This window comes from Cyanistes caeruleus, chromosome 23 (genome assembly GCF_971803275.1).
Source record: "Cyanistes caeruleus chromosome 23, bCyaCae1.hap1.1, whole genome shotgun sequence".
Lineage (NCBI taxonomy): Eukaryota > Metazoa > Chordata > Aves > Passeriformes > Paridae > Cyanistes > Cyanistes caeruleus.
The window spans coordinates 141891-394598 of record NC_141723.1 but is presented as its reverse complement, the minus strand read 5'-3'; the positions used below and the strand labels follow the sequence as shown (position 1 = coordinate 394598).

Genomic DNA, 252708 nt, shown 5'->3' with positions numbered 1-252708 from the left:
GGTGGGTGAGAAGGGTGCTATAAAAACACTAGATAGTATTGTGACTGAACCCCTGCTAGGCTGAAAATATGCAATAACCCCAGAATATCAGCCCAGAATGTTTTAGCTGATTTCCAGGGTTTTCTCTGAGCCAGGGCAGCATAGCTTCAAGGGAATGGGAGATGAACATGCTCAGTGGCCTTGGTGTTTTCAAGTCCCTCCAGGTGAAACCCCTCTCTGGCAGCAGCTACTAAAATGTGAGTCAGCTACAGCCTGCCTTTCCTGCAAAAGCTGAAAAAAACCTGGTAGGCAGGCTAGGTTTCATCCTTTCCAGAGTGAAAACACCCCAGACAGGTGATGGAGGAGACCTTTGGGGCTGGAAGTGGGACCCGAGTATGCTCCTTTCCCTGCTTGTGCTTGGCCAGAATTTGTGTTTTCCAGAACTCAGCAAGCTGAAAGTACCCATAAAGGTAATTCAGTGGCTTTGTGGAATATCTTGAGGTAAAAGTTTCTTGATCTCCTTTTCTCCTTTTACTGAAGTTAATTAACTTTATTAATCAGAAAGGTTCTCGTCCCCACACTGGGTTTGTGTACTTCCCTGGAGGAAAATTGTGGGGTTGTGGCAATTTTTCCTCTCTGGAAATTTTGGTAGCATAAAGTTCTAGATAAACACCTGCTGAATTTTTTTCATACTTTTTTTTGTTGTTTTTTTTTAAACATAACTGGTGTTTGAATGAAGCTGATGCTCAAAAGATTTAAACAGTTCTACTTTCCAATGGTGAAAAGTCATTATTTGCTCACTTGGTGCAAAAGAAGGAAAAAGCAAAGCTATTACAGTCACAGAAAGGAATAACTGGGGTGGAAATATGGAAAAGTCCTGATTTGAAAGCACTGTCAGGAAGAAAAATGCATGAATTTCCAGGGCCAAAGAAAAACTAGTAGTGAGTAATGTCCTGGCTGTCTTTTGGCAGAAGATGAAGGGAGAAGGTAAGAGAAGACATGCTGGGGATTGCATACCAGAATGGGGAAAGAGGAAAAATCCACAGTGAGAAACAAAGAAATTAAGATTTGGGCTTATGAAGTAATGAGGATGTTTCATTTCTACTGAGGCTCAAGCAAAGCTAAGGGTGCTTTAAAATGAAACCTTCAAATTGCTTCAGTCTGCATGGTCTTTTAACAAGGTCCTTCCTTGAAGGACAGGACAAAGGGCAATGATTTTAAACCAAAGAACATAAATTTAGGTGGAATATGAGAAAGAAATCCTTCCCTATGAGGGTGCTGAGGTCCTGGGTCAGGGTGCCTAGAGAAGCTGTGGCTGCCCCATCCCTGGAAATGTTCTAGGCCAGGCTGGATGGGGCTTGGAACAACCTGGGCTAATGGAAGGTAACCCCGCACATGGTCCCTTCCAACCCAAACCATTCCATGAACCTTTCCCATTTGTATCAGCCATAGAAACATGCAGGGAACCGCTGCTTCCTTCAGTCCCCTCAGCTCTAGCAGCACATCCTACCGTCATAAAGGAATTCAATAAAAACTTGGGAAAAGGGGGAAAAGTGAGGAACCAATACAAAGAATTTTGCTCCACAACTAGGGCAAGACCCACACTGGCGTGTTGCTGCAGACAGCTTAAGCCACGAGAAAATTCTTTGGCAATGACATCAAATCAACAGTAAGTAATGCATTTTCTAGGGCTGAGTTTCAATTTAAGGTCTCTCCAGTGAATGGAATGATTGAATGGTACTTGAAAAAAAAAAAAAAAAGCCAACAAATGAGAATTTTTGTTAAGCTAGTATCAGCCCATAATTTAAAAGTGGAGGGTTTTACCCTCTTTTTCCACTTGAACTGTGGTTTATGTACTAAAGTCTGCTAGAACTGCCTTTAACTTGGCTTTCTCTAGAAATTACCCGCAATCCACCAAACACAGAAGTTGACAAGAATGGGTTTAGTGCTGAGTGATTCATCCAAAGTTCTGAGGACCTTTAGCCCCTTCACACTCACCCCTTCTACTTACAAGCTGAGACCCAGCATAAACTGCAGATTCACTGAACATCAAGAAAAGGGACAATTTTGGGCTGTGCATCTTTGAGAAATATGGCACAGAACAATCTCTTTTTTTCTTTTTTCTTTTTTTTTTTTCTGGTAAACTCTGCAGCAGTCAATGTTTTACAACCTCCCTAAACTGAAATCTGCCTGCAGAGCTCTGGGTTTAATAACCCCCAGCAAATCTCTCCTCCAGATTTTATCACAGTTTTCCCTCTACAATAAAAAAAAAATATCAGAAATTGCTGAAGTTTTACAGGGAGCTCTCACTGCTTATGAATTAAAAACTAGCTTGAATAGTGCTCTGGTGAAAAGGCTGTAAAAAATAATTTTGTACCAGCAAAGCAAGGACTTGAAAATTTATTTTCTTGCTGAGTGACTGGAGTTAGGCAAAGTAAATCCCCAAAGGTTTCCTTGCTGGTGATGCAGCTCTGAGGATTGCCAAGTACATACCAAACAGAGGACTACTTTTCTAAAAATAGTGATTAGGTCATTAACTCTATCCCCCTGTCCAAATGAATCTGGAGTGGTGGGAAAGGATGAGGGGATGGCACTCAGCACTTCTCACAGTTCTGTGCTCTTGTCTCCTGCAGATGAGGGCTTGGAGGGAACCTGCTGTGACCTGTTGACACCATCATATCCTCATCATTAAATACAGCGTGGTCTAGGCAAAGGAGAGAAATGGGGAGAACCTCAGATTTGGGTTGTTTTGGGGTGAATACATGTATATGATTTGGGTTGGGAGTGTATGCTATGTCATGCAGGTGACCAGAGTCTGCCTCTGGCTGGGAAATGCGGTTTCATCTTAATGTTGTTTGAAAATTAGTTCTTTAATCAAAACTTCTTGACTTTAATCAAAACTTCAAGTCTTGGCTGCAGCAAAGGGGGAGAGAGAGAGAGAGAGAGAGAGTGGTTAAGCCAGCAGCACATCCTGCATCTTTCTGGCCATGGTGTGCTCATCCCTGGTGATGCTCAGTGGGTTTCACTCTTCTGGGTGTCTGCTGGTGGATTGAGTTGGGTTTGTGGTGGATTCAGATGTTTTGAGGTGGTCTGAAGGTGGATTGAGTGGGCACAAGGTGTGCTGTAGGTTTTCCCTGGGCAATCCCCAATTCTACAGTGACATCTCTGTGTCACTTGACCTCTGAGCAGTGTAAGACCTGGCTACTGAAGGCTTCTGACCTTGTAAACTCTGCCTGAAAAATCCATAATCTTGGTCCAAGTCAGAACCAGAACTCTTTCAGACAGGTTTAGGAAGGCCTGGTTCAGAGCCAATGCAGCCTCTGCCTTTGGAGATGATAATGTGAGGTACAATTGGAATGATCTCTCCCAGACATGATCCTTCAGGTTGAGCTTGGAGCACTCCGTGGGACAGATCGTAGAAGCAGTTTCCATAGCTGAGCTGCAACCCACTCCCAACGTGCCTTATCTTCATCTCTCACTGTATCTATTCACATGCAATCAAAAGCAGAGGGGGTTAGGGATTAAACCTGCTCTGACTTACCCTGGGGGAAGCAACAGCTGGGTGTAGAGTGTTTGTTTTGGGTGTTTGTGCCATGGCAGAGAAAGAGGAGGCTTTACAGTGAAGTGGCTTCAAGGTAAAGCACAACCCAGCTTCATGTTGGGGCTCAGCTTGGCTTGACAAGTCATCTTTAATCCCTCCTCGCTTTGCTGGTGGCTGCTGTGAATACTAGACATGGAAGTTCTGGGCAAAAATTGCAATGCTACTGCCAGGATTAGATCAAAATAAAATAGGAAAACCCCATTTAGGAATAAACTACCACTTGTTAATTCATCTCATTGCCATGGACCCCATTTTCCTTCCTGTTGTGCTTCAACAACTTAAATGTCCTGGTTTGTGGAATAGTTTGAATTAAAAGGGTGTGGAATGAGGGAAGAAATTTGCTTTAAAAGTAAATCAAAAGCTCCAACATGTGTTCTTGGCTGGTTAAATTCAAGATGAGGGTTTTAGGCTTCCCGTGGGACCTCCCTTTCACAGCTCCCCCCTAATCCTCTGGAAATCGCCTGTTACCTACAGCTGTTGAGTCACCACACGAACTATTCTTTCAATTACTCTTGGTCGCACTGGCCCAGGCTGCCTCAAATCTGCCGGCTCCAGCCCTCGGCCCATTTCAATCACGTCCGGAGGAGCCGCAGGCCGTTTGAAGGCCCCGGTGCTCTCGCAGGAGCGTGTCCGCCCCCGCATCCCTTTTTATCTCGGCCCGACATCCCCGAGAGCGGCCGGCGATGCTCCCGCGGCTGGGAGGGCGGCTCCGGTGTCGGAGCGCCGGACTGAGAAAATAATTACAAATGAAAGAGATAAGATTAGTACAGGCTGTTGCGACAAATGCTGCCGAAATGGTTTCTGGAGCGCCAGCGGTCCCTTCTAACAGGAGCAATCGGCTGCAGCTGCCGTCCCAGTGGCGATGCGGAGAAACGCGCGTCCCGCTGGGATTACGGAATGAAAACCTAAAACCTGGCAACCCACAGCTCAAGGGGATGAGATGACGGACCGGGGCAGCTTCACGTCATACAAATGGACTGGTAATTAACAAAAAAATTTTTCCACCTTTGTCTGCCCCCTCTGCCTCCATCCCCCTGCCAGAAGTGTTCAAACCCGCCTAATAAATGGATCACAGCTGCTGAAAGATGGCTCTTGCCTGGCTCTGGGAATCCTCAGAGTTCACATTGCAGGGGATCTGAGTCTTTGGCCTGTTTGAGATGTCATGAAGTTCCTAAGTGGTTTGTCCTGGCTTCAGGAAAAGCCCCATTTCAGTTCACCAAACTTCCATCTATCTAACCAAATGGTTAGGACAGCACATCACAGTTATCCAGAAATTCTGGGTGTACAGGACATGCAGGAAAAAACATGATGGTCTTTAGATAAGACCTGAAATAGCTGATTATTTATGAAAGGACATGAGATGCCTTTGGGAAGCTGTTCCTGATGGGTGCAAGGCTGAAGGCATCCCACACATGTGCATGTGCATGGAGTATTTGGAGGCAGAAGAAATATACGGACAAGATGAGCTGTTCTACATTAGGCAGTTCAACTCCTGCGGTGGTTGACTTGGAGAATAAATTCACTGTGATGGCCAAGGCTGTGGTGCCACAACGCAAATAGGAAGGTTACTGTGATGGATATGCTGCTGACCATCTCTGGAAAGCTAAATGTGGGAAGCATGCATGCAATGGGCTTTAGCAGATTGCAGAAAAGTGTTGGAAAATAGGGAGCTGGGTAATAGATCTGGAAGAGTTGCCCCAGCTGAGTATCCCCTTTTCAGCAGGCTGATGCCCCATCCCTGGAAGCATCCCTGGATGTGGCCTTCAGCAACCTGGTCCAGTGGAAGGTGTCTTTGTCCAGCGCAGGGAAGGGGAATTAGATGATCTTTAAGGCCCCTTCCGAACCAAGCCATTCTGTGGTTCTGTGAGTGAGCTCTCAGTGACCATGCTGACACTGGGAGGACAGTCCTGCACACATAAAGGCAGAACAGAAGAAGCAGAGCAGCAGAACAAGAAGAGGACAAGATAACAATAGAATCCTTGTCTTCTCAGCCATCCAACCCTTAGCTAACCTGAGGGAATGGCAAGTTGGGCCCTGATTATATGCTAATCATTAGCTCTTACATTAGAGGCAGCATCAAAGTTTTCTCTCTTCTCCTGGAGCTATGGGGAAGCCCTGCCTGGATGGCCAAGGCATGGCCAAAGCTTGGTTGTCCCATTGGATTGTGAGTTGCTAGTGTTTCTTCTTCCAGACTCTGAGCTTTGCCCTGGTGAGCAGAGGTGTCACCTATGTCACTGTCAGAAGTATCACAGGGCAAGGAGAAATGTTTTGATGAGATGTGCTTCCTTTGGGTTCACAGAATCCTAGAATGAATGGTTTGGTTTGGAAGGGACCTTAGAGATCATCCTTTTCCAACCGCCTCCCCTGGGCAGAGACACCTTGCACTATCCCAGGTTGCTCCAATCCCTGTCCAACCTGGCCTTGGACACTTGCAGGAATGGAGTAGCTACAGCTTCTCTGGACAACCTGTGCCAGGGTCTCACCACCCTCACAGGGAAGAATTTCTTCCTAATAGCCTAAAAGCCTTCTCTCTTTGAGAGAAGAGAGAAGTTTGAAGCCCTATGTCTCTGTTTCCCCCATCTGGGACTTGCAGCAGCAGAGCGGGGGCACTGCAGCACTCCCTGCTTTGGTCCCACCCCCCGCCCTCCACCAGTTTCTGAAGTCGAAAGAAATGTGCAACATCACCGTGTCTGCATCCCCTCCCAACCCTCCTCTCCTGTCTCCCCACCTCCCACCCCTTCTCCCTCCATCACCCCCAGGTCTCTTCCAGTTGCTTCCCACATCTCCCGAGTCCCAGCAATTGCTCTTGAAACATGTCAAAACACCATTAGCCCGTGGCAGGCCAGCCTGGCTGCTTTTCCCCGGCCGAGTGGGCCAGGACAGGCTGGCGCTAACACATCCCTCCTGGCACTTTGAAGTCCCCGGCCGCGCTCGGCGGGGACAGCTGGGGCGTGCCACAATCCCCTCGGCCCTTTGGGCTAAGCCGGGCGTTTTAAAATAGTCCCCCCTCCCCTGCCCGGCGGTGACAACTGCACAATTATTTCAGACGCTCTTTATGGACCCGCGGCGTAACCGGAACCCGCGGAGGAGGACTGGAGGTGAAGGGGGTTTCATCCTAATTAGCAGCCCCCTTGTTTTTCACCGGGTGCTGGGAAACTCATCCATGCATGTGAAATCTGCAGCAGCAAAGAGATCCGTGGTGAAAACAGGCATTTTGTCACTATACTGATTTTTTAAAGGATGGTTTGAACCCTTTGCATTTGTTTCAGGGTTCCCCAAAGGCAATTCTACCTCCGTATGGAAAAGAGATGCTGCCAGGTCGGTTGGGAATTGCCTTGGGTAATGCCTCTCCTTGTGCCTCAGTTTTCCCATTGGCAAAACAGGGATGTGATGTCTGGTATGAGCCCAGGAGAGTGGGGGAAGGAACTGGGACAGAGCTGGTCTTGAAACCAGTGCGGCAGTCCAGCTGCTGGCCAAGTTCCTTTGCAGGGGGAGTAATGTGACAAAGTGATACAAAGAGCTTCTCACACCTGGAGTTGGTCTCCCAACCAACCCCAAAATGAGGTGCAGCCCCTGCCCCCCTCCCTCTCTCCAGGCCTTCACCCTCGCACTCCGGAGCATCCCTTTGTGAAAGAATGGAACCCTTTCCGTGAACCCTCAGCACCACCTAGTGTTCCCAAATATTCCCGAGCTTCCGTTCTGCACATCCGGGACGCGATAGCTGCTCCCCAAGTCTGGGGCAGCGTCCCACATCCCTACATCCACAAGGAACCCCTCCAGCCCCCAATTCCCACCTCTCTTCAGCCGTTCAACACCACAAATTCCCACTGCAAGCTCTCAGGTGTGGAGGCTGCTCCCAAAAACTTCAGCACCTGCTTCCCAAAGCATCTTCCTATGTGGGGATGAATTTACAGGGAAGGCTGGATTGCTTTGACATCCAAAGTTCTTTCTGTAGAGAGTGTGGGATATGCTGGTTTGCCATCAGAGCTGTGCTTCCCTTGCTTAAAGGTCAATAAATGCCAGGTTTAGAACTTGCTCTTCTTCTCTAACCCTAGGTATGGTTTTTGTGGTATTTTTTTTATGGTAATTCAACTTTTAGGACTGAAAATTAAATGAAAGGTAGCAGAAATTATAAATGTTTTCTTGGGAAAGATAGTTGGAGCAGAAGTGCTGGAGAGGAGGATAAGTGGGGGGTGGAGATTGTAAAGATAATGATGACAGAAGAAAAACAAATATCAGTATGGATGACACTTCCCAATTTTAATTTCAAAAGCAAAGGGCTCAGTGTTAACGTGTCAAGGTGATGAACTGATTTTCTCTCTTTTCAGATGAAACTACCCACCACATCTGAACCTTCTGGTCCCTCACAGCTTCATGTCCCCAGTAATCTCACCATCACTCAGAGATACTGTCATGGGGTGACTTCACCTTTAAGGTAGTTTTGAGAGCTAAGGAAGTTGAAGCTGCTGGTGGCTGATGGGAGTCTTTTCTCCTGACCAATTATCGGTCATTTCTAAGAATTGACAGCAGTTTTAACCATTGAAAAGTGAGATCAACCTGTGAACAGCATCTTAAGCCCTAAGGCTGGGAATTTCTTTGTCTCTTGGTTTGCTGGCTGTGAAAGGTAACTGAGCTCCAGCTGGCTTCCCGTCCCCGGCCCAGCCCATGCGGCCCGGGCAGGGGCTGGGCTGGGCCTGCCGCGGCTCCCGGCCGGGAGATGGGGCCTGCGGGGCTTGCCCCGGGCTCTGGCCGGGCCAGGCCGCTCCCTGGCTCGGCTGCACTTTTTGCTGCGACTGAATTCACCACAGACTGCCGAGGAAAGAAAGGAAAAAAAAAGCTCTTGAGCTGCAGCGGGCTGGGACAGTGACCACACTCTCCAGAGCAGCCATGAGGAATCTTCCATTGCAGACAGCTCCAGCCGCTGCTCCGGCAGAGATCACAGAACCATCTACAAAGCCCGGGCAAGATTTTAACTCTTTCAGTATCCAGATGAGACTTGCAGATCAATCCTTTTTTTCCAGAGAAAAAGAGAGTGATCAACATGTAAAGAGACTTTATAAACTATCAGAGACAGTAAAGAAAAGAATTAAGCTTCAGAAAAGGTAGAGAATAGGAGATGCTTTATAAGCTGAAATATTTTTCTGTTAAAGCTATGGAGGTAGACAATAATGTTCTGAAAAAACTCCTTTAATTCATGACAGAGTATATGGGGAGGAATAGAGTGTTCAGAGTTTAGATTTTGAGCAAAAGGTAGAGTAATTATGATACAGTGAGGTGTTGGAACAGAAGAGGAGAAGTAATAGTTGAAGATTTGGGGCCGCTTGAGGCAAAGAGAAAACTTCTGTTTTCCAGGGAAGCTCACAGAGACAGATGAAAAACTTTTGCCTTTGAATAACTCATCCTTAAAAATGACATCCCTAGACTCATTGACCCATAACACACCTCAGAGTGATGTGAAATGGGAGGAGAAAATCTGATGACAGATTACTGGGCAGCTGGCATCAGGAAAATAGAAAGCTGTAAGAGAAATAGTTTTCTAGTGAGAAACTCCATAGATTAGCAGAAGAAGACTTCTGTTTCTCTACAAAGACTGATGAAAAGACTCTAGCAGGAATTGGAACTGTTTAAACACCAAAGTTCCAAAGTTTTTTGTCTCTATGTTGTCATGTGAACAAGGGAATGGTGGGTAGTAGGGGATAAAAGGGTTTTCTGGAAGTTTATTCTGGTGTTCTTATTCTTGTAATTTTGTTAATAAACTTTCTTTATTCCTTTTAAGTTTTAAGCCTGTTTTGCTCTTGTTCTAATCCTTTTCTCACAGCAAAAAATAACTAAGTCTTCTAGGAATTTTTTAGTTACTGCTTTAAAACCACGACATTTATTTGGGGCATTGGCCGGGAAATACGAAATTAGCAAATCTAAACCACTACAGATATTTCTTCCAGCTTCAGGTGTTGAAGATGAACGAATTCCTCCCCCCAGATTCCTCTTGCTTTATTAGGTGATCTGGGTATGGGTAGCAAGGCCTAGCCTGGCTGGGGAGGTGATATTCCTCCCTCTGCCACCGAGATGTGCCCTTGCTCCATCTTCGCTGAATGGCAGCTGGATGGAGGGGGGAAATTCCCAAATTAAACCTCCCAGGATGTGTTTGCCTGGCTCCCAGGGACAATGTTGATGTCACGGTCCTGAGGACTGCCCAGCTTCCCTGCACCTCTCCCATATGGGTTGCTCTCCATGTGAGGTGTTTTAGGGGAGTATTTCCTTCCCTTCCCACTTATTTTTTTTTTTAACTGCTCCTCAGCTGTGAGTTATTTTTTATCCTGTTAAAATTTCCCACAGAGTTTGGCCACTTTGTGCTTCCTTTTAGGTGCTGTTATTTTCATCTTTAACCTTCACCACCTCTCCCTGAACCTCCCTCTCTGTTGCCTGTCACTGTTTTCTCATGTTCTGCCTCCTCTTTCTCTTCCTCTTCTTTTGTCTGGCTATACAAATTTCCTTTTCTGTCCCTTATTGATTGTCTTGCTATGTCCAAGCATGCTACAGTTCTGACATCCAGCTGGGACTGATGCAGCTGGAATCACATCAGGGTTGAGCCCTCCCTGCTTTTATTTAATTTTTATTTAATTCTATTTGTTTTTACCCAGTTGGAGTCTTGGATCTTTTCACAGGGGGTTAACAGAAACACTTCTGGGGGTTGTCTTTGCTTATGTTACCTTTCCTTGCCCAATTCTGCCCCAAAGCAGCTCCCTTTTCCTCCTGCTGTGCACCAATGCTGTTTACTCTCCACAGCTGCAGATATGCCATACTGGATTTATTCGTCTCCTTTTGCCATTTGGCAAACTCCTTCCTCAACCTCTTTGGTGGGAACAGGGCATTTGCAAGAAATAGATCACATTTTGGGCAGAGTCTGGTGGGTCCCTTGTCATCTCCCCAGGGCACTTTGGACTCCCCATCTTTCTCTATGTGGGGACTGAAGTGGCCCATGGAGAGGAATAAATTTGGGTGATGGTACCATGGAGCAGCTTCAGGTCTCTGCCCCTTCCCCTGTCCCAAGCTACTTCAGCATCACTGCAAATCTGGGTTGCACACAGTGGATGAGCACTCAGGCAACAAGCAGCACTGAGATGGGAGGATGCTGTGAGGGATCATTCTCTGGGTACCAGGAAGACTTAGGGAGGTGCCACCAGAAGGTGGCTCACTTAGAAATGGGAACATCTAAGTACAAAACCTTTTGCCTGCATTACACAGACAGTTTTGTGGGTGCAGGAGGTGGGGAAGGAAAACGAGACATCATCATTTTGGTTGGAAAATGCATCGATATTGCAGCAAGGGACCAGAAAAATATGTGTGTCTGGCCAGAGTGGCAGCTTGCTTTCTCATTTTCCTGCCTCTTAAAATTGCAGGCAGCCCATCCAGCTCCTCTCTCCAGATATGCAGCCACGTGGCAAATGACTCTTTCATCTGTCCCCTCTGCCAGCACAGGAAAATAAGGGAACTAATTTCCTGGCTCTGACACTGCATCATTTCCCCCATTTCTCTGAGCTGCTTGTTCTGAGCTCTCTCTGAGCATCGCCCCCACGGCACGCTCCAGCCTGCATCCCAAGCTGCATCCATGGAGACTGCAGGTATTGTCTAACCACACAGCATACTGAGATGATTTGCAATCATCTGTTTTCTTTGTCATTCCCAGCTTTGCATGTCGATGTGAAGAGACTGCCAGGGTGTTATTTGCTGCCAGATCTCCTGTGGATATGTTTAGGAGCTGCAGCTCTGCGTGAGATAAGCAGGGAGAAAATAGGCATCAGGAGGTGGAAAATTAGAGATGGACAGGACACAAAAGAGCTTTTTTGAGGCCTTAAAAATTCCTAGAATAGGAATTCTGATTTTTTTTATTTTTTTTTTTCAGGATTGATTTAATGGAAAGGCAGTAAGATTTAGAAAAGTTGCTGATCAGGACTGGTTTTTTTAAGCTGGATGTGCTGTGCTGACCAGAATTCCCACCTCCAGTGGTAGCCCAGTGTGAGGTGCCCCTGCCGAGGGAGGCAAAGATTTAGTTTTAGATAAGCATTGTTAAAGTGAGAGGCGTGGCTTTAAAGCCCAAGAAAAGTAAATTCCACCCTCTGCCTCAGGGGATGAAGAGTTACCCCACCCCGGAGCCTCGTGGGGTGGCAGCCCAGGGTGTTCTGATTGGGTTTGAGCCCTGGGGTTTCTCCCTTGCTGTGTTCCTATTAGACCCTGACCTTAAACTCCACCCTTCTTCTGTCCCATAAAACCCACCATCCTGCCTCTGTTCTGGGCTTGCTCTCTGTCTCTGGATTTAAGCTGAGTTTGTTCCTGTGTTGAATAAATGGTTTCCTGAGATTAACCAAGCAGAGGCCTGTCTCGTTGAAGTCCCTTGGCAGTCAGCAGAATCCATAACCTCCCTGGACTTGATCCTGCAGCGGCAGGACACAGCAGCCCAGTGCATTTGGATGGTGAGAGACTGAACTGGACACAGGTTTGAAGAATTTGCAGCCTTTACATGTTGTTTCAAGGCTGTCTAAGGAACAGTGCAGGTTTTAAGAGTGGCTGTGCTCTAGGAAGTTATAGATATAAGTTGGAGATTATGTCAGTTTTTGATGTGTCTTATCAAGAAATGATTGTTCAGGCCCACTTGGAAATGAGACATTCTGCTAGGGTTCTCCATACCTCCAGATCAGGGATGGCCTTTACTACAAAAAATACACCCAGACAGGTTGTTTCCTTAAAGTAAGATCCGCCCCCCTACACACCCCGTGATTTTGTTCTGCAAATATTTGAAGGTGCAAATTTCCTGGTAGCCAAGAAACACCGACATTACTCGGCAGAGCTTTGGGTGGAAACAAACTCCAGTTCGGAGTCAGGTTTAACTAAAGTTTTGTCTTTAGCTAAACTCAGCCTTTCTTATGTAACAGCAACTTCATCACTCATTTCTCTGCGGCGTTTTTTGGGGTCTCATTTGCATTTTTGGACATCCCTTGGGGTTTTTTCATGAACTTGTAGCAACTCCCAAGCCTAGTAATTCTTCATTTTTCCCGGGCCCTACATCTCAACAGTTGTTTTCCTTCCATTTATTCCTCAGCCTCAGTTTTGGGGTTAGTTTTCTGGTGGTAAATCCTTCTGTGTCACTGGAGCTGGGTGACTGTAAGCCCCTTGATTAATTCTGATTTATTCCAGGGTTTGTGGGACACAAAATGTCATCATACTCCTGGGATATTTGTGAAACAATTTAATAAAGAGACAAGAAATACTTGCAGCTTGGCTTTTGTCTCTGGAAAATTTGAATTATCCCACCTGAAAAACATAGAGGGTTTGGGCATCCAACCCCACCACTGATAAAAAAGAGGATGACTGTGGGATGCTCTCTCCTTTCCAGCATCACTTACCTCCCTGGGAGGTGAAAAAGGATGGATCAATTGAAAATTATTTATTATTTAAGAACTCATCTGTTTAAACAACATTGTGGGACCAGGAGAGGGAATAGGTTTGATGTCAATAAATAGTAATACAATAATAAAAGAAAAAGACAGGGTTGGCAGACAGCTCTTGTAAACCTCAAGTAATTTATAAATCAGGGTGGATATACTTAAAACATTAAAATCTACCTCTCTTACTCCAAATTCCTGGTGGCAGGTATAGCTGGTCTCAGTGCTGTAAGTAGCTGCAGTGGTCCCTAAAAGTGAGTAAAACCCAGGGCTGGAGTACATAAGGCCCTGTCAGAGCTTCCTTTACAAATAGCCATAATAACACTTCCCTCCCTCCCAAGAGTGTCATGAGGGTTAATTATTTAACATTCGTAAAGCACTTGCAGGACTGGAGATGAAAGTGGAAAGTATTATTAAGGATAGATTTGGTTTTATAGGAGGCCTGGTCAGAAAATTGCATTTGGAGTTGAAATATGGTTTGTGAGTGGGGATCCTAGGAGGCCCATCCATCAGACCTGGAAAGCATGGAAAATGGAAAATGAAGTGCTTTGAAGGAGTTAATCCAGTTAATAATTAATGCAGTGTTTTGGGGATGAGGGGTGCAGGCAGCTGGGAGTGGGAGGGTAATGCCCCACACAGCTCCCCTATATCCCATCCTGCATGAGGTGGGTAATGGAGAACTCTGATGGAAGGAAATGTAATTGTTGTACAAAATATGAGAAAATTAGGATATGGAGGGGGAAAGCCTTGAGATTTGCTGAGAATTCAGCAAATCATGGATTACTTTTGTGGGAGAAAACTGCAAATTAAAGCACCTGGTGGGCTCAGGAATGAGGGATTTCTGTGTCACCTTTCCCTTCCAGCTGGGGTTTGGGAGGCAGGGAGGAGGCAGGTGAGGCGGGTGCCATGGGCAGGGGAGGAGCACAGATCACCTGGGAGCAGGTGCAGCACCAGGATCACCAGGACAGGTAAGGCTCTGCTGGCAAGGGCTGGCACAGGATGGGGGCTGTGTTAGGAAGGAGCTGGCATAGGGAGGGGGGCGGTCACCCCACACCATGGGATCGGAAGGGACCCCCTGCCTGCCCCTTATGGACCCCTCATTTTGGCATTCAAACTCCATAGAGAGAAGGTAGGGGTCAGGGTGGGTGAACCACTGCTTCCCTTAGGAAAGCAAATTTGGGAGAGATTTAAGGATTTAAGTGTCCTCAGCCCACCGGGATGTCCCCCTGCTCTGAGGTCCCCGTGAAGGGCCTCATAGGGGATTGGCTGCTGTCCCTGCTGGGCTGGGAAGCAATGTGGCAGCCCAGCAAACTCGCAGTTACTTTTTTCAAGGAGGAAGTTGGAAAATAAACATGATATGTGGGGCCCAAAATAGGCAGCGAGGAGAGCGGGGCAGCCTGGGGGCAGCAGGGCCCCAAAAAAACCCTTACCACTGTGCAAGGAGCCCTTGCTGGCTCCCTGCTCCATTCCCAGTCAAATTAAATGCAAAACTTCTGCTTCACAGCCAAACCAAAATTGCTGCTGTGTGCACTGAACCAAGAATTCCCTCCCCACCTTCCTCTACCCACAGAAATGCCTAGAAAAGTCACTTCTAGTGCCTAAACCTCAGAGATTGGATTTGTAGAGTCCCAGAATGATTTGGATTGGAAAGTTCCTTAAAGTTCATTTTGTGCCACGTCCCTTGCTGTGAGCAGGGCCACCTTTGCTGCAGAGGAAGTTTTTTTTCCTTCTTTCTTCTGCTCTTCCTACCAGCTTATCATCAAAAAGCTACCAACCCCTAACCTTAGCAGTGCAGGGTGTGATGGCTGAGGCTCCAGGCTCTAGTGGAAGGGATGTTGGGGACCATAGCTCTGGGGTACCCAGGCACAAGCTGTGGTACTCAGCAGGCTTAGGGTTATGTGTTTTATGGATGTTTTGGGTATATATTGCAATGGAAATGGTTTTAATCCTTTGTCTTGGATAGTTTTCCTTGAGGGATGTTGAAGACACTCAGTGCTTAACCTGTGTCACATTCTGAAGCAGTTGGGACAGTTTGAGGACAAGCATTCATCTACTCTTTGGAAAATGCCCAGAGAAGTTGTGGAATCCAGCAAAGTTGTGGCTTTCCCACCCCTGGAAGAGTTCCAGGTCCAGGTTGGCTGGTACTTGGAGCAACCTGGTCTACTGGAAGGTGTCGCTGCCCATGGCAGGGGGTGGAACTGTATTATCTTGAAATTCCCTCCAACCCAAACTGTTCTGTGATTCTAGGATTCTATAAATACTGATTTTTGTGGCATTTTTGATGGTGATAGTGCTGGGTTTGAGTTTATTTTGGTTTGGTACCTGTGAGGGGTTACTGGAGTCAGGGCTGCCCCATCACCCATCATGGAGCAAGGGAGGCAATTCAGGGCACAGATGGCACCCATCCCTTTAGGAAGCACCTTAATCTCTTTACCATCATGTAGAGGTAAAGAAAAATGGCTTTCAAGATGGTGAAGTGCATTTCCTCCAACAGATAATTTTTAAAGTCAGACCTCACTGTCTTATTTGTCAACAAATAAACAAATGCAGGTTGCAAGAAAAGGAATGACAAAATGCCTGTTCTAAGACCCTGTAATTAGGCTTAGGTTAATTTATTTTATTTCTCAGCTTTCTTCACTGGGATGTAGCTTCTTGCTGCTTCCCTGTTGGCAGGGCTCAGAGCAAAGATAGGGATGGAGAATCCAAACCAGAGGCTTGGATTCTTAGCCTTCAAACGGAAGCAGAATAAGGAAGAGGAAGCAGAGCTATATAAGTTCTCCATCACTAGCTTTTATATTTCTCTTCCTCAGTGTCCCTTTCTGGGTGGCTCCATTGTGTCTATTAAATAGACTTCTAGTCCAGCATCCTGAATTTAAAGGTTTCATTCCTATTTGAACTTCCATGCTGAACTTTACTGTTTCAGAAGGATTCAGCTTGTGTTCTCTGCCTGCAGCCACTCCTACAATACCTGATGGTGCTTCAGATACTTCCTGGCAATTGAGCCTAATATTTTCCAATGATGAAGATAATTTTTTAACCTAAGTCCAAAGCCCTTAAGGATCCTTTAGAGGCAGAAATGTTGCTTTCTTGCTTTTGCAGCTGCAGCTGAGCTCACCAGTATGAGGAAGATGATTGCTCAGTGTCACTGTTAACACTCCCTGGTGCAGACACAAACAGAAGGAAAAGAGAACCTGATGATAATGGGATGGAATGGTTCAGAGTAGGGTTTTAGCCTGGCGTTAATGCATTAGGGATCCAGCTCCTGCAGGAGCTAATGGAAGTGCTGCTATGATTATTAGTGTCTCTGCAGACAAATAAGACAACGCTGGTAATGAGTGAGGCAGCACAGGATACAGGAGTTTATCACTGTCTGATGCCTCTCCTGATACCTTTTAGGTGTCTCCTGCCATCTCTCTGTCCTCAGAGACACCTCACCCCTGTGTCTGGACCACTGCCATCCACATCAGGTGCCAGATTTGGACTGTGGGGTTATGTTGTATTCAGGGAGACACACCGAGGATATGCAGAATAGGGAAGGGGCTTACTGAGGATGTTTTTTTGAGTGCAGCACCTCAATTGCTGTCAGTCTGTAGGTCTGGGTTTGATGTGCTCCTGCAGCTGCAGATTCAACCAAAGAGCCCTTCTGGAAGGCCAGAAATGGCTTCATTATTTCAGATAAACATTTCAGTGGCATTCCTCACCTAAGCCTGAGCTCAGCCTGGGTGGTTTTTTTGCAAGTCAATTTCTCCTCTTTGAGTCAACCTTTCCCTGGGAACCATCCCTGTCACCCACAGATGCTTTGAGAGCCAAGCACAGGTCCTATGGTGAGCAAGCCAGCTCTAGTGTGTCCAAACTGCCTGATTCACATGGGCTGAAGGGCAAAGTTAATTGTAGGGGTGGTGGCTGTCAGCTCTTCCCACTGGTGAACTTTATACTCTAATTTTCTAACTGGGGAAAATGGAAGTGATGCCCTGACTGAGACACTATCAATGGACTTAAACCACAAAAACCCCTCAGTAAAACCAAATGAGACATTTGGAATAGTAAAATGGCCCTGGTTTTGGCTAAAAAGAGAGTTTACGTCTGCTAGGGTAGAGTGAGAAGGAGGTGAAAGCCTAATTGGCTTCTCAGGCTCCTTACCATCCTCCAGATGCCTCCCCAGGTTGTTGGTGCAATAGCTATAAACCAAGAAAAAACCAGCTCCTCTGGGAGGTGATAAGAGCAGATGAAACAGTAAATCATTAAGCAGACACAGCGTAGGGCACTATAATAAACGGGGCAAAGAGCAGGAATGACAAGCCAGCAAGGACATTCCTGCCAAACGTGGCTGGGTGATGAGGGAAGGGACAAAGTCATGTTCGGCAGGGATGCCCTGGGATGGTGGCTGTGGCCACTAACACCAGCACCCACTGAACCTTCAGCTTGTTTTACTTCCTGCTGATTGCAAGCGTGTCTCAGTTCCTTTGGAGCTACAGGGATAAACAAGAACTGTTTGCCTCAGGGCACAAACATAACTGTAGTTGGTTTTTTCCTCTGTGCTTACCCACTGCATGTTTTTAGAGGAGGAAGAGAAGCAGGAGAAATAGTTTTGCTGGTCACATGTACCAGCTGAGCCATGTGCTCCCTGCTATCAGGCATGAATGGAGACCAGCAACCCCAAGAGTCCCCATCGCCCCCTGAGCTCAGCCCAGATCACATAAGCACTGTAAGGTGGCTGTGCATACCCCATTTAGCTGATCTTTTAATTGTGATTGATCAGTGTATCCTTCAGGTCATCCCAGTTTGACTGCATCAATCTCAGGTGGAAAACCATCAGGCCCCACTTTATATCAGCCTTTAATATGTAACTGCAAGAGCTACATCAGTCATATATTTGACTGTATGTTGCTGTGGTCATGTTATAATTATAGCATTAATACAGCATAATATGGCTGTAATCCTTCTTGTTGTGGTACTCTGGGATGGGTTTGGGTCTGCTTCCAGTTATTACCTTGATATTTTATCTTTTTTCCTTGTACCTAATCTAAATTTCCCCTCTTTCAGTTTAAAGCCATTAGCTTCATTTCATGTATATGATGAGATTCTCTACTCACCCAGAAAATATAGATTTTTTAGCCCTCTCCATGGCTTGGGAATGTTGCTCCCTTAATCACAGGGAAACAAGTGGATGCTCCCATTCCCCAATTGCCCCTTTCAAAGGACTGCAGAGATGATTGTATTAACCCACTGGAGTGTGCCAGCCCTGCTGGTAAGCAGCATCTTGCTTTGATTTTCTGTTTAATTACCCAATGCACTCTTTGTCAAAAAATCTTTCCTTTTAAGTCATGAGACAAGGCAGAATCCTGCAGTGCTAATAGTGACCTGCAAAGCTGCCAGCTCATACCCCATGCACAGCTTTTCTATTCTTGGATTAAATCCCCCCAAAATTCATCTTCATGAACCCACCGGGATATCTCAGAGGTGGAAACCAGCCTGGTGGCACTGCAGGTGGCAACAGCACATGGCCCCATGTGCTGCCATGTGTGGCTGCATGTATCAGGGTGATGTTTTCATGTGGAGCCAGTGTTTGCTTAGCTCGAGCTGTTGGATTAGCCGTTTGGTTAAACCAGCTCAGATGAGGCAGGTTGGTTGCAGGGATTTAGTTTTAACCCAGTGGATTTTCCTGCTCGGGGGCAGACTCCTCTGGGAGATGGTATCTGCATCAGCCATGGACTTCAAGGGATGAAACAAGGTGTCCCTGACACAAACCAACCTGAAATCAGATATTAATAAAGCCAAAGAAACAGCTCCCTTAGTCCAAGGCTGACAGCAGCAAGTCATGTTTAACCCCACACACAAATTATCACTTGTGCAACAGCAGAATAAGAACTTTTTTTTGGTTTATATTTTCAGCAAGTGGGGACTGAAGCCTGAAATGCTGCTGGGGAAGGCAGTTTCAGGATAATTGGGATGTCTGGGATAGGGATGTCAGATCCAGCTCCAAACCATGCAACTCCTGCAATGTGGAGGGACAGCATCCACTCCACAAGGGAGACAGTTTCCACCCAGTGTTAAGTGTGGATTGGCACAGAGAAGTTACTAAACAGAGAAGGAAATCCTGGGCACCAGCAGCACAGCCTTTGTTATCAATTAAAACATTCCTAATTGCCCAGCCTGACATCACCTCACACCAAGGCAGCCCTCAAACATACAGTTGAAGCCACATGAAAGATCTGGTAAGCTCTCAACCTAATTAAGAAAACAGCAAACAGGAGCTGGCTGGGTTTAATTGCTGTTATTCTCCCAGGGAATGGGTCCCCCAGCATCCTGCAATCCATGCGTGTGCACTCTGGCACAGAGGCTCCAGCAGCTTGATGCAAATCCTGGTTTAGGGATGCTCAGGAGAGGGAAAAAGGAGTGTGAGCAGGTCAGAATGCAGGAAATTACTTGATTTGCCCAAACCCACAATGTTTTGTTTCCAGCAGCTTTTGGGGTATTTTTGAAGGTAGATCTTTAACAAAATGCTTTGGTTTATAGAATACATGCAGGGTATTTTTCACCTCTTCCATGGCCTGAAATAATTCCAGAGATTTTAAAAAATTTTGGACTTTGCACACCACTTCTGTGGCTGTTCATGGAGCTAAAGAAACACTCTGCTTTTTACTCCTAGACATTCCTGTTTTCCTTGTGTATTCTCTCTCCTATCTGGTCCTGAAAAGCCTGCTGTGTCCTGGTCAGCAGCAGATCCTTATGCTCATACTTGCAGAAGAGCAATTAAAGCAGGACCTCCTGCTGAGAGGGATCCTTGGAATTAAAGGTTCAGGCTGGGCTGTGTCAGACATTGAAGCAGATTTAGGGTCTTTTTTAAACAACTGTGTCTTTGGCATTTCCAAGTCTTGGGGCAAGGACCTCAGAGAGGTCCCAGGGGTTCCCAGTGCTCCTTCCTATTCCCATGTGCTTGGGCAAGCCTACTCCAGTCCTCCCTGAAAGGCAAATCCTATTTTTTCCTAGTGTTATGTCAAATAACTTGTGTAAACTGAATAATGACATTATTTTTCTTTGTCTTGTATTCAGAGGTTGACAGGATGGCGAATTTTAAGGGTCACGCACTTCCAGGCAGCTTCTTCCTGCTCTTTGGGCTCTGGTGGTCTGTGAAATACCCACTACAGTATCTCAGCCAGAAAGTAAATAAGAAATCCCACAGGACTTATTGTTTCCAGCGTGTGGATGCCATTGAAGGGGGAATCAAAATCCTCTTTTCTCTAATAGGTAAGGGTTATATTTCACTTGCTATGCCAGTATTCATCTAGCCTGTGGTGATGACTGTATGGAAGCCCTGACTCCGGAGAAACTGGTCTAGATGTGGAAGAATCAGAGAATCTTTGGATTCTCTGCTGGAAAAGACCTCTTAGATCATTAAGTCCAACCACTGACCACTGCCAGGTCCACCATTAAACCGTAAACTTGAACACCACATCTACATTTTTTGAACACTTCCAAGTACTGTGAGTCCAGCACTCGCCTGGGCAGCCTGGATGCATCCTTGATATCCATCTTGACTTGGTCAGTCTGAAATTTGGTCAAACTGAAATAGTTTGATGTGGAAAGGCAAGTCTCACACCCCTTCCCAAAGCTGAGCTGCCATTAAACACAGGCCTGATTTTTCCATCTAGTCTTTTCTCCCTGATGCAAACTCACCAGCTCCTGCTTCAGAACCCCCAGCAGCTAGGAGTAGTCTCAAGCAGTGCAAATAAACCCCCAGAAACTCCATGCTCTTGGGTGGCCTACAGGGATGCTGGCGGAGCAGTTCGTCCCCGATGGGCCCCACTTATACCTGTACAGCGGGGAGAAGCGCGACTGGGTGAAGCTGATGAACTGGCAGCACACCACCATGTACCTCTTCTACGGCCTCTCCGGGGTGGTAGATGTCCTCACCTACATCTCCGAGGTGGTGCCGCGGGGTCTGGATCGCCTTATGTTGGCCGTGGCCGTGTTTGTTGAAGGTTGGTAGAAGGTGGTGCTTAATTCAGGGAGGGATATTGGGGACCGAGTCAGAGAAGGACTAAAATTTACCTGGCTGAGATATGGCTCCATACGCCTCTGGAGAAAGGACACATTGTAGGGGATATTTTGTTGCAGGCTGGAATAGAATGAGATGGGAAATGCACTCACGGATAGGTTCTTGCAGTGGAATTTCTGGGATTTGGGTTTGGGATTTCTGGGGCTACTGTGGTGCAAAGCAGCAGAATGAGATTCTTTGTTATGATAAATGGCTGGTGGACTCTGCATTCCTCTGCCATCCACAGGCTGTTCTTCCACCCCATGTTCCCCCTGAGAGCCATTAATTGCACTGCAGGCATCATTAGCCTGATCTACTTGTGTGAGCACGTGGCAATTTGAAGTGATTTATTTCAGCTTCAGCATATCCTGAATATCATTCTGTCCTCAGGCTGCCTTGCAAGTCACCAGCCAGGATTCCAGACCCCTCTTGGATCATAGAATCATATAAAGACTTGGCTTGGAAAGAAGCTTAAAGATCATCTAGTTCCAACACTCTCCCATGAGAAAATAAGGTCTTGTTTATATAGAACCCTCAATGAAGGCACAGCTTCTGTTACTTTTCCTTTCCCAATCACAGCAGTTTCTGAGGCAGCAGCAGCAGGAGCAGCTCCAGATGCATAGTTTGGCATGTAAGACCAAAAAAACATTTACAGCTCCCCCCAAAAAATGGTGAAGTTTAGCAATAAAAAAGGACACAGCAGAAGCCTGGCTAGAAAGAAAGGGTCATTTGAGGAGGTGATGGCACACATGTGGGAAGGCAACTACCCTGTCCTTGGTCACTGTATTGCTCAGATCCTCCTGCCCCAAGGTTGGGCATCTCATCCTTCCAGGATGCTGGGATGCCAGGAGGCCTAGGGGATGGTGCTATGTGGAGTTCCTTTTTTTCCATGATGGCCTGTCTCAGTTTGCCATCCAGGCAGGTGATTTACTCAACTCGGTGGCCATGGCTGCTGTTGTTAATGCTGCTCTAAGCAGGACTCGTGTTTTGGCAGGTTGTCTCTTCTATTACCATGTTCTTAACCGCCCCATGTTGGATCAGCACATCCACTCCCTACTGCTCATCACCATCTTCATCGGGGCTGGCAGCATCCTGCTGGAGGTTTTCCTGCGTGACAACATTGTCCTGGAGATGTTCCGAGCCAGCATCACCATTGTCCAGGGAACCTGGTTCTGGCAGGTCCGTTCTGCCTTCTCAGAACAATGAAGCAAAAGGAAAAGAGGGGAACAAGTTGTACATCATGTATCAATCACACATCTCCCAAGGATTATTTTTCCAGGCTCACTTCATAAATAGCTCATAACCCAGAATGAAAATTTACTTATCACATGTCATCTCTGATGGGTGCTCCTGCTGCAAGAGCTGCTTGTTTTGGCTTATTGCTTCTCCAAGGGGAAGAGCAAAAGCAAGTGAGCAACATTTTGCAGTACCTAAGGAACAAGTACTAATTGCTTATTGTGCCTAATGCTCCCTGCAGCCCTCCCTCTGGTTTAGTGGAAAGATACAAACCCCACCAGCTACAAAACAGCTGAGTTAACATACAGCCAGCTGCTTGCTTTGGTAGGAGTTGGAAAAGCAAAGAAATCAGTTGGAGATAATTCCTCTCAAAACTAAGCTGTCAAAAAACTTGCCAAACAAGCAAAGAAACAAAACCAAACCAACCAACCAAAAACAAGCAAAAACCTAACCAAAATAACCACTCCAAAACCAAACCATGTTCTCTTTTTCAAGGCTGCGCTAGCTCAAACCAGCCTTTCTTCAGAGGTAGAAAACTGAGCTGAGCTAGTAAAATACTAAATCTGGAATATTAAAAGGATGGCTTGGAATTTGGAATGCTGAAGGACAATTGTGTCTGAATATTGAGCAGAAAAAATCTGGGCACAGATTGGCTTTGTGTGGCCTGTCATTGCAAGGACGGAGTTCACTCTTTCAGCAAAAACCTCTATCCTGGTCAGGGCTCAATTCTGAAGAAATTTCTCAATTTCTTCAGTCACCACATGAATAAAGGTAACTCTCTGTGAGAGTGATGAGGCTCTGGCACAGGTTGTTTCCAACTCTAACTGTTCTGGGATTTTAGCATTTTTTTCCCAACATAATTGTTCTATCAACTTCTTGTTCCACCCAGATCGGTGTTGTGCTGTTCCAGCCATGGGGAGGTCCAGTGTGGGATGAGAATGACCACAGCAACATCATGTTCCTCACGATGTGCTTCTTCTGGCACTGGGCAGCTGCTGTGACCATCCTGGCTGTGAATTACACCCTCACTTACTGGTATGGCTGGGACAGGACCTGGGGCAGGCCTGCTGGGATGTCTGTAGTGAGACAGATGTAACTCAGCCCTTCCTGCAGTACAGAATCACAGCCAAATAAGCAGTCCCATACTACTGCAGGTTTTAGGGCATGGTATTTGTTGAGTGCACAGAATGTAGAACAGTGTCAGTGAGACACACAGGCATTAAACAGGGAGAAGTCAAACAACTGAGTCCCTAGTGGTACTCCTGGAAGTCACACTGCTTATGTTCCTGTACACTGAGTACTGAAGTCAAACTTTATTTTGATAGAGACATCAAAGCATTACCAGGACCCCCTGACACTTCATCCCCTGCCTTGGAAGGACTTCAAAGTGGTTGAAGGTCACTGTATTCTTGGAGGTACAAAAACTAAAATATTACCAGCCCCCAGTTTGGCTTTTTCAAGGGGATGGGAAAATTATCCCACTTTAAGGGATGTTCTGAGGGATGCTGTATGAGCTACAGAACAGATAGTTCAGTCCATACCATCAAATAGACTTTATACAGAACAAAAACCACTGAATCCCCCATCAATAGCATTTTAGGATGTCTAGAATGAGGGTTCTGGTGAGTGGCATTAGGTTGAGGATTTTTCTAATAATGATTTATTGTTCCTGTGCTACAGCTGTCTCCAGAGGTTCCGGAGGGGCACTGGAGAGCCCTACATCAGCCTGGGGGTCCGGCAGCAGAAGTGTGACAGCAGCTCCCAAGCTGCCTTCTTGAATGGCTCTGATGAAGACTGAAGAGGGTGAAAACTCCTGCTACAAATACATGAACAGTTGTTTTTCTGGAAGAAACCAATATAATGAAATATTTTTGTTTTGGAAGAGTGAGAGGTGCCCCCATGGTGCTGCTGGGAAGAACGCTGAGCACACAGGGGTGTCTGCCCTCCATCCATACCTGAATATCTCTGGCTCAGACTTGGGCACAGCTTGAAGTGATTTCTAGCAACAAAACAAAGCATAGAAATTCAACATGACAAGATTTCTTCATTCTATGGGCTCCTCCATGTGTTCTCATAGGGAGGGAGGGCATCCTTTGGCCGGCTGACTTTTCCAAGAGCCTGGAGGCTTTGACCTGCCATGATTGAAGTCAGAGAAATTTCCAGGCTGAGGTCATGCACCTCTGGTGCAAGGCAAGGAGGACAAATAAGAGAGTTTTGAATGTGAGATTATGGCAATTTTTGCAACACCAGGGCTAGATTACAAACAATACAAATCTTATTACTGAAGCTTTGAACTAAAAAGGGGTTTTGTTAATCATTTTCATGTTCACTTAAAGGCTAAGAGAGTAAATAAATGTGAAATTAAAATCCTCACTGAACTGATCGCCTTAAATTTAAGACTGATAAATTATAGAGTGTATAATAATAGCTTAGAAAAATCCATCCCTCAGACCTGCAAAGCCTGAAGAACTGCAAGATATACAACTATGCAGCAGGGATTCATGAAATGTCCCAGTTTTCCATTGAAAATAAACCCCCTCAGCTTGGAAAGCAAGAGGAAATAGGCACATGGTTTGTTTTTAGGCTGCCTTTACTAGCTAATTTCTTGCAAAAAGTGACTGGAAATATCACCTCCTATACAGGAGTAAAATATGCCAGTAGTATGGGGATTTAAAAAAAAAAAAGTATATACACATCTGTATATATAAATAAATAAAATAACCACCAGCACAAGGTAAATTGCAGTTGTTCATGTTGCAGACCCCGGGGCTGGAAGGATGCTCTGCACTGAGATCTTCTCCCTAGTGGGGGATGGACGGCAGAAGATTTTTATGCTCATGTTCATGACTGCACAGAAAAGCAGCTCCTGGCAGGTCCAAGGGAAGGCAAAGCTCATCCTTTAACCCTTTTCCCCTTGTGCAAAGAGCCTGTCACAGACTATAGAGACTGCAGCCTAGATTTTATTGCTTATTAACAGTGCTATAAAGAGTAGCTTTCCTTGAATGCCAGTTTTCCTGTGTATCTACTGCTATGCTGGTTTATTTTGCAGGGCTGGATACTGGGAGGTGCAAACAGACTGAGCATGATGAGAATGAATCAGCAGAGATGCATCTCTGTAAATCCATCTCGTAAACTCATGACTGGGTCTCATGAGTTGTAACCACTGAACACGAGGAGTATTTTGTAGATATCATCTTTTCTGCCAAGGCAGAATAATTTTTCCAAACATCACAAATTCCTCTGGCTGCTGTGGGAAGACACAACCTATTCAGATTAGCAGATGCCACCTGCTAATGGCAGATACCCCCCGCCCCACCAAGAAGAAGGGGACAAACCGAGTTAAGGGGAGTGCTGCAGGACAATGATGGGTTCACTGAATAGCAAAAAAGGCCTTGTGTGATGCTCTGAATGATTTCTGGTCTTTTGTGAATTATTTTCTTTTAGGAAACAGCCCAAGCATCACTATTCCCATTAAACAGCCAGGGGAGGGCAGCAGCTGCAGTTGGACTAGGAACAGATCCAAGCTGGATGCAGTCATCTTCCTCCTTCCCACCCTCGAAAGCCAGAGGTTTTTTCCATTCCAGGGCATACAAACGAAAGCTGACTTTGGTTTTTAAAAGCACTCCCTGCTTTTGGAAGTGGGATAGGGTTTATTTAATTCTTCACAGCTCTTAATCAAGTTGCTCTCTCCTTTCCCCTCTCCTTTCTTTGGCTCCTGTCACTGTATGGCGACAAAATACCTTCTCCCTCCACAGCATCCAGTGTCTGGAATAGTTTCTGTTTGCCTCATTAAGTCCCTGCTCCCACAAACATCCCAGGACTGTCAGCAAAGCACTCACTAATTTGTTTTCCAGCTCTGAAGCACATTCTTTTCCAAGGTATGAAGGTCAACGAAAGAGGAGAGATCCAGACTGTGATTAAGGGAGGAAATACAGTTTGGGTTCATTTCTGCATGAGTATTAATGATTTTCATTTCAACTAAAAATGGTTTGTAAATAGTTTAGGTACCAAACATGGTATGAAGCTGTCTGGATCAGTGGTACAGAGATGGTTTATTATATAGAAGTGCAACCATAAGTCATTCTCACATTTATTTCTTAAGTGATGGATATTTTAGGACAGTCCTAGATGGAGACTTGCTTTTAACATTAATATCAAACAGTTTCTCTGGATCATGCTTTTCAGCATATAATCTTGGAGGTTTTCTTCAATCTAAACCATTCTATGATTCTATGAAGTGAGTTAAAGTGTCTCTTTACTGGACCCATCAGCCACGCAGCTGAAGTGGACTGGGGGTGTGTTTGTATCTATATCAACACTGATTTTAAAAAGAGCAGGATGCCCTATGTGGTGTCTCAGATATATATTTTTCTTGTGTAACTATAGCCTGATGTTTGATTTTGTCACTCATGTGTCCATGGCCAGAAGGAGCTGCTGATCCTACCCTTGTCTTATAAAGGAGCCCAGATAGCATCCCCAAAGCAGCCAAAGGTCTTGGCAGCTGCTCTGAGATGGGGAACATACATGATTTCGAAAATTCAGAATATTAGAAGCCTATAATACGCTTAAGCAGGTGGAGGAGAAATAGAACACATAGCAGAAATAGTTTATAACAGACCACATAGGAACTTGGTTGCCAGGGAAAAGCCATTAAGATAAGACATATTGCAAAGACTCAGCAAAGCAAGACCCAGGTATTGTGAAAATCCTACAATGCATAACCTGTGGCTCCAGAAACGAGCCAGGACTAGACAGGTGATTTTGAGCAGGACAAGCTGACCCGAGGGAGAGCCAAACTTCCACTGTGCCTGCCCTAAAGCAGAAGTCAAACAGTAACCACCAAGGAAAACATTCAGCCTTCATCCCAGAGACCCCAGCCCACGACCACCAGGAGCTGTGGCAGCCAATTATAATTCGAAGCGAGAGAAGGCGGAGAATGGGCGGGGAGGGAGGTGTGGGCTTGTGGAATGAATGTGTATTTACACCTGGAACCTGTCTTGACCAGGTATGCATGGTTTGGAGGAGATATCCTCCCATGTGGCCCTGATCTGTCACCTGATGGAATAAAACATACCTCTCTACAATTTCAAGTTATTAAGTCCTGATTCCCAAAATCAGCTGTTACTGCAGCTGGAAAGACAAACCCTTCACCAGGAGCCAGCACAGCCCATCCAGGAGCCACTCATTCCTGGGGCAGAGATAGGATCTCTCGCTGCCTCCCCACACAACCACTTTTACATGAGGCTGAAATGGAGGTGTAGCAGCAGAACAAGCCCTGCCTCTGCTTTTACCACCTGCTTATGAAAGCTGGTGTTAGCATTTGTCATAATAATAACAATAATAATAATAATAATAATAATAATAATAATAATAATAATACTTTGCACTTCCAAACAACCCTCCATCTGCAGCACTCAAGCTACTGGCAAACCTTTAATTAGACTGTACCTCCCACCACCCCAGGAAGGAGACAAACATCACATTTTTTCATTAGCACCGAGGCTGATGATCAGCCTTCAGGGAGAAGATGTTGCAGTTACAGCTGAGAGAAAAAGAAAAAAAAAAATTTAAAAAAAATAATAATAAAAAAATGAAATCAAGTTCAATTCAGTGTTTAGCTTTAGGAGCTGGAGGGGGTCAGATACAGCTCTGCCACCTTCAGTCTTTTCCTAGGAGTAAGAAGGAGGTAGATTCCCTAAGCAACTGAAATGGAATCACATCCATTTGTGCCCACAGTGATTTTAGCATGCCCAGAGTGGCAATGACCTGCTAGGGGATTTGGAGGGATTTGCTATCTTTTCTCACAACCACCTGTCAGAGTTAAATCCTCATTTTTCTTTTCAGGATGGTTTAAAAGAAACCTCTTTTTCTCAGCTATTTAAGGCACTGAACACTTCTTTCACTGTCTGTAATTTAAGTTGCCCTTTTTATAGGGGCTTTCTCTCTGGCCTTTACTCTTTACTAGCCCTTTATGGAAAAAGGCACATTGATCCTCTGTGTAGATACTTTTCAGCTGGGCCTTGTTTCCTCCTGTCACTCTCCAGCTGTTGCATTCCCACCTCACTTTTCCCCACTTTCTCCAAGGGCTTGACTCCTACTTCTTGGGAAGCAGCTTCTTGCCCTTTGGGGTAGTTGTTTGTAGAGGCAGGTGGTTGTAGAAAGGAAAATTGAGCTGAAAGAAGTCCCCTTCAGCAGATGGCAATGCTGCTTTTTTTCCCAGCAAAAAAGGTATGGTTTTTGTCCTGCATTATTTTCAGGGGTAGGTCTGTAAGGAAGAATTCCTATGAGGGTTGTATTTCTCCCTATGCTTGGATTTAATGTTGTAACAAGTTTCCTAAGCTTAAGCTTAGGTGAAACTGCATTTGTGGAATTTGCCACTGTGGGCTTCTCAGGACTCTTTTGCAGGTGTACTCATCCCTGTTCCAGTCATCCTCCTTCTCAGGCACTGTTGGAAGTGAATAGTGATGGTTGTAGGGCACAGCCTCTTGTTTTCCTCCCTTTCTCCCACTTGATGTGAAGATATGGGAATAAAAGGCTTATGGCTGTGGCTTGGTGGCTTTTCTGGCTGTGCTGGATCACAGCCCATCATCCTGGGGAGGCTGCTTTGCTTCTGTGCTGCTCCAGCCTTGGGTTTCTGTGGAGCACTGGCTCACATGTCTGGCTCTGGGCAGGCCTGGTCCTGAGGCTTGCTTGGGGTAGATTTGGCAACAGAGTGAGAGAAATACACTTCCCAGGAGAACTGCTGGTTTGAGAATGTGGCTGCCCCAGGGTCAGGGGCTTGGGCAGTGCTCTGGGGTGATGCTGAATGTTTCTTCACCATCACCTCGATGCTGTGGAAGGACATGGGGTCACTCAGGTGGCCTGAGGTATTTATTTGCATGAAGCACTTGCACTGTTCATCTCTGCAGCCATCAGTGGGATGGGCAGCAGCTTTAAGGTGGCTTGTGTCTATGGTTGCTTGGTGAAGGGCAGTTCTGTGTATTGGAGAGGAAAAAAGGAGTGGAAACAGGCTACTGTGTCCTGCCTGCCCATCTTTTGGGCAGCTGCTGTGGGCTGGGAGGTGAAGCTCTCAAAGGCTCTGCTCTGGTTTGTGAGTTCCTGGCCCAAAATCTCCTGTCCTCAGGCAACTTTTATGCCACTGGACCCCCTAAAAGAGTTATTGTGTCCCTGGCAACCCAGTTCACAGACTTCCAGCAGAGCCCTGTCAGACCTTGCTGCTGCCTTATCTCTTCTTGGCTCTTTCCCCAGTCATTCCCAACCCTATCCTAACAACTGAATGTACATGGTTGGCATGGGAACAGGAACTGGCTGCTTATGCGGATTTTTGTGGCAATCTACAGGGGAGTTGTTGGCTGTGTTTTTAACAGCAGACAGGAGGTGGCCCAGGTTGTGAAAGGTGGTTGACTCAGAGTGCTTTGAACTGGCCCATGGGATGTTTGGCTCCAAACATCCTGTCTAAGGGGCACCTCCCCGTGGTGGCTTCTCCCTTTATCTGCCTCTTCTGAGTAATAACCTCCTTGTTGGCACACCTGGTGAGGGAGAAGGACAGGCAGGATTACAGGTAAACTCTTCCATCCATACATTGGTGAGCAGCTGTGCCATGGGATGGACATGGCTGCTGGAACTTGGAAAGAAGGGACTTGGGGAGAATATCCATGAGAGATGAAGTTTCAGTGTAATGACAGTTGTGGGTGAGGCTGGTGGAAGTGGTGCTGATGATGCCAGTAATCTCTGGCTTTAGACCCTTTTTAGGGGGGTTATTGTGTTTTGGAGCTGCATCATAGCAGAGGATGGGAGTTGTTCAGGCTGAAGAAGAGAAGGCTCTGGAGAGCCCTTAGAGCCCCTTCCAGTGCCTAGAGGGGCTCCAAGAGAGCTGGAGAGGGACACCAGGAGTGTCAGGACAAGGGAGAATGGCTTCCCACTGCCAGAGGGCAGGGTTAGATGGGATATTAGGAGGAAATCCTCCCCTATGAGGGTGGGGAGGCCCTGGCACAGGTTGCCCAGACAAGCTGTGACTGCCCCATACCTGGAAGCATCCAAGGATGATGGAAGATTCACAAAGAGAAGACCCTCTCATATGTCTGCAGCCAGGCACTGAGCTTGCCCCCTGCACACAAGCTGTCTGTCCTGGAATGCAGATGGTGCAGGGCAGTTCTGTGTACTGGAGAGGAAAAAAGGAGTGGAAACAGGCTACTGTGTCCTGCCTACTGTTGGGAATACTGGTGTATCCAGAGAGACAGTAGCAATCCTCTCCACTAGTGCAGGTGGGGTCAAAATCATGGATGGTGATGGATCTGGAGCTGCAGTGGCTTCAGGAGAGAGCCTGGAGTTTGGGCAGGAATGCAGTCCAAGCCAAGCCTGAGGAGGCTGCAAGCAGTCAGGCACAGCTCTGGAAGGACAGCAGGCAGCTCCTGTATGGTGATTAGTCAGGAGCATCACATCCTGGAAGCTGTGGAGGGAGGAAGGGCAGCTCAGGTTATAACTTCTGTCTGCAGCCATATTTCATGTGCTCTGACAGACAGACCATCTCCCAGGAGGAATAAATAACCTAGTGTCTCTGCTCTTTCCTGGCTCCACTTACTTGGAGCTAAATGAGCTTTTATGTGAGTGTGGGCTCCAAAGCTGGAGTGGGGAAAGCCAGCAGGTCAGGGGTGTCAGGGTTGGGCTCATTGGGCTGGTCAAGGGGCTCTGTGAATGTGGGGGTTCTTTTCCTGTGCTTCAAATATGTGAGCTGTGCAAGTGGGCTGGACTGTTGCTTGGAAATGTCTGATTTTGCTGCAGAGTAGTGGCTGTTTAATAAAAGGAGGTGGGAATTTTTTTTTTTTTCTTTTTTTTTTTGGTGAGTTACATGAGAATTTCTGCTTGTCTGATGGTGGTTTGGGACATCTCCGGTACAAGAGAGATGTCACAGGACATGACTGGATTCTTGGAATTGTTCAAGGTGAGAGGAATGATGAGCTTGTCTTTACAAACAAGCTGTGGGTCAGTTGATAAGATGTAGCTATCAGTGAGAGACGACAGAAACAATGAGATGGATTCCAGTAGAAGATCAAACAGGCACTGAAAGAACACTATGAATTCCATAAAAGTTAAGAAGGGATTATGCATTGGGGGTGGGGGGGGAAGGTACCCCAGGTATCAGGCGTTCCGGGAAGCCTGTACCTCTCAAGTACCTCAGCCTATGGGGAAAGGGAGAAGGGACAAGCAGCCGGGAATTAGGATAAAAAGGAAGCTGCGCCCTCCAAAAATTTGAGAGACCCCAAGGGAATGCCCCATGGCCTCTCCCTTTATTCGAATAAAGAAAAAGGACTCCTCTGTCTCCTTTTTGGACATAAACCTCTGGTGTTCGTGGATTAATTTTCCTGACAAAGGCCAGGTTGGATGGGGTTTGGAACAACCTGGTCCAGTGGAACATGTCCCTTCCCTCCCTGCAGGGAGTTGGAATGAGATGAACTCTAAGGTCCCTTCCAGCCCAAACCATTCTGGGATCTGTGGTGGCTGTTCAAGGGCTGTTTCCAGTTGCTGGGAAGCAAAGGAGACTCATGACAGCTCCCCAAAGCCTAGCTGGATTGGGCTGCAGAGGGGTTGCAAAACAAGAGGATTCCTGGCACTGGAAGAGCAAGGCTGGGGAGAGGGATGGTCATGGTAGGAGATTCCAGGGACAGGTCTCAAACAGCAGGTTGGGTCTGCTGGTAACTCAGGTGAAGGGAGAGATGGAGGGTGGATGTGGGGTGACAGATCCCCAGGTTAATTCTGGATGCTGGCATGGATTGGAGCAGCCTCTGGAGCTGTAGGTGGAACACGTTTGTCATTTCTGGGCTCTGGAATGTCTCTGCTCTCCTCTCTTCTACTTCATCACATCAAATTAACATTCCTGGCATGTCTCTTCATCAGGGTGCACTCCAACTACAGGCTGCTGCCCTTGCAGTCACAAGTAGGACAATGGTAAAATTTGGTTATATATCACACAGTTGTGCTATGCTTAAATGTGTCTTGTTGTTGGTTACCTCAGATGTAGATGTCTCTGCTGGGAAGATGAGTGTCCTGGCTGGTGTGCCCAGACTATAATCAAGAAAGATGTGGGCTCTCCTGAGGCATCAGCCACCTCACCCTAATGCAGGCACCCAAAATAGAGCAGAGAGCTATCCCTGGTCCCCAGCTCCTGGATAGGGCATTTCTCACCTACTTGAAAGACTGTTTAGTAATTTCCATCCTGAAAGGAAACCTTAGCACAGATTTGAGTCTCAGATTGCATGTGTCCCAGAGATGCAAAGGATGCCAATGGCTTCTACATTCCAGTCCTGTGTTTGCCACACAGAGCTGAGCCAGTCTGACCCATGTCAGTTCTACAGCTATAACCTGATCTGGAATGTCTTGCAGAGCTCTCCCTCACCTCAGGCACTTGCCACGCCACATCCTATCCTTGTTTTGCAGAGCCTAATTACTTTCTAGCGTGGGAGGACTTGGAGAACATGCTGGAGTTGTTCATCCAGCCTTTTTGATTTGCTTTGGTATTTATAAACACAGTGAGGATATGATTTGTGATGCAAGGCCAGGTCAGTGTGGAAGCTTTGGGGTGAGTAATGCCTTCCTCTGCACATCTGAGCTGCAGAAAAGGACCAGAAAACCCATGAGGAGGAGAAAAGTGAATCCTCCGCAGGTGGTAGAAGCTTACAGAGAGCAAGGAGAGAGGTCTTTCTGGAGGGAGCAAGACAATCCCCAGGTAAAACAATGCTGGAAACACATAGATCATTGTTTGTTCCTTTCTGTGCTTGCTGCAATTCTAAGGAATTTTGGTATGGGCTGAAATACTTTGTATGTATAAAGATATAAATTTTCTGTACCTTTGCTCCTCGTCATCCTTCTTGGTTGGTACTCTGTCATTCATCTGACTTAGTCAAGGCTTTTTTTATGCCTTCAGTCTTTGAGCTCTTCCTATGGCGAGGGAATCTCTTGTGTCAAATCACCACTTGTGTGCCACACAAAAGTTGTGTGGAATATGCATGAAACTCTTTTTCCAAATGTTAATGGTTCCTAGGTTGCCTTGTCCTGCACAGCCCAGAAAAGCCTTCACTGGCTGGAGCTCCTTATCTAGCACTGAATTTGCACCCTGGAAATTGCCTAATTTGAAGCAAGTTTATGGTCTAAGGAAATAACTGTCATGTTGCTTTTTATTGGTAAAAACTTTGTTGTGTTTCCTCTTCTAAGAGCTGTTAGGCTTTCTTGGGCACTACTGTATTGTTTTCTGGCATGAAGTCCTGATGGTTTTATGTGCAGACACATAAATACATATATACACACATATATATATACAGTGTATATATACACAGCTTCCCTGTGCTGATATCCCATTTCTGCTATTCCCTGTTTGCAGCTGAGCCATGTGCACCTGCTCTGTCGGGATCTGGGATGCTGAGCAGCCCAAGAGTCCCTTGGCGATGCTTAGATCGGTCCTCAGGCATTGTTTTTTCTTGCAGGTGCAGAGAATGAGTCCAGTGCCAACAAACTTCCTGGGCAGTGCCCTCCGGGGCACTTTCTTCTTCACCTTTGGCCTGTGGTGGTCGGTGCGGTACCCCCTGAAGTACCTGAGGAGGAAAGGTGACGCCGAGGGCCAGCTGGGCCATGGGCGCACAGAGGTCTTTGAAGGCGCAGTCAAAGCTTTCTTTGCGTTAGTAGGTAAGGGAAGGGTGATGATGAGTCTCTGCCTAAATATCTACTAGCGCAGCAACTCTCTCCCACAACACTGGGCCTATTTGTAGTGGGAAACATCTGGCACAGGAGGGCCTGAGGACATGTTTGTAGCATGCCCTGGGATGAGAAGCTTGCTGTCGTTTTCCTGGGCAAACACCACTACTGCTTCACACCTGCAAAGGAACATTCCCTCAGGCTTGTCATTTCCCTATGTATAAGGAAAAGTGACCTTTTCTCTCTTTGCCCAGGGATACTGGTGGAGCAGTTTGTCCCCACCGGTCCACACCTGCAACTGTACAGCCCCCAGATGCACAGCTGGACTGACCTCACCCACTGGCACTACTCCACCATCTACCTCTTCTTCCTCCTCTCTGGCATCACAGATGTGATCTCACACTCCCCGCTCAAGCTGCCCCCTGGCTTGGACCGGCTCTCACTGTCCCTGGCTCTGCTTGTGGAAGGTGAATTGGACCTGATGCTAAGGGAGGAGGGGACACAGGATAAGGAATTGCTGCAGTGCTCATGGATGTGACAGCTCCTGGGCAGTGTGGGAGCCACAAAGCCAGACCTGAAGAGGGTGTGGATGCACAATGGCACTGGCTATGTGACAAATGGCCCTCCCTGCTCCTCTTAAATATGGATCTAGCCATAGCTGAATGCCACAGGGGATGCTTGTGGGATCTGTGCTTCTCCTGGTTGCCAGCAGCTCTCTCACTTTGGAGTAACAAAAATGTGTCATCCCCCCACCTTGGTTGGATACAGAGGGACAGACCCTGATACAAAACTCCCCACCATCTTTTGAGCTCAAGGTTCCCATCCCCATGCTCCTCCTGCAGCGCTGGCTGGGACACAGGGCTCCCCGCAGGTACACGGGCACAGGGACTTCCACAGATACAGGGGTTCCTCAGGAGCAGAGCAGAGCCAGTGCTGGGGCTGCCTGGTCATTGCAGAGGGAATGTGGTGACTGCAGCTGGTGGCTCTCTGGTTCTTCCCCCCAAGGCAGATCATGGCAAGGCCTGGAGCATAAGAGTGAGTTTTCAGATGATTTTTTCAAAAGAACAAATGCCCGAGTGTCTTTGCTAAGACAGGCTGGATCTTGGCAGGTTTGCTCTTCTGTTTCCGTGACTACAGTAATGCTCGGCTGGACCAGCACCTCCACTCCCTGCTGGCCATGGCTATCTTTGCCGGAGCCCTCTGTGCGCTCCTAGAGGTGTTCCTCCGAGACCATATCATCCTGGAGATCTTCAGGACCAGCTCCTTCCTCCTCCAGGGCTCTTGGCTTTGGCAGGTCAGTGTGTATCCAGCGTTCTCCTCAGATCTTTGCACTCAGGAAGGTGAGTGGAGTAGGGCTCTCTGCCCCTTTAGGCACATCTGTTGGAGTTAAATTTGTAGGCTGTTCAAATATCTTTGTAAATAAGAAGAGGAAATGAGGCTTAATGACAGCTGCCATTGTGAAGAAGTGCATTTGTAACATAGCAGCATGGACAGATCTGGAATGGAAAATAGAAATTGGAGCCCACAGGGAAGGAAACCATAATTGTGAATTTCTATTAATTTTATTAGGTCCATTTTCTTCCTCTGTTTGTTCCAAGTAACTGGAAATATGTGGAAATCTCTCATGTAATCGCCCAGCTTTTGGTCTAGGGGGAAATGCACAGACTGGTAATGTCACCTTTTGGTGTGTCACCTTTTTCTAGGATGATGGGCTCATACTGCAAGCCCTAAGGATTATCTGCAGAGAATCCATCTCCTCCTGACACCCTTGTGTCAGTAGTTGGGGAAGCCAAGGGCAGCACCCCAGGTGTTATTTGGGGTTATTGTCCACAGTCAACTGCAGCAGATGAGCTAAAAGCAGGAGGAAAACAGGAGGGATTTACTAAAGCCTGACTTCTCTTTCATCTGGACCAGATTGGGTTTGTGCTGTCCCCTCCATGGGGAGGACCAGGCTGGGATCAGAGTGATTCCAGCAACCTCTTGTTCCTCACCATGTGCTTCTGCTGGCATTCCATGGGTGCTCTCGCCGTTGTGACCACCAACGCTGCCGCATCCCGCTGGTATGAGGGGGTTCTGGCACTGTGCATGGGCTGGGGTGGCCAAGAGCCCAATAGTGGGCTGGGAAATCCATGCACCAATGTGCCATAGGATAAGAAGTGTGGGTGTCCACACATATCTGAGCGTGGCTTGTCTGGAAAGGGTGGGCTCCATGCCACCATAGAGCAGTCTTCCCAAGCAGGGTGGGGGGAGCCAGCGGCTCTCACTACCCACAAGTCCCTGACCATTGTCACTGTCTCTCCTGCAGCTGCAATGAGTCCTGCCAGCTGAAATTTGGGGACATCGACGTGGAGTTGGACTGTGGCTTGTGCCTTCATAGAGGGAAGAAGATCTCCAGTGGCGCCTTGCTGCCAGAGAGCAGCTCAGATGACAAATGAGGTTGTGGGCATGGAAGTCTCTTCCCTCATGATTTAGAGCTCTTGAGATGAGGTTTTTAATTAGTCTTCATAAACTACAGCGGCACTTGACAGTGGAGCATCAGAAGTAGGCGGCAGGACCCTGAGGTGGAGCATGGCAAGGAATGCAAAGACTTTCCTTCTGCATCCCTTTGGTAGCCACAGGTTCTTAATTCTCTGAGCTGCAGCTCAAGCTGCAGGCTGCAGGACTGTTTTGCTGTTGGAGTCCGACTGGTGTGGAAAATCTGACTATTTTTTTTAACATTTCCCTTCTGCTTCCTCAGAAGGGAGCCAAGCCAGCATTCAAAGCTCCTGGTGGCTGTCACTCTCTCTGGTGTTAATGGAAAGGGCTTTGTGCAAAGCTGAATGTACAGAGTATCTGTGATCACCAATAAAGTGCTTTAACACATCTCCTCCATGGATCTCTTGAACACCATGCTGCAGGCTAAGGCAATGTTGGCTTCAAAATGCTTGGGACAGTGGATGAAATATCTGAGGGGTAGGACTATGTGTTAATGTGGACAAATCTGCACAGGGAAGGGTGTGTGCCCAGTGGATGGAAAGGTGGCTACTCTCCTGCTTGCTTATCATCAGAAGCTGAGTTAGGCACATGGGCCAGGGGTTTGATGTTCCTGGGAGATAGGATGTTTGCTGGGCAGGGCGCTCAGCTGAAAGAGAAACCCTTGAAGCAAAATGATGGTTTCAGCTGGCTGGGGGTGGGTGTATGGATGGTCTTGGTAAGTCTCTGAGAGCCCTGCAGTGATCTCAGCTTTTCTCCAAGACCTTTATTCCACCCTGGTCAGTTCCAAACGAAACCTTCCAGTTAGGGGCATCACCTTGCTTTTGGGATCTCCTTTTGTTTGCAGAAGAACAGTGTGGAGAGAGATTCTTCCTGTGGGGAGAGTGGGAGCAAAACCAAATTAAAAAGATAGGAGTAGGAAGATTATTGAAAGAATATCACTAATCATTGTCCAAAAGTTAATCATCAGCATCTAAAATATTTTTGCCATGCCCTTGGCTGAGGGCTGGGCTGGGTGAACAGGGGAGCATAAACAGCATTGATTTTATTGTCTTGCAACACCTTTACTGTATTCCCCTAAGAAATGCAAGAGGCATTTTACTCTGAACACATCCCTGCTGTGCTGCACAGGCTGGGATGAAAGAAAAATTCCCCCTGGCTCAAACCTCTTGCAATTCCCAGTCCCATGGGAGCTCTCTGGAAGAGTGAGTATTGTCTATTTAGTTTTCCATTTTGCATTTTATTTTTATTTTTGTATTTTATTCTTATATTTTCTCCTTTTGGAGCAGGGCTGGAAGAGGACCAATGCTTCATGTCCAGAAAAAAAGCTTTGAGGAGCAGAGAAAACCAAGTAAATGCAGTATTTTGGGCTCCCATATTTGGCGCCTACATACAGAGGATGGCTAATTTGGATTCTGAAGCAGACAGCCCTCCTGAGCAATGGTTTCTCCAGGATCTGGTTGTCTTCAAGTCAGGTTGATGTGGATCCCCAGTACTGGAGTGATAGCTTGTATTGTGCTCCATAAAGGTGATGTGCTCCCATTGTTAATAATCCTCCTGGGACTAGAAGTGGGGTCATTGTGTCAAGTTGTTATAGACTGACTGCCACTAACAGGAAGCCCAGTGCAGAGGTTACAACCTTGTGTACTGAGCTTGGCTTGAAAAGAAGGGGAAAAACAATCTCTTTCCCCTTTGATCGACTGATGTTACTTTTTTCCTGTTTTTTTTTTCTGCCCAAATGTTATCTTTGCAGTGCTGAATCTCTTACTGAGGATTTTGTGACATAAAATGTCCATTTTGTTTGCGATGTTTCTTCTTTCTCTGAATAAATGTAAGAGTAAATAGTAATCATCCTGCTACATGTTTTGACAAGTTCTGTGGGATCACGCTCCAAGACTGAGAGGGTTTCCTTGAACAGGGCACCAAAATTACCTGTTACCATTTTAGGTGCTAGAGCTCCCCATATTTGAGATATGATTAATGTTTGTCATGTCAATAGAATAGAAAGAAGATATGAGGTTGTTGAGGCTGTGGCTGTTTGTTGAACAGTTCCCAGCTAGCCTGGCTGTGGGATTGAGATCTTCTCTAACATCTCTCTCAGTGAAGCCTGAGTGGAATAAAACTCATTGAGTAGAGAGTCAGCCCATGGCAGGGGGTTGGAATGAGATGATCTTTAACATTCTTTTCAACCCAACCCAATTCTGGGATTCCATGACTAGACAAGATGCAAGTGATCAGTAATGTCCCCATTGCTGGTCATGTGCTGTGGACACAGACAACCCTGAAATAGGTTAGAGCTGGACATGTGTTCTGTTGCAGTCCCTGCCTCTCCAAGGTGGATTAGGATGTGTGAGTTTCTCACTGGGGACCTCGTTATTTATCATACATAGACCTGACAGATGCTGTTCCTGTTATTTTCTGACAGAACATTCAATTCCTTGTGTAGCTCCTGTGGTCTGTCTGCACTGCTGGTCCCCAGGGAGATGCAGAGATGTGAATGATTTTCCTTTTCCATGGGCTGTGGGCTGTGATTCCCTGAAAATACCTTGGCCAAAAAGCAATGCTCTATCTCTTTGTCATTGCACACATTGTTAAGCTTTGAATGATGCTACACAAGCCAGGATCTAAGGTAATTCTTACCTGCATTTTACCCTTTTTTCTTGCCTATTGGCACATAGAAACACTAAGACTGGTGGTTTTGATGAAAAATATTTTCTGCTGCACAATTGAATTCGGAGAATTGATTGAGATATCCAGAACACACGTGCTGAAGTGTTCAGAAGGAACAGGGACCTTTGCTCTACCAGATTGAATTCACAAGCTGTTTCACAGCAAGGGCTGGGAGAATGTCATGGTAAGTTTTCCCATTTCCACAAATCCTCTGCTGCTGGTAAATGTCAGAAATAGGCTTTTACCTTGGAGGAACTGGCCATAGAAACCTTTGGAGGATGGCTGGGTGTAATTTTGGGTATCCTCTTGCCTCAGTAAGAGAGACTTCTTGAGACCTGCTTTACAAACCCTCAATACTCAGATTTGTCTGCAAAACCTTTTATTCTTATTGATGAGAGATTTGCTGGAGATTCACAATTTGAAGAGGAGCTGAAATTAGCACTTTTTAAGCACCACTAAAATTCATTGTTTCAGCTTAATTATTAAACTTAGCTTCCAAATGTAATGCAATTGCTGTTCAGAGGAGAATTGGATTTTCTAGGTCACTCATCTCTTCCAGAACTTATAAATTTTCATTACTTTTTTTTTGGGTTTTTTGTAAATCTTAATGCATTTCTTGCCTATTAACTCAAGTGAAAGAAACAACAGTCAGCAGTACATGGTTATTTTTCCCTGAGGATGCACAACCTGGATTTCACCCAAGGTTGTGGTGAGGCTGCACCTTGAATTGTGTGTTCAGGTTTGGGTCCCTCACTACAAGGAAGACATGGTGGTGCTGGAGATTGTCCAGGACCAGAAGGGAGCAGAACTGGACAAGTACTGCCAAGGAGGGGGAAGTTTTCCAGCTCTGGCTGGAGTAGTTTTCTTGGGAGGCTGGAGGTTCTGGGATTGCCTGGGTGGTGATCATGAAGTGTTTGGTGGAGAGGAGGCTGCTCCTGCTTCAAGGATTCTCTGGGTTCCAGCAAGAGTTACACAGTGTAACAGGGGTGATAAACTCACTGTCAATTGCTAATGTATTTCCACTGGACTTGGTGAAACTTCAGACCAGCAAATCATTTGCTGAATGCATGTATATAATGAGATGCTCAAATATAATGAATCTTAAGAGTTAGAGTGGCATTATTGAAAAATATACAGTTTTCCCCTGGATGTATCATCTGTGGAGTCTCATAGTGCTCACCTCTTTCCTGACATGTCTGTGAATTCCTGGTAGGTGTTTCTTTTCCCAGCACTGCTTTGAAAATAGATACCAGTGACTGTGTTTCGTGGGGGGAAAGAAAATTTAAAAATCCAGGTGTGACAATGTGTTTCACAAAAAAAATTGCCCTGTTTATTAACCTTAATAATATTTATTTTCTCTGCAGGCCATGGGGAGTTTTATGCACTGTGTGAGTACTGAGGCTGGTGTTAGGATGCCTCCTGTACCCAGTCTCTGCTGCTTCTGTGAGGTGTTTTGTATTCACTAGGAGCATCCTTTTCAGCACAGTGGAGTCTGGTGAGATGGTTATTACACATCCTACTGATTTCCAGAAAGCAAATTGGAAACACCTTCCATGCAGCTGTTTAAATCTTTTGAACCTTTTGTCCTTAGGACACCTCAGCAAACCTAGCTCATCTTTGGAGTCTCCAGCTGCAACAGCAGCCAGGTTTCTCTCTGCCTTCTTGCCTTAGTTTAAAGTTGGATATAAAGAAAGTTTTTTCTAATGCTTAGTATCATTATCCAGTACTTTCCTCTGGTTTGACTGTGTGTGCTGGGTAGAGATACCCACATATGGTGATATTGTGGTGGGAGCATGAGTTACCTGGATTTGAACCATGAGCTGCCAGCACTACTTGTCTACCTAGCTTTAAGCCATCAGTAGTGTAGCAAAACCAGGAAAAGCTGCTCTCCAGAACCGGTGCTGGGATGCTGAAAGAACAGAAAATTGCCTCTTGTTCACCCTCCTATATTGGTGAGTTCAATTGCCCCTCATTTCTCAGGGTCATACCTCTGGAAAATAAAGTATGTAGTTCTTGCACTAATGCGTGAGCGTAGTAAACAGGTGTAATTTGAATCTAATAACATTTTTATTTGATTTGCAGAATATTTGTGATTCATCTTTCTGCTTACCTGATGTGTTGCCCTACAATGTGCTACCAGTGCTCCATCAGCTGCTGAGTGCTGTCACTGCCATGAAAGGGGGGAAAAAAATGTCCTTTCTTGCTGGGTTTAGGTGGTTCTTTTTTCCCCCTGTGGGCTGCTGGCATCTGATTGACACAGTACAGCTCTTCTTTCTTCCTTTGTTTCTTTCTCTGTTTTTTCCTCACTGGGAGACTTTATTTGCAACACAATGGACAAAACCCACTTAATTCTGCAATTTATCAGAAAAAAATATTCTACCTGGCCAAGCTGTGGCACAGCTCAGGTGATGACTGGGTCTTAACTACACCTTGGGCCCCAGCAATGTCACAGAGACAGAAATTTTTATTCTTAAATGTGAAACTGATTTAGTTTATCTTAAAATTGTGTCCTGGGTTGATTATGATGTTAAATTGTATCCCCATTCATCCACCTAACCCAGACACAGATTTTGTATTCTTAAAATTCCATCTGAGAGTAAAAGTGAGTGGAAAAGAAGCACCAAGTCTGTTATCAGACTGTACTTGCTCCCCCCGCATCAGGAGTTTTGACTACAGCACAGACAGACAACAAGACACAAATCGCCTTGGCTTTCCAACTAGCCGGAGCAGAGAGGTCTTCCTGGACTGTTTTCTTTCCCTTTTCTGAAACGAATCGAACCTGCTCTGGACTGGGGACTCGAGGGAGCACCGGGAGCTTGCACCCGTGAACTACCGGGAGCCGAGCCTGGGCAGTGGCATTTTCCAGCGCCAGAGGGACTGATAACAGAGCCAACACCCCCAGGAAAGAGACCCTCTGAAGTTCCTCATCTCTGCTGAAGGGCGAGAGGTTTTGTAATTTGATATCGTTCATTCTTGTGCTGGGTAGTGCTGTGCCTGTGAAATAAACAGGTTTTTTCCTCTTTTCTCAGAGAAATCTCTTCCCGAATCGGTTGGGGGGTGGGAGAAAGGGGCCACATGGGTTTGCTTCTCAGGGGGGGCCCTTTGGAGGTTTTCTCCCAAATTTGCCCTAAACCAGGACAAATTGAAAGGATTTGTTTTAGATTGTGTACTGTTCTACACAGGGCCAGGAGTTTATTTGGTTTTAAAAAGAGCTTTAGTTGGGTTTAAAAAAGGGGTTTAGGGGTTTAAAAGAGAGAGTTTTTTAGGTTTAAGAAGTTTTTGTATTATGCTGTAGTTCTGCTTTAACCTGATGTCATATCAAATATTTTTGTTACAGAAGCCTTTGGAAGGTGGGAGCAGAAAAGAGTTGGCCTTTCCTAGAGATCCAGTGAAGAATGGAATATGCTCAGCTACTGGTTTTAATTACTGACTGAAGGAAAACTAAGTTACTCTGTACATGTCTATGTTTAAGTTTCCTAATGTTCTGTAGCAAATTCCAGGTAAAATTTGGATTTAAAAGGGAAAATAAGAACTGGAGATATGCTTCCCAGCTTAACTCTTGGAGGCACAGCTGTAGAGTTTAATTAACCAATTGAATAGTTATCCTGAGTACATGGATCACTTGATTGAGCTTCTGTAGAAACCAGTTTTATATTTAAGACCAGCTTTAACAGCAGAGCTGGAGCCTCTCCAACAGCACTGGATGTGTAAACATGACTGTAAAGCTGTTTTGTGGGCAAAGAAATTCCTGTTCTTCTGTGGGTAGAGAACATTTATTCTGTGTTTTGTGTTTAATTGGAAGAGGAGAAGCTTCACAATTAAAGATGATTTAGATGAAGCACATGGGATCTTTGTTCAAGCAAAACGCAACATCCTTAAAATAAAAATAAATATTTTTAATTTATAATAAAATAATTTTTAAAATAAAAGTAGAAATAAAGTAAGTTTTACTTTAATTTTAATTTTTGCTTTAAGCTTTGCTTGCTTTTATTTTCATTGTTATTTACTTTAATTTTCACTGTTTTCTTTTTGCTTTTATTTTCAGTTACTTTTATTTTTACTTTATTTTTTAAAAAATATATATTTAAAGAGAAAAAAATTAAAATCCAGACACCACCCGCTCCCCCCAGACTTGTGCCACCCCAGCCAAAATCCAAACAGCTGCAATAGGTTCTGCCCTGATGTTTACTACTGTAAAAATGAAAACTGCAGCTGTTCCCCCCCTCACCTAGAGTTTATACATTAAAAAAGAGAAAAAAAGCCCCCCCAGTAAAAGAAGTGAAACACCAACTACCTTAAAGTGTAGTCCTCTGGTGTATTAGGCATCCAAAATCATGGAATATCAAAAAATTCTTCCATGTGAGCCAAATTCTGTCCTTCATCAGAAAAAATTGACTATGATTTCCATTCTGAAGCTCCCTTTTTAAGCAAGATATTCCAAATGTACCAGTAAAGCGTTGTGGTGGATGGATGCATCCCAGGTTCTATATAGCTTATATATATATATATATATATATATATGTGTGTGTGTAAACAAATATATATACTCATATATGTATAGTCTGTAAAAGTAAAGAACACTTGAATATCCTCAAATACTCAGTGTCTTGGAAAAATGTGAACTGACAGCACAGAAATAAATGCACCATCTACACTCAGAGTGTGATCAGAGCACAAACTGGGCCATTGGAAATTCAGGTGTTCTCTGTTTTTTAAAAAACACCCCTGAGCAAATAGGCCTGAAATTATATTCCAATAACTTTTCTCATCTGTGGCTTTTAGTTCTTGATACAGCATCCTGAAAAACAAAAAGGGTGCTTCAAGGTCAATCCGAAAAGCTGGTTTTGGTGCTCACTCTTCAAAACAAGGAGAAGGCAATTAGCAAAAGATAGAACAAACAACATGTCCAGAACCATGAGCAGAGAAAAGCACTAAGCACATAATCTGTACAAAAAGGATTATTAATTAAGCAACTGGAATAGCTGAAGGCTGGATCTGTGACCAAGCCTTGGGATTGTCCCAGTCTAGTTCTTGATTCTGAGTACTGGAGTGAGCTCCAGTGATTTACTTGTGTCATGAGCAAGGGGTAAACCCAAAATTCAGTTCTCAAAAAAACTCAGACCACTGGGAGTCCATCCCAGCAGAGAACAGCTGGATCATTACTTTACCTGCAGTTTATTTCTTTTCCAGTGTCAAAGTACTCACAGGTACTTAACATAAGGAGTGTTTCCTTCCTTGTGCCTGCTGAAAACTCATGCCCATAATTACATATTCACAGGATAACACAAAATCTAGAACAGGTGATTCTGTTATATCCAAAAAAGTGACACCAAAAGGTGGCACAGCAAGGGCTGAGCTTGAGAAAAAGAGCTGCACAAAAATAAGCTTGCCTAGAGGAGGAAAAAAGGACAATATTTCCCTGTGGCCTGCCCTCAAGGTGGAGTAGGGATTTCCCCTTTAGACTTTCCTGGCCTCATATTATCACATAGTTTTTCCTGCCCCAAAATCCATGGATATGGGCAAGAGAGCTGCTGCTGAAAAAGGCAGCGTAATACTCGACCCTGCAGAGACCTGCTCTGACCCAAGCTGGGAGTTCAGTGTGATGCCCTCCAGAAGTTCTTTCCAGTCTTCATTTCTCCATGAGCCTACACCAGCTGCAGGATTATTCCCTGCTGGACCACCACACTGAGAAAACAATTATTCCTCACCTTGCATTTGGTGAGGTAGTGCCAGCCCCAGGAGAACCAGCCCCACTCTGTTCTCCACAGCGGGAAGCAGAGTCAGCGCACAGGAGAACAGCTTGTCCTCTCCCCTTTCAAGCCTTTACACCACTTTTTCCCTGCAGGTGCCTTCTCTGAAGTACCTGTGTGTGGGAAGTGGATGGACAGAAAGCTCCCAAGGCCTGTGTGCGCAGGCTCAGAGATAGAAAAGGACACAAAGTTTGACTGAAGACCTTGGAAAAGGCTTGAAGATTTGGAACAATGAAATTATACAGACATGAAGCAAGAATGTGGGTTTATACTTTAAGCCGAAATATGTTTTAAGTAGAACTGTGCTTTACGTAAGTGAAAAAAAAGTTGAGCAAAATAGTGAAAAATTTTCAAGTTTAGCAATAGAGCTTGCTCTAGAGTTAGTAGGAACCTTAAGATGTACCTGTGTAAGTTTGTGTAGCACTATATGATTCCATAAGAAAAGATGTATTGCAGGCGAGTCACGTAATACAAAACAGTTACTGATTGTTGTAAGAAGTTATTAGTGAGCTTTGTGGAAGTAGTTGTGTTAGGGGTTAAGTGTCCTTCCTTTTGTTCCTTCTCAGCTATGGAATTTTTACCCATCAGTATCAGGAAAATCTGACTGCTGCTACTTGAGAAACTGTGCTTGAGAAACACAGTTCAGCTGGGGGGAGGTGACGGGAAGGGAAGGGAAGCAGGAAAAAGAGAGGGCAGGGGCAGCTGGAGGCTGGCTGCTTTCTTGGGCTGGAGAGCAAGACACTCTCTCAGAGCTGCTGTGGTCTTGAGAGAAGGGAATTCATCATCACCCAGACGGAGCTGCTGCTTCTTCCTCTTTCTTCGTGGGCCTCGCACCCCCTGTCCTGCCGGGACATGCGGCAGTGCCAGCCACCGCCGCAGAGCTGCTGATCCACCTCAGCCACCGGGCTGGGATCTCAGCTCATCCCTGCTGTTCCAGCTGAGTGTTCATCACAGAGCCCTGCAGGAGCACCGGCACTGCCCGCCCGAGGGGGTTTGTGAAGCAAAGCCTCTCCTCCATCCCTTCCCGACTGGGCCAAGAAGGCTGTCACGGGCTCCCTGGTTCTGTTTTTAATGCTGTAGTTATTGTTGTTCATTTGCCTTGTTATACATCCTAGTAAAGAACTGTTATTTCTATCCCTAGATCTCTGTCTGAGAGCCCCTTGATTTCAAAATTCTAATAATTCAGAGGGAGGGGGTTTATATTTTTCATTCCAAGGGAGGCTCCTGCCCTCCCTAGCAGACACCTGTCTTCTAAACCAAGACAAGCTGATTAGCTAAGAAATTTATAAAAGATATTGTAACTAGAATTAAGATGGCTTCTGATGTGATGGCGTTGGATGTAATATCTTAAAGATCTCACCCTCCCATGAAACTGATTATACAATAAACTATTTTTTACAAAGTCTCTCAGTCATCCCTGTCTTGATAATCACAACACCAATGCTTTCAGCTAAAAAAATAAATCCAGCCTGGCACCATCCAAGAGACCAGAGTTTCCCTTTTTTTTGAGCTTGCCATAGACAGAACCCTTTCTCTCAGAGACCTTGCAGGAGAATACTCCCAACAGCTGCTATGATGTAATCCAGAAGGGATATTAAATCCAAATTAATCATCTGCATCACCTTTACTCCTTGCTGACACTCTCCGAAGCACCAGAACTGGAAGTACCTTCAGTGTCTTCAACATCAGAGTGATATGTTTTACAGGAAGAGATCCTTCACAGCCACACACACACATGGGATGGGCAGAAAGTTCAAAGCCAAGAGTAAACACATTCAAAGCCTATTTCGCTCCCTGCCACAGTCAGGCAGAGGAAAGCCCCTGGTGCGCAGGCAAGGACTCAGAGTAGGGAATAGATGTGGTCCCTGCCACGGAATGTTCCCAGGGAGCAGGTGAAGAGGAGGAAGGATCCCAGCTGACACATGAAACAGGTGAGATGCTCCTGAGAAGTTCCTGCCTCCAGAGTGGCCTCCAGCCCAAGTCCAGAGGATGGATTTGGAGTAGCTCATGTTGCTCCCAAGACTTCAACGATGTTGAGGATGCCAAAAGGATGGATCACTCACAGGTAAACTGACCCTTTATTCCTTCAGCTCTCACAATCAGGGATCATATGGGGAAATCTAAGGCATAGAAACAGAACTTTGGCTAATGCTCCTACCTTCCCACAGCACAGCCAGGCTGTGGGACTCAGAGCTCCATGAAACTGTAACATGGGAGGATGAGTAAGCATTCAGAAAACTGGGATATCCCCAAGCTGTTCCAGTCAAACATAGCAATTCAGGTATTAAATTCCACAGACTCTGTCCCATCACCTCGTCCCCTTAAGGGTCATTACCCCTTCCCACTGACACATGACAAAACATCATGGCAAGGTTTTGGTGAGATGGGACCACTTTGCTCAGGTCCAGCCCCACCCACCACCTCCAGCCCCACACTCCAAGCACCAGAGTCTGTTCAGAGATAGGCCCAGGGAACCTCCCTGATGCCATCCAGAGACTGATGGTATTGAACAACCAGCTCGTTCAGCCCACAGCCTGTTATCAAATTGCTCTCAGGAATGCAGTGCTGTTGGAAATAAAATTTTTCATTAACCCATCCTGGCAGCACACACAGAGAGCCTCTGGGTCAGGGGCTGAGTGCTCCTGCTACAAAGCACGGTCTCCACACAGGTCACTGGTAAATACAGAAAAACGCTTAAGCTTTTAACCCTCTCACTCCTGCAGAACCACATATACATGAATTAAAACACCCTCATTTCTGTCAGGTGCTGCACTCAGCAGAATCTTCTCCCCGCCTCTGCAGTAAAGCTTCCAGTGCCTGGAATCAAAATGTGAATTTATGGAGAGGCGGCCAGAAGATTAAGGATGCTCTGACTCTTGCACCGGAGAAAGAGCTTTTGAGCCTGCTGCTGTACAGTTCCCTGAGACTTCCATCCCGTGATCAGAATCAGGGCTGAATGATCAAAACCACACTTACAAGTGTTGCTCTGCATAAGGCTGGTAAAATCAATCCACCCACGTTCCATCCACTTGTTCCTGTGCACAGAAGGGGTCTGACGTTCATCACTGTGCCCTTGCAGGAGAGCTAAAAACAGCTTCAGGAGAAGGGAGACAAACTGACCCAGTGCTTCCTCTGCTTAGCATTCCCAAAGACCCTTCTCAAGCATCCTGTTTCCTCACCAGACAGCTATACTGCTCCTCTTGAAGCACTTCTTTAAAATCAGTTTTTTTAAAATCCGTTTTTCGGTTGAAATGCAGCTTTCTACAACACGCTCCAAGTCTTCCCCCAACCAACTGCTCTACTGTGCTCTGAGTAATTTTAAGCATCTTACTATCACAAAACTGCTAATATTTCCCCAAATCACTCCATTGCCTCTTTGCTGGGATCAGCCCCTCCACTTGCACACCTGATTCCAGAAACACTTGGGACATGCCTTAGCATCCACGTTCAAGCAGCTAAGTTTCAACATGACTTTTCAGAAGCTGTGGTCAAAATCCATCCTAAAGAATCGATTCCAAGTGCTTGGCACTTGTGCCAAAGCATTGAAGTAATAGACTTTGATTCCAGCCTGCTGCATTTATTTTGCAAGACTAATAAAATTTATCAAAGGAAAAATCTAATACCCAGATTCAATTCTGGAATTCAATCTGCAGCCTCTGTGATTTGTTTTGCTTGCAGGTCACCCTACCTGAGGGTGCACTCCAAGAATGGCCTTGGGCTGCAGATATGCTTTGGCATAATTTAAATTTAATTTGAAATCAAAACTCTTTTCCAAGTAGTTGTGACAAGCCAACAGATGACATTTTCTAGGACAGCATCTGCTCTTTCCTTGGTGTCTGAATAACTTAACCAGAATACAGAGGTTCCAGTTAAACCAAGGAACTCATGTTAAAGGAGAAAACGGGACATGCAAGTGCTTCCTGTTCGAAATTGCTAAACCTTGTTTCCTCCTTTCCCTCTCTTCCTCCACACCTATTGGGAACTGCACAAATCCAGGCCAGAGACAGGAACAGCTTGTCGCCACAGAGAACCTTGGCTCTCCTTGCTCCCACAGGCTGTGCCAGCTGTCACCTGCATCCTGGGAATGGGGAGAACCATCCACAGAACCTCCCATGAGCAGCCAGAGGCAGCAGCAGCCCCAAGTCTCCCCAACTTGCACTCCAACAGCTGCTTTAATGTTACTCAGGATCTGGCCACTGGTTTAGCATCCTACCTCCTCCTCTCCACTAAGGTCATCAGGATCTGGAAATACCACAAAAGACTCCAGGCATGGTTATACATCAATACCTGTACAGTCTTTCTCACCATCAGGGAAAGGTTTTGTGAGTTCCGCAGGACACGGTGGGAGGAGGGGGAATTAGAGTAAGCCCATGAATAAAGAGAAGAAACAATCTGGAAGTTAAAGTGTTTATTGATGTGTTTAAACTTTGTACATTCCCCACAGACCACACTAAGGAGTTTGCAGGTAAATCTGTGCATAGTGGGAAGAAACACGGAAAGGGGAAGAAAAAATAAAGTCACAGGAAAATAGAAAAAATACACCACAGGTTACCAGAACCCCCAGATTTAAAAAAGCCGTGAGCATTAACACCAACTATACAAGCATTACAAAGACATGATGATGGTGAGTGGAACAATGCCCCTTTCAGGTCTTCTTGGGGCCTATGCATCCCATTTCCCTTAAAGCAGGCAGCATTCCTTTCCCAACATGTCTCTCCCTTCCCTCTCCTAAGAGCTAAGAGTGTTTGTCAGCTCCCAAGGTCCCAGATATTGCAGTTATTTGTCATTTTTGGCCCAACATCACCCAGGGAGATGCAAAGGCTCAGAAACCTGCAGCTCTTAACTACTTACCATGTTGGTGAGGCAGGAGAGCTGGGGAAATTAGAAAGTAGTAGCAAGAGAGGGCTGTTAATGCCAGGTGAGTACTGAAGGAAACTGGATGAGAACAGAGAATTTCAATTCAATACCAGAACTTCCAACTCTAGAGCAGAACTGAATCTGGAAGGGCAATGTGCAGACCTCAGTATGCACAAACCATGTTCTAACAGTCCACTAGAATTATTATAAACAGAGATACTAGAAGCCTTTTAACTCCTTGCCTCCAGGGAGTCTTGATTCCTAGAGCCCGAGCTGCTAAGCAGCAGGGTACACACCACCAGCATATGAAGATGGGTTTTTTTTCCTTTTTTTTTTTTTTTTCTTGTTATAAGGAATTTTGTTAAGTTACCATTCCCAATTCCTTCCTTGCTTACGCTGTAATAGCTCCTATACTTAAATTAATCTCTTTGCAACTCCCAGTGAAAGTCACTAAAAAAAAAAAGGAAAAAAAGAATAATGCTTTATATATAAAAGACAAAATGACTGAAGAGCCACAACTGTCTCCTTTTTCAAGGTGGGCTGGTACAAATGACCCTCAATATACAGGTGGTCTATCAGAAATAAAAATCAGCATTTCCCATTTTTATATATATAGAACTTGTATCAGACAACAGTACAACAGAACTGGTATTTTCCAGATTATTTAAAAAAAAAAAAGAAAACTACATCTCAGTCAAATATCTGCAATAGATCCATTTTTCCCATTTAAGGAGATTTATATATCATATTGTTATATTATCATTTCTTCACCCATTTAAAAGAATGGAAATTGTAACTCTACAGTAGTAATTATAGTCTTAATGATCCAGGAGTTCTGAATGTAAGATGAAGTCCTCTTGAAGCAACTGTTGGTCAGTAGTTGATCCAAAACACTGGACCACTTTGGCCCTTCACCCCGCATCTTTTCCCACTGGGGCTATTCTATCTTCACCTCTTTTATATCTGCATCTGCTCCAGGTATTTGTAAGTGGGATTCTCGTAGCCATGGTTTTGCATCTTGCTCAGATGCCGCTCCTCGGGGGTGAGCATCGGGTCAACCTTTGGAAAAAACACATGATTCTGGTCAAGGATTGATTCCACAGAACAAAAGGCAACTGACAAACACTGAGTGAATACCACGGTGAGCAGCAGACAGGGGAAAAAGGTAAACTGCAAAAGGTAATTTGTTCAATAGAGTTCCTTGTCCAGGACCTGATGCCTCCTGCTCACCCAATCCCCTGTGGGGATGTTCTCACAAATTTGTCATTGCTCAGCCAACACAGCAAATCAGGGACACACTTCTCTCATTAAAGAGGTTGCTATGATCTCTTGCATGGGTGGGGCAAAGGGAAAAGCAGTTTTCTCTGGGCTCCATTAAGTTGTCATAGAAATGTGCAAGGAAGAAGGAGCTGCTCTTCGGCATTTGGCCAATCACAACATCTCAATCGTCAATTAGCCAGGAGGACAAATTGCTATGGATTGACTGACTGACTGCCCTGCTAAAGACATTGCCTGAAAAGCTCATTTACTGCTAAATCCTACCCTTAAACAGTCAGGGAAGGATAATTGAATCCTAGTGATAAGCAAATGCAACTCTGGAGTGGCAGGTGCCAGCACAGCACACTGGGGACTGGTACCTGCACACCAAGGAACAAGTGATGATGGTGTCAGCAGGGACAGAGTTAATTCCTACCCAGCCAGAAGCAGAACTCTCCATGGCCTGGAAGCTGCTGCCATCCCCTACCCACACACACATGTGATTCAGCACTGACTATTTTCATCCTCAGTTATGGAGCTGTTTCTCACCTCCACAATTCCATGGCTGATGGTCCCATACTGCCTCTTCCTCAGCATCACCAAGCTGATGACTATAACAGTAGCTATGGCAACAGCAATCACCAACAGACCAATAAGGGCACTGCTGCTGAAGCCGAAGTCATCACGGAGAGAGCTGTCATTATCCTGAAGCGAAGAAAACAGAACAGGCTGAGGAAGAGCAATGAGGGAAATGCACTGTTGAACATAAACCTAAAGCATGTCCACTAGTAAGGTCTTTGACCATCTGTGGTATCGAGGTAGGACTGATTATACACTAGACAGTGTATATATATCGTCCCTAAGTATTCCACCCCTAAATACTTCACCTCGAAATATCCCATCAGAAGGATAATGAATGCAAAATTCCCCACTTAGTAGTTCTGGACAGACACTGGCCCACATCACTTCCCTATCCCACAAAAATATCCCTATTCCCCTACTTTTGCAGTAGGAATCAGATTAATATCTAACATGTGTTCACTGTTTACACCTTCAATGGAGAAGGGCTGCACTGTGTTTCACTCTGCATGAGCCCCCAGAGGAGCATCCAGGCAGAAAACCCTGAATTCAGTAAAAATGGGAATCCAAAATTTGTCAGTCCCTGGATTCAGCAGCCAAAAACGTACCGGCTCATCCACTAGCCCTCCAACACGCTCGGCGTTGAAAATCATCTCCTTCACATCAAGGGTTTCATCAATCACCTAAAAACAGCCACAGAAGAGTTTTATGGAAGGATCCACACAAAACAGGGAGGAGAAGGAAGAGGAAGACAGACAGGAGACTTTTAATGAACACTAGCAAAAGCTCAGGACAACCTACCATCTCCCCTCTGCTCTCAACAACATGGAATGCTCCCCAACTCTTATACAGCCACCAGAGATAGTATTACAGCTAGTTACCTCCAGACTACCTCAAACAAAACCCCCAAAGGAAAAAACAAAACAAAACAACAACAACAACAAAACAACAAAAAAATAGGTGCTAACTTTGGACCAAGCATTTCTGTTATGCAAGATCTAACCTTGGCTTTAAAACAGCATTGAAAGGAAAATCAAGAGCTGACTTTTTAATTTTTTTTAAACCCAAGTAACTGATGTGAAGTGGCTGTCAACAGAACCTAGAGAATTCTTAATCCTGTGGATAGAGACAACTCTTGCTCACCTTCAGAGGAAGGTGAGGCCTTCCCTGCCATGAAAAATAAGTGGGAACACAGAAGGAACACACCAGCATTCGGTGTGCTCAGACAGTGAGTTACCTAGTGAAAATAAAGGGACATCAAAATGTCTCTGCTTGGGAAAAGCATTCCTAAATCAGAGTTCTCAGATTCAGACTGCTAAAGATTTGAAGCTCTCTCCTTCCCTTCCCCTCCCACCCTTCTATTACTAATCAGTATTAAGAGCTTCTAACAGTCACCAAACTGACTCCCCTACACCATATGGATAATGAACACACTGACATTCTGTGAGCTGGAATGAGACGTAGAAACAAGCCACTGCTATTAATTAGTGTCCACCGCAGGTTTAGCTTCACAAAATAAAGGTGGAGAGCTCACCACATTTTCATCCACCTTGTTCTTGCTGTTAATCACTTTTTCTTCAGCACCAATCAGCCCATCCAGCTCAGTCATGCCAGAACCTGCACCAAAAGAGCAAGGAGAGCCCATCAGCCCTTAGGAATATTTTGGAAGAGTCACCTACTCTGTGTAGAGCTGCCATGCATCGTGCATTTAACTGCACAGACCACTGAGTTAATACTGGTCCTCATGCTGTTGTGTTGTGCCAGATGACAGCTCACAAGCTACAGTGACAAGTGATTAGAAGGTCTATTAATGAGGGGAAATGAGGTGGCAATGAGAGAAGCAGACAGGACTCATCACCAAAATCAGGCTGAGGTGTCAATCCAGACAAACTGCACGGTTAAGTGCTTCTGTTAGGTGGCCCCAGACAAGGCACAACACACAATGAGTGCAGTAACAGCTGCAGGTGTCACCCTGGGTCACCAACACCCTTACATGACCCTGGACAGGAGTGGACACACATCCATCTGCCAAAAGCCAGCACACAGGGAATGCTTGTGGCATCGCCTACTCTGCTGGAGTCAGGCACAGCAGCAAGCACCTCGGGAATGACAATTCCAAGGTCACCAGGTATGGCTCTGTAATGAGCTGCTGCCCCATACCTGGACCAAGCCCAGAAACAATAAATCCAGGGGCAAGGGAGGAGCAGAGAACTATACCAGCCTTTGTACCAGAATACTACTACCCCATTTCCAGGCTGGAACTAGCACTGGCTCAAGAGAAGAATATCAATTAACAGAAGGTCCTGGCATAAACTGCTTGAATCCAAAACATTTATAAATAGATCAGATCCGTAAGAGAGTCTGATGCAAACTGCCCTGACCTGACATAACACAGCATGTTAAAAGAACACCTGTGTTCCACAGGCGGTAGGGACAATGTAATGACCTGTGACGCACTAGTGCAAAAGCAGGACAGTGAAGCCTCAAACCTTCAGTGGGATCTTTCCAATGTTGTGGGGGAAAATCCACTGCAGCACTCCAGGCTTCGCTGGTGACTGCAAACCCCCTGCTCTGCAAAAACTGCTAAACATGCAAGGTGCCCAAGACATTATGTCAACAGCTGCTGGAATTGGCAGCATGTTCTTTGATGAGATGCAAGGAAAGGCTACTTGGCTTCAAGGCAAGTTTTTACAGTGACAAGTTTGTATTGCCTGAAAATGCCACAGAAATAACGTTTCACTATGAAGCATCTCAAGTTTTAGTGCATCACATTTTTCTTCAGAGGCAGTAATCAGATTCCAAGTGCAGCCAAGACTGCCAGTCTGACTTCTCACAACTCTTGAAGCACGTCATGTTATTACGGAAGTCAATCATTGGGATTTTCAGGAGAAACCAACCACAAATAGTTTGTACAGAACTACTCTATCAGCTTTTGGCCTATGGTTGCTTTATTCCAGTCTCAGGAGCCAATCCAGTTCAGTCTCCAGGGCTAAGAGTTCAGCTGCTGCACAGAGCTCTGCTATTTGTCTCAGTGTGCTGTACCAAGTAACAGACCCAGTTCTAGGTAGCTCAAAGGCACAGTTTAAATTACATACCTCACAGGGAAAACCACACACCTGCACAAAATTCCCCCCCCCCAAACTCCCTCAAAGCCCTTGAGCAATCCAATGAAACGGGAAGGGAGAGGAGGAACAAGTGGAAGACAATCATTGTGCTCAAGAGACTCTTATATTTACCCAGACAGGGAGAACTAGCACAAATTTATCATCCTCAAGTCAACAAAGCAGTCATCCAAAGATTTAATAAATAAAAAATCAAACTAACGTCTGTCCCAATTCTTGCCAAAGCAGTCAGCACACTGTACACTGTTCCACAAGAAGGGATGAAGGTGACTTACATTTGCAAAGAAACACAGATAATAAAAATAGTTTCAAGCTATTTGACCTTCACTGTGTTACAAAACTACGTGTGCTCACATGAAATGGTGATTAGCAAAATCGTCTGCTCTCCTTTGAGACCCACATAATATATTTGGAACCAAAGGCAGATTAAAACACTGGGTTTACTCCACACACAGCTCATGCAGCACTACTCTGCAAGAGCCTCCATTTTCTACTTATCTTTCCCTTATTCCATATCACTAATAGAGACATTATTTAATGCTAATATTTCTATGCTGCTCTTAAAGCCGCTTTTTAGCCAGGCACTGAGCTACTGCAGAATTAATTCTGAGTTAAGGGAGAAGTAGAAAACCACACACTTTGCTGGTATGGAGAGATGCTGCATGTGGGAAGGTGATGCTGAGGAAAGCACAAACATGGAGGAGGAATATCCTGATTTATCTGTCCCATACTAGCTGCACTAAAGACATAAAGACATTTAGATAGGAAACAGCCTGTGTCCTGAAGAACACTCATTCCTTGTTCAGTGGTATTGCAGGGCATCAAGGACAGGTTCTACAGGAGGCAGAAGAACCTCTGGACTATTCCCCATCAGCACAGCAGGGTCTAATTTGAGAATTGTCACACATGGAGAGATGCAAAGCACCACTGGAGACACTGGCCAAGGCCATCTTTCCCAAGGGCTAAGAGCCACTCCAGGCACTCTGCGACCCTTGTGAGCTCAGCAGGGAGGAACACACAATCAGACGCTCAGATTAGCTGGCTTCTTTAACACTAGGCCTAAACAAGCAAAACTGAACATGACTGATCTAAGTGAAAAAAGGGAAATGAAAATCAAGGTGAGTATGGAACTAAAATGAAGCTATCAAACACACTGAGGAGGTAGGAGAAGGACTGTAAGCACTGTGAGGGAGCAGCTTAGAACCAACCTTTTTTCATTGGATGGTACAAATCCGGCTGAGGATCTAGCAGGAGGGAAAACAAAAAACAAAAATAGCAGAGAAAGGAGATTAAGAGAGAAAGGAAAAAAGGCTTGTGCATGATTTGTGACTCAGACCCTGGGAAAAGCTTTTAGTCTACAGCTTTAAGCTCAGGACTGTTCAAACATTTTTAAAATAAATACACACACACACCAGCTGTCAACACCCAATGACAAAAAAAATATATACTTTTTTTTAAAAAAAGGGAATTCCTTCACCCCTTCAGCAGATCACAGCACAACGATTTGACATTACACAAGAATGCTTTTGTTAAAGACTGAAAATTAATTCCAGAGTCAAGACACACTGTAAAAACTGTAAATACTCTGTAAACACTTGCTGCAAAATGAAAAGAGAGGACAATTTTGCAAAGAGAAGAATCAGAAAATCATTAGAGCAGCTCAGCAGACATTACTCGCAGCACTGCTTCTCCAGTGAGTGAGGGGTCCTGTCAGGGTGACTGCTGTACATCACCCAAAGGGATGGAGCTTTCTCTGTTCCACCTGAGCCTACTGTCTAAGGAAAACCACCAATGAAACCCAATGTTCAATTCCACATACCTTCAGTTTCAGGCAAGGCTGGGAAGGTTTTCACCTGGAACGGATGGAAAGGTTTGCCATCCAGGGGAATTTCTTCACTCTCCTCAGAGCTCACTCTGACATCCACCTGGGACTCAGAAATAGAGGACGTGAACTGATCCATGTCGGCACGCTGTTCCTGAAGCAGCTCATCTGAAAGGAGTAAGAGGAATTATTACAAAAACTGCATGAAACCTGGCAGCGACAGAGAGGGACAGATGGTTTGAACCAGGCTGAGGCAGGACTGCAGAGGAACACTGATCTCAGGGATGCCAGGCTATTTTATCTTGCATATCTCATCTGGAATTCTCAGTAAAGGCGTTGGTTAGAAATACATTTAAAAAACGGCCACGAGTTTTGATGTGGCAAGTGGTTTTGGCAAGATGAGGTTAACCTATAAAGGGAGAAAGCATCTGGGGCTTTCTTACAGATCTCTTTCATCTCCCTTAGCAAGACAGCTTTGCCATTCTGAATACTGTTGATTTTTTTTTTTTTTTTAATGGACAGTGAAAATTCTTGAGAACAAGCTATTCTGACTGGCTCTTTTCCAAAGTCCAGTATCTTCCCTGAGCCTGAGCCTAAGCCCAAGTGCTTGTTGTCAAGGGGACCCCCTCAAAGAAGACAGCAATCTTTTGGGAGCTCATTGGATACAAAAACTTGGGAGTTTTTTCACAGCAGCATAGGGGCAGACACACTAACCAATCTCATCCTGGATTTCTTCAGCCACATATGGCACCTTGTAGAGCAGAGACAAGCTTTGATTCATCCGTTCCTCAATCACATGAAGATGTGTCATTACCTGCAGATGTAAAAGAGTGTGTTGGAGTAAGCAAAAACTATCAGCCACTTCATGGTACCATTTTTTCCCTGCTCACTAAAATAGCTATTACTAGTGGATTTGCCATGGCAGGCAATAGAGGACACACATCCACCCAGCCCAATTCTCTGACTGATGCTCTCATGCTTCACTGAACTGGCTGTCTGGAGACAGTGCTCTCAAGAGTTTAGGAAATGTTGGGAGTAAGGGAGGATTCAGCTGGCTCTCACTGTAACGAGCTCTCCACTGGAAACACTAAATTGCCACCAAAGCTGGTATTTCCCATATGCCAAACATAGTCATAATTCATATCCTGTAACAGCTTTATTAAATGGATTCTCATTCCTGACTGCTAGGAAAGATACAGGCAAAAGGAGCAGGCAGGATATTTTATCAGCTCTGGTTTCAGAACAAAGGTGCCTTTCAAACCAACTGCGGCATTACATTTGTCCTACACACCCACTCATTGGCACCAGTGTTCTCCCTTCCTTTGAGAAATACATTCAAGCTCTGGGGAAGCTCAGATCACTCCTTCCAAGCACATTAAATTCAGCAGTGAAGTCAGGCCTGACCTGAAGAGGGTGCTGCATAAACAGGGATCAATGACAGCAAGGAAAACATTTATACAGATGGCAAACATTGCAAAAAGCTAAAGAGTCAGATAGACCTGTTTCACAGTATGATGTGTGCCTGACCTGTAAAAGCAAGGATGAAAACCATTTAATTTTGCATGTGACACTTGTCAATCAAAGAAATCGACTGAGGAGCTTAAAGAGCATGTGAAAAGTAAAGGGAATGGAAATTGAACTGTACCACCCACATTCCTTGCATGTCAATTTGTTGACACTGAAGCCTTCAGAGTGAATTAAGGATTGTTGAGGATTTAGCTTAAGAACACAGTCCACACACTCCCTTCTGAACTGTGGCAGCAGCAGAAAAAAGCACTGGTCTGGGCTGTGCTTGACACATCTCTGAAAACGTGACCATGAATTCTGCATGGAGAGCCAAGCATCATCATAACCACCACAGCTGCCACCACTCTGGGGATGTGCAGCTTAACAAGAACTCCACAGGTAGTGGGAGATGAGGAGACACAAGGTGAACATTCACTGCCAACACCCAGAAACAACGTGGAACCCATGGAATCTGCCACCTCCCAGTGTGAGGCTTGCTTCTGGAAAATCACTGTGACACCACTCTGTCCTTCACCAAAGGTGACAGCAACAAGCTCCAGACCATGTCCTACCCTTAACCCAGGATATTTCCACCTTGTGGTTATACAGTTTTTTTATGCATTTTTTTCCTCAGTGCCTCTTTCTTCCTCTTGGCAGCACTGGATGTGCTCCACTGCACTGTCTCCCTACACCTCTCTCCATTCTTTCTTCTTGCTTATCTTTTGTGCACTGACAAAAATACTCCAAAGCAGCATACCAGCCACAAACTGAGACTAGGAAAACATTCCTAAAGCTGCAACTAGACAGTGAGTTCTCTCTGAACCTGAGAAAGGGCACAGCCTTCCAAACAGGTTTTTCAGTGTTAACAGGCCATTCTTGATTTGAATTTTTATTCAGTTGGGCCTTTCAGCACATCTTTCACCATTTTAAAACAAGCAAAAACAAGTATCAACATAATTTCAAAGACTTGTGGAGTATCTGCAAGTACTCTTATGAGCACAATAGCAAGGTTGGGAGCAACATATTCACACACACTACCCAGCAGAAGGAAAAGAATTTTCTGGATGTTCAGAAGTAAAATACAGTGTAATGGTGCAGTAGGTCTAATGCTGGCCAAACGCCAGTACACCCATTATAATTATTTACTCTTTTTCTGCTGTGAGATAAGGATTGCGAGGAGAGCAAAGCAGGCTCAAAACTTTAAAGGGTATAAAGAAAACTTTATTAACAGAATTAAAAGAAAAATAGTAAGAAATCAGAATAAACCTTCAGAACACTTCTTCTCCCCTCAACTTTTCTTTCTTTTTCCAACTGATAATATATATATGTACAGAGACAAATTTGGTATTTTCAGTCAGTTTACCACTCTTAAAATAATCTTTCTTCAGTCCACTTAGGGAGAAGAGTCTCTCCTGCCATACCATGAAGATGTTTCCGCAAGAAACTCTTCTCTTGTGGTTATAATTTTCACTAATAAAAAGTTCCAGTGCAGCCGCCTGGAAATCTGCCATTGTGAAATCCCTCCCATGGTTTGGTAGTTTTCCCACAACTACCACCATGGGTCATTTCAGATTACTGGGGTGCAATTTTAAGCATGAGTGGTTCTAGTATAGAAACAGAAGTTCTCATCTTTTATCTCTGGGAACAGTAGTTTTCTTCTTCCATTCCTGGGCCATGGTTTTTCATCTCTCTCATTTCTCTCTGTTCAAGCTTCTTATTGGATCACAGCTACTTCCACATCTGCTTGGTTCAATATAGGTGCCTCAGCTCATAGCTGTGATTAGAACGTTACTTTCCCCCACAGTGCATTCTGTGAGTTACAGGGGAAAAAAACAGTCTGATGCATCAATTATATCTTCCCCTTAGCCTTACAAGAGAATTTCAGCCCAAGACTAAGGCATCTTCTCGTTCTCCTCCCACCTGGGATTTGACTCCTTCTTCACTGACCTTAGTGTCTCCGTGTTGTTTTCTTTACATGTCTCCAGCCTTTCCTTTTCTCTCACTCAAGAGAGGATTGATGTCTGCAAGGTTCATCAGTACACTGAGTTAATATATTGCCCAGGCCTGTGGATGGGCATGTGATCTCTGCCAGGTGGCAGCCGCTCTGGCTGCATGGCCGTTTCCTGGCCCTGCTGCAGTCAATTCCAGCTGTGGAGCTGCTTTCTACATGGGGCTGCAGGGTCACCTCTGTTCTCAGCGGCTTGATTTTCTGCAATGCCAGCAGAATGGCTCGGTGGCTTGTGGCTGGAGCAGGGCCCAGCTGGCCTCCACCTGAAGCCCAGCAGAGCCTGCCTGGTCTGCTGGACGCGGTTGGAACTCAGCAGCAGTAAAATCTCAGCCGAGCCGTGCCACGGATTGAGTCGGCTGGGCTGTGGGGTGGAGCAGGGCCCAGTCTGGCCAGCACTGCAGCACAGCAGGGCCCGACCCTGCCAGTGTCCAGTTACCTGGTCAAAGGCCAGAAGCAAGAGGGCTTTTTCCCAGGACTTATTTGTCTTTAAATGTGATTTCAGAGGCGTGTTGTTTTCTTCAGTGGTTTAACAGGGTGCCAATATTCAAAACTAGCCAGCTGATTGGTTCCATTGGGTCCAGAGGAAGCTGTTAGCAGTCCTCACAGAAAATCCCAGAGAATCACTTCCGTAACTGATTCATTTTCTCTTTCAAAAGCAATGTTAAACCATGAGAAATGGTACAGCATAAACTCATCAAAACCAGATTTTCTGATAAAGCTAACAACACTGATCAAGTGCCTGGAAAGGGTTATGAATTATGCTTTGGAGACCAGGCAATAACTCTGCAGAGGCACAAGAGAATTCCCACAAACCCCAAACACAGGCACTATGAAGAACAAGCCTAAGGAAAGAAACAGGTAGACACTTGGAAGAAGTGAGGAAGTCTGTTCAAGATAACTAAGTTCCCAGCAAATAAATTCCAGGAGTGCTTGATAAAAGGAAACATAGAACTGATACTGACCTAGTTCTAAACCCCTCAAATTGTCACTGTGACCAACAATGTATAAAACAGAGCTTCAATTTTTAACAGAGTCAGGCACCAAGGAAAACCACACAGCAAGTGTGTCTGGTGACAGGAAGTAAGCACAGGAGAGAGGGAGAGCTCCACAAGGATAAAGTTCCTGTAGTACCCAGCAACATACAGTTTCCAGAGCCTCCAACAGCCAAGGCCGGGCAACAATGGCTCCCTTGACAGAAACACCCCCCCATACCTGGGATTTCATCTGTGCAGCCTTCTCTGGATCCACTGCCAAGACGTGCTGGTAGTGGCGGATGGTGTGCAGCCTGTCCTTGTTCTCAGCACGGACGTAGCGCTTCAGGGCCTGCAGGATGCGGTGGGGCTGCAGGATGGGAGCAGGGAGCAGGTCAAACTGCTGGAGTCACCCAAACCCGCAGCTGAAAACAGCACTTCAGGTGTGAGCCTACTTTGGTGCTGGACAGATCTGTCACCTGCACTCACCCACTACATACATATATATTTTTTTTAAATTAAGCCCATTTGACTTAATTTTAAGCCTGTATGACTCAAAAAACCACACCTTATGAATAGTGCCTTATGGACACCAAATAAAGCAGGGTTTTTTTCCCCAGGCAGGAAGGAGAGGGAGTCAATTACAGACCCACAGCCAAGTCTGCAGCACCAATTCCCACAATGCAGAAGCTTTCCTAGGAACCAATTCCCAGTTTCTGCAATCTTCTCACCAAGACATTCCCACCTGCCATCCTACCCAGAGCTATCCTATTGGAAAAATATGAGAAGAAACTCACACGTGGTGGGTCAGCCTGCAGGGCAGCCAGGTAGTTCTCCAGGGCGATGCGACGGCGATCATTCAGCATGGCTTCCACCCGAGCCAGGTGAGTCTCCACCAGCTGCTGCTTCTCACTTGCTGCTTCTTTCTCCAGAGATTTCACCATAGCCTGGAAGTGCTAGAACAAAGACAGTAATCAGTGTGAAGTGCACTGTGTGACCAACAATTCCTGAAATCCCTTCAAACTAACAAAGACTGTCAAACTCCATATCCAACCCATTTACAGTTAGGAGAGAAAGGCATGGAGAAATGCTGATGCAGATTTCATCTCTGAAAGTTCAGTAGTGATAATGTGCCTTCCAAACTTCCTTCAAAGCCATTTCAAAGGTCTGAAGAGTGAAAAGGACCTGGCACATAAAGACCATGTTGGGGTTGGGAGATCCAGACTGTGCTAAAGAACTGACACAATATTAACTCTTTCCCTCAACCCTGCAATATGAAAACAGGATTCATCTCTGAAGCCTGGAGCCATTAATCTGAATTTGCGAAAGTTCGTAAAGTATTGCATAGGGAATTTTCCATCAGCACGCCTTCAGATCAAATCTCTCTGTATTCTTTTAGAAAGATCATAGCCCTCATTTCCAAACCAACTAGAATAGTCCACTAAGTGTTATGTTTCAACAGAGATAATGACAAACTTCTGGATTTGCACGTAGTTCTAAACAGAGACTTATATTAAAAAATGCAAAGAGAAAACTGTGTTCCAGGATAAAATCCAAAGTGGTCTTAAATGCTGGAGTCAGTCACTTAGCTGTATATTGGTTTGATAGTAATTCACAGTGTTGTCACTGCCAGAAGAGTCTTCCCCTAATGATCCCACACTGTAATCCCACATTAACTTCACAGTACAAGTGAACTCTCCTTGTAAGGCAAAAGATTAGCATTTTGGCAGCAAACCAGCGTTATCTGCTGTCTAAGGTGTATTTACCAAGTCTGCCCAAGTAGGAAATCTGTGCCCAGATAGCCAGGGCTGACTCTGAACCAGGCTCTGAGGCTAGTGGTTAGTGCAAAACAGGCTGAAAGTCTGAAATTACAATTTGGCTCCACTGTTGCTGCGCTTGAGGAGCAAGATCACTTTCTACTAGTGTGTGTAGGAAAGAACCTGGCATAGTATCAGATCATCTCTAGTTTTAAGAACAAAGCAAGCAATTGAAACAAACCTCCTCTAAAAGGCAGCTGTTGACAGAGCAGGAAGGCTGTTCTTGCATCTCACTTCTCTTTTGTCTCTGATTATTGCAATCTCTCCCACTAACTTTCTCCTTTAGGTCATTCCACTCTTACCTGGATCAGAGTCTGCCTTTCTGCCTTAGGGAGATTTACAGCCTGGTGCTCTGCTTCCTCCCACTCCTTCTTCACCTGGACATGAAAAGGACAGAACACATGAACAAGACACAGATTTAAATTTTATCTTTATGAGCTGATTTGCCTTCACAGGTAGATCCTAGCACAGCTGGCTGGGTTTTGAAGACACAAAAGAGCTGTTGTGAGGGTTAAGCCTAGCACTTAATCCCTCTGAGTAACAAGCCATGCTTCACAGAATCCCAGAAGGATTTGGGCTGAAGGGACCTTAAGGCTCATCCTGTTCCACCCCTGGCTATGGGCAGGGACACCTTCTACTAGACCAGATGGCTCCTAACTCTGTTCAACCTGGCCTTAAACACTTCCAGGTATGTGGAATCCACAATCTCTCTGGGCAACCTGTGCCAGGGCTTCAGCACCCTCTGAGTAAAGAATTTCTTCCCAGCATCTAATCTAACCCCTCTTTCCCAACAATGGAGAAATAAAAATCTGACTCCTATGGTGTGGTCATACTGAAAGAAACACACAGAAGGCTGGAAACTGGAAAGCAAGTCACTTCACCACCAATTTTTCCAGTTTTCCTAGGGTGGCTCCTTAAACCAGGACACCAGTAAAACAGAGGCAGCAACCCAACAAACAAACAATTGCACAGCACAAAGCCTGAAGGCTGACACTCACCCGGTCCATGCGGTTGTGGTGCCTGACCTCCAGCTGCTCCTTGGCCTTCTGGAAGCGGGCATGTTCATTGTCATCAGCAGGGGTTTCAAAGTAGACATCCACATCATCAGTTGGCACTGCATGAAGAGGGAAGGGCAAGCAGAGCATCAGAAACCTGCAATCCAGGACTGCAGAGGACAAGGAGAGGAATCTCCATGCCTGCCTAATCAGTAGTCTGGCAAGCTGAGCCTACTGAACCACCACCTTCCAGAGTCCATTTTGGAATCTTTATGGTGCCAATTTTCTGTCCAACATCAGCACCATCAGTCCAAATGGCAGCGATGACCACAGGTCCCAGAACTGTTTGGCCTGCATAGTGCTGAGGTGAGCAGCATTCAGCTCCAGAAACACAGTGCCTGGCATGGCAAGATAAAGAACTCCTTTTCCCTTCCCCTCCACATAGCTTTTGGATGGTTTAAGTAACATTCTGTGCATTTGCTGTTTGCTGATAAGCTGGCTCCAGACATCAGTAATATGATTAGGGAGTTTGACAATAAATCTGCACAAAACCAGTATGTTACACTTCAAACCTACCTTCCCTACCAGATGCACCAAGAAGGACTTGCAGGCAATGATATTAGACAACACAACAACAGAAGGAGGCTCAGTGTGACAAAGTGACTTGTCCAATACACTGGAAGGTTTGTAACTTCAAGATATCCAAATTTGACAAGGGGAAAGACAAAATTTCAGAACTGATAAACTTCAAACATCTACAGAATCCACATTAGGGGCTCTGTATTCAATATGCTGCAGTCCAGGAAGCGCTGAAAATACTGTGCTACAGTATTAGGAACTACACATCCCAGAGCCTTTCTGAAAGATCTGTGGCAAACATGATGCACTCTCTTGTTGCCCTTTGCCTGAGGGAAGGTACAAAGGGGCAGTTAAGGCAACCTGTCATCCATGTTAGTTATTCCAATGGAAAAACCTCCAACATGTCATTAAAGACAGCATGCTTCAGGAAAAAAAATTACTTGGCACTTCAGCATGAACACTGGGTAAGAGTTTAGCATGCACTGCACCCACCAACCTTCCCTCTAACTAGGGGGAAATAATGACAACATACAACACAGGCACTATTGTTGTGTGCAAGGGACAATATCATATCAGTCCCATATTCTGGCCCTGCTGCTGGCATTTCTAAACCAGGCTTGGACACAGAGAACTCTCTTTCCAGTGCCAAATCTTTCTGTAACAGGACAATCTTTTGCACAAAAAGCTCCTGACATCTGCATCTTTTCTTTCACCACCTCAGTTAGATCAGCCCAATCTAAAGCACTTGCATGAAGCACATTTTGTAAACAGGATTATGGCTGTATAGTCAGGCTGCCAAGCCCCAGATAACACAAAAAGCCTTTGAAAAGCTTTAATGGTAGCTGAAGTGGAAGTGCTGGAGTTCAACAATAAGATTAATAAGGAGGTTAAAATGCTTTTGGTAGTTTTATCATCTGACATAAAAGCCAGTTGAAATTGGTGCCAAAAACCTTAAGCACTCAAAAACACAGGGATTGAGTTGTGATTTGTATTTCATACCAAGCTGAAAATGGAAAACTGAATTGTATACTACTGGTCTGATATTTTCCAAAATTAAAGTAGCAAGAAAATGCCTACTACCAGGAGAAGACCTGCTTGTTTTTCAGGACCTACTGTTGAACAAACGCATGGTAACATGATCAGGAAAAGCAAGGGCTTCCTTATGTATATTTTGATTAAAAAGCCAGTTAGGCAAGAGGTCAGAGACAGCCCCTGGTCGCTTCTGTAGATCTGGAAGAGGACAGCTGAGCCCTCAGCAAGAGCTGCAAGTCACCAGGGAGCACAGACAGCATATGGTATGGGGCACCTTCCCCAGGAACAATCACCCTATGGACCTAGGGAAGTGAAGACAGGAGGAGACTGCTGCAAAGGGACAGACACCAGAACCAAAGGGACAAGCTACAATCAGGTCCTCTATTGCCCAAGGGAAGGAGGAGGAGACACCACACGCCAGACAGACAGTGGCCAGCTGCAAAAGGCCAGTGGGAGGCAGGACTTACTCATCTTTTTACACACAGCCATACAATACTCCTCTGACTCAAAATTGTTCCTGTTGCCTCCGCAGCCTCCATATATAAAGCGAATGCATTTTCTCTTGTTAGGATCGAAGTACCAACGAGGCATCACAGCCCGGCAGGGCCCTGTCATGGCCTCCTGGGAGCAGACAGCTGTGTGGAGACGGGTAAGAACATGAGCTGGTGAGGAGCACAGGCCTTGCTGAGCGATTTACATGATGCAGAGGTGGCTCTATTTCACTCCTTCCTCTGAGGCACAGGCCTCAGCATCACTGCTGCAACAACCCAAGGGCCTCTGTCAGTTTTGGGGGGTTTAACATTCCAAAGCATCCATCGCAAGCTGGTCAGGGAGATGCTTGCACGTTGTGCTTTGGAGATAGCCAAGCAGCTCGCTCTGTCTCTACACGGAGCTCTCATCTGTGAGAGACTTCTCCAGAGCCAGGGGCTGGGACAGCAGGAACCTGTTCTGCTGATGCCACAGCATTATGCCCTGGGTGCCCCAGTGGGAGAACCTCCACTCTATAAAACCAACAGCGTGGAAAGCCAGTCAAGTAGGGCTGCTTAAAGCATCAAAGGATGTCCAGTTCACTGCACTCTGCCTGGACAGATACTCCACATCTTACAGGGCAGGTGTAGAAGTAAGTGAAAAAGCAGGCTAAACAAAGGGAGTGATCTCCATGCCAGCCTCAGTCACTGAGGTTCTAAGGTTTTAAACATCTATGCACCAAATATTAAAATTTCATGTAGCCATGGCACGGGGAATGCTTCATGGTGAACCAGCAATAGCAGCTGGGATGCTCTGAGGCGAGAACAGATATAGTGTATAAATTAGCAACTGTTCATGGTACTTCTGGGAAAAAAGACTGTATACCCCCAAAACAGACACCCCAATCATATTCCTCCAAGACTCTTACAACACCTGCAGATCTGCAACAACCCTGTATACTCATGAGCTAAGCCTTGTTTCAGCAAGGAGAATCATCTGCAGCATGCTGGCATTTTTCCAGAAAGATGTGAGAACTGCTGGCAATGATTCAGTGATCTGTAGGTAATTGAATTTCATTCCCTCTCTGCTCCTCCCTCCTCTGCAGACACTTCCACATGCAAAGTGTAAGGACATCACATAATGCTGAGGCACCACACCATGAGCCCTCTGCAAGGGCATCTACCACCCAACAAAAGCTGCCACCAGCACAGTAGATTCTACTACAGTGGAAAATATACCTTATAATAAAGTTGGGGCAGTTGTGCTGGCTTTCTTTTGTGGAAGGAAAGTGTTTATGCAAAGGCAGCACCAAGAATGTTCCTCACCCTTAAATGACCAGATGGCACTTCTACAAAGCATGGCCCACCACTTTCTGCTTCCTCATTTTAAGCTGGTATAAACCACCAGATTTTAAATTTACAGTGTACTGTGTTCCCTTTAAGATTTCCCAAAATTTGCAGATACGGCTTTTCTGACTCATCACTGCACCTTCATGAGGTGTTTGTTTAACATGCCAAACACTGGGCTTCCTGCCAGCAGAACTGCTGTTTATCTGGAAAACATATGGTCCATGCTCTAGAGAGAAAATTTCAATACCTGAAACAAGCATCATCAGCTTTCCTCTGTTTGCTAATGTATCTAGCAAATAAAACTTCCAAGTGGCACTTATTGACTTGATCAAAACCCCATCACTAACTGACATCCAACAGGAATGATCTCAAGGGAGCAGGAGGCCTGTGGACTGGAATGTGTCTTACATTTCATGTCACTGCTCACTTCTTTTTCAGCCATAGCCTTGTCACTGCTGGGCTCTGTGGGGGTCTCTTCATTGTAGTCATCAACCTTGTAGCTGTCATAGTAGTAATCACGGTCTTCCACCACATCCTCCTCCTCTTCCCTTTCATCATCCTCATCCTCATCTTCCTCCACAGCTGTTCCTGTGAAGTCTTCTATACCTGCCTCTGTAGGGAACTCACTGGAAGGACAGAGATAAATTAGGGAGTAAAGTTAAGGCTAATCACTTGGATGTACCAGAATAATGATTCTTTACATCTATTCTAGAAATGGGAGAAGTAAGTGTACCAACTATTGATTAACCTATCACTCACAGCAAGGGACATCCCTCATTACAGACACTCCTACTGCTGCAGGCAGTTTCTCCACGGCTCTGGCTTCATGTGGCCTCTTTCAGTAAGTAAATTTTTCAGCAAGTGAAAGTCTAACCTTGGGGCAGGTTCCTACTGCAGAATCTCAGAATGGTTTGTGTGGGGAAGGACCTTAACACCCATCTTGTTCCACCCCATTCTCTGGGCAGGGACACCTTCCATTATAACAGGCTGCTCCAACCTCCATCCAGCACGGTCTTGGACACTTCCAGGAATGGGGCAGCCACAGCTTCTCTGGGTACCCTGTGCCAGGGCTTCAGTACCCCCTCACAGGGAATAATTTCTTCCCAATATCCCATCTAATCCTGCCCTCTGGCAGGGTGAAGCCATTCCTCGTTTTCCTGACACTCCACGCCCTTGTCCAAAGCTCCTCTCTTGGAGCCTGTTTAGACATTGGAAGGGGCTCTAAGGTCTCCCTGGAGCCTTCTCTTCTCAAGGCTGAATGATCCCAACTCTCTGCAGGGATGAAGGGAGAGGGGGTGTTTAGCTCTTCCGGTAAAAGGGGCACTACAAAGCCATTTGTCCTCTTCAGGCTCAGGACACTCCTTTAGGAAACTCAGAAGCACAGAAATTTGCTCAATCCTCACCACAAGGGAGTTGCTGTGTGAAATATTCTCGAACAGCAGCTTCACGTACAAAGCTGTCAATATCTACACCAGTAAGAACTCTACCTCTTGTAAAGGTCATAGTCTTCATCCTCATCCTCCTCCTCTTTGGACAGAGCCTCATCCACAACCTTAGTCTGAGGACAGCACACATATTCTGTTCCATGGAACTGGTCCACTCCACAGGGCAGGAGCATCCCGTAGCTGTGCAGGATCATCCCTTCTGTCAGACAGGCCTGAAAGAGGAGCCCATTCATGTCAGCTCAGCATCATGCTCTTCCTTTGGATAAAGCTCAAGTTTACCTATCATAGATCCCAAGAATGGTTTAAGTTTTACAGCAAAAACAACGGCAACATATGACCTAAATCTGAACATCAAAGGAAAGTGGATTTGAAACCTGTAGTGTAAAAAAAAAACAAACCATGAAAGTCCCAGATTCAGAAACACCCAGTACTTCCTGGTGTTAGCATTTCACACCCCAGCCCCAACAACTACTGGTTTGTCAACATGGAAAAGTCCAGGGAAAAAACAACTAAACAATTTGTGCCAACTCAAAGGAGAACACTTGAAAGAACCAGAAAGGGTATTTGCTTTCCTGTGCTGGCCATTTCATTAAACTTTATCTATTAAACTTTACATCGGAGCAAGTGAGTAATTGCTCAAATGGACTTTGTATCAATATTATTTTACCATGCTGTAGATGAAAATCAATTAGATAATTAGAGAAAAAGTCAAATGTAAACTCTGCTTACACATTACATCTTTACAATTCTCTTAAGCTAAGGAAATACTTGGCTTTGAAGTGCCCAGAAAAGAATGTAGAAAAGCTTTATTATACCCATCAGAACCCTTTTGTGCTTTGCTTTGTTAGAGATTTTAAATGAGCCAAATATTGCTGGAAAAATTCTCCAACTACATTTAAAGTAAATGATTTTTCAGTTTTATAGACATTAACAAGTTTACCGTCAATTAAAATATAATTACCCTAGTACAGCTTTATTTAGATGGATTTTTGCTCACAGGATTTTAAAGAAATAGGAATTTTAAGTAGAGCATCCTTAACCTCATCTGGTTAACAACTGGTCTTTGTGTTGCTGTTTCTACAGTTGTTGCTTCTACAAAATAGAAAACATGCACATTCTGTCATGATCTTATTTTGATTACTCCAGCTTCAAATGGGAGTGCAGAGCTTTTTCAACAATTTACCTAGTCTGATTAAAAAAACCACAAACTCACCCCACCAAAACCATGGGCTAAATTTATTCTGAGAATATAATCCACCTCTTATGTAAAACCTCGACTAATCAGTCCCAACAAAAATCAGATTGCTCCCAGGCAAGCCGTCCCAACCAAATCCCCAGCAGCAGAAGGCACACTAAAGCAAGATGTGCAAGAAAAATATGAACTATCCTATGCCCACTGTATCTCCCTGGAAAGAGAAAAGAAAGAGGTATGAACCATTGGTTAAAGCAGTATCCCAGAGAGCTGACTACAATTCCTGGCTCTGGGGTATGGATAAGCTATTTAGGACAGCTTTCCATGAAGAATAACTCAATTGCTACACAGGTTTTTTAAGTCACTTGAGTACTTTTCAATTTTTATTTCCTTGCTGTTTGCCTCAGTTCATTGACTGGAACACAGGAACAGTAATACAGAGAGAAATACTGCTATGGTCCAACGCTACAAGCATCCAAATGGACAGATCTGGAATAAACACTTCTGTCCCAGTGGCGTCATTACCTCCTTTGCCACAGTGTGCCAGTGCTGGTGGCTTTCACACACATCCATGCGCTCCTTGTGGAAGAACCGGCATTTCTCAGGAACCAGGAGGACGTCACTTACAAACTCACCCACTGAAAAACACAACGGCCACAGTTCACACTCATTCAGCTTCCAACAGCAAATGAAGTCTCCATGAGAACTTCCCCAAAGTGCACTCTATGCATGTGCCTTGAGGGCTTGATATATTCTTGAAGGAGACAAGTCACACCAGCTCTGAAAATCATTTCTGAGAATCTAAAGAAAAACAGAACCTCAGAGATTCCAAGGTAAAACCATGGACACAGGTCCATGATTCTGCTGACCCCTAAAGCTGAACTGAAGGCAGAGTTTAGAGTGCAAGTTAATAAATAGATGTTCTTCCATAAAAGGATTGACTGAAGATTTCAAGCAAATCTTTGAGAAGACTGTGTCTGCACTAGGAAGTTTCAAACTACTAATCACCTATTTTCAAATGAGCTGTATCATACTAAATTTCCTTCACGCTGCCTGCTGCTGTAACAGCCTGGAAATCTTTATATGCTGAGAGTGTTATCTATGTTTTCAGTATTTGAGCAAGTCTGGTTTGGTTTGGTTTTGGTTTTTTTTCCAGATGGTTTAATTAAAAGATCAACTGCAGCACATTCACTGTCCTAACCAAAACACATAGGGCTGGAAAATAAAAACTATTCCGCCTAAATATTAGAGTACAACCAGAGTCAGCAAATATACTGCATTCCAATATCAAGATAACTACAACCTTACCAGCATGAGAAAGCTTTGGCACAATCTTTGTGCCAAACCCAGACTTTTGCTTTTGAGGAAGATGGGAAAGATAATCTCTCCATTGTACAGACTCTACTTTAGCTGGACTTAAAAGCTATTTAGCCTGAATTTCTGTCATCATTCAGTTTGGTACCAACACATATGAACTAAGGATCAGAACTAAATGAGCATCACTTCCTGTTCTTATCCCAGCAAACACTGCCACTGGAATCCAAACGATTTTCTCCAAGCTGAGGTTTTTCTTTCTTTCTTGCAGATTCAAATGCTGAATTCGGTAATTTTAAAATAAGGAGAAAGCTAGATACTCTGAGACCAGGAAAAGATCTTCAGCCCAAGTGTTTCAAAGCAGTATTCCCTGCAGACATGGCCAGCAGCTTTAGGAGCCATTTGTTAAAACTGGAGAATAGCTTTTAAGTCAAAGACTTTTTCTCACAAAGTCTCCACAAAGCAGAATTCTTCATCCAACCCGTCTTTCACACCATCTTTTCAAAATATATTTTAAATATTGTTTGCATGACCAATTTTTTTGCAGCTCCTTTCTGTTGATAGTAAAAGATCATAGACACATCTCCAAGTACAGAGAAGTTAAATAGTTTAGAGTTAGATTACCTGACAACTGAAGACAATGAAATCAAATTACCTTCCTCATCCCTTTCCAATTACTTACTTTTAAAGTAACAGAGAGATTGTATTTTCTCCATTTTCTTATCTCAAAACAGGCCAGTTAGAATCTTGAATTAATACTCTTCCACCTTACTCTAGGTTCCCTAAACCTAGGAAAGGTTTAAATGCTTCTGGTAATAAAAGTAAAACTGAGCAAACCAAGAGACTGTGGTTCTGAGGGCTGAAGGCAGAAGATTCATGAGTTTTTCACCTACAAAGGGGTTTGCCTTGGTGGGGGAAGAGCAGAAAAGATTAAACAAGGTATGGTGACAGGATACTCAAGGTACTCTGTGCATTAATGTATCAAGGAAAACACAACCAAGAAAGGGAACAAAATCCCACCGTTTGACTATAATCCCAGAGAAACAAAACACCTATTTATAACAGGCAATTTGTGGTGTGTTAGAGACAAAGAGGTTTTATAGATATATGGACTCCAGACTTGCAATTCAGATCTGAAAACCAAACTGCCTCACAGGCTGGGGCCTGCAAGTCATGAACACTGTGAACATGAAATACACTAGTGAAAAAACTCAATAAATAGTTTCATGCTTATCAAATTTGAGGGCAGTGTCAGTAAAATCAGCTTATTTTTCAGCGGAGAATAGGCTTGGGGAAGGATTTTTTCTAATAGAGATGACTCCTTATAAATCCAGGGATCTTGCTTTCATCCTTATTTCCATCAGAAGTTCTCCTTATGATCAGTCGGGTTTGGTTGTTTCCCAAACCTGAATTTCCACATCTCCCAAGAAAAGCACCTTTCTCCCAGGACGTGTCCACAACAAATTTTATGTTTAATGAAGTGCTTTATGATTGTCTAGTGGAAGGCATTACATAAAGGACAAAGCACTTGCATGGTTCTGCTGCTTTGCTGGTGTTCTCCCCTGTCAAATCACATGGTAACCTGAGATACAGATACAAATTATGAAAACTGGTTCCTACTGAATGATCCCAGCAATCAGACTCTTATCAAGACTTCTTACAAGTGTTTTCCAGTGGATAACTGAAAAGAAAGTCAGCCAGCTGAAACTAAGCTCACTCCTAAGAACACACATGGGGCAGCACAGAGTCACCCACAACCCACAGGTCAGAAGTCACAAGTTAACCATTTAAAACATGCTGCCTGATTCCAGTGGGTGGGGAGATTCTGGAAAGTACCATGAAATCCATCACAGTTTATCTCATATTCTTTCACAGTTCAAAATGGGGACAGGGGATACAGCTGCAAGAAAAAGGGCCTCTTTGAAACAGCAAAGTTTAAATATAGTCATTGAAATAGAATGGAGTTCTCCTGCCAAGACCAAGCAGGAAGCCTGAGCACACTGAGCATTTAAGTCTCCAAGGCAACAAAAATATTAAAGCATCACAAAAATAGGATCAAAGTATTAAATCCGAGTGTCTTTGTGGTACTCAGATACAATAGCCTTCAGGTTTTTATAGCAGTTGAAGAGAGAATGGGGATTTGTTTTTCATGCCAGGCACAATTATTCTACCACAGCTGTTACCAAGCTGCTCCAGAAAAGCAGAGTTCCATCTTGTGGAAAGAAAAACATTTCAATGGAAGCCGTGGAAATGACAACCTCATACAAGAAAAGTCTTACAAACTGAGTTGTTCTCTCTGTAAGAATCCAGAAGACAACTCCGTGCTTCTCCCATAGGAATGCACAGCTCACCCACAACACACACTCACCCAGGCACTTGTAGGGCACGACGATGTGAGTGTGGTCCTTGCACTGCTTCTTCCCACGCCTGCACCAGCTGTCGATGCTGACGGGCTGGTTGGCTTCTACCACGTTGGTGATCTGAAGATCTGGGTACATCTGGGGAACAGCACAAACAGAGAAGTTTCTCTCCAGAAAGAACAGACAATGTGCAGAGCAGCTCCTACCAGAGTAGTGAGGCTGACTCTACACAGGAAGTTGGAGTTTGCAGATGGACACACACTCTCCTCTGTACCAAGCTTAGTATAGCTGGAGACATAAAAAAGCTCCAGCTGTCTGTCACACAGGGCTTCAGAAACAGGTATGCCACTGCTTTGAGGCAGGAGAAAGCCAGGTCAGGGCAAGTCTTCACTGGCACTAAGCTGAGAGGTCTGGATTTGCACAGCAGTGGAGGAGGAGCATTTAGGTATTTGGGTCTGGAGGAGATGTAGCTGTTTAATTTTTTCTGGAGCAGCACAATACCTCCTGGAACAGCAATCACCAACAAATAGGGTTTAGTAATATCTTCAGACTCTCTCATCACTTGTCAAGTAATGCACCCACCTCCTCAGGTTTCCTCATGCCTAGTCCATTTATGAGGTATTAATTTGACCCTTATGCCCTGCTCAAGTTCTCAAGTCCAGACACCAACTTATATTTAGGGTTTTATCAAATGAAAAAAATGTAGCCCCAGTTATATCAGCCTTGTAAAACAGTTTAAAAAGTTTCCCAGTCCAGACACAGTACATTCTGTTGCTTTCCCATTAAAACAAAATACATTTCTTGTGGTATTTTACAAGACTGTAACCTCAGAGAAGCAATTAAAGACACTGGACAAGACCAATGTAACAGTGTATCTGAAACACACTAGATAATTATACCTTTTTCAGTAAAGTCTAAAGAGCTTAAAAATACTGACAAATTTGATTAAAATATTTTTTTAATATTATGGCTGAGCTGAACATGTCATCGAGAACAGCACAGCCGCATTCTAACTAGAATAGGTGTCAGGTTCCATTTTACACAACAGGGAGCAGATACTGGTTAACCAGCTCAGGGGCAGAACATTAGAGTAAAGCCCTGCAAACAGATGAAGCTACCTCTGACTTACAGACCAAGTAACCTTCTGTGAGCTGATCTGAGGTAGCTTCTAAATCCCACTGCAGTGGGATTAGATGTCTTCCTTGCTTTTCCTGGACAATAACGCAGCAGGACAGTGCAGGGAACTGGACTAGGCAAAAGCAAGCTCATCTCCTGCATGGTTAATTTGCTACTGAGCAGCTAAATTGGAATCCAATTCCTTCACAGCAGTGAAGATTCAGGATTACACAGAAATCTCACCTCCTGGCAGTATTGCAGAATCTCCTCCTTTCTTCCAAAGCAGCTCTTGGTCCCAGAAGTGTCAGGTTCCCATTTCCCAGTCTGGATGTTCACATGCATATTTAGCTTCCCACAGAACATGGCAATTTGAGGTTCTGCCACCGCAAACCCTGTCCCAGCATTGGCTGCAAGGGCCTGTGAAGACAAACCAAAACAAAATACCTTGACTGCATTTTCTGATCAAAGGCTCAACAACTCAAAGAACCAGAAATCCTTTAGCATCTTCTCAGATAGCCTTATCTAGAATCAGTGGAGTCTTGCAAACTACTTTGTAACAACATTCCTTGAGATGCTGAGCCCACATAGAGCTTTCACCAGCGAGGTGTTTGTTTTCCCAAATCCTTTTTTTATATTTGAAACAACAGCTTACCAAAACCAAGAGTAATTCCCACTAAAAGGCTGCACCTACATGGACTGAAACAGATGTCTGAAAAACTTACTAAATAACTAATACTAATAACTTTTGGCAGAAGGACCTCTGTGAGGTTACACACAAGCAGGTGTAACTACTACTAATAAAATAGAAGAACTGTGTCCCACTGCAAGAATCCTGCTCAGAGTTAAAAGGTACGTGTTTATCCTACTATCATTGAATATTTGGGATAGAAATACCTATGATTTTTGCTCAAACATACAAACAAAGATAATTTCTGCTGAATCAGAAAAAACAGCTGTGACAACAAGCCTGTTGTGTCCCACTCAGTGCACTTTTATAGAGCTGTTTCAGATGTGTATTCTGTGCACTTCCCAGACTGTACCAGCAGACAAGAACCTGACAGCTCAGGCCCACGTTTGGGTCAAACTGCAGACTGATCAATGAAAACAAGGTCAGGCCCTTTCTGAAATCTTGCTGACTGACTGAAAGAGGAAAAGAGGAGCAAATTAAATTGCAGACTTTTTTCCTGAGAAGACCAAGTGGATGCTGGGAGCTGAACACACTCCTTAAATAACTATTCGCTGTTGTAAAAAAGAAAGAGGCATATGGCAAACAAACAGATGAACTCCAAAAGCTTTTTAAGGTGTTTAGGGGAATAGAAGCCACTTTAACTGCTCCAGATAGAAACAGCAATGCATGGTCTGCTGGCCCTAAGCTCCTTTTCCACTGTCAGGCAACACAACCTCAGGCTACCAGTCCTGCCTTCATATTTAACTTTTTGTGCACTGAAAAATGCATAAATTACAGTGGGCAGTGATCATTCCCTAATGCCTGCAGATCCCCATCAACTCCTATCAATATCTGTATGTTTAAAGGAAATAAAAGAATAAAGAGTAGAATTCAACTAGACAACTTCTTTGTGCAGGTCTTAGTTACTGGATATTAGAAAAAATAGTAACTCCATTACAATTAGTTCATTTCTCCCCCTCCCCTTATCTCTCTGCCTGGAGAGAAGTCATTTCAACACTTAGAAAGTCAAGGATTGTTTAGTGCTGAACACAAGATTAGTGCTTGGGGGAAAAGACCAACTTGAGGCACAAAGTATTAAGTGAAGTATTAACTGCAGAAAAATGACCCCTTGAGTTTTAAGTACTATTCACCCCTGCATCATTTAAGAGAAACAGTCTTATACAAGTGGTTTCTACTTTGACCCTTCCAATCAACAGATGCTCATGACACCATGTTTTAGCAAAGACCACAAAGTAAAGAAATACCAAACTATATGTACGAGATAGCAGCACTGATATCCCAGTATCAAAATGCTGCCAAGTTCACATACATTTTCAAGTTTACTGTGGGTATGTTTGTTGTACTCTCTGTCCTAAGGAAAAAACGAGTCAAGCAGTTCAGGTACAGGAGCAACTCTGAGGAATAACTGAGGCTGGAAAAACACTGCAGTAACTTGGTTCTTTCAGAAATCAAGCCTTTAATAAACATAAGTGCGCACAGCAGAATCTGTGACGGGTCTTGCACCACCCTACTCCCTGCTGTGTCTATTCAAAAAAAAAAAAAAGCAAACGTAGAATGATCCTTCAGAACTCCCTAAACACACACAAACATTTTAAGAGGCCCTTTTAATCTTTCTCCAAACAAACGCCACTTTGGTACCAAGAACCATTTTCCAGAGAGCACAGCACCTGACATGCTAAAGGAAACAATCCCCAAAACAGTTTTTTGTTGTTGTTTGATAACAACATTGCAACCACATCCAAGTTTCACCCCTGGAAAGAAAAAAAAAAAAACCAAACAACGAAAAGACATGCAAGATCAAGAACCCAGGAAGCATTAACCCTTGTAAGAATACAAGGCATCAAAAGAGAATAAATGTATGTGCTATAGTGGTACTGCTGATGCCTGAAATCTGGCTCTTTCAGAGCGAACTTAACAAGTCTGCATCACAATAAATGAACTTCAGAGCAGGAGGTGCAAGCTCCAATCGAGATGCAGAAACACCCATAAGTAATCCATTCATTACACCTGCATGAGCAAAACTCCGGTTCAAACACATACCAATCTCCTGAAATCATGACCACCCCCTATTTACATACTGATGCAGCCAGTGTTTGTTTTTGCTGTCTCTCCAGTTTACACCCTGTAAGGGTATAATTCCTCCTTCTTGGATTGCTTGCATAGTTTTCGTATCAGTTCATATCAGAGTGCTGTTGCTGTAGCTACCAGAACATGCTAAACCCCAATTCACAACTGAACAAAGGAGACTTATTACTTTCTTGATTTCATCAGGCAGAAATCTTCTGTTGAATTGTGCTGTTGGGTGAGTTGATGAACTTCAATTTTTCCTCCACTGGCAGTCCACTCCAGCCCTCAATCATATCAGTTTCTTAATTTAGTACTTTAATCTCATTTTAGCTGTAGAGAGAGAATACAGCACCTCCAAACTTCATGAAGCCCACACCTCTAACACTGATACTTAAACAGGGAAAAAGGTCACATACAAGAGCCTTTTGGGACCAAGCAACTTTCCAATGCTTCCCGCAATTGCCTTAGGTGTATGAAAACTGGAAGTGGATCTCTCAGGCTACACTCATGTATCACTTTGCAAAAGGAAGGCTGTGGAACATGTAAACCAACATGAAACTTGGGATAAAGCCATGTGTTTAGTTAAGCTCTTTAGTAGTTCAGAGAATTCACCCATTCCACATTGCAAAGGGATGAACAAACTGACAGCACATTTTTCTCTGGGAATTTCCCAGCCATAAATGGAAGCAGCTGCTTCTTTCAGTGCTGGAGAGCAGCCATTCAATCCCTTAAATAAGCAGCCGGACAGATCAGGAGGGGCAACACACATGATGGAATAGAGTTCATCCAGTTGTCTATGCCTTTGTTGAACATTATTTTAGTAGCTATTATACATACTCATAACATGAGAGCAAGACAAATGTTATTAGGGAAAAGACTGTTACATAAATACATTACTTTCCTTACTAGAATTTGCATTTACAAGATGTTTCAGGAGAAACTGGCCTCAGCCTTTAGGTGTAATCCTGTAATTCAGTTTGCCTTCCAAGACCAAAGAAGTTTTTGATTCCATAAACACATAAATCTCTGGCCAATTAATGTCAATTAAATTCCTCACCCTGCCATCCAGTGCCTGATTTAGGGTCCTGAAAGAATGAAATTCAATCCTCTTAATCTTTCTTTTCTCTCATGGAAGTGTCTGCCCAAGTATCCTGGCTTTTATTTACTACTGGCCTCTTCAGCTTCTGACACAGGGCTTGATGTGTGAGCATTACCCATCTGGATGCCTGGGCTCCAGGTACTAAAAAGGGTCTTACATGCTCTTCCCACAAGTATCCCCCATCCCAAAGGAGTGACACAGGCTAGAGACTTTAGTAAAATAAAGAATATTTTACATCTACCCCTGAAACACAAGCAGTAGATTGCAGTTCTGGTTTATAAAGACCTGAACATGAAAACCACATGCATGTGCTTTGCCTTTTATTGCCAGGATCTGTTAAAACTCATCACAACACAACTTATTTCACATGCTGTCCATACAGCTCCCTATGGAATGCCATTCTAGAAAACCTTCTGACATGCTGCTAGGGACTTGGGGATTGAAGGGTGATTGGAGCTTTTCTCTTGTGAAGAGAAGCTGATAATTATAATTCACAGAAATCAGTTTCTGAGAGCTTTCATTAATAGCACAAAGGCATTTGCAAAATGTCATATTTAACTGAATTCTGCATTTTCTGTGAGGTCAAACATGACCGTAGCCTCATCCACCTGATCAGATTAGCCAGAATGAACCCTTATTCCAGCAAAACCAGAGTGGATGGGAGTTTGAGAAGCATGGAGAGCCTGTGAGGAGAGTGCACACTGCCCCTGCTTTCCATCAGGCCTCCACTGCAGAAACACATGAGTAGCTCTCTGCATAAAACCCTGGAAAATTAAGCTGTTTTAAGACTGGAAGTCCAGCCCCTAGAATTTATAAGCTGCTGAAGAAAACTTCAGTGGGCAATTGCATTGACTTGATGGCCAACGAACTGATTACTGGCTGCTGAGGGCATACCTGCCTTAAGTAACCGGGACCCTTCTTAGGATTCTCTACAGGTCAGATCAGATTTCCTGCTCCTGAAAGTTACATGTATTCCACAAACAGTTGCTGCTACACTGACAAAAAAAACAAGTTGGGAAAAGATTACTTGCACTGTTTGTTTTTAATTAATCAGAGGCCCTTTGAAAGTAATCCTAGTTATTAAATCAGGATCCACATAAAATACAACCTGAGGGACTTCAGAACAGGATGTTCAGCATTGTCCTTATTCAGATAAATTATGCTGCCCACCTTAAAGGTAGAACTTTTTCTCCTTTTAAAAAAAAATTACATTTCCTACTCTATCTGAGCCACTCTGCAAATCTCCCTATGTCTGTGGAATACCCACAGATATGGAGGATATAAATTAAATACTTTCAAGACCACTGAGGAATTCCAGCAGTTCATTTTGACACAAAAAAAGAGGCCTGTTACCTTACCAGCCTTCCTGTGAACACAACCCTTCACAGCTGCTGCTTTTGAATGTGTGAGGATTCTAATGTTTTGCTCTTTCTGGGCTGAAAAACTGGTGTGAGTGTTTGTGCAGGGACTCCTGCACACCACACCACCGCCCCCCCCCAAAAAAAATACTACTGTTACCTCCAGCTGATCTCCACAGGCCTTTCTCCTTCCACAAGGAGAGGCCAGCCCTTGGCAAAATGAAAATTAAGAAGAGCTGCAGTCACAAAGTGAAGCTACTGGGAGGAGAACAGCTAGGCTGGCATCATAAAGCTCAGCCCTCCTGGATCATGACATGCCACAGGGCCCTTAAATCTAACATTCATTACCATGAATCTCACCTAGGAATTAATGGTAAGCGAGTATTCAGGAAACCAACACTTCAACTAAAAAGCGAGGGAAGTTGGCAGAAGGACTTTACACACAAGAACATCTGGACAGAATAATTAGAATTCCCCTGGTTTTGGATTTATAACTTGTAAATGCAAGCAGAGATCTCAATTCATACTTCAAGTGGTGTTTCATGCTTTGTTTTCCTTAGCTGCTCTTCCTGTTTTTATTCAGCAGATAGGTGGCTTGAACCCAGGAAGGCTAATGAATGCCTGACACAGCAGGCAATAAATCTACAGACTAGATCTCAAGCTCGTCCTAGCTTTATTGCTTTATTTTTTTTTTAATTGCTGATAATTACAATAATGCACATGGGCAGGGGTCCAAGACAGGAAGAATTACTGTCTGCAGGCAGATCTGGTGTGAGCCGATAATACCAGGCTGTGTTTGCTTTATAATTTAAACGGCAGAAATCTCACTAAAGCAGTCTATGGCTTGCTTTAACTTGCTGGAAGGGGTGGAGCTCTCATCTGCTTGTCCTTTATTGTCTTTTGTGGTGGGGGAGACTGCACCGGCAAAGAATTGCAAGCAAAGGCAGGAGCTGTAGTGGTAGCTGGGGTGCAGTTTATATTTAGATGCTTGTGTTTATAGCCAACATGAAGCCTTGAACAGTCCGAAGTTCAGTGACAATAATCCATTTACTTTCATATGTGCTGACAGCAGCCATAGGATTACAAAGACCTGCTGCAGCCTAAAGCATTCCTTACTGCTTTGCACATTCCACTGCCTTTCCACAAGGAAAAGGGGAGATTTCCAAGTACCTGTGAGTCATAAGCAGCCGTTTTGCCCTTGGAATTTTTACTTAGGAGGTATCAGATTATTTCCACCTCCCCCTATAGTGTATCATGCTCCATAATGGCATACATGAGTCAATGGGCACTTAATCTGTATGTGAGATATTTGCACTGGGAACTGCTGCATTTCAATACGGATTGCTACACTGCAGGTAGTGCTGGTGCACAGCTAGGCTGGGAGAGAAGTGATCAAATCCAGGAAAGCCACAACTCAGCACTGCCTCAGCTTCCTGAAGTTGCTTGTGTAACATGGTTGCCTTTGGCATCATCTTTTCTATCCCTGGAGAGCCAAAGTTCATAACAACTCCACTGGAACATTCCCTGAACAAATGTTACTGTACCCAGAACTATCCTTTAAAAAAGAGATTAATTTCAGGGCCTCAGGCTTTCAAAAGTACAGCTTGGTTGTAATGGCTGGGACTGGAATAGTTTAACAAAAAGCCACCTTAAAAATTGGAGTGTTCCGCTGCTGCAGGATCAAGTCCAGGGAGGTGATGGATTCTGCTGACTGCCAAGGGACTTCAACGAGACAGGCCTCTGCTTGGTTAATCTCAGGAAACCATTTATTCAACACAGGAACAAACTCAGCTGAAATCCAGAGACAGAGAGCAAGCCCAGAACAGAGGCAGGATGGTGGGTTTTATGGGACAGAAGAAGGGTGGAGTTTAAGGTCAGGGTCTAATAGGAACACAGCAAGGGAGAAACCCCAGGGCTCAAACCCAATCAGAACACCCTGGGCTGCCACCCCACGAGGCTCCGGGGTGGGGTAACTCTTCATCCCCTGAGGCAGAGGGTGGAATTTACTTTTCTTGGGCTTTAAAGCCACGCCTCTCACTTTAACAATGCTTATCTAAAACTAAATCTTTGCCTCCCTCGGCAGGGGCACATCACAAAAAATAAGGGCAAGAGAAGAGGAAAGCACAAATACCGATAATCCTCACACAGCACACAGGTAGGTCCAAATAGGTTTAATCAGCCAGGTCGTCTTCTATGTGTCACAAGGACGTAAGGGACCATTTCGAACCTGTGTCAGACACACGGCCACTTCCTTCCCCTTGCAGCAGAGCACTACCACGACGCTATTTAAAGTTCCGGTTCTAAGGCGCCACCCTAAGCTCTATCCCAGCAGAGGGAGCCAGGCCTATTTATCACTGGGCTAAACTGAGGCACAAAGTCAGGGGACTTGCCTAAGGTCACCCAGCAGCAGGCTCAGCTTGGTTCAATGTCTCGTCGCTCCAATCTGTGCCATCACTCTGTCTTGCACAGCCTGACTAATTACCACTTTTCCACATTAATTATTTGGGCATCTGACGCACAGAAACCCAAGATGTCCTGATAGCCAGTCAGCAAGTGAAAATTTGAATGCAAGTTAATATTTTCACATTCACTAATATTCTACTGAAAAAATGGCCATGGGGCAATTTTGCCTTCCTGAACTACCATAAGGGAGATCCAAACCAAAGCCTAAGGACAGCAGCTATGGCATAATAGTGTTTGAAAAGTTGAACTCTCAGATCTTTCATTTCTGAGCTGACTGTTAATATGAACCATCACTGCTGATACCACAAAGGCATCACTGAGAGCAGCACATGCAGAGGACTACTAACAGATGCTATTTTGTAAGTAACTTCTCCATGGTTTGATAGGAGAGGTTGTGCCATCTTTAGGCACTTTAGCTACACAAGTGTTAGGGAATAAGTATACAGGACACTGTAGTTATCAGGATACAGATTCCATAATACACAGCAAAGTACATTCAGAAAATCTTTCATCACTTCAAAGCAATTTGCTCAAGGCAAAAGTAACTCCTGGATTAAAACTCGTCACAAGTCACACACCCACATGAGTTCACCACTAACCTCCCGCGTGGCCAAAACTGGAAGAAAGAAGACAGAATAATTTAACATCAGGCAGACAGAAAAATAAACCCATTACTACTGATTAGAAGTGATTTAGCATTACATGAGGGAACAAACCAAAATTCCCTCCTCAAAACAGCCTGCTTTCTTGTGAAGCTTACTAGGAGTTGTGCAAAGAAGCCACTGCAGGAACCTCTGGCTCCTTGCTCTATCCACTTGTCTGACCACTTGGCTGACTCCAGATAAAAAGGCTGCACAGGGTTAGGGTTAGATTGTGTTTTTATCTAAAACACAATGATCCAAAAGGCAAGCAGGAAACTGAAGTGCACATTTTAACCGAGAATTTGAAGTGGCAAGGAAAAATTCATGGGGGGAAAGAAAGATCAAAGAAGGATAATAAGCAGGAATGTGGGTTTGCAATGCAGCCTGAGTTTGGTTCAAGTATCCATCCCCTTAAGATGTTTTTCAGCATCACAGATTGATTATTTATGTGCACAGATTGCATGTGTTTTCAAACATGATAAAATACTTAATCAGGATTTTCAAGCACTGCTATTAGGCTACACAGCTATTTCCCGACAGCACACAGGAATGATTTAACAGGTCCTGCTCTGACCACAGTGGAGCTCTGTGAGCCATGACTATTGCTTTCCAACCCTAAATTCTCAATCTTCTGTAAAAAAACTTCAAAACTCAACCCAATTAATTGGTAATTCTTTCTTTCAAACGATTCAGATGAAACTTCAAATCTGCAGAGGAAACCATGAGGTTTTTAAGTCTTGGGTTTCCAAACCATGCTAATGACTACCTTTTGAATAGTGGAAACCACAGCTAAAATACAGGGCTACTTTTGTTCTTGCTGCTGCTCCCTGAGCTCTGCCAAGCTTCTGCTAATCCAGACCAAAATTAACAAGTTACCAGAAAAATTATGGAATAGCCTTGTTGTTTCCAGCACAAAACCAGGATACTTTCATAATTTAAACTATTTAAGTCCACCCAAATGCACAGGTTACTTCTACAAATTTCAAGTCTGTGGAACAATCAGCAGTTAGTACCTGTTACTGAGAACAGGTAGCAGCTCTGGGTCTTAGTAAATCTGTTTAAAAATAATGGAAACTGGGATTTTAAACCAAAACCATCTTCCCATACATCTCTTCCTGTTATTTATTCAGAATTATGGAGCATCTTTCAGGCAGCAGCTTACATGACTGCTCACTGTGTACAAAACAAAATCTTTTAAGAGCCTTTAATGTCTAGGTGTGCATAAATCAGTGCTTTAAATATATTCCTATACTGACACCAAGTTTGTTCAGCTCCAGTAAACATCTTTTTCCGTAAAGAAAATTTCAGTGTAAACACTGTGCCAAGAAAGTTCAGTTTACAGTTAGCTGCTCATTAGGAAAAGTTCCTATCACTCACAGAAAAAAAAAAAAAAAGTGCAAGAGAATTAACATAGCAAAACCATCTCAAATTGTCACCAAAATAGTCTTCCATTTTCCTGACTGCAGCTATTTCTGATCCCAGCAATAAAAGTGGTGAAAGGGTGCCAGCAACCTTCCACTACTGCCAGCCAACTGAAGGTGAGGAAGAAAGCCCACAAGCAAGGGCAGAGTGAAAAATGGCAAGCACTACCCTGGTTGAGCATGGAAGAGGTCAGAGTCCAGGAAGAAGGCTTGGAGCAACACTTCTTGCTTACAAGAGCCTGAGGGCAAAAGCTTTATTTATTTTTAAGCTTATCACACACAGCCAAGCAGCCCTCAAAAGATCCTGTGATTATCAGCAGAATTCAGGCTCAAATTTCCTAGTTTACCTTCTTTCAAAGCAGATGAAAAGTGGACTTCCATCTATTCCCTGGAACTCAAACACCTGGACTGAGCAGTCTGACACGAGAAGTCAAATGATAAGAAGCGTTTTGAAGTACCCCCAAAATTTGTCAGCAGCAGGGTCACAGAAAGTAAAGGACCTCAACAATAGTTTCATGTATTTCTGTTTTTTCCAGTCTTTAAAAGCAATCCTTAGTAATTTAGCAAACAGCATTTTATTTCTGAAGCATTAATTCATCAGCTGGGGTTTAACAGTCACAGCACCACCCCACAGCTAGGTTTGCACACAAGATCTAATGGATGTATTAGCCAGTTCCTTCACAGGAAGCAGCAGAGCTCTATTTAGAATAGCTGCCTAATGCTATTAGAAAATTAAGTAGTAATTTATAGAACAGACTCAAGGTGGCTGGGCTGAGATGTCCATCACTGATTTTGATGATCCAGGAAGTAAAACTAGCTCCACAAAAGCAAGCCTAGAACCTCCAGTATTTCAGGGCTATCACTGCAGAATATTTACCTGGCTTTGGCATGTTGAACACCTGAATTTCTTATGCTGAATTTTATAGCACTTCATTCTATTGAGCTGTATCAGACTGTGTAGCATTGCATGGAAATAAAACAATATGGAAGCAGTGATTTTTATCTTTGATAAAATGAGATTTTAATTTGTTAATAGTCTCTTCCAGGTTTCAGTGGGAAGAATGAACCCTGTGTACACCAGTAATTATTTCCTTGATGCTTCTTTATGCATTTTCTGAAAAATTTCAGGGTAAAAGAGAGAACACACTACTTTTCTGTCTGCTTAGCTGAAACACAATTGACCATAAGATTAGTGGAAGAATTTCCATGCTGCAGCTGCACCCACCTGATGGTCAGGTCCTTGAGTTTTATGTAATTTGACACTTCACTGAGGGCTTCGAAGCACAAAGCTATCAGGTGCTGAAAGCTTTATTCCAAAGGTGGAAGCAAAAACTGCCTGTTCTGCAACAGCAAGGGACACTGCTCTCTGAAAACGAGCAGGCGGGACACTTGTAAACAATCTTGATATGCCTTAAAGAGGCACTATCCACGGAGAACTTCAATCACTTCAACTGATATTCCTCTTCAAGGTCTCTGAATGTACTAATATTTTTTAATTTTTTTTTTTAAACCCTTTGCCTGGACTGTCCATCATAGCAGCTTTTTCCTTTTTTTTTTTTTTTTTTTTTTTTTTTTTTGTATAAAGGCCAGCTGAAGGAACTGTAAAGAAAACTGTCAAGACATGTTATTTTGAACATAAACATTCCAAACAATTCTTTATTTTTCTGCTTGGAAAAGGCTATCAAGCAGGGAAAGAAGTGACTATTAACTTTTACTTAGAGAAGCCTTTCCTTCGCCTGCTCAGATGCTCTTGGGAGACACACTTGAATGAAAAAGAAAGAAATGGTCAGCCTTCCAAACAAGTTTTGCTTTCCTTGACCCCACAAGCAGACAAGGACAGCGATGGAAATGCTGACTGAACATGCAAATCTAACCACTTGGGACAGTGGTTGGAGGGTAGATTGATCTGCCTATTGATGCAATTAGCCACTCACCATTTTCCTAGCCATGGGCCGAGTCACTTCAATAGTGCTTTCTCAAAGTCAAATAACAAAAATAAAACCCTGGGGGAGTGGTGGTTTTATGTTTAACTGGTTGACTTCAGACATGGCCCACTAAGGTTTTGAAATTTTTTAATTCAGAAACTCAGCTATGCACACATCTCAGCTGCAAATATTAACTCTGACAGAATCTGGCAAACCCTTGATGTAGATTAGCCCCACAGAATCTATTCAGATGCCTCCAAACATAAGAGAGCAGCACACCAGAAAGCTATGCTAAAATTATAGCTTGATGCTACAGCACGAGACAGCCAGAAGCATACCTCATTCTAATATTCTTACTTTGGACATCTTACAAAAAAAAAACAAACACTGAGAGCCCAAATGCGTTCCTTACCAGACCATGCTTTAATTATCCCAGGGGCTGCCTCTCCCTGCACAATGCCCAGCCAGCCTGGACAGCAGTGGGCCCAGTACTACATAGATTTGTGCTGAGGCTGGGAACATTCTGAGAATATTGCATTGAGAACTTTTGTATCTCACTGTAGTACCAGTTGAAGGAGGAAACGTTTGGTAACCAGCACAAAAAGGATTTGCAGGTGTCAAGGCCGTGTGGCAACTCTACAGCCTGGACAACCAAGACAAATGGAGCAACTATTCAGTCACAGTCACGCAATTGCATTAGAGGCTGCCCGTATTTTCACAGTTATACCTGTCAATTAAAGGATGTGAATGTTAACCCAGAGGGGTGGGAATAAATAAGAACAGTCCTCTGCTATGGGCTGCTCCCAAAATTAACTCACTGCAGGAAGCATCCTCATAAATAGTGCCAAGCATACCATTTTAAGTGGAACTCAGAAGTTAAGGTGGGGCAGATGGGACCAACTATCCACTCTAACACAGAAGAATAAAATGAAAGCAAGAAAGTGTCTCTAAAGACACACTAGATCAAGTGTTTTGATATGCAAACTAAGCCCTAGTTTTATCTGTGATATGAGCATTTCAAATCTGGCTCAAGTTAAAAGATGTTCCTACCCTGATTCATTCCAACAGACTGGATCACTCCAGCATGTTCAGTTTGTCTATATCTTTATTTTGTACTTTACAGGACATTTGGTGTTTTCAGCAGCTTAATTACTATTTTAATCCTCTTCATCAGACAAGAGCATCATCCCGGACATGCTGTAGATAAAGACTATGAGATGGATGCTGCTCAGAGATCTAGCTGAAAAGCCACTCCAAAGCACAGCAGTCATTCCAAGGCAAATACCACAAAACAAAAAGAAATCTCTGCTTTGCTTGATCTGGTGTATCTAAAGGTTGCTGTTATAAACAGCAAAAATCAGCTCTCTTTTATGGCCTGAGAAACAGCTTAGAGCAAGTCAGCAACATCCTCTTAAAAAATGACAAAGGATTCTTAGTGGCAATGCATCTCCAAATCAACACGAGGGGAAGAGCTGCTGAGAGTTTGGCACATTAAACCCATTTAGCTAAAGCTGCTGCCAGCTGTACCTAAATGTTTGTCATGCCCCCAGTTATAAGATCAAAATAAATGTAAGAATCACAGCCTAATAAATAAAATAATAGAAAATTATGAGTAAAGTTATCAGCCACTTAGAGAATGAGAAATAATGATTCAAATTTTCGCAAAAATCTTTAAAGACAGTGACACAAAGCTTGAAAAGCCAAATTGAAGCCAAGGACAGCAAAGCAAATGAAGTAAAGTCATCTTTGCTTTTGCCTGGAGCAAAAGGCCATTTAGGGTCTTGGAAAGCAGTGCTCCTCATGTCTCTGCTACAGCACACATGAAGCTTGCAGCCCAAAATTTTCCTGGATGTGTCCAGTTCTTCCTTGGAGAACCCAGTTTTGCAGTTTGCACACAGACCAGTAAAAGTCTGACAGTGGCCATTTCAGAACAGCACCACTCCTGAAACCCATCAGCATCTATTACAAAAGGACTACAATGCTGCATTCTACTCAGGGCCCTGCACTGAAAGAGGGAATTAACATGCCGTGGATGCTCTGCTGAAAGCCTCCCATATAGTTATACTTTGAAAAGTATTCTCCTCATCACGCTAATTCCCACGTGAAGCAAGTTGCAAAAGCTTGCTCAGTAGAACTGAGCAAAACAAATCCATCAGAACAAGGAATTTCAGCCTCAACTTCAAAATGCCTTTTGTCTGTACTGTGGATTTTACATTTAAGCAAATTCAGAAGAAGATTTCCTGCCATTTAAAAGCTGTTATGTAGGGAGAGATCAGCTGGTTAAGGTTTATTTCTTTGTCTCTTAACCTGAGAAACAAAGATATACTCTGCAGCAAGACACACGGATTTAAAATTAAGCATTAATTAAAAACACTATGCATAAAACACAGCACTATGGATTCAAACATAGGTAATAGATTTCAGCCCTTGTGATTAGTGTAACTTCTTTTTCACAAATTCAAACGTGCATACCATGAAAAAGAAGACAAAAAATGCATAAGCACATAGGCAGAAGGGATGGAACAGGTGACAAGCTGTGATCCAGTCCACAAAGCCAAGACAAGGTAGACAAGGTAAGGATATAGCAGTGCAAGCCCCTCCAGCACATCCAGCCTTTGCTCTGACAGGTCATTCATTTCTGCCTCAGCTATTGGGAAATTATTTCCAAGAAAGCGCTTGCGCCCTAAACAGGACATCCACATACTGAGTTCCTTTGTTGCAAGGCAAGTATTGATGCAATTTGAACAAGATAGCATTGATCAGGAGTGACATGGGCAAGAACATGATTCTTTTTCCTCTTGTTTCACCAGTGAGTGTCTCAATGCTCTCTCCCAAGCCCAACCTTCACACACCCACAGAAGCACTACAACTTCATTCTGTGACGCCCTCAAAAATTCCATCAGCCTCTCCTGGGATCTGGCTCTTGCACAGCACTATGTCCATCCATGCTCAAAGACTGTAATACATGAATACACTGCAAATGCAAAATCTCAATTTTTCTGGCTGGTTACCAAGGGAAAACCTTCTCCAACGCCTGACATTTCCAGCACTGAAGCCTCTGGAAATTAAGTGGTTATTGAAACCCTGCAACTCTAACTACTGAGAGGCACTTAAATCTTATCCCAAGTCCAAAAGGGAAATGCAAGTATCCTGCTCCATTCAAGAGTAATAACCAGTTTCCACGATAACATGCACCCTCAACAATTTCTCAGTCTCCTTTTTTCCTGGCAGGCAGCACATTTCAGTCTATGCACAAGGAACTGCTGTACTCTGCAGTTCAGGATTCGTCTTTGACCAAGGCTGCTAAGGCAGGCTTCTGTGCTCTGCTTGAATCCTGACACAATTTAATTCTTCTTTAGGGTTTCTAAACATGTTTCTGATCTTGCAGTGTAAAACGGAACACCTATCAAATTCAATTTCTTCAGTTAGGGCTTTGATAAATTATGCAGGGAAAGACTCATGTTCAAATGCCAATACACCTTCTGGGAGAGCCAACCACAGATTTGAACCAACATTTTGCATTTAATCTTTTGAGAATATTTATGAGATTAAAGCAAATCTGCCCCTCTCTATTTCAGGCCACAATTACTGTAAGATGACCAGTGTAAGAAGTCAACCAATGCTTGGTATTAGTGAATTATCCTAATTCATGCAGATTCCTCTAGGACCATTTTTGGCAAGTTACTAGGCCTGATATAAATGACAGCAGATTAAACACTGATTAAAAAAAAAGAAACAACTAAACTTAGACTTGGCAATGGGTCATGTCAAATCCAAAACCATATAGAGAATTTGGTGATTAAAAGCTTTATGCTAGAGGGTACTATACGTCTAAGTGACGACCAGCTTCTGTTGTGAATGTGCTATCCAAATCCGCTTTGAATCTAACGGGACTGCATAATATTTATTGTAACAGATGGCATGGGTAAGATTTTTCTTTTTGTTACTGTCATTTCACACTATGCAATGACATCATAACTAGTGGGATTCATCAACACAAAATCCAAAAGAAACGGAACAAAAGCTTTTGGCAGGGAGTTGAATCTAAAAATAATATAAGAGCCTTTAAAGAAAAGACCAAAGATTAAAAATGCAAATGTTTGGCTTTTGATTTAAGCATCTCTGTACTGAAGTTAGCATAAAACAACTCCTGGAAAATACCAAGTAGTTTGCTAAACCTCTGTTTCATCTCTGCATCATCACCAGATGAAGATTTTTGAGTTTACCTCAGTGGCTCCATTTAGAGCTTTGTGGTGACAGGTTAAAGAACCCAAGCACAATATTTTCATGAGAAAATGCAAGCCCTGCTATAGTAGAGTGTTAACAGAATAATAAAACTCTCACTAATGCAAGAATTGAAAGAAACCAACCCCCTGACCCACACCTCAGAAGATCTCAGACATTTGAAAATATAACATAACCAGAAAACATTTGTTGGAGGAAAAGAGACCTAAATGAGATCAGGAACTTTCAAGGTTGAACACTGCTTATATTTAAACATGAAGTCATCTGTGAGGAGATGATAATTAGCTACTCATAAATGGAAGCTTCACTGAGTATCAAATGCTGTTAGAGTCAAGTGAAGCATGGCCCCAGCCAGCTTGGTGTGCCCGTGTCTGCCTGTCCCTGTCCTTGACCTGGGTCAAAATGCACTTTGCACTGCTATAATTTTGTTAGAGAGAAGCTTACTGTATGAAATTACCTAAATGCATCCCTGTCACAAAGCCAGAGTCTGGGATCTGAGTATTGAGGCATGTTTATCATCAGCTGCACCTCGGCACAATACCACAGGTCGGTGACACTGCTAACACACCAATGATTAAATGCCTCACAAAGCTTCTCCAGCACAACGGGGAACCAAGCCACAGCTCCCACCTTCTATGGGTTTCATTGGGTTTTTTCAGCCTGCATCTAAGTTAAGCTGGGAATTTTAATGCCCTTCATACCTGGTAGCTTGAAAAACTTGAGCTCATACTCATTTGATAATGGTTTTCCGTTAGTCTCAAAGCACAGTGAAGCCATCCAAGCCAAAAAATCATTGACTTGCCTTCTCCATAAGCTTCCTTGAAGCTCACACTGCATGGAATAACAGCTTCAGACCCTGCTTCATCAACTCAAGTCCTTGTCTAGCCACAGCATTCTACCCCACAGCTCACCTGTGCAGGAAATCCTGGCACTAGAAAAAACTGGGGAGACTTTTTTGAAGGTCCAGAGAAGGAATCCCCCAAGAAAGCACTGGCAAAGAAGATTAGGCTAAACTCTGTATGCAGCCACTGATCTGCAGGTTGAGAAATAAGAATTCCCTCAAACCACTGCTAACAGATGTTACTGCACAGCCCAACAGAGTCATCTTGAGAAACAAATCATCAGGAAAAAAACAGCTCAAGTGAAGCCACTATCCTTGCAGTAAACACACCAAAATCAGGACAGCCCAACTGCACCAGTCCTCACAGACTACTGGGCCAGTCCTGCCAGGAAAGATCTTTAAATCAGATGAATACATATGTATGTACATGATCCGGGTCTGCCTGTAGTAGAGAACAAAAGGCTTTCTTGACCATGCCTCACCCAGCAGTGAGTTTCCCTCAGGAAACAGAGTGCCAATATATGATTTGACTTCCCGTTGTCACCAGCAAAAATGGAAAGTTAAATAAATCACCAAAAGCCACACAGAACAGCAGCATTTGACTGTGCACACTAGTTAAGAGTGACTAGGAGGCTACTGAAGATATAAACCAAAATTAAGGTCTGCAATACATTAATTTATTTGTACAAGAGCATTATCATGGCAGGCAAACATGACAACAAGGAATTAGAACTCAATTTAGTACATCTGCAGGTTGGTCTTTCAAGAATAAGGAGTACATCCTTTTCCCCAATGGCTGTATACAAAACATGCCTGTAATACCTCCAAATGAAGAGCTGGTAAGCAGCTTAGCCACATGTGCTCTTGATCAGGTGGACACCTGATTACATAAAGCCAAGCAGGCTGGGTTTGGCTGCTAGAGAGATTAGTTTAACATCACTTGCAGAACACTGGTGTTTCAATCATTTATCTCAGTTTGGAACTTAAAACTCCTACAAGTGCACATAAAGACAAAATTTTGCATTTTAAACATCAATCCTTCAGAGCAAGCATTAGAACTTATGGACATTTAAAAGCCAGGCTAAAAGGTGGATTTCACTTCTGTATTCTTTGGTACATGGGTTTTCCATGTTCTCAAATAAGGTAGTGTAGCATAGAGAAAACTCAATGACAGATAGATATTTAACTCCAATGGAGAAGGCGGATGGAGGTGAAAGTAGTAAATCCAGTGCCGAACAACTTAAAAAAAAATAAAAAAGTGTCATTCACAAGTTAGATTTCTATGTGAAATGTGTGTGTATCTATCTATCTATCTATCTATCTATCTATCTATCTATCTATCTATCCATCCATCCATCTCCCTGCTTACAGTTGCAGGAATTCATAAATTAAAAGTCAAATCTAATGTTAAGAAACTACTCTCAAAGAAAACCCCAGCCAAATTATGTCCCCCAAGACGCACTTTTTCCCTATGCACTGCCCCTCAGGAGTGAGAGTGCTGCTCCTACAGCACCAACCCTGAAATACCACTTGCCCTATATAAGTAATAGTATTAACAAGCTAAAGTTACTTTTATCTTACTGTATCTGAGGAGAAGCCATCAGCCCTTCCAAACCAGAAAAAAACCGTCATTTTGGTTAATTCACAATATAGAGAGCCTGACAATTTACTCCACTCACATCTTCCTTTCTTACCGCTTTACAACTCACACTAGTAAGCATACAGTAAGTATATATCTACATATGGAAAAACTGTGTTTGTACAATGTTGTCAACCCATTTTTCCCCACAAACCTCAGACTTATTGGCACCTATAGGAAAAAGGTGAAAAGGAAAATATCGAAAAGCAAATTATAAAGTAATATAGTTAATGCATAGTCACAGAGCCCTAGATATTCCATTTAAGATACCCAGCAAGTAAAACCTGTGGTAAGAGATGCCATTTCACTGTGACAAACTCACTGCAGGTAGGGAAAGCAGAACACATGGATAATGGGTGAAGATAACAGTTTTGGTAAGAAAAAAAAAGGGGCAATCTTGCATGTTCAAGTATAGTTCTGAATTAAGAGCCTCTCCAGAAGGGTTTCTAGGCCATTGTGAGTACTCAAAGCCGTCCAATTAAGAGCAAGCATCGTCTTAAATTAACACCATGTTGCAGAGGTGCTGACTGCCTGAACTTAAAAACAATGACACCAAGTTTTACCGCATGGAAGAAGCACAAGAGCAAGAGTCTGAGGGATTGCATCGATTTCCAAAACCTTGAGGAGTTAAGGAGCAGAGTGTGTAACATCCAAGTGTAGAGAGGAGAAAGGCTCTGCCTTCTAACAAGAAATAGTTGGGGATGGTGTATTCTTCTATTTTCAGCTGAGGAACAAGGCTTTGGTTTAAATACATGTGTAGAAGCAGATGCTGCAGTCAAAGTGACTTACACTTTCAAGATTGAGCCCATACGCCTCCAAACGACACACACACAGGGAAAAGCAATGGCAGAAGCTTTACAAGGCACATCCAGAGAGAAGCACAACTGGTGCAGAGCACGGGGAACTGCACTGATCCCTCCCTGCACTCCCAGGTGCTGGAGGAGCAGCAATGTGTAATTATAATACAGCTAAAGCCACCTACAGAACGGCTTTTAAATAACTTGCAAATGATGCTATGACCACATTAACAAAAAAGTCAATCTCTGGTAGAGCTATTAATGCCTAAATAACATTTAATAGATGTGATAATTATTTTGCAGGTGAAACAAGGAGAGCTGAAGGCATCCTCCAAAAAGGAGCTCTTACCTTCATGTGCCATCCTACAATGCAGCAGAAAACCCAGAGCCTCTCTGCAGTATGAGATTTGCTTTATTTCCATATCTTTGCTTCCAAGAAGCTTTTATTGAAGCTTAGAGGAGGCACTGCATATAATTACTTTCACAGGATGCTGTATTTCCTAACACCAGGAAGCAAAGTTTTAGGAACTGAGGGCAAACTAAAGGCCACAGGCTCAAGACTGGAATTTTCCTGAGCTGTTTCTACTCAGGACTCGAACACTGAAGTGGAAATTTCCCTAGGTGGAGTTCTTTGTTCGATGCAGCAGGCAATTAGAAGTCCCCAAGGTCTGCAGAAATGGCACAAGGCTGATATTTTTGTCAAGGAGAATTTAAGCAATACAAGACAAAAATAATAACATGAAATTCTGCTGCAAAACACACCTTTTTCTTTTTCCCTCCTCCAAATTCTGGTGATTTCAGGCAGGCAGGTAACAGATGTAAGAGCTTTTGAAAAATACTAAACCTTATTTTAAAAAAAAAAGCAATATCAAGTCTGCACTGCCTTAGATTTGATTGCACAAAAAGGTCAAGTAATAAAAACAAACTTTTCACCTTCAAAGGCCTTGAGGGCATAGCAGAAGTATTTTATCATTGGAATACTGATCAAATTAGCATAGATTTATTTTCTTTTCCAAGCTGGCATGTGTCCTGTTTGACTTCTTGGGGACTTCACAAGCAAAACAAGCAAAATTCAGACACATACTGTTATGGAAAGAAACACATTAATTGCTGGGATCCATGATTTCTCTAAACTCTTCTATTCATATTCATTTAGAAGAGAGACTGTCAGAGGTTATCAGCCATCCCCACACCATGATCTGAAAGGGAGACCGACTGCCACCAGCACTAACCCCTGGGAACGCCCTAGTCAAGAGTTCAGATACAAAAATTTCAGAGAAAAAAACAAACTGCCACTCTTCTTGGTCTGCAGGACAGAAAGAAAAACAGATTGTAGTTGATAAGAAGATTATCAGGTGTTCCAGGGACAGGGAATGGAAGCTAAGACAATCAAGAGACAGAAAATTTACCTAATGGGACCCTGCCAATCCAGTTGAATTGATAATTGCAGACATTGTTAGATGTTTTTCTTAACTTTCAAATTACATCCTGATTTTTGAAAAAAAAACAAACCAAAAACCTGTTTGCATATTTTTCATCACATTATCTGAAAAAATCCAGTAATGATCACAGTATAAGACCCAGAATAGAATCATTTACTTCCTGAACTCCGCATCGAGAGCTGTTCTTGAGCAAATCTGGCAGCAATAAAAACCTGAGAGCTGCAGTACCCCCACCGACAAGACAATGGGAGAGGACGCAGCAAAAATAAGGATTAAAATGCCACAGCTGACATTTTATACCAGCAGACAAACAGACTATCATGCCTTCAGAGGATGCAAATTGAATTGCAGGATAAAATTTTCATTTTAATTCTTCTCAAAAAGGTCAGTGACCCGCCCCTCCTGGAGCATCAAGGTGTGACATGGCTGCTCTCCCTGTATGCCAATCCCGGGACAGGCAAAACCCAGGATCTGTTTCATCACACAGACACCAGGCTTTGCAATAAAATGACAGCTAAATTTGTTTTCCAAGCTGATTTTTCATGGCACATGTCCCTAAGTAGTAGATTCCAGAAGGGATGAGCATAGCAACCAAATCTGTCCCGGATGTAAGAGAGGAAGTGACCTGCAGCTGTAGGAGCTGCCAAACAGGTGCAAAAGACTGGAACACCAGCAGCCAGGAGAGACCCCTGCCAGCAAGGCAATGCCAAGGAACCTGATCTGGGTATTAGCTCCATGTCCTCAGAGCAGCTCCACCATCCCTCCTGCAAAGTAACCTCCACACGAGCTGTTCCACGAATAGCTATCAACCATGTTCCATTGATTAACAGAAATTTAACAGAAGTATGTGGAATACTATTCCTCAATAGCAACCAAACAAGTAGAAATCATGGACTAGACCAACTCCATACAAAACATTATTAAAAATAGCCAAGAACCACATTTACTGCCAGTCAGAGTTTTGGATTTTTGCATCATACTGAGGTAGATGTTCTGCCTAACCAAGCTTGCTAAAATTTACTGTAAACTCTCAAATCAAGCCAACATTCACAAGCAGCCACAAGCGTGCTCTTTATCCAGCCCTAAATAACCCAGAACACTTCCACAAGACGGATGCAGCTGTTTTGCATTTCCAAACAACATTCAGGCATAATTATTAAACTCTGTTTACATGCCATTTCTGAAGCTCAGCACATACTTTGCTCCTTCCCTCTAAATAAGACAGGTTATTGTGTAAAGTTTTTGAACCCACAAGATTTTCTCCTACCCGTCTTGTTGTCTGGAGAGTTAGATTACATCGAGCTTTTGGATTTAGAATAAAGCTGGAATTTCCTCTATCCAGTTATTTTCATACATGCAAATAGAATACATATTTCGTACATACAGAAGTAATACCTACTCGTATATGTGTGTGCATATATACAAAAATTAAAAATAAATAAATAAATAAATAAATATATACGCATGGCCTCTACAATTGCTTGAAGCATCATCCTCGAAAGCCGAGCCAACCCAAAGATCTATTTTGGATCCATCAGCAACCAAATGGATTCGTTTAACCGAGGTTTTTCTCTAAGGAACGGCCCTCTAACAGTCTTCTATGATTCTAGACCCTGAAGGTGGCCACTCCGGCTCCCGTGCCAAGAATGGCGAGGTCACGTCCCCAAAAAAACCAGCCCCAAGCATGACGGTGAGAGAAGCGTCTGTCCGGATGAGCGGCCTGAGGGTTACGGCTCTCCCGAAAACAAGGGTAAAAACACGAACTCATCACCCCGGGAAGGTCTCGGAAAGTCTGGACAATCTCCAGGTGGCTCCACAGTAGCCGAGATACCCCAAATCCCGCTTACCTCCCGCCTGTGCATCGGATACCCCCGAGAAAGCCCCGCCCGCCCCCGCACCACCCACACACCTCGATGTATCCAGCGAGCGCGGCCGCAGGCCCGAGGAGCGCCAGAAGCAGCAGAAACGCACAACCCATCACCGCCGCCATCACCCGCCGCCGCCCGAGTGTAACTGCGGCCGCAGCGCCCCCGCGGGGACCCGCCTCGCCAGGCCACGCCCCCGATCACAGTGACAGCCGCGCGCGCCAATCGAGAGGCGACGCGTGGCCCCACCCCCGCGACTCTATCAGCCAATGGGTCGAGGTGCATGGCAGGTAGGGCCGTCCCTCGGCGAGAAATGGCTGCCGGGAGCTGTGAGGGGGCCGGCCTGGACTACGGCTGGGATGTGGCGGCCGGGCCGGGCCGGGGTGTGGCGGCTGGGCTGGGCTGGGCTGGGCTGGGCTGGGCTGGGCTGGGCTGGGCTGGGCTGGGCTGGGCTGGGCTGGGCTGGGCTGGGCTGGGCTGGGCTGGGCTGGGCTGGGGTATGGCGGCTCGGCTCGGCTCGGCTCGGCTCGGCTCGGCTCGGGTGTAGCGGCTCGGCGCGGCTCGGCACCGCGTCACTTGTGTCACCCCAGGCTGCTACAGAAATCGGTCCCCAGGTAAAACTCCGCATAGGGGGGAGCCGAAAAAGCCGTGGCCTGTATCGCCGTCTAAAGGCTAAAAGCTTTACCCCACCACTGCGGTGAGCAAGAATGCTCTGGGGTAAAAAAAGCCTAATGAGATGTTTTCCTCATCTAAAAATAAAAAAAAACCCTGTTTTCCACTCAAAAAAACATCTCTACATCTATCCCCAGTTTCTCAAAGCCCTTGACCCATGTGCAAGCAGCAAGTTCCCAGCTGTTCGGGTTTCATAATAAAACTTAACACGTGCCCTTCTTTATTTTTTTTTTCTCCTTACAATACAGCTATTGAATGGTAAGAATGATAATCATCAATGGCTTCATCCTGTTCCAAACACCGGCTGCTCACCAGGTACTACCTGGAAGACATCACATGTACTGCCACACATGCTGCTCTGTAAACACAGCACAGCTCTCTTTAAACAATATGCCTGTATTTTACTAAAAACCAGACACATCACCATCGCCACCTCCAGTTTGTGTTTCTATTCAGCCAGAGCATGGCAGCAGTTCCTTCCAGTGCAGATGTTCTGCCACTGCTGGTGCTACTATTTCAGGACACATTTCTGGCTTTAAAACCAGGCTTTTGTGCCAAATTTGCATTGAGGATATTTTAATTTCACCACGTTACTTATAAATATGTTAAGAATAATATGTTACAGTTGCTGTTTGTAAACTCCTTACTTACCTTGTACCCCTGTCCCAGGTTTACTTACCTTGTACCCCTGTTGCAAATTGCTGTACCCCATGTGTTTGTTCCTTGTTCAGAGAGGCCCTGCCCCCTCTCCCAAGTTGGTGTACCCTGTGTTTCTTGTTCTGTGTTCAGCCAGGCACTGCCCCCACTGCTCCTAGACTCCCACATGGCAACATTGTATCCTTTTCCCAAGTTGCTGTACCGTCCTGAGGAGGAAGATGACATACTGACTTTTATGCAAACGAGAGAGACCAGAGACTTATGGGATGCACCCAGACTGGAAAAACCCCGAAACAACGAGCCACGCAAAAGGGAAGGAATAAAACCAGCACCATCTAACAAGGAAGACCCAGAGGAGTCCCCTGACTTCTTTCCAGAGGCCGACATAACCTTGAGGGGACTCGATTGGGATGACAACCTAGACTACGAGCCCGAAAGAACGAGTCTTCCCGGGGACTCTCGTGAGGAAGGAAGGCCCAGCTCTGCTCTAGTGACAGAGCTGCACGGATCCTTCTCTTCTGCGGTGTCCAGTGGGAGCAGTGGCGGTGTGCGCGACCCCTCGGGCCCCCACCCGAGAGCTGTGCTGCTTAATAACAGGCCTTTTTAAAAGGAGCTGGTCTCCTGGCCCGTTTATCACAAAATAGAAGTTTTAAGTAATTGGAATTTTACAACAAGTAAACCCTTCAAGAAGAAAGTAGATCTACTAAGTGCAGTTGCTGATACAACAGACTTTACACATCTCTGCAGAGCATTCATTAGCCCCTTTTTAGTACTTTCTTGGTTTTCCCAATGGAAATGTACATCAGTAAGTTAAGGGATCAGGCCCACCTTGAAGATGCAATCACTAAAGATCCCACTGGTTTCAAGAACATAAGATCTTTAAAAATACCAATATATTTTAGACTACTTGGACATTTTTCACACTGACATGCAGTGAACCCACTGGCATTAAGTCAGAAAAGTAGTATCATAGAATCACAGAACGGCTTGGGGTTGGAAAAACTCACCTTGTCCCACGCCCCTGCCATGGGCAGGGATACCTTTCACTAGACAAGGATAGAATAACCTATAGATTCCATATATTTGCTTTAATTTTAATATGAAGATACGTGAGGTGTTTAAATGGGGTGGAAAAAGATCTTAGCACAAAATGTCACAGTTATGAAACATTTCCATTCTAAACTTTTATATTCTTTACTGGCTCTTACAAAGTGCTGTTTTCTGAAATCAGAACATTGCTGAAATTTTGCAGATGGGGTGAATCTGTATCACAGATCAATAAGCAGCCCAGTTTTAATTAAAATTGCTCACTGGCCCACTGGTCACTTATTATAGTCTCTTTCTTAACTATTTGAAAACCCTTAAATCTCTTTTACTGCACTCCTCTGGCATATATAATTTTCTTTTTAGCCTGGCCAAGTTCAGTTGAAAAATGGGATAACAAGTTGCTTTTGAAAACTGGTACATTTTAATGTAAATATTTTAACGTGCAATATGAATACAGGAGTAAATAAGACATTCTGAGTTAGGCTTTTCCCTTTAAGAGGAGGGATACTTTTTTTTCCTCCCCAGTCCAAAATGTACAAGTTCTTTATAAATCTTTGAGTAGGGGTGTCTAGGTTTAGAAGACAGGTGTCTGCTAGGGAGGGCAGGAGCCTCCCTTGGAATGAAAAATATAAACCCCCTCCCTCTGAATTATTAGAATTTTGAAATCAAGGGGCTCTCAGACAGAGATCTAGGGATAGAAATAACAGTTCTTTACTAGGATGTATAATAAGGCAAATGAACAACAATAACTACAGCATTAAAAACAGAACCAGGGAGCCCGTGACAGCCTTCTCGGCCCAGTCGGGAAGGGATGGAGGAGAGGCTTTGCTTCACAAACCCCCTCGGGCGGGCAGTGCCGGTGCTCCTGCAGGGCTCTGTGATGAACACTCAGCTGGAACAGCAGGGATGAGCTGAGATCCCAGCCCGGTGGCTGAGGTGGATCAGCAGCTCTGCGGTGGTGGCTGGCACTGCCACATGTCCCGGCAGGACAGGGCGAATGGGGCCCGCAGAAGCAGAAGGAGAAGCAGAAGAAGCAGAAGCAGCAGCAGACGCTGCAGCAGCAGCTCTGTCTGGGTAATGGTGAATTCCTTTCACCAAGCAACAGGCCCGAATGTGTCCTGCTCTGAAGCTCAAGAAACGAGCCAGCCCGCAGCTACCCCCGCCCTCCCTTTTACCTGACCCCCTTCTCCCTGAGCTCAGCCAAACTGTTCTCAAGCACCCAGCAGTCAGAGTTCCCTGCAACTAATGGGGAAAAATTCTATAGGTGAGAAGGAGCAAAAGGAAGGACACCTAACCCCCGACACGGGGCTTTCATTCGAGGTTGAATTTATACAGTAGTTAAAGCGCTACATAAATGAATTTACTTTTAATATGTATGTAGTGCTTGGTGAGAATTTATGTTCACAGCACTGACTCCATTAGTGTTATCCTTGTCTTTCTGAAAAACCTTAAATCTGGTGACCCTTGGGTAAGTCTCTCAACTAAGTCTGAGGTACAACCTCCACTGCATTCTCACCTGCTCCTAGTCCTGCACTGTATATACACCAGGGTGTAAGAGCTGAAGTCCTGCAGCAAGGCTGCAACACAGGATATTCCTTTTAAAGAGCAATGCCATCAGTGCTCAATTCACTACCTAAAAAGCAAGTGAGAAATCAAAGTTTGAGGAATAACACATTTCCCTTCATAGAGACCAGTCCTCCCAGGACAAAAAACCCCCAGAAAAAAAGGCTTAATCTCCCAGATCTTGGTCCTTCCTTGGTGATGATCATGAGCTCTACACGCACCTAAATTCATATGACTGCAGGGTGGCAGGGAGAGAGATTGAGAAAAGAACGTCCAGCGAGATGTAAAGGGAATTCAATCAGTTGGAAAAAACCCAAAGGCTTTCAGCATGGAAAGGCTTTGGGGATGGCTGTTTTCATGTCTGCTATTCATAGAGGAGCAGCAGGTCACTACAGGCATGGTGACACTCACAATGGCCATGTTTAATTCAGTGCACAGGTCCATTCCTGGTGAGCACTGGTACTCATCTGTTGCCTGTGACAACACCACCAGTTTGCATCAATGCTTCAAGGCTGCAGCACTCCCTAGGATGCCTCTCCTGCTGTTAAACCCATCAGGTAGATGACATCTTACATTTACTTCCAAGAATACTATTTTTCACAAGTTCTGGAGCTCTTAGTGCCCTTTTCCAGGACATCTTACTAATGAAGCACAGAGAAGCTCATCTTCACCTTTGGCTGCCAATGTTTATTCTATAAGAAATGTTTCAAGCGAACATCTCTGTCCCTTATCACTTCCAAGACCATGATTGTACAAACAGTAAAGTGCATATTTATGATTGCAAAAGTGTGCTCTTAAAGAGTAATGTTAAATTCATTATAAAAGGAGCAAACAGAAGTTAACAAGGAATACATCTGGTACCATTAGAGTCTCTGGGAGCAGCAACTTCAGCAAACTGGTACATTGAGATCCTGAAGAATGAGTTCAGAGAAGTGACAAAATCTTTGAAGATTCCCACCATTCTCTTGAACTCCTGAAATTAAAGTGTAAAATTAGTTTAGCCAGTGAATTGTAATCCTTTACAGCTAAACTTGATTGAAGATTTAAATGGGGGATTACGTCATTCATACTAGTTCTGTGTGACAGTTATGTGCAAGGTAGAGCTTGCAGAGGTAAAGTTGAGTCAGTCTGAGTTTTAGGAGTAGAATGCAAACTGAAGTTAGATAACTTAAGAATGTGGTGGGATTAAGTAAAGAACTCCCTATTGCTTACTATTATTGGAGTATCATAATCATACTCCAATATTATTACTGCTGAACACAATTCAGCAATATAAGAAATACTAAGCAGTGCTTCTAGGAAAAATATAGAGCACACTTGCACAAATGATACCCAACTAACTGCCCCAACTCATCTGGAGCCATCCTGCCCTTCAGACAAGACCTCTACCTGTCACCAAGGCTGTGTAAGGGGCAGAAAGCAATACAAAACCATTATTAGCCAACTCAAACTTCATACAACATCCAGCTATTTAAGTGCCTCTGGGACATAGTATTTCTCCAGACCCCTAAATATATCAGAAGGTTGCCAGCCTGGTCTGGAATTGGACGTATGTATTTTGCTGCAGCACTTCTGTGTGGAAGCCCACAGTTCCTGCAGCCTTGTGGCTCAGCCTTCTATCTATGACTTAAAATGACAACACACTGGAGACAAGATGTAGGAAGTCCAGCAGCAGTGAGATGAAGGAAACTGCTGAAGAAACTGGGCTTAAGATACACAGTGAGAACAAAGATGCTCCATAGAAAGAGGGTAACAAAAAATACAGAAGCCTTGAGAGGCAGACAGGAGCTTAAAAACAAAAAGGCAATTTCTAGGAGAATACAGTGAAGTTTAGAAGAGTGAAAAATGGAGAATAACTAAGAACAGATGCATTACAAATGGGGTCATACCATAAAAACAGGGATAAATGGAATAACTGCAGACATGAGGAAAAGCAGCACAGAAATCTCTGAAAAGAAATGACACAGTAAATGGTGGTGGACAGCAAGCTTTTCTGTTTCTGCTCAGAGACTTCTTTGAAAGGGATTGGAAGGGAAGGGAGAAAATCTACCCTTCATTATACCAATAAACCCTTAACTCTTGATGGCCATTTTCCCACTGCTCTGGTTCATGCCTGAAACAGTGCCATTCATCTGGCTTCTACTGAGGTGGGCAGATCTGCACAGCAGTTTGTGCTGTGTTCATCTCAAACATCACAATCCTTGTCTACAGCATGTGACAGACTGTTAAGGAAACAAGCCTAGTATTAATATTCCTGTAACTGAAAACTTAAAAATAACCCTTGTGTTAGATTTGGAGATATAATGGATTTGCTGAAGCACCAGCACAGAAAGGTGCAATTGCATTGGAAAATGAAAAATGCATCAAGCCAGGATGCTTAAGGACAGCACAAGAGAGTGGCTGCTCAAGAAAGCTGCTGAACCTTCAACATTCTGCATATGAATCTCAGCATTCAGAAAATGTGCTAAATCTATGATCTCCTCTCATTTCTAGATGGGGGGCAAAACCAATGGTGAATTTAATTATACAATTTGTTTTTCTGAAGACTATCTACGGCAACAGCAATGTCTGAGACATGAGGAATCCATTTTGGAATAGAGTTGCACATATGTAGGATTCACTTCCCAGGAAAAGAAATTACTTCTGATATATAATTCAACAGACTAATGAGCCCACACTCAGTCTGAGGATCCCAAATGCAGAAATAGTAGAGATTAACAACTTTTTTAGCTAATACACAAGCTGGGAATTTATGCTGCTCATTTTCTCTCTCCAGATGGACCTAAGGCTTTGAGCACTGGCAGGATCTCAAGGCAGAGCAATGCCTGATGCTTCTCCAAGGAATTGAACACAAACATTGAACCTGACAGAGAATTCAAAAGACTGAGGGTCTAGAGGTCTACATGTAAAGGCACAGTGAAGACACAGTGGGGAGAGAGGAAGGAGAGGCTGCTTTGCAGAAAATATTTAGTGAACTCTCATCCTCTTGCTTGGTGAGACATACCTTCCTGCAATGGCATCTTGACTCCTTTATCTCTTCCAGTCTACCTGTGAAGACTAAAGTGACATTTAACCTCTAAAGATGGCAGAATCAGTCATTCATGTATAAAGGCAACCAAACCTTTCCAACTTAAATAAGCTGAGCCCCACACCTTTGGTAGAAAAGCCACCTGAAAGAGAAAAAGCCCACGATTAAAAAGAATCCATTAACACCTGATATTGGCTCATTTTAGCACTGAGATTTCTCTTGTTGTCCTTGGATGTTTCTTCCCTCAACTCTCCTCTGCTTGCCTCAGCCATTTCAGCAGTCTGAAAGGTTGTTCATTTTATAGAGGTCTTTTTTGAAAGATGAAAATTCAAATATGTTATAATTAGCTGCAGTTCCACATAAGTCAGTATTATTGCAGTTTTTATATTAGATCCTAATTTGTCCCACAAACGTATGTGTCAAATATTACAGTAGAATGACTAATGATATCAGACATAATGGAAGAATTAAGCATTGATGCAGGATACTTGCTTAAGAATAATAATTTTAACTTCTTTTCACTCATAATTTATTTTTGTCCTCTACTGTAAAAGAAACCTGAAACTGAAAATAAAAATTGCTTGTGTTAGTGGCAAGCAACAGAAGAAATCTGATTCATGGTTTAATTCTTCATTCAGTATTCATTGATAGATTAAAAGCCAAATCATCATAACAAATAGCACAGCAATTAACAACATGGAATATAAAAACCTCAAGACTTGTCCCATGTAGTGGTTTTGGTTTGCTGATTTGAGTTTCCTGGCCAGTGCACCAAATAATGTGGTGGGTTTAGCACTGACTAAAATCACCAGTGCACTTACCCATTTCTTGCTGTGAGATAGGGATTAGGAGAAGGGCAAAACAGGCTTAAAACTTAAAAGGTATGAAGAAAACTTTATTAACAGGATTAAAATAATAAGAAGCAACAGAATAAAACCTTCAGAACCTTTTTCCTCCCCCCGCCTGACTTCTTTTCTTTCCCAACTGACAACATAGAGACAAAACCTGGGATTTTAAAACATTTACCAATTTTACAATAGTCTTTCATCAGTTCTTGTAGGGAGAGGAGCTTTCTCTTGCCATGCCATGGAGACCTCTCCACAAGAAACAGTTCTCCTGTGGTTTTTCATTTCCACGAATAGCAGCTGTCTGGGAAAAGATCTGCAATCGTGAAACTCCTCCCATTTTCACAACCCACCTACAGCTGTGTTTATGGGCCATGTCAAATTCTGGGGTATTATTTCAAGGATGAGCTGTTCAAAAGCAAAGGTTCTATTCATCTATCTCTGCAATCATCTTTATCTCTGGGAACAGAGGTCTTCTTCTCTCCCTGGGGGCAAAGGGTCTTCATCACTCTCTCCCCTCTGTTCAAGCTTCTCATGGGATCAGTCCCTTCAGTATCTATTTTGCTTCATCATCGATACGTCTGCTCACATCTACAGTTTGAACACTCCATTCCCCCATAGTTTCTCATGAATTAAAAGGGGTATTCCAGTGTGTCATAGTCCATCTCAATGGCCTACCAAAAGAGCATTCAGCCTCAATTCTAGGCATCTCCTCATTCTCCTTCCAAGACTTGACTCCTTCTTCGCTGACCTTGGTGTCTTCATGTTGTCTGTCTATGTGTTGTTACTGTTATTAATGAAATTAGAATTTTGACAACTAGGTCCCTTGGGTTAATGGCAGCTTAATTAAAAATGAATACAATTTAGTAAATTGAATAGTAATTTGGTATAAAAGAGTATAGTTCAGTAAATGAATATAATTTAATAAAAATATATATTTATAATTTATATATATAATCTGCCAGTAATTAAGTATGATTAAAGCATAAGCAAATCCAACCGGGGTACAGGGAGGGCTTCCCACCCTGCCTCACGTACAAAACAAAGCACTTCAAGCTAAACTTCTATACTGTATGCTTCTACATATTCATTAATGCTTCCCATACGTTTCCTCCTATTTCCGATTTTTCTGACTTTACATCACTTTTCTTCATGGCACATGCGTCACTTGTTGCTAAGGGGTCTTCAGTCTTCTTCTGGTGGTCTTTTGGCAAAGGCTTCTCCTCTTCCTCGTTGTCCTTTGGATAACCTTACAGGTTTGCACGTGTGTTCTAAGCGCTGTGTCATGTAAGTCTACTAATTATTCTTGTATTTACTGATTTTTAGGCCCAATGCCCAAAGTCGTTCTAATTTTGTCCATCTCAAGGCTGTTTTTGTCTTGGGACATCACTTATCTTCCAGACTACATCCTGTACCTCAATTTTAACATGTAACATCTGTAAAGGGGTGCATCAGCCTTGTAACACTGATTCTTTTGATTGCTTCTAATAATAACTTTAATAACTGCTACAATTTAGTTAGCACGAAACAATTCCATTTATTACATCACTATATATGTTTCTCTCCCTCGAGAGAGTATCCAGGTCTGCAGGTCTCATCTGTGCACTGAAAGGGTTAAAACTTTCCCAGACCTGCGGATGCCTATGTGATCTCTGCCGGGGGAGCGGCCGGTGGCTGTACTGCGGGAGGATGGCTCTCAGCAGCCAGGCTAGCACTCAGAGGCAGCACGCCTCGGGCCGATGGCTTCCCCTCCCCCTGCCTGGCAATTTGTGGAGAAAGCCAGCAGCGGCAGAATCTCGGCTGAGCCGGGAGCTGACGCAGCGCCGCTGGAAGGGGCCGCAGGCACCCCGGCGGAACGGGACCCGGAGGGATTGCTGAGCAGGGGCCAGCCCCCAGTTACGTATTCCGGGCCAGAAGCTAAGAGAGAGCTTTCCCGGCCTTGTCGGTTTTTAAAATGTGGATCGCACAGAGGCTGATCCAACTTCTAAATGGTTTCATCAGTTGTCAGTTCTCAGAACTAGCCAGCTATTGTTTTTTTCCAGGCACAGGGGAAGCTCTCAGCAGCTTCTCTCAGCAAAATCATTTCCGTGGGTGGTTACTTTCTTCGTACTAAATATCAATTAATGCAAAACCAGCACATCCTGCTAAGTAAATGTGCAACCATTTGCATATTTTTAGTGCAATTCAACAGCAAAAAATTGATCCATTCCTCTGCAATCAGGTCCGATTCAGCACCTGTTCCATCAGGCATCATGGAATTGCCTGTGCTAACAAGTTGTTTCATGGCACACCTCTTATTTCACCCCCAATCACTTGTTTGAGCAGTTACTCAGTTTGCAAGAACAGGGTGTATGAGAAGGAACTTATGACACAGGAGCAGGCAATAAAGAATTTAAAATGTCTCGGAGACACATCATGACTGATATACAGATTACTAGGAACTGTAGTTTTCCATCAGCTGCCTGGTACCTTTAAGCACTTTTTTTTCCTGTTGCACTTAAAAGCAGAATAACTCCAAAAATCCCTTCCTTACTTTAATTTGGTATCAGCACAGAAGGCTGCATTTTGCATCATTCTATTTAATAATAAATATTAAGACGTTTCCTGTTGCAATCATCATTGGGGCCTCACAGTTCTCAAACAGTGAGTCATCCTTCTTATTTCAACTCAGGAATATTGACTTTAGGTGCTGGAAATGCACACCTGGAGACATAGGACCTGCAGCTTTTCCCTTAGGCACTATCACCAAACCCAACATTGGGAAGGAGCTGCAGGGTCTTTTCTGAGTAGCAGCCTAGTCTTCAACTGATGAAAATCAGTGGTATACAGGAATTCTCAGGCACAAGAATTCATATTTACAGACTTTGCACTGCAAGGTTTTTATTTCAATGCCCCAAATACACCCAGGGCTCTACAGCACTATTCACTTACAAACTCATTCAAGAGAGAGGCTTTGTATTGTGCTCTAGGGTTTTTATAACCTTTGAAGCAGAGTTCTTTGGAGGGCCACAAAAAGTGAGATGCAGCAGTGCTTTGGCAGCTTTTAAACTCCTAAGGCAGCAGGAAGTTTGAACATAGGTTCTCTTGACAATAAGAAATAAAGAAATACATGTATTTGAAGTCAGCATCAGTTGAATAAAGGCAAAGAGCAGGACACAGCTGAAAGGAACTAGGACATGCAAGTAGAAGCTGAATCCCAGTGTCTCCAAAGGAAGGAGGGGACCGCCTACAATTTCCACCCCAAACCTGTGGCCTGAGGGGGAGAACAACCTCTTTCTGAATCACATTTTCTCAAAAGATGAGTCAGCTCCTGAGAGATCTTTAACAAAATCCCTGTCCTACAACCTTCCAACAGTCTTTCCCCATATCTTGCAAAAGTTGCAAGAATTTGAAGTTGCTCCTTTTATTTTACCATGATTTTCCCTCATGGGAAGAGAGAAGAGCCATCACAACCATCTTTTGCCATTGCAGCTTGCCAAGGCTTGAAGATCCCTTTTCTCCCAACATTAAAGACATTTTGCCCCACAATAATGAAAAACACCATTTTGCAGGAGAGCTTCACACTCGTATCAGTGTATTCAGCGTTTTTGGAAGCAAATTACAAGGCTTCCTCCAACTCTAGGCTCTCCTGCCTCATCCCAGTCACTTGGTTGACTCTCCAAGGTCTCCACCAAGATGTAGCTATTTGGCTAATTAACTGCCAGCAAATTCCCTTTTGGGATTTAAGAGCTGAATTTCAAATGGGAAATGATGATACAAAAATATATATCAGAAAGCAATGCGGTGTGAGTAATGAATCCTTTGCCACACGAATGCAGATTCTTGGGGTCAGAAGACATCTTTGTTATAAATGAAATTAGAATTTTGACAACTAGGTCCCTTGGGTTAATGGCAGCTTAATTAAAAATGAATACAATTTAGTAAATTGAATAGTAATTTGGTATAAAAGAATACAGGTTAGTAAAAGAATATAATTTAATAAAAAATTACAATTTATATATAATCTGCTAGTAATTACGTATGATTAAAACATAAGCAAAACTGACTGGGGTACGGGGAGGGCTTGTTACCCCACCTGACGTACAAAACCGACCGGGGTACGGAGGGGGTTCCCCACCCTGCCTCACGTACAAAACAAAGCACTTCAGGCTAAACTTCTGTACTGTATGCTTCTACATATTCATTAATGCTTCCCATACGTTTCCTCCTATTTCCAATTTTTCTGACTTTACATCACTTTTCTTCATGGCACATGCGTCACTTGTTGCTAAGGGGTCTTCAGTCTTCTTCTGGTGGTCTTTTGGCAAAGGCTTCTCCTCTTCCTCGTTGTCCTTTGGATAACCTTACAGGTTTGCACGTGTGTTCTAAGCGCTGTGTCATGTAAGTCTACTAATTATTCTTGTATTTACTGATTTTTAGGCCCAATGCCCAAAGTCGTTCTAATTTTGTCCATCTCAAGGCTGTTTTTGTCTTGGGACATCACTTATCTTCCAGACTACACCCTGTACCTCAATTTTAACATGTAACATCTGTAAGGATGTGCATCTGTCTTGTAACACTGATTCTTTTGATTGCTTCTAATAATAACTTTAATAACTGTTACAATTTAGTTAGCACAAAACAATTCCATTTATTACACCTTCGTTCATCTATATTTTAATAGTTTCCCCTCAAAATTGCTTTTGGCTAAGTTCTTCCTCAACATACCACCTGGTACACTCTCAGTGGACAACAGCAAGGCCAAAATTTGACCAAGTTTTCTATTTTTTAAAATCTCATAGATCAGTATATTTAAACACATCAATATTTTACTGTGTATGATAAATAAGACACTCATTTCTGTTAAGAAGTCTAACGAGATCTTTTCCATACTTACTGAAAATACAGCTGGACGACAGACCCATTTGCCAGCTCCTTGTCAACTGGGAAGGCTAAAAAGCAATCCAAAAAAATGTAGCTGCTTAGCAAAGATGTTAACTCAATATTTGCTAACCAATTGCAAAAGTCTTCCATCTCCCTTTCTCCCTTTCTTTTTCATAACTACCTTTTTAACTTCTTACAGGGGGAAAAATAAGCATGTATCATTATGTCCTTAGATCAATTTATGCTTAAACACATACACACACAAATACACCCCTGCAACCTTACAGGGAGCTGGGGGTGCAAGTATTGTAATCTGCATTTAAAATTCAGTGTGTTCCACTCCTTGCATGATCAGGCCTTAAGTACCTCAACCAGATTCCTTCTATTTGTCTTGTCTTCTGGAAAATATATCTTTACATAACCCTTCAAAAGAATCACTTCTATGCACACAGACACTGGCTCAAACACATCCACCAGTTTTCATAAACCTTATCCCAGCAAAGGATGGAACTGTGTCATCAGATGAAAACTACAGATCACAGCAAGCAACTGTGGAGCTCCTGGTCTATGTTTAGAAGGGCTTACCTGGGATCAGGTTGATAAACTATTTGTTATTTGTATTTGTTATTTTTTTGTATAATTATTTTGTATTTGGATGCATTTCCTTTGGTACATAGGTGCAGAGCTGTGGCCAGAGAGCACATGTCAGGGGTGAAAGGGGAGTAGCCAGGGGTTTGCCTGCCCTACACCATGTGCTAGAAAAAATCTAGAAAAATCATGTGGGTAGATCTCTTGGAAGGGTCAGTAATAAATAATAATAATAAATTATTATTATTTTATTTTTATATTATATAATACAAATTATTATTATTATTAATATTATTATTATTATTATTATTATTATTATTTTAATAATAAAAATAACAAATCTGTGCCACCTCAAAACCTAAAAAACAATGACTTATTTCAAGTCATTTCAAGCTTTCCCTCTCTACAAGAATATATCAAATATATAATTTTTTTTAATTTTTGCCCTTCTTTTGTTTCCATGTTTTTCCGCACATCACAAACTGTCCAAGTTCTCCAGGCTCTGTTCTCTCTTTTTTTTTTGTTAGACTGACTTCAGTGAAACCCTAGATCTGAAAGTCCCCAAACAATAAACAAAGAACGTATTTCAGTGTGTTAAATTTGAGAAGTGACAATAAGGGCTGTGGTATGGTACTATGATATCACTCACAGAGGACTGTTACTTCATTGTGAATGGAAACAGCATCTGGCACAGGGCCAGAAATCATTTGCCAAAGGAGCATCCAAGAAGTAAAGCAATGAAAAATAAGATTCAAATGAATTTATGACTATGTAAGTTGTTGTCTTCATTGGGAAGATGTTTCTTTAAAATCAGGTAAGGAAAACCATTGCATATTATGTCTTTTTTCCACCTTCAAATCCAGGGTTTGCCAATAGCTTTTCAACAATTGCATGATTCACTATTGAGGATTCCATGCTGAGAGAAGATAGCATTCTGTACAGCACAGGGCTTTTTCATTTTTTTTTTTTCTATTTCTATTATCAACCAACATGCCAGCTGTGAAATAAAACCTGGAGAAAAACTTTGAAAGGAGATAAATTCCCAGCAGGTGTCACAGAGATACTGAATTGACTTTTAGTCTTAATTACACCTTCCATGTGGTTTTTCTGTGTTGCAGTTGCTCTATAGTAAATGAAATAGTGCTGTTATAAAATACTTTCTTCTACACTAAAAGAAAAAGTAAACAGATTAAAATAAAACTAGGGAAGTGATAGGGGGAAAAAAGAGAAACAGGCATCACCAGCACAGTTCCTAAAAGTTCTGCAAGGTATTAATGAGGAAAGAGGAGAGAAGAGACAGGATGTGGAATTCAGTACAGAGATGAATACAGGAAATCACAGAATCTCAGAGTGGTTTGGATTGGAAGTGACCCCAAACCCATCCCATTCCACCCCTGCCATAGGCAGGGACAACTTCCACCATCCCATGTTGCTCCGAGCCCCATCCAACATGGCCGTGAACACTTCCAGGGATGAGGCAGCCACAGCTGCTCCTCTCTGTGCATTTACAGTGTTTGAAGGTTGAAGAGAACCACTAGGATGCGAAGCAGCTCATTCAACCTTTCGGGTATTCTCGGGTGAAACAGAACTCACCAGGGAGATGAATTCAGCCTGTATCAAATTGATCCAAGTAGTGAAAAATGACGTTGTCATCTTAGGCCTATTCCTGTCCTTTGCCTTCCTGAATACCTCAGCAACTATAAGACTAGCTTTCAAGATGATCTTACCTCAGTGGCAAAGACATTTCAGTGTAAAAATCAGCTTCTGAGGGGCCAGGCTGGCAGCTGGCAAGTCTCTCAATTAAAACTACTCAAAGTTTGCTTTGAGAAATGCCATTGCTATTACCATGCTCTATTATTAAGGCAAATTCACTAAGCAGCAGATTTTGGAAGTCTGGGATTAAAGTCTGGGGTCTTTTGATAAACCTGAAGAGTCCAGATCCTATCTGAGTTCTCAGTGGGGTGTACTGGCTTTAGAGACAGTCTTCCCAAGAAAACAGATTTTAGAGCCCTGGGAAATACCAATTGTACTCTAACAGTAAAACTCTGGAAACAAGTCTCCCTGCAAAATAAAGGCAAAGCAAACCTGATACAATGCAGGACACACAAGCACGCTCAGCTGGAACTGCTGCAAACCTTTTATTGTGAACTGCAGCCTCATGCTCAGGCAAGCAAATCTGGAATTTTTCCACTATGTGCAGGCTGGGGTTACAGGCGTTCAAAGCAACAGTTTAACAATTCCATAGTAACAGAGAAATGCAAAGTCCTGTCATAACTTTACCATGTAAATCTGCTGCTTTGAAGAAAACGCCTTTGTTTTGGGTCAGGCTTGCCAGGTGCCTGGGCACACCTGGAATACATAATATTTGGGTGCACCTGGACAACATCACCTGAGCTTTGATAATGAGGATTATTTCCTGGTAAAAGACTGGCTCAAAATAATTAGGTTATTTTCTGTTCACTAAAAGATATTGGGGAAGAAAATTTGTTATTTCTTCCCAGGCTACAGTATTGGCATCCTTCGTCCAGTGTTGTTTCACTGAAGAACAGCAGAAGCCCTTCCAGCATTCCCTGCTCTGGGCAGCTCTGTGCTTTTCCCCTGAACAGCACATTCTTATGTTTTTCCTGTCTGTGTGACTACTGAAATTTCTTATTTGTAGCCATCTGCACCCTGGCAGAGGCTGCAGTTTCAATCCTAATGGCTGTCTTAGAGGATATCCTTTCATTTTTATCACCTTCAGAGGTAAGGCAGCATTAACTATTGAGAGACCGCCAGCTATTCACCAGTCTTCACAGAAGTAATCGTGAACACCGTTTATTTCTATCTTTAGCACACCTTTTATAGGGTTCTACAGGGTCCACAGGCAGACCAAGCTACTATTGGCTAGCACACACAAGTTTACATTTTTTCTCCTACACACAAGGATATTGTCTTGCTTTACCCTCTCTTCTGCATGAAGGTTTCAAGGACTTTAGCCTTTAATATCACGACTTATTTCAAAGGCTGGTTTGTGCATACAGGCCTTTACTAATATATAAAATATATCAACAATTAACTCCCTGAAAAATCCTGGCACTTGCTCCATTTGATTCCTCCTGTTTTCCTAAACCAGTTGTTTTCAAAGGTATTCAGACATCTGTCTGAATAGATGTGAATAGTGAATTCCACCTACAGTGTGGGTGGAATATACTTACCTTCCAAATCAGTTAAGTTAGAAAACATTCCTTCCTTTTAAACTAATCACTCACTAAACAAACATTTCTACCTAGACAACTACCCTCTTGAAGGACACATCCAACTCCAGAGAACCATGCTGCAAAAATACTTTCAATGCAGTCCAAAATGACACCAGTTTCAGGGTCTGCTCAGACAGCACCTGCTGCAGGGTCAGGACTCACACAAGAAATCCCAGTCTCCAGGGTGGTGACAAGCAACACAACCCCATCCACATACCATAATGGGTGTGGTTCTTCCACTTAAAGTTCCAGAATGTGGAAAAAAAATTCCACCACTGTTTTTCTTTCCAAGGACCTAATTTTTAACATGTTATAATAAAAAATTAAAGAAGGACTTAAGGCCACCATAAATAAAGGTTGAAATCAATAAAAAAAAAACCAACCACAATTGTCTTTTTTTTTCTGCACCACTCCTATGAGCTGTTAACAAATAGGATAATGATACAAATATTAGATTTAAGACATACTCAAATTACACCTTTATGAAAAAAAAGCCAAACCAACTTCTCCAATAATCCATGGCTAAGTCAGGACTAAGATCTACCTTCAGCACCTGAACAGCAGTACAGCACTAAGTTAGACTTCAGAGGCCACTAATCCTCCTGATCCTGAGCAGCTTCACCTGTGACCACTACTTCCACACTTCCCCTTCTCCCCCCTCCCCCCCCCCCCCCCAATAAACCCAGAAGTCCTATTTAAGCCAAGCTCAGGGCTGTTACTTCTTGTCTGAGTAATTCTAGAGGAGTATTGGGTTTTAGCTTAGTATAAATTGAAACTAGCTATGGCTCTTGAGTCTGTGCTTATTGTTCTAGACTTGGTAAGTTATTAATGGATAAAATATTAAAGTATTTTGTCATACTTTTATTACCAGCCTATATCATAACATACAAATTTAATTCTAATTTTAGACTTAGATCTGCCTTGTCCTCTTGAACTTGCCTGCTCATCTGTATTTCTGAATACTCTCTGGATGCCATCTCTAGATGAACCTTAGTCATCTTCCATAGGTGCTGAAGGATGGAATGGGAACTGCTGAGTATTTCCACAAGCTTGGCAATCCAGACTTTTAGATAAGAGCTGGAGATATCCCAGGGGATGTTTTTTGCCCTTAAAAATCAACCAATTTCTAAAACTGTATAATTTATAATGAAATCTTCTTTGTAAAAGCCTTGTTGCCCCACTAGAGCCTCTACCCCAGAGGCTGGGTAGAGAGCTGGGCATGAGGAATGTGTTAGGAGGAAACAAAAGAAACATGGTTTGTGTAGTCTGACGAAACAAAGGGAAGGATGTGACTGCTGTTGATAAATACATCAGAAGAATGAACACTGGGGTAAGGATACAGACCCTACTTAAAATGGATTAAATAAGTAGAAACAGACTTCAGAAAAAAGAACCAACTTGTCTTCAATGATGTGTTTAGTCTCCTGTTCAAAACTGCAAGAAAGAAAGAAAGAAAGTATCAGTTTCTTATCAGGGAAAGTCTGCTCAGGTTATACACTGAGGTATCTGTGATGGAGATGACTTGGTAGCTTAGAAACTCTCTGCCAGCTCCTATATCCATGAGAAAGTCAGACTTCTAATTTTTAACTTATGCAGAAGGAGGAAGACTGCCCATCTGACAGATAAGTATTTTTAGCCTTATACATGCTGAAAAAGGATACAGAGTTTTCCCAGCTATGAGACTTACTTTTAGCTGTTCTCTAAAAAGCCAAGATAAACAGAGTATAGCGTTAGTACATGTACAAAATAAAATCTTAAAATACAATTTTTTTAAAGAAAATGTGGCTGTTGTCTAAACATCTACCATAAGTTATCACTGAACATATTTTTATGTTGCCTCTTTTATTAATCTATCAAATGTATGCAGAACCAGGAAAAAGATCTCTGAAGATCCTTTCTTTCCTGACAAAGGTGGGGGAAAGCTGACTGTCATCTCATCACATCTTGAAAAAGGCTCTCAAAGGCTGCTGTGTCAAATCCTTTCCCAGTACTGGAGACAAATCTTCTGGAAAAATTAGAAAGCTTGTATAATGCACTATAGGAATAATTTTAATAGAGAATATTAAATTTTATTTAACTTTCTAATGAACTCAGAAATATCCCAAAGCATGGAGAGTTTTTGGAGTCATTCTGGCCTGCTTAATGGAAAGGAAACCCAAACAGCCTCTGTGTTTATTTTGCAGTTGATGCACAAATTATTTCCTAATAAATGGCAATGCTTCTACAGAGCCAGGGCTGGGCCATGGAGAAACCTGAACTCCAGTGGGAAATCAGCTGGTAGAATTGGGTGCTGGCAATTTAGTGCTGTTTGGATCATGGTATCTGAGATCCTTTCCAGAGAAGAAATGTGTGCACTAAATCAACAGTAATCCCAGCTAAAAAAGTAGCTGACCTGAATTTGAACTACATCTGTCCAGCACAGATTTCTGGGAAATGCTCCAGGAATGAACAAATCTGGCAATGCAGAGAACTAGAGTTCCTGAGTTGCACTGGAGTTCCTGTACTTGCCTAAACTGGGCTGACAGGAGCCACAATATGCTGCCTGTGGAAAGGCTGAGCCTCCACAGGAGCGGCTGAGCACAAGAAGGAAAAATCACTTTCTAACCCTGCAGAATCTTGCAAAGAGACAGTTTGCAGCAAAAGCTGTGAAATGTCAAACTCCCAGCTGATTTGTCTCCTTAAAACCATGGACTTTCAAGGTATCATTAGGAGCAGCAGCTGCCTTTATAAATATTGTTCTAATGGAGTCCGGGAGATATTGGTGTGTGAGTGACAAAATATTTTCCCTGCAGGCACTTTGGCATCAGTACTCACTTTTCCTATCCCAACACCCCAACAGGGCTTTGCTAAATAGATTTTCAGTGAACTGAAAAGCTCCCTTTTCCTAAAACTTGTTGTATCTTTTACCAAAGGACCAGTGAAAATTAGGGGGGTTTGGGAGGAGGGGTGTGATGCAAGTTGTTTCCTGGGTTATTTCTCTGCCTCTTTATTATTAAATATTGGACAAAAAAATGCCACTTGGCTGGGGACAAACCAGGCAAAAAGAGAGCCAATAGTGAATGCATGAGGTGAATGCTTCAGCTAATGGTATGTTTTTAATTTTTTAAAAAAAATTAAAATTTTGAGTTGATCCAGATGCTATTACAACACCCTCAAACTTGTTTTAGTCAATTTTTTTTTCTTTCAGTTAAAGGGTTTAATTCAGGATAATAAAAGAAAAAAAAAAAAAAGACTAACTTATTGTGGAGGAATTATTCTGAGAACCAAAATAAAATAACTTTATTGTACTTGTATGTGTTTTAGATGAGGCCACTTTAATTAAATTTATTGTGGTTTACTGTAAACTAGTGAATTCATGTTTTGTGTTCTCTGTGCAGGATGAAAAGTAATTACATTTCAGTTGCATTATAATTTAGCAGGTTGTAACAGACACAGGGACAGGGCTGAAATTTTTCCATCTTTTAGATTGGAGTTTTAAATCACAGCCAGCTGATGACTTGCATGGGGGTGCCACAAAGCGTAGGGTGCCACAGAGCGTAGCCCAATTCCATGCACAGTTTAATTTGGGAATCTAGACCCAAGTACCTACTTGTCATGCACAGAATGAGACTGGGAGGTCATCAGGGCCAGGGAGGCAGTAGCTGCTTCTATAATTCAAATGAGTTTAGAGAACTTGAGCATTTTTCTTTGTCATGTTTAATCTATATATTCCTCATAATGGGATTATGTCATGGAGAAAAATCCAATAATGCAAGCAAAACCTGAACTGTTCATGTAAATGGGGAAAAAACCTCAGAAAATCTTTCTAAGGGGTCTGAGAGAGGGTTGGGGAACAGCTTTAGGCAGTGGGGTCCAGGTGTGCAAGACTTGTTTTTAAGGCAGAGACTTACGAGTGGTTTTCCTAGGGAAAAGGAAGGGGTGAGGACGTCCAAGTCAAATAGGGCAAAAAGATACTCATGAGTAAATTAAATTGGGTGGAGTTCCAGTGTGCTTTTCCACCTGGAATCTGAAAAGGGGAGAGAAGGCAGTCAGTAGTACACTTGCTTCTGTGTGGGAACTAGTGTAAAAATAAACATTGGCGTGACCAGAGGGAACAGACAGAACAGGTAAGATGAGAGAAACTGCTGCAGCAGCAGCATCCAAATGCGATGATGCAGGTATGGAGACATGGATCTGATCGCCTGGGAGCTGAGCAGGGAAAGGAGGATTTTCAGGAGAGTTACAGCACCTTCCAGACGGGAGGTGAAGGGGGATATTTCATGTAGTTCACTTGAACTATGTAGATTAGAAATAAATAAATGAACCTCATGTGAAGACCTCTCTGCCAGCACAAGGCTGTGGGGCTGTGCTGGGCCATCAGAAACAACACATGAAATGTGGGAATTACAATAGGCATTATATCAGATGCTGGATATTGCAGGGGATGAATCAGACCAGCATCTGGCAGCTTGGTGCATCCACAGTGAACTTGCACTGATTTGACTACAAAGGGAAAGAAATAACCTGTGGAACAATTTTCAATGTGAACTCTGTTTCAGGAAAGGGCACACTTTTGCATTCCACTCTGAGACTACATCTCTTGGGGTGGAGCCACCAAGTCTTCAAAAATGTTAGGGAGACTCCTGGAAATCCCCCCAAAAAATGCATTTTGACTTTTTTTAGAAAGTAACACACACAGCTTTTAAAATTTATAAGAAATAAAGCAGTTTTGTTTGCTTTTGTGTATTCCCTTGTAGTACTTGTTCTCCTAAAGCTTCTGCACGGTATAATGAAATTGAAACTGATTCTATGGGACAGGGAAATATATTGGCTCCATGACTCCCATAATTTAGAGAACTGCCCAGAGCTGTAAAGAAGTATAGTTAAGGGGAAAAAAACCCCAACAAACAAATATTAAATATATTAATATATATTAAACAAATTCTGCTGACTTGAGGTGAATCCATATGTAACATTTTAAGATCAAATTTGTTAACACAATTTAGAAAATTTGTATCTCTATGGGCTGTTTTTGAAATTTTGATTGCTCATGGATGGGGATCAGTACAGCAGGAGATGATTTTAATTTACAACACCAGCTCTTACTTTAAAAGACCACTCCAGGCTTTAAAAGGATAGACATAATGTAGAGTTATACTTCATGGCACCAAGATCTGACCCTCTCGCTGTTCTCCCAGCACAGAGACTGAGCAGAACCAGTTCTGTAATAGTGATTAATATTTAACTCAAATTTCCCCTTCCTGTCCTCCTGGGCTTCGGTCAGTTGGCCACAATGGCCCATTGAGGGACCTGTAGCTGCCCACACTGCAGTGAACAGCGGTTTACACACAGTCCATGAAGCCATTTAGAATAAAACTAAAAAGTCCTAAACACAGGGATTGTCTGGCTTAAATATCCACTAACCTACTTGATTAAAGCTATCTCAGTGTGTGCTAATGATAAATGAGCAATAATAAAGGGATGTTTTTTCTTGCTACCCTAATACAAATAGAAAAACAAACACAAGTATGGCAGTAACTGCACTGGAATGACCAATTAGTTACATTTTTGAACAACTGTATTTATTATCCTTTGAGCAGACATTTAGGACTCAGACACATGTACCATGAAAAAAATTAATCTACAGCACCATTTAGGGTCATTTTAGGGTTAGAAGGAGTCCTTTAGCGGACATTTTCTCATGGGTTGGCCTTCAACAGATATCAATAGCTCACATTTCAGCTTCTACTTTATCAGATTTAAGTAAAATTCCAGTGGAATCCTCTGGTTTTGACAAACTTTTAGGTAATTATGCTCCAAGGGGCTGCCAGATTGCAGCCCCTTCAGCGCTGAGCATCGCGGATGGGAGCACACAAGTTTGTCAGTCACCTCCTCAGCCAGGATGGAGCGGGGGATGACCCCGGCCCCACCTGTCCTGGAAAATTGGGAGTGAGGGCTGTGGGAGGTGTCGCCGCCCCGCACCGCCCCTTCCCTCCACCAGGGGGCGCAGGGCGCCCCCCCGCCCCCCCAGTAGGGGGCACTGCCCACGGTGCCCACATCACCTCCCCCACGGGGGGCGGAGCCCCGCTATGAAAAGCGCGCCCTGGTTGGCGGAGATACCCCTGGCGGCGATGAGAGCGGGGCTCTGATTGGTCGCCACCACCCGAAGGTGGGAGTAAAAACCCGGGCAGAGGATGCCCCCCTCCCCCCACTCCCCTCCTAGCGGATTGCGGTGGTCCCCCCCTTCCCCCCCCTTCCCCCCGACCCCCTGACCTGGGCGCTCCGAGCCTTTCCTTGAAGAGTTCTGTGCCCCATCGTGGCTGGCGGAGGAGTTTCAGCCAATCAGCGCGCGACGCCGCGGCTTGTTGCCAGGCAGATTATGGTAATGAGGCCCGGGCGGCCACCCACCCCCCCCCCCCCTCCCGCTCTGCAGCTACCATTGTGAGGTGAGGACAGGTGGGGGGGTTCGGGGCCGCTGCGGGGCCGGCGGCAGCAGCCGGGGCGCGGCGCCCGCACGGGACCCCCTCAGGTAACGCGATGGGACGGTCCGGGAGGGCAGCGCGGCCCGGGGACGCCGCAGGGACCCGCCGGGGATTTTAGACTTGTTGTTTTAGTAGCACCCAAGATGGCGCCCGGAGCTGGCGGTGCGGGGCCGGGATAAACCGTTCGCTCCCGTCAGTGGGGGGGGGGGGAGGGGAAGTAGGGCGTACTCATTCCCCTTCCCCCCCACACCCCGCGGGAGAGGTAGAGTCCACTTCCCCCCCTCCCCACCCCAGCTGGGATCCCCCATCTGCCCCGGACACGGGGTGAAGGAGGTGCCCCCACCCTTGCTCCCCCCTCCATGCGTGGTACGGTCCGGACTCCGGCATCTGAGCGGCGGGGGGGACCGGAACCATCTTTTTGTCATCCCCCCCCCCCGCCAGCACTGTGAGGGTCTTATCTCTCCACCATAATTCTGGGCCGCTCAGCCCAGCTCCCCCTCAGCGACCGGCCCGGCCCGTTCGCTCAGCTTCTGCCCTGGCCGCCTGCCCATGTCCCTCCTCGGCCCTCAATGGTTGGGGCCAGCTGGCCTCTGGGCGCTCTCACGAGGGGCTGATAGCGCCGCTGCCCTCAGGCGGGGGCGAATGGGGGGGGCGCAGCGTCGCCTCGCACTGGGGCGCGGCGGCGGGAGCGGGCGGTGAGAGTGGGGGGGGGGGGCACTCACGCCTGCTGATTGGCCGTGTGCCTCGCGCCCCTGCCTCCTATTGGCCTAATTAGAGGAGGGGGCGTCTCACCCCGTCTTCGGATTGGCTGTTGATGGCCGTGGAGACTTTATCAGGGATTGTGGCTGGAAATCCTCTAGTCTGCCCTGTGAGGGGCAGTGGCCGGGTGTGTTTTTGGGTTCCCGTTCTCATGAGGTTCTTTTGCCCCAGGGGTCTTTTTGGGTGTCAGTGTGGCCTTAGCAAGGCAAGGCTCCTGGCTTGGTATGGTGGGAAGTTAGGCCCTTCCCCACTCTCCTGAGGTGGTTGCATTCATGAGGGTCCTAGTGTGAGTTAGCAGCAGTTGCTGCACGTGGAAGCTGTGGGGTTCACTGTTCTCCTGACAGTGGTCTTGGTGCCAAAAACCCTGTTCCTGTGGTCTTGGGTGTGGTTGTAGCAAGTGGATGCTGGATCTTGTGGCTCTCTTGCTCTGTGGGTGTTGGTGTTCAGTTATCCCGTTTCCTCTCCTGTGCCCCGGTTCCATTAAAAGTGAGTTGATGTGAGTTTGTTAAATGGTTGAGTTAGAATGGAAGAACGAGGTCCTGAATCTATGCCTTTCAAAATTACTCATCCTAAAGGGATAATTCACTTTTTTATTTCCCTGTACAAGAGCTATGTGTGGTCACCTTTTACCTCTCAGCTGTACATTGCAGAGCCTCAGGAGGGGTGTTACAGGGTCCCTAAATTAAAATTTAAACTTGGTTTAGGCTACTCACGGTAGTCACAGTCCTGACAGAGAAATGAAGGGTTGTATTTGCCATGCACTTTTTAGTACTTTGGTATCAACCTTGTCTAGTGTATCACTCTATATACTTACGGTTCTTACAGGTCTTTAAAGAATGATCAAGTTCAAAGCTGAGTGTGTAAAATGCCTACCAGTGTTGCCCTGTGTGTTTCAATGGGAGTAGAGACTATACGGAACTTTCACTTTCTTCTGTCAGATTTTTAGTAATTCAGTTATTTTCTTTCTTGTAGTTCAGTTAGAAGATGAGATGCTAATGAATCACCAACTGATTTTAGAAGAGAATTCTTTGCATCTTTTGTGGATGCAATAAAATAATTGGCAGTTTTAATTAATAATTAATTTCAATAATTGAGCCTGCTAAAACCTTTATTTCTAGGAAAAGTAATACAGGAGCTTCTTTCTGAAATGGAAAACTTCTTTCTGAAATTGTGACCATTTTTGGCATTTTGCTACATGGATGCTTCTCTTGTGTGAAAAGAGACAGCTTTATTACTTTGTTTATAGGATGAAATATCTGTGTAATTATTAATATCATCTGATAGAATAATTTACAGTTTGATTTTAGAGTAAAATGGGTCTGTAGTATTGTCTGCTCTCCTCTGGCACCCTTCGTTCTACCCTTTGCAGAAAATTCTTGGATGAGCTCTCTTGAGGTAAGTTTCTCTGCAGTGAGCAGCCACTTCGAGTGTGTTCCTGAGCACCTGCAGCTGCTGGCAGCTGTGTACACTGAATTCTAATGGACTTCTAAGTGTATCTAATTAAGGAGGCTGGTTTTGTGTGGTGAATTTTGTTTGGACTTGAACATGCGATTGGCTCTATTTGTCATTTTTATCTCGTGCTAGTAAAACATGCAGCTGTTCTATCGTAGCCCTGAAATGGATCTATATGTCAGTCCCCACCTATTTGAAGGTGCAGGTAGTCCGTTTGTTCTCTGGGGTAGCGCAGAGCAGCAGCTATTCTGAAGGAGACACTTTAGGTATGTATTTTTATGTGCAGAAAAAGGTAATTTTATTTTTTGAATTTTACAACAGATAAAAATTCAGAGGAGAGATGCGGGGTGGGTGGGAGAAGGAGAGAAGAAGCAGCACTGCCCACTTGTAGGAAGGGAAGGAATCCCCTCCAGCTGACAGTTCTTTTGGGAAGAGTTTGCTGGAGGAGGAGAAGAGATGGGAGACAAAAAATTAGCAGGAAGAAGCTGGAGGGAAATGGTTTGTTTTCTTTCAGTAACCCCTAACAGAGCCATCTCAAAGGTTGTGTGGACAGAACTGTAGAAGACACTGATACAGACATTTATTTTCCTTTTGTGTCATCTTGTAGTTTAAATGCATGTTTTTCTTGGTTCCTTGCTTTATCAGACTTCTCTCTGTGATTTATAAACCAAGTCCTTTAGGAAGACAGGATCACTGCCTTGAGCAGCTGGAGTCCAAAAACAGCAGTATGTAATTCAACAGCCCATGATATCACAGGGGCTTCAGAGGATAAAACATTGGGAAGACGACAACGTGAGGAACATGGCCATAGATTCCCAAAGCTGAGGGTGGGAGGAAGAACTCCATTTGCTGGAGTGGATATTTAGATATTGAGCAAATGGGAAGAGCAGTGACTAAAGAAGAGATTTGCATATGTAGAAAGTAATGAAGTTGACTCTTTGCCCACAGAGGGAGAGGACAGTGTAAGAAACACTTTATTATACAAGAATTAGGACACAAGAGAGATGTCCTTGGAGCATCTCTGAGTAGGTGTCTAAACCCAGCCTAGGTAGTCCCCAGGAGGATGTTAACCTGTGCTCAGACTGGATTTTCTCCTGTATTCTGTGGTAGAAATGGATTTTCAGTTACTTATCTGATAACTTGTGAGAGAATAGTTATATTAGACTGTTGTGTTGTCACTTTTGGTGCCTGGGCAATGTCCCTTTAGGAAAAGGACTGTAACGTGATAGGCACAGCAGCAGAGGACTGGCCTTTGTCTAAGAGATCTCTTCCAGTTCACTGTTGCTTTAATGATGGATGTCCCATGAGGATGTGGATATAGATTCATTATGCACAATGGCAGTAAAGAGTGAGTTGGTGTTTGGCTGAGATCTTCTATTTATACTAGGACAAAATAAATTGAAGCCATTTTTCCCTTTGTGGAAATAATTCTTGCTGTCCCAGCCCTATTATGATTTCCATTTTTAACTCGCCAGTAAAACATAAATTATTGTGGTTGTGCATGACCTGATTGATAACATTCATGCAAAATGCACCAGGGCCAGAGTTCCTTGAAACAGTATGTGCCTGTGATGGATGGAAATGCAGAGGAGATTGACCGGTCCTCAATGAGGTTAGAAACCTTTTTGCTGTAATGAAAGCATGTTCCTGCTAAAGGATCTCAGGAAATGCACTGGCTCTGCCTTCTAGGCAAACTGGAATAATTAAGTGTGAGAGAAAGTTTTTTGCAGGCACATGTGATGTTCCTTTTGAGCATAATAAATAATTTTCATATTAAGAACTGGAGGAAGACTCAGAGTTGTAAAACCCCTTTTGTACCAATCTTGCTGCCCTTGCACATGGCTGGGGTGACACACAGTTGTCAGTGAGCTCAGCCGTGGGAGGATTAAGCCAATAGTCCCTGCTGTTATTGCTGCAGAGAGCCTCAGACTATGGCAAGGCTCTTTTACACTGGGGATTAAATCACATTAGCCAGTTTATGCACTATTATTGTGAAGTGGGGGTTCTCATTTGAGATACTGAGTGGCTTTATTGTTCCCTGAGCAGGGAGGTGGTCTTTTCACCTTTGCTCAGCTTAAATATTCCTCCTTTCTCATCCCAGAGAAGAGACAAAAATGATAGTTTGGCAGCCACTGGCTTGGATTTTTTAGCAGAATGCCCTTAGTGAGGCTCACAGAGGTTGCTGCAGATGAAGTCCCCAGAGATTCTGTCTCTGTATCTTCTTGTATAGCAGCATTGAAAGAAATTGTCATTCTTTAATAGCAGGTTTGCCAAGAAAATACGGTTATTGTTGATTACAATTTTTTTGTGGTGCTTTTTTCTGACTTTCAGAGCCTACCTTTGAACCCTAGAAGAGTTCACTGGGTTTAACTTGTGTTTAGAACACTTAGACATCAAACACAAACCAACAGTGACTTTGCTGTTTGTGGTTTTCTCTTACAGCACCATTCACTCCTGAGTGTTTGTGGGGGGATCATGGACGAACCTGTGAGGGGCCACATGTGGAGTTGTGCTGGCTCAGGGTGTCTAATGCTGAGGCAGCAAAGCTAACAAGGATATTGCTGTTGGATAGGCAATGAGGTGCTTTGCCCCTCTGAGTAGTGCTTTCTCATACTCTGGAGCTGAATGCAGTGCACAGGGAAGCTGCTGGTTTAATAACACAGCTCCAGAGAAAACGCCATCCCGCAGGAAGAGCAGGAAGGACTTGGAGAATGTTGCAGAGGTCAAAAGGAGGTTTTAACCGAGATTTCCAAAGTAAATGAAGAACTGTCAGACAATGACACCGAGGTGCTTTCCAGGCATCAGGAGCAGCAGAGAAGTTTTGTCATCAATGGTATTTTCTGCATTGGATGTCAAATGTGAAAATGAAAGAGAGATGGCTGTAGGCCTATGACAGCAGCAGGTCCCAGGTGGTGTTGAGAAAAGGAAGGTAAATGTGATAGTTGTCCTGAAGGCATGGTTAATTTACTTGGGCAGCTCAGAATGAGCTAACGTTCCACTAGAGAAGATATTCCAAAGTCACAGGTGCTGTGCTTGTTCTTGTATCGCGTTGTGTCGTGATTCGTGCAATATATAGCAACACACAGGTCTGTCACTGCCTCACCACTGTCATGCTGGAGTGGTAATGGATTATATTCGTACTCTTTAGTTATGCCTGTTACTGTTTCAGCTTGTGTCATCACTCAGCATGGACAGGGTGAGGCATGCCTGTTGTTTGGAGAGGAAAATACTGTGTCTGCAGTTACTGTAAATGCCTTAACATCTCCCACTGGCATTGCTTCTTGCTCATGTTTGTGATGCTCACTGGGTTGTATGAAAGCATTGGGCTGCTGGCAGAATTTTGGGTGACTATTGGGCGATGTATCATAATTGACTAATCTTTCAATTTACAGAAAAGTAAAATCTCATCATCTTCAAGTTACTGAAGTATTTGCTATGAGCATACAAAGAAACCAACAAAAAACAACAACAAAAAAAACCCAAAAAGAAACCCAAAAAAGATGGTATATTGAATAATATTTGAGCCAGGCCTCTTATATTTTATAATGGACAGAATATAATAGAGACATATCTAACATGTACATTAGCATGAGTTTAAGCAAGCTGTTTGGATTTCTGTTTTACTAAACTTTTACATGGATTTTTATTACAGAATGTAGCTTACTTCATACCGAGAAAAAGCTGTTTATCCTATCACAATGCCTTTTATCTTTAATTATCATTTTTTCTTTTAGAATTTCTGCAATTGAGTTTCAATTTCTGTTACACAGTTTTATGGTAATTCCTTGGATATAGAAGAGCTTCCTGTTGAGGTGCATGTCTTGGTGTTTGTTTAGCTTGTCTGAAAATGTCTGATGTGTTCAATACGGTGAGAAAAATCAACAGTTGCAAAGGATAATCCATGGGCAAACAGTGTAGAGAGCAAGCAGGGAGCGCTCCCTGCATGCCAGTGATTTGTCAATGCTTACGTCCAAAGTTTCACATTTATTTCTGCTAAAAAACTACCAGAGCTAAGAGAAGACCACAGGGAAACAGTTAAAATTTTGAGACATTGTGGCAGTCAGTCTCAGGGCTGTAATGGGTATTGAGAGCAGGATTAATGAGGAGGAGCATCCTATGGAGGACCAGTGAGCAAAGTCGGTTTGCTCTTCTCGTCATCAGTGTCAGAAAACTTCCTCAGGTGTTGGTGTTTTGTGGTAGTTCTATTGTCAGTGACTTTGGATAAGATTTTTCCAGCTCCTGGCCTTGACTGCAGGGCTTGTTTCACAGCTGAATTTCAACACCTGCTCCTGTCTCCCGCCCTCTTTATTGCCTGTCCCTGGGACCTCTCTGGGACACAGCCTGTCTGCTTCTGCATTGTCTTTGCTCTCAGCACATCCATGTTTCCAGGGAAATGTGCTTTTTAGTGTGTTTTCATGATTACAGATGAACTGAGGGAATGCATGCCAGAGGCAGATCCTAGGATGAATTTGGAAGTACAGAAGTTGAAAGCATCAGCAAATCCTGCAGTTTCTACTATTGTTCCTTGCTACTGCACAATTGGCTGGGCTGAGCTGTTTGTTATTTTCATTTCTGTTAAGAGCAGCAATAACTGGACTGGTTATAGAATCTGCAGCAGTGGGCCACTGAATCTGGCTCAGCCTTGCTTTTTTTTTCCCCCAAGATTTTAAGTTAGTGCTAACTTTCAGAGCCATAAAATGACTGTCATCTGCTTTTCTTTCCAACTTCTTGGTACTTCATTTTTCAGAGATGAATCTTAATACCCAGTTTTGTCTTTTAAAGACCCTGCCTGAACCCTTCGGTCTCCTTTGTACTCAAGTTGTAAGTTATCTGTGCCAAAATGACTCTGCAGGAGTGCGTCAGCATCTTCCTTCAGACCTCCAGTGTCTGCTGGTGGGGAAGGTCAGCCAAAAATTCTGCTACTTGTTGCACCATGTGGAGTTAGCCAGAACTGTGCCTTTCCCTTAATTCAATTAGTAGTTAATGTAATTGCATTCTTTTTAACAGGGTAATTATATTTTTTAAAAAAAAATCAAACCACCCCAAATGGAAACCTCCAATGTTTGTTTTTTTTTTTAGTTTTCTAATCAGTTAGGTAATTGATTAAACTACTAGCTACTGTTAGTGCAATTACCTGAATTTGCTCTTGATTAATACTGGCAGTCTAGGAAAAGAGCTGTTGTGGATAAACCAGCTGAAGAATTTCAACAGGATAGGTGTTAAATTTTGCAAAGAAGTTGTTCACAGTATGTTACTGACCTAAACGCTGTCATGTTTTGCATGAGTAGAGGTAATCATGTACCTGATATATGTATATATTTATATATTCTGAATAGAGAATATATACTTGATAAAATGAGTGAAGGAGATCAGTGAATGAGGTAGGATTAGATACAAGAAAATCCCTAATTTAATCCATAGCAACATAACAAGTAGCTAGGAAAAAGGTTCTGTGTAGGGATGGATGATATTTATTTATAGATCAGAGCATGTGTACACTTGGATATATAAATAAATGATATTTATCTGTAAATTGCCCTGGCTTTCCACACTTGGAGAACAAGTGTGCTGCAGTTAATTTGGTGGTACTAAACTCACGCATTGAATTCTGGTACATGGATTTCTTTTTAATTTTTCTCCTAAGTGCTTTTTGGGGATGGTTTGTATCAAGCAATATTAATGGAGATGAGATTTCTGTCCCTGCATTCCCATAACTAGAGATGTTTGGATATAAGAGAAAGTCAGAACACTTCCCCAGTGTCTGCCTTTGTGGGGCCCACGGCTGCTGCATTGCTCAACATGAGACAGCAAGTGTTAACTCCAGTCACCAGTAACAGCATGACTTGGTGTCTAGCAATGCCCAGAAATATCTTTCCCACTCTTTTTCTTTGTATATATGAAAGTAATATGATTTTTTGCTCCACCACACAGTTCAGTGTTGTTAGCCTGAGACTTTCCTGCCCTGGTGATGTATCCAATTGGCCAGGCCCAGTGGAACAGTCAGTGCTCAGGTCAGCACAGCTGAGTCTTTGCAGGCAAAATTAGGAGGAGACAGAAAGTGCTTGCTGCTTTTTTTACCTCTCCTAATCTATTTGTCAGTTTGTCAATGACAAGGCCAAATGCTAGCATTTATAGGGATAAATTATGACTAAAATAATTTGCATTTAAAATGCAAATGAATGAAAGCGTCAGCAAGGAGCCTTCTGCTTCCTTCCTGGTGCACAGATGGGTGCTGGCATTGGAGCAGTGCAGCAAGGCACTGGATATAAAATAAAGTTAATTGGAGCAGCTGAGAAATGAAATGGGCTCAGCCTCATGCTAATTCATGGTCTGTGATTTAATATGACTAATTAGAGATGAAGGATTGGGGAGGTGCTGAACCACGGACTTAACCAATCACCAGAGCTGTAAGTTACCCTTCTGGGATCACAAAGACAGATTGAAAGACCCCAATAAAATTGCAAGAGGTGAATAAAATCAAACTTGGAAGCGGTTTGTTAGGATCTTTTGAGAGTTCAAGTTACATTGTTCATTTTTAGTAGTTGACTATTTGTCTCAGTTTGGAAGACAGGTGTCTGCTAGGGAGAGCAGGAGCCTCCCTTGGAATGAAAAATATAAACCCCCTCCCTCTGAATTTTGAAATCAAGGGGCTCTCAGACAGAGATCTAGGGATAGAAATAACAGTTCTTTACTAGGATGTATAACAAGGCAAATGAACAACAATAACTACAGCATTAAAAACAGAACCAGGGAGCCCGTGACAGCCTTCTTGGCCCAGTCGGGAAGGGATGGAGGAGAGGCTTTGCTTCACAAACCCCCTCGGGCGGGCAGTGCCGGTGCTCCTGCAGGGCTCTGTGATGAACACTCAGCTGGAACAGCAGGGATGAGCTGAGATCCCAGCCCGGTGGCTGAGGTGGATCAGCAGCTCTGCGGCGGTGGCTGGCACTGCCGCATGTCCCGGCAGGACAGGGGGTGCGAGGCCCACGAAGAAAGAGGAAGAAGCAGCAGCTCCGTCTGGGTGATGATGAATTCCCTTCTCTCAAGACCACAGCAGCTCTGAGAGAGTGTCTTGCTCTCCAGCCCAAGAAAGCAGCCAGCCTCCAGCTGCCCCTGCCCTCTCTTTTTCCTGCTTCCCTTCCCCTCACCTCCCCCCAGCTGAACTGTGTTTCTCAAGCACAGTTTCTCAAGTAGCAGCATCAGATTTTCCTGATACTGATGGGTAAAAATTCCATAGCTGAGAAGGAACAAAAGGAAGGACACCTAACCCCCAACACTGTACTAACCTGGTCTGGGGTTTTGTCCAAGGTCAAATCTGTCTGTACATGGAAAACCAGTTGGTGCTCAAACAAAACCTCATTCAGGCAAACTGAGGAACTGGTGATGCAAGTCTGAACATAGTGTTTTCTTGTCGGAAGCCTCAGGTCCATTTTTTGCATTATTTATTGATTTCCAGGCCTGTAGGTACCAGAAGGACAATAAGGAGAATGTGGTATGGATAGCCTGTGGCCAAGGAAAGACATGCAGGAAGAATTCACTCTTTCATTGCAATTGGTGAAATGGTTGATTTGTTTCCTCCTTAATGGGACGTGGATAGTGGCAAGCAGAGGACTTGTCCATACTCAGTGAGATAAGTTTTCTGTTCCCTTATTCCCATGATGTAAGGTGTTTGGGTCTTGTAGGAAGTGTTTGTAAAGCCAAACCTACTTTACTCTATATTACTGAAGTGTAGTAGCTGATAATAATAAATCCCTCATAGCTCTGTGCCATGTGTCATGCTGGTTTTAATGTCTCTGTTCTGTTTTTTTTAGAGCCATGTTGCTGAAGATCACCTTGTCTTCTGGAAGCAGAAACACATTGAACAGATGAATCCCTTCAGCCAGACATTCCTCCAGTAGATCTCTTTCTCCTCATGGAGCACTCAGGCAGGGAGGAGATGGACTTGAAAGAGGAAAGTCCTCAGGTGTGGACTGAGTCTGCAGCACAGGAACAGAACAGTGCTCAGGTGATTAACCAGAGCTCTGCCTCTGCTTGGGCTCTATTGGGATTGGTGGGAGAGTTAGTTTCCATTTGGCCCTGATTTAGAGTCTAGAAGCTCAGCTTTCATTTGAGCAGAAATGCAAACATTTCTGTGGTGATTGGGGGTTAAAGCTTCAGAAACCGAGCAATGCAAATTGCAGCAGTGGAGACACAGAGCTCTGAAATGAGCTGAACAAAACCAGGCAGTGGCTGTAGGAGTTTCAGTGTACAAATATATTTATGTGGGAGAGTAATGAACATGAACAAAATCTGTGTTCTATGGCAGCCGCTTTTGATGGCATCATTCGAATCAGCTGGAACTGTGGGTAGACCTTGGGGAAGGCAATATGAATATTTTTTTCCAGCCAGACATCTGGGTAGTAAGGAAGGGAGAAATGTTAATTGTGACTAATACAGTCAGGTTCTGCTGCATGCAGCTTGTCTCTCTGCCTCTGAGACAACGCAGCTGGGAATTTTCAGAATTCTGCAAATTGATTTACTCTTTTAAGTATGGTCAGAAAAGGGTGCTGCATGGTATTTGACCCACAAGCTGAGAAATTCTGCCTCTCTTAGTAATTTCCAGCTTTGAAATTTTCAAAGAAAGGTGGTTTTCAATGGTCTGTGTCCCCTTCTCTCTACAATGGGATAACCATGCTGCTGTTTGCAGTTTTAAGACTTAGTGAAAAATATGGCAGTTTAAAGGTTTAAGGAGTATTTGCAGAGTGCTCTCCAAATGTAGTGTTTGTGAGAGGATTTATTGTACAGAATCAGCACTGAGCATCCACAGGAGAGTACCAGGTGTCTTCTGAAGCATAAGCTAAAAAGTGAAACAAGATAAAATATGTAACTGTAGCATCATTTTATGTGAAAGAATTGTATGTGACTATGAATACTTGTACTCAAACTAGGTTTCCTGCTCACTGTCCTGTTTTTCCCATTCACTGAAAATGCTTTGCAGGATATTAAGGATGGCAAAAGCTAAACATGTTCCTGTTTTCACTGGAATCCAGTATTCTGGCTCATTTAATACAGGCCACTGATCATCAGTTATGATCATAATATACTGGTAAAATTGACTTGTTTAAATTTAAAGTGGTGCCCTAGACATAACTAGTTCCAGTAGTCCGTGGAATCTGTGCTTAATATTTTCAGGTATAGGTTTGACCATTTGAATAGTTGAATTTTCTACTGATGCTGCACCTACATACTACAGAGAAGCAGTCTAATATGCCCTACTGCCGCCTCTGAGAACTGCAATACCATAACTTGAGGAATATCAGAGTTAGTAAGTTAGTTCTGTTAGCCTCTCATCAGACAGCAAAAATTACCTCCAGCTACAGAACTGGCTGAATGAAGTCATTATCATAAATTCTGAAAGGGATATGAGCATAAAGGAAAACAATATCCCAATAAATTTAATAGATACATCTGTTCATATTTGAACTTTTTCCCTTAAAAATTTTTAAAGTATCATGCAAGAACCAAGTGTGGATGGGTGCTCTTTGTAGCAGTTACGTCTTGAGTTGCAATGCAGAGTAAAACCAGAGACTGATGGGAGTTGTGTCCAGATTTCTATTGGTAGAATAATTGAGTGAGATTTGAAATGTATGTTTTTCTGCATTCCGATTAGTTGGGACACAAGTTCTCTCTGCTTTCCAAGGCACCCCGTGACTCTGGTTCTGTGTCCCACTGGCCTGTGTTGGTGCGAGTCCAGGATCTGTTTGTTCCCCAGGTGCACTTTGTCCCCGAGGGTGGGGCAGTGGCCCAGATCATGTACAGTGACGAACAGGAGCGCGGCCCCGCACAGCAGGTGGTTTACACAGCTGACGGCACCTCCTACACCTCTGTGGACACCTCGGAGCACACCCTCGTTTACATCCACCCCATGGAAGCTACACAGGCACGTGTGGTTCTGAACCCACCCTGGTTTTGGCACCTAGAAAAAAATCTTGTTTGGGATAAAAGCCAGTTACCAGCCAAGTGGTATGACTGGAAAATAGCATGCAGTCGCTCCCAGCAGTTTTCTCTGCCCACTGCTGAGCATGGACTTCATGCTGTTCATTTGTCTGATGTGCAAATCTGCTTATCAGAGGATGATGAGGCTATGAATTATGAAAGGTTGGTTACTTCACTGAAGGTGGATGAGATTATAATTTACTCAAAAGTGTTTTCCAGAATGAGGATAATCTCAGCAGAAATTCTGCCTCTTGTATCCAGTAAAAAGCTAAGAGCCATCTATGTTTTTTCTGGAAGAGTCTTTGTTTTGTGTAGTACAGTTGTCACAATTGATAGTTATAATAGTCATGTCTTTTTGCAGAGCATGTTTATTCAACATAATTTTTTAGTCTCTGCAGAATTACTGATTTTATAGACCTTTTATATTCTTTTTCTTCTGCATAATCATATTAAATAGCCTTTATTCCCTTACAGCACATGTTTATATGGGGTAAATATGCTATGTATCTCTGCCTCTGTGTGAACAGGTTAAAAAGGAATAAGCACGCTTTGTCAAGAGTGTTCTATAATATCTTTACTGACAGGGCAGATTAGCTGTGCTGCAAAGTGCACATACCTGACACCCCCATCATGCTGGCAGAGCCTCATGTGGCACAGTGTGTCTTGTGCAGCTCTCAGCTGCCCCAGAAAATCAGCTTCAATGTGGAGGGATGTCCTGAGAGAATATCTCCTGGGAAGTTACTGGCCAGCTAACTCCAAAACTCTGAATGCTGTCATCGTGTCAGAAGATGTGTAGTATTCAAACACTCTTGTGCATCTATGGTGAAATTATTACAGCGCTAAAGGAATTTGTATTATACCGTGATTTATTTTGTTGTAGCCAGGCTGCTACAAGCTCAGATATTTCAAGTTTTGCTAAGTAAGGCTGGCCTCAGTCAATCCATAGCCTTGCTTTTCCTGGGATTCTGTCAGGGCTGTTCTTGCAGAATATTGAAGTTGACATGGCTTCTATGAAATTAAACAGCATTCTGGCCATATCAAAGTCCCATATAGGATGTGCATGATAGTTCCTCAAAAGAAAGCATGCAGCAGTCTTGTGAATTTTCAGGAAGAAAAAGCTCATAGTTGCCTTCTATCCTGCCCTGAAGTGTTACACATTAAGGGTATAGATAGAACTATTGAATTTCATCTTGTAGATTTTATCAAATCGACAATTGACAAAGTGATTTTGGTAAATAAAAAAAATAAACTCTGTGAAACACTTCAGCTGTAGAAATACAAAGTGCCACATAAATATATTAAATCTTTATGGAGTATTACCTAATTTTTAATTTCTATGTGTGTAGGTCTAGTTGGGTAAGTTGAAGTAATTTGCTGTGATAACAGGCAGGTTAGGAGCTGACAAAGGCTCTAATGTGGGTTGTTCTGTGGTGGCAGGGTAACTTTTATGTGAGTTGGGAGTAAAAACCCCCAGGGCTTGTTTGATAAGCCTTTTTCACTTTGTCTAGACTCTGTTTACAGATCCGTCCCAAGTGGCTTATGTCCAACAAGATGCTACCACCCAGCAGGTAAGGAAGAGATATTATTCATTTTGGGCCCAAAACTCTGAGGGAACAGTTAGGGAAGGTAAAGAGATGTTTGTGTGGTGTGAGAGGGTAATGAGCTGTCTCTGAAGTTGTCCAGTGACAATCTTAGACTTGTACTAAGACCAATGACCAGCTTGAGCATGAATGACAATAAAAGTTAAGAATGATTTTGGGTTTATTCTCTTTAATTCATATTGAACAAGAATTCTAATTTACTGCCCCAGATAGCATGAAAAGTCTTTCAACAGTGTCCCTGCACCAGATGGGGCTGATGTAATTTGAATGTGCCATTTTGGAAAGGCTGGGTGTTCAGTTGTCTTCATACAGATTCTGAGCCAAATGACTTTAGGCCACAAAAGGTTCTCAAGGGATTGAAAAATTGGATTAAATTCTAGGTTTACTAGAAACATCACAGGAAGTTAAGTGTAAAACCTGAAGAAGTTCGGTGACCGGCTCTCTTACCAGGTATGCTGGGCTTGTCAGTGTGAGGTGGCCTGGGAAGAGAATAAAACTGCAGCCTGTGTTTATAAGGTTATGATGATTTTTTCCTTATACTTTTTACACCCATCACGGATGGGAAGTTTTGTTATTAACTCTAACTGGTATCTTTGGGGACTGCACCGTGGTAATCAACTGTAGACAGGTGCTTTCACATCTCTCTGGTTGGAATACTCTGCTTGTCATAGACTTTAAATCGTTACTGCTTGGTGGGTCTTTAATGACATGTGTGAATGGATGTATTAGATCCGAATCATCACCAAATCCATCATTAGAATATGTATTTATTGAAAATCTTGGCGCAGAGTGAGGAATTGAATGTGTGCTGAAAACAAATTTTGTTACTAAAAGACCTTCTAAATGGTCGAGGCACAGATGGGAAGCAATGACTGACACAATAAAGGTGTTACTTGTCTTCTCATTCTCTGGAGTTTTGCTCTGGAATTTTTTTGTCTGTTCATTTCCCTGCATTAAGAAGCCAAAATTTCCTATTTAATTGTCATAAAGCTCATTTAACTAACATGTATATGATTAATTAAAGATAGCGATTACTTGTGCAAAGTGCAGATGGCAGTAACAGCAGAGGTGATCTGCTGTTATTATCCTAGAAGCACTTGTCTGTGTGTCTGCAGCCTGTCCTCCATTCCAACACTGTCTGACAGCAGTCCTGACATATATTAATTTTTGGTGAATGGTTAATCCCTCATTATATCAACTCCTGCCTTTGCAGCTGTTTTTACATCAGTGTTTCATGTGGGACATCCCTGAACTGACAAGTAATGATAAAATAATAATTAAAGCTCCTCTTGTCTTTCAGAAGAAATTTTATTGTAGAAAGAAAGTGGGAGATTTATAAAAATAATGCCCATAATCCATGCAGTGCCTGACAGGGAAGTGCAAGTAAGGGTATGTTTGGTGTGATTAGCAGTAGGCAATGCTAACAGGGGTTACAAATAGATCCAAGTGCGTTTAACCCTCTCTCCTTGTTGGCACACTGGAGGAATAATGATGCCTCTTCTGTTGCCACTTGGCATCAGAAGTGTCATTATCAGACTATCGTGGATGGTTTCCTCCTCACCATCACACCATTCCCCAAAGTCTTTTTGATATTGTTTTTCAGGAGTTTCATAAATTACTCTTAATACCCCTTTAAATAAAGCAACTAGTTTGGAGTTCTGAGTGCGCACATTATGGATTTTGTTGTCTGCTCCCTCACTACGGGAGCTGCTTAACAGTTAGAGGCACAAACTAGAAGCCACATGATGTCAGCTGTAGAGAGTGATGAGAAGTCACGCAAAATAATGGTTCAAATTCCTGTATAGATAAGCAGGAAATGAAAGGCAGGAAAGGTGATTCCTAGGGTCTTAATTGTGCTTTGTTTTATTGCTGAATGGATGAGAACAGTTTGGTAATATGCATTAGTTTGGTTGTTACAGCACAAAAAAGTGAGTATGTAAACAAAAATGTATAGTGTGAGCAAATGTAAAGAAACATAATTGTTGGGATCCTCTTGTTTGAGAGCTTGATCCTCTCATGAGGTCAATACATCATCCTGGTTTTTTAATGGATTCTGGATCATAGAATCACAGAATGATTTGGATTGGAAGGGACCTTAAAGCTTATCTAAAGCTATCTTAAAACCCAGCCATTGGCAGGGTTTGCTCAAGGAAAAAAGAAGTCAAAAAAGAGGAAATGTTTCTTAGTCCTTCTTTTACCTTTTCCCTTGAAAATGAAAGTAAATTTGGTCATAGAGGAAAAGAGACCCCAAATCAGTCGTTTTACTGAGAGCTAAAGAGCTCCTAACATCTGTTTTTAGTGCCATTTGAACCCAGGCTGGGTAGGATCTTAATTTAAAAATGTGTAATAGGTAATTCATAATTTGCAATCTATAGATTTGAAGCCTTTCCCTTTGTCCCAGGAGCTGCAGGTTCTGTCCAAGCCCATCATCCTTATTTGAACCCCAAAAATCATGAGACTGCTACAGTTTTTGAGCAAGTGCAGAGCTCAAGGGAGCTATGTATGCCGGGCCCTGCCCGTGTGTTAAGTGACTGATGGAAATGCTGCAGTGCTAAAATGAGTGCCTGTGATTTTAGGTAACGGTGCTCTTGCCTGCTGCTGCTCAGAGCATGAATCCCACCAACCTGTCTGTGCTCGGCAGTGTTGCTGACCCCCCCCAGCCAGTGACTCTGGAGCAGGGGCCACAAACAGATAGAGTAAGTTGCCAGGCACCCTTTCCTTTTCCATGTACTAGTACACTGATTCCATTGCTCCGTCATCTCTGGGGATGAAATGTGGCTGAGTGATATGGGAGATGCGAGAAAGCAGTGTACTGTCTTCCATAGCCTCACCATGGATTGTATGGGGGGTTTAGGAGATCGTGTATTTAATATACAGAGAAACCTATTTGACAGATGGTTCTATGAGCAGCCACCTAAAAATTCTATCAGTGCTGAAAAGTCAAGTTAACAGAAGTGTTAACAGCAACATCCACTGGGTTTCCTCGTCAGTGTTTTCAGGCAGCTCTGCTGGATGTAATATTTCTTGTTCTCTACCTGAGAAACCTGTGTGGGTGATGGAATATGTGCCAAACTTCAAATGTTGTGGTTCTTTTAAGGAAGGAAAGGGCTAAATTTGAAAATTAGTGGAAGAATGCAATGCCCTCAATTGTCTTTTGTGTCCTGTAGTTTATATCTTGTCAACATGTTACTTCACCCCTTACTGACCTCTACCTTTGTTCTCTGGGGTTTGGTTTTGTTGGATTGTAAAGAGAAGATCATGTGCCAAAGTGCAGAATTCTCTCACTTGTATAAAAGAAGTTAAAATACAGCCTTAGGCTCTAGGTAATATCCACAGAGCCTGGACTTTGTTTCAAACTTTGTGCAAGGGTCCAGAGCTTCCTCTGAGTTCAGTTTCTCTGAGAACAGAGTCCTTGGCAAGGTTGAGCCAGGGAGTAATACAGGTGTTTTGAGTGAGGCCATCAGCAGCAGCAAGCCATGCAAAACATCCCTTGGTAGTCGTTTAGCACCTTCCCTAGTCCTCCTCTCCATTACCAGAGGCAGCCAGAAGTGTAGATTAGCAAGGACCTTCATTGCTTGTCCTTGTGGTTTTCTTCATGAATCAGCTTGAATTGTTTGTGAATTCTCTCCTCAGGCATCATTACCGGTGCATAACCAGGTGTTACCTCCTATGGAGGCTGTGGAGGGTTCTGATCCTTTAGCACCTTTGCAGAATCAAATGGAAAGGATAGAAACAAAAGAGGAAGATGATGAGGATGAAGATGAGGATGAAGATGGGGAAGACACTGACATGGATGAATGGGATCCAGATCCACCTCGACCCTTTGATCCAAATGATTTGTGTAAGCATGTGCAGTAATATGTAGTGTACTACCTGTCCTGCCCCCTTTTTCTTCCCTCTCCATCAGCCTTTTAGTAAAGAAAGGCAAAAACCATTCAAATTTTAGCAGTAATGAATAAATGTGAGCCTTTATTCCCAGAAATGTGAACTCTAATTGGGCTGCATTACTGAAAAGACAAAATTCTGTCTTTAGTGAAGTCTCTGAGCTGCTTTGTTTTTATTTTGCTGGACACTGGCCTGTCTAATAATTTAAAATGTAGACAGATTATTGACGTAAGTGTTCCCACAGCTGAGCCAAAGATGTTTAGAGAGAGATAAGGCTGTCTCTGAACTGGTGTGTGGGTATCTGCCTGAAAGTCATGTCCTCTCTGCCTTTGTGTTGCAGGGTGTGAAGAGTGTAATAACGCACATCCCTCAGTGTGTCCAAAACATGGACCGTTGCATCCCATCCCAAATCGGCCTGTGCTGACCAGGGCAAGGGCCAGCCTTCCCCTGGTGCTCTATATAGACAGGTTTTTGGGAGGTGTGTTTTCCAAAAGGCGTATACCGAAGCGTACACAGTTTGGGCCTGTGGAAGGACCCCTGGTCAGACAGACTGAGCTCAAAGACTGCTATATCCATTTGAAGGTAAGGGTGAGAAAAGGGGGAATCAATTTGTGTCTAAGCTTTGATTTTCATTAATTTGTCACTCTACCGTGATCAATTCACTAGAGGTGTTTTGTTACTTCCATCTCTGGGTGTAAATAAGAAATACCCAGATGGCTTTGATTCCAAATCTGCCCTGTTATTCAGGGTGACACACTAATCCTGGTGAATGTTCTGGCATTATGGTGATAGGATATATATATGTATATATAGGGTGCATAATATGGAAGGCTGTGAATCACTCTCACATGAGCTGAAGCAGCATCTGGACATAAAAATAGCAGCCCCTTCTGAGGACGTTCTGCAGCCATTCTTTTGTGTCATGTTGTAGCTTCAGTTCAAAATATTTTTCTTACCTTTCTGTTCATAAGATGTAGGGGACAGGAGATACTTTTATTCCCTTCCTCTTGCCAAGTAATTGACATGGGGTAAAATGGATTTGAGTGACTTTTACCCATTTATTTAGTGGTTTCATTATAAAAAATTAGTTGTTTATTTGTTAGAGTTTAGATCCACATTCTTAGGAGGGCTTTGATGATCAGTGTCTGACAAGCAAGTTGTGACCATGGGCAGATTTAGCAGCCAAGCGAGTTCAGCTAAAGAAGTGCTGCTTCCTGCTTGAGGCAATGTCATGAGTCAAGAAATGAGAGGAAAAGTGGGTCTGCCAATTAGGAACTTCTGACTGATGTTTCTGTAGCCTACTAAAGCTACAGCTATTTATGTGTCATTTGTTATAGTCATATGTTCATACTGTCCCTGACCCCTTTAATGAATGATTCTTGTCCTTGAAAGCCTTGGAAGGATCCACTGTGCCCCCCTAGTTAACCTTTACCTGTTGCTAAAAATTTTTCAACCTATTTCTGGATCCCTGTAAGTAAAGAGAGAAAATTAACTATGCTTTCATTGCTCCCCTAATGTAACAGTTGCATGGGCACAGTAATTTTCTTAGTAACTCAAATTCTTCTGAATGTGCTGCCAGGCAGTTACAGTCACATATAATTGGATTTTGCTACAGGTTTCTCTTGATAAGGGTGACAGAAAAGACAGAGACTTGCAAGAAGACCTGTGGTTTGAACTTTCCAGTGAGGCTCTGTGTAACTGGATGATGTTTGTGCGTCCAGCTCAAAACCACCTGGAGCAGAACCTGGTGGCCTATCAGTACGGCCACCACATTTATTACACCACCATTAAAAATGTGGAGCCCAAGCAGGAACTCAAGGTAATCCATCATTGCTTGCTTGTCAGGATTCTCTTTTTCTACTGATTAAATTGTATCTTAAAAATTTCTGCCTAGTAAGTGCCGGAAACTACTGCTGTGAATAGTTTCAGAGCTTTTTTCCTCTGATGGCCTGAATTGAATGTCACTGAAGTCAGTAAGTAGTTAGTCGACAACATAGGTATTTTAATGAGCTTTGTCTTGTGACGAAGTTTAAAATAAAAATATGTAAATTATTTGTCTCTCCCTGTCATGTTTTACACGGCATGTATTTTGTTGATACAATCTAATTTTTTTTTGCAGCAGTTGTATTTTTTTAATTCTGGATGCCCTTTCCCGTTAGCCCTGTGTGTTCCTGACTTGTTTTCTGGTGCCTTAAGTTAATATGGTCTCTCCATTTACCTCGCTTTCCTTGAGATTCTGAAACTCTACATGTGAAAAATGATAAAGGATATTGTGACTTCCCTGTGGTTTGCTTTTTGTTCCCTCTAAAAATTTATTGATTATGTTGAGCTCAAAGCAGGATGGCTGGCTGAGATGGCCTTAATTTTCAACATTTTTTACTGGAAGAGGGAACCTAAAATATTGACATCAGGAAATTTTGTTTTTCTTCAAGTCTCTTCTTGCATGTGGATTTCAACAATTTGTCTGGAAAAACAACTGTTTAGTAAGCACATTTACTAAATCAGGGCAAAAGCATACTTATACCCTTTAAGAGCAGGACTGTCTGAAATCAGTCCTTAATTTTTTTATGCTGCGTTACTAGAAATCTTACAAATCCATTTTAAGTGCATTCAAACATAATTTTCTCAACAGTTTGTAAAACAATTTGAAATCGAACTTTAAATTTGTACAGACCTTCCTGTGGGAGCATATTTTTTGTTAGTTTATGTGTTAGCATCTTCTGGGGTAAAATGGTTTGCTAATTGTAAGGCTTGGTAACATGATTTCCTCCCCAAGTGGATGCAGAGCATTCATGCACATTTTGTCCAGAGATTGAAATAGTTGAAGCTGGGAAGGTCTGATTTGCCTGCCAGGTGTGTGGTCCAGGAGCTCCAGGCTTTTATCTTTGTCCAGCTGGTGAGATTCCTGCAGAGTGACACACCTGCTGAAGAGTCCTTGAAATCCTACTCACCTCTGCCTGTGGCCCCCTACAAGTTCAAACTTGTCTGAGTTTTTCATGCTGAAAATCTGTTGATGCCTTTTTTGAGAAATCTCTTCCAAAATCCACTGGTTTTCATCAAATAGATGAAATGATGGAAGAATTCTCAGCTAAATGTGAGCATCTGCTTGCTCTTAGGCTTTAAGAAACTTTGTCTTCCTGCCTCTTGTGGTTCACTTTGTTGAAGGCTCAAATTCCTTGTATGACAAAAGTAGGTCCATCATGCTAGTGTCTGGCAGATCTTTGTTTTGGGAGGCAGGACCAAATCCTTCAGAAGCATATTAAAAGCATCTGTCTAGATGGTGGTGCCTATTGTCTATGTAAGGAGAGCAGGAAAGAAATGGAAAATCCCCCAAGTTAGTAACATTTTTATTCCTCTTGGTACAAGTATCAGAACTCTGCTGACATCCTTCCTTTACAGTCATGTAGCTGGGTTAGAAGAGATTAATCTTATTTCCTTTAGAGCTACTGGTAGCCATGTGTGAGATTAACATTCATGTTGGGAAGCTAGACCTTAAAATTAAATGGATGTACTTCCTGGGCAAAGCTCTTTGATTCCTCAGTGGGGGCACATTTATCTTACCATACTTAATTCTTGAGGATGAAAGGAATAATGAGAGTTAGTGGTTGAAGCAAGTGAAGTAAATGTATTGCTTAAAACCCATTTTCAAATAAATTTCCAATAGTTTTGGTTCCACCTAAGTGTCCTGCTACCTTGTGCTCTTGCTGCAGGTGTGGTATGCTGCCTCCTATGCTGAATTTGTGAACCAGAAGATCCATGACATAACTGAGGAGGAAAGGAAGGGTAACATGGGATCTTCTGCTTTCAGTGTGGTGGTGGTTGCGAGTTGCACTCCTTACTTTCAAATATATGGCCTGTATAGTGCTCCCAAATTCCTGCTAGGTTGGGAAAAGTTAAACCAGATGTTGATTGTGTTATTTGGGCTTATTTCCAATAACTCTTCTCATGAGAATATTACCTAAATTTAAGCCTTTGTTTCAGTTTCTGTGAAGCATTAGGTTGCTTCCTCCCAGAAAGAGGTCTGTTTCTGTACTCAGTGTCTACTGTGTGCCATAAACTGACATGTGACTGCTTTAGATTTAGAAATTTCCCTTGATATCCCTTAACTTATGCCAAAGGCACAATCCTGTAGGTGCTCTTCCATACAAGGGTGAATTTCAGAATCCCCCTGAATTTCTAACAGTGTTGATAGTCCATGAGAATTGTCCCCAGTGATCTTTCTGTGTCTTTGTGATGATCTATGGTCATAGTATAGTGCAGAGGGCATAAAAGCAAAGACCAGTGGAGCAGGGCTGGGTATTCTGCAGCCTGTCTAACCTTCAGGGGAGAAATACGGCCTACAGGGGATAGAGAGGCTGGGGACCAAAAAATTAGGTGTTTAATTTGTGATGAGTGAAATGGTGTTATTGACATTTCCAATAGTGCTCAGGGAGCAGGAAAAGAACTGGCCGTGTTATGAGTGCAATCGGCGTTTCATGAGCTCGGAGCAGCTCCAGCAGCACCTCAATTCCCATGATGAGAAGTTGGACTTCTTCAGCAGGTATTGATAGCCTTAGCTTCGCTTGTGGATCACTATGATGCTTCCCCAAACATGCAGAAAGGAGGGGCTTTATCCTGCAAATCTTAGTGACCAACTCAGGAGAGATCAACTCAGCACCAGAAGGAAAAATCATGGCAGTAGGAGGCTGACTGGTATAAGAGACTCTGAAAGAAGTAGCTTGAAAGAAATACTCTGTTGAAACTGGTGAGGTTTTTTTGTTTTGCTTTTTTTTTTGGCAAAGTCTTTAAATACTTGTAATGTTTCAGTATCACAGTATTAAAATACTGTGTTTCTCAGAGATAGGAAAGTACAGAGCTTGGAAAACAAGGCTTTTAGTGCCTCATTGGCCTGGCAAAATAGTTTATCCTGACCTATTAAAAACTGAATCTACAAACACCTCTCACAGAGCAGAAGACATTGGTGCCTTCTTTCCCCTGAAATGTAGCAAGTGACTCTGTTTTGTTTTGCTTTTTTGACACAAAATTGTTCCCTTCTGTTTAGTGTCTGACATCAACAGCTGAGCACTTTTTGGGGAGGGATGTTGTAGCCTCAGATTTTAAATGGGTTTCCTTGTGCACTTGTTCCATCATGCTGAAAATACTTCCAGCACGCCATAAACCGGGGTGTTAGAAGTGGGAGGCTTGTCATGGCAGAGGGCTGGATGGAAGCAAGTAGTCCTCTTGGTCCCATGATTACTGATAGACATTTTAATGTGTTCTGAACTTTGGTTTCTCATAAAACACAAAATAAATAGATACCAGCCAGAAACCTATTGTTTTTACTGCCAGAATTTCTTCAGTTTTTATTATTTACTGCTTTTTATTATTTACTGCATCATTGTTGCTGAGTTGAATGAATGAGTAGGGATGCTGAGAAAGAAAGCACAAAATCAGTGGAGAATCTAAATCCATCTTTTTTTGTACCTAACATGAAGCACTCTTGTATTCTGCAGAGCCAGAGGCCGAGGTCGTGGGCGAGGAAAGAGGAGATTTGGACCAGGCAGACGCCCTGGGCGACCTCCCAAATTCATGCGCATGGAAGTAACCAGTGAAAATGGTGAAAAGTGTGAAGAAGGGACACAGGTATATTTTTGGAGATAGAGGGGAAAAAAATAGCACATGGATCGTAAACTCTTAACTAAAATAATTTTGGGCATCAGTGCAAACTAAGGGTGTGCTTTGGACTTACACATGAGTTGGTTTCTAGCTGGAACTCTCTGCCAGGAGAGCACACTATTTCCATTCTATAAAACCTGTAAAATCACTTGGGTTTCTGCAGCAAGTTTGACTCCAAAGAACTTAGCAGTGAGGCGGGTTATTGCGGCAGTTTGGCAGCCCCACAGAAGTAATTTGGACAGTAAAACTGTAATAGGAATTTAGGTTCCTATTTGTCCTTTCTGGAATGTGAGATCAGCCTGTTCTTACAACTGTTGCTGGTGGAATTAAATCAGTTTGAGATGTGATTCTCTAAAATGTTTTAGTATTAACAGAAGGGCCTCCTATAGGCAGGCTTATTGCAAAATGTTCTTTTGCTTGTAGCTGTTGGTTATATTCTGCAGGGATGTAATATGATGCATTTAAGTAAAAAGCTAAATTCTCTAATGCTGACCATACTTCGGTTACCACTAAGTCCTTTTATGAGCGGTGACAGGAGGGATCAGTGCTCTAGTTTATGACTTAGCTGAAAGTTGATATCTAGAGTGGTAATTTTCCTCTGGCACCTTACTGGGTCATGGCTCCAAGCTGATTCAGAGGTATGCTCAGATGTATACTCTGCCTGTGAATTCCTGCTGCAATGCCCTAAATGCTGCATTAAGTGCAGGCAGTTGTGAGCTCACCCTCTCCACAGGCTGACATGACACATGCCTGCCTCATTTAGACAAATAAACCTAATGTTTGTCCCAAACCCTTCACTCTGGGGAGGTGGTGCTTGCTGGGCGCAGTCTAGTGTGTGAGTGGCCTCTGAACTATACGTAGCTTGTGTCCTGCCAGCTTGGAGCGTGACCCAGGGCTGGCTCATGTATGTCTGTGCAGTAGGACAGGGTGATGCCCCAAGCCATTGGAGAGCTGCTCACCTTGCTGAAGCTGGGCACGAGTTCTGCCTGGGAACTGTAGTCAGGATGCTGAGAGCACAGCTGTGAGTATCAGCAAGGTGGAAACTTGCCACGCGGACCTGGGCTGGACACTGAGGTTGTGTGTTGCTTACTAAGGGTTTCTTTCTGGTAAGCACTCACAGTCTGTAAGGGCCTCTTTCCTTGGTTTTCTTCTCCCACACCCGCTTTTGTGTTTTGACAGCACCAGCCTTCAGCTGACATAGTTCAAGATTAATTGTGGTGCTGTTTCCTAGCTTGTGCTTTTAAGTTTCTTCAGTTGCATTACATGGTGTCAAATAAAGATCTATGTGTGTTTTTTCATGTAATAAAAGATGATTCCATTCCAGAAGAGTTATTGGAACTTACAGGAAGAGAATGTAGATTTTTGGCATGTGCTTCCTGCTCACAACACCTCCCTTTTATGCTAATGCGAAAGGGGAGGAAGAACAGCTTTGTGTGATATATGAAAGTGATGTGTGCAGAGCTGGAAACTGGATTAAAACACCACATAGTTCCCAGTGTGACCATCTCATTTGTCACTCCAGTTCAGCAATCTAGATAGTTTGTTAGGAAGGAGAAGACACTGCAAAATGACACATAATGTTTCAAAGGGACAACCGTTTCCATGAGACAGAAATTCTCTCCTTTCCTGGGTCATCACTAGTCACTTTGGTTAAAGCAGAAATACTCTTGAGTGCAGAAGAGCCTCCTTGGCTATTAATAGCCAGATAATGGTGATTGTCTGTGACTGGTCAGTCAAAGGGATGGCCCATTGAGAGTCGCCCACCTGCAGCATTGCTTCCCTGGTGCTCTGGGTGATGCTGCTGTAGGTGAAGGTGATGTGCAGTGGACACAGCAGGAGAACTGTAGGAGTTAGTGTAGACACTACACTGTTTTGTTTATAGCTTGTGATTAAATATGTACAAATCTTGTTGTCTACTGAGTATTATCAAAGTGTTTTTCAGTGGGTGGGGGGAATAATCACTGGTTGTATGATTTGCGATTTCAGGACTTGCTGCATTTTTCCAGCAAGGGGCAGTTTGATGAGGCTGGACAAGCCCCACTGAATGGGCTGGAGCAGCAGGAACAGACTCCAGTGCCACCAGAGCCACAAGCAGCACTGGAGCAGCAGGAAAACCACATACTCCACATCCAGCCACAGCACGAGGGGAGCACAGTGCCCACACAGAGCACCATGACAGCAGATGACATGAGGCGAGCAAAGCGCATCAGGGTAAGCACAGAGGATGGGGGATTGCATCCACTGTAACCCAGGGAATACCAGGCCTGACTGCCAGGGCCAGCTGGTTCTCCTTTCAGTGTTGTATCCATTTCCAAATCCCAAATAAAGCATCTCATTCCTAGCAGTTTTCTTTGCACTGAGAGGAAGACAAATCTCAAGTAAAGGACCAGTATCTCATAGGTGCTAGTGGGAACTGGTCAGGACCTGGACCATTGAATTCCATCACAGTAATTCTGGCTTGGGAAAACAGTCCATTCAAGCTGGTAAGCAGGGGTGCTTCAAACAGCTGGCAGAATTGCAGTGCTGTGGCACAGACTAGAGACTTGCTCACAGCACCATCTGTGTCTCTCAGAACTCAAATAATTGCCAAAGAGGAACCACAACCTCAGTTTGGATCCACTTTGGTGATGATTATGATGATACTTAGTGACAAAGTCCTTTTTTGGGGTAGAAAACCCTGCCTTTGAGAGCAAAACCTGTGTTACGAACAAACAGTATGAGCCTGAGCTCTGTGTCAACTGGCTGAGCTGTTTTTCTCTACTATGTGTGGGAGAGAAATGATTCAAGCAAATAATCCTTGAAGCTTTGTAACTGGGAGAGCAGTTTATTTAGCTTAAAATCTTTTTCTTCCGTGTGTTAACTTTGGATTAAGGAAAGGAGCAGCTGTGGTGGGGGTAAGGGTTCATTTTTAGCGGATGAGGAGGGATTAGGAAGGAGTTGTGTAACTATTCTGTATAGGAACATGTTGAGCCAAATTTTGCTTGCAGTTTACAGCAATATATATGCAAGACCAATGGTGCTGCTACCCAGAAATACTGTGGCATGTCTTGAAGGAAGAGTTTGGTTTGGGTACAATAAGACTGCACACATTTTAACTATACAAAATGCTTGCAGTCTCTGAATTGCAAGTTTCTACCAGTGATTTCATATGTTAAAAGCTTGGAGGATTTTTTACTGAATGGTATTGAAGGGTGTTTAGTAGAGTACAGAGATGCTGAAATTTTGACAGGGCACAGGGATGTATTGCTTACAGTGTGCTACAGTGTCCTCAGTAAGAAAAGAAAATGTTGGCCATTTCCCTGAACTTTTGAATCCAAGATGTGAACTTGAATCCTTTGAAATAATGAATGTAGGAAGAAAAATACAGAAATTCTGAAGTTACTTCTTTGTCTTGTGACTTAGCATCTTTTCTCTGTAAAGTCATCACAAATTGATGACAGCTCAGAGGAGTGCAGTGGTGGTTCAGTGACATGTTTGTGTCTCAAGTCTTTCGAACTTTCCCTGTACCTGGCAACTCATGTTCAGCAGAGTCCTGGAAATGTTTCAAGTCAGGGGCACTGGCAGAATGGCAGATGGATAGTTGCACAGACCTTTCCATATTGCATCAGACTGTGAGCAATGAGCACTTGAGATAAGACTAAACCAGCAAACATAATTTTTTAAGCACTGAAAAGCCACCTTCTGAACACTCACTCAACTCAGCTATCCACAGCACCTGCCTCCAGTAACATGTACTTCGTAATAAAAGCAAGCAAACATTTGGTTTTCAGATACGTAGTACGTTATTCGCTTCCAAATAACAGGTAGAAAGTCCGGACTCCTGGTTATGATTCTGAAACCTGTGTAGCTCTAATTCTTCCTTGTTACTTAGATAGGACTTAGTTTTCAAAACCAATCATTCTTTGTGAATTGCTTCAGCTTTTCTAAGGCTTAAGACAGTGGTGCTCTGAGACTGTTTTCATGCAAGCTGGAAGCACTGATCTGTCCTGACTCAGGGTTCAAGTCCTGATAGAATCAGTTCATTTTTCAGCCTCTGTTTTAGAGCCTGTGGGGTTTTCTTGGAGCTAGATCTTAACTATGGCAGTTGTATCCCTAGTATTGGAAAGAGATACACCCTTCAAGAACTCTTGTAGAAAATTAGAGGAACATTGTGGTCCACAGCCACAATGAATATTTGTTTTTAGTTCAGTTCTGGGCAGTATGTAGGGTGTCTGTGTGCTAATACCAGAAACAGGAGGGATAGGAATATGATTTGGAAAGCACAATCACTTCCTTCATGGTGAAAGAAATGCAACTGATTGTATAACAAGGAGCATAGCCAGTAAAATGAGGTTAGAAAAAGTCCCTTCTCCTTAACTTTTTTACTCTTCCTTATCCCTGCCCTGTTGTTATCCTGCCCTAATTATTCCCTTCTGCTGAAAGCCTTCACTTCTCATGATGGTACTGCAGTGCACATTGCATCCCTGTTAATCAGCCCTAGAAAACAGGAAAGGTCACAAAACACCTTCAAGATTATCCCATAAGAATGTGTCTCATGGAGAAGTGGGTTATATGGAACACATGTGGTTTGGGTTGGGAAAGACCTTAGAACTCATCCAGTTCCACCCCACTGCTATGGGCAGGGACACCTTCTGCTGTCTCAGGTTGCTCCAAGCCCCATCCAATCTGGCCTTGAATGCCTCCAGCAAAGGAGCAGCCACAGCTTCTTTGGGCAACCTGTGACAAGGCCTTACCACCCTCACAGCTGAGAAAGTCTTTCTAATATGCAACCTAAACTTATGCTCTTCCACATTACTTCTCTAACTATCATGATGTAGATTCTGTGTGCAATGTGAAAAGTTAAAACATAAATAAATAATGGTTTATAGAAGTATTCTTGAAGGGGAGTAGAGCACTGAAGTGTATTTTGAGTGCAGTATGGGTGACAGTGTACTGTGGGATTTCACGGGACTCAATTCCAGCTTTGCAAGTATCCAACATGGAAGTTCTCATCCAATATTGAAATGCAGGTGCGGGATCCCCTTCCCTTTTTCTAAAGACAGTACATCCAGCAGCATCTGTTCCTCCAGCAGAGAGTGCTGGGTCAGGACTGGAATGGCTCTGTAACATTTATGTGAAGGGTAAGGGGAGAAAACTAAGTGAGAACAATCACAAAATGTTACAGAAACGGCAGAGTGAAGACAAACACACACCAAAACAAAATAGGGGCTGCAAAGAGACATTTGTGCACAGTAGGAGTGGGGAACTGCACACAAGTTCTTACCTGTTGCTCATAAAGCTGCCATTCTGCCTTTGGCATCAAGTTTTGAAACTCTGTTCTTCTTTTTGGCAATAGTAAAAAAGTTCAGACCAGCATTTCTTTAATTTATGTTCCACTAGAAGTTCTCCAGGCAATACTAAACCACTGCTGCACATCTCTGTGGTGATTTTTGAAGGTTATCTAGTAAAGGGCTGTGGAATTTCATAAACCCTGCTCCTGAGGGAAATACAGGCTGCTGGCTCACCATTCCTTTGTGTGGTGGCTGAACTTATGATGTGATGCCCAATAATCAGCTGGAATTGCAGTTTTTCTTAGGCCCAGGTCTGTGCTTCAGACAGGGCTTAGTTTTATTTTACAGAAAAATGACATACTTAAAGACAAGTCAGCTAAATCAAGAAATCAGGGATAGAGAGAAAACTCCTGCACTGTGTTCTGCTAACTCCGGGTGTAGCTGTAGGTATGTCCCCTGCTTCTGCCTGTCACAGCCTCCCCTGCTGTAAATTGGAGGCAGCATATGATGGAAAATAATTTCTTGAGGTTTCGGTTCACTGATCATCCAGTATATTTAATCCTGAATATATATGGGTGTGGAATCTATACATGGTAATGAAAGCTAATGGTCTCTTGGATTCTTCTTTCAGAATGCAGCTCTGCAGCACCTGTTCATCCGGAAATCCTTCCGCCCGTTCAAATGTCTGCAGTGTGGGAAGGCCTTCCGGGAGAAGGACAAGCTGGACCAGCACCTGCGGTTCCATGGGCGGGAAGGGAACTGCCCGTTGACCTGTGACATCTGCAACAAGGGCTTCATCAACAGTGGTGCCCTTGAGAGCCACATGAAGTTCCATATGGACCAGAAAACATACTCCTGCATTTTCTGCCCTGAGTCCTTTGACCGCTTGGATCTGCTTAAGGATCACGTGGCCATCCATGTCAATGATGGCTATTTCACCTGCCCCACCTGCAAGAAACGCTTCCCAGATTTTATCCAGGTGAGATGCTGTACTGATTTGAAACACTGCTTTGGGGGTCTCTCACAAGGCTGTGGGTTTCTCAGTGCACTCCCCATGTAACTGCACAGCAGTTCATTCTCACAATGTGCAGGGGTCCACCTCAGTCAGAAATTGAAAAGTGACCAAGCACTGCTAGACATTGTCTTATGACACTGAAGTGCTCTGTCCACTAAATCATGAGATATGATGCTTCAATCTGGCATTGGAAGGCACTGTGCTGCAGAAGGGTGGGTGCCTTATTGCCAAAAAATGCCTGAAGCAGAGGTCCTGTCTATTATGTCTCTGTGGAAAAAAGACGAAAAGGAATTGTCTTCTGCTTATTCAGATTGTACTTGAGCACACCTTGCCCTTTGTCATTAAAACTGAACAAAAAACCGAGTGTGTTTACATCTTTAATCCCTTGCCTGTTTTCTGTCAAGATAATTCATTTGAACAGTTTGAAGAAATGCCAGAACAAATCAGGACACTCTGCTTCCTGACTTCCCCTCTGGGCTTCAGCTGGGCACTTTATTCTCCTTCCCTGCACTGGAGCAGTGAGTAATGCAGCTACTCTGCACTATGCTGAGCACTTGGACAAGGTCATTAGTAGAATTTAAAGATTCTATTTCCATGCCCAGTAAGAAACAACTGAGATGGACCGTGCACATATTCATTATACTTCCTAGGAACAAAGCAATTGATGTGTCTTACTGAGCTGCCTGACTGAAATTGAAACGTAGAAACACAGTTTAGATCAGTAATAGAAACAGATTGACTATTCACTAGGCTAAAGAGGAAAGGATGGGAGAAAGTGATTTACTAATATAATTCCATCCTGGCAAGTCCTTTATCTTCTGTAAATGTTCAACAAAGAAGAATGCTGATGATTCAGAAATGCTGGACTGCAACTTAATTCCCTGTAAACTTTCCCATGCAAACAATTGAAAGTCCCATGGCTGTCTTCCAACTATTCAGTTGTATTTGTGACATTTAACATTTAAACATTTAACATTTAAATGATTTTTTTCCTCTTCTCACTATGTGAATAATTTAGACTAGTCACTGCTACCTACTGAAATACTTCTATGTGGAACAGGTAGAGATGCCAAGTTGTTCCATGTATGATCAGTATTAGAAGATGGTAAGGATTTAATTAGAGACCCATTTCTTGAGTAGTGCTTGCATTTCAAATGTCAAACCTCATTAGTCCCTTTATTGGGGGGAGGAAAAAAAAACCCTCTAAATGTTTGAAGAGGTGAAGGATAGTCCCATATTATGGAGAAGTAATTGGCGTTCAGGAATAGTGTGCAAATGCTAAAATGTGAAAAGCAAATGCTTTTCTAAGCTTTTTTTTTCTTTGCCAGTTGTAATTGCAAGCTCATTGTGTGTGATTGAAAGGAATTAGTCCCCATGTTTTGGTTTCTTAAAAATGAAAGGAAGATAATGAACCTCAGGTGAATGTGTTAACTCAAGGGCAATTCTGTGCAAATGGTACATTGTGGACTTTCTCTGCCCATTAAGTGAAACTATGCAATAGCTGATGCCTTCAAGAATCATTCTTGAGGAAATCAAATCACCCATCCAGATGAGTAATAAAGATGTTACGGCTTTATAGAAACTATTGCTGAGGTATCAACTGTTCTGATAAAATACTTTTTAAACTAAAGCATGTGCAACACTTTCAAAACCTTTTCCTTTAATTTCATACTGCATAGAGTTTCCTAGACTGTGTTACCACTCGCTTCCCTCTTGAATAAACTGCATTTTTCTGTGATCTGCCATTTTAGGTCAAGAAACATGTGCGCAGTTTCCATTCTGAGAAGATTTACCAGTGCACAGAGTGTGATAAGGCTTTCTGCCGCCCCGACAAGCTGCGACTCCACATGCTGCGGCACTCAGACCGTAAAGACTTCCTGTGCTCCACTTGTGGCAAGCAGTTCAAGGTGAGGTGGCTCTTGGCTGGATCATTACTAGTACAAAAACCACTATTCCTTACCCTCTTTCAAGGAGATAAGCTCATGTTCTCAAAGGTGAAAGAAAATAACAATTGTAAACACATTAGACTTGCCTGTGAGTTGCATGCATTGCTTGGTGTCCTGTGTGAGCTATGACATCCATTTCTGAAGGACAAGGAGCAAGGTCACTTCAGCACCTTATTTCAAATAGATCTTATTCCTAATAATTTAATAGCAAAGTAACCTTCTATGTGCTTATTAAGAACTGGGACATCATACATCTCCGTTGCCAGGTGCTCAGGTTACATTGCTTGTATCAGTTCAGTTAAAAAACTTCTTGCTGATGCCAGTGGATTAATAATGTTCCTGGACAAGATTCCTGTGTCCATGGCATCTATCTTGTCAGCACATGTCTTCCAGGTGCCTTTCCAAATCCTGCTGGAATAGATGGAGCAGATTGTGAGCCAGGTAAACTGCAGTGGCAGCAGCCTGATCCCTCTCACTAAGTTTGTCATGGGACACTGAGGGAGTGGATATTTCTGGGTGAATGAACACCTTTTTCTGAGAGGAAAATTTCTCTCTCTGGATAGAGATCCCTGAACAACTCAAACTGTGTCTCTTGTACATAACAGACAATATGGCAGTTTCTGTGATGTTGCTAACATTTTTCACCCCAATTTCTCCTTCCCAGAGGAAGGACAAGCTGCGAGAGCACATGCAGAGGATGCACAACCCAGAGAGAGAGGCCAAGAAGGCTGATCGGATCAGCCGCTCTAAAACCTTCAAGCCCCGGATTGCTTCCACTGACTATGAGAGCTTCATGTTCAAGTGCCGCCTCTGCATGATGGGTTTCCGCCGCAGGGGCATGTTGGTGAGTGCCTGGGTGCTGTTACAGCCTCTGTAATCAATTCTGATGAATAGATAAGGAATAAAGATGGAATTCCCGTGTTGGAACACAAGGGAACAGGTAAGGGCTTGGGCTGGAAGGGACCTTAAAGTTCATCTCATTCCACCTACCTGCCATGGGCAGGGACACTTTCCTTTAGACCAGGTTGCTCCAAGCCCTGTCCAATCTGGTCTTATCCAGCCAGGATGCTGTGAAACAAATCTTGGCAAATTTTGTAGCTGAGTTGACGTGATACATCTTTTTTTAAACCTGTGTGTTTTACCTCTTCAGCAAAGTTGCACATTTTTACTGCCTGTGCTGTACATATGGTTGTCAGTACCATATTTCAACACTAATAATGCGGACTGATGTGTACTGTATTTAACAGGACATGAGATGAAAATACTGTCTCATTCAGCCTTACTGTCTCAGTTTTCCTGTCTTTCATTTTTTTTCTTACTCCCCCTTCTTGAGGGCCTCTTCTGGCCATGTCTTGTCACTGCCTCTGGGTAAAGGCTGTTCTGCAGCAAGAGATTGTTTGCAAAGGTTTCATAGGGGTTCTGATCTGGGCAGAGGCCCTTTACACTACCTCACTCAGATATCAGCTACAAGACAGTTCTGGCAAACTATTTCACCCCTTCCTATCTAATTTTGGTTAGAGAAACTGTAAATGGGACCTAGCAAGACCACATTTACCTTCAGCACTTAAATATGAGTGCACAATAACCCCTGCAGCATCAAATGCTTCCAGTGCTGCTGGCTTGTATTGTTCAGTTTTGGTTTGGCTGTTACCTATGTCTGGAAGAAGCACCAATCATTTGGCTTCCAGCTGTAATATGTTCTTGTTCTGTTTCTCTTAAGGTGAATCATTTATCAAAGAGACATCCAGACATGAAAATAGAAGAGGTGCCAGAGCTCACGTTGCCCATCATAAAACCCAACAGAGATTACTTCTGTCAATACTGCGACAAGGTGTGTGGGAAGTCACCCCTCAGAGGATAGCTCAGTCCTAGTCCTGGATGCAACAAATTTGTCTCTGCATAGAAATCTCTGGCAGGGTTTGTAGCTTTCCTAAGGTGCTTGCCAGCAACATTCCTCCAGTACTGTCCAAAAAAAAAAGAAGACAAAATGCACTTGGGCCATTGCAGTGAAATGCTAATTGAAAGCTGCAGTTTTCCCCTTTCTGCTGTGTTTGGCATTGGAAAACTTGAATACTGTTATCCAGCAGACAGTCACTGACCTTTAGTCTTGTGTTAGCCTAGGACTAAGTATCCTGTCTGTGTATAATTCCTGGGCAGTAAGTACTTTTGGCTTCTGTATCACTTCCAAAAGTTTCTGTTTAACACCTTTTATTGTAAACTACTTACTAGGTCATGTGCCAGTAATTGCCAGTGGTCAGTGGAGCCTGAAGGTGTTTCTGGAGTACCTTTGGTTCTTGCTCTTATTCTCCTTTGCCTTTTATGCCTGGGGGCCTTTTTACAGGGGATATATACACCAGGGAGTGTATTTTAACTGTCCTTATCCTCAGTATGTCTTTCTGTGATGCCTCATTCCTTTTGATTGAGAGGAGAAAAAATCGTTTTAATTATTAGATAGTAGATGTTTGTTATGTGCCTAAAAAGAACTGAAAGGTATGTTGATCACTGAACTAAAACAGTTTGATGCTTTGTGTCAGGTAGAGACAGCAACCCTCATAACAAATTAACATAGGGCATTTGATCTTCAAATATGGCAAAAAGGGTTCTCCTCTTACCTCCTTGTCCTGCTTTGGTGTTTGGCTGTGGCATACAGTATGTTCTCAAAAGGCTTCTCTGTGCTACACACAAAGGAGTCAGTTGCTTTTACAGGTTGATGAGGTTGATGAAGGTGTATGTTCATGCCTTTTGTTATAATTGTTTGGGGATTTAACTAAATGTATTCTCTAAAGCAACACGCAGACCTTCTAGATCAAGATAACTGGTAGCTGTTTTCTGCGCAGACACCAGGATTGCACCATTTCAATTCCAAATCGTTGCCCTGCAGGTGTACAAGAGTGCCAGCAAACGCAAAGCACACATCCTGAAAAACCATCCTGGTGCTGAGCTACCTCCAAGCATCCGGAAACTGCGTCCTGCAGGCCCAGGAGAGCCAGATCCCATGCTGAGCACCCACACCCAGCTGACAGGCACCATTGCCACCCCTCCAGTGTGCTGCCCTCACTGCTCCAAGCAATACAGCAGTAAGGTATGGGGGGTTCTGGCCTCAGACACCCTCTCCCTGGGGATGGTCTTTCACCATGGTCTCAGTCACCTGTATGTCCACAAGAAGAGCTCTCTTCTTCTAAGTCAGAGTGCTGGTTTCATGCTGTGTTCTGACAGTGCAAGCACAGTCTGGTTGTTTTAGGGCCAAAAGATTCCATGAATAGTTTCTGTTCCATGAATAGAACAGATTTCTGCTGAAAAGTTAACAGAGCACAATCATGAATGGAAGGACTTGGAAACTGCTCTCTGATAGTTACAGGGGAGATGAGCAGGGAAGCAAAGATAATTTTTGGAAGAAGTCCTAAAACACTTGGCTGTGTTGGGGTAAAAAACTGTTGAAGACAATACTTCAGTGTCACCTCTAATCAGCGGCAGGTTTGTGAACCTTGTTTTCAACTTTGTTGACCAGAGGAGCTCATAATGTGGATCTTGATGCTTTACTGAGGGAAACCTAAAAGCCGTGTTTTGTCAGGCTCTTGGATTTCACATGGCCCTGAGCAGAGTTACTGACTATTCTTTCAACACTCCTTTGCTTCTCTCTGCAGACAAAGATGGTGCAGCACATCCGCAAGAAGCACCCGGAGTTTGCTCAGCTGCCGAACACAATCCATACACCACTGGCAACAGCCGTCATCAGTTCCGCACCAGCTGTTCTCACCACTGACAGCACAACTGGAGAAACTGTTGTGGTAAGGGCTGAAGGCACACAAGGGCAGTGCAAGGAAACACACAGAACAAGAGCCTTCTGGTATTAGTAACCCTGGTTTTTTTTTGGCAGACATCACTTTTAAACTTGTATTAAGACATTATTTGAGATCACTTCTGGTTTTGAGTACAGTTTTGCACTGTCAGGAGCTGTTCATTTCTTTCTGGAGCTTTAAGGATTTGTTTTTTATCCTCAAATCCATTTCTTTCTTTCATTCAGACCTACTGACTCCAGATAATGGACTAAGGGGTACACATCTCATGGATTTTCACTGGGAATTTTCTCCTGAAGTGAGATGCAGTTCCTGACATCAAGAGGACAAGTTTAGCAGTGACTGGGGACTGGATCAAACTGTGTTCAGGGAGTCAGATCTTTTTGTAATCCTTTGAACAGCACAGCACTGAGCAAGATGAATCTCCAGTGGCTGACCTCTCTACTGTTAAGTTAATATATCAGCTGCCACAGTAGTGAAAGCTAAGACTAGAAAATGTGTCCTTCAGTGTTGAGGGATACCATGTAGTTTTAAAAGTACTATTGTTCACAGTTTAAAACTTCCTGTCTAAAGACTAACTGGATGAAAGAATGTTGTGCTTGAAAATGGAGAGGTTCAATCAGGATGCTGTTGGCTTCATTAAACGCAATTAAGTTATGTACTAAATGTCTTTACACATTAAAATTACAGTTGTCACTCTGACAGGGGATGAAGAAAGGTGGAGTATGTTCATGAACCACTTCTTGACTTGGAAACCAAGTCAGCTCTTCACAAATACAGGACTCTTGTTGTTTAACGGAATACTGGTATGCCATGAGATGAAAATAATTATTTTTACTATGATATGTTGTTAGCTGCTAATAGTCCTGACTAGGATTTAGACAGAAGAGAGCAATTCTAGTTGATGATCCCTGGTGACTATTTATGACCCCAACATCTGTACACATTAAGCTCTTGTAAATAAATGACCAGATCCACCATAAGTGTAGATAAAAGAACTACAGCCCTGAAGAAGTACATGAATATGATGATGATCTCTATCTCTCTCTCCCTGCTCAGACAACAGATTTACTGACCCAAGCAATGACGGAGATATCCCAGACCCTCACTACAGATTACCGGACTCCCCAAGGAGATTACCAGCGCATCCAGTACATCCCTGTGTCTCAATCCACAACTGGCTTGCAGCAGCCACAGCACATACAGCTGCAGGTTGTTCAAGTGGCCCAGGTGAGTAACCTTGCTGTGTTTTGACCCCTTCTCTACCAAGCCTGTGTGTTCTTGTGGCTCTAGTGCACAGAAGAGTGGTAAGGAATAGTTACAAAAAGTGCTGCCGCTACTTTTTACAGATAAATCAACTGATAAGACATAGGGTTCCCTTCATAAGCACTTGTACCAGGCATAAATAGTCCTGCCAGCCTTGGTCAGCTTGCTGGAGACACATCAGTACAGTACTGACTTAGTTTTACCCATTTGGGCAGCCTTGCTCAAGTCTGTTCTAGGAATGTTTTCCAGTAACTGGAAAGGTGGGTCAGTGGGTGACCCATTTTCTGCAGTTCAGGACTGATTTATACTGCCTTGTCCTCAGTGACTCAGAGCTAAAATTTGGGAGTACAGAGAGTGGGGTTGCTTGTTCCTTTCTTAGCATCTATTAGAATATTCATTTTCTTGATGCTCAACAGCCTCCTAAAAATCAAAACAGAGTGTAACTAGAGTAACTGGTCAGAGGAAAATATCTCAGGCGGCTGTAGGAAATCTGTTACTCACTGGAGGAAGCTGAAACTACCACATGTTTATATTTTAATCTGAAATTCCATGTTCTCTCTGGCCCCTCATTACAAATCAGGTTATGAATTTGGTTAATAAAGGCCTAAACAATGGCCCCAGTTGATAGTGACTGTAGTGTTGTAATGATAGAAGAACATGAACACTGATTGCTGGAGGTAATATTAGCAAGATCTTAATTTTATAAATATCCAAGACTTGTAATTCAATTACTACAATTGATATCATTAGCAAGTGTTGCTCAAAAAAATCTTTAAAAACCTCTGAGCACTTGTCTTGATGCAGAGCTGTATCAAACTACAGAACTGGATACGCAGATCTCGAGTATCATTGTACAGAAAAATGCTTACAGAGAAGTGATTAACATTAATCCTGTCTTTCAAACCCTTTGGTTTAGTCCAGCCACTGCCAGAATGTGCAGTGTGACACACAGCTTTGTATGATGTTAGGCAAGTCCTTTCCATTGGCATCACTGAGATGTAATGGCACAGAGATGGTTCTATCTATTAAGTGTACTTTATCTCCCAGGGTGCAAAGAAACTCAGCAAGATTCAACAAGTGTGCTCCACTAAGGCTCCTACTTCATTATTCCAGGCCTTGTGTCTCAGACAACGTTGACATGGCTGCTTTTGTAAATAATTTGACATATAGACCTCTGCTTAATTTTTTCCCCAGGCTACCTCACCTCATCAGTCCCAGCACTCCACAGTGGATGTTGGGCAGCTCCATGACCCCCAGACATACACCCAACATGCCATCCAGGTACAGCACATCCAGGTCACAGAGCCATCACCAGCAACTCAGTCATCATCACAGGTATTTCCCTCTTCTCTTCAGAAAATGCTTTCCCTACCAGGCTGCTCAGCTGGCATATTGCATGTGCTAATGCAGGGAATAGTGTTTTCTTTACCATTTAAAGGACCATACATGAAATGATTCTCACATTGAGATCATCAAGCGGTGCCCAGGTGTCTCAGGGTATATGGGGGTGTTTTGTTGTGGGTTTATTTGGGTATTTGTTTTGTGGGGATTTTGGTGTGGGTTTTTTTTAACTCCAACAGTATGTACAAAGGAGAGAAAAATGATTGGAAACAGACACATTTGCAGCTAAATGGAGTTTGTCAGTTGGAAGATATAAATGGAAACTGGTATTCCTCAAATATTTGAAGTGCAACTCTTCATGCTCTTGGGTAGAATTTAGCCTCTAACCTCTAGTCTCTGCCACAGACTCACTTTGGCAAGCAGCAATATCACTATTTCAGTTTCCTGGTCTGAGCTTATTGACCATAGACTGAAGCAAGCTGGAGGAAAGAGAGGAGAGTTCTTGTGCTTAATATGCTCTGGAACCCATCCTGTGTTTTTGCTTAATGAGAAGGTTGTAGTTGTGACGGAACAGAGCTGTACAATTCTTACTACACCAAGAACACTTGCACCTTTTTTTTTCTCTAGGTTGGGGGTCAGCCTTTGAGTCCTTCCTCGCAACAACCTCAGCAGGAACTCAGTCCCTCACAGATGCAGACAACTACATCTACACCAAACCAAGCCCTCCAGCAGCAGCAAGGCTCCTCAGTCCAGCACACATATCTCCCCAGCAACTGGAATTCATTTCGGAGCTACTGTAAGTGTCAGCAGTAGCTCTAACTACTTGTCTGGCAAGTGTGTCTGACTAACACATACCCTATGTCTTCAGCTATCAAATGGGTCAGTGTTTTCAGAATTCATTCAGCTTTGTGGTTAATATTCATAGATATCAAGAAGATAAAGCTTCAGACAAATGTAAATGGGTCTACCAGCTCTTCCACTACCACCCTTACTGATCCAGTGCATGGTTTGGACAAGCACACTGGGCTCCTTTATTCCAAGGAACTTGCACACAGAAAGAATCCATGTGTTAGACAGCTACTTGTTCAAATTTGGATACATGCTTGAAAGAATTGTGTGGAAGAGGAGTGTGACATGAAGATGATTTCTCATGTCCATGCAGTTCTGGATCGTAATTCTGTGATGCTTAGAGTGAGAACAGGATGTGTTTTCTCTGCATGAATTGCCAAATCTCCAGCTGGTGTTATCAGGCATAATTCTGCTAAGGCTGTAGGGTTCTACAAAGCCTTATATCACCTGAATTTCTATTCAATACCCACTGTTTCAGAATTTAAAGTGATTTTTGGAGGTTGTCTTTGAGTTTGACTGGAGGTCTTGATTATCCAATGTGCAATTTTTTAGCATCAGAGATTCAGATGATGACCATCCCACAAGGGCAGTACGTGATCACAGAGACTGCTGTGGGTACCCCTGTCACCAGTGTTAATGCAGGACAAGTGAAAGCAGTTACTCAGGTAAGGAAGACCATCGTGGCCTTTTTTTCATACAGAATATTATCAGGCATAAAGCTCTTCAGCTTGAAGGTTTAAAGAATGCCAAAATCACGACTGGGGCACAGAGTGGAGGTAACTAAAGAGGTGCAGGCTGCACAGTATAGTCTGTGTGTAACCATTTACAAGGCTCATGCTGTCTGGCTCTTTTATGTATGATTCCTTTTAGTTTAAAATCTTCACTTAATCACATTGGTAGAACAAAATTATTTAGTGCTTAGTCTTAAAAATATTTATGATTAAGCAGTATCTATTAAACCAAATTTCAGAACAGCTCCTGGAAACATTTCAGTAGCTGTTATCTGTAAGATTAGAAAATAAGAAGAGTTCCTGCTATTCCTTGTAAGCAATCAAGCATGAGGAGACAGGTCATTGGTCTGTGTTGATCTTGGTCACTGGGAGTGCAGCTTCTGCTAGAACATGTGCAATACAGGAAAAATCTTTCTGAATAGTTGAATTGAAAATTGCTATTTTAATATGTAGTGATGGTCTAATTGTGTAATGTTTAACCATTTGTAAATTAACCAAAAGCCAAGTCCAGTGTCCTTTGAATCAAAAGACAGGCATTATGTTACTCTCAAATACATTTAAATGAAACAGAGCTTAGTTTACTAAGTTCCTTGCTCAAACCAAAATGAGTTAGAACAGAGAAATTACAGAAGATAGAATGATTATTAATTATTTTCTATATTCCCCATGCAGACTCACTATGTGATATCTGAAGGTCAGCCTGATTTGGATGGTAAACAAAACTCTTCACTCTCCAGCGAGGTTCAGGTGGGCATTTCCCAGCCCACAGCCCACACGGATCCCTTGGAATCCCAGACAAGCAACCAGCAGCAAACCACCCAGTACATCATCACGACCACCACCAATGGGAGTGGCGGGAGCGAAGTGCACATCTCGAAACCCAGGACTTTCTCAGCAGAGCATGAGTGAAAGAGTACCATTGGTACCAAGAGTACCATGGTACCATTGTCCTTGTCCTTGTCCCCTCCCTGAAAGCCCAGATGTGAGGGTACCCTGGGGCTCTATATGTTAATATATATGCTCACCTTCCACTAAAATCTTGGAGCTCTTGTTAATGCTTTAAGAGGGTTCACTGTGACCATGAAATACCCTCAAAATCCTTCTGGGATGCTTTTAATGCAGCTTTTAAGAAAAAGGACAAGAGAAATGAAACCTCTGCTGGCCCTGGACTTTATTTTTGGCATGTCTGCTGACCCTTATTTTTCCTTTATGTAAGCGCGTCCAGAAGACAATTTTATTTCAACTGTATGGGAAAAAGCTTGCCTAACTGAAGGCTTCCTGGCAGATTGTCATATGTATATTTTTAACAGGAACCATTAAACAGGAGAACATAATATAAATTACTAGAATATGGCAGAACTGCTTCCTGTGGCTTCTAGCAGCCAAGGTGAAAGGGAGTATCCCTGTGCCATATGAGCAGAATGCCTGCAGAAAGGAGCAGCAGCAGCCAACCAGTGGCTCCTGGTGTCCCCATATGGGGATTGGATTGAACAATGAAGCTGTGAAGATGTGCCGAAGCAGTCTATTAAATTATTATTTTTCCAGCCCTCCAGAACTGTTTACATGCTGTCTGCCCTGCCGTGTTTTACCCAGCAGTTCCAGAAAGCAGGAAAAGCACAGTCTTAAATCCATGTTGTTTGGAACAAACTGATTGAAATGCCAGGAGCACCTAAGGGGTAGTACAGAGCCACCGTTACTTCTTTTCCCTCCAGTGTTTGCCGGGAAAATTGTTTTTTTGCCTGTAAACAAAGAAAAAAAAAAGGCTCAGCTAAACCTGCACAGCAGCTTCTGCTGTGATCTAAAATAGTTGTGCCAGGAAAAAACGAGGATACACGGCACTCCGCTGAAGGAAAGAGGTCGTTATCTCTGTGGCCACCTCAAAGTAAACATATTTCTCCTCTTCAAAACTGGATGGAGAGTTGGTTACTTTGATTTTTTTTTTTCCAAATAACCTTGTTAACAATGCACTGTAATTCCTTTGGACAGTTCCAGAAAACAAATAGCCCTGGACTCAGGATACACACAAGAAACATACTAGTGGACCACTATTTATGGGACATGGAAAGCTATCTATGAGGGTTGCCTGGTGTGATGGACCTGGTCTGCATACAGAATTCATGTTGCATTTAGGGACCAGGAGAAAGGGAAAGAGAAGGTTTATCTTTTAAGGCCATGTAATATGTTTTTCCTTACATGGTTCTCCTTCACAGGTTGTCTTGGTTGGTTGTTCAAGGCATTCTGGTGGTTTCAAGAACATGACTAGAACTCCATTGACTCCTGATGGGATATACCATGTATGTCTGAATTTCCATTCATTGCTGTAAAACTCATCCCAGAACATCTGTGCATAACAGGATACATTTATTTATAAAACAAATGCAAAGAAGTGTGCTGTGTCTTAAAGGCCCTTGAGACATAAGAACTTGAGAGTCTCGTTTTTTTGATTTGTTCTCTTCTTGTACTGCACTGAGTGTGAATGTGGGACTCTTCCATAGGTATTCCCATGGATTCAGGTGTGGATTACCCATGTTATTAGGCACTACATATTGCAATATCAGGTTTTATGGAGTTAAAGCTCTTTGACATGAGAGAGAACTCCACACTCAGGCTGCACAAGAGCAAATGTTGTTCCTTGTGGGCAAAGCCTTGTAGCAGGTATTGCTTTGGTAATTAATGTATCTAAGTGGGCTGTGGATAATGTGGCATGGAAATAGTATTGAGATAAATCAGTTGGCAAATACTGGCCAGCTCAGAACTGTTCTGAGGTCACTTTGAAGTGACTTGCTAAAATATGGATTACTTTGTTCCTGGGCTTTCTCTTCTCTTGCTGTACCACCATTTTGCAGCACTAATGAACCAGGTAGAATTAACATGGACCAGAGCTTCCATTTGGTCAAGTGCAATGAGTGACCTTAAATTCTGTGGATTTGGCAGCCCAGCCACTGTGGCAGTGTGGGCAAGCAACCACAGTGCCCAGTAAGTAATCTGAATTCATGTTGCTGAGGACTTTAGAATTACAGTGTTTCGCCTTGCAATGTTGTTCATGTGGGAAGAGAGTAGGGAGAATTTTGTCTTGGCTTTCTTCAGGCTGCTGCTGATTTAATAACAAGCCAGAAATGCTACAAGTAGTAGGAAAATAGCAGACTTGGAAATGGGAGACAGGGAATACTTGGGATCCTGCCCTGAAGGAGTAATTAAGACTCTTAAAAGTTTGACAGTAGCTGAACATCAAATATGTTCCCATTAATGATGCTGCAGACGTGGGATTTAAAAACTATTTTTCTCTATTCACCTTTGTTGTCCTCATGAATGAGGACAGTTGTACCAGTTATTTAAAACTGAAAACTATTTAAAACAGAAAACCATTTTAAAACACCCTTTTTGAACTCAAATATTCCTCATCAAAGTTTCTCTGCACTCCAGCGGCAGCACACTCGGGCTATTGGCCTGATTCCAGGTGAAGTAATTCCTGGTGTCCCAAGTTGAATGAATTGCCTGCGAAAGAAGCATGCCTGGAAATGGAAGTACCACAGATTTTCCTTCCAAAATAAGGAGCTACAGTGATTGCACAGATGGCAAAGGTTGCACGGATTTTTTTTCTCCACTTCTGCAGTGCAGAAGGTACAGGATGTATTATTGTATTTAAACCAGAGCAATCCAAAGATCTAAGTTATGTCCCACAGAAGTGTAAATCCAGAGTCCTCTCAGTTGCCTGCACGGTCTGTGTTTTGTTTGGAGATGCTGTCCCTTGGAGGCATTTTGGGTCAGATTCTGTATTTTCCTGGAGGAAAAAAAAAACCAACCCCAGCCTGCGCAACCTGATCTTGCATCTCTTGGACTGCTTGGGCCACACCTATTACTTAACTGTATGTTTATTGTACATTTGGTGACTGTTGTTGTGTTCAGAGTCTCGTGCAACCTGGCAGGTGTAAAAAAAACCAAACAAACCAAACCAACCTGAAAAGAATAAATATGTTTCTCTTTTTTTTTTCTTTTCTTTTTTTTTTTTTTTTAATCACTCATGATGATCAATCTGTTCATTGAGGTAAGGTGGTCAGTGCATTGGAGGGTGAGTGAAGCGGGCTGTGGATAAATGGGATGATAACAGTAGAGAAGTTACAGGGAAAAATACATTTGCTACTCTCTGGATGGAACAAAGAATTTCTGACCTCCCACAACACTGTCCAAGGGAGAGTAAGTGGAGAGTGGAGTGGAGCCCCTGTGTTTCTGTTGAAACAAACAGGCCTTGCAAAGTAAGAAATTTTCAAAACTATTTTTCAATTTAAAAGGTAGCACTTTCTAGCTGATTAGCTGCACATCATCTGAAAACTGAGGGAGATAAGGATGATGGCCATTGGATCAACAAACCATGACAGAATCCCTCTAGGTTTTGACTCATGTCCCCATCCCAGGGTTACCTCAGGTACTATTCTGACATATCCACTCCCAAGGTATGACCATCGCTCACTAAGATGTGTGACTCAAGCCACTCAAGCTCCACCTCAATGTAAAGAAGTATTTGAACAAGTTAAAAACAGGGAGAAGTTAGAGAAGAGTCCACCGTAACTTCTGCGCTGAATCTGTCTCTTGCTCATTGAGTAAGATCTACACTCTGTGATTTACCGTGGGCCAGGTTTTGTCACGGATTAGAGATTGTACATTGCTTTAAACACGTTTTTGCTGTCAGGTACTGTCACCTGCAATCCTGAACCTTAACCTGTCAAGATTTTATTGAATTACTGTTATTCTGGAAGCCGTTAATGTGAGTCCTTGGAGGGGGTTGGCAGTGGGTAAAGGCGTGGAGACCCAGGAAGAACCTCTATTTGCTGTATTAAAATTTGCTGCATTAAAATTTAAAATCTTCAGCCTTTTCAACACTTCACTGTTATATTAACATATCATCTCAATGACTAATCCACTGAACCGGGCTGCAGTCAAGCCCTATAAATCTGCGACTGATAGGCGGCTTCAGCATTTCATAATTACCGCATTTTTAGGGGCACTTAAACGCCCTGCAACTGCGCTATCGCGGCCTGTCGCGACTCGGGGCCGTGCGCAGGCGCAGTGCGGTGGGGCGTTCGCGCAGGCGCGGCAGCGCCGCCGCCTTCCGCCTTCGGCCGGGCCGCGTGAGGGGTATGAAATAAATCTGTTTTCTTCGCTGTTCCACCCGTTTTTTAGAGGTTTTTTTATCGCCCTTTCCTTTATTTTGCGTGTTTCATGGGTTTCTTTGCAGCTCAGAAGGCCTGGCTGTGTCGTGCCGGAGGGGACGGGGCTCCTGGCCCTGTCACACCTTCAGCCTTAGACAAACCCCACCTTAGACCTGACCTTCGGTTCTGCGCATTTAAACCGCTTTCAGGATTTATATGTAGTCTGTCCTGGTGTTTAGCAGTGTTGAGAACAGTTCCTGCAGGTGGGAAGGAAAGTGAGATGGGTCAGCTGTACTTCCCAGTCTACCTGCCTGGAAAAGCACTTCTCCATTGTGTTGTAATTGAAGAGTAAATGTTTCTATAGATCTATATATGTACTTTCTACATAGATGTATATAAATATATATATACGTGTGTGTGTGTGTACTTATGTGTGTATATATATATACGTACATACATGTATATATGCACAACCTTGCTATGCATGTATAGAGATATTGCAGGCCAACTCTATAGCTTCTGTTTAAACAACCACCCATCAAAGGTGGCTCATCCATCACTCCTTACATCAGGATGGATGTATCTGGGATTGGGATTTCTGTTTGTTGAGGGTTTTGCTGTCGTTGTCCAGGAGCAGGAGAGGCGGAGGATGGATTCCCTGGATCACATGCTCACAGACCCCCTGGAGCTGGAGGGCAGTTGTGCACGGATCATGGAGGACTGCATGCTGGGCACCACACGGGTCAGTCTGCCCGAGGACCTCCTGGAGGATGTGAGTAGTGCTGAGACACCTCACCTTATCATAACCTCTATATAAATGATGTGTTTAACTTCCTTTTGGGGCTTACAGAGCAAACTGAAAAGAGGAGGCGTTTCTGACTGCCTTGGAAAAAGTGTCAAAAATGTCTTTGATTACAGGACAATGTCTTTTAAATCAGTTTTGTTACATTCTTATTGTTTTTAAATTGCCTTTAAGAAGATTGTTACAAGCTTTGAATTTATTTTCTTGTTAGTAGTATCGATTTCTTGACCTTTCCTTTTTATGCTCTGTTGTTTCCTGTGTTTCATAAAATACTGTCTCATGGCTGGAGTTACTTAAAAAGCATCAAGGGCTAGAAAATGGTCAAAGACGTGGCTGCATTTTCTTTACTGTTGTTTCTTGCTTTCTTTAGCCTGAGATCTTCTTTGAGGTTGTCAGCTTGTCAACGTGGCAGGAGGTCCTGACAGATGAGCAGCAAGACCACCTAAAAAAATTCCTGCCTCACTTCCCTGAGAACAACCGAGAGCATCAGAACAAGCTCATCTCAGCACTGTTCAGTGGGGAGAACTTTCGATTTGGGAACCCACTGCACATTGCCCAGAAACTCTTCCGGGGTCAGTCAGCCTCATGAGCTTCCCTGCAGGTTTGGGGTGAGTTCACAGCTAGCAGCTGAAAACCCAGGTGTGTGTTTTGTCTTTGTTACAGATGGGCACTTCAATCCTGAGGTGGTGAAGTACCGGCAGCTCTGTTACAAGTCGCAGTACAAGCGCTACCTGAGTGCCCAGCAGCAGTACTTCTACAGGCTGCTCAAGCAGATCCTCGCTTCCCGCAATGTGAGTGTGCTCTGGGATGAATAACTTGTTTTTATAAAAAGTGTCTTGGTGCCGTTCTCTGAGGCCTTTCCTTTGATTAAGTGAATGAGTAATGCTTCTGGATTTTCCAGTGGCCCAGAGAGAACTCCAGACCCATTGCTATATTTACAGATTTCAGATTGTAACTCTCATAGCTCTCACTTGTGTGTAACTGTCCTCTTTTCATGTCCATCTCCTCCCCGCTTCCTGCATTTTCCCCTTTACAACTTAATCTTTTGTTAACAAGTCATTCTGCCATTGTTTGTTTACCATTTCTGAAACAAGTAAGTTGCTAAATGCAGTTGGAAAAAATGTAGATCCAAAACTCTGATTCTCATGCCTGCAAATCCCTGGTAAAGTCTTCCTCTATGGATATTTTATCATATGGATATTTCTCAAATTGTTGCCAGTTGAAATGTGTTTGTTGCTCATTTATCTTTCATTACACTTAATCATGTAGGGATGTAGAAGAAAGTCTGTCTTTATAAAATGCCCTACAATGTTGTGGGAAATAGAGAATCCCAGAATGGTGTGGGTTGGAAGAAACCTTAAAGCTCATCTCATTCCAATCCCCTGCCATGGGCAAGGACACCTTTCACTAGACCAGGTTGCTCCTGGCCTTGAACACTTCCAGGGAGGGGACATCCACAACTTCATTGGGCAGCAATATGGAATACATAGGAAGTTATTTCCTCTGTAGCTGTGAGAGGTAATTTTTTTTTTCTTTTCGAATAGAGACAGTGTACTATGTTGTTGTCATATATTTGTGTGGAAACCACCCCTTACACCAATGATTTAAGTTCTTCTCAACAGTCCGCATAAAATGTGTGCAGAAGAGGGTGTAGGAATTTCACCTGGTTTTTTTTCCCTCCCCTTTAAGTGATGGTCTAAAATGCTTGGTTTAAAATCCTGTGTGTGGCAAATAATGATCCTTGTACAGAATCTGAGGTGCTGATGGCACTGCATGGTAACCTTGCTGGAAGTATCTGAGCTGGGCTTATCTGTCCTGGCTTACAGCACTGTAGCTGACATGTCACATGAATCCCTCCCTTCAGCACTTGCTGGAATTAGCCAGGAAAGGAGGCCCTGACATGACCCTAAGGAGAAAGCACTTCCCACCGACATACGACTCAGAAGAACGAGACAGACGGACACACAGGCGATACTTGAAGATCCTGAGAGAAGTGAAAGAGGAGTGTGGAGACACTGCCTTGTCTTCTGATGAAGAAGGTAATGCCCTGGGCTGAACTAAAGACTCCAGGTATGAATGGAAAAAGACACATTTTTGACGTGGGGACAGAGCCTTTGCTAAAAAATTGGATTCTGAGCTCTACTTCCACTGGCTGGGATCTAATAAACGCATGGTAATAGTTATACAGATTGGTGATGGGTCTTGCAGAAGTAAATTTATATCTCTCTTTTAGATTTAATCTCTTGGCCTCCAAGTTCTCCAGCACGTTGTTCAAGTCCACCAGTTCCCCTCAGAGTGATCCCCACATTGTCAACCTTGGACATGAAAACTGCAGGTGAGAACCAAACAAGGGGTCGGTATGGGTAAAGGGGGGAGAATTACCTTGAGACCCTGAAAGAAATCACTTTTAAAATCTGTTGTTTGATGGGAAATCTTGTAGTGCTTCATTTTTGCAGTATCCACAACAGTTGGCTCTTTTCCCAGTTTAATCTTTTTCTTCTTTCAAGGCCAGTATTTGAACACAAGTGTCATAATTTCTGTAATACTACTGATTCCTCTGTTGTATTTTGTCTTTAGTGGTTGAAGCATTAGCATAGTCCAGTTCAAAATACTTGAGAATCCCCCCTAAAGTGACTGTAATCAATTCTGCAAACTCTTCAAACTGGTTTCTGGCTTCTTTTCTCTTTCATTCTTGCATCAGCAGTGAAATCTGTTGACTGAATGAAACATTGGAATGAATGAATCAATCAATCAATCAATCAACCAATGAAATTCTTATATGGAGAAATCAGTTACTGAAATTTGGAGATTGATGGAAGTGTAAATGGATAGAAAATGGCATTCTAAGAAGCATGGAAAGTAACAATAGTGGAAAACTCTGAAAATAATTTTTTTCATTGCAGACAAGATAGAACTTGGGGAAAGTGATTTAAAGATGATGTTGAAGAAGCACCATGAGAAACGAAAACGTCAGCCTGTAAGATGTCAAAAAGTCTTGGGGATGGGACCAGATTTTATCTTTGAAGGTTTTATTTCTTGCCATGAAGATCAGGGTACTTCTGGGTGACAAAATGATTGCTATTTTTTCTGTGCACCCACCCATCAGCCCTTTATTCTAACCTGGGTTCAATTGTCAGCATATAGATGCAGCTCCTGGCCATGTTTATCTGGATAGAAGGATTTTATAATTTTAGTTACATGTTTTGGGGAGACAAAATTTTGGATGTCAGGGTTAGAAGACTTTTATTGCAGTAAATGGTTTAATAAGCTGATCCTGGTTAAGTTTGGTGCATTTTAGTACTTGGGTACATTTTCACCTTGTTGCTGTCTTAACACTTTGTCCTTTCTCAGTTTAATTTCTCTCCCATTGTCCTGTGTAGGATCACCCTGACCTAGTCACGACAGACCTGACCCTTGAGGACATCATGACTCGAGTGAATGCCGGAAGGAAAGGTTCCTTAGCAAGTCCGTGGATCCTTTGCCTCTTCCATTTCATATATGTTGGTTTATAAACTAAAGGTTTTCTGTTGAGGGGAAAAATAACGATTTATGACAACAGCTGGGAAGGTGGAATGATTGAGGTGTAAACGAATGCACACAATTTCTAGATACATACTTAAATAGTTTATGACTCTCATTTAGATATAATGAGAAGCTGTCTAATTATTCTTTTTAACTTCTATCATATCTAAAGCCTTATTTGACCTTGTGACCCTCAAGAAAAAGGTGAAGGACAAGGAAGATAAGAAAAAAAAGAAGCCGAAAATTATTAAATCTGAGGTGGAAGATTTGGCTGACTCTCTTGGGAATGCAGATGGACTTACATCAGTGTCTCAGAATTTTTCCCCTCTCCCTCTGTCGTCTATCAAAGAGGAGTAAGTGCTTTAGAGGGCCCTGAATACCTTGCATGGATGGAAAATAGAGCATGTTTCAGCTCACATTTTTGTGGGACTTTTGCAGGTTGTGTTTTTGTGCAGTTTGGGATGTGTGAAATTCGTGGTGTTCAACTTTGTATATGGAGGTGAATATTTCTCAGAGAATTTACTCTGCTTGTGTTCTCTTTCATTTGAAGACCTCTTGAAGATATGAAACCATGCCTTGAAATAAATGAAATATCATCCAGCTTCTTTTTCCTTCTTTTGGAGATACTGTTTGTGGAAGGACCTGCTACTCTCTCTGTGGTAAGCAGCCACCCACTTATCTGGAAATCTTTGCAGGAAGCAAAATCAAAGAATAGAGGAGCTTATACCTTTGTAATAGTGATTTTTCCCCAGACTTAGTTTGCTGTAAATTTTAATAAGATTTAGATTACATATTAAAGAAATTAAACCTTGTGGGAGTGCTACCACATTCTGGTTTTAACATGTTTCATGAGTTTAGTCAGTTGAATCTGTGAGTCTTTCCATATCCGTTCTATAGATCATGGTTAGGTATGTTTTATATATTAAGGGCAGAGATGGTTAAGTGTTTTCCCCTTCTTTGGTGCAGTGTTTGCTTGAAAAAGTCAGGTGATTATTTCACATACATAGTAATATACTTTCTTGTTGTATATATTTATATAATTTTATGTAGTATATGTATACATTTTTGTAAAAGTACTTTTACATAATAATTCATTTTTTGTTCCCTGCATGCATTCAGCTGGTTTAGTTTCTGTGAAGACAGTCATAGTTTGAAGTATGAGATCATTAATAAAATACTTATTTTTCCTCTTCAGCTTGAAGATAAAGTTCTTGATTGGCAATCTTCTCATGCCAGTGCACTAAATAACTGGTTTTCCTTTGCCCCTAATTGGTCTGAATTAGTTTTACCTGCCTTGCAGTATTTGGCAGGCGACAGCAGAGGTAAGAAGAGATGTAAAAATACTAATGATGCTTGTTCCTCTGTTGTAGTCAGTGCTGGTTTGCATAATAGCTCATCTTTTCATTCATCACCACGATAAATCCCTGTATTGCTGGCAGCATTTCTGTTACAGGCTGTTTGGCTGACATGTCTTGATTGTGGTCGACTTGTTTTGCATGTGGATAGTAGATATGACCCAGCATGATTCCCAAGTTTAGATCTTACCTTCAGGCGAGGTATTTGAAGCAGGAAGGAATTAGTCTCTTCCCCCACAGTGTGAAGTTGTAGTTGTCTTTGGGGATAATAAAGAATGAACTAGATAATGCCCTGAGAAATCCAATGAAACATGAGGTTGGCCCACCTTGGGCTTGGACCAGCTGAGTTTAGTCATTCCTTGCAAACTGAATTATTCTGTGGTTCTGATTTGCTTAGTGGGAAGTTTTAAAGATAGAGACAGAATAGATTGTGGTGGCCTTGCAGCATACTGTCCATAATGCTGATGAGTACTGTAAATCCCAAGTTCTGTTCCCATGAGCCCCATGTTTTTTCACTGTTCAATAACAGTCCCTGGGGCCTATATTTCTTTTTCTTCTTCAGATTGAAGATAAAGTTCTCAACAGGCAATTTTTTCATCCCAGTGCACTAAATAGCAGGTCTGAACATGGTGAACAGCAGGAACAGGCTCTCAGCTGACAGCCTGTTGTTGGAAGGCTCATTATCCTGTTCTGTTCTTTCCTTGTGGTTGCCCTTATACTCTGAGATGCTCAGTTTCCCTTTGGACAAGGATAAATTTAGAGATGCACTTACATAATAATTTAAAATGCTCCATCTGTCAATCTGAGTCTTTAACATGACAGTTTGCATTACCAGTGTAGGATTTTGAGGTTGGACAATTTTATAATGTCCCTGACATGCACATTTGTCATTGTAGATGCTCCTTCCAGCTTCTCACCTTTTGTTGAATTCAAAGAAAAAACTCAGCAGTGGAAATTGCTTGGTGAGTACCTTGTGTTCTTCTATGACGTGTACTATAGTAAAGGTTTGTTGTTTTCTTCAGGACTTCACTTTTCGTCTTGCTGCAGCCTGGAGAGAAACACAAACAGAGCTGTTAATTCCATGGTTAGACACTTTCTTTTCTTCTAGCTGAGTTAATGCGTGTTTTGAATTTGAGGTGTTCACATGACATCAGTATCAGCAGCAGAGCATAAACAAGGACACTGGGCTGTATTTCTTTCTGTTGCTGACTTAACCATGTTTGTCAGCCTTCAAATTTGTCTGAACACCTTCATATTTTCCCTTCTCTTGAGCATACTTTGGATGTTTCAGAGTAATTAGTAATTATTAAAATTGCAAAGGAATTAAGCTTCTCTGCAGAGCAAACTGATACTATTCTCATTTTCAAAAGTGGGAATCAAAGACCAAATTGATGATCAATGAACTCATACTGATTGAATTACAGATGTTTTGTGCTTATGTTCATTCCTTTAATTACTACACAGAATTTTTCATTCTTAACTATGGTGATTCTAGTGATCATAATGGTGATTCTAGTGATCATATTTGCAGATATTTGGAGCCAGGAAGCTTTTCCTCTGATCCCTTTCAGAGTTCTTGGTAGAGGTTATGTAGGCAAGTGTTTCTGCTCATGGATTCAGTAATTGGGATTACTTTGGACAATGTGAACAGGTGACTGTGTCCCGAACAGCATCTTGCCTTCTGTGCTCAGAGTTGAAGCACCATCGTTTGTACCAGCACAGGAGAATCACTAGGATTTAGCATTTCCTAAGCCTGGAGTTGTTTAAATATTGCAGTTTGAACATCTGTGACTGGTGATGCATCAAGGAGGGAAGGGAACAGGAGAGGACTGGGAATTAAAAGAAGCTGGCTTCCTAAGAATTAAAAGACTTCTGTTTTTACATTTTCATGATTTCTTACTAGGTAGTTACCAAGATCATGAGAAGGAACTGGCAGCACTGTTTCATCTCTGGTTGGAGACTAAAGACCAGACTTTTTTCAAAGTGAGTCAGACAAAAATCACCTTCTAGGGGCACAAAACCTGACTGTGTTCTACCCAACACTGACATTTCTCTCTTTCTCAATAGGAAAATGAAGACAGCTTGGATGCCATGCCACTGCCCAGAGTGTAAGTGTGTAACACTGCTTGAAAGCCTTTGTAGTGCTGCTGAAGCTGGGAGGTTTAGGCCTTGTGCCTCTGGATCTTAAAATAAAACAATTTTACATCATGGGGCCGGAGAAAATGTGATAGTTTGGTTTTATAAATGCAGTAACTGGACTTCAAGAAGTCGACTGATTTTATCCAAGTTCACATATATTATTAGAGCAAAGCTGCAATCTAGCTTAGGTTCTGCTAATGAGATTTATAGTCCTTGCTTGCCTTTGGGTAGTGCACATAGCATATTTTAAGATCTCTGCAGGGCTTACTTTTGTTACTATAAATACATTCAGAATTTGTTCAGAACAATTTGCAGAAGGATGAGGGGATTCATCTTTTGGGACAGTTGTAGGCTTGTTGTGCTCTGAACTGAAGGTTCCTTTGTTTCAGAAGGACTGACTATGTAGTCCGGCCTAGCACTGGAGAGGAGAAACGAGTGTTTCAAGAGCAGGTAAGAAGACAATTTTCATTTTAAAAGCACTTGCTAAAACAGTTGGCCACTAAACTACCAGGATTTGTGTGGGATGGCAGCTTTATACTTTACACAAATATAGTTAATGTGAAGAATTGGTATGTTGCTTCTGCCATGAAGTTGGTATCTTGGCCTTGCATAAAACTTGCTAATGACGTAGCCTAGCTGCTTGTTTCAAAACCATCAGTATTTCCAGTGGGTAAAATTAATTTGGTAAAAAGTAATTGGATAAAACTAACGAAATTGTTAGTGTCAGTTGGTTGTGCCAACCCCACTGTCTCCTTTTCCATCCCCTGCCATCAGAGGACGACTTGTCTCTTTATTTTTTGGGCATGTATGTGTGCAAGTGAAAATTAGTGTCAGTAAGTGCACCCATCCACTTAGTTATCTTGTCTGTAGTAGATGCAAGTGGGAATTAGAGGGAAAACACATGATGGGCATTCTTCTCCCTTCTCTCCATGTGCTGTCTGCCCAACAGAATTTATAAGTTAAATTTTGGAAATGTCTCTTTAGCCAGATACAAGGACGAAGGGGAAGGAAACAGAAGGTGTATTGCTTGTATTTCTGGCACCTCTCTAGTCTGTACAGTTGCTTGATTGTGAATGTGTTGTACCTGCACACTTTTCTTAGGAGCATCGTATTTTGCATGAAGTAGTTTGTGATTTTCTTGATCCAAAATAAGTTTATATAGCAGTATTTGAGCCTTTAGTTTAAAAAGGTTTTCTCTAGAGAATGATAACAACTTACCTTGTAATATAGCATAAGGCTTTGCTGTATGTTTCCTGGTAAAGTCAATACTCTTGTGTCCACCTCCAGGAGCGTTACCGTTACAGCCAGCCCCACAAAGCTTTCACCTTCCGGATGCATGGCTTCGAGTCAGTTGTTGGTCCTGTGAAGGGGGTATTTGACAAGGAAACCTCCTTAAACAAAGCCCGGGAACATTCTCTCCTGCGCTCAGACAGACCAGCATATGTCACCATTTTGTCCCTTGGTAAGGTCATAGCCAAAAAAAAACTTTTTAAAGAAGAAGGCCATTCCTCTGGCCCCTCAAACAACTACTTTAGGAATCTACATTGGGGTTGAATGCTGTTCCCCAAGTTCACTGCTATTAGCACAGACGGCACAGTTGATGTACTTTAAAATGATCCTTTATAGTCTCTCCTCATATTTTTGAGGGATTTTAGGAGCTAGATTTTAGTGAGTAAGTAGGCACTGTGAGAGCAGTCCCAAAACGTATCTGGAGCACGATATGGAGTACTTGAGTACTGATGCCCAGTTACAGCTGAAGTTTAAGCTCTAGTTTCGTGTTTCAGTTCGTGATGCTGCTGCTCGCCTTCCTAATGGAGAGGGAACTCGAGCTGAAATCTGTGAGCTGCTCAAAGATTCCCAGTTCCTAGCTCCAGATGTCACAAGTGCTCAGGTAAGTTGGATGTCATGTCTGCCCTCAGATTCTCATAAAAATACACTGCATGGACCCAGGCAGTAGGGCTAATAGTTTTTATGCTGCTGTGATGAGCAGAAGGGAGCTGTGTACTACTGTGGCAAGCTGCTGCAAATCTGCACCAACTTTGGATGATGAAAAAGTATCTAGGAAAGCCACAGAGTAAACACTGTCATAGAGCTGCTCACATTTTAGATTGAGGAACAGTCAGTTTTCAGAGCCTTGGTGGAAGCTCCATTTAACTCAAGGTGGCAAATGCTATCCTGTGCTGCAACATCAGCCCTCAGTCAGTTCTCACTCAGATGGAGATTGCTCACAGCTTACTCAGGTTTTATACTAAATAGGATCACTTTTCTATTCATCAGCTTTGGCTAGTCCAATGAGGCATATCTTGTAATCTGTGAATTCTGAACTTCAGGTTAACACTGTCGTTAGTGGTGCTCTGGACCGATTGCATTATGAGAAAGATCCCTGTGTGAAATACGATATTGGACGGAAGTTGTGGATCTACCTGCACCGGGACAGGAGTGAGGAAGAGTTTGGTAAGCCCAGTTTGGTCATATCTTAAGAATTAAAAATGTTTATAAAGATGGATAATGAACACGAATTTGTCAGTCTAGTTTGTTGTTTTTTTTCTAGTCAGTTTGCTCATGTCAGCCCTTCAGCACTTAAACCCAGTCTTGGAGAGCAGTGTGTCACTTTGAAGCATTTGTTTAAAAAATACCATCCCATGTGCAAAAAACTGCAGATGTGTGTTCTTATGTGTCTTATTTTCAGCCTGTTTGGCTAATTTACTAGATGTTTTTCTTCACACTGTTACATGACCGTGTGTGTTTAATTCCTTGTCTGAAGAAGACTGCAGCTCTTACTTAGTGTCTTCCGTAAATCAGTTTGCTGGTGTTCAGGAGCTATAACCATTAATTTGTCCTTGCAGAACGGATCCATCACGCTCAAGCTGCTGCAGCAAAGGCCAAGAAAGCTCTTCAGAAGCCAAAACCTCCAGCTAAAATGGTAGATTTCTTTGCTCAGGGTTGCACAGCTGTTTTTGGGATTGAGAAGAACATTAGTCTTAATGTAATCCATAAATCTTCATCCATAGCAGGTGATGAAAATTACCATGTTTGAGTTAGCAGTTCATAATGTATATGAATGTCAGTGCACAAAATTAAGAGGGAGAGAGGGAACTTTTCCTCCACCCAGCTTCTGCTGCTATCCTCTTATTTGTGCTCCCTATCAAAGGGATGGTCTTTCAGAGCTAGTTTTGAGGTCAATTTGTAACAGAGTGCATGGAACACATCTGTTCTCTCCCTTGCAGTGCTGAAGCTGTCAGGGTTTCCATGTCTGATATTAAATATGTGTGAAGTACTTGTCTATTGGCACATTAACCAAGGTGGAAACCTGCATGTTCTGAATGTTTGTCACAACTGAGGTGCACTTTTCCCTGAGAGCAGGAGCAGCAAAGCACACCAATTCATCCATGGCTGCAGCTGGGGAAAGGCAGACAGTCATGTTTGATTTCAGGATTTGGCAGCAAGGTGTCAGTCACCACCGTACAGAGCTCAGGTTGAAGTGCTCAGCCTACGGTAGGGTGCAGCAATCAACCCCAGATTTTGTGATGCTGGATGTGGTTTCTTTGTAGAAGTCAAGTAGTAAGGAGGGCGCTGTGAAAGCCCTCCCCACCAGCACAGCAGAGCCTAGTCATCTGAGCCTCAGTGACTCCAGCATGCCACCAACTCCTGTGACTCCTGTGACACCAACTGCACCTGCATTGCCTGCAACACCCATCTCACCTCCACCAGTGTCTGCAGTCAGCAAGAGTGTATCTGGTGCTGGGTCAGAGACGGCAAAACCCAGCCAGAGGTACTGCTTCTGTCCCCTATGTCACTTAGGAATGCTGCTGGCTATTTTTCAGTAATTTGTATAATTCAGTAATGAAGGAGTTGGGGTTATTTAGCCTGGAGCAGAGGATGCTCAGGGGTGACCTTATCACTCTCTACAACTCCGTGAAAGGAGGTTGGAGGCTGATGAGAGTTGGACTGTTTGCCCAGGAAACAGCAACAGGACAAGAGGCCATAGTCTCAAGCCGTGCCGGGGGAGGTTCAGGTTTGGCATCAGGAGGAATTTCTTCACAGAAAGTGTGATTAGACATTGAAAGAGGTTTCCCAGGGAGCTGGTGGAGTCCCCATCCCTGGAGTTGTCCAAGGAGCAAACGGACATGGCACTCAGTGTTCTGGGCTGGGTGACAAGGTGGGGATCAGTCACAGGTTGGACTCAATGATTTCAGAGGTCTTTTCTGACCTCAGTGATTCTGTGATTGTGTGAATTTCCTACATCTTCTCTGACCTACTGGCTCTGTCTTTTCTGTAGTGTTCTCCTCGTGTCTTCCCCCACCATGCCCCAGCTGGGGACGTTGCTGTCCCCAGCTCAGAGCTCACAGGTGCAGCCAGGGCCAGTGCCCACCCCGCGTGTGGTGAGTCACAGCAGCTCCTCAGGCCTGCCACAGGTCCGCGTGGTCACTGCCCAAGCCAGTCTCCCAGCCGTGTCCCAGCAAGCCCCAGTGGTCACCCAGCAGCAGCAGCAGCCCACATCAGTGCCTCAAGTCCGTGTTCCAGCTACATCTGCACAAACCAAAGTGCTCCCTCAGGTGAGTTGGAAGGGGTAGAGTAGCTCTGACATCTGATCTGACTTGCAGTGTTTTGATGTGATGCACAGGCATTTGGTGCTCATTCGGAGCATGTACTAACTGCAGGCAAGAGCACAGAAACAGTTTTACTTATGCAATACTGTTCAGTGCTGTTTTTCACCTAGTTACCTGGCATCATTAAATTGTGCATAACAAAAAATCCATAGAACTTAGAATCACAGAATCGTTAAGCTTGGAAAAGACTGTCAAGATCATTAAGTCTAGCCATGAACACAGCAATACCACCATGTTCACTACTAAACCATATCCTCAAGTGCATCATTCATGCATTTTTTTGAGCACTTCCAGGGATGGTCACTCCACCACTACCCTGGACAGTCTGTTCCAATGCTTTACAACCCTTTCTGGGAAAAAAATAAATTCCTAATATCAAAGTTAACCTCCCTGGTGCAACTTGAGGCCAGTTCCTCTTGTCCTGCCATTTGCTACCTGGAAAAAGATACTGACACCCGCCTCAGTACAATTCCAAGCAGTTGGAATCCTTGCAAGGGAATTCTCATGAACTCCTCTGAACTCGCAAGCTAAGGCACAATACAAGAAGAATTCTAGTAGATACTAGATATTTAATAATAATTATTAATTATTAATAATAATAGTTAATTAATAATTAATAGTGATTATTAATAGTGATTATTAATAATAATTATTATTAATAATATTTTAAATAATAATGATTTAATAATTAATAATACTAGACCAGTCCTACTGTGGTAGTCTGCTCATAGTCTTCCTCCTCTCTTCTGTAGGCTGTGATGACTCTGCCTGTAAAAGCTCAAAGTAGCCCCGTGCAGGTGCCGAGAGCAGGAAGCTCCATGGCCAGCCAGGCAGGTATCAGTGTGACAGGGCTGCCTGCAGTGCCCAGCCCTGCTGTGAAGCCGGTTACCAGCTCTCCAGGCAGTTCTGCTGCCAGCACCTCCTCCACCACTGTCATTCAGAACGTGGCTGGCCAGAACATCATCAAGCAGGTGAGAGGGAGGGAGAGACAAAGAACTGGGCTCCACGACCTGACGCAGTGCTGGTTTTGTGTGTTTGAGCCCTGTTTCCACATACAGGTGAAATGTGTTTGTGCAGGTTCTTTAGTGATCTCTCCTTCATTTTTTTTGGAAAAGAAACCAGCCCCACAAAAATTTCTTATTTCAGATGGGATTGGGAATGCCATCTGATACACAACCAGAACCATTTTTAGTAATGTAGTGAGTGCTAATCTTAGTCCACTTTCATTCTAGTGGAAGCAAACATCATCCTGTTGGGAAGTTCTGCTTTGAGTGTGCCTTGGACCTTGTCCTAGTTTGACAGAACCATTTCTCTGATCTCTCCCAGGTGGCTATTACAGGACAACTTGGCATGAAGACCCAGGCTGGAAGTGGCATCCCACTCACAGCAACCAATTTTCGGATCCAAGGGAAGGACGTGTTGCGCCTGCCCCCGTCCTCCATCACCACAGATGCAAAGGGACAGACAGTGCTGCGCATCACTCCAGACATGATGGCCACCCTGGCCAAGTCACAAGTCACTACTGTCAAACTGACTCAGGACCTCTTCACAGCAGCTGCGGGAAGCAGTGCTGGTGGGAAAGGCATCTCTGCAACTTTGCATGTGACATCCAACCCTGTCCAGACTGCTGAGTCTCCAGCCAAGACAAGCACGGTATCTTCTGTCTCTTCCAGCCCAGCTGGAGGCACCGTGGTTAAAGTGACTCCTGACTTAAAGACTGCAGAGCCAACAAGCTCTGCTTTCCGTCTGATGCCTGCCCTGGGCATGACTGTGGCAGATCAGAAGAGCAAAGCCATAACTACAGTGGCATCCACGGAGGCCAAGCCAGCCGCCACAATCAGAATTGTGCAGGGGCTGGGGGTGATACCCCCCAAAGCTGGGCAGACCATCACTGTAGCTACTCATGCTAAGCAGGTGCCATCATCCTCGGCGGTGAACGTTGCTGGCACAGGCCACACCTCCTTACCCACCGTGAGTGCCACAGTGTCCAAAGCAGTTGCTGTGGCCTCAGGAGCTGCAGGGACCCCCATAACCATCGGCACAGGAGCCACGGCTGTGCGGCAGGTGCCTGTCAGCACCACAGTGGTATCTACATCCCAGGCAGTGAGTAATGCTGAGCTCTCACTGGGGGTGGGGAAAGAAGGGGGGTGCCAAAATACACTGATGATACACTGAAAACTGCTCTTTGCATTCACGGAGACTCAAATTAATACAGCAGAGTCATACAATGATTTAAGTCGTGAAGGCCATTAAAGTTCATTCAGTCCCACCAGGGACACCTTCCACTAGATCAGGTTGCTCTAAACCTGGCCTTGAACACTTCCAGGGATGGGGCAGCCACAGCTTGTATTCTGGGTATGGGTCTACAACTGATTTCATGGTGTTCAAATTGCAGCTAAATGCCCCCAAAAAGTCAGATACTTCCCTTATCTCTGCTTGCAAGTGAATGAAATAAACTTCGCATATCTGAAGTCTTGCCTCATGCAGCTCTGTGTCTTGACCCTCACTTTGGCAATAATTTCCCTTGGAATGGCATCACAGAGCATTCAGAACTAGAAGTGCTTGTTACTTGTATTCACTTCTTTACTAATTTCCCCCTTTAATGCTATTTTAGTGCCCAGATCTGAAGGCACCGTAAACTGTCATGGCTACAAAAACTAAATTATGTAGCTAAACTTAGTTTCCTGAGAATAAAAATCATGATGGTGCAAAGTTGATGTGGATTTTCAGGGTTCAGGCGGCTGTGTAGTGAATGAGAGGGAGGTGAATTTTAAGGACCCTGAATTGGAGCACAGATTTCATCAGCAAAGCTGCTGCTGGTTTCTGCTCACAGGACTCCCACAAAACAGCCAGTGTTGTCAGGCAGTTTCTCTGCTGAGCTCCCCATGGCTCCTCACCTGTTCTTCCCATTCCCCAGGGCAAACTTCCAGCACGGATCACAGTGCCTCTGTCAGTGATCAGCCAGCCAGTGAAGGGCAAGAGCGTGGTCACTGCCCCCATCATCAAGGGCAATCTCGGTGCCAAGTGAGTGCTTTGCATCTTGTAGTTCTGCTTTAGAAATTGGCTGAGGAAGGTCTGTTCAGTGAGTTCCTGGGGAGCTAGCAAGCGGAGGCTGGAATAGGATTGCAGTCTGATAACAGGTCCATCAGCTGCAAGAAACTGAATGGATATGGTGTCTGCAATGAGATTGTAATTTTTCATTATTTATTTTGAGACACAAATTCTAGCAAATACACCAAAGAAAAGACATTCTGTGCCTTGAAACCAGCTGTTCATTTTGTTCAGTGTTAGTTTGAGCAAGAATTAACACACCAGAAAATATCTGTAATCTGAAGCCATCTCTCTGTTCAAGAGAAGTTAACTGCCTTAGTGAGAATTCCTCTGGCATTCAAATATTGAAGGCTTTTTGTTTATTCTTCCATAAATTCTGATAGTGTCTCCTTTAGTTAATATTTCAAGTGCTCAGCTGTTTTCTGCTTTGAGAAGTGTTCAGGTCTGATCAGGCTAACCCAGCATGGTCCAGAGTTAATGGGTGTGATTTGTGTGCTAAATTAATTCTCTATCACTTACAAATACTGACATTAAACTTGTCGCTAATGTATTTGGCAGTTTTATGGGGAGGGAAAAAAACCACACTACTTAAAATGGTTAGAACATGTGGTAGAACTATAAACTCCTAGCAGTTGAAGAATGGTTTGGAGTTAGAAAGATCAAGCCTGCTGTGCTGTTTACTAACATTTCAACAATTATTTTTCCTTAGCATCAGTGGATTAGGCAGAAATATTATCCTGACTACAATGCCAGCAGGGACTAAACTGATTGCTGGGAACAAGCCCGTGAGTTTTCTGACTGCACAGCAACTACAGCAGCTGCAGCAGCAAGGCCAAGCCACGCAGGTAAGGGCACCTAGAATGATCATTCCATTTGCTATTTTATGACTTAACATCTCCATGAGGATTTACACTGGATACATGGGGTTGTGGAAGAACAGGCACACAGTTTGGTTTTAGTGTCTGCATTATGCACATGGAATCAATCATCACCTTTACCTTCTTTCCATCCAAATAAAGTTTTTAAATGTTTTTGAAGCACTTCCAGTATGACGAATGTAAAAAGGTCCTGTCAGGAATTTTCTATACACTCAGCAGTCTTAGTGCATTGTACTTTGGCTTCTGTAGGTCACTTTACCTTGAAGAAATCACATAACTGCTGTGCATATCCATTTTTCTGTCTGGAAACATAGTGCTCCTAAATTCCAAATAATTAATCTGCATTGACAGCTGATAGTAACAAGTCTGTAGAAGTGAAGATCCTTCTGAAAATGTGTAAAAGCAGCTGACATACAGGTTTTTATTCAAACTAGTTTTCAGGCCTTCCTCTCTAACCTGGAAATCTCCTGTCACCGTCTTATGTGGGCAGTGGATGGAATGATCATCTTATGACAGATTCTGTTCTGGCAGTGCTTTTGGTGCTTGGTGTGGTTCTGAAAACTGAGTTTTTGTTGGCAGCAGAAAGCAGGTACTTTACTAGAGCACAATGCAGGTGCAATCACCGTGTCACCAGGTTGTTCTTGAGACAAGTTTTTTCTTTCCGTTTCATGCAGGTGCGAATTCAAACAGTTCCAGCCTCCCATCTCCAGCAGGGAACAGTCTCTGGCTCTACTAAAGCAGTGTCCACTGTGGTTGTGACAACAGCTCCATCTCCAAAGCAGACACAGGATCAGCTGTGAGCACTGTTTTGAACATGGATCACTTCCCAGGGACTTCCCTGAGCCTGTTGTCATCCTCCATCCAACCAACCAACCACCTGAGGCTGCCTAACCCCAGCCATGGCTTGGGATTGGACTGGGTTCTGCCCTTGCTTCTCCATGGTTAGCACTGCAATATCCGGGTAGAAATTCCACAGAAAAAAAAAAGCTGTACTTGCAAAATAAGATGTTTCAATCCAGATGTGTAAATCCAGGTTCTGTGGAATTGATGATTTAAGAAATGTCTTCCTGTTCTTTTTCCACCCAAAGGACTTTCGGCAAATACAGTTCCTGTGCATTTTCAGTTGTAGACAAAGCAGTTATCCTGGATCTTCATTAAGCAGGGAAAGTTGCTTGGAAGGGTTATTCAGTGGCTTTTCAAAATCATGGAGAGGATGTCTCCTTTTACTGGCTGTCACTACTGTTACTTAGTGACTCAGGGCACTGGAGTTACTGTAACTCATATCCGTGTAAAAGACAAGGTGGGAGTCAAGGTGTTCTTTTGCTGTAACAGAGTGAGTGACCATGGGGGAGAGGGAGAGGAGATACAGAAAGTCACTGTGGGAACAAGTCTGTTAGCAAATGGGACTGTAGTGGAAAGGAAAAAGCTGGATGTTCACAAGAAAGATCCTCTTTTAGTTTTCCTCAACAAATAAACCTTTTTATCAGTGGAAACTAATTATACTTTGGTTTATAAGGTTGGAATATGTTTTCAAATACACCCAAACTGTTGTCTCTTGGTTTCTGAAGATATACTGTAACCCACGACCCTGGCCATTAGTTTTGGTTTTACTTTTGCAGTTTTATTTGTCTATGTAAATATTTTTGAATTTTACATGTACTGGAGATGAATTTGTGACTTTTCTGACATGACCTTGAAGCTGAATGAGATCAGAAGATGTGTTGGATCGGGAGAAGAATAAAAGTATAGAAAGCCTTACAGATCTCTGCCATCTTCTTTCAGTTCTCTACAGCATGTTTTGTGTACAGTCATTGTCCAGCTTGCCAAGGGCTAATAGCCTGTCCATCGTCTTGGTAAGATGGTTCTTTTTAACCTGGTCTTTTTTCGTAGGCTTTTTTTTTTTTAAAGATGTGGTTTGCTCCAAGGTACATATTATAGAATATAATACATTTAAAGAACCAAATTGTACAGTTCAGGACTGCTGTGATTGGAGCTCTGTGTGTGTTACTCTTTTGCTAGGCTTCAGGCTGGGATTGTGGATCTTCCTGTACTGTATCTAACGCACTTCAGGGCAGCTTTGAAGGAAAACAGATATTTCAGTAAGGAAAGAAGTGGCTGGATATAAATACTGAGTTGGTGGGACACGTCAGCATTTGAAAGCAAGTGCTTGAATTATGGTTTATATGCTTCAGGAACCATTTGGAATGATAAAGGTTTTCTGTCCTGCTTTGTCATGTTTTGTACATGTTTTGCACATTTATTAACCAGGAGCCAGCAGAAAGGTGGTGGTTTGTGAGGGAGGGGAGGACATTCTGAAGTCCTTTTAGTTGTGAAGTTAAAAGAAGAAATTAAGGAGGCAACAAGCAATTTCCTGCTATTGCTTATGTGAAAGAGCCTCTAAATTCAAAACATAATCAAGATAATCCTGCTGTGTTCTGTTCATAATTAACAAATTAATAATTAACCTACAGTCAAGTGCTGAAAGCTGGTTACATTGTGAAGACCCTTTCATTTCTATCCTTATGAATTTCTTGCTGGACAACAGGAGGCTTTGGCAGTATTAAGCGTAAGAAAACAAGAAACCTGCATCTAATCCCAGAAGTTTAGTGTGTCTCAGGTGGTTGCTGCTGATTTTAAGTGTCTTGCTGTTGATCACCATCCTGGTTTTGAGCAACTTCTGCGTCCTGGCTGCTTCTCTTAGGTTCCTACTCTTTTATTTTGAAGTCTGTTTTTTGCGGAAAAGAGCATCATGCACTGGATGGGCTTCTGATTTTGAATGGCCATGTGGTGACTTGGGTAGGACGTGTTTACTCCTAGCTTTCAAGAACAAAGTACAGCCTGTTACGATCCAGCTGCCACTTGTGAGATGAACTGCTCCACTCTGGTTGAAAAATAACTCCTAAGCTATTTCGAGTCAAGAGCCCTTGTTTTTATAAGTAACTTGACTTCTACACAGGAGGCAGAAGGGCAGAGAAGGTCTCCAATGGTTTTCTGGGGTGTGCTGAGACTGGGGGGGGGTGGTATCTATAAACTAGACTATGTTCCAGGTGGTGTATGCTCCCACATCTTCCTGCTCTGCAACCCGAAAGCTGTTCTGGATGAGTCCTGCAGTAAGAGCTGCAAGGGCAGCATGCAAGGGAAAGCAGCCTAGAGAAAGTACTTGTACTGAGATTACCCATTTTCTACCTGTCCTGCTTGATACTAAAGGGGCATTCAGCCTGATGAATCTCTACCATTACCTTTTCTAGTTAAAAAATCAAGTACAGTTCGTTTTTGTCACAGTGAGATGCTCACTAGATATCAAAGAACCTTGTTTATCTCTTAAAAGCTGTGGATTAGGAGTTTATTTCCACCAAAAGAATATTGTCTAAAACCTGCTTAAAAAACTGAGCATGCTACACAAACAGCCACAGGCCATTTGAAACCTTTCTAAGCTCTATTGTAACAACTGCTTTGTTTTATTTAAATCACTGGATGAAATCTGTATTTATATACCTCAGTAGGATGCCCTCATAACCCCGTGAACACACCTTGAGGTTACCTCAGGTGTTCCTTTCAAAAGAATCATTAATTGGGCATGTTTTAACAGTTGATCTTCATTTTCCTAATGCCTTTGAAAACACTGGCATTGTTTTTAGTAAATGCAAAAGCCTTGTTACTTGTTTGTCACATGGCAAGCCTGAACCACCTCACAACAGACCCAGTTCTTGTGCCTGCCACAAGTTGGGTATGTGGTGCCTGAGCTCAGGACCCTTCTGGCTGGGTGCTTTTCTTCCTATAGGGTAGCAGTCTGGAGTTTAGACTTTTCTCCATAGCCTAAATACTAAACACAGCAGTTTGCTGCAGAGCTGTGGGGAAGGGACAATATGTGCTATTGGGTCCATGCTGGAAAGGGGCAATTTATGCCCAAAGGGGCATAAATACAACTGACTCATCTCAATCTGAGATTTATTGGAGCCTAATTATGTGGATAGACCAGATGTGTGTGGACCCAGAGGTGGTAGGCTGGAATCATCTTTCTTGTGCTTTGAATTTCTCGATAGATAAATCTGTATTTCTCACCCCTAGACTGCATTTGCAGCTGCTGATCCCTCCAGAGGACAATTTATTTGACCTCCCTCCTGTTCCTGTAAGGTGAATCACCCTCTGCATAGAACCATTTAGTCTTGTGGACTATTAAAGGAATTCTGCATGAGTAGTGCATATTTGGGCTATTGATGATTTAATTTAGGGATGATGCAGGTTATGTCAAGTGACCCATTCAGTGTGGATTAGTTCATTCGGGCCTGGATTAATCTCGTACATGGCATCCTGCACTCCTGAAAACTGAAACTCAATCAGAAGTCAGTATTTTAAGAACCAATCCATTTCTTTATGTCTGGAAATGTTACCAAACCTATTTGGTGAGCTTTGCACCCATATCTCCTAACATTACTTTTTTTCACTGTCCTCCAATTTGCACCTGGAGCAAAATAAGTCACCTGCCAGATCCAAGATCCTTGCAGCAGAAACGTGCTGGTCCTTCAGAGCTCCAGGACCAGGTGGTTTTGCCAACCAAATCCCAGAGGAGCATCAGTAAGTGGCTGTGCTGACCCACAGCAAGGCCAGCAGGGCCTGGAAAATAGAAAAGCAAACCTGCTGGAGGTCACAGTGTTCTTCCTGCTTGCTGACACTGCTTGAAGAGTTAACAGGGACCTGTAAAGTGCTGGCATTGTTTGGAACTTGGTAAGTGGCTTTAACGTTTCTGTTTGTCATTCTGAAGCAATTTATGGCAATAATGGAAAATTTTTCAGTTTGTGCTTGGGAAGCTGCTTGGTATTTACAAGACATGCATACAAAAATATGCTTCTATATATAGAAAATATGCTTGATTACTCAAAAAAAAAAAAAAAAAAAAAGGGAATTTGCATTTAGAGCTTTTATGCTCCTTAAGCAAAGTGCTTGTAAATTAGCCTGTGGTGAGAATCATTCTTGTATACTAAGTTATACAGTGAAATTATGGGTATGAAACAGTCACAAGCCCTTGAGTCATTGCAGCTTTATGAATGTCTGACATCCCTTTGCACTCCCTTTGTAGGTGTAAGGAGGTTCTGTTTCATGGCTGTGTTATAAATGCAACGGCAGATTAAAGATTAACAAAGATAAATTTATTATAAATTAATAAAGCAACGAACAGCGAGGAAAAACCACAATAAATGCACAGCGCAGCGCTGGGTGGACAGGGTCTATACGCAAGGTATAGGTGTTCCCAAATCCACATCTGAGGGTTCTCTGGCCTGGGTTTTTATAGGGATTTTATGTCCCCAGGCTAGAATTCCAACCAGTTTCCATTCACCAAGTGTCCCTGATTGTCGGGTGAATGGATTTCCTGGCCTAGAACATTGAGTCAATAAGTGTCCGGGCAGAGTCTCCTCAAATGCAAAGTGAGTCTGTATGTATTTTAACATATTTCATCACAGCAGAATTGAGGGATCCGGGCTAGCGCCCCGATGGATATCTCGGAGGAGTAGTCTCTTCTTTGTCTTTCTTGACTGAGTTTCTGTAGTATGGGTTTGGCGGGTGTGGTGTTCGATTCTGGCAACGACCATTTTCCTGGGGCTCGTCCCTTTTGTCTTGCTTGATGGTCTCCGGCCGAAATCGGCCGGGCGTTGCCTTTATCTGGAGGTAGACTTTCAGGCTAGTTCTTTTGTTTCTATGATGGCCTGTGTCCTGTCCTTTCCTCCGAGTTGATGAGCCTGCTGAAGCTTGTTATCTGGGGGGGGTTCTTTTGCAATCCGTGACTTTGGAAAAGGAATTCTGCCTCGACCTGGAGGAGAATTCCTTATTCCATATTTTCATTAGTTATAATTACACATACTTTATTTAAACCTTTTATTCCGAATTTTTATTTACCCAATTCTTTATTACAGTCCCCCACCTAATAATTTGATCATATTAAAAATTCGTGTTTACATACTTCTTCAGAGGAATATCGGGTTAGATAATGTCGTTTTCCTCTTTGTCTAACTCTTCTACATTTTCTGGGGACAACATATGTTTGTTTTCAAATTCTCTCAATGCTTTGACCGCATTTCTACTCTCTTTTTCTTCTTCTAACTTCATGATTTTTGAAAGAAGGGTAGCGTTTCCTTGTGCCTTTTCTGGGTCTATTGGGAGAGAGGCAATCTGCATTCCTTGAACGACAGAATGTATCAGTCTGATCAGACAAGGAATTAGGCAGGGTAGGAAGATGACTCCGGCAATTGAACATCCTATAAAGAATACTAGTTTTTTCCACCATGCCCCTTGCCCAAAAATTTGATCCCACCAAGAGGCTTGTAAAATCGAATTCCATTTCTGGACGGGTACATGGGCTACTTTCTTTATTTCAGCAGCTAGACCCTTTATAGTTTCTCCGAAGTCATCTATTTCCATGCAACACTCTGACTCGTTATATCTGCTACACACTCCTCCCTCCTCAGCTAGCAAATAGTCGAGAGCGAGTCTGTTTTGGTATACAAAGGCTCTCATCTGGGAATGTTGTTTTGCTAGGAGTTCCAGGGCTTCTGAAGTGTGGTTTGAAACAACTTCTACCACAGCCTGTAACCTAATAAGCCGATTGAGGAGGTAGATTGGGGTCCTGTAACCCCAACTGCCATCATTTGCCCATGTTGCCGGTCCATAATATTGTATGATCCTTTCGGCGGGCCATTCCTCCCCCTTCCATTTGTGGTTACCTCCGGCTATTGGTAGCTCCCGTTTCAGTTCCCTCTTTTGTCGGGCTAGAGTTTCAAAGAGGGGAGCGCCTAAAGACCTACTTTCATCTTTAGGTAATGTAAAGAAGAAAGGCCGAATTATTCCGAGTGTGCATGACCCCTTCCAATTTCTGGGTAATTCACTGTATGCTTTCTTTCCGCATATCCAGTAAATCCCATCCGGTGCCTTCCAATCTCTGTTAGGTTTTGCCGGGTCCTCCCAATATTCCCTCAGGCCGAGAAAGGCATGGAAGGGATTCGCCCCGTCCTGTTTGTTCCAACATAAACCAATTAGATCTATCCATTCGCAATTATTTTCCCGAGATTGGCTCCAATAGCCCTCGGGTGATTCCGGCTGCCAAATTTTTGTCTTTTTATCTGAATTTACCGAGAGAGTTTTTACACACGGGGTGTAACCAACTAGCTCAGTGAATTCCCTTCCTTCCCGACTGACACAAAAAGTTCCAATGATTCTTTTGTCAATCACCCACCCCTCTGGTCGCCGGGTTGTTTTGGATAATTTCAATCCTGTCCACTTAAGTAATTGTTCCGGGGTTAATCCTTCTCCCTTCCATGGCCATCTTTCGGCTGATTTCAGGCCGCCACATATCCAACAATTAGTCAATCCTAATTCGGTAGCTATTTCCTGCATCAGATCTATAAATAGATTCTGATTAGGGCTAGGTAGCTTCCAATTATCGTATTGTTTTTCTAATTGCTCGTATTGCTCACTGAGAGAGTTTAACCTCTCTTGTTCGAGTATTTTTCTCTTATTTTCCATTTCCTGCCTCTTTAGTTCAAGAGTCAATTGTTTTATTTTATTTTCAGGGTCTGAACCATCCTCGTCTTTTGCAAAACAGATCACCTGATCAAACTGTAGACACACTCTATCATCGTCATTTTTCAGTAAATCTAAAACTATCGGTTCATTACTGAATGACACTTTCGTTTCGTGTTTCAGGTTCTTCCCTTCCCAGTACAATTTCCCCCCCATGGTACAATATTTTAAGTTTGCTTTATTGTAACACAAGGGGTTGACTCTGTGATACGCAATGAACGTCGACTGCTTCTTTCCTCCAATCCAGACAGTTTTATTACACTGCCCGCAGACCGAGATTGGGGAAACCCCTTCTATGTCTCTCTTACTTCGTAGATGGGTCGCTTGGACCTCTTTTTCCCTGTGATATGGGGTCGCCTTTTTCCAGTACCTATCCCCAGGGTGGAGCACCAAATTTTCCCTTCCAGCTTACACAGGTCCATTTGGGTACCATTTGCCCAACATTCTCCTGCGTGCAATTCCGGAGGGCAAGTGATCAATGGCTCGGTTCACGTGGCAGTTTGGCACTGCTCACACTTCCCCAGGGAGGTCGTCCCTGGAGGCGCCTCGGGGCCCATTCTCTCGGTCCAGCACATGGCTAGGTTCAGGATCGTCAGGATTCCCCACAATCGCATCCCTCTGCCATTCCCTCCGCCCGTACAAGAACATACGGCGGGGATAACCATCTTCTCGGCAGCAAGGACTGTCTTCAGGGGCCCTTGACGTCCTGATGGCAAACCTCCTTTTAAAGGTTGCCCACCGAGATGCCTTGATCGTGCCGCTCCTGCACGGTACTTTTACGTTTCGGCGGCACTCGATTATTAGAGGTTCCGCTTTACAGTCCAAATGGCCTCGTAATCCCTTTTGAAAAAATCGGAACCACTCCGGAGAGTCGAGTTCCAAGATACCCACCCGGGTAGCAAGTGCTAGAAAAAGGTTGGTCTGTTCTAATTCCTCTTTGTAACACGCGGCACACAACCCTCTTGGTTTTTGCCCTCCTAAACAATGAGTCACCCACGTTTGTTTACAATATGCACACTTAAAATGTACAAAAGGAAAACAATAACATTCAAAATTGGTGCAACTTATCCTGTCTTCGCTGCTCATTTGTTGTTCCGCTGAAGCCTGATTTTCAATTCTCCCGGAGGGGTTACAATTTTCCACTCGGGGGGATTGTGAACCGAAACTTTCTTCACTCGGGAAGAGTGTGTCCAGCCCTTTTCAGCCGTACGAACCGCAGTGTCTGTAGTCAGGAGGACGAGGAATGGTCCTTCCCAGTGAGGACTGAGGGGTTGCTCTTTCCACACTTTGATCAGTACTTTGTCCCCTGGTTGAATTTGGTGGATCGGAAATCCCAACATGCTGCTCTGAGGAATCAATCCTCTTCTCCTTAACTCCTGTAAGTTTTTATTTATAGAAATGAGATAAGGTTGGAGTTGCACATCCTCTGTTTGAGGATGTTCAACCGGCATACCATGCTTGTACGGCATTCCATACAACATTTCAAAGGGGGACAGTCCTGTTTCTGAGTTCGGCATGGTTCTTATATTCAGCAATGCCAAGGGGAGACATTTGACCCAGGACATTTTTGTTTCAATTGTCAATTTGGATATTTGTGATTTTAACGTCTGATTCATCCTTTCCACTTGCCCCGAGCTCTGAGGGTGCCAAGGAGTATGATATTGCCATCTGATCCCTAATGCATCGGACAACTGTTTGATAATTTTTGAGGTGAAATGTGTGCCCCTGGTCCGAATCAATATGGTCTACAATACCATATCTAGGAATTATTTCTTCCAGTAGAATTTTAGACACTGTTTGGGCCGTAGCCTTAGCTCTGGGAAAGGCCTCTACCCAATGTGTCAATTTATCTACTATAACTAACAAATATTTATTTCTGCCAATTTTTGGTAATTCTGTGAAATCCACTTGGATTCTTTCAAATGGTCGGTATGAGATTGGCCCACCTCCCCAATTGGTTTGCCGAAAATTCGCTCTGTTTACCTTTTGGCATATCACGCATCCCTGTACCTCTTGTTTTGCGAGCTCGAAGATTCCTTTACACCCGAAGAATTTTAAAAATTGTTCAGCCAATGCCCTGGTTCCCCAATGGGTTTGTGCATGTAGTCTTTTGAGTATTCCTTTTGCTATCCCCTTCGGGACCAACTCCCTCCCGTCAGGTAACCACCATTTACCCTCTTTGAAATGTCCCCCTACCTTTTTGAAGTCTTCCTGCTCCTTTTCCGAAGGAAGCACTGAAACCTCTGGAGGTTCCCTTGGGACTAGCTCAGAAATACTTACGGTCAACAATGCCGCTCTTTTCGCCTCTTTATCCGCTAAATTGTTTCCCCTTGTATGGAATTGTCGTCCGGTCTGGTGTCCTTTTACATGAACCACAGATATCTCCAGTGGCTCTCTGACCGCTTCTAAAATTTGTCTAATTATTTCCTCATGTACCAATCCTTTTCCTTTAGTGTTGATCAGACCCCTTTCTTCCCAAATTTTCCCGAAGGTATGCACTATCCCAAATGCATACCTTGAATTGGTATAGATGGTTCCCCTTTTTCCCTCCAAGCCTTTGAGGGCTTTTAGGAGAGCAAAGAGTTCACATGCCTGTGCTGACCAATTTGCCTTTAGGGGGCCCGATTCTACAGTCTGTCCTGTTATGCCGTTTACGATGGCATATCCTGATTTACGTTTTCCCTCTATCATTCTCGAGGAACCATCGATAAACCATTTTTCTCCTCCTTCCAATTCCTGATCCTCCAGATCGGGTCTTACTTTAGTCTGTAATTCTACTGCCTCAATACAATTGTGTAGTAGCTTTCCCGTTGGTTCCCCGTACAAAAATTGCGCAGGGTTTTGTGCAGAGGTTGTCCTTAATTCCAGTCCTGGCGAGCTGATTAACATGGCTTCATATTTCAGAAGCCTTGAATCGGTCAACCATTTCTCTGCTTTTTGTTGTAAGATGTTTCTTACATCATGTGGAGTATAAACTATCAGGGGAGCTCCAAACGTTACCTTTTTGGCTTCCCCAACCAACAGTGCTACTGCCACAATTGCTTGCAGACATGTAGGCCAGCCCCGACTGACTGGATCTAGGATTTTGGACAAAAACCCTATGGGTTTCTTCTTTTCTGCCCATTCCTGGGTCAAAACTCCCTGTGCTGTTTGTCCACTTATATCAACAAACAGTTGAAACTCTTTACTTATGTCTGGTAATGTTAGAACTGGAGCAGTGACAAGGGCATTCTTTAATTCCTGAAATTTAATTTCGTCTTGCCCTGTCCATTTTAATCGATCTGTATTTAGCTTTTCATACAGAAATTTCACCTTTTCGCTGTATCCTTCAATCCATTGTCTGCAATATCCCATGAGCCCTAAAAATTGCCTAATTTGTCTCTTGGTTTGTGGGGCAGGAAGTTCAAGAATTCCCACCACCCTCTCGGGATCTAATTTCTTTTTCCCTTGTGATATCCAATGTCCAAGATATTTTACTTCGGGCTCTGTGAATTGCAGCTTGGATTTAGATACTTTCAATCCTTTTTGTCCCAGAAAATTCAGCAGGGAAATGGTACATTTCTTCACCTGCTCCTCCGTGATCCCGGCGATTAGCAAATCGTCTACATATTGTAATAGTTTTGTCCCCTCCTCTGGAGTGAATTGAGTGAGTAGTTGCTCTAAGGCTTGTCCAAATAAGTTCGGAGATTCGACGAATCCTTGTGGAAGGACTGTCCACCGCAATTGCTGATTTCGATTGGTATCTGGGTCCTCCCACTGGAAAGTGAAAAAATTCCTACTCCCTTCATCCAGAGGACATGTCCAGAATGCATCTTTTAAATCAATTACACTATACCATACATCCTCTGGTGAGAGTCTGTTTAGTAGAGTGTAAGGATTTGCTACCACCGGAAACCTGGTTCGGGTTCTAGCATTTACAGCTCTCAAGTCCTGAACCAATCGGAAGTTCCCATCAGCTTTCTTTACTGCCAGGATGGGGGTGTTATGTGGGGACATGCAGGGCTCGAGCGTGCCTCCTTTAAGCAGCTCGTCAATTATTAATTTCAAACCCTTCCTCCCTTCGGCTGGGATGGGGTATTGTCGGATCCTTATCAGATTCTCTGGATTTTCAATTTCAATTTTGATGGGAGCAATATCTAATTTTCCCACTTCCCCTTTTGAGTGCCATACTCGGGGGTCAATTTCTTTTTCATCTTTTGAAGTCAAATGCAACACCTTCACTACTAACTCTGAATTTTTCACAATGATATTTATTCCTAAAGCTATGATCATATCTCTTCCCAATAGATTGTAGTCTGCTTCTTCCACAAGCAACAAATTTCCTAAACATATCTTATTTTCCGACTCGATTTCCACCTCCTTGATTACCGAGACTTTAAATGGATCTCCTTTTGCGCCAATTACAATTACTTTTTCTTTACTCGTTTCACACCCTATAGGTAACTTCTGCAGGGTGCTTCTCTCAGCCCCGGTATCAACCAGGAAACTCACTTCCTGGCGGTGGGGACCTACCTTCAATTTTATCAAGGGCTCTTTTGCTGTTACTGTCCCCATTTGAAAGAGCCCAAGACTTCCCTAATCTTCTTTAAATATTTGTTCATCTTTTATTCGTTTCCTGCAATCCCTTTTTATGTGTCCTACTTTCTTACAGTAGAAACACTCTGGAGGATCCTTTCGAGGAGGAGTTTCCTCCTTCTGAGATCCTTTTTGTTTTTTAGGTATCGGTTTACCCTGTTTCTGTTCGTGTTTTTGAACTTCTTTTACTGCAGCCACTAATATTTTGGCTTGAAGTTTCTGTTTTTCGTCTTCTCTCCTCATATAAACCTTCTGAGCTTCCCTTAGAAGCTCTTGGAGACTCTTCTCCTGTCATCCATCAATTTTCTCAAGTTTCTTCCTAATGTCCTCCCATGATTTAGCCACAAACTGCGTTTTAAGCAGGACCTCCCCCACCGGGGAACTGGGATCAGTCCCGGAGTAAATCTGCAGACTTCTCCGCAACCTTTCTAACCATTCGGTAGGGGATTCCTCCTTTCCTTGACATTCCCCAAATACTTTGCTAATGTTCTGTCCTCTGGGGACCGCCTCTCTTATTCCTTGCACGATGATATTCCTTAAATCTATCATGCTTCTTCTTCCTTCCTCGGTCTGGGTGCTCCAACTCGGGCTCACACTCGGCCACTTTTGGTCACCGGGTGTTCCCTGCGGGTGACGCCTTTCCCAGTCTCTGATGCCCGCCTGCTTAATCGTTTCTCTCTCCTCCTGGCTAAACAGGGATCTCAGGATGGCCATGAGATCTTTGTAGGTGTAAATACTACTCCCTAGAAAATCGTCTAACTTTTCGGCCACTCCAAATGGGTCATCTAGCAGTCGCCCCATTTCTTTTTTGAATGCTCGTACATCCCCTGAGTTAAGGGGCACGTTTACAAATCCAATTATTCCGGGGGCGGTTGGCACTTCCCTGAGAGGGAACATTCGATGCCCATTTTCTGTCTCTCCCCATTCTCCATTCCCTATTTTTGATTTCCACCGAGTCCTGCTTGCAGGAGGGGAACTGGAGTTTGCGGGAGGTTTTCCCCTCATTGCTGGCGGGATGTCTGCCGCAGCTAAGTGACTCAGAGGGTTCCCTTCTGATACTTTCGGTGGTCCCAGCTGTGGTGGCCGGACCGGGATTTGTGGAGGGGGTAAGCCCCATCCTTGCGCCAACACCGACTCCAAAGAGGGTGCGGTGACTGGGTTTTCTGCAGGTGGGGGGGTAGTGAGGGTTTCCGGCACTACTCCCGGTGGTTGAGGGGAGCGTGCTTCTGCCAGTTGCCCCATGGAACCCTCGGGTGCTGATGGTACTACTTGGTCCATCACCGGAGGCTCTACTGGCCCGCGGTACGGAGGGGGTAAGTGATCCAGGGGTTCCCAGGTCTCTGTTTTATGTTCGTTTTTCTGTTTCACTGGAAACAGCCGTACTTTGGTATTTAACCAGAGTTTGGCATATTCTTTCTCCTCAGCGTCTGACGAGACCTTTTTCTCTATGTGTGCGAGTAATTCTCTGCACGTCCATTTATCAAATGTCCCCAATACTGGCCAAGTGAGACAGTTTCTTAATTCCTGTCCTCCCCAAATCTCGGCACAGTAATAAATCATTTTTGCCTTGGATTTCCCTCGTTTTTCGGGACAACTTTCCCAATTTCTCAACATCCACCCTAAAGGACTCTCCGGTGGGATGTCTAGCATTTGTTTTGATTCCTCTGATGGGCTTTTCTCGTTATCTAGTTTTTGCACTCTACTTTTTCTCTGTCCCATTTTCTTACGATTCTTACCTGCTCTGCGTTGTGTTCGTCTTTCTTTTTTCGCTTCCGAAAGTCCTAGATCGCACCAATACTTACCTCTCGGTTAGCTGTACCGGGGTTTTCTCGGTGTTTCGACTTTCTAAATCTTTTGGCTGAGAGAGTTTACCAGTTCCAGAGCTCGACTGGACGTCCCTTCCTCTCTCAGCCCCCCTTTGATCGGTCCCCTGAGACTCCCTTTAGCCTCAGGCTTTACGAGTAAGGAAAGAGAGACCCTTTCACACAGAATCGCTTCCTTCGCGGCCGGCCAATTCCCTCGCGGGAGGATGGAAACGCGGCCTTGAAGTCCACACTCGCTTCGTGACCAGGTCACGTCTCTCACAAACTCGCCCGATCACCTGCTCAACCTCACAGTACTTACAGCAATTTCCTGCGAGGGCGTCTTCGTGCACGTATGACTTTTTATGAGCTACCAAGCCGCGGCTTTCCCGAAGGCTCCTCGCCTTCCTGAGCTCTCTGGATCCGTTTCCTCTTTATTATGGTTTTTTCCTCAGCCTAAATTTGGTTCGGCAATCGGAGCGAACTGCGGAGGGTCTCTGCTCCCCAGGCCGCTGAAATCAGCAGGGGTACCCCCCTGGACAGCGAGATTCTCCCACAGTTTCTTCCGATCCGAGTCACGGCACCAATCTGTTATAAATGCAACGGCAGATTAAAGATTAACAAAGATTAATTTATTATAAATTAATAAAGCAACGAACAGCGAGGAAAAACCACAATAAATGGACAGCGCAGCGCTGGGTGGACAGGGTCTATACGCAAGGTATAGGTGTTCCCAAATCCACGTCTGAGGGTTCTCTGGCCTGGGTTTTTATAGGGATTTTATGTCCCCAGGCTAGAATTCCAACCAGTTTCCATTCACCAAGTGTCCCTGATTGTCGGGTGAATGGATTTCCTGGCCTAGAACATTGAGTCAGTAAGTGTCTGGGCAGAGTCTCCTCAAATGCAAAGTGAGTCTGTATGTATTTTAACATATTTCATCACAGCAGAAATTGAGGGATCCGGGCTAGCGCCCCGATGGATATCTCGGAGGAGTAGTCTCTTCTTTGTCTTTCTTGATTGAGTTTCTGTAGTATGGGTTTGGCGGGTGTGGTGTTCGATTCTGGCAACGACCATTTTCCTGGGGCTCGTCCCTTTTGTCTTGCTTGATGGTCTCCGGCCGAAATCGGCCGGGCGTTGCCTTTATCTGGAGGTAGACTTTCAGGCTAGTTCTTTTGTTTCTATGATGGCCTGTGTCCTGTCCTTTCCTCCGAGTTGATGAGCCTGCTGAAGCTTGTTATCTGGGGGGGGTTCTTTTGCAATCCGTGACTTTGGAAAAGGAATTCTGCCTCGACCTGGAGGAGAATTCCTTATTCCATATTTTCATTAGTTATAATTACACATACTTTATTTAAACCTTTTATTCCGAATTTTTATTTACCCAATTCTTTATTACAGCTGGGAATGTCCTGAGTACCTTAATGACAACCCAACTTACCCAGTTTAATAATTTGGTAAGCTGAGCTTTTGCTTTTGTCACTGATCCTGTACTGAGAATGACTTCCAATTTACAATGGCCCCTGAAATGGATGTGAAGGTGCCGGTGCTGGTGCAAAGGCTGTTCCTTACCTCTCCTGTCACTTTCATCATTGCAATGTCATATACAGCCTCCGTACTTTACCAAAAATCCTGAAGTTAGCTGTTGTTCAACCTCTGCTAGGACAGCTGGGAGGAGGGAAGGTGTTAATGTGCAAAGCTGAGTATTTCCCAAAAAGCCCTAAGTACTTACTTGGCAGAAAATTAGCACCCTATTGCTTTGAAGGGCAACAGAAAAGCTTAGTTTGTTTTCAGGCAGTTGTGACCAGGAGAGTCCCAGTCAGAGCGGTGAGTCCTTTGTAATTATACTTACAAAACTGAATTAGGCTGGTTGACAAGATTTATTGTATTCTTACTTTTAAACTTGTGTTGTGGAGGTGAGTCAAAGAAATGGTGTGTGTGTGTGTGTGTGTGTGTGTGAAAGCGCAGTTTTCTGCTCACTTAGCAGAAAAGGAAGTCCTTCTAGTGGGAAGGAAACGTCCATTGACTGTGTGTATGCACCTGAATTTTAATATTTTGTCAAGAATTGCACAGTTTTCTTTAGGACTGGAATTAATCCCTGTTTACCTTTTTCCTGCTTTTTTATGCTTTAAGTCAAGCATCACAGAAAACAACCAGTGGGTGGGAACAGTGGTCCCAGTTCATATATTCTCCAAGGGAAGTGATCTCTTCTCTCAGGAGCTGAGATGGGTTGCAAGGTGAGGCAGGTTTCCCAACATTTCTCTGCCATCTGGTGGAAGGAATCCGAGGGCTGTCCTTCAGCCCTTGGGAGTCAGCAACAAACACTTGAATTGTAGAGAATTGCTCAGTTCACCAATTTTTCATGCAGTGAGAGAGATATAGTTTGGATATTACAGAAACTCAAAAGACACCTTAATGCTAGAATAGATTGTTGTGAGAGGAGGGGAGTTGCCAGACAAATATTAAACCCAGATGTGCTGCTTTCGGGGTGGAAGATGGACTAAAGCAGGCATGCAAGCATGATCCAGCCAGCAGGGAGCATCTAGCACCATCCAGGAGAGCACGGATTAATTCTCACCTCTGCCAGACTGAGACCTGGGGGAGAGCTCAGAGCCTGTTTTCCTGCCTTAGGTGGACACATCAACAGCATGTGCAGTGTCCAGCACCCTGGGACAGCTAGAACATCAGGCAGTTCCGTCTGAAAGACAGCAGAAGCTGAACCATGAAACAGCAAAACCCAGCATCCCTGGTCCTGTGCACCAACAAAGTGAGGAAACAAAAGGAGTTAGTGAAAAGTCCAAGCTGCATGCTTTGTCTTTAGTTGTAAACACGGACACAAAGTCTGAACTTGTGGAAAATAAGGAGGCAAGGCAGGTGAGCTGAGGCAGTTCTACCTGTTTGTAATAAACCAAAACGAAATGGGCCATTCCAGCGCATTGTCTGCATCTCTCTGCTTTAAGCTAAGGCCTCAGTTTACACATTCGCAGCTCGTTAGAAGGCAGACTTTACCTGACTTGGAGCTTTGGGCGTGCCCAGTGGTTTCAAAACACTGTGCCAGAAACCAGGCGTTCAGGCCTGTCCACTCTTGCATTTACAGTTTGGCTGACAAACCCTGCTGCTGCTGATTCAGAGCTCACAAAAGAGGTTCTCTGCTTTCACGAGCCATGGAAGAGCTCAAGAAGGCCGCCTGGCTGTCTTTATAGTCCCGGCAGCGAGTTTACATTCTAGTGTTTCCTAGTGGTTTGTATTCCTTTGGGAGCCCCATGACTGACAGGTGGCTGGCACCAGAAGTAGACGCACGACAAATGACACCCCTAGATTTTGGAAGAGAGTCTAGGAGCTGTCTGGGCTGTGTTGGAGGCTGCTCTCATGCCCATGTCATCCCTGGGACGGAACAGGGCACTAGACCCCTTGGTTCTGGCCAGCTTTCATGATCTCAGGAGGGCAAAGTTCTGACCTCCGCTAAAATCACGTCTTGGGAGCAGGGCTCTCATTCCCGAGCTGGTGAGAGAAACATTTGAGATCAAAGGAGAAGTTCCCATCCAAATGACACAGTAATCCTTGAACAGCTTTGGGAAGGGGAGTGCCACCTCCCTGTGCTGCCCCAAAGCAGCCTGTGGCCAATTGAGGGCAACTCACTACACTTTTCCAGCTCCCATTCTCCACAGTCAGTAATTATTCCCTTGCACTGCAGATGGAGAGGCCGGATAAGCCCAAGATGACTGCGCCCATCCCCAGCGCTACCCAGCCTTTGCTCGGGGACTGCCTGTTCAGGTGGAAAGCACAGCGCTGCTGGATGACGTTTACCTCTCCTCCCACTGAATCAGCCTTTTATTTACTGTTTGGAATGCAAAGTAACAGGACACCCCGTGAGTTTTATCTCTCTCACAATCTTTTGTAATGCTTTGGAACTTGCCGGACCGGATTGAGCGTTTGAGATGGGGTGGTTTCGGGGTTGCTTGGCAGGAATCTGGGTGGGAGGGCACTGTCGGTGAAATTTGAATGTGGGAGTCGCTCTAAGAGCACAATCCTTGAGCCGCACTACGGGAAGGAAAAGCCTTTGTCCCTGACCGAATCTGGCCCGCCGCTGGTGTGGATGGACGGTGCTTCTTCGCTAGAATTCCTTGCAAGTGCCTCCACCAGAAGACTTTTCCCCCGCAGGCAGCCGGCCTTCATTCCTTATGTAAGCAGTTCTTCCCTTCTTTCACGTGCATGGCATTCCCAGGGCTGGGAGCTGATGCGGAAGGATCCTGCCTGCCCAGAGTTTGCTGCTTCTGCAGCTGATCCTTGTCTGGGGTTCGAGCTCAGAGCGATTTAGCTCGTTCAGCTTGCACAGATTCTGACCAAGCCGGACTTGGTTCTCAGATTTCAGGACTCTCCTTCCTCCCAGACTTCGGCTCTGCTCTCAGGATGCTGTTGTGGCTACATTGAGACAACGCAAGGAGGAGGTGACAGCTTTTAAAAAACCCAAGTGGTTCCAGCGGAAACAAACAGAGACTTTGCGGCTGACTGCTGCCATTGCATGCGGGTGAGTGCCTTGAATTTTATGCTTTATTGCATTTTCACCGTTCCTCGGCTGGGCTCAGCATCCTTCAGTCAGACATGGAAGTCTCTCACCAAAAAAGGCACGTGGCAGACGGGTTGGGAATTGTTATTGTATGTTTTGGGTCTGTAAAGTGTCCAGGAGGGGACCTGTTCGCACCACGGTGACTCGGTGTAATGGCTCCAGCAGCACACAAACGGGAATCCTGGTATTGAGGCCTCGAACCAGCTGTCTCCCAGCTGTATAATATTTATATTTAGCACATGTACTGCTTGCTGGTTTTCCCCACGGTGACTGCATCCCCTTGTTCAAAGAGGGCTCATGAATCAGTTTGTAAAATGTCAGTGGCTCGAATTGGCAGGAAACAGTGAGCTCTGTGTCGAACCAGGGATTGTGGATCTTCACATTTTGCCCTCATCGCTCACATCCCCGAGCACGGGTGTTTGCCTGGCATCAGCCCGGAGGAGACCGGTGGATGCGCAAAACAGGAAAAGTGTGTAGAATGCAGGAGCAGTGGTTCAGCTGGGAGCATCCGCTTTGTACACAAAATATGTTGTTTCACGGGGGTGTTAAGACAGACTGTAGCCAGGCAGGTAAGGGAGTGGCTGTAAAAACAGCGCTGGCTAGGGTTGGGCATCAGCGGGAGCGCTGAGAGGTCCTGACATCAGCAGCCTGACTAACATGGCACCTTTTCAAGGGGAGTACGTTAAATCCAGGGATGCTTCCTCCTGTGCCGTGTTCTGCGATGAGTGGAATTCTGGCAGCTGCTGAGGGGGCAGGGAAGGCGGTGGTTTATGTGTTTCTACGAGAGCACAGAAGTTGGGTTGTGCTTTTCACCACAGCAGGATCAGAGACCTCACTCCGTCTCTTATTTTTTTCCCCCAAAAAGCACCTGCAAAAAGCTCGCAAAACTTTTGCTCAGGGGACAATTTAGAGCAAGGGAAAACAAAGGAGACTCAGCAAGGGATTTCCTGCGTGTGATCAGCAGCACTTGTTGTACCAGAACCAGATTTTTGGGAAATTTTAACTGTTCAAGTGTTTAAAAAATTCAGTTTCAGGGCTGAATGCAATCGGTGTATAAAGGTTTGGGTCAGTGGTGGGGTAGCCAGTTCAACTTTTGATGCGCGTATCACATATTCATATGGACTGTCACATGTAAGACGAAGAAAGGAAGAACCTTTCCATGGAAAAGTTTGATCCAGATAATTTAATCCTGACTTGCTCTTGAATGTGAGAAACCTAAATATTGGAGTGTGTGTGTATGAATCATCTTTTCAAAAAGGGGTAAATGGTGAAGTAAGACTGAATGCAGCTCTCAGCGTTAGAAATTATTTCAAACCTGCATAAGAGCGTTCTCAGAACCCCAGTCCCTCCTTCCCCTCTCTATTATGAAGCCACACAATCCCCAGGGGCTGTTGCTGTGTGACATCCCCTGACTGCCACATTTGGGTCCACGTCAAGTTTCTGCAGCACTGCTGTGTTGTTCAATTTGCATCCGGTCTCTGTTAGCCAAGAGAAAGCTCATTCCTACAGTGCTGTAGCCTTGCTGTGAGGGCAGGTTTCAGGCGGGGAAAAAGGAATATTTCGCTTCTGAATGTACCAAATGTTTGTGATTGTCCCTGGGATAATGTTGGGATGAGGCTTGTCCCTGGGATAAACTATCTGTTCGTGCTCAGGGTGCCCTCTTTGCAGCGGGGTTTTCCCCTTATTTCTGCGGAGAGGCGGGAGCCGCAGCTGGGCACGGGAGCGGCACAGCAGCCGCGGGGCGTTCCCGGTTGCCCGCATCTGCCGGGAGCGCAGGGAGGAGGAGCTGGGCGCCGTGCCCGGGCCGGAGCCAGCGTGCCATGGCGGCCTGAGCCCGGCCATGGAGCGCGGTCCCCCGGCCAGCTGTGCCAGCGTGCGCTACAGCACCCAGCTGCAGGTGAGAGCGCACCTGGGCGCGGGGAACTCCCAGAACACCTGCCAGCCTTTTGCCGAGCTGCCTTGCCCTCTGCTCGCTCTGGTTCCTTTGAGTCTGGTGGGTTCGAGGCGGCTCTGGATCTCTCAGGAAGGGGGAGATTCAGCTTACCCTTGGGTAAGGTCAGGGGAATCTCTTTGGGGAACATTGCTGAGCTCAGCAGAGCAGGAAAAAAAATCCAAAAGAGCTTTGGGGAAGTGGAGATCTCCACCTGTCTGTGCTGGCTTTGGATCTCCTCGGTGTCGGTGCTGCCGTTGTTCCGGGGGTTTTGGTTTCGGCTTAAGCTGAGGGCATTGGAGTTTAGAGTAAAGGTAAACTCCGTGCTGGTGAGCTGTGTGCAGAGCCTAGCTCTAGGTGGTTTAGCAACAGGTCCAACTAAGCCTATTCAAGGGTCATAAGGACCAATTTTAACCGAGGGCTGTGGGGTTTCAGTAATTAACCGCTGCATTATCTGTGTGTTCTGAGACCTGAGTGAGCTTCTTGTGTAGTTCTTCTGGCTGACGGTTGGGCAGGGATGTCTGAGTTTGTGCCTCCAGGGCCTGTTCTGTGCCACAGAGCTGTTCCAAACACAGGGGTTTGGGTTAAAGCAGGACAGCAGCATTTCCCACCCCACCTGCAGACTGTGTGGTGTCTGTCTCAGAGGCCTGGCTTTAGTAGTTATTATCTAACGGCACCAAAAGAGCTGCTGGTTTTGGCACTGATTGAAAAGCTGGCCTGCAGCAAGAAATTTTCCCTTGCCTCCAGTCCCACTGTCCAGTGTGTGCCATGGCTGGGAATAGGAAGGAGATGCTCTCACTGAAGCAGTTCAGCTTAAGCTCCTTGTTCCTGGCCAGGTCAAGGTGACACTTGTGTGACATGATCTTTCCCAACAGGCTTGTTCTCCTGGCAAGCTTTGTACTCCAATTGTCTTTATGCAGGACTGAGGTCTTGAGCGAGTCCCTTCCCTGGTTCTTGATCAGTTTTCCCCTGTGTCCATTCAAGAGGGCTGATCTCATCCAGGACAGCGTCCCTGAAGATAGTACCTGCCCTCCTGGCAGGAAACAACCCCAAGGAGTTTGTTCCCAGTGGACTGTTGTTGGACTTGGCCCCTTATAAACATGAGAGTGGAGTAAATGAGTGGTTTTGCAATGTGTTGTGTCTCCTGTGCTGGTAAAGGAGCTGCTGTAGTTCTTGGGCTGATGAGAAGCTGCTGCTCTTCCTTGGAAAGGTGCATAGTGTTTCCTTGGATAATGGCCTGCAGGTGAGCTGCTGCTCAGGCCAGTTTGGCTGCTGTTGGTGCCAAAAGCAAACAGGGATAAGGAAGACACAATAAGAAAAGGGCTGAGGCCAGACCTTTGCTCAACAAATGAAAGATCACTCTGTAAAACCCTCAAGGGAGCAACCAGAGTGTTTTGAGGGCCTGGCTGGGAAGGTATCAGAGCAAAGGTTCTCCCCTTGCCTGGGGTAGAATGTATGGCTTCCATCCAAAGGCCGCCAGGGACAGACTGGGAAATAGTGCCCTGCAATATCTAGGCCATGGGCCAGGGAGGAAGCAGCCAACAGGGATGGGTTTGGCAGACAGAGACTTTCCTGGTTGGAGGTGCTCATGTTTTCCTTGCTGTTGGCTTCAAACATTGGAGACTCATGGTCCTGATCCACCTCAGAACTGTAGGAATGAGTGAATTGTCACAAGGGTGACACTTCAAGGTCTGGGGCTCAGCTGCTTTGGTTAAGCTGCTGGAGGCAGTTCTGTTTTCCAGACAATTCTGTCTGTACCAGCAAAGACGGATGAGTGATTTAAATAAGCTGTTTGCATCTGTGGCATGTTTCTCTGCTGCTCTTGGGACATCACTATGCTTTAAGGAGGAATTTCATGGCTCATAGCTACACAGATCAGGGCTGTAGGGTACCTTTATTCCCAGCTTCTCCCCAAGAGTTGCTAAGACTTAAGTGTGAAATTCTCTTCTGCCACACACAGAAGAAGCATGGTAGCTTTTTCTGAGGTGCTGTGATGCAGGACGGAGCTGAACTGATCAGCCTGGATGAGGCAGCAAGCCAAGCCTGTGCTATCTCTGCAAACATTAACATGAGTTTCTTCTGTAATAAACCTAAAGGAATTTGGTTTCTTGTATGACTCAGGGTGGTCACAAGACAATCAAATGCTGTAGAGGGTTAAGCACAAACTTAGTGTGTGAAATAGGTGTGTGACCTGTATCTTTTACTGTTGCACCTGCCCTCTGTGCCTGGAAGACACAGTGTGGAGGACTGTCCTTGAGCTCTTGCCCCATATTCCCTTTTTAGTTTTGATGTCATCATTTTATAGCTTCATTGCCCTTAATACAGGACTGAAGACAAAAAATAATGTGCTGGCAGAGTTTCTTCAGTGCTTTGCTGCCCGTGGTGGGGCAACACAGCACGAATATGCCTCACCTAAGCTTCGCTCCCATGTGTGCTGTTTCCATGTATTTCTTTTTAAGAGTAAGAAGAGATGTGAGCAGATGATTCTTATCAGATATTTTTCCAGAGAAGTTGTTGGGGTTTGCAACAAGAGATGGTGCAGCAGTTGATTTAAGAAATGGTGTAGCTGTACTTGAGTTATGTGGGTGAAGTGAGTTGCACATGCTATTTACATTTGTTTTACTTTTCCTGGTGGGAAACAGGCTGGTTCCTCTCATGCCAGCACTGCACAGATGGTGTTTCAATGTGATCCAGGAATTCTCAGCTTTTGAAAATACTATTTTTCTGGCTCTTTTTGCCACACAAGCCCACTCGGTTGGTCTCCTGAGCTCTGACCTGGCTTGCTGGCTGTGTCCTGAGATTGTGGCTGAGTCGACAGGTTTCATCCCTCTCATTTCTCATGTGGTACTTGTTTTAGTTTTTATTGAACACCACCCGAGGCAGGTGTGGCTGGAAAAGGAGAGGCGGGAATTGCCTCTTGGATACACAGGCTGGGATCTGCAAGTTGTAATTGCCCTCAAGAGTCTAACCATGCAGTCAAATGACTGCTTCATCTCCAACCTCCCTACATCTCCTCCAGCTTGGCATTTTATGGGTTCCTTTTCTTGGTTGTGTACATTGGTATCAAACAGTGACTTTTTGTGAGACTTGATTTGGTTGCATACCTGCTCTTACCTTGTATGATGTGGGCAGCTTTGGCCATGAGCAGTCCTGTGGCAGACTAGCAGAGTCTGGAGTTGGGAGAGTCAAAGGAAGTAGGTGAACGTCACGTCTGGTGCTGGATGAACAAATTACCTGGTGGTCATAAGGGACTGGTGAAATTAATGGCCAGGAGCCCAGTCCTTCTGTGAGTCAGTGTCCTGTGAACAAATGCAGACACTGAGGGAGAGATGGAGCAGCTGTTTTGGGGGAGAGGGGAACAGTGAGGGGTTTGGTGCCTGGGACACATCACCATCTTGGTGGGACTGCCAAACAAGGCAGAAACCAGCCTCTATGAGGGATACTGATCCCAGAGGTACCCCTACTTTGCATACATCATGCTGGAGAGCTGTACTCCGTGGCATATCCCAGCCTTTCCTTGATCCTCCACTGCAGGAGGATCTCTGCTTTCCCGTAAGATCTTGTAAGGTTCCCACCACCGCTGTCTGCCAGCTGCATTTCCTGCTGACAGAATTAGTCACTTCTGCATCTGGTTTGTCCAGTTTAGACAGTCACTGTCTAAAAATACATTGTGTGGCTTACAGAGGAGGACTGGGAAGTCTACTCTTCCCAGGACTGAGCTCGGACTCTGCACAGAGGAGCAGGAGCCCTCCAAGTGCTCTTTAAATCCACCTATGTACACTTCTTTTCAGAGTTTCTTTGTGGAGTCAGTACTCAGGGGAAACTGAGGCATGAGAGACCTGGGGCAGAGCCTGTCTGAACCTTTCCCTGAACTGGATTTGCTGCCACAGCTGATGCTGTGACCTTATGCCTCTAACCCTGTGTGGGGAGCCTGGCCATGTCAGCAAGGACTGAGTGAGGAGTAGGAGGAAGTAAATGCTCCTGTGACTAAGGCAGAGAGAATATCAAGGGAGGTTTTCTGTTAATAATGTTTATTGGAGCAGTTTCCTCAAGAAGGGTGAGACAGTCAGACCTTGAGTCACTTGGCTACAGATGGTTTCTGGAGGAGCCATGGACAAGGTGAGAGCAGGACTTGTTCAACTCTCTAGTCTCTAGTTTACTGCTGTCACTATTCAGAGCATGTGAGGAAAATGTGCAGCAGCCATCAACTAAAGGAGATTAACATTGCCATTGTCTTTTTCTTGATTTAACTGGGATCTTTGAGCCTATCTTGCATGTGGTTTTGTCTGGTTTCCATCTAGCTCAGAGGATGGTGACAGGGTATTTTAACTCCCAAGTGTTGGGAGTGAAGGGGATGTGTAGGACCGGAAATGAGAGGGGCAGAGGCTGAGCTGCACAGGTAAGTCTGGTCCTCAGGTCAAATTAGTGGATTTTGTGTGGAGTGTGGGCAGGGAGGTTTCAGCCTCTTAGAGCTCGGGACATGGGACCTCAACTGAGACCTTCTGCATGGCCTGATTCATCATTCCAGCAGTGCTTGAGGGATGCTTCAGATCCTTCTCTGGGTATTGGGAAGAGTTTGCAGGAATGGATGTTGCTTATCCAGGCCGTGATGGGTGAGGGCTCTTCACACAAGTGTATGTGTTGGCTGAGGAGCATAATGGCATCCATAAGGTATGGGAATGGGAGAGGATGAGAGCTGGAATACAGCACAGAGGATGAGAAAGGAGGGAAACCTCTTTGGATGGTGTCTCCTGTCTATCTGCCTATAGTCACAAGGTAAATTCTGGCAAGTCAGTGGCTGCTTGTGCACCTTGTACTGGAGGAAAAACAAAAGAAACCTTCCCAGAAGTCCCTGCACTCCTGTCCTTTCTCCTGTGTTACTGCTGGTTCAGCTTTGGAGCAAGAATTAACTGACAAAGGCATGCTGTAACTCACAGATTTAACATTTTTCATCCTTTTTTTTTTTTTTCCAAGGAAGACAGAGAAATTGCCTAAAGAAAGAGCAGATGGTGATTTTTCCTGCCTAATTTCCTTGCTCCCAGGAACAGTGCATGTGCCTGTATGTGCTGGAGGCAGAGGGGAGATCTATTTGCCTTCTGATTTAATCACAGCGATGATTTTCTCCCTGGGAGAGCTTTCTCTCTGCAAGGACACAGGGAATGTTACAATGCATCAGCCACAGCTGTGCAGTGTTGTACAGCAGGAACTCCTGCTTGCCATTGAGCCTTATTTTTTTTCTGACAGCTTGGTGAAGCTGAAGTGTAGGAATTCTGCAGAGGGCTGAAGGATTTTCTTATGGAAAAATGGTTTTCTTTGCAGTTTTTTCTCTGGCTCCAGGAAGTCTGAGGAAACTGATAGATCACATAAGCCCCTGAGACTCTCTTCTTGCCCCAGGCTCCTGCAGATGTTAATAAAGAATTAAATACTTCACTTTCTGCCAACAGCAGCAATATCTTGGAAGTCCTGAGAAGGCTCAGCATTGTGAACAGCACTGTGGAGGGAGAGAGAATGTGTTTGCAAGTTTTGTGGCCAGTTTCTTCTCTTTTCCAGGTTGGGGGGGTGGGGGGGTATTATGTGATTGGAAAACTGGTAGGAGCCAGATGGATGTTTGGAAGACAGTGTGTCAAACTCCAGGTAGTTTTGGCTTTGACTGAAGAGTTTCTTGATTTAGGATGTCTCTATGTATTTAAGCTTTATTTTGTGTGTCATATGTTTCAAAGTTTCCTTGGGTTATATCTTCAAGCTTTTTGTGTAAGATTAAAGCCAAACAGGAGCATTCCCCATAGGGTTGTCCTCTGCAGGCCTGCGAGGTCTGTTTATTTTTGAGGTGGGTTTTTGGGGATGGAAACAGTTCTTTCTGCCTAGCCTTAGACAGTAAAACTCAAAAATGAACGAAGGCTCCTTTCCTGAACTGCTAAATGATAAACTGTGAGGATTCTGAGAGCAGCTGGTGTGAAAACTGCTGGGTTGCTCTGGTTTGGTGGTTTTCTGGTGTTTGCAGAAGATTAAGCTTAGAGTCCTTGACAAAAACTCAGAGTAAGGTGCCTGCCACTTCCCTTTCTTTCCCTTGTGAAGGGCCCCAGGCAAATACCTAAAGGAGGAGAGGCTGCAGTGGGGTGTGGAGAGTGGGAGGAGAGCACAGGCATTGGGTGAAGAAAAGGACGAAAGAATTGGGGGAATGCTTCAAGTGGGAGCTGGGCTTTTTCCTGCCAGGCGAGGCTGAGGAAATATAAGATGAAGCACCTACTGGAAGTTCAGTGAGGAAATGCAGTGAGGATGATTTATTCCCTATGTAAACACAGCAGGCTCAGAGGTCCTCCTTCCTCAGAGGGACTCCTTCCACTAGACCAGGCTGCTCCAAGCTCTGTCAAACCTGGCCTTGAACACTGCCAGGAATGAGGCACCCTGTGCCAAGGCCTCACCACCCTTACAGGGAAGAATTTTCCAGTATCCTCTCTAACATTATATTTATTTATATATTTATATAGCTTATATTTATTTGCTATATTTAATTTCAAAGCCATTCCCCTGTATCCTATCAAGCCATATCCACCTTGTCCATATTTTTCCTGAATTTAGGGACTCTTGACATTTGCATCAAATTAACCCAAGCTGTTGGAGTAGGTTTGTGTGATCTCTGGGCTGAGAGAGGACGGGCAGAGTCTGACCCTGTGTTTGTGGAGACAACATCACCCTGGAGTGCAGAAAACGTGAAATGCTGTGGATTTGTGCGAGTCGGCACTTTGTGCCGTGGTGTCTGTTCTCAAGTTCCAGAGCCCAGGAAGCTGCTGAATGTCTGCTAAGGAGAAAGTGGGCAGGTGGTGAGCAGAGGGATCCTCCTGTTTTGGGCCTTTGCAGCAGGCATAGATCCCCTCCTGCCCAGGGGAGGCACAGATCGTAGGCAGATGTGGTTAGCTCTGCCCACATCACTGCCAGTGCTGGGAGGAGAGGAAGTGCCAGGGTAGGTGCAGATCCGGGCCCTGACGATGTCCAACAGTGCCAAGGATGCATTGTGGGATCCTCTGAAAACATCTGGGTCTGCAGCTGTTCCAACCCCCACCCCAGGTCAGAGGTGCAGGTACATGGGCAAGGCAAGGATGGAGGAACGGAACACAAAGTGGGAGAAAGTGAAACCCAGGGGCACCAATGATTTTATAGCTGATACAGAGCTCAATGCTTCAACACATCTTCCACTTCTTCACCCAGCCCATTACGGGGTGCTGATAACAGCAAGAGTTATTCTTGCTATTCCTTGTTCCTTTCTTCCACATCTTGTCCCAAGAGCATGGTTGCTTGTGGACTGTGGGGCTATCTTGTGTGTTCATCTTAATATTTTGGTTTATTTCTTTTAATGAATGTTTGTGCTGGATGGGAAACTCCAAGCAAAAACACAGGAGTGCTAGTCACCCAGGAGATATGACAGAGAGCTGTGAAAATGTAAAGGAAAGAAGCAGCCTGATTTCTTCTTTTAGGGAAATGCGATTTTATAGCATGCTGTTCCCCAGTAGCTCTGGGTGACATAGCTGCACGCAATGAGCACTTAGTTGGGATGAATTTTTCTCTGCAGTTTCATCTGCAGAGGCAGATTTTGGAGTTTGTAGGCTTGTGACCCTGCCATGGTCACAGGAGGATGTGTGGGCTTTCCCCTGAGTTTGCTTGAGCTCGTGACCTTATATTAGGCCCAAAAAGGAATTAGGTGTGTGCAGAAAAGCAGAGGGTTTGTCCACAGCTGTGGAGCTGCCGATGCTGAGGTTTGCCCTCGGTACTGTCGCATTCCTTGTCCCCAAACCTGCTTCAGGCTGCTCTGTGGCCGGACCTCCCCAAGCCAGGCTTTGGGAACAGCCTTCCCACTGTCCTGCTTTTCCTTCTCTCCCAGGACATGAACAACCTGGACGAAGGGGTGGAGTTCCTCCCTGCCATGAACTCCAAGAAGATGGAGAAGCGTGGCCCAAAGCGGCAGGTGGTCATCACCGTCCTGATCATTGTTTTTCTGCTTGTCTCCCTCACCTCTGGCCTTCTGTTTTGGCACTTCAAATGTGAGTGTGACGTCTGGTGGGTGGTGGCATGTAGGGTGACACCCTGGGAACATATCCATCCACATGTAAAAGCTTTGTTACCCGATGTTGCTCACATGTGCCCTCACATGTGCACCATTTCCACCTCCCTGCCCCAGTTGCTGTCACTGTGGATCTGCTGTGACACCAGTCCCAGCCTTGACTGCCCTTCCTGACTGACCCTGAGCTATTCTCTTCCAGATAGGAACACACCTGTCCAGAAGGTTTTCAATGGCCACTTGCGGGTTCTGAACTGGGAATTCCTGGATGCCTATGAGAACTCCAGCTCTCCAGAGTTCAGTATGTTGGCCAAGAAGGTGAAGAGCACGGTAAGAGGTTTCTTCCCTCCCTCCTTCTGCAAGCAGGGAATTTTCCTCTTGCCCCATGGCCATGGGGATATGCCATGGAAGATTCCTTGGAGCTTTTCTTTCTCATTGTGACACACTGACTTGGGAGCAAGGACCTTCTTTGGAGATGGATCTTGGCATCCCAGCTCCAGCCCAGTGCCATGGCATCTCCTATGCCAGAGCACATCTCAGAATCACTGGATGAGTTAGGGCCGGGAACTGCAGCAGAAAGGGCCCTAAAGGTGTCTGAAGGAGGCTGAAGCTGTGGCTGGTCTTCTCTCAGACTTGGGGATTCACTTCCCCCAGGGAAGAGTGGGGTGAGCTGAGTCAGAACAGGCTGTGATGGGCAGTCCTGGGCTCTTCTGGGGCTCTCAATTCTCCTTCTTTCTTTCTTTGGCTCTGCAGATTCCTGCACCCAGGGATGCCAGGTATGTGCCCTGGTTTTCCATCGTAGGCTTGAAGCTCTGTCTGTCTTTAGCCTTTCCCTTTTCATCAGTTCTAGACATGGTGAACACCCCTTTTTACCCCTTTCAGGTGGAGGAGATCTACAAGAATCATGCTGATATTGGTCCTTACCACAAAGAGACAGTGATCACTGCCTTCAGGTGAGTGTTAGGCACTGCCTGAGCCCCATCTGGGATGCTGGGATATTATACCAGCCATTTACCCTCCTCCTGGGTTTGCTGGGATGGAAGCACTCCAGTAGTCACACTGAGCGACAAAGGAAAGGATGAGCAGCAAAAAGTGACCTGAAAATACATTTTCTTTTCGGCCAGATTTCTTGGGAAAATCTGGGTATGGTGCAATGAACTGTACCTGGCAGCACTGAAATGGACTCCCTGGACTGGCAGGGGCTTTTGCTGTTTGCTTAACTTGTCACTGAAACTCTCCCTTCCCTGTGGCCAGGCTCCAAAAATGGCTCATCAAGTAGTTTGGCCTCTTCTTCTAGTGGCATTTGAGTCCTCCCATGTCTGTTCTTGCCCTCACCCCACAATTGCCCTTTCCATAGTGAAGGCAGTGTCATTGCCTACTACTGGTCAGAATTCCTTGTGCCCAAGTACCGGGAAGAGAGCCTGGACAGGGCGATGGCTGACAAGCAGAGCCTGGTGCAGAGGTGGAATCCCCGCCTGAGAAACCCCGTGCTGAAGGTGGAGTCGGTCATCGCTTTCCGTGAGTATTGGTTCCGCTGTCCCTGGGCCTCTGCATGGGACTAGGTGGGATATTTCTCGGGAAGGAGAAGGTGTTGGTCACATCCCTCCTATGGGAAAGCCAGCCCTGAGGGTGTTGTAAGGACCTGGATATCCACAGCACAGCTTAATGGGATGTACAGCCTGAAGGGGGCTGCACAGACCTGCTTCCCCTTGCTGGAACGCTCTGTGATCTCTTCTGAGCCCAGGGAAGAGGGACAGGGATGAGTTCTCCCTCTGCAGAAGAAAAGTTTGCTCCCTCAGCTCCCAGAGGCCAGGCAGGAGCAGCTTGCCCTGCCAGTTTGCATGGAGAGACTCCACAAGAGAGGCCAGATCAATGACTGTCTGAGGAACAACCTTGGCTTTGTGCCCAGGGAATTCCCATAGCCCAAAGGGTGATGCCAGCTTTGTTTTCTCCTGCAGCTGTGGACCCCAGCATAGCTCACGCTGCCCGGGACAGTAAGTACAGTTCTTCTTCCATCTTAGTGGTGTCTTTAGGGTGGTGTTTCTCTTGCAGGATTAGGAAGGGTCTGGAGAGAGGTGCTCTGCATGGAAGGCAGACCCCATTGTGCTCCTTGGAGCTGGTTTGGGGTTGGACAGACTGTGGCACAGGCCTTGCTGTTATCCAGGAAGAGCCATCTGCCCTGGGATAGCCTGCAGGAATTATTCTCTGCATCCCAGGGAAAGGCAGGGCAAGGCTTGTTTGCCTTGTTAACTGTTCCCTACTCTCTGGGCAGAGAGCTGCATGTTCTCCCTTCACGCCAAGGAAGGGGAGGTCACCAGTTTCACCACACCGGGCTTTCCCAACAGCCCATACCCCAACAATGCCCTCTGCTACTGGGCATTGAGGGCAGATGCCAGCTCCAGCATCAGTCTCACCTTCAAGACCCTGGAGCTGGAGCCATGCAGAGATGACAGTGACTACATCAAGGTGTACGACTCTCTGAGCCCTGTGGAGCCCCACGCCTTGGTTAAGTGAGTGTTCCTGTATGGCATCAAGTCCAGGGTGATCCTGAGATGTCCTGCTCCTGCCCCAGCTCAGAGCTGAGCTGTGCTGCTTTAGTCTCCCTGTGCAGCAGTGCCTTATGGATTCTGTCCTTTGCTTCCTAGGCTTTGTGGGAATTATGCCCCATCCTACAACCTGACCTTCCTGTCCTCCCAGAACATCATGCTAGTCACATTGGTTACCAACAAGGAGGGGCGATTCCCTGGCTTTAAGGCTGAGTTCTTCCAGCTCCCAAAGATGAAAGGTGAGCAGAGGCCTTGGCCTGTTTCCCCATATCTTCCTGCCACAGGCAGCTAAATACGGAGGTGGTTGTGGCTGCAGTTAGTTTGTCAGAGATATTTCCAGGGCTGGAGCACCTGAAAGCAGGTCACCTCTTGGCGCTTGCCTTGCCTATGGTGTTCTTGTCTGCTGTAATGATGTCCCCCGAGGAGGCAAAAATTAGAATTACGTTGGATTAGACATGCAGATTGATGTGTACAGGAAGCACCTAATTTATTTCATGGGTTCTCTCAAGTCTTGGAGCAGAGCTGCTTTCTCCAGAGAGTGACTTAACCTTGTTGAAAACTGTTGCCTCTGCCTCCAATGACAGCCAGCTGAGGCTTGGAGAAACCACAACCAAATCTCTAACTTGTTATTATCTTCCTGCTTGTGTTCAGCCTGCGGCGGGACCCTGAAGGGAGACAGTGGCACCTTCACAACTCCCTATTACCCAGCACACTACCCCCCAGACACGGACTGTGTCTGGAACATTGAGGTGAGATGGGCCCCCCTCTCTTTCCCTTAACAAGTCTGTCAAATGACTGTGGTCATACAGGTCATGGTGCAAGGGAGCTCGCAGCAGCTGGGGCCCAGAGGCTCCAAGTCTGGCATGACTGAGTGAGACTTTAGGAGCTGGAGGCAAAGGCAGAAGAAGTTGCAAGAGGCCTTAACCCCACAGGAGCTCATGAAAAATCCTGTAGCTTCACACAAGAAGGATGAGAGTGTGAGCTTTGGGGCAGGCCAGTTACTGTCTACTGACCAGAGGTCTGACTTCCACCCCTCTGTATGCCTGTTCCACTGGGGATTCTGGGGCCAGGGTGACTCAGTGACTTTTATGAAGATGTTTCTTTTCCTGGTGTAAAACTGACTTCCCCTTTTCAGTTATCTTCTGTTCTCCCCCCAAGCACAACCCTCTTCCTGTGAAACTATTAATTTTTCCTTGCTCCAGAAAGCAACATCCCACTGACTGTGCTTCCTTTTGCAGGTTCCCTCTATAAAGAATGTGAAGGTGCGTTTCAACATGTTTTTTGTGCTGGAGCCTGGGATCCCAGTCACCTCCTGCACCAAGGACTATGTGCAGATCAATGGCACGAGGTGGGTGTTGGGTGGCTGAATCCATGGAGGGGCTTTGTTTAGTTACACAGAAGCTTGTGCTTTCCTTAATCTGCTGTGGGAACAAGTGTGCTGGTGCTGTCAGGGCTGAGAGGATGCAGGAGGGTGCCCAGGACTGCCCTATGATGAGTAGGGAGCCCCACACTTGGTTCTGTGGGGTACTGCAGCTTCCCCAGGTGCTGTGGAGCATCACAGTACACTTTCCTGTATGTAGGAAGGCAGGAACATCTGGAGTACGTTTGCTTGATGAGTAGCTGTCCATTCTCAGGGCACTTGTTTCCTGTGATGCATTTCCTGATGCATTCCCCAACCTGATATAAGCTGGGCCACACAGAAAACTTGGTACCTCACAGGCAGGTGATTAATCTTGTTTCACAATGTTTTGGACAAGGGAGCTGACTCTGCCTCAGAGAGAGTTTCAAAGTCAGCACCTGCTTCTGCAGTGCTGTTTACATACATGATCCCACCTGCCTGTGGTGAGATGGGATCCTGCACCAATCCAGTGTATCTGGGATCAGACACATCATGGGCCAGGCAGGGATGTGGAAGAACTTGTTCCTGGTCATTCCTAAGGTCACAAGTTGGTGTTTGCAACTGGCCCAAATCTTCTGCCAGCAGCAGCAGCAGCAGAATTCGGACCCTGAGGCACAGCAGTCTGTGCTGGGATCAGACCTTCTTCCTGCCTCCTCAGCTCCTGGGGTGTGGAGGGAGATCAGGGATAGAAGGAAGTTTTCTTGGTGCTGACCTCCAGCCCTTTGAGTCCCCTTTGCACTCTCCCTGCAGGTACTGTGGGGAGCGGTCCCAGTTTGTAGTGGCCAGTACCACCAACAAAATTGAGCTCCGGTTCCACTCAGACCAGTCGTACACAGACACAGGCTTCTCTGCGGAGTTCCTGTCCTATGACTCCAGTGACCGTGAGTTGAAACCCTGGGGCTGGGGTGGGAAAAGTGATTTCCCTGAGATCTGGAGCTGTACTCTGTACACTGCCCTGTAAACTGGGAAGCATCCCTTTCCAGGGGGATAGCAGCATGTTTTGCTTTCCTGCAAACCTCCTGGTCTTCCTGCTGTGTTCTGCTATAAGCAGGCATAGGGAACTCTGCAAGAGGGGATGTAGAAGGGACACCAAGAGGGCTTATGCGTGATTTTGTCCCTTTCCCCCTCTCAGCGTGCCCTGGCAAGTTCACTTGCAATACTGGCCGCTGCATCGACAGGAGCATGCGCTGTGACGGGTGGCTGGACTGCGTGGATGGCAGTGATGAGAGGTCCTGCAGTAAGTCCAGCCTTGGTTTCTCTTTGGCACAGCATGGGAAAGGCCATGTTGCCCCAAGGTGGTTGGGCTTGTTCTGGGTAATGTTACTCAGTGCTGGCTGAAACCAGCATTGCCACCTTCCTTCAGGCTGGAGTGAGACTCAGTGCACAATTTGGGATCCCTTCTCAGCTTAGGATCTGTGGGTTCATGCTAATCTAGCCCTCTCCCAGTGGCATCCCCTTCCCTCTCCAGTTCCTCCCATCTGGGAATGTGTTTTTCTGTGTAATTCTTCTGGTTGTGGGTTTGTCTGAGCTGACTGGTGTGGAGGGACTTGTTTTGTTACCCAGCTGGGCAGGCTTTGCAGAGCTCTTCTGGGAAACCCGTGGGACACACTGTTGTTTCTTTGTGCAACAAGTTTTCCTCCTGCATTAGCAGAGCTGTCCAATAGTTAATGTTATTGTCCAGGGTCTGCAGTTTATTAGAGAGGACAGGATGCCCTGGTTTGGGAGGGGCAGTTTTCTTGGGAAGAGGGTGCTTCTGGCCTGTGACCTGGTTTCTCAGGTGCTTTCCCACTGCTCGCAGTAATTGCTTTGCTTAAGTATTGCCTCTGGCTGTCCTGCTGTTGTGATATCAGCTTCAGCTTCCACTGCCTCAGACACAATAGCTCCATAATGGCTTTGTTCTCACAAAAGTGGAAACAGTGTGGATGTACACGTGCATGGTCCGAGCTGACTGTTGGACCAGTGCTTGCACACCTGGTGGGAGAGCTGCCATGGTGGGCGAGTTGCTGGTGACTCCACAGGTGCCTTTGCAGGCCTCTTCCCTAATTTCTAGCATTGGAATAGCCTGCCCAAGGGAGTCACCATCCCTGGAAGCATCCATGGAATGATAGGACATGGCACTCAGTGCTTTGGTCTGGTTGACAAGGTGGTGATTGGTCTCAGGTTGAACTTGATGGTCTTGGAGGTCTTTTCCAACCTAAATGATCCTGTCATTCCTTACTCTGCTCTTCCAGCCTGTACTGACCAACAGTTCAGGTGCCAGAACGGCTGGTGCAAGCCCAAATTCTGGGTCTGTGACAACGTGAATGACTGCGGCGACAACAGTGATGAGCTACAGTGCAGTGAGTGACTCAACCTGCAAGCACAAAGGGCTAAGGGCTCAAGCAGGCACACAGAGGGCAATGGGGGTGATGGAGGCTCGTGGAATGGAGGGAAGCAAGTGCTGTGCTGGAAATGAGCAGGCAAAAAACCCAGGCATGGTGAGGGCTCACCTGGTACAAGTGAATGAGAGCTCAGAGGATGGAAGGATGAGCAGAGATGTAGGAATAGAAAGGGCTGAGTAACTGAGTGGTGGTGTGCAGTTTGGAGAAGAGTTTGGAGACAACAGTATGTTGGAGCTGCAGAGGCTTTACTTGTCTTGGTATGCTGAGGCGCTGCAGGATTCATGCCCAGCCCTCAGAAGCTGCTCTCTGTCCCCAGGCTGTGCAACTGATAGCTTCAAGTGCAACAATGGGAAGTGTGTCCCCAGCACACAGAAATGTGATGGCAAGGATGACTGTGGGGACGGGAGCGATGAGGGTGGCTGCAGCACAGGTGAGGGTGAGCTGTTGGGTGACAGCCATCAAATGCAGCCTCTGATGGAATTCCTTGGGGCTGGGCACCCTTGTGTGTGTGTTTGCATGGGGTAGAAATGCCCTGGGGGTGGGCAGAAGAGGTGACAGTGATGTGACCTTCCCAGAACCAGGGCTAACCCCTGTGCTTCCATCCTGCCTGCAGTGGGCCAGACCGTAGTCCCCTGCAAGAAGTACACGTACAAGTGCCGCAGTGGACACTGCATCAGCAAACAGAACCCTGAGTGTGACGGGGAGCAGGACTGTGAGGACCACTCTGACGAGAACAACTGCAGTGAGTGCCTGAGGAATGGAGAGACATGGGATCCTGAGCTGGGCCTCTCAGAGAAATACCCTAGTGTGGCAGAGAGCCCCTGGGTGTTTCTGTGGAGGAGCTTGATCTGGGAACATCCAAGCCATGTTCTTCAGTGGTCTGTGGAGTGTCTGTGTGGTTCAAGAGGGCTTACATACGTAATACAGGGACTTATCTCCCCTTTACAGAGTTGGCCAGTAAATATTGTAGCTAATTTAGCATCTGTGTGGAGTGCATCAGCCCTTTCTGGCATGGGCAACAGGGCACTTGTGCTGTCAGATGTCCTGGAGGAACAGAAGGAGGCATGGGATGGGAACAGGAGAAACCAAGCACCTCTTTTTCTTCTCTGCCCTAGACTGTGGGCTCCGCTCCTACGTCAGGAAGTCACGGATTGTTGGTGGGCAGAACTCGGATGTGGGAGAATGGCCGTGGCAGGTCAGCCTGCATGTCAGTGGCCAGGGCCACATCTGTGGGGCCTCGCTGGTGTCGGCGAGCTGGCTGGTGTCAGCGGCACACTGCTTCCTGCCACTGCAAGGCATCAGGTACCAGCCTCACATCCCTGTGCTTCCAGTTATTTCACAGAATCACAGAATATGTTGAGTTGGAAGAAACCCTCAAGGATCATCAAGTCTGGCTCCTGGCCCTGCACAGCACCATCCCCAGGAGTCACACCATATTGTCCAAATGCTTTTTGAGCTCAGTCAGGCTTGGTGCTGTGACCACGGCCCTGGAGAATCTTTTCTAGTACCTGACCACTCCCTGGGGAAAAGAGCCTTTTCCTGATGTCCAGCTTAAACCTCTCCTGGCACAACTGCTCCTTATACAGCTTCCCCTCAAGGCTCTTCACCATCTTCATTGCTCTTCTTTGGAAGTTCTCTAATAATTTAATATTATTCTTATATCGTGGCAACGAAAACCACACACAATATTCCAACACCGACTTTGAGAGGCATTCCTCAAGGACACTGTTTAAAGTAGTGGGCAGTGCTGTCTCCGAGATGAGGTCTCACCATGTGTTTCATGGCCCTCGTGCAGGTACTCAGACCCCAGCCTATGGACAGCCTACCTGGGGCTGACTGACCAAGGTGACCGCAGTGGCCCCAATGTGCAAACCCGCAAAATCAAGCGCATCATCTCCCACCCCTTCTTCAATGACTACACCTACGACTACGACATTGCTGTGCTAGAGCTGCAGAGCCCCGTCACCTTCACAGCTGTCGTCCAGCCCATCTGCCTGCCTGATGCTACCCACAACTTCCCTGTGGGCAAGGACCTGTGGGTGACAGGATGGGGAGCGACTACAGAAGGAGGTGAGCACTAGCATGTGATTTGGGGTTGCATTGATATATTTTAAGCAGGTTGCCAAGAGAACTGGGGCTGCCACATCCCCTGGAAGCATTCCAGGCCATGTTGTACAGGACTTGGAGCAACCTGGTCAAGTGGAAAGTGTGGCCCTACCTGTGGCAGATGGGCTTTAGTACTCTTCGAATTCAAACCACTCTGGGATTCTACAAGTCTATGATTTCTTGTGTTTCTTGAGGGAAAAAACAGGGAGCTGCTTAAAAAGGTGTATTTTTACTTAAGCTGCTCCTCCATCTTGGCAGGCTCAGGAGCCTCCATCCTGCAGAAGGCAGAGATCCGGCTCATCAACCAGACTGTGTGTAACCAGCTCCTGACAGACCAGCTGACACCACGCATGATGTGTGTGGGGATTCTGACTGGTGGTGTGGATGCCTGCCAGGTAAGGCAGCACCTGGATTTGGTGCTGGTTATTGGTTATTAGACAAGGAGAGAGGCCTTGCTCAGCCCTGCTCATTCTGGTACTTCCACTTATATTTACATTTTTAACATAAAACAAATCGATGGGAATCCTTCTGGATTCAGACAATGGACAGATTACAATGGGCACCAGCAGCAAGTTGCATCGATGCATGACTTAGACTCAAAAACTACAGCCCAAAATCACAGGATTTAGACTCCATCTCACCAGGTAGGACATACAACCATACTTCTGGCTATTATTCAGTCTTAGTTAGCAAGCCAGGATGCTTGACTGGTATTTTATAGCTCTTTGTTCTGGCACTGTGGCTCTTCTTGCCATGCTTAAGTATTTGTTTTAGAGAATGGCCAAAAAGTTCTAATGACAGCTGACTTAGACGGACATTTACTGATTATTTCTTGCTCAGTTTTTGTGATTGACTTTAACACTGTGCACGAGGGTGATCTATGGGGTTGGTGCTTATGCTCCTGTATGGTTCTGTGCAGGGAGACTCTGGGGGACCTCTGGTCAGTGTGGAGCCCAGCAGTCGGATGTTCCTGGCTGGTGTGGTGAGCTGGGGCGATGGCTGCGCCCAGAGGAACAAACCTGGGGTGTACAGCCGGCTCACGAGCCTGCGAGACTGGATCCGGGAGCACACAGGCCTCTAGGGATGGATCCCTTCCTGAACACCACTTGGACAGCACTGACTAGAGACACTTAGCAGTGCCAGCCATGCATAGCCTCTACTGTGAACTTCAACCTTCCCTCTACCTCGCTGTAAGCGCCTGGGACTCCATGTGCAACCAGAGCTGATGGTTTGGTTTAGCCCTTAGTCTTAGAAATCCATGTTTGGAGAACTTTTCCTTGCGGGGTAAGCTAGTGCAGCTCCCATGAACAATTTGAATGAGCCATCATTCAAGATTGCATATAGTAATACACTAAAAAAAAAATCAAAAAAAAAAAAGATGCTTTGTATTTAGAGGCAAACTTTATTGGACAATTTCAAAAACAAGGTTTCAGTTTATATTCTAAGTCATGCATTTGTTTTCAAATGGCTGTCCATACCCCTTTCTCTGGTGTTCAGCCATAGGGGGGGTTGAAAGGAGGTCTTAACATAGTTTTGGGGGGATCCCTTTAGGATCCCTCTATTGTCCCACACCATGGTCTCCTCCTTCTGTCCTCTGTCCAACTCTGCTTCTGGCATGGCCAAGTCCAGGGCTGGGGGCCTGAAAGAGATGTTGGGCTGAAACACCATCACTCACCCCGAGGGAGATGCCATCACTCACCTTAAAGAAAGCCATGGGCAGGGCTCAAACAGCATCACTCACTGTGAGGGAAGCCACAGGCAGAGCTGCTGGTACACATGGAGACCCAGAGCCACTGGCATCACCGCATTGTGCCTTAACATCACACTGAGCTGAGCTGATGCAGCTGATGCAGTGTGCTCCATGGGGCCTGGAGTCAGTCTGAAGAGCACATGGGCTGCACTGAATTCTTCCTGGAGTGCTTCCCACAAGGACAACACCAGTCAGCTGTGCACACCAGCCTTACACCTATCTTACTTTTGTAAAGAAAAATGTGACTTGTGAATGTGATGATTTTCTTCCTTTTTCCTCTGTAGTCTGTTCCTGCCTCAGCAAAGCACACTCCAGCTGAGTTAGTCTCCTCTTCACCTGTAAATACATTGTTTTGTAAAACTCAGAACTGAGATGCTGCAATAAACTGGGATATTTTCTAATACTGTGTGGTTCTTCCTGAGTTTCTGTGCAAGTGTTCCTGAAACAGAAACCTGCACACAGACCCCCAGTGCTAAGGGGGGAAGCTGAACCTCTCCCAGTAAAACACTTCACTACTGCTATGCACAGCAGCTCCACTGTGAGGGAGAGACATGCGGAGTCTGGGGAGAAATCCTCACAAGAAACAGCTGTAAGGGCTCATAGGAGGATGATTTGTGCCTCAGCCATCTCTGCAGACTTAAGAAACATTCTGAGATCTGTGCTTACACAATGCTACAGCAACACAAAAAGAAGCATTTACTGTGGTCATTCTGTTGCCCACAAATAGTAAAAGTACTAATGTTTCCATTCCAGTGTTACACAGTTTGCAGTTAAGCTCCCCAGACACATGGCCCATTAAAAGCTTCCCTAAACATGAGTTGTTATGGATGATGGTCCTCAGAAGATACTTGGGATAACACGGGCTGCAAAAGCATGAAACAGTTCATGAGAAGACCCCAGCAGTTTGGCCCCAGCACCTGCACCCAGGGGAACAGCAGTGGGCGGTTCCATCACCTGAACACCAGCTCCAGTGTCTGTTCTCTCTCCTTTGTGCCCACATGCAGTCGGGGGGTCCTGCCACAACAAACAGGATCATGGGCAAGCAAGAAGACGGCAGGAGGTTATTTTCCAAATTGAAGTGCAAACTCTGTGCAACCAAATCCACAGGTTTTGTTTTACTGAGCACAGTGTCACCTACCACAGCACCCTTCTTCCCACAAAGCCCCGTTCTGCAGTCACTTCCCTGTGTCTGAGTACAAAGAAAGAACTGGCCATGAAACTGGCCACCAAAGGTCCACTGAGCCACCAGGAACATGGGAAACCTTAGTTCCCACTCCTTCATAAGGATTACAAATGAATAAATAAAAATGAAAGACATAAACCCTAGGTCGCTGAGCTCCAACCCCACTAGATGTCCCTCTTGGCCAAGGTATAAGGGCTCCTGAAACAGCATTGCCAGGAAGAAGGTTTGAGAAGTGGGAAGGAACAGGCTGTCACTAAAGGACATGGAAATATCAGGCACAGGTCGAGCAAGAACACCACCAAAGTCCGGCTAAAAAGCCTCTCGAGTTTTTCCAACCTTACATAGTTTTACCAGCCAGGTTACCCTGATTGGTGGAAGAAACAACAACCTCATTGATCCCATTGGTGGGATCAGAGAAAACACAACAAGGACATCTATTTGTGTCTCTTTACAATAACAATTCTAGAGAGAAAAACCTGTTCCCTGGAACTGTTCCCTGGGAACAGATGAGCCTCTCACAAGCATAAATTTTTTCATGAGCTCAGAAATCCTGTCCACCCAAGCAGACCTGGGCCCACCCACGCACACCTGGGCTCCTCTCGGCACACATAGACTTTTCTGGGCACCACTGGGAACACCTGGGCACACCTGAGCCCCTCTGGACACATCTGGGTACACATCGACTCACCTGGGCACAACCGGACTCATCTGGGCTCTCCTGGGCACCTCTAGGCACACCTGAGCATACCTGGACATGCTTTGGCACCCCTGGACACATCTGGGCCAACCTGGGCACACCTGGGAACACTTGGGCACACCTGAGACCACCTTGGAACCCCTGGGAACAGGTGGGCCAACCTGGGCACACCTGGGCACACCATAACACACCTGGGAACATCTGGGAACTCTTGGGTACACCTGGGCACTCAGGTGCACATTAGGGCACACCCAGGCATACCATGGCACAGCGGGATGCACCCAAACACACCGGGGCTCACCAGGGCACAAAGAGGCACACCCGGGCACATCTGGGCATACCTGGGCACTCCTGGGTCCCCCTAGAGTCATCTGGGCCAACCTGGGCCCACATGGGCTCACATGGGCACTCCCAAGCACACCCGGGCACATCTGGGCACACCTGAGCACACCATTACACACCTGAACACATATGGGTACACTTGAGCACACCTGAGCCCATTTGGGCACATTTTGGAAAATGTGGGCCCATCTGGGCCCATCTCTGCACTCATGGGCACACCTAGGCACACTTGAGCACATCTGGGCCAACCTGGGCACACCTGGGGATACCTGACATTCCTGGGCTCCCCATGGCACATGTGGGCCAAGTTGGGCACAACTGGGCAAACCTGAGCACGTCTGGGCACATGCGAGCCAACATTGGCACACCTGGGCAAACCTGGTCACATCTGAGCTCACTTCGGCACACCTGAGCAATCCTAGCCAAACCTGGGCCCACCCAGGCTGCACCTGGGCACCCCTGGGGACCTGTGGGCAAACCTGGGCACACCTGGGGAAACTTGGGCACACTTGAGCACACCTGAGCACATCTAAACCCACCTGGGCACCCCTGGGCAGATCTGAACACTGCTGGGCTTCACTAGGAACGCCTGGCCACACCTATGCACACCCATGCCCACCTGGGCACCTCTGAACACACATAGGATCTGTGCACCATTGGGCACACCTAAGCACTCCTGAGCACATCTGGACACCTCTGAGTACATGTGGGCTCACCTGGCAACAACTGGCCACATCTGGGCACAGCTGGGCTCCACTGGGCACTCCTGGACTCCTCTGGAAACTCCATGGCTCACCTGAGCACATCTGGGCCCACCTTGGCACCCCTGGGCAAATCTGAGCACAGCTGGGCTTCACTGGGCACACCCAGGCACACTGGGACACACCCACTTACACCTAGGCACATCTGGGCACACGTAGGCACACCTGGGCAGAGCTGGACATTTGCTTCACCCCAGGGACACCTGGGCCAACCTGGGCAGATCTTGGCACACCAGGGCACCTCTGGGCACACCTAGGCACTTCTGTGCATCATGGGGTACACCTGAGCACATCTGGGCTCACTTAAGAACACCTGAGCAATCCTAGGCACACCTGGGCCCACATAGGCACTCTTGTGAATTCCTGGCTGCACCTGGGCACCCCTGGGCACCTGTGGGAAAACCTGGGCACATCTGAGCCCACTTGGGCACACCTGAGCACATCTGGGCTCACATGGGCTCACCTGGGAACACCCAAGCACACCTGGGCACACCTGGGAATTACTGGGCGCACATGAGACCACCTTGGCACACCTGGGCATATCTGGGTCTATCTGGGCTCACATAGGCACTCCCTGGCACACCTGGGCCAACCTGGGCACACCTAAGCAGACCTGAGCATACGTAGGCTCATCTGGGCACCACTGGGCACACCTGGCCAGCCCTGAGCACTCCTGAGCACTCCCAAGCACAGCTGAGCACACCCATGCATACCTGGGCACCTGGGCACCCCTGGAAAAACGTGGGCACACCTGAGCACACCTGAGCATATCTGGGCACATCTAGGTGCACTTGGACACTCCTGAGCCAACCACGGTGCACGTAAGCACTCCTGAAGACACCTGGGCACCTGTGGGGAAATCCTTGGCACACCTGGGCAAACCTGGGTCCACATGGGCAAACCCAGGCACACCCAAGCACACTTGAACAGACCTGGGAACTGCTGGGCACACCTGAGACCACTTTGGTACACCTGGGCATATCTGGTCACAGCATAGCTCCACTGGGAACTGCTGGGCACACCCACGCACACCTGGGCTCCTCTCGGCACATGAATAATTTTCTGGGCACCGCTGGGAACACCTGGGCACTCCTGAGCACATCTAGATGCCTCTGAGTACACACCAACTCACCTGGGCACAACTGGACTCATTTGGGCTGTCCTGGGCACCCCTGGGCATGCCTGAGTGTGCCTGGACCAACCTGAGCACACCTGAACATATCCAAGCACATCTGGGCCCACATAGGCACACCTGAGCAATCCTCAGCACATCTGGGTACACCTAGGCATATCTGGGCACATCTGGGCCCACATGGGATCACCTGAGCAGACCCAAGCTCACTTGAGCACTCCTGGGCACACCTGAGCACCCCTGGGCACCTGTGGGAAAACCTGGGCACATCTGAGCCCACTTGGGCACACCTGAGCACATCTGGGCCCACATGGGCTCACCTGGGAACACCCAAGCACACCTGGGCACACCTGGGAACTGCGAGGCACACATGAAACCACCTTGGCACACCTGGGCCTATCTGGGCACATCTGGGCTCACATGGGCACACCTGGGTCAACCTGGGCACACCTCAGACCACCTTGGCACATCTGGGCATATCTCGGCTCACAAGGACACATCTGGGCACATCTGGGCATACAACACACACCTTGGTGCAACCGGGGAACATTTGGGTACAGCTGGCCACTCCTGAGCTCTTCAGGGCACATCTGGGCCAATATGGGCACAACTGGGCCAACCTGGGAACTCCTAAGCACATCTGGGTGCACATGGGCTCACCTGGGCACAGCCAAGCACGCTTGGGCACACCTGGGAACTCCTGGGCACACCTGGGACCACCGTGGTACCCCTGGGCACAGCTGGGCACAGCTGGGCTCCACTGGGCACTCCCGGCAACGCCTGGGCATACCCATGCACACCTGGGCTCTCGTGGGCTCACCCGAGACTACTTTGGCACCTGTGGCCAAATCTCAGCACATCTGGGCCCACCCGGGCCCACCCAAGCATACCTGGGCAGACCTGGGAACTCCTGTCAACACCTCAGACCACCTTGGGACACCTGGACATATCTGGGCACATCTGGGCTCACATGGACACATCAGGGAACATCCGGGCACACGGGCACATCTGGGCACATCTGGAAACACTTGGGCACACCTGAGCAAACCTAGCCACCCCTGGGCAGTCCTGGGCACTTCTGGGCACATCTGGGCCAACATGGGCACACATGGGCACACCTGGCTACATCCAGGCACTCGTGGGAACTCTTGGGCTCTCCTGGGCACATCTGGGCAAACCTGGACACACCTAACCACACCTGGGCTTACATGGGCTCATCTGGGCTCACATGGGCACATCTGGACACACTTGGGCATGCCTGGCCACACCTTGGCACGCCTGGGCATACCAATGCACACCTGGGCACATCAGGGGCACATCTGGCCATACCTGGCCACACCTGGGCACTCCTGGGCACTCCTGATCTCTTCTGGGTACATCTGGGCCAACATGGGCACACCTGGGCCAACCTGGGCACACCTAAGCACACCTGGGCATACGTGGGCTCACCTGGGCAGACTCAAGCACACCTGGAAATACATGGGCACTCCTGGGCACACCTGGGACCACCGTGGTACCCCTGGGCACAGCTGGGCACAGCTGGGCTCCACTGGAAGCACTCCCGGGTACTCCTGGGCTTACCCATGGACACCTGGGACCACCTTGGCACCCCTGGCCAAATCTCAGCACATCTGGGCCCACATGGGGACTCCTGGGCACAGCTCAGACCACATTGGCACACCTGGACATATCTGGGTGCATCTGGGCTGACATGGACACATCTGGGCACATCTGGGTACACTTGGGCACACCTGGGCACATCTGGGCATACCAATGCACACCTGGGTACATTTGGGCAACATCTGGGTTCACCTGGCCACAGCTGGGCACTCCTGGCCACTCCTAGGCCAACATGGGCACATCTGGGCCAAAATGGGCACACCTGGGCCAACCCGGGCACACCTAAGCACACCTGGGTGTACATGGGCTCATCTGGACACAACCAAGCACACCTGGCCACACCTGGGAACTCCTGGGCACACCTGGGACCACTGTGGTACCCCTGGGCACAGCTGGGGAACATCTGGGCACTCCTGGGTACGCCTGGATAGACCCATGCACACCTGGGGGTTCCTGGCCACACCTGGGACCACCTTGGCACCCGTGGCCAAATCTCAGCACATCTGGGCCCACATGGGCTCACCTGGGCACAACCAAGCACATCTGGGCATACCTGGCAACTCCTGGGCACACCTCAGACCATCGTGGCACCCCTGGGCATATTTGGGCACATCTGGGCCATCATGGGCACACCTGGGCCAACCTGGGCACACCTAAGCACATCTGAGCCCACATGGGCTCACCAGGGCACACCCAAGCACACCTGGGCACACCTCAGACCACCTTGTCGCACCTGGGCATATCTGGGTGCACATGGGCTCACATGGTCACATCTGGGCATATCTGGGCATATTTGGCAACACCTGGGCACACCTAGGCATACCAACGCACACCTGGGCACGACTGGGGAACATCTGCATGCACTTGGCCACACCTGGTCACTCCTGGGCTCTTTTGGGCACATTTGGGCCAACATAGGCACATCTGGGACAAGCTAGGCACACTGTCATACACCTGGGTGTACGTGGGCTCACCTGGGCAGACCCAAGCACACCTGGGCATACCTGGGAACTCCTGGGCATGCCTCAGGCCACGTTGGCACACCTGAGCATATCTGGGCACATCTGGGCTCACATGGGCACATCTGGGCACATCTGGGCACACTTAGGCACACCTGGGCCAATCTGGACACTCCTGGGCAATCCTCACCTTTTCTGGGCACATCTGGGCCCATATGGGCACACCAAAGCACACCTGGGTGTACATGGGCTCATCTGGGCATACCTGAGAACTCCTGGGCACTTATCAGACCACCTTGGCAAAGCTAGGCATATCTGGGAACACTTGGGCACATCTGGACACACCAGGGCACAACCGGGGAACATCTGGGTGCCCCTGGGCACACCTGGGCACTTCTAGGCTCTTCTGGGCACACCTGGGCCAACCTGGGCACACCTAAGCAAACCTGGGCTTACACAGGCTCACCTGGGACCACTGTGGTACCAATGGGCATATCTGGGCACAGCTGGGCTCTCCCGGGCACTCCCGGCAAAGCCTGGGCATGCCCATGTACATCTGCGCACTTCTGCGCACACCTGGCACCATCTTGGTACCCCTGGCCAACTCTAAGCATATCTGTGCCCATATGGGTTCACCTGGGCACAGCCAAGCACACCTGGGCATACCTGGGAACTCCTGAGGACACCTCAGACCACCTTGGCACACCTGGGCATATCTGGGCTCACATGGGCACATCTGGGCACACCTGTGCATACCAAAGCACTCCTGGGCAAAACTGTGGAACATCTGGGTGGACCTGAGCTCTCCTGGCCACTCCTGGGCTCTTCTGGGCACATCTGGGCCAACATAGCCACACCAGGGCCAACCTGGCCACACCTAAGCACACCTGGGCATACATGGGCTCACCTGGGCAGACCCAACCACACCTGGGCACACCTGGGAACTCCTGGGCATACCTGGGACCACCGTGGTACCCCTGGGCAAAGCTGGGCACAGCTGGGGAACATCTGGGCACTCCCGGCAACGCCTGGACATTCCCATGCTCATCTGGGCACTCCTGGGCACATCTGACACCATCTTGGCACCACTAGCCAATTCTCAGCTCATGTGGGCCCACATGGGCTCACCTGGGCACAGCCAAGCACACCTGGGCATACCTGGGAACTCCTGGGCACACCTCAGACCATCATGGCACCCCTGGGCATATCTGGGCACATTTGGGCACACTTGGGCACACCTGGGCACTCCTGGCCCCACCTGGGAACTCCTGCGCTCTCCTGGGCTCTCCTGGGGTCATCTGGGCCATCATGGGCACACCTGGGCCAACCTGGGCACAGCCAAGCACACCTGGGCATATCTGGGAACTCCTAAGCACACCTCAGATCACCTTGGCACACTTTGGCGTATCTGGGTGCACATGGGCTCACATGGGCACATCTGGGCATATCTGGGCATATTTGGGCACACCTGGGCACACCTGGGCATACCAACACACACCTGGGCGTACATGGGCTCACCTGGGAGGACCCTAGCACACCTGGGCACACCTAGGAACTCCTGGGCATACCTGGGACTACCTTGGCACCCCTGGCCAACTCTCAGCTCATCTGGGCCCAAATGGGCTCACAGGGGCACATCTGGCCATATCTGGTCAGATTTGGCCACACCTGGGCATACCTGGGCATACCAACACATACCTGGGCACAATCGGGGAACATCTGGGTGCTCCTGGCCACACCTGGGCAATCCTGGGCTCTTTTGGGCACATTTGGGCCAACATAGGCACATCTGGGCCAACCTGGGCACACCTAAGCACACCTGGGCGTACATGGGCTCACCTGGGCAGACCCAAGCTCACCTGGGCACACCTGGAACCACCGTGGTACACTTGGGAACAGCTGGGCACAGCTGGGCTCCCCTGGGCACTCTTGGCTACACCTGGGCATATCCATAAACACCTGGGCACTCCTGGGCACACCTGGCATCATCTTGGCACCCCTGGCCAAATCTCAGCACATCTGGGCCCTCATGGGCTCACCTGGGCACAGCTAAGCACACCAGGGTGTACCTGAAAACTCCTGGGGACACCTCAGACCACCTTGCCACAGCTGGGCATATCTGGGCACATCTGGGCTCACATGGGCACATATAGGCATATCTGGGCACACTTTTTCACACCTGGGCACATCCGGAGAACATCTGGCCACACCTGGGCACTCCTGGCCACTCCTGGGCACTTCTGGGCGCATCAGGGCCAACATAGGCACACCTGGGCCAACCTGGGCACACCTAAGCACACCTGGAAATACATGGGCTCACCTGGGCAGACCCAAGCATACCTAGGAATACCTGGGAACTCTTGGGCACACCTGGAAATACATGGGCTCACCTGGGCAGACCCAAGCACACCTAGGAATACCTGGGAACTCTTGGGCACACCTGGGACCACCGTGGTACCCCTGGTCACAGCTGGGCTCCACTGGGCACTGCCAGCAAAGCCTGGGCATACCCATGCACACCTAGGCACTCCTGGGCACACCTGTCACTATCTTGGCACCCCTGGCCAAATCTCAGCACATCTGGGCCCTCATGGGCTCACATGGGCACAGGCAAGCACACCTAGGTAAACCTGGCAACTTCTGGGGACAACTCAGGTCACGTTGACAGACCTGGGCATATCTGGGCACATCTGGACTCACATGGGCACATATGGACATATCTGGGCACACCTGGGCATATGTGGGCACATCTGGGCTCACATGGGCACATCTGGGCACACTTAGGCACACCTGGGCACACCTGGGCATACCAACACAAACCTGGGTACATCCAAGGAACATCTGGGTGCACCTGGCCACACCTGGGCACTCCTGGGCTCTTCTGGGCACATCTGGGCCAACATAGCCACACCTGGGCCAACCTGGGCACACCTAAGCACACCTGGAAATACATGGGCTCACCTGGGCAGACCCAAGCTCACCTGGGCACACCTGGGACCACCGTGGTACCCCTGGGCATAGCTGGGTACAGCTGGGCTCCACTGGGCACTCCCGGGTACACCTGGGCCAACCCAAAAACACCTGGGCTCTCCTGGGCACACCTGGAACCATCTTGGCACCCCTGGCCAAATTTCAGTACATCTGGGCATGCATAGGCTCACCTGGGCACAGCCAAGCACACCTAGGCATACCTGAGAACTCCTGGGAACACCACAGACCACCATGGCACACCTGGGCCTATTTGGGCACATCTGGGCTCACATGGTCACATCTGAGCACATCTGGGCACACCTGGGCATTCCAACACACACCTGGGTGCATCCAAGGAACATCTGGGTACACCTGGCCACACCTGGGAACTCCTGGGCACACCTCACATCACCGTGATACCCCTGGGCACAGCTGGGCACATCTGGGCCCACATGGGCTCACCTGGGCACAGCCAAGCACACCTGGGCACACCTCAGACCACCTTGCCACACCTGGGCATATCTGGGCACATCTGGGCTCACATGGTGTTGTGGTTTTAAAGCAGTAACTAGAAAAATTACTTATTTCTTGCTGTGAGATATGGATTAGAACAAGAGCAAAACAGGCTTAAAACTTAAATGGAATAAAGAAAGTTTACTAACAAAACTACAAGAATAAAAAAACCTGAATAAACTTCCAGAATACTCTTTTATCCCCCACTACCTGACCATTCTTTTGTACACGTGACAACATAGAGACAAAAAACTTTAGAACTTTGGTGGTTAAAACAGTCTCAATTTCTGCTACAGTCTTTTTATCAGTCTTTGTAGGGAAGCAGAAGTCTTCTTCTGCTAATCTATGGAGTTTCTCACAAAAAAATGATTTCTGTTATTGTTTTCTATTTCCCTGATGCCAGATGCCGAAATCTGCCATCAGTTCAGTCCTCCCATTTCACATCACTCTGAGGTGTGTTATGGGTCAATGAGTCTAGGGATGGCATTTTAAGGATGAGTTATTCAAAGGCAAAAGTCTTCTTCATCTGTCTCTGTGAGCCTCTCTGGAAACAGTTTTCCCATTGCCCCCAAGGCTTCAAATCTTCACTCAACTCTGTTCCAGCAACTCACAGTATCACAATTACTCTCTCTTTTGCTCAAAATCCACACTTTGAACACTCTATTCCTCCCAATATACTCTGTCATGAATTAAAGGAGTCTTTTCAAACCACTTTTGTCCATCTCCATAGCTTTAACAGAAAGATATTTTCAGCTTATAAAGCATCTCCTTATTCTCTCCCCATCTAAAACTTAACTCTTTTCTCACTGTTTTTGGTGGTTTTATGATGTCTTCTTTATGTTGATTGTCTCTTTCTTTCTCTGTCTCTCTGGGAAAAAAGGAGTAATCTGTACGTTTCATCCAGGTAGTAAAAGAATTAAGATTAGAAAAGCTACAAGAGTTCATGAGTGTTGGTTTTCAAGCAAGGCAGAAACCCTGGCCAGAGCCAGCACGGTGGCTATCTCCAGCCACACGGACCATATCCCAGAGCATCAATGTGATGGATGGCGAAAATGGTGTTTATTGCAGGGGAATTTAACATTTTATAACCTAGGGTCACTGTGCTACTCCCATCTGCATACGTCATCGTTAGGTGCAATTGGCTAATTGCAGGAGGTTTTACTATCCTAGAGAGAGGGGTGGATTACTAGCTTTCTGTTTCATCCCGAATTCTTCTGCACCGCTTATGCCCTAAACTACAACACATGGTGTCAGGTTTCAGTCCAGCAGCAGAAACTACAAACTAAGCTAAGCTGGCTGGCTCCGTTTCCTTTCCTCCCCCCTGCCCCACCTTCATCCTCTGTGGCCTTGTCCGGCCTGGAGTGGGGGGAGGAGGAGGAGGCCAAGACAGAGCTTTGTTACCTTCTCAGAAGCCAGAAACCAAAGAGGACAAGAGAGCTTTGACTATACATCTTAAGGGGGTGTTCACAAGTTGACTTAACTTTTTAATGGTCAAAACTGCTGTCAATTCTTAGAAATGACCGATAATTGGTCAGGAGGAAGGACTCCCATCAGCCACCAGCAGCTTCAACTTCCTTAGCTCCCCAAACCACCTTAAAGGTAAAGTCACTCCATGACACATGGGTATATCTGGGCTACCTGGGCACACCTAAGCACACCTGGGCCCACATGGGACTGCCTGGGCACAGCCAAGCACACCTGGGCATACCTGGGAACTCCTAGAAACACCTCGGACCACCTTGGCACACCTGGGCCTATCTGGGCACATCTGGGCTCACATTGGTGCATCTGGGCACATCTGGGCACATTTGAACACACCTAGGTTCACCTGGCCATACCAAGGTACGCCTAGGCATTCCTGGGAACTCCTGGGCACACCTCAGACCACCTTGGCACACCTGGGCATATCTGGGCAGATCTGGGCTCACATGGGCACATCTGGGCATATCTGGGCACACTTGGGAACACCTGGGCACACCAGGGCATATGTATGCACACCTGGGCACAACCGGGGATCATCTGGGTGCACCTGGCCACACCTGGGCACTCCTGGCCTCTCCTGGGCACATCTGGGCCAAGATAAGCACACCTGCGCCAATCTGGGCACACCTATGCACACCTGGGCAGATCTGGGCAGATCTGGGCTCACATGGGCACGTCTGGGCATATCTGGGTACACCTGGGCACACCTGGGCATACCAGGAATTCTTGGGAATTCCTGGGCACACCTCAGACCACCTTGGCACACCTGGGCATATCTGGGCACATCTGGGCTCACATGGGCACATCTGGGCACACCTGGGCACACCTGGGCACATAGTCACACCTGTGCTCGCATGAGTACACCAACACACACCTGGGCACATCCGGAGAATATCTGGATACACCTGGTCACACCTGGGCACTCCTGGGCTCTTCTGGGCACATCTGGTCCAACATGGGCACACCTGGGCCAACCTGGGGACACCTAAGCACACCTGGGCATAAATGGGCTAACCTGGGCAGAGCCAAGGACACCAGGGCACACCCGGAAACTCCTGGGCTCTAATGGGCACTCCCGGATTTCCCTGGCCATACCCATGCACACCTGGGCGCTCCTGGGCACACCTGGGACCAGCTTGGCACCCCTGGCCAACTCTCAGCACATCCGAGCTCACATGGGCACATCTGGGCAGAGTTGGGCACACCTGGGATCTCCTGGGAACACCTGGGAACACCGTGGTACCCCAGGGCACAGCTGAGTACAGCTGGGCTCCTGTGGTCACTCCCGGCAACGCCTGGACATACCCATGCACACCTGGGCACCCCTGGGAATACCTGGGACCACCTTGGCACACCTGGGTAAATCTCAGCACATCTGGGCCTACATGGGCTCAGCTAAGCACACTCAAGCAGACTGTGGTGCAGCTACAGGAATGATCCTACCAGCCGTTCGAGGAATGGATATTAGGGTTCAATGCAATCAAGCCCCGCCAGTATTGGGCTTCGCGCACCCCAAAACCCCTGCCAGCAGGGGTCGGTTACCATTGTTCTCCTAAGAACTGCTCCAGGAGTAATAGAGGGGTTCAAGTACCTAATGCCTCTATTAGAGGTATTTAGAGCTGAGTCTATCACAATACCTGCCTTGGGCATAACCCGGATCTGCTGCTGCCTACTGTAATGCTCCTAATAGCGGTGCACTGCTGTAACCCTTCTAATAGCATCTAGATTGCATACATAACTACTCCTGGGCACACCTGGGCACACACCTCAGCACACCTGAGCACACTTGGGCACAACTGGGGACACACCTCAGCACACCTGGGCACCCACAGCCCCTACAGTGACACCCCTTCTCTCGTCCAGAAGCCACAGGGCCAGGACAAGGAGAAGAAGAAGCCGGGGTGACCCCCAAAGCTCCCCGGCATCTTCAAGGTGAGAGACAAGCCCTGGCTGCACCCCTTTTCTGTACTCCACGCCTCTCCACCCATAGCCACTCCCCTCCCAAAGCAGCTCTTGAGACCGGCAAAGCCCTAATACCCTTCACTTAAGGGCCCTGAATCGGAGAGCAGGTAGAGAAATGATTATTCCAGCCGTTCCAGGGCTGGGTATTGGAGTTCAACGCATTCAAGCCCTATAAATATTGGGCTTCAGGCACCCCAAAACCCCTCCCAGCGGGGGTTGGTTACCCTTGTTCCCCTAAGAACTGCGCCAGGAGTAATAGAAGGATAAGGCACATACTGTAATGCCTCTAATAGCTGAGCCTCCCACAATAGCTGCCTTGGGCGTAACCCCTTGTTGCTGCTGCTGCCTACCGTAATGCTCCTAATACTGGTGCACTGCCATCACCCTCCTAGTAGAAGCAGAATCTGGCTATGATCAATACCAGCTCAATACCACAGCCCTCCGAAGAGCAGCGCACAGCATAACTGAGCACATCTGGGCCGACCTCAACACACCTGGGGACTCCTGGGCACAACTGGGGACACACCTCAGCACACCTGGGCACCCTCGGGCCCTCCAGTGACACCCCTCCTCTCGTCCAGAAGCCACAGAGCCAGGGCAAGGAGAAGAAGAAGCCGGGGCGACCGCCAAAGCTCTCCAGCATCTGCAAGGTGAGTGACAAGCCCTGGTGCCGCCCCTTTTTGTAAGCCACGCCCCCCACCACGCCCTTCCAAACCATCTCCAGAGACCGGTAAGGAAAGAGACAAGTCCTGGCTCCGCACCTTTTTCCAAGCCCCGCCCACCCACTCATAGCCACGACCCCTCCCAGAGTAGCTCTTCAGGCAGGTGAAAAGAGAAACAAACCCTGGCCCCACACCTTTTTCTAAGCCACGCCGCCCTGCCCATATTCACGCGTGTCCCAAAGCAGCTCCTGAGGCTGGTGCAGAGAGAGACATGCCCTGGCCCCACACCTTTTTCTAAGCCCCGCCCCTCCACCCATAGTCACACCCCTCCCAAAGTTGCTCTTGAGACCGGTGAGAAGATATACAAGCCCTGGCCATGCCCCTTTTTGTTAGCCCCGCTCATCTACTCATAGCCACGCCCCTCCCGGAGCAGCCCTTGTGGCTAGTGAAGAGAGAGAGAAGCCCTGGTCCCACCCCTTTTTCTAAGCCACGCCCATCCACTCATACCCACGCCTTTCCAAAAGCAGCTCCCGGGGCCAGTGAGGAGAGTGAAAAGCTCTGGCCCTGCATGTTTTTCTAAGCCCCACCCCTCCATCCATAGCCACGCACCTCCCAAAGCCACTCTTCAGACAGAAGCCACAGAGCCAGGGCGAAGAGAAGAAGAAGCTGGGGTGGCACCCAAAGCTCCCTGGCATCTGGAATGAGAGACAAGACTTGGCTTCGCCACTTTTTGTAAGCCCCGCCCACCCACTTAAAGTCCCATCCCTCCGGAGAAGCTCTAGAGGCCGGTAAGGAGAGAGACAAGCCCTGGCCCCGCACCTCTTTGTAAGCTTTGCCCACCCACCCATACCCACGCCCCCCCTAAAGCAGCTCCTGAGGACGGTGAGGAGAGAGACAAGCCTTGGCTCCAAACCTTTCTCTAAGCCCCGCCCACCCCACCATGGCCACTCCCCTCCCAAAGCCTCTCTTGAGACCGGCAAAGCCCTAATGCCCTTCATTTAAGGGCCCTGAATCGGGGTGCAGGTATGGAAATAGTTCTTCCAGCCCTTCCAGGACCGGATATTCGCATTGAACGATTTCAAGCCCCACCAATATTGGGGTTCAGGCACCCCAAAACCCTTCCCAGCAGGGGTCGGTTACCATTGTTCTCCTAAGAACTGAGCCAGGAGTAATAGAGGGGTGCAAGTACTCTAATGCCTCTAATAGCTGCGCCTCCCACTATGGATGTTAACTCTGAAGCAGGCAGCATAGTGCCTGTGGAATAGCAGGCTGCATAGTTTTCTCAGTCTTGCCTGAGAAAGTAGCCTGGGAAATTATGAGGAGGATTTAAAACAATCCTCAGAGACAGAAAACAGCCTTGCAGGTGCTGTTTGTCTGTTCCTTGTTTTCTGGCAAGAGAAGGTCGAGGGGTGGTGAAACCCACTGACCAATGATGGTGATGTGTTAGTTTACCAGCCAATAAGAGTTTCTTTTCTGTACTTTTCACATATCAGTCTATAGAAAAGATCTGAAGCAATAAACCAAGAAAAATTCTCCTAATCGACTCCTTGAGAGTCTGTGTCATTCATCTCGCCGTTCCTAATAGAGCAACATCTGGTGACCACCGACGTGATCTGCATCTGATGACCCTCGAGGTTCAGTGTAGCCAGCAGACAACGAACCAGCCACTTCCCCCCACAGAGGGGTAGGTGAGAATCTCCCGGGCTCTCCTGGAGGGAGCTGGTTTTTAAACCAACGGGATAGTGGAGCCCTGCCAGTGAGCGGGCTTGGAACGGCTTATCTTGGCAAAGCTAGAGCTTAAAGTCCCAGGTCTAAGCCACTGCATCTGCATCACTGCATTCGCGGGCCGTCAAAATAGACGGTTCTCACAATGGAGAACCACAATTCAACTAATGATCAGCTTGTCTTCTCTGCGTGGCAAGATGCCTTGCCGCGCATGGGACTCGATATTTCTGAAGATGCTGTTATAAATGCAATGGCAAAATAGGGTTAATATGAAAAGCGATTTATTATAAAATAATTTCAATCACAAGCAACAAGAGAAAAACCACAATAAATAAATCAGTGCAGCGCCGGGTGGACAGGGGTCTGTACCCAGAGGTACAGATTTCCCAAATCCACGAAGAAGGGACTGCGGTCCGTGTTAAGAATAATATGTTACAGTTGCTGTTTGTAAACCCCTTACTTACCTTGTACCCCTGTCCCAGGTTTACTTACCTTGTACCCCTGTCGCAAATTGCTGTACCCCATGTAATAAATTAATCTATGAGTAAAAATTCTTAAAGGTATAATTAAAATATATATGTGATTGCGATGTCATAAAAAATATAACATATAATGGGAATAAGTCCTTCTCCGGACCTGGTCGTGATTCTCCTCCGAGAGGCAACAGATTGCAGCCAAGCACCCAGATAACAATCACAAGCAGGCACATCAGCCCAGAAAGAATGGGCAGGACACGGGCCATCGAACAAACAAAGGAACGGGCCCGGACGAGATATCGCCGAGCCTGAGCACCTCCGCCCTGCCCACCTGTGTTGGAGAAATGGAAAAACTAGACAAAGGAAGAGGAGCCAGCCGAGATAGCCATCGGCTCCAGGATGGGTCCCGCCACTCCACCGTAATGGCCCGGACCAAAAATTATATCAAAAAGACATCCTGGACCTCTTTACATATGAGGAGCCTCTGCCCAACGTCTATTGACCCTATTCTCCGGTGCCAGGAAATCTATTCTTCGAACAATCAAGAACCCCTTAACAAAGGGTGCCTGCTTGGAATTTGGCCTCGGGACACAAACTTCCTATAAAAACCCAGGCCAAGGGACTCTCAGGCGTGGATTTGGGAGCACCTATACCTTGTGTATAGACCCTGTCCACCCAGCCCTGCGCTGCTTATTTTATTGTGGTTTTTTCTCGTTGTTCGAATTTATTATTGTTTGATAATAAATTTTCTCTTTTATATAACCCGAAATTGCCTTTGCATTTATAACACCCATATTTCTTGTTCCTTGTTCAGAGAGGCCCTGCCCCCTCTCCCAAGTTGGTGTACCCTGTGTTTCTTGTTCTGTGTTCAGCCAGGCACTGCCCCCACTGCTCCTAGACTCCCACATGGCAACATTGTATCCTTTTCCCGATGTAATAAAGAATTGGGTAAATAAAAATTCGGAATAAGAAGTTTAAATAAAGTATGTATAATTATAACTAAATGTAAGTATGGAATAAGGAATTCTCCTCCCGGTCGAGATAGAATTCCTTTTCCAAAAACCACGAATTGCAAAAGAACCCCCCCCAGATAACAGGTTTCAGCAGACTCATCAACTCGGAGGAAAAGACAGGACACAGGCCATCACAGAAACAAAAGAACCAGCCTAAAAGTCTACCTCCAGAGAAAGGCAACGCCCGGCCGATTTCGGCCGGAGACCATCAAGCAAGACAAAAGGGACGAGCCCCAGGAAGATGGTCGTTGCCAGAACCGAACACCACACCTGCCAAACCCATACTACTGAAACTCAATCAAGAAAGACAAAGAAGAGACTATTCCTCTGAGATATCCATCGGCACCAGCCCGGATCTCTCAATCCTGCTGTGATGAAATATGTTAAAATACATACAGACTCACTTTACATTTGAGGAGACTCTGCCCGGATACTTACTGACTCAATGTTCTAGGCCAGGAAATCCATTCACCCGACAATCAGGGACATTTGGTGAATGGAAACTGGTTGGAATTCTAGCCTGGGGACATAAAATCCCTATAAAAACCCAGGCCAGAGGACCCTCAGACGTGGATTTGGGAACACCTATACCTTGCGTATAGACCCTGTCCACCCAGCGCTGCGCTGTCCATTTATTGTGGTTTTTTTCCTCACTGTTTGTTGCTTTATTAATTTATAATAAATTAATCTTTGTTAATCTTTAATTTGCCGCTGCATTTATAACAGATTGGTGCCGTGACTCGGATCGGAAGAAACTGTGGGAGAATCTCGCTGTCCAGGGGGGTACCCCCGCTGAGTTCAGCGGCCTGGGGAGCAGAGACCCTCCGCAGTTCGCTCCGATTGCCGAACCAAATTTAGGCTGAGGAAAAACCATAATAAAGAGGAACGGATCCAGAGAGCTCGGGAAGGCAGGAGCCTTCGGGAAAGCCGCGGCTTGGTAGCTCATAAAAAGTCATACGTGCACGAAGACGCCCTCGCAGGAAAATTGCTGTAAGTACTGTGAGGTTGAGCGGGTGATCGGGCGAGTTTGTGAGAGACGTGACCTGGTCACGAAGCGAGTGTGGACTTCAAGGCCGCGTTTCCATCCTCCCGCGAGGGAATTGGCCGGCCGCGAAGGAAGCGATTCTGTGTGAAAGTGTCTCTCTTTCCTTACTCGTAAAGCCTGAGGCTAAAGGGAGTCTCAGGGGACCGATCAAAGGGGGCTGAGAGAGGAAGGGACGTCCAGTCGAGCTCTGGAACTGGTAAACTCTCTCAGCCAAAAGATTTAGAAAGTCGGAACATCGAGAAAACCCCGGTACAGCTAACCGAGAGGTAAGTATTGGTGCGATCTAGGACTTTCAGACGAAGAAAAAGACGAACACAACGCAGAGCAGGTAAGAATCGTAAGAAAATGGGACAGAGAAAAAGTAAAACGCAGAAACTAGATAACGAGAAAAGCCCATCAGAAGAATCAAAGCAAATGCTAGACATCCCACCAGAGAGTCCTTTAGGGTGGATGTTGAGAAATTGGGAAATTTGTCCCGAGAGACGAGAAAAATCAAAGGCAAAAATGATTTATTACTGTGCCGAGATCTGGGGAGGACAAGAACTGAGAAAATGTCTCACTTGGCCAGTATTGGGAACATTTGATAAATGGACGTGCAGGGAATTACTCGCACACATAGAGAAAAAGGTCTCGCCAGACGGCGAGGAGAAAGAGTATGCCAAACTTTGGTTAAATACCAGAGTGCGGCTGTTTCCAGTGAAACAGAAAAACGAACATAAGACAGAGACCTGGGAACCCCTGGATCACTTACCCCCTCCGTACCGCGGGCCAGTAGAGCCTCCGGTGATGGATCAAGTAGTACCATCAGCACCCGAGGGTTCCATGGGGCAACTAGCAGAGGCACGCTCCCCTCAACCACCGGGAGTAGTGCCAGAAACCCTCACTACCCCCCCACCTGCAGAAAACCCAGCCACCGCACCCTCTTTGGAGTCGGTGTTGACGCAAGGATGGGGCTTACCCCCTCCACAAATCCCGGTCCGGCCACCACAGCTGGGACCACCGAAAGTATCCGAAGGGAACCCTCTGAGTCACTTAGCTGCGGCAGACATCCCGCCAGCAATGAGGGGAAACCCTCCCGCAAACTCCAGTTCCCCTCCTGCAAGCAGGACTCGGTGGAAATCAAAAATAGGGAATGGAGAATGGGGAGAGACAGAAAGTGGGCACCGAATGTTCCCTCTCAGGGAAGTGCCAACCGCCCCCGGAGTAATTGGATTTGTAAACGTGCCCCTTAACTCAGGGGATGTACGAGCATTCAAAAAAGAAATGGGGCGACTGCTAGATGACCCATTTGGAGTGGCCGAAAGATTAGACAATTTTCTAGGGAGTAGTATTTACACCTACGAAGATCTCATGGCCATCCTGAGATCCCTGTTTAGCCAAGAGGAGAGAGAGATGATTAAACAGGCGGGCATCAGGGATTGGGAAAGGCGGCACCCGCAGGGAACACCCGGTGACCAAAAGTGGCCGAGCGTAAGCCCGAGTTGGAGCGCCCAGACCGAAGAAGGGAGAAGGAGCATGATGGATTTGAGGAATATCATCGTGCAAGGAATAAGAGAGGCGGTCCCCAGAGGACAGAACATTAGCAAAGTATTTGGGGAATGTCAGGGAAAAGAGGAATCCCCTACCGAATGGGTAGAAAGGCTGCGGAGAAGTCTGCAAATTTATTCCGGGACTGATCCCAGTTCTCCGGTGGGGGAGGTCCTGCTGAAAACGCAGTTTGTGGCTAAATCATGGGAGGACATTAGGAAGAAACTGGAGAAAATTGATGGATGGCAGGAGAAGAGTCTCCAAGAGCTTCTAAGGGAAGCTCAGAAGGTTTATATGAGGAGAGAAGACGAAAAACAGAAACTTCAAGCCAAAATATTAGTGGCTGCAGTAAAAGAAGTTCAAAAACACGAACAGAAACAGGGAAAGCCGATACCTAAAAAACAAAAAGGATCCCAAAAGGAGGAAACTCCTCCTCGAAAGGATCCTCCTGAGTGCTTCTACTGTAAGAAAGTAGGACACATAAAAAAGGATTGCAGGAAACGAATAAAAGATGAACAAATATTTAAAGAAGATTAGGGGGGTCTTGGGCTCTTCCAAATGGGGACAGTAACAGCAAAGGAGCCCTTGATAAAATTGAAGGTAGGTCCCCACCGCCAGGAAATGAGTTTCCTGGTTGATACCGGGGCTGAGAGAAGCACCCTGCAGAAATTGCCTATAGGGTGTGAAACGAGTAAAGAAAAAGTAATTGTAATTGGCGCAAAAGGAGATCCATTTAAAGTCTCGGTAATCAAGGAGGTGGAAATCGAATCAGAAAATAAGATATGTTTAGGAAATTTGTTGCTTGTAGAAGAAGCCGACTACAACCTATTGGGAAGAGATATGATCATAGCCTTAGGAATAAATATCATTGTGAAAAATTCAGAATTAGTAGTGAAGGTGTTGCATTTAACTTCAAAAGATGAAAAGGAAATTGACCCCCGAGTATGGCACTCAAAGGGGGAAGTGGGAAAATTAGATATTGCTCCCATCAAAATTGAAATTGAGAATCCAGAGAATCCGATAAGGATCCGACAATACCCCATCCCCGCCGAAGGGAGGAAGGGTTTGAAATTAATAATTGACGAGCTGCTTAAAGGAGGCATGCTCGAGCCCTGCATGTCCCCACATAACACCCCCATCCTGGCAGTAAAGAAAGCCGATGGGAACTTCCGATTGGTTCAGGACTTGAGAGCTGTAAATGCTAGAACCCGAACCAGGTTTCCGGTAGTAGCAAATCCTTACACTTTACTAAACAGACTCTCACCAGAGGATGTATGGTATAGTGTAATTGATTTAAAAGATGCTTTCTGGACATGTCCTCTAGATGAAGAGAGTAGGGATTTTTTCGCTTTCCAGTGGGAGGACCCAGATACCAATCGAAATCAGCAATTGCGGTGGACGGTCCTTCCACAAGGATTCGTTGAATCTCCGAACTTGTTCGGACAAGCCTTAGAGCAGCTACTCACCCAATTCACTCCAGAGGAAGGGACAAAACTATTACAATATGTAGACGATTTGCTAATCGCCGGGATCACGGAGGAGCAGGTGAAGAAATGTACCATTTCCCTGCTGAATTTTCTGGGACAAAAGGGGTTGAAAGTGTCTAAATCCAAGCTGCAATTCACCGAGCCCGAAGTAAAATATCTTGGACATTGGATATCACAAGGGAAAAAGAAATTAGATCCCGAAAGGGTGATGGGAATCCTTGAACTTCCTGCCCCACAAACCAAGAGACAAATTAGGCAATTTTTAGGGCTCATGGGATATTGCAGACAGTGGATTGAGGGATACAGTGAAAAGGTGAAATTTCTGTATGAAAGGCTAAATACAGATCGATTAAAATGGACAGGGCAAGACGAAATTAAATTTCAAGAACTAAAGAATGCCCTTGTCACTGCTCCAGTTTTAACATTACCAGACATCAGAAAAGAGTTTCAACTGTTTGTCGACATAAGTGGACAAACAGCACAAGGAGTTTTAACCCAGGAATGGGCAGAAAAGAAGAAACCTATAGGGTTTTTGTCCAAAATCCTAGATCCAGTCAGTCGGGGCTGGCCCACGTGTCTGCAAGCAATTGTGGCAGTAGCACTGTTGGTTGGGGAAGCCAAAAAGGTAACGTTTGGAGCTCCCCTGATAGTTTATACTCCACATGATGTAAGAAATATCTTACAACAAAAAGCGGAGAAATGGTTGACCGATTCAAGGCTTCTGAAATATGAAGCCATGTTAATCAGTTCGCCAGGATTGGAATTAAGGACAACCTCTGCACAAAACCCTGCGCAATTTTTGTACGGGGAGCCAACGGGAAAGCTACTGCATAATTGTATTGAAACAGTGGAATTACAAACTAAAGTAAGACCCGATCTGGAGGATCAGGAATTGGAAGGAGGAGAAAAATGGTTTATCGATGGTTCCTCGAGAATGATGGAGGGAAAACGTAAATCGGGTTATGCCATCATAAATGGTATAACAGGACAGACTGTAGAATCGGGTCCCCTAAAAGCAAATTGGTCAGCACAGGCTTGTGAACTTTTTGCTCTCCTAAAAGCCCTAAAAGGCTTGAAGGGAAAAAGGGGAACCATCTATACCGATTCAAGATATGCATTTGGGATAGTGCATACCTTCGGGAAAATTTGGGAAGAAAGGGGTCTGATCAACACTAAAGGAAAAGGATTAGTACATGAGGAAATAATTAGACAAATTTTAGAAGCGGTCAGGGAGCCACTGGAGATATCTGTGGTTCATGTAAAAGGACACCAGACCGGACGACAATTCCATACAAGGGGAAACAATTTAGCGGATAAAGAGGCGAAAAGAGCGGCATTGTTAACCGTAAGTATTTCTGAGCTAGTCCCAAGGGAAACCCCAGAGGTTTCAGTGCTTCCTTCAGAAAAGGAGCAGGAAGACTTCAAAAAGGTAGGGGGACATTTCAAAGAGGGTAAATGGTGGTTACCTGACGGGAGGGAATTGGTCCCGAAGGGAATAGCAAAAGGGATACTCAAAAGACTACATGCACAAACCCATTGGGGAACCAGGGCATTGGCTGAACAATTTTTAAAATTCTTCGGGTGTAAGGGAATCTTCGAGCTTGCAAAACAAGAGGTACAGGGATGTGTGATATGCCAAAAGGTAAACAGAGCGAATTTTCGGCAAACCAATTGGGGAGGTCGGCCCATCTCATATCGACCATTCGAAAGAATCCAAGTGGATTTCACGGAATTACCGAAAATTGGCAGAAATAAATATTTATTGGTTATAGTAGATAAATTGACACATTGGGTAGAGGCCTTTCCCAGAGCTAAGGCCACGGCTCAAACAGTGTCTAAAATTCTACTGGAGGAAATAATTCCTAGGTATGGTATTGTAGACCATATTGATTCGGATCAGGGTACACATTTCACCTCGAAAATTATCAAACAGTTGTCCGATGCGTTAGGGATCAGATGGCAATATCATACTCCTTGGCACCCTCAGAGCTCGGGGCAAGTGGAAAGAATGAATCAGACATTGAAGTCACAAATATCCAAATTGACAATTGAAACAAAAATGTCCTGGGTCAAATGTCTCCCCTTGGCATTGTTGAATATAAGAACCATGCCGAACTCAGAAACAGGACTATCCCCCTTTGAAATGTTGTATGGAATGCCATACAAGCATGGTATGCCGGTTGAACATCCTCAAACAGAGGATGTTCAACTCCAACCTTATCTCATTTCTATAAATAAAAACTTACAGGAGTTAAGGAGAAGAGGATTGATTCCTCAAAGCAGCACGTTGGGATTTCCGATCCACCAAATTCAACCAGGGGACAAGGTACTGATCAAAGTGTGGAAAGAGCAACCCCTCAGTCCCCACTGGGAAGGACCATTCCTCGTCCTCCTGACTACAGACACCGCGGTTCGCACAGCTGAAAAGGGCTGGACACACTCTTCCCGAGTGAAGAAAGTTTCGGTTCGCGACTCCCCCGAGTGGAAAATTGTAACCCCTCCGGGAGATTTGAAAATCAGGCTTCAGCGGAACAACAAATGAGCAACGAGGACAGGATAAGTTGCACCAATTTTGAATGTTATTGTTTTCCTTTTGTACATTTTAAGTGTGCATATTGTAAACAAACGTGGGTGACTCATTGTTTGGGAGGGCAAAAACCGAAAGGGTTGTGTGCCGCGTGTTACAAAGAGGAATTAGAACAGACCAACCTTTTTCTAGCACTTGCTACCCGGGTGGGTATCTTGGAACTCGACTCTCCTGAGTGGTTCCGATTTTTTCAAAAAGGATTACGAGGCCATTTGGACTGTAAGGCGGAACCTCTAATAATAGAGTGCCGCCGGAACGTAAAGGTACCGTGCAGGAGCGGCACGATCAAGGCATCTCGGTGGGCAACCTTTAAAAGGAGGTTTGCCATCAGAACGTCAAGGGCCCCTGAAGACAGTCCTTGCTGCCGAGAAGATGGTTATCCCCGCCGTATGTTCCTATACGGGCGGAGGGAATGGCAGAGGGATGCGATTGTGGGGAATCCTGACGATCCTGAACCTAGCCATGTGCTGGACCGAGAGAACGGGCCCCGAGGCGTCTCCGGGGACGACCTCCCTGGGGAAGTGTGAGCAGTGCCCAACTGTCTCGCGAACCGAGCCATGGATTGCCTGCCCTCCGGAATTGCACGCAGGAGAATGTTGGGCAAACGGTACCCAAATGGACCTGTGTAAGCTGGAAGGAAAAATTTGGTGCTCCATCCCGGGGATAGGTACTGGAAAAAGGCAACCCCATAACACAGGGGAAAAAGAGGTCCAAGCGACCCACCTACGAAATAAGAGAGATATAGGAGGGGTTTCCCCAATCTCGGTCTGCGGGCAGTGTAATAAAACTGTCTGGATTGGAGGAAAGAAACAGTCAACGTTCATTGCGTACCACAGAGTCAACCCCTTGTGTTACAATAAAGCAAACTTAAAATATTGTGCCATGGGGGGGAAATTGTACTGGGAAGGGAAGAACCTGAAACATGAAACAAAAGTGTCATTCAGTAATGAACCGATAGTTTTAGATTTACTGAAAAATGACGATGATAGAGTGTGTCTGCAGTTTGATCAGGTGATCTGTTTCGCAAAAGACGAGGATGGTTCAGACCCCGAAAATAAAATAAAACAATTAACTCTTGAACTAAAGAGGCGGGAAATGGAAAATAAGAAAAAAAGACTCGAACAGGAGAGGTTAAACTCTCTCAGTGAACAATACGAACAACTGGAAAAACAATACGATAATTGGAAGCTACCTAGCCCTAATCAGAATCTATTCATAGATCTGATGCAGGAAATAGCTACCGAGTTGGGATTGACTAACTGTTGGATATGTGGTGGCCTGAAATCAGCCGAAAGATGGCCATGGAAGGGAGAAGGATTAACCCCAGAACAATTACTTAAGTGGACAGGATTAAAATTATCCAAAACAACCCGGCGACCAGAGGGGTGGGTAATTGACAAGAGGATCATTGGAACTTTTTGTGTCAGTCGGGAAGGAAGGGAATTCACCGAGCTAGTTGGTTACACCCCATGTGTAAAAACTCTCTCGGTAAATTCAGATAAAAAGACAAAAATTTGGCAGCCGGAATCACCCGAGGGCTATTGGAGCCAATCTCGGGAAAATAATTGCGAATGGATAGATCTAATTGGTCTATGTTGGAACAAACAGGACGGGGCAAATCCCTTCCATGCCTTTCTTGGCCTGAGGGAATATTGGGAGGACCCGGCAAAACTTAACAGAGATTGGAAGGCACCGGATGGGATTTACTGGATATGCGGGAAAAAAGCATACAGTGAATTGCCCAGAAATTGGAAAGGGTCATGCACACTCGGAATAATTCGGCCTTTCTTCTTTACACTACCTAAAGATGAAAGCAGGTCTTTAGGTGCTCCCCTCTTTGAAACCCTAGCCCGACAAAAGAGGGAATTGAAACGAGAACTACCAATAGCCGGAGGTAACCACCAGTGGAAGGGGGAGGAATGGCCCGCCGAAAGAATCATACAATATTATGGACCGGCAACATGGGCAAATGATGGCAGCTGGGGATACAGGACCCCAATCTACCTCCTTAATCGGCTCATTCGGTTACAGGCTGTGGTAGAAGTTGTTTCAAATCACACTTCAGAAGCCCTGGAACTCCTAGCAAAACAACATTCTCAGATGAGAGCTTTTGTCTACCAAAACAGACTCGCTCTCGACTATTTGCTAGCTGAGGAGGGAGGAGTGTGTGGCAGATATAACGAGTCAGAGTGTTGCATGGAGATAGATGACTTCGGAGAAACTATAAAGGGTCTAGCCGCTGAAATAAAGAAAGTAGCCCATGTACCCGTCCAGAAGTGGAATTCGATTCTCCAAGCCTCTTGGTGGGATCAAATTTTTGGGCAAGGGGCATGGTGGAAAAAGCTAGTATTCTTTATAGGATGTTCTATTGCCGGAGTCATCTTCCTACCCTGCCTGATTCCTTGTCTGATCAGACTGATACATTCTGTCGTTCAAGGAATGCAGATTGCCTCTCTCCCAATAGACCCAGAAAAGGCACAGGGAAACACTACCCTTCTTTCAAAAATCATGAAGTTAGAGGAAGAAAAAGAGAATAGAAATGCGGTTAAGGCATTGAGGGAATTTGAAAATAAACATATGTTGTCCACAGAAAATATAGAAGAATTAGACCAAGAGGAAAACGACATTATTTAACCTGATATTCCTCTGAAAAAGTATGAAAAACACGAATTTTTAATGTGTTCAAATTATTAGGTGGGGGACTGTAATAAAGAATTGGGTAAATAAAAATTCGGAATAAGAAGTTTAAATAAAGTATGTATAATTATAACTAAATGTAAGTATGGAATAAGGAATTCTCCTCCCGGTCGAGATAGAATTCCTTTTCCAAAAACCACGAATTGCAAAAGAACCCCCCCCAGATAACAGGTTTCAGCAGACTCATCAACTCGGAGGAAAAGACAGGACACAGGCCATCACAGAAACAAAAGAACCAGCCTAAAAGTCTACCTCCAGAGAAAGGCAACGCCCGGCCGATTTCGGCCGGAGACCATCAAGCAAGACAAAAGGGACGAGCCCCAGGAAGATGGTCGTTGCCAGAACCGAACACCACACCTGCCAAACCCATACTACTGAAACTCAATCAAGAAAGACAAAGAAGAGACTATTCCTCTGAGATATCCATCGGCACCAGCCCGGATCTCTCAATCCTGCTGTGATGAAATATGTTAAAATACATACAGACTCACTTTACATTTGAGGAGACTCTGCCCGGATACTTACTGACTCAATGTTCTAGGCCAGGAAATCCATTCACCCGACAATCAGGGACATTTGGTGAATGGAAACTGGTTGGAATTCTAGCCTGGGGACATAAAATCCCTATAAAAACCCAGGCCAGAGGACCCTCAGACGTGGATTTGGGAACACCTATACCTTGCGTATAGACCCTGTCCACCCAGCGCTGCGCTGTCCATTTATTGTGGTTTTTTTCCTCACTGTTTGTTGCTTTATTAATTTATAATAAATTAATCTTTGTTAATCTTTAATTTGCCGCTGCATTTATAACACCCGAGTTGCTGTACCGTCCTGAGGAGGAAGATGACATACGGACTTTTATGCAAACGAGAGAGACCAGAGACTTATGGGATGCACCCAGACTGGAAAAAACCCCGAAACAATGAGCCACGCAAAAGGGAAGGAATAAAACCAACACCATCTAACAAGGAAGACCCAGAGGAGTCCCCTGACTTCTTTCCAGAGGCCGACATAATCTCGAGGAGACTCGACTGGGATGACAACCTGGACTACGAGCTCTAGAGAAGGAGGCTTTCTGGGGACTCCCGTGAGGAAGGAAGGCCCAACTCTGCCCTAGTGACAGAGCTGCATGGATCCTCCTCTTCTGCGGTGTCCAGTGGGAGCAGTGGCGGTGTGCGCGACTCTTCGGGCCCCCACCCCAGAGCTGTGCTGCTTAATAAAGGCCTTTTTAAAAGGAGCTGGTCTCCTGGCTCGTTTTTCGCAGTTCGGGGTTTTTATAAGGATTTTTGTATCCTGAGACCAAACCCAGGATGGGCACAGTCCAACAAAGAGTCTAGATGTGTGGGTGAATAGACTTCCCAGATCCATGGAGCTGAGTCAATGGTCGACTGGGCAGAGTCCTTTCACATGCAGCCGTTTCACATTCGAATGGCTCTGAGTGTTTTCTGATTGCATCTCCCGGGGTGGAGTGGCCAGTTTGGGTGCGGAGCAGATGGATATCTCGTCCGGGCTACTCTTATTGTCCGGTTTGATTGCCTGTGTCCTGCTCTTTATTTCGTGCTGATAAACGTCAAAGTCGATCGTTACTGCCCGACTCGGGAAGGACTCTCTGGATTATTTTACATTTTGTATCTTTACAGTATTACATATATATAACATATATATGTATACAGTATTACATAAATATAACATATAATTCTTTATTCTCCTTCACGAATTTTTATCCAATGCTATATTTATCACAATGCTATGCGCGCTTTGTTCCAGTGGGTAAAAGCGCAAGGTTTTACTGTGACTTTTGATAATGCTTTCAATCTCGAGATTTGGCTGTCAGTGGGAGACCGCTTATAGTCTGAGTTAGCTGCAAGAAATGTGTGTGCAGCCTGGCAGCCACCTAGAGCGTGCTCTTTAAAGAGCTGGAGCGGTGCCAGTCTGGAGACAGTGATGCCGAGATAGATTCGGATGCCAAGAATGCCTCTTTTGTACACCAAGAGAGACTGAGGGGTGAGACCGAAAACCCGTCACCCGCGGAGCTGATCGCACAAACTTTGCCAACAGAGAGGCAGCAGGGGAACGGAGATCGCCCGTCCCCGCCTGCGCCCTCCACGGCGCCTTCTCCGGCGCCGCGAGCGGCCGCGGGGGACCCTTTCTCCGGCCCCCCCACGCCCTCTGTGCTCCTTTCTTCTGTACCGCAAGAGACAGTGTGGACGCACCCCCTGCAGCCCGCCAGTGCGGCGGGGGGAGCGGCCCCCCCGCATCCATCCGAAGAGCCTGCCGGCGCGGCAGGAGGGGTGGCCCCTCCATCCAACCCTGCAGCAGCCCGCCAGTGCGGCGGTGGGAGCGGCCCCCCCGCGTCCAGCCGCGGGGCCTGCCGGCGCGGCAGGGGGGGGATCAGCTTTCGGCCCCCCCGCGTCCAGCCGCAGAGCCCGCGCATGCACGAACCTCGCCGGGACACCCATCACTGCCACCCTCATCGGGGGCATCCCCTCCGGCCTCCATACCACCCCTGCACAGCAGCCTGACAGCAGCGACACCGCCCACCCCGGCAGAGGCGGGCGAGAACTCTCCCCTCCGTACCCAGCCCAGCGCGGGAGAGCAAAGAAGTCCACAAGCGAAGCTGCTGCCCAAAACAGCTACTGCAACTTTGTTACCAAAGTAACCACCGCTGGAAACAGCAGCTAAACAAGAGCTTCAGCGAGCAACAACACGGACAACTTTACAACAAAATCAGCTTCACGTCAAACATACAAGCTTCAAACTACTCAGCAACACAGCTGCAAAACCCGACGAACAGCAACAGCAGCCTGATCCTGATGAAGCAACCATCTCTACACCGCAGATAACTTCCCTGGTTACTTCACTGATTACAGAGAGTCGAAAAACTTTAAACCACAGCCATGTGAACTCTGTAAGTCCCTCAAAAGTCCCTCAATCATATTTAAAGAAAAAATCCAATAGACAAAAAAAAAAGGGGGGGATGAAAGCATTGTGAATTGCATGGTTAACTGATCTGTAAAAAATTTATAGATTGTAGAGTTTCACTGAGTCTAGATATGAGTGTTCTTAAGGTGAATTTGTCACTTTGGTTCTTTAAAACTTCCCTGTTGACAAGTTAGACTGTCAGTTTAAGCAAAATAACGATGTTTTATATACTGTATGCATGTTAGTTCACTGAACGAGTTATATTAGAGTCAACCGTCAAGTCCTTGCAAAAAAACCCAATCCTTAAACATCAAGAATATAAGCCAAAATTCTAAATCATTATCCATTCAAAGGAAACCTCTTGTGCTGTGTTCTCTTTCCTGCAAGGACCCAGCAGGAGATGACAAACACTGCTTTTTTATTTTTTAAAAACAAAAAGGAGGCATTATGGATGCTAACTCTGAAGCAGGCAGCATAGTGCCTGTGGAATAGCAGGCTGCATAGTTTTCTCAGTCTTGCCCGAGAAAGTAGCCTGGGAAATTATGAGGAGGATTTAAAACAATCCTCAGAGACAGAAAACAGCCTTGCAGGTGCGGTTTGTCTGTTCCTTGTTTTCTGGCAAGGGAAGGTCGAGGGGTGGTGAGCCCCACTGACCAATGATGGTGATGTGTTAGTTTACCAGCCAGTAAGAGGTTTTTTTTCTGTACTTTTCACGTATCGATCTACAAAAAAGATCTGAAGCAATAAACTAAGAAAAATTCTCCTGATCGACTCCTTGAGAGTCTGTGTCATTCATCTCTCAGTTCCTAATAGAGCGACATACCACAATGGCTGCCTTGGGCATAACCCCTTGCTGCTGCTGCCTACCGTAATGCTCCAAATAGCAGTGCACTGCCATCAACCTCCTGTTGGAACCTCACTCCGGATATGATCAATACCAGCTCAATACCGTAACCCTTCTAACAGCAGCGCACAGCATAACTGAGCACATCTGGGCCAACCTCAACACACCTGGGCACACCTTGGCACAGCTGGCAACACACCTCAGCCCACCTGGGCACCCTTGGGCCCTCCAGTGACACCCCTTCTCTCATCCAGAAGCCATAGAGCCAGGGAAAGGAGAAGAAGCCAGGGAGACCCCCAAAGCTCCCCGGCATCTGCAAGGTGTGAGACAAGCCCTGACCCCGCCCTTTTTGTAAGCCCCGCCCCCCACTCATAGTCACGCCCCTCCCGGAGCAGCTCCTGAGGCAGGTGAGGAAATAGACAAGTCCTGGCCCTGCCCCTTTCTGTAAGTCCTGCCCACCCACCCACAGCCACACCCCTCACAAACCAGCTCCTGGGACCGTTGAGAGGAGAGACAAGCCCTGGTCCCGTCCCTTTTCCTAAGTCCCGCCCCTCCACCCATAGCCACGCCCCTCCCAAAGCAGCTCTTGAGACCGGCAAAGCCCAAATGCCCTTCAGCTAAGGGCCCTGAATCGGGGTGCAGGTACAGAAATGATTCTTCCAGCCCTTCCAGGAACAGATATTGGGGTTCAATGCAATCAAGCCCCGCTAATATTGGGCTTCAGGCACCCCAAAACCCCTCCCAGCAGGGGTCGGTTACCCTTGTTCCCCTAAGAACTGCGCCAGGAGTAATAGAGAGGTGCAAGTACCGTAATGCCTCTAATAGCTGAGCCTCCCACAATAGCTGCCTTGGGAGTAACCCGTTGCAGCTGCTGCCTACCATAATGCTCCTAATAGTGGTGCACTGCCATCAACCTTCTGTTGGAACCTCACTCCGGCTATGATCAATACCAGCTCAATACTGTAACCCTCCTAAGAGCAGTGCACAGCATAACTGAGCACATCTGGGCCGACCTCAACACACCTGGGGACTCCTGGGCACAACTGGGGACACACCTCAGCACACCTGGGCACCCTCGGGCCCTCCAGTGAAACCCCTCCTCTCGTCCAGAAGCCACAGAGCCAGGGCAAGGAGAAGAAGAAGCTGGGGTGACCCCCAAAGCTCCCCGGCACCTGAGACAAGGTGAGAGACAAGACTTGGCTCCGCCCCTTTTTGTAAGCCCCGCCCACCCACTTAAAGCCACGCCCCTCCCAGAGCAGCTTCAGAGTAAACCAGCCAGAAGTGACGGATGAGTATTTCCACGATGTGCCTTTTGACGCCCACTTTGCTTCCAAGCTGTCCGAGTTCCACTCGGTGAGCAGCATGCCCGGAGTTGATGGATTTACTCTTAAGGTGGATGCTGTCTACAAGGTATGTAGTACCCAGTGCTTTTGGTAGCCCAAAATGGACTTCTCTGTCCAGGACCTCCCAAACACTTGGTGAATTGTAGACTCTGGGCCTTCACAATTCACCTCTGATACAAGAAATGAAGTTTAGGATGTTAGTCCCGTAATTTCATTTTTTTTTCCCTGAGGCACACATGAGAAAGCTCTTTAAAAACACCTTATTCATGTTCCTGAACTAATGAATGCCATTGCAAAGGCAGGACACCTCGCTGGGTGGTCCGTGCTCCCTAGGAGCTCCCCTTGAACACTGAGGTGGAGCTGCCCCGGGGCGCCCCGAAGGCGGCGGGCGGCCGCTGCTGCACCATCAGGAACCTTCATCCACCGAGGGACAGTGGCGGCCTCGGCCAGGGCCAGGGCAGGAAAGTGAAGCAGGTGCACTTGGAAGTCAAAGTCCACAGCGATTTGCACGACGGCACAGAAGTTTAATGGAGCACACGCATTGGGAAAAGCTTTTTATAAACTGTAAAATAAAGATAATCCAAAACTGAAAAGGCCCACGGGTATTTTTTTAGTCTGGTGAGAAGGGGCAGCTGTCAGTTCCCCCTGCTCCCGTCTTAGCGAGTGCACCGCTGCCCTCCCTCCGTGCTGCTCCAGCTCTCCCGGGCTTAACTGGGCAGTGTGAGGAAGCCATCTGCCAAACCCTGGCATGTGGGACCGCTGAGCCAGCCGAGGAGCAGCTGGGTTCCTCTTCGTCCTCCAGAAGAGAGTAAAGCTAAAATAAAAAACCCGCTGTGATCGGGGTGTCCCTTCTTGCGCCGCCCCGCCGGTCCCCCTCATTCCCCTGGGGCGCGGCGGGCTGGAGCCCCACGGAGCTGCTGCGCCGGGGAA

At 45.1% G+C, this 252708-nt stretch overlaps 6 protein-coding genes and 4 long non-coding RNA genes across 83 annotated transcripts; 7 read left to right on the top strand and 3 right to left on the bottom strand.

Annotated features, from left to right (window-relative positions):
* The first annotated feature begins 11176 nt into the window (after window positions 1–11176).
* Window positions 11177–24672, top strand: LOC111939392 (transmembrane protein 45B). 3 transcript variants are annotated; one of them, XM_023941584.2, is made up of 6 exons: window positions 11177–11202; window positions 20074–20268; window positions 20790–21002; window positions 22053–22237; window positions 23184–23329; window positions 23975–24672. In XM_023941584.2, the coding sequence occupies exons 1-6, from the start codon at window positions 11190–11192 to the stop codon at window positions 24090–24092; spliced, it is 870 nt and encodes a 289-aa protein (XP_023797352.1). In that variant the 5' UTR covers window positions 11177–11189; the 3' UTR covers window positions 24093–24672. The 3 variants fall into 3 exon arrangements, with proteins under 3 accessions (XP_023797352.1, XP_086717225.1, XP_023797353.1); XM_086861099.1 differs by lacking the exon at window positions 11177–11202 and adding an exon at window positions 11872–12074; XM_023941585.2 differs by lacking the exon at window positions 11177–11202 and adding an exon at window positions 13899–13988.
* Window positions 24673–27898: 3226 nt separating this feature from the next.
* LOC111939393 (transmembrane protein 45B-like) lies at window positions 27899–36841 on the top strand. Of its 5 annotated transcripts, none has more exons than XM_023941588.2 (6): window positions 27899–28522; window positions 33772–33970; window positions 34234–34446; window positions 35089–35273; window positions 35894–36039; window positions 36285–36841. In XM_023941588.2, exons 1-6 carry the CDS (start codon window positions 28490–28492, stop codon window positions 36412–36414), a joined length of 906 nt encoding a protein of 301 aa, XP_023797356.1. In that variant the 5' UTR covers window positions 27899–28489; the 3' UTR covers window positions 36415–36841. The 5 variants fall into 5 exon arrangements, with proteins under 5 accessions (XP_023797356.1, XP_023797357.1, XP_023797355.1 ...); XM_023941589.2 differs by lacking the exon at window positions 27899–28522 and adding an exon at window positions 29799–29855; XM_023941587.2 differs by lacking the exon at window positions 27899–28522 and adding an exon at window positions 31114–31235.
* A 12423-nt stretch (window positions 36842–49264) lies between these two features.
* Window positions 49265–97297, bottom strand: APLP2 (amyloid beta precursor like protein 2). 12 transcript variants are annotated; one of them, XM_023941591.2, is made up of 18 exons: window positions 97196–97297; window positions 74904–75077; window positions 73553–73682; window positions 70396–70508; window positions 68721–68890; window positions 67642–67859; window positions 65884–66051; window positions 63809–63924; window positions 63113–63187; window positions 61791–61949; window positions 61235–61363; window positions 57223–57322; window positions 56506–56676; window positions 55895–55930; window positions 53099–53181; window positions 52173–52247; window positions 51535–51690; window positions 49265–50787 (listed from the first exon to the last, which is right to left on the bottom strand). In XM_023941591.2, exons 1-18 carry the CDS (start codon window positions 97274–97276, stop codon window positions 50686–50688), a joined length of 2256 nt encoding a protein of 751 aa, XP_023797359.2. In that variant the 5' UTR covers window positions 97277–97297; the 3' UTR covers window positions 49265–50685. The 12 variants fall into 12 exon arrangements, with proteins under 12 accessions (XP_023797359.2, XP_023797360.2, XP_086717524.1 ...); XM_023941592.2 differs by having other exon boundaries at window positions 53102–53181; XM_086861398.1 differs by having other exon boundaries at window positions 53114–53181.
* Window positions 97298–97452: 155 nt separating this feature from the next.
* On the top strand, window positions 97453–98691 carry LOC147649448 (uncharacterized). 2 transcript variants are annotated; one of them, XR_015278912.1, is made up of 3 exons: window positions 97453–97534; window positions 98072–98138; window positions 98613–98691. It is a non-coding gene; the product is annotated as an uncharacterized LOC147649448 (long non-coding RNA). The 2 variants fall into 2 exon arrangements; XR_015278911.1 differs by lacking the exon at window positions 97453–97534 and adding an exon at window positions 97636–97765.
* A 1238-nt stretch (window positions 98692–99929) lies between these two features.
* On the bottom strand, window positions 99930–105449 carry LOC147649447 (uncharacterized). The gene is made up of 2 exons (XR_002869256.2): window positions 104095–105449; window positions 99930–102063 (listed from the first exon to the last, which is right to left on the bottom strand). It is a non-coding gene; the product is annotated as an uncharacterized LOC147649447 (long non-coding RNA).
* An 8923-nt stretch (window positions 105450–114372) lies between these two features.
* On the top strand, window positions 114373–116784 carry LOC147649446 (uncharacterized). Its single transcript, XR_015278913.1, has 2 exons — window positions 114373–114467; window positions 114559–116784. It is a non-coding gene; the product is annotated as an uncharacterized LOC147649446 (long non-coding RNA).
* LOC111939395 (uncharacterized) lies at window positions 114963–119989 on the bottom strand. Its single transcript, XR_015278910.1, has 3 exons — window positions 119903–119989; window positions 117541–117656; window positions 114963–115084 (listed from the first exon to the last, which is right to left on the bottom strand). It is a non-coding gene; the product is annotated as an uncharacterized LOC111939395 (long non-coding RNA).
* PRDM10 (PR/SET domain 10) lies at window positions 119629–163636 on the top strand. 47 transcript variants are annotated; one of them, XM_086861357.1, is made up of 25 exons: window positions 120970–121356; window positions 122167–122265; window positions 129776–129944; window positions 130131–130324; window positions 132071–132238; window positions 133803–133862; window positions 136472–136591; window positions 137529–137736; window positions 138121–138362; window positions 139396–139599; window positions 141491–141563; window positions 142203–142320; window positions 143273–143402; window positions 145422–145646; window positions 149337–149684; window positions 151472–151627; window positions 152331–152510; window positions 153387–153497; window positions 154548–154748; window positions 155311–155454; window positions 156523–156693; window positions 157924–158064; window positions 158698–158866; window positions 159472–159584; window positions 160323–163636. In XM_086861357.1, the coding sequence occupies exons 4-25, from the start codon at window positions 130232–130234 to the stop codon at window positions 160557–160559; spliced, it is 3612 nt and encodes a 1203-aa protein (XP_086717483.1). In that variant the 5' UTR covers window positions 120970–121356; window positions 122167–122265; window positions 129776–129944; window positions 130131–130231; the 3' UTR covers window positions 160560–163636. The 47 variants fall into 47 exon arrangements, with proteins under 47 accessions (XP_086717487.1, XP_086717484.1, XP_086717497.1 ...); XM_086861367.1 differs by lacking the exon at window positions 120970–121356 and adding an exon at window positions 121478–121614; XM_086861364.1 differs by lacking the exons at window positions 120970–121356; window positions 122167–122265; window positions 129776–129944 and adding exons at window positions 120360–120556; window positions 127105–127224.
* A 1034-nt stretch (window positions 163637–164670) lies between these two features.
* Window positions 164671–182912, top strand: NFRKB (nuclear factor related to kappaB binding protein). 4 transcript variants are annotated; one of them, XM_023941598.2, is made up of 26 exons: window positions 164671–164783; window positions 165429–165569; window positions 165970–166171; window positions 166263–166390; window positions 167464–167638; window positions 167833–167934; window positions 168503–168576; window positions 168980–169064; window positions 169294–169474; window positions 169672–169780; window positions 170317–170443; window positions 171373–171438; window positions 172380–172459; window positions 172544–172584; window positions 173008–173065; window positions 173903–174077; window positions 174400–174506; window positions 174946–175069; window positions 175462–175538; window positions 176167–176387; window positions 176895–177171; window positions 177978–178196; window positions 178552–179328; window positions 180143–180249; window positions 180986–181121; window positions 181829–182912. In XM_023941598.2, exons 2-26 carry the CDS (start codon window positions 165447–165449, stop codon window positions 181952–181954), a joined length of 3897 nt encoding a protein of 1298 aa, XP_023797366.1. In that variant the 5' UTR covers window positions 164671–164783; window positions 165429–165446; the 3' UTR covers window positions 181955–182912. The 4 variants fall into 4 exon arrangements, with proteins under 4 accessions (XP_023797366.1, XP_086717476.1, XP_023797364.1 ...); XM_086861350.1 differs by having other exon boundaries at window positions 181589–182912; XM_023941596.2 differs by having other exon boundaries at window positions 173005–173065.
* A 15983-nt stretch (window positions 182913–198895) lies between these two features.
* ST14 (ST14 transmembrane serine protease matriptase) lies at window positions 198896–220230 on the top strand. 7 transcript variants are annotated; one of them, XM_023941608.2, is made up of 20 exons: window positions 198896–199280; window positions 199463–199625; window positions 209471–209630; window positions 209850–209977; window positions 210530–210600; window positions 211005–211165; window positions 211606–211641; window positions 211920–212157; window positions 212293–212432; window positions 212845–212942; window positions 213432–213541; window positions 214343–214473; window positions 214725–214829; window positions 215824–215931; window positions 216290–216403; window positions 216587–216715; window positions 217089–217275; window positions 217769–218043; window positions 218338–218474; window positions 218999–220230. In XM_023941608.2, the coding sequence occupies exons 2-20, from the start codon at window positions 199620–199622 to the stop codon at window positions 219158–219160; spliced, it is 2496 nt and encodes an 831-aa protein (XP_023797376.1). In that variant the 5' UTR covers window positions 198896–199280; window positions 199463–199619; the 3' UTR covers window positions 219161–220230. The 7 variants fall into 7 exon arrangements, with proteins under 7 accessions (XP_023797376.1, XP_086717472.1, XP_023797377.1 ...); XM_023941609.2 differs by having other exon boundaries at window positions 198957–199280; window positions 199488–199625; XM_086861348.1 differs by having other exon boundaries at window positions 199118–199280; window positions 209471–209554.
* The last annotated feature ends 32478 nt before the right edge of the window (window positions 220231–252708 follow it).

What these genes read in the sequence shown, in the direction of transcription:
- LOC111939392 (XM_023941584.2), top strand. An exon ending in CGTGGCCGTGTTTGTTGAAG is followed by an intron (nt 21,003 to 22,052) that starts GTTGGTAGAAGG and finishes GTGTTTTGGCAG; the next exon opens with GTTGTCTCTTCTATTACCAT. An exon ending in AATTACACCCTCACTTACTG is followed by an intron (nt 23,330 to 23,974) that starts GTATGGCTGGGA and finishes CCTGTGCTACAG; the next exon opens with CTGTCTCCAGAGGTTCCGGA.
- LOC111939393 (XM_023941586.2), top strand. Translation starts at nt 32,829, where the DNA reads ATGATTTGTGATGCAAGGCCAGGTCAGTGTGGAAGCTTTGGGGTGAGT. An exon ending in GGGAGCAAGACAATCCCCAG is followed by an intron (nt 33,018 to 33,771) that starts GTAAAACAATGC and finishes TTTTTCTTGCAG; the next exon opens with GTGCAGAGAATGAGTCCAGT. An exon ending in AGGGCTCTTGGCTTTGGCAG is followed by an intron (nt 35,274 to 35,893) that starts GTCAGTGTGTAT and finishes CATCTGGACCAG; the next exon opens with ATTGGGTTTGTGCTGTCCCC.
- APLP2 (XM_023941591.2), bottom strand. Translation starts at nt 97,276, where the DNA reads ATGGCGGCGGTGATGGGTTGTGCGTTTCTGCTGCTTCTGGCGCTCCTC. An exon ending in CGCTCGCTGGATACATCGAG is followed by an intron (nt 75,078 to 97,195) that starts GTGTGTGGGTGG and finishes TTGTCTTCACAG; the next exon opens with GCCCTTGCAGCCAATGCTGG. An exon ending in GTACCATCCAATGAAAAAAG is followed by an intron (nt 53,182 to 55,894) that starts GTTGGTTCTAAG and finishes CTTTTGGTGCAG; the next exon opens with GTTCTGGCATGACTGAGCTG.
- PRDM10 (XM_086861361.1), top strand. Translation starts at nt 130,232, where the DNA reads ATGGAGCACTCAGGCAGGGAGGAGATGGACTTGAAAGAGGAAAGTCCT. An exon ending in CTTTGATCCAAATGATTTGT is followed by an intron (nt 137,737 to 138,120) that starts GTAAGCATGTGC and finishes TTTGTGTTGCAG; the next exon opens with GGTGTGAAGAGTGTAATAAC. An exon ending in CAACTCAGTCATCATCACAG is followed by an intron (nt 158,065 to 158,697) that starts GTATTTCCCTCT and finishes TTTTTTCTCTAG; the next exon opens with GTTGGGGGTCAGCCTTTGAG.
- NFRKB (XM_023941596.2), top strand. Translation starts at nt 165,447, where the DNA reads ATGGATTCCCTGGATCACATGCTCACAGACCCCCTGGAGCTGGAGGGC. An exon ending in AGATCCTCGCTTCCCGCAAT is followed by an intron (nt 166,391 to 167,463) that starts GTGAGTGTGCTC and finishes CCCTCCCTTCAG; the next exon opens with CACTTGCTGGAATTAGCCAG. An exon ending in AAGGGCAATCTCGGTGCCAA is followed by an intron (nt 180,250 to 180,985) that starts GTGAGTGCTTTG and finishes ATTTTTCCTTAG; the next exon opens with CATCAGTGGATTAGGCAGAA.
- ST14 (XM_086861345.1), top strand. Translation starts at nt 201,505, where the DNA reads ATGGAGCGCGGTCCCCCGGCCAGCTGTGCCAGCGTGCGCTACAGCACC. An exon ending in GAGATTCAGCTTACCCTTGG is followed by an intron (nt 201,715 to 209,470) that starts GTAAGGTCAGGG and finishes CTTCTCTCCCAG; the next exon opens with GACATGAACAACCTGGACGA. An exon ending in GTGCAGATCAATGGCACGAG is followed by an intron (nt 213,542 to 214,342) that starts GTGGGTGTTGGG and finishes CTCTCCCTGCAG; the next exon opens with GTACTGTGGGGAGCGGTCCC.